The sequence below is a fragment of the Lutra lutra genome, chromosome 8, assembly GCF_902655055.1.
Source record: "Lutra lutra chromosome 8, mLutLut1.2, whole genome shotgun sequence".
Lineage (NCBI taxonomy): Eukaryota > Metazoa > Chordata > Mammalia > Carnivora > Mustelidae > Lutra > Lutra lutra.
This window is the reverse complement of record NC_062285.1, coordinates 82,574,761-82,863,118: the sequence shown is the minus strand read 5'-3', so window position 1 is coordinate 82,863,118 and position 288,358 is coordinate 82,574,761. Positions and strand designations below refer to the sequence as shown.

The 288,358-nt window shown below is 37.9% G+C and overlaps 1 protein-coding gene, 1 long non-coding RNA gene and 1 pseudogene across 16 annotated transcripts; 2 read left to right on the top strand and 1 right to left on the bottom strand.

The window, feature by feature from the left end:
• The first annotated feature begins 46,778 nt into the window (after positions 1 to 46,778).
• On the top strand, positions 46,779 to 274,772 carry PLEKHA5 (pleckstrin homology domain containing A5). Of its 15 annotated transcripts, XM_047740348.1 has the most exons (27): positions 46,781 to 47,070; positions 47,220 to 47,299; positions 49,578 to 49,635; positions 185,206 to 185,289; positions 186,036 to 186,156; positions 190,436 to 190,540; positions 193,011 to 193,083; positions 199,263 to 199,363; positions 203,373 to 203,488; positions 206,839 to 207,306; positions 213,529 to 213,994; positions 217,160 to 217,243; positions 219,812 to 219,931; positions 220,743 to 220,796; positions 237,268 to 237,348; positions 242,563 to 242,598; positions 243,109 to 243,171; positions 244,580 to 244,660; positions 244,795 to 244,944; positions 253,728 to 253,829; positions 257,368 to 257,479; positions 258,596 to 258,642; positions 259,436 to 259,624; positions 260,452 to 260,569; positions 268,481 to 268,599; positions 273,526 to 273,735; positions 274,637 to 274,772. In XM_047740348.1, the coding sequence occupies exons 1-26, from the start codon at positions 46,979 to 46,981 to the stop codon at positions 273,580 to 273,582; spliced, it is 3,177 nt and encodes a 1,058-aa protein (XP_047596304.1). In that variant the 5' UTR covers positions 46,781 to 46,978; the 3' UTR covers positions 273,583 to 273,735; positions 274,637 to 274,772. The 15 variants fall into 15 exon arrangements, with proteins under 15 accessions (XP_047596318.1, XP_047596315.1, XP_047596319.1 ...); XM_047740350.1 differs by lacking the exon at positions 242,563 to 242,598; XM_047740352.1 differs by lacking the exon at positions 259,436 to 259,624 and having other exon boundaries at positions 46,782 to 47,070.
• LOC125106387 (uncharacterized) lies at positions 211,945 to 213,533 on the bottom strand. Its single transcript, XR_007129315.1, has 3 exons — positions 213,434 to 213,533; positions 213,047 to 213,189; positions 211,945 to 212,132 (listed from the first exon to the last, which is right to left on the bottom strand). It is a non-coding gene; the product is annotated as an uncharacterized LOC125106387 (long non-coding RNA).
• LOC125106953 (pleckstrin homology domain-containing family A member 5-like) lies at positions 274,324 to 282,675 on the top strand (annotated as a pseudogene).
• Positions 282,676 to 288,358: the final 5,683 nt, after the last annotated feature.

Genomic DNA, 288,358 nt, shown 5'->3' with positions numbered 1-288,358 from the left:
AACCAACTGCCTTTGCAGTTGTGACCACCAGAGCTTTTGAAGATTTCTTCTCTATTTATGAACTTGGAAACAGGAGTCTGTCTCCTCACACCATTTATTCCTGATTTCCCTCATCCTTAGCAACTGACATGACAATCATTCTTGTTGAGAACATTAATAGCTACTTTACCACAGGTAATGGCAATAAAAGAGGTACAGATTATTGCAAAATAGGCAATCCTTCTCAAGAGAGCTCTCTTTGTTTTATTATTCTGTCCGTAAAACTTTCCAGCCCCTGGAATCTGATGTGGTCTTTCTTCTCCTTGGAGGCTACTGGCTCAGAGATACATGTGCTCTTCTCATCTTCCCAAATAAAGCTCTTCTTTATTTCTTCAGCTCTCCTAGTTCTCCCCTCTTCCGTCACTGCACATATGTGAACATATTTTTCCTCTGGGGTCCTGATTTACCAACAGTGGCTCCAGACACGTGGCAGTGGTCCCACAGGGCTAACAGTTTTCTGTTGGCCCCTCTGTGAGCTCACACGTTGTGACCTGTATACTCAGCTCCTCACGGTCCATGCAACAGAATTAGTGATTCTCCATCTACTCTTCTCATTTCCTCCTTCTGAATCTAGCTCCTTCTCTTTCCTGTAATAAGCCTCTTGCTCGAATACTACATATAATGACTGTGATTTCCTGACTGAACTTACTTGTTCTTATGGCATTTTCTCCCTCTGTCCTGTCCTGTTCCCCTGCCACAACCCCACTGCTCGCTCCCGCCAATCAAACTGGAAGGCCTTCCGGAGCTGGGGGTCTTCTGGGATTTCGTGTTTTGGCAGCCTGGGCCCATGGTTCCTTAAGCGCCACGATGAATTTACAGGACCGTTGTGGCAGATATCATTTTTGAGCTGTCAGGGTATAAGCTGCTACTGTAAGCTTCTTGTTTGAAACTAATTATTTAAAAAATGGAACAATTAGGTTTTTCGTGTTTTATCTGGTTTTTTGTTATTTGTTTATTTAGACCTAATGATGTCATGAAAAGAATTGACACACTGAGAACATTATGAACCTAGAAAGGCTAAGAACCTCTACAGACTAGTAAGGACTCGTGATGTAAGAACAGTTTAGAACGAACACAGAGTAAGAGCGAGGCTCCCCCCCACACCCCCATAAAGCCCCTGACTGTCACACAGAGAGATGGGCTAATCAGGACACAGAACTTTTTCCTAGAACCAAGCTCCTTTGAGACAGCCAAACTCCCTGATAAGTCTTTGGGATCTTAGAGCAAAGGAGACTGGAGCCCAATTCTATGAACACACCCCTAAGAATCGGCAAGAGGAGGTCCTAGCCTCACAGAGCTTTACAAATTCCAGCATCACACAGGAGCAGCAGTATGATTCTCAAGATTGCTAGAACCGAGAGGGAGCAAAGAGATCCTGACAGATCTAAAGACTTTATTCAGGCAGAAATGAAGGATGCATGCTTGATGAGCTATATGGACCGGATGGGGCAATGGTGGTCTTGAAAATTGAAAATGTAGGTACGATCATATGTCCAATTTAGCCCTGATGACTTAGACCCCAGTAAGCCCTGTAGGGCTTAAATGTAACCCAAGGAGAACAGAAGTACAGATAGAGGGAAACCAACCACATTAACCACAGTTAAGTTTCTACCATGCTGGAGGAATGGGTATGCAAACAGAAATTAAATTGAGTTCTTAAAAAGTAAAGGTCCATTTCTTACACACTTTGATGTATGGACTGAGATTTATAACACCTGTATAAGCATATAAAATGGAAATCATTTCACCACTTTTTAAGAAGGTGCTGCTTTTAAGAGACCCTGCTTTCTTTTTTGAGAAAAACCTCCTGTCCAAACACCCAGGAGAATTTTTTTTTTTTTTATGTCTCTGACGAAGAGAGATTGTGGTCCAAATGAAAACCCACTCAAAACACATCATGCCCACTGTGACATAGTTTATGAATATTAGAACTAAAAAGAGACACTAAGATTTATTGTCTAGTGGTTTTCAAACATTTTAAATTCAGAAACTATTTCCCAGATCGAATATTCTTAGTAGAATATTATTAGGTACCCCAAGAGATCAAAGTGGTATTATACTAGCAAAAGTTTATTGACTCAAATTTATAATACTTATTTTAAAAATAACATAAAAATAATAAGGCTATTTTGCAAATGCAAAGATATTAACAATTGGAGGTTACTTCTTTTAATTATGGTCTTATATCAAACACATGATCTTAAATCAGACATGATGCTCAATTTTTTTCTCTATTTTGTAGTCTCCATTTCCATTGTTTGATTCACAAGGTAAATGACTGAACTGGTAACAATTTTCTAATAGCTTATCTCGTTATCTCAGGTTATTACTCAATGTTCTAAGTATCTATTGCAATACAACAAACTATCTTAAAACTTAGTGACTTAAGAAAAATCACAATTCCTGGGGCACCAGGGCGGCTCAGTCATTTAAGTGTCTAACTCTTGATTTCGGCTCAGGTCATGATCTCAGGGTCGTGAGATCAAGCCCCATGTTGGGCTCCAAGCTGAGCATAGAACCTGCTTAAGATTCGTTCTCCCTCTCTCTCTGCCTCTCCCCCGACCAAAAAAAAATCAGAACAACCCCTTTAAGTCCAGAATTCAGACAGAGAGCATGGATGGTTGATTCTGCTCGATGTGGCATTAACTGGAGTCATTTTTCAGTGTCCCTCAGCTGATAGAGGACCTTGTGTGGAGGAACCAAAATTACTTCACTCACATGTTTGATTCTTGCTGGGAACAGCTGGTAGGTAGGCTTAGCTGATCCTTCCCCCTCTCCATGCAGACTCAGGGTCTCTCCGTGTGTTTACTCCAGCAGGGTAGTCAACTTTCTTGCAGAGTAGCTCAGGAATCTAAGAGTGAACATTCCAAGAAGCCTGGGAAGAACCTGCAAGTCTTCTTGTGACCTGGTTTCAGAATTTCAGAAATCCTTTCCAATATATTCTGGTGATCAAATAAGTCCCTATGACTTGCCCAAGTTCAAGGGTGAGGAGGAATGGACTCTACTTCTCACTGGGAAAATGGCATGTCCATCCAAAGAGCTGAAAGAATTGATGGTGGACCCTTTAGAAATAGCTACCACATTCAGGAAAACAAATCAAGATGTTGAAAGAAAAGTGGAGTTTCCATATTTAGTAAGTAATAATAGCTCCAAAAATTTCTTAATGGGTAAATGTTCAATGTGGAGAGAATCAGTGAACAGGTTTTTCAGGCTGTCATTGCCTGGTGGAAAAACAGTTTTCGAACATACATTGTTACATTAGGACACATTTCAATGGTGTCTTTTTTTTTAAAAACCTGGGCTTAAGGAATAATTTTGTCCAATATTTCTTAAAATTCACAAAATAATCAGATTTGTGTTATTTTGTATATTGAGTCTAAATTTTGTTTCCATTTCTTTGTGGACACTTTAATCTGTAGCTATACTTCCTCTGGAGCTTGAATTGCCAAACTAACATGGGCTAGTTCATGTTCTATAACTCACTGTCCATATCATTATAAATAATCCTGAAAAGCCAGCAATTGAAAATGTAAGCTTTAATAAGATTGAGATCGGTGTGTCACTATCTAACACTGTGTGCAAAGATGACAGAATCTTTTTAGAAGCTAGCGCTTGCCTTATACAAAATATGATAACTAAGTACATTTTGACAATTTTTCTGAGTCACCAGTCCTTTGGTGTTCTTTTGCCCCATCACAGCTCTTACACAGCCATTGAAGATACTCTAACATTAGTGGTATTTGAAAACTGATTTTAACTCTTAGCATTTCCTTCTGGTTCCTACGAATCATGCGTTTGACAGCATTGCATCTTCTTCCTATACACACGTCAGAACAAACCATAAATTAAGCAAAACTGAGATCCACAGTATTGGCAATATCATCTATGGAACTATAAAGAATTCATATCACTTCAGCTTCCTTGCTAATACATCAAGTTCAACTGATATATTCTTAGATCCTCTCTAGACTGTGTTATCAGAGAACGTTACCAATCAACACCAGATTTGTTATTGTGTTGTATGTTATGTGTTGCTGTATAACAAACCACTCCAAAGATTCATGGCTTAAAATGACAATTTTTTGACAATTTTTTTTATAATTATCTTTTTCACAGGCCTATGAATTAACTGGTCCAGTCTTCTGCCAGTGGTGCCTGGTTCACTCCTGTGGCTGAGTTGATCAGGTGACTTCCCCTGGGCCAGACAGTCTAAGATGGTCTTACTCATGTCTTGGGTTTTGGTGCTAACTGTTAATTAAGCTGTTCTTTCTGTGTTTTCCCACCATTCGGTAGCTAACTAGGTTTCTTTACATGGTGGCCAGAGCATTCCAAGAGGGAAAGACAAGAGATCCATGCCTTTGGAGGCCTCACCTCTGTACAGTGTAACTTCAAGCAACCTTGTATTAGTCTAACCAAGCCATACGGCAAAGTTCAGGTTCAAGGGATGGGAAAATAGACTGCATCTCTTGATGGGAGGAGCTATCCAGTCATGAAAGAATCTGGAATCCTTCTGTCTATATTCACATAATTTCATTTCCAAATGGTGTTGCAACTTGTCATAGGACAGAGAAATATCTTGCAAAACCTCATTACATATATCACATTGAAGATTTAAGCATTCTTATTACCACAAAGGTAAGTCCCAGTGATAAATAATGGTAAGGAAAAAAAATAGTGCTTCTAAGTTTTCATCTCTTTACTGATACCTTAACCTGTAACTATAATTTATTAGCACCCTGAGCTGCCAAACAAATACAGACTTGTATCATAGTGACTTTGAAGAGGATTTTCTGCATATTGCTTTCATTTTGCCAGTGCTGTCACTTTGGTTGATAAAATCTGAAAATACATTTAGTTCTTTACAGTATGATTCGTTTTATTCTGAGTCTAGTCAATACAGCAAGTCTATCCTAAAATGTGGGCCTGATCAATATTATCATTTCCATCTGCACATTTGCTTTTCAAATGTCCTGCTTTTAATCAACAACCCATTTTTAGTTGCAGGATGAATTATCCCACCTCACCTAAAATGTGTGTGTGTGTGTGTGTGTGTGTGTAAAAGTTAAACACAAAGCACCTCAAACATGGAACAGTTTTATAAAAAAAATCAAGTAACAAGCCTTCAAAGTGAAAAAGGAAGCATATAAACACACTGCCAAGTGCATTATTGAAAAGAGATGTAGAAGGGCACCTGGGTGACTCAGTCGGTTAAACATCTATCTTTGGCTCAGGTCATGATCTCAGTGTCCTGGGATCGAGCCCCATGTTGGGTTCCCTGCTCAGCAGGGGGTCTGCTTCTTCCTCTGCCCCTCCCCCTGCTTGTGTTCTCTCTCGCTCTCAAAGAAATAAAATCTTAAGGAAAGGAAAGGAAAGACTTGTAGAAAGTAGTCACTCTGGACACTGCCACTGGTGATTTCATGGTGACTGGAAACCAGCCAGGCACATGTGTATACCACTGGTTTGTCATTTCTTTGATGGCAGCCTCTGTATTTAGTCCTACCGTCTCCTGAGAGGAACCGGGGCCAAAATTTGCAGAATTTTCAAGAATTATATTCTTCTTAGTGCATGACACATTTATAAGGCAGTCAAACTTAAGAACAGGACGTTTTATTACGGGGTTAACACACAAAAAAGTTAATGTGATCATGTCTGGGTGGTCTCAAATATGTTAAAATTTGGGATTTAACAACCTGAGTTTGTACCAATTGAATTTTTAATAGTCCAAAAGTTCCTTTTGGAATTTGAATCAAATGTTATTAGAATGTCTGTAGCAGTATAAAAATCACTATTTTGGTCAAAACATATGTTATAAGTAGACAACATAACAAAAGAAGCTAAGAATGCTGCTCAAGGATTAAGTAGCTGGGGCAAAACTCCAGGTCATGGAACTCCCAGGTCATCATCTTACTAGACTTGACTATCCCCTAGCTCTGATTTCTATCTAACATTGGTTCTCCTGTCCTTTGACCTCAAATATCTAAAGAAGTTTGGAAAGAGAAGTTTTGTTAAGATCAAACATAACACTATAATTCACATCTCCCAGAACTAAAAATGACTTTAAAAAATTACTCTTCCTATCAAGTTGTGTAGATGTATATAACATAATATATCACAAGGAAGGTTCATTACCATTACTATTCCCCTCAGGCCACGACAAAGTAAATCCTCCTTTTAGTTTCCATTTGCTTTAAGTTCTTAAATTAAATGAATCAGGGTGAAGAGCTCTTGCTAACATAAATTTTCGAATTATATTCTGATTTTAGGGTTCCAATTCCCACCAAACTATTTATTGATTTAATTCCTCCAATACAATCCAGGTGGATGTAATAAAGGTTTACTCTGCCAAATTTTCAAAAAGGACAATCTTCTACTCCCTCAAAAATATAGAATTATTACCTTCCTGAGCACACCTCAAAAACCTTATGCCAAAAGCTGAAGAAAAAAAATATCTAGTGTTGAGGGGATTTTAGGAAACCAGGTACTGTAAATTTGTTTAATATTTCTAGAGTGCTAGTAAGCAATAAATATTTTAAAAAGACTTTAAAATTGTGCAGTTCCTTTGAGCTATTTTATTGCGAGAAATTTAACTTAATGAAATAATCTCCCTGTGTATATAAATTTCCTATAAATATGTTATTCACAATATGTTTTTTCATATCATCAAATTAGCAATTACCTAAATGTCCAAGAGTACAAAACTAGTTAAGTAAACTATATTATGTCCACAAACAAGCCAGTAGTCAATAGTGACTAGGATCTTAGTAGTCAAATTGATACAAATCTGGGTTCAAGTCACAGACTATCTGTGTGACAATGAGGAAGTTATTTAAAGTTTCTAAGCCTCAGCTTCCTCATGTTAAAATAAGCTTGCTGAGTTACTGTGAAGATTAAATGAGTATTTAAAGGATGTCTAGCTCTAGTACACAGCAAGCGCTCGGTAGATCTTAGCAACAAATACTGTTGATTTAGTTGGAGTGTTTGGGAACCATTAAACATCATTTTATAAAAGAATCTTTAGGCATACTGAGGCAAAGGGTTACAAAATAGTGTCTATATTAGGATGTCACATTTGTGCATGCGAAAAAAAAACGCAACAGGAAGATCATCATTAAAACGTTAAAAATTACTGCCCTCAGGTATTTAAATTCTGGGAGATTTTAATTTTATTCATTAATATACAATTCAACCTTCCTACATAAGTAATGTTTACTTTACATTTGGAAAAGGTCCCACTATTGTCAAACCCTTTCTAACAGCTTGCTACTCAAACAGAAGACAGGGTTTTCTCATTTCTATTTCTACGTGAGAGGAAAGCAGACCCTGGGCCAAGTAAGTCCCTTGTTGAATGGACCTGATTTTTACCATCCCAGAGAGATCTTCCAACCTTAGCAAAACAAGTTGCAATTCTTCTATATGTTTCATTACCTATAGACAGATTCTATACACAGACAAGAAGTTTTGATACTCAGAAACCTGAAATTGCAATTATTTAATGGAAGTGGAATAGTCAAATAATCTCCAGAGGCATGAGACAGGATTTGTTCTGCCCTCCCTAGCCTTTTTTCTATTTTACTAACAAACATATGTTGCTTGTCTACCACCACGGTTAGAAGATGGGATGTTGGAGCTAGAAAAGAAACAAGATATATACTCTTACCATCAAAGGCTCCTAATTTCAAAGAAATAATATTTGTATTGCAATTTACAACTTAGAAAGCACTTTGCATATATACCCCTGTTTAATTTCATAGCAACACTGCAGAAGGTGGAAGAGTATAAGGGTGATGATCGTCTATGGTTCAAGACACAAAGGCATAAGTATTTCATTCAATTACTGGTGAGCCAGGGACAGAGTCTAGATCTCCTTATTCCAAGTCTGCTATTCTTAACTCTAAACTACCACTGAATGTGTTAGTTAGGTATATATGTTATAGGCATATCGGTATCTGATCTGTTTAGCACCTGATCAAAGAACCCCTCTATTTGGTTCACATATCAGAACACATAAATTTACTACTCTAAGTTGTTGAAGACATTGTCTTTTGACTCATAGTCTACTATGTCTAATACATGTAAGTTCTTGCTTTTTTTTAGAATTTAGCACTAGACAAAGCTTTAATTTCCTAGAGGAAACATACATCTCCTTCTATTTAATAATAAGAATTATGGAATTAATCATACCTCCCTGTTGGCTGGGCTTCCCAAGAAGCTCAAAGCCAAATTTGGACTAGTGTATAGCTAGTAATAGTAAGTGTCCCCTAAATACTTGGCAGATAAAAGAAAGAATGAATCATGAAATGAATGAGTGAAACAACTGTGTTGGTCCTTGTGGTTTGCATATTGGTATTATTTTCTTTAGTTCTTCTATTTCTGTTTTTATGTTACCATTCTTTCATTATATGTATTCTTATTATAATTAACCCTAGATCATCTGTAGAATGAACCAGGAAATAAATCAATAAACAAATATCTACTGCACATTCTGTATATTAAGATCTTTATTCAAAACTTCTTTTTTTTATAAAGAGTTGTTTATTTATTTTACAGAGAGAGGGAGAAGGAACGTCAGCAAAGGTAGGGGCAGTGGGAGAGGGAGAGAGAATTTCAAGCAGATATCCCTGCTGAGAACAGACCCTGAGGCAGGGCTCTCTCTCTGACCCCAAGATCATGACTTGATGATCAAAACCAAGAGTCCGATGCTCAACCAACAGAGCCAGCCAGGCACTGCTTTATTCAAAACTTCTAATGCAGAATTCAGCTCTTCTTAAAAATAGGATAGTCCCTGACAGCACCTAGACTTCTACTCACAGTGCTCCCACAAGGAAATAAATCAAGATATAATCTGATGGGAAGAGAAAGGTGGCCTTGTCATGAGAAGCAAAAGACACTGAAAGCTTATATACATTTTAAAGGTCCATTTACTCCAGCTCTTAGTATCCCAAAGCAAAAATGTGGATTTGTCCTTCAACCCATCATAACCACATGCCTTAAGATGTCCTTGATGTCTTTCTCCCTTTTCTTTGTTTTCCTATATATAAACATTTTGACCTGATTTCACAGATTTTCACCAGTATAAAAATTGTAATTGGAAGTATACAAGTGAAAATAAAATATTATCCACCTAGGTCCCATATCTTCCCAGGCACCAACCACCCCCTTCACAATAACCTTCACTATGCAAGTATATATCAGATTCTGTGTGCCATGGCTTTGTGACATGGTCAATGTCTACAAGGAGTCTTGGTGTTTATAATACTGATGTGGAAAATACAAAGATAAATATTTCCATCTATTTAGGAAGCATAGAGACAAAGTATTTAGGGGAGGTGATAGAAAGACATCCTTGAGGGATAGACATCAGAGCTAATTTTGAAGAATGATAGAAGTTAGCCAGGTGGGGTTGAGGGACAGGGCAGAAGAAAAGGTGCAGACAGGAATAGGACACTGTGAAATGGGCACATACCAGTATAGCTGTACAGATTTCTACACTGTTGACATTGAGGGACAGCCTTGGTGGCTCAGTCAGTTCAGCATCTGCCTTCAGCTCAGGTCATGATCCCAGGGTCCTGGGATCAAGTCTCATGTCAGGCTCCCTGCTCAGCATGGAGCCTGCATGCTTCTCCCTCTGCCTGCTCCTCTCCTCGCTTTCTCTCTCTCTCTCTCTCTGACAAATAAATCAATAAAATATTTAAAAATAATAATAAATTATTGAAATTGCTAGTGGCCATTCCTTGAGCTCATGAGTCTACCCAGGATACTCCGGTTGTCCAAGGCTCAGTGATCCCCAGGTGGGGATCAAGTCACCACTGGGCAGGCACTAATAGGTGATGACATTATTAGACCTGTGTTTTATTCAGATAACTAGCTGCTCTGTGGAGGACTATTTGAGAAAATAAAACTAGATACAGGGAGAGGGATTGGAAGTCTTCAGACTTTCAGATCAGAGAGAATGAGGCCTAAACTAAGTCAGAGATGGAGATAGAGAGAGGTGCAAACAAATTAAAAAAAAATCTTAGAAATTAAACTCAGTAGAATTTGGTGAATGATTCCCCAGCCTTTGGCATGGGGTTACTGTAAGACTGTCAGTGTCACCACCCAAAGGGAAATCACACGAGGATATGAAGGTTAGTTTTACACACAGTTTGAGTCTGATGTGTCTCTAGGACCATCAGGTAGATGGCCATCAGGAATTACAGCTCTGAGGCTTGGAGGAGTCGTGAGCTGGGATGTCAGCAGAAATCTGTGTCCATATAACACAAAAGGGGAGATTCTCTCCCAGTGAGAGAGCGATGACTATGGGGTTTTGGGAAGCCAGCAACATTCAGTGGATGGGTAGAAAGACAGGAAGGAGTCCATGACAGAAGTGAGACTAGTAGAGAAATAGAAGGAAAGGTGAGAAACAAAAAGAGAGAAAAGGAAGAAAAGTTTAATCGTCAGGGTGAAATGCAACAGAAGATCTAGTAAGATAAGGACAGAAAAGCGACGAGGTTTTTGCAGTTAATAGGTAAGTGGTGACCAAGAAAAATAAGTTTCAGAAAGTAGAATGGTGGTTGCCAGGGCCTTGGGGGAGGGAGAAACCAGCAGCTGCTGTTCAGTGGATATAATTTCAGTCACAGAAGATGAAAAAGTTCTAGAAAGCTGCTGAACAACAGTTAACAGTACCGTACACTTTGAAATGTAAGAAGGTAGTTTTCACATTTCGTGGGGTTTTTTTCCATGTTATGTGTTTTTTACAATAAAAAGGAAAAAAATTAATAATATGGTTAACTAGTAAAACATAATGATAAATATTTTTTAAAAAATTGAAAAGAATAGGGGTGCCTAGGTGGTTTAGTTGGTTGAGCATTGGACTCTTGGTTTTGGCTCAGGTCATAATCTCCTGGGTTGTGGGATCAAATGCTACACTGGGCTCTGTGCTCATCAGGGAGTCTACTTGAGATTCTCTCCCTTTCCCCCTCCCCCTGCTCGTGTGTGTGTGTGTGTGTGTGTGTGTGTGTGTGTGTGTGTGTGTGTAAATCTTTTAAAAAAATTAAAAAGGAGAAAAATAGCTTCACTTGACTGTGATGATGGCAACCTGATTGAAATGGACTAAAGGAATGTGAAAGGGAATTGAAGAAGGAGGGCACCCGGGTGGCTCAGTCATTAAGCGTCTGCTTTGGTTCAGGTCATGATCCTAGGGTCCTGGGATTGAGCCCCACATTGGGTTCCCTGTTCAGCAGGGAGCCTGCTTCTCCCTCTCCCACTCCCCCTGCTTGTGTTCCCTCTCTCGCTGTCTCTCTCCCTCTCTGTCAAATAAATAATAAAATAAAATCTTTTTTAAAAAATTGAAGATGGAGACAACAAATAGAGAGGACTTTTTGGAGAAGAGTGCATGAGAAGTGATGATATGAGACTGGGTGGCAGATGGAGGGTGGGAGGCTCAGCCATTCCTGGACATAGTTATCAACATCTTTTTCTAGGGGAGATAACTTCACTTTTTTATTCAGTCCAAACCCAAGAGATGCTAGCAACAATCGTTTCCCACTTGTCACTAACGCTGATGTTGTGGAGCTTTGCAAATTGCTTTCAGCACATCCTTGAACTGCCCCACTCACTGTCCTGGTCCACTCTGCCAACTTGATTATCATCTACATTTCACGTGCCCTACCCAGAAAGTTGATGTCTGGCCATCATGGCCTAAATTATTAAGGAGTGGTACATTCCAAGGCCTTCTTTTAGAGATGAAGTTTTCTGATTTGTCATGTGGTGCTAATGGCATTTCTGGATCATTATGCTAATAATGGATATAGTATTCTTTTAGATACCAGTCTATATTTGAAAGAAGATTTGGAGGCCCTACAGTTTTGTTTGTTTTTTATTTTGAAAAAAGTTGTAGGTGGTATAGTGAGCTATGTTATTTGTGAATTGCATTCTTTGAAATTTATGGGTAGTTTTTTGGAATTAAAGGTGGTATGGGATATGTCAATTATATCTCAATTTTATATTTTTTAAAAATAATATAAGTATGAGAAGACTAATTCTAAAGTGTGACCCATTTAATTCAGCAGTGCAAACAGAAATAGAAAAATCTTCCCTGAAATTTTCAGAATAAAAATTACTAGAGGGTTTGCCTTACGAATCATTCATTTAATTAATTCAAATTCTTATTCAAAGCTTTTTTGAGTATCCCATGCTTGCCATAGGAATGTACAATGTTATATGGGAGTACAGAGGAATTAGCTACTTAACTTTGCCCAGGAATGTCACAGAAGGCACTGGAGATGGAAGTGTTTGATCTGAGATTTGAAGGGAAAATGAGAGTTTGGTGGAGGGCATCTTTAATGAGGGGACAGCTTTATGCAAGATGAATCAGAATGGATAAACCAAGAGTGGGGAAGCAGGTACCACTGTAAGGCTATTATAGTCCCTAGTTCAGGGGAAATAGGACTACTCTACTCTGTGATAGGTCCTATGCCAGGAGCTGGACAGGTTGAAACAGTGTAGTCTCTGACCTTAAGAAGCTTGTGTTCTGGAACTTTTTTTTTTTCTTTAAAGATTTTATTTATTTACTTGACAGAGAGAGACACAGCAGGAGAAGGAACACAAGCAGGGCGAGTGGGAGAGGAAGAAACAGGCTTCCAACTGAGCAGGAAGCCTGATGCGGGGCTCGATCCCAGGACACTAGGATCATGACCTGAACTCAAACAGACACTTAACGACTGAGCCACCCGGGTGCCCCTAGATCATTTTTTAAAAAGGTATCTAAATGCTTCAGTAAGAGGCCACATGAAAGAGAAAAAATGGGGACAAGTAGGTATTGTGGGAAAAACAAACTTCTACTTTGATGTGTGCTGTTATGAGTTGAATTATGCCCCCCCATTCATATGTTGAAGTCCCAGCTCTCAGAACGTCAGCATGTGACCTTATCTGGAAATAGGGCCATTGCAGACATTATTAGTCAAGTTAAAATTAGGTCATACTGGAGTAGGGTGGGCTTCTAATTCCATGCGATTGGTGTCCTTATAAAGAAAAGGGAAATTTGGAAGCAGACATACATACATGAGAACATCATGTGAAGACAAAAGCAGAGATTGGGGCGATGTTTCTACAAGCCAGGGAACATCAAGGATGGCCAGTAAACCACTAGAAGGAGAGAGGCATGAAACAGATCTTCTTCACGGACCTCAGAAGGAACAAATCCTGTAACACCTTGATTTCAAGTCCCTACCCTGCCCCCCAAAAGTAAGACAATACATTTTGTTGCTTAAGCTACCTTGTTTGCAGGACCTTGTTATGGCAGCCCTAGCAAACTGACACATGTGCTGTAGATGGCCTCATTATGTCAAGTCAGCTCAAGAACCCATAAAAGTTTCTACAAGTGCAACCAGAAGTCCATGAAAGGATAACGAGGTAGAATATTCTACCAAATACCCTAAAGTTTCAGAAAGAACCCATACCACGTCATCACCAAATATTTTCCATCTTTGAGAATTAACAGGTGACAAATCAATAGAAACTTGTTTTTCTAATACCTGTTTCAAAAAAAAAAAAGAGAGAGAGAAAACTATTCTTCCATTTCCTAGAGCCATCCACAAAATCTTTCATTTGAGTAACTCACTCAGCCTCTTTCTACTATTCTTCTACTAATTATAAGCCCTTTATTTTTCATCTGTACATTCAGCCCCACTCCAAGCTCCAAAATTAAAGATATCTCCAGTCGGACAATATTTTAAAATAAATTAATCATCTAATCATCTTGGACAATGGTCAAGCATTGTTCTAATAAGTATTCTCTCCTCCTTCTTATGACCAACCCTAGTTTGGGGCCTGCCTTTAAAGTCCAGCTCACATTGAACCTTCTTGGCAGCGCATAGGTCTCCCTGACTAAGACTCTGTTTCATAACTTTCCTGAGGCTCCTTCTGTAGCTACCACCTCCCCTGATAGCCCCTGCCCACTTGGTGGACCCAGCCCTTCTCTGGATCCTTGCTTTCTCTGCTCTGGCCTAACCACTGACTAAGCTCTGACCTAATTTACTTTCTACTAAAAAGTGAAGATTTTTTTTTTAAAGATTTTGTTTATTATTTGACAGAGACACAGCGAGATAGGAGATGGGAGGGAAGGAACACAAGGAGGAGGTAATGGGAGAGAAAGAAGCAGGCTTCCTGCTGAGCGGAGAGCCCAATCCGGGGCTCGATCCCAAGACCCTGGGCTCATGACCTGAGCAGAAGGCAGATGTTTAACGACTGAGCCACCCAGGCACCCCAAGATTTTTTTTTTCTAGGTTTAAAAATAGAATTTACTCTTCATCAGTTGGCGTAGTTGTCAGTATAAATTGTTATGTTATGATAACAACCGTGAATCTTGGCAATTTAAAACAAGATTTTTTTTTTGTCTTGCTTTTGCTATGTGTCCATTAAGAGTCAGCTGAGGGGTGTGCCTTTCAGGCTTCTGCTCCACTTTCTGCTTTCCTGATTCTGGGACCCATGCTGACAAGTAGCTACCCTTGGGTATAGCTAAGAGTTGTTTGTGGTCAAGGGAAAGAGCCATACGGAGTTGGCTTTGATATATAAATTCTCCCTAGAAGTGATTCACAACACTTCCACAAAACTGGTTTCCTAGGAAGTTCAGTATTCGATATGCCAGGAAGGAGAAGAGAACTGGAAATTGATAAGTGGCCCCAAGGACTACTAAACTTGAGATTGGTTATCTAGCTTGCATGTTATCTAGGTCCCTTTGTTCTTGTTCACAGACATCTAAATTAAAATAATAACAACTACATACTGTGTGCATGGTGCTAGCCTTGAGGGATATCCTAAGAATAAATATTCTGTAATCAAATAAGACCCATTGGGAAATATGTTTACTTCTTGGATATTCTTGGATATGTATTTTAGCATATTAAAATCTCTGCAATACTTTAAAGAGAAAGACCGGTTTAATTTTTACCCAATCTAGAGTTTCCCAATTCATTTAACTACAATTTTTCAAAACATGATCAGTCTTAGGGAAACACTGAGGTCAATGTTATATTATCTCTTTTCATTTTATTACAGCACTATGTGGGAGAAGTAAGGTGTTATAATTGAGGGGTTTTCTTCTAATCATTAGTTTTTTTTTAATATCAGGGAAGAAAACTAAAAATGTTAGTTTTGGTCATCTGTAAGGAATTTCACTAACATATCATTTATTTCCCACAGATAATTCAGACTTTGTAGTGACCATGTTTTTTGAGAAGTCAAAATGTTAAATTGTATAGTGAATGAATTCCCACACTCAGTCATTAATTTAAATTGCCTGTAATTTTCTCAAAGTAGTTCTTTGAAAAAGCATTATTAATGGAGATGAAAATTTTTGATGAGTTTCAACTTGGAAAATTTATTTCTTCCTTGCCTTTCCTTTATAGTCCTATTTTAATTCCAAAATCAACTTCAAAGGATAGCTTTTTAGAAGAACATATTCTAAATTAACTGCATGTATTTTAACCATATGTTTTTCTATTACTAGGTATAATTATTGATTGTGTATTACTATGACTTCTTTTTAGATATAGGCTTACATCTGGATAGAAAAGTCTCCATTCAAATCAAATAAATCAAAATAAATAATCATCCAAATAATAATGAGCTTTAAAACCACTACCATAATTTTTTTGCAAGCAAAAAAGAAAAAAAAAAGCATCTTTTTAAATTACGCAGTTATGCAAAATCCCTTAGGCCATTCACTGTGGGAAAAAAATCTAATCCAGTACTCATGTAAGATGAACACTGCTTTTATTGCCCTATTGTTTGCAGACTTTTTTCCTAAATATGATACCATACTTCTAAATCTCTGCTCTTTCTTAGCTTCTTTTCCATCTATTTAGACAAGATTAGGTCACATTTTCTTAGCAAATTACAAATTCTCAGTGTTACATATTTGTTTTTCCATATCCATTGTCCTATTTCAGAGTATTATTTTCCTCCTATATTTTATTCTTGTTTTCCCAGTAAACCTTCAGTCAGGGCATTTAATTTTACCTCCCAGGTTTGCTAGCCAAAGGCACATTTCTATGACAGTAGCCTTTTCTCATGATTTTTTTTTTTAGTATATTTCCCATAAAATTTTTCCCTCCTCGCTGTCCTACCTACTCATATACACACGCCACCAACAACCACCACCACTACAACAAAAACGTCAACAATAAAAATCAGCTCTTCCAGGCTGAACTGTCACTCGCCTGCTTCCAGAAGCCAAAGCAGGTATGGAGCAGAACATAGCCAGGTGTTTACAAAAAGGAGCTGAGCTGATTGGCTGCTGATTTAGAACAGACCTAACCAGTGTTTCTGGAAAAATGAAACAGTTTCTGTAATTAGCAGACGGCAGTTGTTACACTCCGAACTTCACAAGAAAGGCGAAGGACAGATCCCACTGATGTATTTCTTACTCTAGACAGGGCTCTGTGGAATTCCTGCTGAATTCCAGCTTAATGGACAAAATGAGATTTCTTTGAATGAGGAAATAGCGCAACATGATCGGGCTAATCTGATACGTCTGAGGAGAGCTAGAACCACTACCTTCTTCTCTTCATTTGCATTGAATGTAGCAAATTAAAACATTCCATGCGGGGCTCAGCATTGCTGTGACTTTCCTCCTGGGATTTAATATGACGAAGTCCATTTGGTTCTCGAATTAAGGCTTTATGGTAATAATGGGTGATATTTGGACATTTCACCTGTGGTATTCTTTTACTTCTTGATTTGTTCAGAATCCAGATGGGGAACGAAGGCTCTATTTGGTGGACTGTCACAAAGACCCCCAAATCTGATGAATTAGCTGCTAACATTGAGAAATAAAATGAAAGAAGTGAAACTAGAGGGGAGAATATATACATACACAGGAGTATCTTTTGATGGGTCTAGACAGGTGGTCTAAGGGCTTTAGACATTAGCATTTGGGCAGGGCATTTTGACCTCAGTGGTTTGTAGAGCTTATATTAGCCAAACTGATTTAAGAGATGGGCAGATGGTTTTGCTTGCTCTAGGCTGAACGTGAAGTTTTGAGGTTTTAGTCATATGGAACGGCGACTGAAATTTACGGCAGCTTTGCCCAGAATGAGCGACAGTTTCAATAAGTGTCAGGGGTTGGGGTGGGAGCTCTGCTTAAGTGCAGCTTCTAGCGAACACCTCTCGGACCACTTGCACCACAGAGCAAATGTGCAAGTACCAATGAGCCTTCCACAGGAGTACGGGCCCACGAGTGCTGGGCTTATGAACACATGTGCCCGCCAGGTAGGCTTTCCCAGGGCTGTAGGGACCATCATTGGATGCAGACTGCTGCAGTTTGCTACGTAGACACAGCTTTCCTAATTCAGGCTGGGAAAACCTCCCGCCAAGGAGGAAGAGCCCACAGGGCTTTGAGACATTAAGGGGTGTAACAATTAAGATTCTAGAGATAAGTTTTCAGACAGTTGGAATGTTTTCAGATGAAAGAGTGTCTTATTAACTACAGCAGGAATCAAGAGTCAGGAGTTCTGGCTTTCTTTCCTGTAATGATTGATTTGTCTTAATTCTTGGTTTATATTACCCATCTATAAAACTAAGGATAGGGCGCTTGGGCGGCTCAGTCAGTTAAGCATCTGCCTTGGGCTCAGGTCCTGATCCAGCCCTGCATTGGCTCCCTGCTCAGCAGGGAGTCTGCTTCTGCCTCTACCCCTTTCCCCTACTTGTGATTCTCTCTCAGACTCTCGCTCCCTCTCTCAAATAAATAAATAAATAAAATCTTTTTTTAAAATTTAAAGAAAAAAACCCTAGGGACAGTTAGTGTTTTCTTCAAGAAAATTTGAAAAATGGCAGGTTGAACCTGAGTATAGTACCTAAAACTCTAACATGAGATATTCCAAGTGTGAGAACTATACTTTTAGAAAAGTGGTTGCAACATTCTATTTACATGCCTTTTTTATATAGAGAGAGAGATTTTACTTATTTGAGAGAGAGAGAGAGAGCACAAGTGGGGGGAGGAGTAGAGGGAGATAGAGAAGCAGACTCCCTGCTGAGCAGAGATCCGGAGATCCAGATGTGGGTCCATCCCAGGGTCCTGGGATCATAACCTGAGCTGAAGGCAATGCTTATCTGACTGAGCCACCCCAGTACCGTACATGTGCCATTTCTGTAAGTAGCTCCTTCCTCTGTAGAATGGTTTGTTTGTTTGTTCCTGATTATAGTATTGTTCCTTTTTGTCCTAGCTTTTTCCTTTCCTGGACTTTAGGTCATTTTTCAGAGTCAGCTCAAAGAAATACTGTACATACAGAAAAAAACATTGTTAGACAAAGTAACTATAGTGCATAACGATTTTTACCACCACAGCATGTTTTCTTTTTAAAAGAAGGAAATTAAATGTAATGTAAATGCTATGACTTTTAATAAAACATCACTTTTTTAAAAAAAAAAAAAGGTAGTTTAGAATCTCAAGGGAATCCATTTAGTTTTGCAGAATATAGCCGTTGGGGGTGTTCTTACACCATTATTTATCTATAGAGCTTCTCAATTAACAAGACAACACAGTTTATGTATTACACTGGTCAGCAAAGAAATAGCTGTTGGCTCTCTTTAAACACAGCTTCCTTCATTCTGTGAGACTGCCAAGTCACCAGGTGGTAGGCTGCTCCAGAAAATCCATGGTGACTCCAGGAAGTCTTCTAATTGCCACCGATAGCCTGTAACTAACATATTTGCAGCTAATCATCGTGGAGATTCTCCCTGAGCCCAATGAGTCCTAAGTCTAGAGTGTCACAGACCTAACCTCCTTGCAGGGGAAGGAATCCACCTTGACATAATGCCATTGCTTTGAGCCAAGATTAATTTTTAGCTCCCAGATAAATCCAGAATAGGCAGAAACCAATCATCATCCAGTATCACCATGCAAGACCTCAACTGAGCCTAGGTGGAAATACTCAGTCAGACCAAGCCTGCAAATTATCACCCCTCTAGTGATTCATCCAAAGTGATTATTGTAATCAAAAAATAAGGTGACTTACTGAGAAAAAGAAGTGAACTGGTGAAGTAAGGTGCCTGAGTTAGAAGTCAGGTGGTGTAGCTCTTGAACCACACACCCCCCCCCACCCCCGGACTTCTGGAGCACACAGCCCCTCTCTCGGTTTCTACTCCACCCGCCACCCCCGCCCCCTGCTCTGTGGTCAGCAGCAGAGGGCCTGATAACCAGACATTTCTTCTGCAGAACTGCCACCGCTGTCTCTGCTTCCTGACCCCAAATCTGGTCTGAGGGTAGAGTCATCACCTTTTTTTTTTTTTTTTTCAAAGATTTTATTTACCTGACAGAGAGAGATCACAAGCGGGCAGAGAGGCAAGCAGAGAGAGAGAGAGGAGGAAGCAGGCTCTCTGGCAGGCTCCCTGCAGAGCAGAGAGCCCGATGCGGGACTCGATCCCAGGACCCCGAGATCATGACCTGAGCCGAAGGCAGAGGCCTAACCACTGAGCCACCCAGGTGCCCCGAGTCATCACCTTTTAAGACTTGGGCCATTGTTGTCCAGACAGGTGTGTCCTATCTGGGAAGAAAGTTATGGATTTCTGCACACACTTCTTCTGATCTCCCGTATGTGTCCTTCTGTTTATAACACAAGTGAGACTGTATAATGGTGAACTTCTCAAAGGCAGGGTTATGTTTTCTAACTTTTTTCTATTTCCCACCATGATGAGTGAACAATCAGCCTTTCATAATTTCTTATTGATTTGGATTTAACATTTTTCCCCTTGTGTGCTTATATATTTTTTGTATATGCCCTTATACAATAGTAAAGGTGTCATATTTAGTGGAGAAGTAATGAACTTTTTATTTAAAGCTTCCTATCTTTACCTTCCAAATTGTTCTGAAATCAGCTGATGCGATCTTAGTACTTTACTGACAGATGCTAGCACATCAGTGTGACATGGGATTTCATTGCTTATATTCTTATGACATGAATTATATAACACAATGTCTCTAGCCTTTCAATGTCACTCTTCTCTTTAATATCTAAATAAGAAGGATAAGAGCCTCCATCCGGGGGAATGCTGGGAGTCTGGTCCCTCCCCTGACTTCATGAAGATACACAGTGAGCGCTCACATGTTTCCCAAATCCAACCTGGGTGTTTTGTGTCAACACCTTCCAGGCTGCCATGTCAGAGCTCTCCACTGATCACTCCAGAGCTGGACCTCTCTGGGATCCTTTGCTTCCCGAAGTACAGACACAGATTTCCCACAAGGTATAGAAATGCATTTTCCACCTCTGCCACTTTGAGTTTGGCAAACACAGCCACTACATCTTAGGATACTTTACTAAGGCTTGACGAAGCTATAGAGGATTATAATTAAAAAAAAAAAAATGAACATTGATGTGAAATGTTCATCCTAGAAGCTAGAGTTTATTGACAAGTCTTTTCACAGGGGATTACCTAGTGAACCCTTTTTGGAGCCCCAGTCAGATTGTGTGTTTACAGAATCCACTAAATCTCTTCTTGCCAAAATTTCCCTTTTTCGTCTCTTTGCTTTCCCAAGTACCATGTCCCCAACCCCTTTCTCAGGCTCAGCTAGAGGAAGCAGAACCAGGTCACACATCAAAGTATCTTCAAAGAGGCACGTCCCCCTCCCCAAAGAATTCAGTGGCCTTAGTGGTCTACTTTTGGGTGACTTCCCCATGGATAATGGTAGAGACTTCTTTAACAAATAATCAACTAAAAGAAATGTTATTTGCTTAATCTGCAAATATCTAACTCATGAAATAGAAATCCTTCAGAAACAAAGGAAGATGATAGCCTAAAACAAATTCACCTCCCATTTGCGAAGGAGCTACAGGTAAGAATGCTTGCTGGTTTAGAACACTTTATTTCCTCTTCCAACCACCAGCAATTTATAACTATTAGGATCAACGGTCTGCGATAATTTCCCGGAATCAAGAACTCTCTTAAAAAAAAAAAAAAAAAAAAAAAAGAACTCTCTTTTTCTTCAGTGTAGCTGTTTCTATACATTGTTTTTCCTTTTGTATGCAGTTTTAAGTTGTGTATTTCCCCATTCTTACATGTAAGCACTATCCTACCAACATGAAACTTACTGGACAATTCCTGAGAGCCATCATCATTGTATTCTTGGAGCAGTAAACTGTTGGTAGCTTTGGGAGGTATTCAGCTAGTCAGGGACTGGTTAATGAACCACTTAAGAAGTAAACTTCAGCAAAGCACTTATTACAGAGGAGAAGGGACTGGAGTGTGTAGCATATTGTTGGCAAAAGAGCCACTTTGGGAAAAAACTTGTGAGCCTTACTCACAGATTGAACTTTGTCCTCTTCTGATGGGTGTGGTGGGTTTAGTCAGAAAGAAGGCTCCCAGAAGTTTCTCTACCCTTATTTTTAATTCTGATTATTTCTGCAATATAGAGGTAGTGTTCAATTACCTCATTTTCTTTCTCTGTGTACTGTAAGTACACGAATATTAGAAAACTGTTTCAGTAGAAGTCGAAAGACAAAAATGAAGGCAAAAAGTTTGGATACTGTCTCAGGTTTATCCTATTTTAAATTCTGCCAAACAGTTATGTACAACCCATAAATCAAGTGACAGTTGACATACTTACCTTTCTGATAAATCTTGAAAACTTAATATATTTGAAATTTCAGCAATAGTGGGGAAAAATTGAATTTTACTGACAAAGTTAGCCTCTTTTTTTTTAACTAAAAATTAACACTTGAAGCATAATCTTAAGAAATGCCATTTGTTTTGTACTAGTGTCTCTAACTCCAAAAGAAACCTGTTGCTCTATTTTTACCAAAAAGAAGTAATTATCCAAATGCTTTCTATGTACATTTCCAAGTACTTAAAATCTTAATTGTAATTATACCTGAACTTCTGATGAATATCCAGGGACAGCAAAGACATGTCTGAACAGGTACATCATACATAATTAAATGACATCTGTGTCCCATGTCTTGTAATTTTATAAAGCCCTATGACTACTTTCTATTGCACAATTTTTAGAGCAGTATTTTTTTTTTTTTAACGTTGCCCAAACATGATAAGAACATGAACTTTTTGGTGCACCTGGGTGGCTCAATGGGTTAAGTCTCTGCCTTCAGCTCAGGTCATGATCTCAGGGTCCTGGAATCAAGTCCTGCATGGGACTCTGTGCTCAGCAGGGAGCCTGCTTCTCCCCCACCTCCCCACCCTGCCTGCCTCTCTGTCTACTTGTGATCTCTGTCAAATAAATAAATAAATGATCTTTTAAAAAGAAAAAAAAAAAAAAGAACATGAACTTTTTCCCTTCTCTGGTCACTGAGCTTTCATGAGAATGTAAACCTCATTCCTTACGACATCTACCCCCACCCTTGAGTAGGATTTCCCAATAAAGACCAGATTTTCCAAATATTATGTTCTCACTGGGTTTGCAACAATCATAAAGTCAGTCATTAGGAATCCAGTGCTTATGGCAGGGTTTATCTTAATAGTATTTTGGACTGAATATAGGCAAGCAGATATAAAATTGTAATATCCAAAGAATTATACTTTAACAGTTTGGTTTTATTTTCGAGCTCCACAGTAACTTTAAGTAATTAAGTTTTATTGTCCCCCAAATCCTTTCGGGATAAGCAAGTCATTCTTTAACAAAACAGTTTGTGGAAAAAGAGGGAATCTTTAATTACCCTCTATGGGGACATTTTTTGCTACGTCAAATTGGACAGAAGTGGTTCTTAGATGTAATTTTACATAACCTCAGTGGCATATTGAAGTATGGGAGGCAAAAGACATTTATGCAATTACTAAGTCTATTGCATATGTGGGCAAACATGAAGATAGAGCTAATATGTTACTGTACCATTATTCTAATGTTTTGTCTGTATTTTTAATACCCAGAGTCTACTTTGGAGAATGTCAAAATGTTTCCTTCATTATAATCTAAGATTGGTTGCTAGTTCTTTTAAAGATTATATCTATTTCTAGAGGCGCCTGGGTGGCTCAGTCAGTTCAGTGTCTGCCTTCAGCTTAGATCACAATCCCAGGACCCTGGGATCGAGCCCCACATTGGGTTCCCTACTCAGAGGGAAGTCTGCTTGTCCCTCTGCCCCTCCCCCAATCATGTTTTCTCTCTCTCTCTCTCTCCCCCTCTCTGTTTCTCAAATAAAGTCTTTTTAAAAATTTGTTAAAGTTTTTTTTAACAAAAAGTTGAGAAGTATTTATTTCTCAGCTAGAAATATTGTTTTGGGGGCACCTGAGTGGCTCAGTGGGCTAAGCCTTTGCCTTCAGCTCAGGTTATGATCTCGGGGTCCTGGGTTCGAGCCCCACATCAGGCTCTCTGCTCAACAGGGAGTCTGCTTCCCCCTTTCTCTCTGCCTGCCTCTCTGCCTACTTGTGATCTCTCTCTGTCAAATAAATAAATAAAATCTTTAAAAAAAAAGGAAATATTGTTTTGATAAGTGAATTAATAATTATAGTCCAAAATTCACTTTAGTAAAATTTTACAGAAAAAGTTTTGGTGACATCAAAAAGCAAAGGTTTAACCAGTAAATAAATGTAATTACTTACAAAGAAGCAAAAAAAATATCTTATGTTCATTTTAACTAAGGCAAGACAACTGAGCCAAAGTATAGGACAACTGCATTCACCATTCAAGCACAGCAGATATTTTACTCCAGTCTATCTACTAGTCTCCTATTTTCAGGTTAATTTCCAGATTTTTTTTCCCAGAATGATTTCTCAGGGCTACATGTCCCCTGCTCTGAGACAGGATGCTGTGGCTCCCATAGTGTTGAGACTATTCTCTGGGGTGGCCAGACCTCAGCTGAGGGCAAATCATTCTCAGAATCGTTGCTCTGTTCCCATGACCTGGACCTGATTAAACAAATTACAGTGGCAAGCCCAGCAGTATTCCTCCAACCAGTTAGGCAGAAACTTGGGACCTGAGCAAGAGACAAGTCGCAAAAGAAAGCAACAAAGTGGAAACCATTTTTTCACGCGTAAGTGCAGAAAACTAACACTATAAAGAAGGGGCAGAATTCTATAAGCCTGGATGGTAATGGTGAACAACAGCGTGCAACAAATAAAACGTCATGTAATTACAAGCAATTACAGGCTCTGCAATGAGTATAGGAGCAAGCCTAATATACTAATATACTAATATACTAACTAGCTAAAATGTTTCAACTGAAATGTTTCAACTACAGAACCTGTGAAACTAACAAAAGAAATAGAATAATAACCAGGGCTTAAATTCCATATTAAAAACTGCTTCTCGATGCAACTCTATCCTGCCTGTTTTATTTTCATAACTCATTTTCTATCTCTAGGTCAAATTGGCCATAGTCCATCTTTTTTTAAACAGTCATCACCCCAGATCAATCTCACTGGTTAAAATAAGCAATCTTTCTACAACTTGTAAACATAAAACTTGCATGGAATAGCCTGCTTGTGTTTCCTTTGTTAATGTTGATCATTTTCAAGTTAACAGCGTAGACTTGAAATTCAATTCACTTTGGTTAGACATGAATTCAACTGACTTAAAAATTTTAAATGATAAAAAATAATAAAATCATTAATACAAAAGAGGGTATGTAAACAATGTTTTATCAATATTCAAAATGGATATTTACAAGTGTTCCCAAATAAGGCAAGTTACAAGTATTTGATTTAATGATATTTGGTTCCACAACTAGTTTATTTTGGGGGATTGCATTTATAGACAATTTCAAGGTCAAGGTATTTGTTTTTTTTTTTTAAGATTTTATTTATTAATTTGACAGTGAGATAGAGAGAAAGCACAAGTAGGCAGAGCAGCAGGCAGAGGGAGAAGGAGAAGAAGGCTCTCCAGTGAGCAAGAATCCTGAAGCAGGGCTCCATCAGAGGACCCCGGAATCATGACCTGAGCTGAAGGCAGCCGCTTAACTGACTGAGCCACCCAGGCACCCTCAAGGTCAAAGTACTTGTAATATCATTTTTATATAGTAAATGGATTAATTAATAAGAAGATATTTATCTCTCTTCTTGAGACTATAATAATTTAACCAAGCTACATTAGTCCACATATCCATTCATTTAGTCATTTATTGGACATCTATGCATACGGGACCCCAGTTAGGGGCTGAAAATCACCATAGGCAAGATAAATAGGTTCTGAACTCATTACAGAAAGAAATGAGACTTCTACAGCACAGAAAGCTTTGATTGCCCACAAAGTTCCCACCATTTTGTGACAAGATGCTATTTCTCATTTTCACCAAATGGTGGGGCTTAAGACCACAGAGGAAATGAAATGAGAAGAGAATAGATACTGATACTAAAGTCTCTATGTAGGGTTAGGTACGGTCTTTCTTCTCTGTGGGAATTCCAGCAGGATAAGGATAAGGGGTGAGGGATGCCGGGGTGGCTCAATCAGTTAAGCATCCGCCTTTTTGGCTCAGGTCATAATCCTGGCGTTCTGGAATGGAGTCCCACGTCCAGCTCCCTGCTCAGCCAGGAGTCTGCTTCTCCCTCTCCCTGGTTCCTGCTCTCTCTCTCAAATAAATATATAAAATCTTTATTTAAAAAAGAAGAAGAAGAAAGAGGAGGAAGAGGAGGAGGAGAAGAAGAAGAGGAAGAAGAAGAAGAAGAAGAGGAAGGAGGAGGAGGAGGAGGAGGTATGAGACAATGTGGGAATCCAAAAGGGAAGCTTCGAACAATGCCATTAACAACGTGGCAGCCATGAGGGCTTTTTTTACTCAGATACTCTTGGGTATGGCTCATATTTCCCCAAGCCAAGTGTGTTTTCTGCTCATTTTAAATTATATATTAAAATAATAATAAGCAATAAGAATAGTTTTGTCTTTTAAAATGGCATATAAAGTAATATTCCTTTCAGGAGGATTACTCTTCTTTGAAAAATTCTCTTTTTAGAGGTTATACCTCTAGCTCATAGTAAGCATCAATATAGCAATGACCTTTTTGCTTAGATATTAACATGATTTATAAACATCTTTTATCAGACAACAACAAGAAGAAGAATCTTACGTCTGTGAAGTATTTTATAGTTTACAAACACTTTCACATACATTATCTCATTTGATTAACAACCCTGGCAGGCAGCCAGGGCAAGCATATTTATTCCTGCCTTAAAAAAATTTTTTTGAGACAAAAAGAGGATATGAAACTGGCCCAAGGCATCACAGTAAATCATAAGGAGAACAAGGAATTAACCCTAAGCCAGGTGTCTTCAAGCCCAGGTCATGTGACCCAGGTTCAGTTTCCAACCCTCCAGGTCCTGCCTCCGATAACACTATGACCCCAAGTGGGTTGACGGTACCATGACTTTTATCCATCAGTGCTGTAGATGTTGATAATATAGATGACATATTCCATATGTGGTTAGCATCAAATAAGCTGTGATAGAGTAAAGGTCTCTAATTACCATTTGCATAAGCATTGTGGTAAATAGAGTAAATCATCATGGAAAGAGTATTATGTTGGACAAAAGAAATAAATGAGCATGTCCTTTGTAAGAGGGGTGTTATTTTATTGCTTATGAAGAGAAAAATCATTCAGTCTGAAATTTTAATAATTAATTCCTTCTTAGTGATTGACTAATATATGAACATTTTTGGAATAATTCATGTACTGGTCAAAGATATTTGGTAACTTTTCAGTGCTCTGGAGCTTTTAAGTGCCTCTCTTCTACAGAATGCGGTTGACATCATTCTCCATTAGATCCCCTGTTACACACATCATCACTTTAAAGCAACACATTAGTAACTTAAAACATAACTTCTGGGAAGTTGCTTTGTCCTTATCTATATTTATAGATATTCAAATTAATAGAGAAATAGAATAATTTTTTGAGATTTTTCCTGTTTAACATAGTTCACCAATATGTATGCAGTACCAGATGCCAGGCATCAGGAAATACAAAAACCAATAGAACTTGGTCTATGAATTTAAGAAATTTTCAAGAGCAACTTCTATGTGTATAGCAAGATTTACTTATAGCCTAAATTTATATCTAGTAGATAACATCTGGGGCTGACACATCAGCACTTACCTTTTTCCATGATAATGCTTCCCACCTCTAAAGATGGCCCACTGGCCTTACCCACCTTACCTTACCCACCACAGCTGCCACTGGCCCAAGCTGAACTAATTAGATTCTCCCTACTGAATTTTGAAGGAGGATGCAGAAACTCCCGTAAAGTGGCGCTGGTGATGGATCAGGTAGACCCAGGAACTGAGGGTGATGGATTGGCTAGGCATGATGGTAGAGTTGCCAGGTAAAGTATAGACATCATATAATGTCATTTGCTATTCTGGCAACCCTGTACAATATGCCAAGTATAAGTGAAGAATGCTGCTCTGGAAAAAGAGCGCAGAAACATAGAGATAAGGCAAATGAAAGACTATAATGCAGTGATTGAGGCGGCTGAGATTGAGGGAAAGGGAAAAATAAACCCAAGAGTTGCCTCGGTCACTAACAGCCTTCCAGTCCTCAGTTCCAGCCCTATGGGAGATCTGGCTGTATTTCCTGTCCTTGGGTTCTATGACATATTTTGCCTCTTTCTAAGAGATCCTTCTTTTCTTTAGATTGCTTAGAGGACATCTTTCTCTTATATCAAACATATCCTAAGGCATGTATAATATTGTGACACTTTGAGGGAAAGTTTTTGTTATTTCACAAACCTTAAAGAATTCAGAGTCCATGAGATAGGTGAATGGAAAACTTGCTTCTCATTATGAAGAGCAGAAAGGTTTGCCTCTCTGTAATAAACACTATGAATATAAATACTTATTTTAAAAAATTCTATATTTGGAAACCTTGGTTTCTTTCTACATAGCAGTTGAAGCATAAACTCATTTAATTCACTTCTTCCAGATACTACTCTAAAATGTCATCCCCAGAGTAAAATCTATGAAATGGCTAAATTAAGCCTTTAGGTATTATCAGTTTTGATGACGCTTATTTCCCTTCTTCCCTTTCTCTTTCCATATCCTCCCTCCTCCTTTCTCTAACCTCCCTGGAGAAGTGCCTCTTGAGGAAAAAAGGCCATAAAAAAATTACTTACACTTGAGTGTAAATTAGTCAAACATGCTATTTGCCCCTGGATTATTTGCATTTTTAAAAAAGACCTTAAGAGAGGGAAACCAACAGGACATTTCTGGGCTCTCTGTGAGCAACAACCCTATGTAATATGGAGTTTATATTAAATAATATTAGTCTCTGGATTGGGGACAGATCACCATGCTGAATGTTCAGGAAAAAATATCTTGGTCTGGCTCCATCTATCCAAGCTGGGACTGGGGATAGGGCTGGAGATGACTTTTTCTGGGGGTGGATCTGGGGCAAGGGGCAGTTGTCAGCTGAGCAACAGCCCAACTACCAAAAGAACAAAGAAACAGAGTTGACCATGGACCTAAAGGAAGGACAAGAAATCATCTAAAACACACACTTGGTGGCATATTTCTAGGGTCCGTTGCATGGAGAGGCCAAGCCAAAGTAAATTCTACTATAAGATTCTTAAACCTAAAGAAAACACGGGTGGATAGAAACCCCTTAATTTTACCCACAAGTTATCACATTGTTCCCGCTATCCGAAGACATCTGCCCCCCCAACCTGAAACTCCACAAACTGTATGTTATTTCTGTTAGTAAACAATCTCTTTTTAGAGTTTTAGGGTAGATATCAGTCTTTCCTACCTTCATGTGAACTGTGAAAAAATCAGTCACTTCCTAGACGTAGTTTAAAATGTGGAAATGTTCTTATGGCTAGAGAGAAGGAAGAATTACTTTTGGAATGGGGGTAATTTGAAGGGCAGACAGGACCAATTATGACAGGAAATCAGTGCTGATGACACTTCATATCTGAAGGACTGGAATTAGGAGACAAGAATCAAAAAACAGGCACAGAGTCTTGACAACCACGATTCTTAGTTCAAATTTTAATCTACGGTTGATCTGTCCCACAAAACTCCTTGAAACCAAATGGAAAGAACACTATACAATACCTTCAGTCATACTGTACCCTCTTCAGGTGCACAGCTCAGTGAGCAGACTGGGTGTAGATCCCAGTCCCTTCCCCCACTTTCTTAGCTGGGCATCTATGTGCTCAACTTACAGATACAACTGTATGTGCAACACTCCCTTCTCTGCCCTCTCTGCCCACCTCAACACATACACACATCTATCTGGTGCTGGATGAAATGTGACTTACCCATCAAGATTCAGCTCAAGTAATTCTTCCTTTGTGATATTTACAGCAAAGACCTCCCCTCTACCACTTTATACTAACACTAAAGAAGCATCATAGAACACTGACTAATATTACCAACTCTGAAGTCAAATAGCCTGTGCCCAAATCTCAGATCTGCCATTTATTAGCTGTGTAATGGTACACCTGTTCCTTTATCTCTAAAATGGGGGTAATAGAAGTAACTACCTCATAAGTTCGTTATTGGATATATATCAAGTTAATGCAGGTAAAGCACTTGGAACAATGTTAGATACATAATGAATATTCCGTAGATAATTGCAATTGCTATAATCAGCTGTTGTTAATGGTACATCACTTGTCCCATTGCGTTTCTGTTAGATTTGTATATATCTCATTTTTCTAGTCAAGGAACATTTCTTTTTTCTTTTGTTATCCATAGGACCTAGCAAAATACAGGTACTAGAGGACACTCAGTATATATTTTGGTGAATAAAACAATAGTCTTTGCACATGGTTCCAAAGAGAATCTTCTGCTGAGAAAACAAGATTGCAAAGGCAGAGGAGTCCCAAAGAATAGTGCCCTCCAAGTTTCTGGCATGGAAACCCCAGATCCACTTAAATGAAAAATAGAGATGTGACAGTAGAGATGGTCCTATGGTGTGAGCCTGTGGGGCTGAAAGAGAAAGCAAGTTCCCCATCATTTGAGAGCAAAGGAAAAAAGGTCCTTGGGACATAGGTGAAGATCTTCATTCCACATCCTAAACCTTGACCAATCCCAACTGAGAAGCTCCTCTTCTTCCATCTCTTTCATAGAGTTAAGTGAGATAGATCTACATGAAACTGGGCAAGTCTTTAACTGGATAGAGATCAGGGATAACAGAATGGTAAACAGAGGGTATTTCAGATCATTCATATCTAGACATAGGAAGTTCACCAAGGACACCAGATCAACGGCATTTAGCATACTGATTGGTACAATGTTTGTACCCAATAAATATGCTACATTGGTTCATAAATAAAAGAATAAAATAATGAAAGCATGACAAGGCAGTAAGTAAATCAATCAATTGTGGGGGCCAATCCAGAAATTATTCCTTACAAGTGACAGGTTGGCAGCATTCTGCAAACTGTGTCTCAAGGAACATTGGGTCAGGGAGAAGCTGAAAGGTGTGTAATCATTACATTTGAAAAAGGCAGCAAGGACTGCCTAATGACTCATTTTTTGCGTGCAGAGTGTCCCATAGTCTGACCCTGATTGCTGAGAAATTTGAAAAACAAAATAATCTCAAAGTTTGAAAAATAATTCAAGCTAAAATGGAATTATATGCTTTGAAATATTAAATATCATGCACATTCAAAAATGAGTCATTTCTAGTATAAATAAGGTTATGACATTTTTCAAAATTTCTGTGGTGGTAAATATGGTCAGTGTTTTTATTTTTACTCTTTACTATTTTTTTTTCTGGCAGAATATACAGAACATAAAATTTACTATTTTAACCCTTTTTAAGAGTGCATTTCAGTGGCATAAAGTACCTTTTCCAGGTTGTGCAGCCATCAGCCCTATTTGTTTCCAAATTTTTTCGTCATTTCAAACAGAAACACTGTACTTATTAAACAATAGCTCTGCATCCCCTCCTTCCTCCAGCCCCTAGTAACCTCTAATATACTTTCTGTCTCTGTGAATTTGCCCATCTTAGGTACCTTATATAAATGGAATCCTACAGTATTTGTTCTCTTGTGTCTGGCTTATTTCACTTGGCATTGTTGTCAAGGTTCACCTGTGTGTAGCATGAATCAGAATTTCATTCTTTTTTAGGCTGGACAGTATTCCATTGTACGTATACGGCACTTTTTTTTAAGTTCATCATTGGATGAATTTGGGTTATTTCCACCTTTTGGCGATTGTAAATAATGTTGCCAAGAACATTAGTATAAAAGTATCTGTTACAGTCCCTGCTTTCAATTCTTCTGGTTATATACCTTGAAGTGGAATTGCTAGATCGTATGGTAGTTCTATGTTTAACTTTTTGAGGAACCAGGGTTTTTATTTTTTATGTGACTGAATATTTTTCTTAATTGCTAAGTTAATAAAGTCTGAGTTTTGCTATTCTATGTTATAGTTCATACTAAGAGTATGTAAAATTTAGCAGGAAGTTTTAGTTAATCATCATCATTTTATAAGAAAAACTATTGCTCCACAATATTCAGGACTAAGGAACATTCTTGGGATGTGGTAGGAGGAGATTGCTATAACCACATAGAATTACGACCGAAGAATAACAAAGACTGTAAAAATGTCTTTGTCCCTCTTGCCCCGCCTCCTCCCAGCTTCAACCATGGATCAATGCAAAATCTCTCTCCAGTGTCATTTTCTCAAGGTGGCATGCTACCACGTGTCCTTGAAACCTCCTCCTCCTCCTTTTCCCTTTAGATGACTATTCCTTTATTCTTACCTACCCAAGGATAAGGCAAAATGAATCATTTCATTGAATATATATATCTTCAATGTTTCATTTTCTCATTTTTTAATTATTGTTATAGTCTTTACTTATTTTATTAGTTAACATTGTCACATAGGCCATTTGTTTGTTAAAAATCTTACCAACCTAAAAAAAAAAAAAAAAATCTTACCAACGTCACCCAATTCTACAAATCTATTAACAATGAGATATGAAATAAACACAAGGTTTGGGAGGCTTTTTGTATGATTGGATAGATTTCACGCCTCAATAGGAACTTCTTCTACTTACCATCTTCACCCCACTCAGTGAGCATTATTTGCCCTTGAAAAGTTTCTCCTTGGGTTAATTCTTTTGAGTTGAAAAGTAACATTATTTTTAATGGCTGTGCTATGATTGGCAACCTCTGCAAAATAAACAAACACCCAACTTTATAAAGCAAATTTCTTTTCTTCTCTATTCTCTAGACCCTCGTTGTTTCTTAAAAAAAAAAAAAAAAAAAGGATGTGACAGAGGCATCTGGGTGGCTCAGTCATTAAGCGTCTGTTTTTGGCTCAGGTCATGATCCCAGGGTCCTAGGCTCAGGTCATGATCCCAACATCCCAAGATCTTAGAATCAAACCCCACATGGGGGTCTCTGCTCAGGGGGAAGCCTGCTTCTCCCTCTCCCACTCCCCCTAATTATGTCCCCCCCCCCCACTCTCTCTCACTCTGTCAAATAAAATAAAATAAGAGGAATATGGCAAAAATCCCAAGTAGCTCTTAGGACTAGACAAGTGCCGAAGGGTGCTAGGAAAGATGTGGGTGGGAGAAAAAGTAGAACTACACGGAGACCAGAAAGGATCATAGAGTCTGAATGCTAGGAAGTGGATAGAGGAGAAGAAAGACACCATGATGCTGAGAAGGGACTTCTAGTAGTTGTTTGTTTTGTGTTTTAGCAGGTGCCCGGAAAACTGAGGAGAGAGGAAACTAATGTAGATATAATTCTTAACTCATAAATTCAATTTTACTGCATTGTAACAAAGCTGGTAAAGTTGATGGTTATAAGGAATGCTATAGAAATTGTTGTGGGTTTCAAAGAATTCACAGAAGACCAGCAGTGGACAAATGTTTTTGGAATAATTTCTAGAAAAAAAAATATGTTCCAAGCTATAAAACCTAGGTTTTTGTGGTTGTTTTGGTAGCTGCCATTTTTAAGGAAAAGTAATTTTACCACCATCTTTGTCATTACACAGTGTACTAAACCAACTTTATGTATTAAATGCTAAAGATATAGAACAGTAATTCCTAAACCAATTGTCTTGGAAATCTGGGGTGCAGGGTGAAGATGGCTACTAGGAATCAAAGTATAGATACGAATACATATATATACACATATACATATGTGTGTGTGTGTGTGTGTGTGTGTATTTATATCCCCGTCAAAGGAGATAGCAAAAGTTAACAACTGGTAACAATTGTCAGTGACTTTTTTTAAAATTACAAAAAACTGTTGAGACCCACTACCGCATTTAGGTGGTATTTACAGGCAAGATATAAAACCAAAAACAAAACAAAATGGGATTTTAGAGTTAAGGAATGCCCAGGCTCAATGCAATAGCTTCTTTCAGGCAACATGCTCATGATGTGTCCAATTCCTTTCTAACGGTGTGTTGCATTCAGTACTGCCCTAAAGGAATTGTTCTCTTAGAAATCATTTTGTTATTCTGAAATTTATCAGAAGCTTTTCCCCAGAGATAATTACTTCTAACATTTTCTTATAATCCTCTACACATTTTTCTCTACTTATTCTTTTTTCTTACAAAAATCAAGATTTAAAAATGGCACCAGACCATTATTTCTGGGTGTTCTGGTTTCTATAATTTCATATTAAGTCTTCAAAAGTTACCTTTTCACTTTACAAAATGTAATGATTATAAAAACAAAAATTTAACCCACAATAATACAAATATAAAAATAAGTTGTCAAGTGAGGTTCTGAATGAAGCATTTGTCCTAGGTATTTTTATGGCTAGAATCTGGCAGATCTGTCTCCATAAGAGTGCTCTGGGTGAAGAACTCCTAATTTTCGTATACATACATATAAAAACAGAGTCTCTGGTGAATGGTGATACCAAACACAAACTAGATAAAGAGTAAAGTGGCCAAAAGTCAAATATTCAATTTGGATGGATTTTTAGAGAGCATCTATTCAGGAACAAACCAGTTCCTTTTTTTTTTTTTTTTTTTTTTTTTTTTTTTAACCGCGCATGATTCTCCCTCTAGTTACAGAATATTGGTGTTCTGATTCCAAATTGGCTTCTCTTTGTTGTAACTTAGGTAATTTCAATATTGCATGAATAAAAACATTTTACCTCTAAATTCAGTAAGTTTGGATCACTTCTCAGGGATAACAAAGTCCATTTCTACTTTAGTTGGGAGATTAGATGATAGGGCCTGGAAGAATACTTTCAATTACAAGGGGAATGTCTCAATTCACCCAAGTTTAGGATGGACATTTAACTTAGTTTATAATGAACTTTTATATTTGAAATCTAATCATTAATTTTTTTCCAATGGTAAAATGTAGAATTGCTACCCTTCTTTTCTAGGTATTTAAGATAACAGAATTTCATAGTTTAGTACAAGTAGTACTTAAAATTCTGTTTCATTATGAAAATAAAACATGCTCAATAAAGAAATGGTGACCTGAAACCAATATACAATGTTGTGTGTCAATTATATCTCAATAAAGAAAGGAAATATTGGAAAACACAACTAAATAAGGAGAAAAACTAATTACAAAAGGTTAATTACTGCCAAGTTGCCCTCCAAAAAATTAAAGCCTATTTAACTCTCACTAGTAGTATCTGAGAGTTCCACCTTCCCCCCACGACCTCTGTAGAAATGGATTTTTTCCCCTGATGTTCTTTTTCTGCACCTATTATTAAGTAGTACTTAGGGAAATTAATTGTCTAATAATTGTTTCTTCAATGCTTAATATAGTGTGCATTGCACAGTCTGTGTTCAAGAAATACTTATTAAAGAACAAATGAATAAGTATATGCTATTCTAAGCTAAACATGAAGTGAATATGGAAAAATAATAAAACGTAGAGGAAAAAAAGAAAAACTAAAAGGAATCAGGAGATTAGTTCCACTCCTAATCAGTTTTATCACCTTCAGCAAATAATTTAACCTAGCCAACCACTTCTCAGGAGTGGTTTCATGGGCATACAATCTGTGTAGTCACACAGGTCTCTGCCCTCAGTGGTATCCTGTGGTTTGCTTATTTCTGCCATCTTGAAATGCTTAATGACTTTTGAACAAGAAGCCCAACATATTCATTTTTCATGAGCCCCATAAGTGATGTAGCTGGCTCTGCCTCTCTTTCCTCATCTATAAAACAAGATCAAGAAAATGAGGCATATTCAAGTCAGAGTAATCTTGGTTCGATGAGGTTTTCTTGAATACAGCACAGAATAAATCTACTATTTAGATACAGAAATAACCTGGAACAATTTTGAGATCTGTTCTTATTGCTTGATGAAGATCCTTCCTTCTGTGAATCACTCAGCCTTTTCCTCTAACCCATCTTCATGGTCTCCTTTGCCTCACCCTTCTGATTCTACATTGCACTGGATTCTATTTAGTCCTGCAGCACTGCAACCATTAACCAGTAAGTAGGAAGGGATAGGAAAAGAGAAAAGTTACTTCTTCTTCTTCTTTTTTTTTTTTTTCCAAGTAATCTCTACCCTCAACTTGGGGCTAGAATTTGTGATCCCAAGATCAAGAGTCACTTGCTCTAGTGATTGAGTCATCCAGGCACCCCAAGAAAGTTACTTCTGATGATCAATTCTTCTGGTCCAAAAGAAAGAATTATCCAATACAATTTTCTATAAAAGGGTATTGATCAGGGAAAGAAAGAAAGACTTTGAAAAATCAATTTGAGCTCCTAAGCATTAACTCATAGATAATGAGAACCTTGGATAGTGTTGTTCTTTTCTCTTTCTTTCTTCCTGTCTTCTTGTCTTCCTTCCTTCCCCCTTCCTTCCTTCATCTGTTTTTAAAAGCCCCTGATCTCCATTTGCAAATTAAGCATAATTTCATAGACAACTATTCTCCTATACAACTATTTCAGAAGGAAACAACTGCTGTTCCAGTTTTATTTTTGAATAATCATTTTGAAAATAAGTGATGAACTACAGAGGAAAAATCACAGCAAGCTGCCCAGAGATGGGAACAGCATGTAAATTACTACTAATTTAAATTACCTTTCTTTCTTCTCTAATCTAGGAAAATGCCATCTTTATTTTAAACATTTATATCTGAGCAGCTCAAGCTATTTCAAGATGTTATCTGTTTCAGCACACATAACGAAATGTGATGGGTAAATGTTCCACCATTTTACGGAGAGACAGAAAGTGAAAATAACCTGCATCAAAGTTGCACAAAGCTTAGATCTCTGAGTCAGTGCTCTTTGCTGCAGCTCAAAATGTTTAATAAAAATGCACTACCAAGTAATGGACCGGAACAATTTGAAAGTTCTTTTTTTTTAATGTTTTCTGAAATGTTTACTCTTTAGACTTCATTACATGTAAAACAACCTATATGCTATAAATCTTCTTGACAACTTTGTCTTGCCCCTAATAAGTAGAAGTTTTCTGCAGACTGTGTTTTTGGGAGAATTTTGGTAAAATTCTGGCATGGTTAGTTTTCTGAGCCTCTCCTTGAGAGCTGGGTAGACAGAACATAAATGCAACACAACATATGTCCATCAGGGGACAGTTGGTAAAGGTACTTATTTTGGTTCAAATTTTCTGTCTATTTTGCTTTTTGTTTGCAATATAACATACTGGTGATATGAAGTCTATAAAGAGAGTAAGTAATATGGGCATCTGGAAGGTTAACTAACTTTTGACAATTGGAGTTCAAAGTAAGATATCAAAGACACTAATAATCTAATTGCCAGAATAAGTTAAAGCAGCTTCTGTAAGAGTCTGCTTTACTCTCAGTAAATAATAAGGGAAGCATTGAGAGAATCTGGTTCATCTAAAAGAAAAATTAAGAGTTACTGAGGCATGAGGGAAATTTTATGTGTGAAATTTTGTCGTGTTTGGAGATGCATACATTCGTTCATTCATTTAAAAATTATTTTAAAAAATAATAAAATAAAAAATAAAAATAAAATAAAAATTATTGAACAACCAACAGGTACTAAGCACTGTTAAATAAGATGGACACCGGGCACCTGGGTGGTTCACTGTGTTAAGCGTCTGCCTTCAGCTTAGGTCGTGATCTCCAGGTCCTGGGATTGGAGACCCATGTCTGGCTCCCAGCTCAGTGGGGAGTCTGCTTCTCCCTCTCCCTCAGACTCTCTCCCTGCTTGTGCTCTCTCTATCTCTTTCTCTCTCTCTGTCTCTCAAATGAATAAATAAAATCATTTAAAAATAAATAAATAAGTAAATAAGACATGACATTTTAGATAAGATCAGGTTCATCTGAGAGTAACAGAAGACACACACACACAGACACACACCCTTACAAAATAGTATTAGCTTAATCAAGAAAGAAATTGATTTCTCCTTCACTTGTAAATTCAGAGCAGTTACATTGGCTCTGCTGCCTACAATCCTTAGGGACCCAGGCTACATCCAGGTGTCTGCTCTGGCATCCCTAGGTGTCCTTTGTCTTCTTCACCCAACAAAGAACTACAACCATCTCATCCAGATTCCAAGCAGCAAGTTGAGGAAGAGGGAAAAAGCAGGACTAAGTATTTGCAGACCATCTTTTAAGGAGATATCCCATAATCTGCCATACATTTCTCTGTTTATATCCCACTCATCAAAACCCAATCCAAGGGCTCGCACCTAGGTTAAAAGGGTGCCTGAGAACTACATCTTTATTTCAAGCATTTGAACATCCAGCAAAAAATCAGTGGCAGGCATGCGGGGGTGGGCACGGTGGTGGTGGTTGGAATCTAATAGAGAAGAAGAAATGTTGTGGTAAATAATGAATTTCTGCTACACATGGGCCTGGACCTCTTGTACCTAAGACCTTACCAGAGCTGGGGGAGGGAGGAAGAAAGGCAGAATCAGCTTATGGTGTAACTCACCAGTTTCAAGACATCCCTGTAGAGATAATGTTAATTAACAACAGTAACTCAGGTACCACCTTTTCCTGGAAGGCCTCCTTGTCCACCTTTCCTCGTGGTTGCAGGATAGATGCCCTTTTCACAAACTTCTATCTTTCATCTTGTGCAATATCTATTATACTGTTATAATATTTGTGTGTTTATCTTTTCCCTACTCCTTTATACGCCAACTTGATTGTAACACCTTGAAGGCCAAAATCTGAATTTATATTTCTTTGTGTCCTCACTATCCCTAGCCTAGTATATGATATATACTAGATTCATGAAGAGTCTAGTACTTGAACTGGATGAATAAATAAACTGCATACAAAGAATTCCCAATGAAATGTAATAAAGATTAGTTACCATAGCGTGCATAATAGTATAAAAAGACAAATTTCGGGGCGCCTGGGTGGCTCAGTGGGTTAAGCCTCTGCCTTCGGAGCAGGTCGCGATCTCAGGGTCCTGAGATCAAGCCCCGCATGAGGCTCTCTGCTCAGCAGGGAGCCTGCTTCACCCTCTCTCTCTGCCTGCCTCTCTGTCTCCTTGTGATCTCTGGCTGTCAAATAAATAAAATCTTTAAAAATAAAAAAAGAAAATCTTTAAAATAAAGAAATATAAACAAATCAATATGTAACTACAAATAGTGACAAAGGCTAAAACGAAGACAAGGTGCTGTGATAGAGAACACCAGAGAAAGAGGGACCTACTTTAGATGGGGTAAGGAGGGAAGACTTCCTGGAGGAGGTCGTGTTTAAACTGCGACCTAAAAGAGGCAAATAAATAAATAAAATCTTTTAAAAAATTGTTCAAAAAGAAAAATTTCTCCAGCTATCAAAACATTTAGCACCAATTTTTTTGCTTATGAGCATGAGCAATTCCTTCATTTTATCAAGAATTAGAATAGCATCTGAGCATTTTTAATATTGCCGACAAAGAGAAATAATTGCATTTTGCCAATGATGAATGTATGACAATTATAAAAATCTGAAAATTACCCTTTTATCAAAGTTGCCCCCAAAACCCTTAAAAATAGTCTAATAAAAATCATAAAAAGCTAATTCTATCTTCTCTATAGAAATGGTAAAGTTGGGCTCAGAATGATGCAGTGAGTAACACACGTTTCTAACCGGTGTTGTTCTCTAGTTTCAGATAGTCACACGGTTGTAGCAGGGTAGGTTGCCAGTGGACTACTAGGCTTTCCTTATAATGTGTTCCAGCTCAGTCTCTCTTCTTCCTTCGGTTACCCAGAAACAACCATGTGAAAAGAGAGAAATTTAAGCAGCTATGATTTATTTTTAAGCCCTTTTCATTGTACACCTATTAATTCCCTATTATAATTACTCATAATTTTTTTAATTTTCATAGGTCAAACATGCATGTTTTTCGGATCAGAAATCCCACTGATGAAACACCTCTGTATTTATAACCACTAGATTTTTAAAAAAATGTACCCAAAACAGAAAAGCTTTGGTAAAAAGCCTCCAGTATTTCCTCTACCACTGTACATGTTCTTTTAAGGTCCGTTTAATTACTAAGCAATTGCTGAATACTAACTATATACAAGGCAGTGCCTATGATAGTACAAAAATTTGCATTCACATTGCATTTTCCTTAATTTGAGCTATATGATACATTACAATTAATTATAGATAATCCAATTCAGATTACTGTTTATCTAACTACATATTTAACTGAAATAAATAATTGGAAACCGAGGAATTCGAAACTGAGGAAAAGTGGTTGAAAAAATAGACATATACACATGTGTGTGTGTACATGATTTTCTATAAAAAGACATAAATGATCAGGTGGGAAAAATTTTTTGCTTTAAGCAAATAGTGACTTAAAACTTTAAGAAAAATTGTTCAGGGAGTACCGGTGCACTGTGTAAAATACCAACAATGAGGGAGGAAAGGATTCCCCTTCATCCTTTCATTTATTCTTTGAACTTAAGGGCTTGAGATCTGATAACCTTTATCACTTACAGCCATACACATAATTGTGATTATTGTATAAGCTTATGTGTTTCTTTTCCAGTTCACCTAGCTATGATATTTGATTTCATAAGTACTGCATATTATTTTATCAATACTTTTCTGGGAAGAATTTTCACCCAAAAGATGGTTTCATAGATCCCCTTACCAAATTAAATACAATGTTGAATCCTTCCTGCCCTTCAATATCTTACTCAGTATAACTACAAATCTGAATATTCTTTAAGGCAGGTAGACAGCTCTATGGAAAGCAGCTATTTTCATATACTGCTATGCTGCTCTTGGGCCCATGCCATGTTTTTCCTCTTCTATAAGGGATGGTCTATAAAAAGTTGAAGAGAATGTTAAATCTGAGAAAGGCTGGAAACATGACTCACTGGCAAGTTGCTGCAATACAAACAGAAATAAATATCAAATATGGAGTGAAATATAGGGCACTATGTAAATGTCAGTACTATTATTCATTCGTGTAAATAAAATTTATTGAAAGCAAGGTGATGAAGATAAATAAATAAAATGTTTTTCTTTATGGCGCTTTGGGAGGAGAAGGAGATGCAGATTATAATAACAATTCAGTGAAGGAAATATGGGAGCGTGTATATAGAAGGAGTAGCTAGACTGCCCCAAAGGAATAAGGGATGGTTTCTTAATGAAAATAACTTTTGAGCTAAGAATTTAAACACAAGTAGTAGTTTGTTAGGTAAACAGAGCAGAAGACATTCTAGGGAGAGAGAGTAGCATGTACAGGAACTTGAAAGAGGCTGATTTGTTCAGAGAACAGTAGGCCATTCCACATGGCTAACATTCAGGTGAGCAGGGCTCAGATCAAGAAGGGCCTCCAGTGCGAGGCAACAGGCTTTGCATTTTATCATCCAAGTTTTTTGAGCCATGAGAGGATTTCATGCAAGAAAGGAATATAATCAGATTTGCATTTTTAAAAAGATCATTCTGGTGCGGTGGTGAATGCTTATATCTGGATACGGGAAATGAGGAAGAGAGATAACTTTGTGATATATTTAATGCACAATTAAAGAATTTACAACCAACTGGTTGTGGGAAGATGATTCAGAAGTTTCTGATGTGGCCATTTGTTTGGAGGCTGCTACCATTCACTTGGAGGGGACCACATTGGGATGGTGCATATTTGGAGGAAATGTGACTTGTTTTGGAATCTTGAGTTTGACATACTTGAGGAACATCCAGAAAGAATATTCCGGAAGGAACATGTCTACAAAGAAACTTGGTATATGGTCAAGAACTCAGGAGAGAGATCTAGGCTGGAAACTTAGTTTTAGGAATTATTATCATACTGGGCATCGTTCTCAGAAATTACCATATATATGAATCACCAAAGTGCTTGTTAAATGTAGATTCCTCAGAGGTTTTGGTTGACTGGGTCTGGAGAGAGGCCTAGGAATCAATAATTAAATGTAAGCTTCTCTGGTGACCGGATGGCTGACAGCAAGAACAGGAGAACCTCAAGGAAGTGCATCATGAAAGTCAAAAGCAGAAAGTCTCAAAGGAGTAGAAGTGGTGACATGTGAACACAGCAGGGAAGTCAAGAAAGCTCAGAACTGAAAGCATCCACCAGACTTGGCAGTCTGCAGGAGGACACTGGTGACCCAGAACAGCAGGTGAAGTGAGGTGATGAGAGCAGACATCACCTGCAATAGGTAGGAGAGTGACTGCGGTAAGGAAGAGGACGAAAGGAAGGAGGCTTGGTGAGAACGGGAATACTTTGTGGACGGAATTTCAACTCTAACATCCGAAAGAACAGGTACAAACCCTAAGTCTGCCATTTAATGGCTGTGTTACATAGTATCTTCATGGAACCCATTTTTTGTTTATAATGTGCTAATCATGTTGATGTTACAGAGCCCTTTGTAGAAGTTAAATATGATATTACACGTGAAAGAACTTTGTAAACTGCTCTTCCAAACTTCTCTATTAACAAACCATCTGAGTGGCAGAAAATCCCAAGCTGTTCTATATAGCAGGTGTCCTGCTCATGTTTGTGCACTATGACAAAACATCCCCACCTTCAGCTGTCGGAGTGCTCACCCCCATCAAAGCAGAACACTTTATTTTTTTAAATTTTCATTTTTTATTTAAATTCAAATACTTAACATAAAATGCATTGTTAGTTTCAGAGGTAGAGGTCAGTGATTTATCAGTCTTATATGATACCCAGTAAAGCAGAAGACTTTAGAGGGAGAAAGGATCTTAAGTAATGTCTTTTTTTTAAAAGATTTTATTTATTTATTTAACAGAGAGAGATCACAAGTAGGCAGAGAGGCAATCAGACGTGGGTGGAGGGGGGGCAGGCTCCCCACTGAGCACAGAGCCTGATGCAGGGCTTGATGCAGGGCTTGATGCAGGGCTCGATGCAGGGCTCGATCCCAGGACCCTGAGATCATGACCTGAGCTGAAGGCAGAGGCTTACCCACTGAGCCACCCAGGCGCCCCTTAAGTAATGTCTTAAATAGACTAATACTCTTACTTTACAGATGAGGGTTCAGAGGACTGAGAGGAGTGGAGTTTAAATGATGTGTTCAAAGTCACACAGCTAAGTAATGGCAAAGCCAAGCATATAATTCAGCCAGACTGCTGACTCACTCTGTGCTGCCCCCTGCCCCTGCATGATAACCTACTTCCTTTCTTAAATCTCTGCCATTTGAATTTTGGTCTTTCTCTTTTACAGCAAAGAGAGAAGGAGATGATTGAAGCTTTGCTGACTAGGGTAGAGGAAGAGGTGTTTAATCTGAACAAGTCCAGGGGTTCAGCTGTAAGCTCCTTGAAGACATTTTTGAACTCCCTTTCAAACTTCTTTCCAAGCCTCCAGGCAGATGCCGACTGAGTCTAGAACCATAGAGATCGGAGGGATCGGCCAGCAGCAGCAGGGTAAGGAGTGCTGCTACATATTTCCCCCAATTATCCCTGTTCATAACTGAAGAGCTCTCCAAAACATCAACATTAAAAAACTGTACTTTGAGATAGGTCTTGAGTGTTTCACAGGACACCCTTCAGAAAACAACTGGTACAGAAGGTTTATTTCTATGACACGGATAGAGATGCTGCTTCTCCAATGTACTTAAATATTTACTTCTCCTTCTCCCTTTCTAAGCTGCTCCAAGCAGGCCAAGTCTTTGAATTGCTATGGCCGAGCAGCATGGCAGGCACACCATATATAGTAGGGAGTCTCTATACTGTTGTTGAATGAATGGGCAAAATAATTTTATCCATAACTCTCTTATCAATTTAGGCCTTAACAGGGAAAAAAAACCCAAAAGCCAAAAAATCCTGGGGTGCCTGGGTGGCTAAGTCAGTTAAGTGTCCCACTCTTGATTTTGGCTCAGGTTATGATCTCAGGGTTGTGGGATCAAGCCCCAAGCCTGGCTCTGAGCTGGCCATGGAAGCTGCTTAGGATTTTTTGCTCCCTCTCCTTCTGCCCCTCCCCCAACATGCTCTCTTTTTCTCTCAAAAAAAAAAAAAAAATCCCTAATAAATCAAGTTCCAAATAATATTTTTCTTACCTGTCTTGGACCCTTAATTGCCATCCCTTTCTGCCTAGATTTCCACTAAGCTAATTGGATCCTCTGTTTTGCCCTTCCTTATAACTTTTCAGGATCTACAATACTGAATAGATGACTTGCTAAAGGAACTATTTACAATATTTTATTTTCGTGAACTAAAATGTAACAAAATATATAAGGTAATGCAAATATATTTGAAGAGACAACCTAATCAAATCACAAAACTTTGTTGGTAGATTTTAATAAATACTAATATGTATGAATAGATGTTTCTTGCTAATAAAAGAATTTTTCTCTCTCAAGAGTCTCTCTGTTTTCCAGAATTCATGCTTTTTTCATTCCCTTTTATTAAAAAAGGGGGAAATTGATTTGCTGTTTTCCTAGATGTCACCTTGTTCTTCCTTCCACATATTTTAAGAAATTTTATTTGAGTTGTCCTTATTACCATGTGTATTTCTCTGTTTGAATTGGAAACTCTTTAGGACAATGATTGTCCTCTAACTATCAATGGAGTGATGTTTATTTTTAGTGCTCAATACTTTGGAACCTCTTTTTTTTTTTTTTTTTCAGAGAAGCGTCAATAGTCATAGGATGATACTCCTCAGAAAGGTAGATCATGACATGAGAAATTAAGTAGTCTCAGTATAGAAATGTAGAAAAAAATGCAACAAAAAGCAGAGGTTAGATATGAGGTTATGTCTGAGTCAGTTACTGAAGAGGTACGGGGAGATAAAAAGGGGATATGTTATTGGGAAATAACTCATTTGGGAGGTGGAGGCAATGGGAAGAAAATGAAATTCAATAACCATTTGAGTACTGAGTCGAGGTTGGGATGGGGAAGACATGACTCCCAGACTCCTGCAGTGAGGGAGACACACAAGCACATATAATTAAAAGGCAAAACAGACCAGGATAAGGCAATAAAGTTTCAGACAAAGGGCATTCTAGGACAATTTTTAGAAAAATGCTATTTTATTCATTAAGGATGAACATTATCCAGAGAACACAACATTCTAATGTATGAAGCTGCTTTTCCTGGCTCCCTGAAGGCCTGAGGGCTGTGATTTCTCCAAATCAGAAGCATGCCTCATTTTGTACGTATATCTTTTAGTTTTTTATTTACTGCTTTTCTAAACTTGGGGACATACAGAATTGTACTTAAGATTTGAGGTTACAATTTAAACACTGTGAACATGATTTCTTAAGATACACATGGGAATATTTATTTATTTGGGGGGGGCAGGCAGAGGGAGAGGGAATCTCAAGCAGATTCCCCACTGTACACAGAGCCTGACGTGGGACTCCATCCCATCACCTGGAGATCATGACCTGAGCCAATATCAAGAGTCTGACACTAAACCCACAGAGGCACCCTAAGATACACATTTTTAAAATTTTTTTTATTTTTATTTTTTTAAAGATTTTATTTATTTATTTAAGAGAGAGAGAGAGAGGGAGAGAGAATGAGCAGCGGGGAGGGGCTGAGGGAGAGAGAGGGAGAAACAGACTCCCTGCTGAGCAGGAAGCCCCATGCAGGAACTGATCCCAGGACCCAGAGATCATGACCTGAGCCAAAGGCAGACACTTAACTGACTGAGCCACTCAGGCGCCCCTAAGACACACATTTTTATTAAGCAAATATCACTTTTTGAAATATGCCTTGCACTAATGAATCTTGTAAAATCAAAGATTCACAGCTAAAAGGAATCCCCATACAATGTATGGCCAACCTAAGGAATTCTTAATGGTACGCAGTCAAAAACTCAAGTACCATAGCTGGACTAACAGTAGATTTTTAAAGTTACTATGGTATTAGAAAGATTCACTTTAGATTTTTAAATTTCTAATGATAGTACAATATAAAGTGAATAGATCTTGATTTTCTTGCTATGTAATAACCAGTGACCAACTGATGGTAATGTAGAACATTTTCTGCTAGTTATTCATTGACTTCAAAAAAAAAAAAAAGCACTTTTTCCAGAGACTGGGCAGGAGATAAGATGTCAAGAAGTAATAAGTAGCAAAATGAAAGAGGAGAATGCAATGGAACCAAAAAGAGAAAACATTAAAGTGATGTGCTTTTTTTTTTTCCCTGTGTATGCAGATGGACAGGAAAATTATAGCAGTAATTGCAGACTTCTTTTCACCAAAGACAGGCTGGCCTTGGGGAATTAGATTATGAGAGAAAATGTCCAATGAAACTGCATTCTCATCCAGGCCCCACCTGACTTGCTGGATATGGGTTTGGCCAAGGTCATTTACCCTTTCTGTGCCTGAGTTACTTTAAATGTTAAAAGAGATGATTTGCTTCTTCCGGCTACTGGAAAGATGAATGAGATAAAGCTTCAGGAGGCACCCAAGACTGGTCAGAAAAGGTGTTACAGGAATTTCAAGTAGTACTATTATTATTGAACTGTGTATCCTGTTGTAATGAGTCATCTTGCTGCAAAGATGCATAAGCAATTTCAAGTGTGGCAGAGGACCAGAGACAAACAGAAGAGGCAAGTACTCGGAGGTGGTGTTCCCGGAGATCTCAGTTGCATTGCATTCTGCCCTTTGCTTGTTTAAAGAATAAAAAGGGGGTGGAGTACAGGGGAAACAAGACTTTTTAATTAAGTACAGCAATGTGGCTATACAAACAGACTTTTTAAATACTAGAGCTAGTTTGAATTCAGGCTTTGTCACTACTGTGACCTTGGGCAAGTTATTGTTTCTTTAAACTTCCATTTTTTGCATCTGTAAAATGGGGATTAATTATAGAATCCATAGGGTTGTTGTGGGGATTTTAAAATGTGCACCGTCGCAAAGACTCTATAAAGTTGGGCTATCATTGTAATTTATAGGAGATAGGGGACAGTAGAAATTCAGATTGATAATAAGCGAAACTTTAAAGAAAAAATAATAGAAAAAGTCAAGGTTTTATTTTATAAAACATCATATGATGTAAGGGGCCTAAGAAGAGGCAAACTTGTTTTGTCAAGTCTGAGTCTACTCCTATTTCATGGGCCCACGGTAACTCGTCAAACCTTTGATATCTGGCACACAAAACACAAACAGGAAAAGCCTTCCGTGTGCTTTCATAAAACAGTTTTCTATTTTAAAGCGATATATATATTTTTTGAAAAACCTCTGATACCCAATAGCTCTAAAAAAACAAAGCCCAGCGGCTGGGTTGCTGTTGTTCTAAAGAGAGAGCAATCTGGGGCGCAGGGATTACGCTCCCGGTGACTCCCGATCCAGGCTGGGAAGCCTTCGGGCAAAGCCCTGGGGGCAGGACGCGGTTTTTTTTTTTTTTTTTTTTTTTTTCCTCTATCGATCCCGGAACCTTTGTTGGGCGGGGTGGGGGCAGCGCGGGAGGGGCGCGAGGGAGGGGTCTGGCTCGCCCATCCCCCGAGCGCGCGGCGGGGCGGCTGGCGGGCGGCCGCGGAGGATGCGGAGGGGCGGCGACGCGGGCCCGACCCAGCCCGGGCGGCGGGGCTGGCGGGGCTGGCGGGGCGGGCGCCGCCCGAGGGGGTAGGGCGCGCGCGGGGGCGCGCCGGGCCGGGGAGGCGCGCTCCGGCCGCGCTCGCTCCGCGCTCCCCGCGCTCCCTCCGCTCGTCGCTCGCTCGCTCCCTCCTCCCTCGGCAGCCGCGGCGGCAGGCAGGAGAAGGCGGCGGCGGCGGCTGGGGATCAGACATGGCGGCGGATCTGAACCTGGAGTGGATCTGCTCCCTACCCCGCTCCTGGACTTACGGGATCACCAGGGGCGGCCGAGTCTTCTTCATCAAGTAAAGAGGGGCGCGGTGCGGGGGGCCCGGGAGGTGCGGGAGGCCGGCGGGAGGCGAGGAGGGCGCCGGGTGCGCGCTGCTCCAGCCCCTCCGGCTCCCCCGGAGCCCCATCTCACGCCCGGTGTCTGCCCCTTTTCTCATCCCTGCAGCGAGGAGGCGAAGAGCACCACCTGGCTGCACCCCGTCACCGGCGAGGCCGTGGTTACCGGGCACCGGCGGCAGAGCGCAGGTAACGCGGAGCGCGGCCGGGCCCGAGCGGAGTTGGGCGCCGCCGGGAGGAGGCGGCAGCGCCCCGGCAGCCCGCCGCCCCGCGACCTGCCCCCGGCCGCCGTCCCCGGGAGGCGGCGCGGTGGGGCGGAGGCCGGCGGGGGCGGCCGCAGGTACGGGGGCCGCGGGGGCCCCGCCGCCGGACTTCTCTGGAGTCTGAACGCTGCCCTCTCCTTCGCCTTTCATCGCCACTTGGAGAACGGAGCCTTCCTCCCGGGCCCTCTCCCCCTTCCCAAACCTGGACCCCCGACGCCCCCAAGGAGGCCGACCCCCCTCTCCCGGGAATTCGAGATCCCGAGTGCTTCCTCCCGCGGCTGCTCCTCAGTCCTTCCGCCCGCATCCCCGCGCCCGATCTCACCCCCTCTCAACCTTTAGGAAGTCCTTGCCCACTCCCCTCCGTGCAACCCGGGACCCTGGCCCTCGTCCGCCGGGGTCAGGGTGTCCACATCGCCTTCCTGTTCCCCGGACAGCTGCTTGCAGTCGTGCGGCTTCCTCCTCCCATTAGGTGGGACTTGTGGGGAGGTGACTGAGGAGGAGGAGGAGAGGAGTTCGGGGGTGCTGCGAGTCTCTCTGTGACAGTAGCGCTCTCCCTCCTGCCACCGGAGCCGCCGCCGGAGCCCGAGGACGTATTTGCAGCTGCAGCTGCCGGCCGGCGAGACTCTCGGTCCCCGGCAGCAGCCCGGAGGCGGTTGGGATGCGAGGGGGTGCCTCGCAGTTGGGCCCTCATCGGAGAGGGTCGGCGGGGAGGCACATCTCCTTGGAGCCTGGGCCAGCTCATTGCCATGTCGAGCAGGAGCTGAGCTGCAGAAAGGTGGACTGGAGCCTCCCGGCTGGTCTGGCTTTCTTTGGGCGCTCTTTGTTTACATTCGTGAAACTTGTTTGTCTTTGAAATGTAACATGTGTTCTCTCACTGGCCGGCCTCTGGGTCTCGTCCTGGGAGAGGCTCGAGAACTGTTCGGGTCGGAGGGGAGGCTGGCTTCAGCAGTCCTTCAGAGCTGCCCTCTGGGATACTTTCTCTCCAACTCTGAGATTCTGGGACTCTCTTAGAGGGGCCAGGATATGGAACAAGCCTGCCTTCTCTATTAAATTCTGGAGTTCATTGAAGTGACTAATTTCCAAATTTGCAAAAAGGTGGAGGAGGAAAGGGAAAGCAAGCATGGTGAGGTTTTTAAGACATTTCTGACTAATACACTGTCATATTTCTTAACTCCCCTCCGCAGTCTCTGACTTCAATATGCACCTTTCAGTGTTTTGCATATATATTTCAACTCTCGTGGACTTTTTGCCTTATAGATAATAAACTTATTTCGCAAAGGACAATATGGTATTTAAGTTATTTAGCCTAATCATCTTGTGGAATTATTTCATGCTTATTTTGGTTATGTGTGATATGAATTTGTATCCTGTTTACCCCCACAGAATTGAGAACATTCACACTACAGAGAAATTCTATTCTTTTTTTGATTTCACATTAATTTTTAAGATATGATTATCGTTTTTTTGTTTTGTTTTGTTTTCTCCTGGTTTGGTATGCTTTTGACTTTGTGGTTTTATACACACGTCACTGGTTTTCATTTCAGATATTATGTTTAAATCGAAGCCATTTGTCATTTGCAATGTATAGCATATACAATGATCATCATTCACCTGTAACTTCACACATTTTAGCCTAATCTGTAGAAACATACATGTATAGAGTATGTGATGTCAGAACTCTTTTCCCCTAATTGAATACTTAGGAAGTTCTTTCTTATCAGTGACACTTCCTGGATGGATTCATTTATGTAGCTGAAATGTATGGTCTTAAATAAACACACTTATATCTAAGAAGAAGCAGGTGTTGCCTTTAATGTGGGGTTTGGTGTTGTTTTTGTTTTGTTTTGTTTTGTTTTTTTGGCCAGCCATCATGAGTATTTTACCTAGGATTAGAAGGCTTCCCTTGCTTTTTTGGGATGCCAGAGAGTAGTAGTTCCTTTTCACTGATCATTAAAGTTTATAATCATGTAAGATAATCTCTAATATTGTTCATTCTTTTCTGGTGGCTTTTAATTTGAATCTCCATTTTTCCAAAAGTGATATTTTGTTCACTATGAGTTTTGTTACCAGTTCAACATTTTTTTTTTAGAAATTTACATAATAAATGGAAATAGCTGATGATGGAAATGAATAAGTAAAATGGATTGAAACTTATTTTGCTATCCCATTGAAGTAATACTAATTGTAAAATGTATGTTTTTTAGATTTGCCTACTGGCTGGGAAGAAGCATATACTTTTGAAGGTGCAAGATACTATATAAAGTGAGTTTTTTAATTTTGATTTTTTCCTTGCTAATTTGAATGTTGTAATTAATCTTCGGTTGAATAGTTGTATCTCTAGATATGCTCATAATTTTTTAAGGTCTATCAAATAATACTGACTTTATATAGTGTCCTAATTTTGAGAGGAAAGATAACACTCATAGTTTTCTTATGTTATTTGCCTGGACATACATGCATTTGGAAATTAGATCATTGATGGTCACAATTACATGTTTGGTCCTCGGTGATAGGGTATTACAGTATTTTGTCTTCAGCATGTTACCATATTTTTTTTCTTTTAAAGTGAATTCTGTTCATGTATATTTTAACCACAGCTGTTAATAAGCAAAAGTAATGTGAAGCTAGGTTACAGTTGGATAAACAATGACAGAGCTGAAAGTAAAAACCAACAAATAAATACTAATTATTTCACAAACATCTGTTGGAGCATTGTAATTTGCCTTAGTTTATTTAAATATGTCTAAGTCTTTAAAATACAGATGTTTTATGGTTGGTTGTGATTGAATAAAAGGCTTTCACTAGAGCTTACAAAGGAGAGATGACCAGTCAGTCCTGACTTTTAATTCTAAAGAATATTGAATTAATTTCTGTTCCGGGTTCACTTGGTGGTACCTGGAGACAAATACAATGCTTGAGGTCAACAGTATGCAGGAAAATTTTTTACTTCCCAAGGGGAAAATAAAAGTGGTTTTATCTTCATTTTAAATTAGAAACTATTAACTTAAGAGCTTGTTCTAAAATTTTTTATTTAATTTTAAGGAACTGAAGCTTGAAAAGAATGCTTAAATAGAAGATTTGGTTGAGATGTCCATAGTTTATTAATAATAACAGATACCTAGCTAAAGCCACCTTTATTTCATTGGGCCCAATAAAGTATTTTACTAAGTGATATTTTTAAGATCACACCACAATTCCATTAAATTATAATTACCTGTATGGTTTTAAGATTTTTCAGAATGATATTTATGTAAAATGTCAAGGGCTATTTATAGGTATTAGGAATGATTGCATTTGGATATAGAAAGAAGGCAGAAGTAAGATCCAGGCATGGAGGATTTCATGATGTAGTTCTTCTCTGGATAATTTTCAGTTACATCTTTAATTTGGAGATTGTGCTGTACATTATTAGATGGCCTAAAAAATAAAGGCATAAGTAAAGTGCAGCGTCATCAGGTATTTTCCTAGTGGCTATTTTCATTCTGTATTAAAGTGAAGTTGTATTGTCAGGAAAAGGGCATTTTTTTGAAGGTAGTCTTGATATTTCTGAAAAAATTTTTTTTTGATAGAGTTCATTTATTTTTATCCAGTAGTTTTACTATACATTAAGGCTAGTTAATCTTCTAAGAATAGGAGTAACACTGTAATTCTCAGCAATATTTTAATTCCTGTGAATGTGTGTACATTCTTAGATGAACATTTATTCAGTAGTACAAAATGTTATTCTGTGTGGGCTGAAAATTTTATTTCAGAACTGAGCCTTTTGAAAGCCTGAATTTTGTTCTACTAGCCATTTTGATTAGATTTTTCTTTTATGTTGACTTAAACAAATTAGAATCTTCTTTGAGTGTCATGCCCAAGTAAGTTTCTCAGGAAAATGAGGACAATATTACAAAAGCTATAATAATTTTACTTTAATTCTGATGACAGTTTTAAATTACTGGGTTTTAATCATGATATTAATAGTCAGCCAATAATTGTGTCTGAAAATAGTAATAATTTATATTATGAAAGTAAAATTTGTTGTAAAATTGAGTATGATAGAGAAATATATCACTCATTAAACTTCTTGCAGTAAAATGATTATTGACAAATATATGATTTGCTGAATGGAAGGTGCTACTTTTTTTTTCTTTTTGGGTGTATCAGACTAATTTCTTTTAAGATTAGTTAAATCACTAATGTGGGCCGTAATTTCCTAGAAATTTTTTGCTTACTTGTATATGAGCAATTAAGGATGCTTTTTCATTCTCATATGATAGGGGCACTACTTTTGTCTTAAACTTTGCAGTTTACCAAAAGCTTTTGCATATTGCCATGTCTGAATCTCATTTTAAACGTGAAAGTAGTGAGAAGAATTACTATTTCCATTGTCACACCACATAATAAAACAACAGAAACATGCCTTTAGAACTTATAGGCTGCAAAGATAGCAAGATGAGAAACCGCAGGAACAGGAACTATATTTACAGTGTTCAGAGAAGAAAGGATAGAAGTCTGAAGTAGGCAAGTGATTAATGTTGGTGGATGTATTTCTCATTGTTGGTTCTTTCTTAGATGAAGAAAGGAGGTTATTGATCAAATTATAAGAAAGGATGTGATACAAGGAATAGGGTAGGTTTTGTTCTCATGGGAGGAGAGAAGATAGATCAATAAAAGACATGTTGACCCTCCTGCTATTCCTAATCTGGTGTTCCTAGGAGGTTCCCTTAGCAAGAAGAAGGGCCTAAAGAACTTGAGTTTCTACTTTTGTGCCCAAAGGTACATATAACTCTCAGATTATTTCTCTTCTGAACAAATGGTGGTGGTGGTTCAAAATGGCACACTGCCAAAAACTATTTCTGTATAATACTTTTTTTTTTTTTAAGATTTTGTTTATTTATTTGACAGAGATTACAAGTAGGCAGAGAGGCAGGCAGAGAGAGAGGGGAGGAAGCAGGCTCCCTGCTGAGCAAGGAGCCTGTTGTGGGGCTCTATCCCAGGACTCCGGGATCATGACCTGAGCTGAAGGCAGCTGCTTAACCGACTGAGCCACCCAGGCACCCTTTTTTTCTGTATATCTTAAGCTAGCCAGCTTAGAAATTATAGTGTCTGTATAAAAACACATATATACAATACGTTAATTCATATTAACATATTCATAATAATTCATATTATTTATCTTTAGGAAGAATGCAGAAAATTATCAGTGGGTTTTATAATTTATGAAGTATAGCTTTCAATATCCAAATAGCTTATGAAATACAGAGATTAGTCTTAATATATTTGAAAGTTACAAAGCTTTCTGCTTACTCCTTGAAAATACTTTTTAATGACTCTGTAATGACAGGTCATGGTAGCTTAAAATGGATGTGTCATTGACTATCCCTTTGTGCTTCAAAGCTTTAAGATGGTTAACTTAAAGTAACAAGCAAATCTTAAAACAATGCTCTCTGAGCAATGAGAAACTTTGTTCTGATTATTTAAAGGTCATTGTCTTATGCGGCAGAATTGGGAATCAAAAAGTCTTCACAGGGTAATAAAAGTAGTGTAGATTTTGTGAGGTTATATTTTCATACTGCTTTTTTTCTTGACTTAAAATTTTAAGTTCTGAAAATTGAACTTTTTCTTAGATATGCAAATAGAGTAGTGTTTGATTTTTGACTAATGAAGTTTCTTTTCAGTATCTGCGATAGTCGGATCTAATGTGTGCTTGGAATTTCAAATCAACCTGCAGCGAGGGGAATTCTGGCTTGACATAGACATTTAAGTTTGCAAGTGAGGAAAAATATTTTGTTTCTTCATAGATAATCACATTTTGAACTATGAGCAGAGATAGGGAATGTGACATAACTGCCACCAAGAATCTTAGAATGTATTACTATATATTTGATATTTAAAATTGGTGGGTACATTAATACCATAATATTATAATTGGGGATAGCTGTATAATGCTTAGAACAATTCATGGATGTTATATTTCTTCTTTATATTCATGACAGAGTTTTAGACTATAATATATGATTCTTACGTGCGTGAAGCAGTTTATGCTAATTCATTAGGTACAATGTAACTATGAACTATGGTTTCAACCTTCAAGGAGTTTCAAGGAAAAAAAGCAACAAAAAAACTATGTTAAAAGAGGGAGGTGGTGTTCTGCCTGGGTGGCTAAGTTGGTTAAGCATCTGCCTTGGGCTCAGGTCATGATCCTGGAGTCCCAGGATCAAGTCCCATATCCCGCTCCCTGCTCAGCGGGGAGTCTGTGTCTTCCTCTGCCCCTCCTCCCTCTCATGCTCTCTCTCTCTCTCATTCTTTCTCTTTCTCAGATAAATAAATAAAATCTTTAAAAAAAAAAAAAAAAGGAGAGATGGTGGAGAAAACATGAACTTAGTCCTAGGTCCTAGGTCTTCAAAAAGGGTTTAGAGAACCCTTTTTGTATTTCTTAAATGTTTTTCCCCTTAATGTGATAGACCATTTTAGTTTTTTTAATTCTCAAAGCTCTGGTATGTATTTAGGAAGGGGCAAAATGAGCAGTAGAAAAATAAAGAAATTGGTTAGAAGAGTGAGAGTTGGAGGCCCTGGAGACTGGGCAGATGTAAACATCCCTGTAGAGCCACCTTTATCCAGGAGAAATAAAGGGTTTCTTAGCATTTGTTGATGAGTGTACCTCTCCCATGACCTTTTTACTTTTCTATAACAGCTAGGTGTAAGTTGGGATTAAATGTGTAAAGTTACATGTATATATGTGTATGTAAATTGGAGTTAATGGGGTAAAAAAAAAAAAGATCCTAGTTGTCTGTCAGATGGTGTCACAAGAAAGCCTGGGAGGAAGAGTCAAATGAAGCCAGGTGGTCCGGGAAAGGCTTAAAGGAAGATGTGGGAGTTGAGCTAGATTTAAGTGTATAGACGGAGTTCCGATGGGTTGATATAAATGGCTGGTAGGTTAAATTGGTAAGGCTGGGAAGGTGTATAATGTGTGTGATTACTAGTGAGAACTACGCATTGGTGAGTGATGTCAACACAGAAAACACTGGGATGCTGTTTGGAGCTGTATTGTGTCTGGCCTTGGAATGTCAGGCTGAGATTTTTATTTTCTAGCTTGCTGTTGCAGATTTTCTTTTGGTATAGCATTATCATGTAAAGTGCAGGATGGATTAGAAAGGGGCAAACCTGGAATCCAAGAGACCAGTGCTAGATCTGTTGCTATAATAATCCGAGAGTTGGTTGTACCAAGTTGGTAGTAGCAGGAATGGAAAGGAAGGCCATTGATCAATGATATTAAAGAGGAGTTGACAGGCTTTAGGAGTCTTGCTGAGCTAGGAGGTTGATAGAAAAAGAGGTCAAAAACCACTCAAAGCCTTTGTGTCTGAGAGGCTGTAAGATTGATTGGTTCCCTTGACCAGAATAAGGGAGTAGGTGGGGGGGAGAGGAGAACTCTGGGCGGAAGTGTTGATCATGAGCTAGTCTCTGAGCTGGTTGAGAGGACATAGCATTTTAGGTGGCTAAAATTGGCCTTTCCAAAGGACTCCCCCAACAATAGCTTCTGTTTCTCCTTCACAAACAAGAAACACAACCCACTCTCCCTAGAAAATCCTATTTCAGTTACCTAGTTGACTAGACTATACGTGTTGTATAGATGTACAGAAATGTTGTGTTGGTCCCATTATTCATTTAGCAAGTACTTAGAGGGTATTTTGTGTGTGCCAGGTGCTGTAGGCTTTGTGAAGGACAGACATGAACCTTGCTCTTAAGGAGCATACCGTTATTTTGTGGGAGAGACCATAATAAAATAATCACCAAGTACATAGTCGTAGACCGTAATAAACTGTGAAGTATGCAGGACGCTTTAACCGGATACAGTGAGCACACTTGGCGCAACATGAGGGTTACTAGAAGAGGACTTTCTCACAAACGTGAGGAATAAGTCTGCTTCTGAAAGTTCAGTGGCGGAATTCCCAGAGTGGATCATAACAAAGTAGTACAAAATCTCTGAAAAATGAAGAATAAGTAGCACCTGAGGCTTGCAACTGGACCATAACCTGAGTGAAAGTTCTGCTGTATCTGAAAACTTGGGGTGGGATTGGTGTGGTTTGGAAATTGAGTAAAAGGAGAAAAACTGAAGGAGGAAGTTACCCTCCACTAAATAATAGAGAATAAGGCTTCACCAGTTGGTTTTGATGATTATTTCAGTCCCAGTGGCAGGGTCTTCCCATCAGTTGTTCACAGATACATTCTTTCTTCTGATTCTCTCCACACGTTTTGAACCCCTAAGTGTGCCTTAGTGATTGAGATCTATCACTAAACAAAATAGACCAGAAAACTGTCCTGTGTAATGGGACGGGTGGGGGACAGAATATCAAAGTAAGCCTTAGTAAATAAGTACTTTTTATAGTATGTCTGAATATGCAAATGCTGTGAGAAAATAACGGAACAGGGTACAGTGTATCAGGAGAGGAATGATGAGGAATGAGTATGGGAAGAAAGTTGAAATCAGAGAAGTTAATGGGTTGTTGTTTGGGGATGTCTCTGGTTGGTGTAATCCGCAGTTACTTAGGGAAGTAGGATGCCCCTGCAGTTCTGAGCAGAGGAGGCCCGTGATCCAGCACCCTTTGAAAGGGTCATTCTGACTACTGTGCTATGAGGAAATTTTGGAGAGCTAATGGAGCCCTTACAGAGCAAATTCTGGTCCCTGTCAGATTCTCTCCTTATATTTTTCGTTCTTAGCATTTAACAAGATGATGATTAAATATTGAATTGTATAATTACCATGTTTCTTTTAAGCTGCCAGTGATTATCAGTTACCATTGATTTAGTAGCAGCTTTCCAGGGGGAAAAGAGAGCGCCACGACCATATTAAATAAACCTCTCCATCCTTATTTCAGAAACAGTCTATTTAAAAAGTACATGTTAGAATCGAGGCAGTGCTTGTTTAATACCTGTATGCTCATACTCTGTATGGTAAGTAAGCTTCATGAAAAGCAGTCTTGTTCACTGCTGTATTTTTAATCTTGTGGCCTAAGCCCTCTCATAGTAGCTCCTCAGTAAATATTTGTTGATTGAACTTTGATGATGACAGTCAAATTCTGTGCTGTTCGGAAACCTTAAAATTTGCCTCCTTGTGAAATTTCGGTATTCTCTCCATGTAACATTTATCCCAACATGAATTAGTAAGTCATCTGTGCATTTGGTTTTTGTGATTCTTGGTGAGACAGAAAGTATCTGCTTAGAGGCCTGATCCATGACAAAGCCAAGATAATGCAGGGACCTGAGATGCCTCTCACAAGGCAGCTGAAATCTAGATTTTGCCCCAGCCTTGGCATTCCCATTTAGAAACTTTGACAGTTCAGGCTGATGTGGCTTCTAGGGAGCAGGGGAGATCTTGAGGTCTATACTGTTCTCCTAGTATGGGTAAAGTGAATGTAGTTCAGATCTTTAGTACAGATCCTAGAAACCTGAGAGAACCTACAGAGTGGCCCTTAGGAGGTACAGATGATGGAAGTTTTAGAGCCAATTGGAGAACTCCTTGGTCACTTAGGAGTAGCCTCTCAGCTATTTGGGAATTGTTCTCCAGGTGGCCAGTAACTTCAACTCTTTGAAGTCATAATAATCTTTATGTTTTCCACATTCGGCACATAATAGACAATTAGATGTTTGAAATGAAGATCTATTACAAATTGTAATTAAAGAAAAAAAAGAGCAAGTCTTTATCCAAATTTGGACATCCCAGGGCATTTTTCCACTTTTTACTTGTCATCTAGACAGGATTCTTCTTGTTGCAAATGTCAGTGACCCAAAGCCAATAGTATAAGGAAAAGCAAACTATTTTCTACATTAACTCCAGGAGTGATACAAATGAATTCTTTAAAGCTCTTACCTTTTTTCACTTTAGAAAGCTTCTTTCCACTTAACCAGAAAAATTATGCTTCAGGCCCAAATTACACCCTTTCAGTTTTTTTTTTTTTTTTTTTTTAACCCAAAAGGTAAGATTACCAAATTAAAAAAAATCTTGGACAGGACTTTGACCACCTTAGATCACATGCCCATTTGCTGGAGCAAAGACTGGCCCTCTGGTCTTCAGTAATTTTCTGTCCTTGGCTGCAGCCAAAATTACTGTTGGCAAGCGTCTCAGAAACCATGTGATTAGAGAGAAAGGTCCAATTCACCATAGGAAACCAGGGTGTGAAAGACGACAAGATCAGAGGTCTGCTCCTTCTCCCTTATAAATAGTGCAACGTTCGCAGAGCCAGGAAGGCAGTGAGCCTGAGCATCTGCAGAATTCCAAGAAGTGAGAGTGATCATCAGGGAAGCTTTAGGCTGTACCTTGCAGAGGGAGTAATTGAAAAGGTAAGCAGGATGGGTCAGGCCTAGACCTGGGAGAATGGAGTGCAAGTGTTGAATTCTGAAGAAGAAACAGTAAAAAACCGAGCGTACTGGCTGTCGTGAGCAAAGGGGATTGAGGAAAAATCACCCAGTCCTGTTGTGTCTACAGAATTCCTAGATTTGGAATTATTGGGAAAGGATGTGACCTTTTTAAAAGGTTCAGTACCTTAACATTTTGCCAAGTTTCACTGTAGAAGATTTGTACACATTTATGTTCTCTCCTGCAGTATATGAGAGTGTATGGAAGTGCCCCCCATTTCTCCCTCACCTGCAGTTAACACACTTGATTGGACAGATGAAATTTAAAGGTAACTGACAGAGAATCTACATGGATTGTTGTTAGTGATACAGATGGTTTAGAACAGGGATTAGTTTTCCAGTTCTTTTGCTACATAACCAACTACCCCAAATCTTAGTAGCTTAAAACAGGAATGACTTTTAGTTTCTCTTTCCTTTGGGTTGACTGGGCTCAGCTATACCATTCTTCTCTTCTTGGCGGTATAACTGAGGTCACACGTGCAGACACATTCAGCTGGAATTAGGTTGTGGCTGGAATATCCAGTGTCTCTCTCCTCCTGGCCTCTCATCACTTACTGGTTTATCTAGAATTTCTTTATAACATGGGTATTATAACATGACTGGCTTATTTTATTTTATTTTATTTTATTATTACTATTTTTTTAAGATTTTATTTATTTGACAGAGACACAGAGAGAGGGAACACAAGCAGGGGAAGTGGGAAAGGGAGAAGCAGTTTTCCTGCTGAGCAGGGAGCCTGATGCAGGGCTCGATTCCAGGATCCTAGGATCATGACCGGAGCCAAAGCCAGACACTTAACAACTGAGCCACCTAGGCGCCCCTATTTTTATTTTATTTTATTTATTTTATTTTATTTTTTTGAGAGAGAGAGAATGAGAACATGTGAGTGTGTGCACGAGCTGCGGGGAGGGACAGGGAGAGAGCGAGCATGCTCAGCATGGAACCTGTTATGAGATCATGACCTGAGCCAGAATCAAGAGTTGGACCCTTAACCGCCTAACCACCCAGGTGCTTCATGGCAGCTGGCTTCTAAAGGGGAACTTTTCAAAAGGACAAGCCCTCGTGCACAAGCACTTACAAACCTTTGCGTACATCATGCTTGCTCATGTCCTGTTGGTCAAAGCAACTCACGAACCAAGAACAAAATCAAAAGTGTGAGAGGACTAGACAAGCCTGTGACTAAAGTAGGTGTGGTCATTGCAGATCATTGATGTAATAGATTACCAGAGATGGAAGTAAGTTACAACTAGGATTGCAGCTCTTAATTGATGAGCAATGGCACTGTGAAGCACTGTATTCGGAACTTGGAGACCAACTCCTGGATCAGTAGGAAACCTATTGCACTAAGCTAGTGATATTTGTAAGGGCTTAGCTGAGGAGGTGGGTATACTCGTTGTATTTACCATCTTTTAATGTCTGTGAATTTATATCATAAAGCTATAAACCTAAAAAATAAAAGCAATTCATGAGCTTGTATGTAAGGCCAAATCGTTTAAAGACATTTGAGTACTTGAGTAAATTGAGTCTTAAGCTTTTGTTCATCCTGGTTTCATATTGACAATTAATACAGTTGGTATAGTATAAGATAATGATAGGTGGGTAGACAGAAGCCTCACCTGTGTATGTGTTTGCATGTGGGTTTGTGTGGGGGGAGATTTTAAGTGCTTGTCTGAGTTGTCAACTTGACCTCTTCAGACTAATTATCAGGGGCAGTATTTCCAAGTAAGCACTATAGCACTCTGCATTCTAAGGGAGACTTAAAGGAAAATGTTATTCCTCTGATACGATGTGCAGAGTCTCCTTTTATACTTTTCCCTCCCACCCTGTAGTGTACTTCATTTTCTTTGCATTCACGTGTGCATATATAGGCAAAATTGAGATTGTACTTAAAAATGAGATTATACTATATGTACTTTCTATTTAATAAATATCTTAGGTCTTTTCATATTAGTAGGTATTAAGTCAGCACTGTTCTTTCAGTAGCTACAAAATATGCTTTGATTATTTGGCCATACCCCTATTGTTGGACACTTAGGTTTTTAAATTTTTTTTTCTCAATTTCTACAAGTGTGTGGTGAACATACTCACATATAAACTTTGTGGTTGTTTGCAGCTATTTTTAGAAAATGTTTGTTAAGTGGGGAATAGTTGGATTAGGCTATGTGTGTATTTTAGCTTTTGATAAATACTGTAAAATCCTACTGTACATCGTAAATAGGGTCTAAATATTGAAATTATTAAAATGCATGCTTCAAAATTAATGAAAAACCACTGTTCTTCACTAAGTCCATGGAGTCACACAAAAAATAGGAAAGTGATAAAATGTGGACACATTGTGCCAAACTGACTGCATAATGCATCAGAAAGCCCCAAGTACGAGTATGTCCCATTCCTGAATGCCTTTGGGAGTTGGGAGTTGGGCCATCTACTGGGGCCATCTGAAAGTCACATCCAAATGAATGGTTTTACTATTCGTGGTTTATAGTTAGTCCAACTCTCCAAAAAGTTTTTATCATTTTCTCCTCACACCAGGCAGTGTATGGGATTATTCTCTCTCTTATTCGTGCCAGGATTTGGTATTACCAGACTTAACGTTTCGGCTAATCTAATGGACAAAATTGTATCTTGCTTGAATTTGTATGTTCTTGGTTTTGGCTATGCTTGACATCTTTTCCTTGATTTGTTGACAGTTTGAATGTTTTTTGTAAATTGCCTCTTCTGTGTATTTTTTCTTTTTTTCTGTTCTGTCATATATTTATTTGTATTTTTGATATCTGAGCCAGTTAGCTTAGTAGAGATCTCCAAAATATTTTGGTCGTGTACTCTACAGGTAAAATGTTTTTGATTGTACACCCCATTGTATATTTATAAATTATACATGTATTGCTGTCAGTTCATGTCTTACTCATTAGTAAAGCTTATTTTTCTTATGACTTAAAAATTAGTGTACATAGGGGTGCTAAATATTGTTTCCCACAACCCAATGGAAGTCTCATGTGTATCCACCTAGAAAACCACAAGTTCAGAGCTGAGAGGCCCTTTCTCAACCAGTTAGATTTGCCAAGAGGAATGTGCTTCTTTCTGTAACCACCGTGGATATAACTTGTAGGTCTATGGGCACTGAATACTCTATAGAATTAGAAAGTAGCATGGACCAGACTTTGACTCTATTACGTCTCTTAGCCATATTTGAGAAAATTTCTTAATCCTGTTTTGTATCAGTTCCTTTTTACCTTACCTGTTACGTAGGCCTATGATGTTATGAGGTAATTTATGTAAACTTTGAAAAACTGTAAAACTTGGGATAGGTACGAAATACATGGATGTTTATTTCTTAAATTTTAATTCACATGGATATTTGTGTAAGTTCATAACATTGGGTAAATAAAGAATACGTTTCAGTGTTACTTATGCTGGGAAGCAACTTAAGATGCATGACCTACTAATAGTGGTTCAGAAACATCGTTTTAAGTGTTCATCCCAGGTAGATTTTAAACCACTTGAAGGTAGGAACTTCACCAACACTTCCTAATATGTGTAATAAAAAGTGTTAGGGATGGTATCATGTACATTTAAAATATACATGTTTGGTTTATTAAAATGTTGTGTTCTACTTAAGAAAGCCCTGTGATTTAGGAATTAGAAATCAGTTTATTTGTGAAGTGCCTGGTGGTACAAAGGAAGACTTTCTTTAAAGAGTAAAGTAGCTATTGTCCAGGGCTACAGATAAAAAAAGCAGGACCTAGCTTGAATATATTCTCCAGGGTAATGAAGAATTTAAGACACTGTAACATTAGGGACTCTCACATAGGCAAGCAGAAATGAATTAAGGGGAGAGAATGGTAAAGGCAGTATATAATATAGTATGCCCAGGAGTGACTGTGAAAAGGCAATTTTGAATATAGATGTTGCTGTTTTTTAAAAATATTTTTTATGAACTTTTTTGAAAAAATGATTTTAGCTGTAGAATAAATTATCTGTAGAAAAGCATGGATGAAGGATGTAGAAGTAAAAGAACTAAAATCCTTGTCATTAATAAAAAGGAATTAAAAAAATTGGGATCACATCTGTGTAAATGTTAGGTTTGAGATATTTAAAATGTATTAATACTCAGGCTCTGCAAAGGTGCTGGAAAACAGGCGCTCTCAGGCACGCACTGCTGGCTGGCACAGGCCAAGCCCATGGCCAGGAGTGGCTGGAGTAGGCTGGGACTTCTTAAGAACTGTGGGCGGGGAGCCAAGCAAGGTCACATTCTTTCTGAAGACTTTCCTCTCCCTCTTGCTTGATTCTCAGAACAACCCCACAGGGTAGAAAGCAGGACAGGCCTGGTCCAGTTCAAGTCACTAAACCTTTTATGCTTACCCAGATGAATTGGGGGGAGGGGAGCAGGTAGAATGTGTACTTATTATATCTATTTTCAAAAACTTAGTACTTAAAATTTTGGAGGAGGTAAGAGACAGTAGGCAGACAAAAAATGAAATCCTTACTGAACTTGGAAGAATAGGTAAGTTTCTCAGAAACTATTCACACTGAGAAGTTTCTGTATTTCAGAAAAGAATGATAAAAGGACAAGGAAATCAACTACTTACTTCTTTCTTTCACAGAGGACTCCCAGGTCATTTTGAACATTTACCTAACAATCCCGATTTTTACAGTATCAAGTCAGCCCTGCTCTTCTAATATGAATGATTATCAGTTCAGCTGCTATTCCTTTCTCGGTGGAGCTGCAAAAGAAACTCTAAATTGAAAATAAGGAGAAATATTGGTAGGAGAAGTAAAATCCTTTGATGGGGTTCTAAATCCTTTTTGTATATAACAGTTCCTGCCTGGGCTACTTTTAAAGCCTCATTGCAGAAAACCCTGAAAGTAAAATATTTCACAATTTTTGGCTTCAGTTCCTCAAAAACCTGAAAAGAGATGTAATAGATTATCTCAGTTGAATAGTTATGTTTAATTATTCTTACGTATCAGTTATTGCTATATAACAACCATCTAAATATTTAGTGGTTTAAAACAATAACTGTATATTATATTATTTTTACACATATCCCTCTGTTGGCTGAGCAATTCATCTTGCTGCTTTTGGGTTTACTCTTTAGCTGTGGGTCAGGTAGGAAATTTTGCTGATTTTGGCTGTCTAGGACAGTGGGAATGACTGGGCTGTCTTTTGTATGCTCTCACATCCTCCAGTAGGCTTGCCCAGGCTTGCCTTGGTGGTAAAGGCAAGTTCCAGGTGAGCGAGCAGAGTATGCCAGGTTTCCTGAGGCCTGTGCTCAGAATTGGGACAGTGTCACTTCCACTGCTTTCTTTTGGCCAAAGAAAGTCACAACTATTTAAAAATGTGAACTATTAATGATGTATGGGAATACTAAAGGACAGTGATTTAATTTATGTAGTACCGTTTATCAAGTACTAAAATCCAAAGATGAGGATTTTCAAATTAGTATTGTCTGTGGTTTTGGTCATAAAGTTTTTTGTATTGGTATTAGCAGAAGTAGATATTTTAAATGTAAATATTTAATCTCTTCTTTTTGCTGCTAGTCACTTAGAGAGTTCAAATTGTGTGGTGAACCAGAAGAAAATTTCATAATCTTTAAACCACAAAGTTATCTAATAGACAACAGAGTTGGAATGACAGTAGTGGAAGATTTTTACATATTCGGGTTTTTTTTTGTTTGTTTGTTATTTTTTGCCTTTTATATTTATTTTATTTTATTTTTTATTTTTTTTTAAATTTTATAAACATATATTTTTATCCCCAGGGGTACAGGTCTGCGAATCGCCAGGTTTACACACTTCACAGCACTCACCATAGCACATACCCTCCCCAATATCCATAACCCCACCCACCCTCTCCCAACCCCTCTCCCCCCTCGGTTTATTTTTTTATGACTATGTAGTATTTCAGTATATGATTGTATTGCAGTTTAACCATTTATGATTAGTGGACATTTGTTTCCTATTTTATGGCTGTTATATATTATTTTATGGTTCATGTACATTTGCAAGAGTTTCTCTAAAATATATATCACTGAGATTGTAAGGGACGTGCATTTCAACTTTATTGAATGTATTTTCTGAAGTGGTTGGACGATCAAGTTCCCTCCAGCCGTATGTGAGTTCTTGTTGCTTCATCTCTTTGTCAGCACTTGATACTGTCCGGCGTTGACTTGATACTGTCCGGCGTTGACATTTTTGACCATCTGGTGGTTGTCAAATTTTTTCTTTTCTTTTTTTTTTTTTTTTTTAAAGATTTATTTATTTATTTGACGGAGAGAGAGAGAGAGATCACAAGCAGGCAGAGAGGCAGGCAGAGAGAGAGGGGGAGAAGCAGGCTCCCTGCCAAGCAGACAGCCCGATGCGGGGCTCAATCCCAGGACCCTGAGATCATGACCTGAGCCGAAGGCAGAGGCTTAACCCACTGAGCCACCCAGGCGCCCCCTCAAATATTTTCTTATTGTGACTCTTACCTTGGAATTGCAGATTAGTAAAATTTAGCAACTTGTATTAGGTCCATTGTATATTTGTATTTCGTCCTCTGTGACATGCCTATTTATATATTGTCCACTTTTCTTGGCATCTTTTTTCACAGGACTTTTGGAATTGTTATGTTTGTCTATCAGTGATAGATGGTAATCTTTTACAGATCTGCTCTCCAAGGTTGTAACTTGCCTTCACTTTCTTTAAGGGCTCTTTTGATGAAGGTAATTCTTAAGTTTCATGTAATTATTTATCGGTCTCCTGCAGGTTATGATAGGGATTTTTTTCTCTTTCCAGCCCTTTTTGTCTTTTTCCGTCTTAGCCCTCATACTTCTTTTTGTTGCTGGCTGGTACTTCTAGTGCGGTGATAATAGAAGCAGCTGTAGTTCTGACTTAGAAACGGTGCTTCTAACCTCATCGTTAAGAATATTTAGGGGTGCCTGGGTGGCTCCGTCCACCAAGCGTCTGACTCATGATTTCAGCTCAGGTCATGATCTCAAGATTGTGAGATCAAATCTGCTCGAGATTTTCTCCCTCTAGCCCTCTCCCACTTGTGTGGGATCTCTCAAATAAGCCTTTTTAATTTCTTTTTTTTTTTTTTTTTTTAATTTTTATTTTTTTCAGCATAACAGTATTCATTATTTTTGCACCACACCCAGTGCTCCATGCAATCTGTGCCCTCTACAATACCCACCACCTGGTGCCCCCAACCTCCCACCCCCCACCCCTCAAATAAGCCTTTTTAAAAAACAGAATATTTAATGAAAGTTTTTGGAAGGTATCCCTTTCCGGTTAAGAAAATTCTCTGCTATTCCTTGTTTAATAAGAACGTTTATTATTGAGTGAGCGTTGAATTCTATTGAATATTTTTTCTGCATCCATTGAAATGATTTTTTAAATTTGCTAACTCAGTGAATTACTGTGAATTGTATTAATACATTTTTTTAAAAGATTTTATTTCTTTATTTGACAGGCAGAGATCACAAGTAGGCAGAGAGGCAGGCAGAGAGAGAGGCAGAAGCAGACTCCCTGCTGAGCAGAGAGCCTGATGCAGGGCTTGAGCACAGGACCTTGGGATCATGACCTGAACTGAAGGCAGAAGCTTTAACCCATTGAGCCACCTAGGCGCCTCTGTATTAATACACTTTTTAATGGTAAACCAGCCTTATATTCTTGAAATAAACCCAACTTGGTTACGATATTCTTTCTGGTTTATACATTGCTGGGTTGGATGTTTCGGTGTTTTGTTTAGGACATTGCCATTTGTGATAATAAGTGAAATTGCCTTATAATATCCTTCTCTTGTACTGTGATTGTCTGCCTTTGATATCAAGGTTATTCTAGCCCCAGAAAGTGAATTGGAGGGTACTCCACTTTTTTATGTTCTGATTGCATGAGATCAGAATCAACTATTGAGAAAGGTGTTGTTAAGATATTTTTGTGTGTTTTTATAATTTTTTTTCAAGATTTTATTTATTTATTTGACAGACAGAGATCACAAGTAGGCAGAGAGGCAGGCAGAAAGAGAGAGGGGGAAGCAGGCTCGCTGCCGAGCAGAGAGCCCATTGTGGGGCTCGATCCCAGGACCCTGGGATCATGACCTGAGCCGAAGGCAGTGGCTTTAACCCACTGAGCCACCCAGGCGCCCCGTGTTTTTATAATTTTTGACTGTTGGGATGACTTTTCATTTTCTCTATGAAGTTGTCATTTTTTTTTAATTTGTGAAATTATGTTAACAGATGTGGGCAAGTGTAGAATTTATATATTTTATTAAGTACAGAATGTGTCATCTGAATGCATTCAACATTTTATGATTAGAGGGGGACCTTGACCTCCATTTATACTCAGGGCCTTGCCTATTTTGTCTGATTTTAATACATCATGCCGGCCTTCTTTTATTTCGTACTTGCCTAATATAACTTTTTCTACTCTTTTACTATTAAAAAAAAAAAACCTTTGTGTATCCATCTATCTTCTACACATCTCTTTTAAATAAAGCATATAGTAGATTTTTATCTAGTTTGAAAAATTTTTTTCGTCTAGATATTTAGTCAACATCTATTTCTTGTGCCTTCCTCTTTTATATTTTCTTCTTGCTTTTTTTGTTTTTTTTTTTTTTAAGAAGATAAGTTATATAATTTTTTACATTGTATAGACCTCAGATACTAGGTAGGAGTAGATCCTAAATTTCACCTTAGTAGTTGACTTAGACATAATTTCAATATATAACACAATTTCAGTAAGAAGTTGTTGGCGGGAGAGTTATTAGAGGGAATGCCTGACAAAAGGTCTTCATAATTTTGGAAGAAGTAATTCTAAGGAAGATTACTGACTGCTCTTTTTGTGTAGTTGGCATAGTTAAATACACTGGTTAAATGCTTTTTGCTTTTTTTGTCGTTCATATTCATCGATGGAAGCATAATGTTAAAAACTAGAATCTCTTAATAATAGTTTGATAATTATATTGGCTTTCTGGTAACTTAAAATAAAATGTCATTTTTTAATCAAGACTTCAGCCAACACCAAGTACCATCTGTATTAAGGTCTATACCTTGTGAGTACAGAGAAATCACGGGCTTTGCCCTGAGGGTTCAGATGTCCCAGCATTATCTCCTGATATTAAGTTAATCCCAAATAAAAGTGAAAAACCTCTTTCTTGCTGTGTCAGTATTGAGCTAAACCTCTGGAGTCATAGAGGCATGGCTGAGGCATAGGGAGGAAAATGAAGCAAGGGGATGAGAGACAGTAAGGAAGAGTCAGAAAAGAAGGAAGGAATTCTACTAGGGTTGTGCAGGTCGAATAGTGTGGCACTGACTGTTTCCTTCTGTTGCCTGTCTTTAAGCAGATTATTTAAAGATGCATGTATGAACTCTTAGTCCTTATCCGAAAGCTCATTGTCACATACTAGGAAGACTTCACAAGCTCAGAGGTGTGTTTTTGTAATATCAGCTGTTTGACCTGGCAAGAAGGAAATTCAGACAATCCCAAACTTGTTTTAATCATGAGATTAAGTAAAAATGCTTTTGGGGCACCTGGGTGGCTCAGTCTGTTAAATATCTGACTCGAGATTTTGGCTCAGGTCATGATCTCAGGTTTGTGAGATGCTGCCCCTTGTGGGGCTCTGCACTGGGAGTGGAGCTGCTTAAGAGTCTCTCGCTCTCTCTGTCTCTCCCCCTCCCCACTCCCCTCCCCCCTGCTTCCCCACCCGACCCCTGCATCTCTGTCTAGTAAAAGAGCCCTTGCCGGCAATGGAAGAAAGCAAGTCTTTCCTATTAAGTCCCTAAACCTTGATTTTTCTTCATGTTCTGTGTATGTACTGCTCTGTTAGTCTTTAGCCAGATATCTTCCTGATCTGGAATAGTTTGGGTACCTGTAGATTTTTAAATAATCTTTAGAATCACCTGCATCAGGACTTTAAATGTGACTTACTTAGAATCAAATGGAGTAAAGAAGATAACCATTTAAAGATGGGAATCATAATCTTTGGCATATAATATTATTAATCTTTATGTAGAATTTGTTTTACTCTGCACTCAAGATTGCACGGCCTCCACTTGGGTGACAAGACTATGAGAGAGAGAATTATTTCCTCGTAATCTTTTCAGTGAATCAAACACATGGGAAGGAATAGTGACGATTTCTGGCCTCTGTGGAACTGATCATGGTAATACCTTACTGACCCGAATGTCCTAATAACCCCAAAACGACTTTCATGGCTCTCTGGAAGTAATTCATATCTGATTGAAGATCTTGTTTATCTTCAGAAACACTCCTGAAAAGTGTGCACTCAGTGACTGGTCCCGTTCTCTGTCAGTTTATACAGGTAGACCCAGGTGTATGGAGAAGGTGACTTTTATCATTGTACATGTTCTTTTCGTTTGCTTTCTGAGACAATTATTTGTCTTAGAAAGTAGTTTCCATTTTATAGTCTTGCTCTTTGAAGTTTCCGGTGTCAGTTCCTGTCTCACAAAGTGAGTATTGCAGGGGCCTCCCTTGGAGTGAGATATTTAATTGGCAGAGGAATCCAAAAAAGGCTAGATGGTTGTATTTCCTTGCCTTTTTTTCCCCCTTTAGGGAATAGAACCAAGCCAGTCATTACAACTTCCGTGAAACAGAAGAGGAGTAATTGGAAATTTTTGTAGAGCAGTGTAGACAGTTGGTTTTTACTTTGGAAAATTGGTTGTGTAGAGTTTCTCAGGTTTAGTGGTGAAACTATATATGACACTGAATTTTTATGTTTTAGTTTTAGGGAGAAAGCACACAAAAATTCAGTATTCTATTTAGAGTAAATACCTCTGGCATCCGGCATGATAACACTGCTTGCTGTTGGTCTCTTACTGTAATGACCAGCTTATTCTACTTGTTATTTCCAGGATTTGTCCTTTTCTTTTTTCTAGCTTTGTTGGCATATAATGGATGTATACCATGCCAAGACTTTTATTAAAGTACAGCTTCCCAGCACTGATTTTTTTCATTGCAAACCCCCTTGCACTTAGTTGAAAATTACAAACAAAAGTTTGAAAATTTAAAATAAATTTATTTTTTATTTTTTATTTATTTATTTATTTATTTATTTATTTTATTTATTTATTTGTTAGAGAGAGAGAGAGCATGAGCACAGGCAGACAGAGAGGTAGGCAGAGGCAGAGGGAGAGGGAGAAGCAGGCTCCCTGCTGAGCAAGGAGCCCGATGTGGGACTCGATCCCAGGACGCTGGGATCATGACCTGAGCCGAAGGCAGCCGCTTAACCAACTGAGCCACCCAGGTGTCCCTAAAATAAATTTATTTTTTAATTGAATGAGAAAAGATGAAATTAACTGAAGTTTTTATGGTACATAATCTGTCAGGCAGTGGGATGCAAAGATGAAATAGGCAAGGTCTACAAACTAGTTATTCTCAGAACTTCAGAATTGGTTTTGATAGTCATTAGTAATGTAATAATATTTAATACCTACTATTTGTTAGATATAATGCTAGACACTAGGGATAACAAAATCGGCTGCTCATAGTAGAGCTTTTTTATGAGCCTCCTTCCTCCCCTCTCTCTCTGCCTGCTTGTGATTTCTCTGTCTCTGTTAAATAAATAAATAATAATTTTTTTTTAAAAGGAAGAAACTACTTGCACCTGTACCTGTTATTTAATTAATTTATTTATTTTTAAAAAGATTTTATTTATTTATTTGACAGAGAGAGATCACAAGCAGGTAGAGCAGCAGGCAGAGAGAGAGAGAGGAGGAAGCAGGCTCCCCGCTGAGCAGAGAGCCTGACTCGGGGCTCCATCCCAGGACCCTGAGATCACGACCTGAGCCGAAGGCAGAGGCTTTAACCCACTGAGCCACCCACGCATCCCATTGTACCTGTTATTTTAAATAAGTTTTTGTCTGCTTATTTTGTGTGATAATCTGCTGTTTGTGGAACACAGAGCTATGATCTAGGTGCTCTGCTCAGTATTTTATATGTGTTAGGTCATTTACGGCATACACCGTATGGACCCTCTCACCACTTGTTGAGCATTTTAGGTACCTGTCATTATGTAAGCATTTCCCCTCTTTACAAGGAGGAACCTAAGCCTGAGAGAACTGGCAGAGCTGGAATTCAGACTTGAGGTAGGTTGTAGTTGTGGGTGTGTGTCCTACCGGAAAAGATCTTTTAGCAGTTGACTTTATGGTAGAATTTTCATCTACAGTTTAAGTAATAGAGGATCAGATTATTTAAAATTCACCAATTCAGAAAACAGGCAATAGAAGATTGGAGTTAATTAATCTTTTATAGAGCCAGTATTGTATCTGTTATGACCAGCTTTAAAAAAAAAAAAACAACAACAAAAAACTTCTGCCCATTTCAGCTAATATAGCTATTGCCGTAAACCTAGGATCAAGTTTATAATGAAATTTTTAAAAATTAATTCCATAAAATTAGGCTGGAAATTCATGTATTTTCTTACATCCAGTGTCTTGTGTAAAGGTAGTCCTCTTATGCTGATGGCTTTAAAAATTGATAGTTTGAAAATAATCTCTTTTTTTAGTAAATTTTCGCATGCTCTACCCCCTTTTTTTTTTTTAAAGATTTTATTTATTTGACAGATAGAAATCACAAGTAATTGTGAGAGGCAGAGAGGCAGGCAGAGAGAGAGAGGAGGAAGCAGGCTCCCCGCTGAGCCGAAGGCAGAGGCTTTAACCCACTGAGCCACCCAGGCACCCCCCTCTGCCCCCTTTTTTATAGGTCCTAGACTTTTATTGACTTTAGTTTTCTATTTAAAAGAGAAAAAAACCCCAACTAGAGTGTAAAGTAGCTATAATTGGACACTCCCCTGCCAGGGTATCGCCCCACCTCCGTCTGAGCATCGCCCTGCCTCCCTGGTTTCTGTGGGTGTAGTGGAAGTTTGGAATAGTGTTTGAAGGGTAAGGAACAGCACTATTTGCAGTTAGGACCCAGGAGCATAAACTGACCTCAGTCCATACCCGCTTGCTTTATTGTTGACCTGATTATCTTACCACAGCAAATCGAGTATGGTTTTTATCTTCTCCATTTTTCTTATAGTTTAAACCACTTGTAAGTGGGCAGGCTTCTCTGATTTTAAATGGCATTAAATTAGAATTAACAACTGAATAATTCAACTGCTGTTGTACAACTTAGAACACAGACCAGACAATAAATTACTGAATCTAACATTCTGAGTATTTTCTAGTGTGCCTTTAACTTTTGCTGAGCACAAATGGAAATTCTCAACTTCTGACAGTCATAAAAAGGGTTTGTTACTGTTTAGTAATACAAATTAATACACAGCTGGGAATGAAGTAGTTAGCCCAGTCTTACAGACATTAGCCTCCCTCTGTTTATTTCCGCCTGTGTGTATTCCTAGAAGCAAACAGCTGTGCATTCAATTTTATTCTTTATTCCTTTACTTAAAATCTGGATTTCAAAAGAAGCAAACTGGGCATTTAGGCTTAGAAAAATTGCTTTATCTTTTTCAGTTGAAACAATGATGCATCCATCGTATTAAAATATTTTTTGAAATAGATTTACCCGCAATTTCATATAGTTGTGGCTATAATTTACCTTACCTTAAATGGTTTGCCCAGGAGGTTTAGAAAAGTATAAAGGCAAAAAAAAAAAAAAAAAAAAAAAGTAGGGGCCCCTGGGTGGCTCAGTCAGTTAAGCATCTGCCTTCAGCTCAGGTCATGATCTCGGAGTCCTGAGATCGCAGGGAGTCCCCGGTTGAACTCCCTGCTCAGTAGCGAATCTGTTACTCCCTCTCCTCCTCTTCCTCACCCTCTGTGATCTCTCTCACTCTATCTCAAATAAATAAATAAAATCTTTAAAAAAAAAAAAAAAAGGTATAAAGGCTGTAAGAGGATTGGAAAGTTCCTGGACTCTCTTCCCTACCTCTTCACCCCTTCTTTTCTCCGGCCATTGGTGACAGTTTCTTACAAAGATTATGCAGTACTGTATAGTTATAATCACAATATAATCCATTAGTTTCTTATTTTCAGTGGTTGGTTTTTCTAATCCTTTGTATTAATTTAATTCTATAAAAAATCCTTGAACATAAATTCCTTAAAGCATTTTCTTTAGCTAAGTTCCTAGTTGTAGAATTTCTTGGTCAATGAGTATGAATTTTAAACTTGACACTTTATGGTAAGGTGTCTTAAACTTTAACTTGAGGGGGGACAGGGAACACAAAAGCTTTATAATCTTAATATTGCCCTAGAAAGTAATTTTTTTGCTACTCAAATACTAAATTAAATTGATAGTAAAAATAGTATTAATAATAGCTTACATTTATGAAAGAAAGCAGTAAGGCTTTTGTTTTTATTTAAATCAGAGGATCTTTGTAGAAACCCTGGTCTTATGAAATGTCTGGCACTCAGGTTCTTTGTTTTTGTTTTTGTTTTTAATTATTTAAGTTTTTAGAAGTTCAGGTCCCTTCTTAGCAGGAATATGTTAATATTTTATTTTAGAAATGTTCAGAACATTCCCTTTAAAAAGAGAGTAGGAAAACTTAAGTATTTTTATGGAATATTTTCTTTTACTTTTCAGCTTTACCTCTATATTTTTAAAGCAAGAGAAAAGCAAATTCACAACTCATTTTGACTCACTTACTGGTTTTTCTGGGTCTTTGTTTGTTTTTATTGGGAAAATGTCAGAAAATTTTCATCTGCATTGGATAAAAGATGTTTTTGTGTCTTTCTAAAGACTGAAGTGTTTCCTCATTTGTAAGAACATCCTTTCTGTACTAAGAGCTAATAGATTTAATAGTTAGCTACCTATTAAAGCAGAGTCAGTAAGTACCCCGTCTCACTTCATGATTCTCATGTGCACCCAAGATTTGAGAACTATTTTGAACTCTTAGATTTTGCAGGTAGGGTCTTGCTCAAAGTAATAGTTGAACCTTTTATAGATTTAAAATGGAGCCTTTACTTTCCAAAGGATGCTGACTGCTCTTGCTTCTCCAGGATTAGCAGTTATTGAGATACTGATATGTTGAGAATATGCCAGTAATACAACTTCTAGGAGCAAAACTTTCTGGCATTGAGAGAAGAGGATTTACTATAACATATGTGCTTTTGGAAATTAACCAAGATTAAGTATGTGGGTGCCAGCTTTAAAACGGAACTGAGAATGTTCTTTCCTTTGGGGCAAAAGAAAGAAATATAATCTCAATTATTCAAATTAGATATCCTTTTTCTAAACAGAATAAGTAGATTTTTCTGGAGCCATAAAGTAGTCTTCCTTTTGTTCCCATAATATAGATTTGCACATACTCATTTACGTGAATGGCCAAAAAAAAAAAAATTATTAGTCATCTAATGTGAGTCAGAAATCATTTAACTTCTGAAAAGCAATTGTGCTATGATGCAATCATTTTGAGGAAAATGCAGGAAGTTCACAGTTAGGTTTATTGCTTTAGCAATTGCTTTGTATTTATGTCGAAATACAAGTTTGTTTTAATATAAAATGGGATTATTATACATTTGCCTTAGTTTAACGTTTTTCCTTAGTACAGAACTTAAGTAATTTGAAAGGAACAAGTTGCTATTCCAACTTTCATCTTATTCCTACTAGAAAGTTCTGAACATTAAATTCCTTTACTCAACAAATTACTGAGTTCCTACTGTGTGTCAATCAAGCTCTGATGTTTTTCCCCTGTCAGCTTTTTGTTTGGTGATTTTAAAATGGTGACCCTAGTTTACTGCATTATTCTTTCATAGAAATGGGTTTATACTTGATTTTAACCCTTCTTTCACGTTAGAGTGTTACACTGAACATTTCTGGGGGAAATGTTTTCTTGTGAAGCAAGTAGACAAAGAAAATAGGTTATTTGTGGATAAAATTGATTTTTCTTTAAACATGAAATTGCTGGACATAATTCATCCCTTTAACTTACTGCCTTGAAGACAATTTTTTTCTGTAATGTTTTAATATTTAAAGTAACCAAAATTAATAGGAAGTCTCTCTCTGCAATTTCTAGTATGGCAATTCAGGTTTTTGTTTTTTGTGTGTTTTTTTTTTAAGATTTTACTTATTTTTTTGACAGAAAGAGATCACAAGTAGGCAGAGAGGCAGGCAGAGAGAGGGAGAGGGAAACAGGCTCCCCGCTGAGCAGATAGCCCGATGTGGGGCTCGATCCCAGGACCCCAGGATCATGACCTGAGCCGAAGGCAGCGGCTTAACCCACTGAGCCACCCAGGCACCCCCGGCCATTCAGTTTTAGGATAGTAATACATTCCTTGCCAGATCGCTTTGTGACTTTAGCTAAAAGATGAAGCACTGGAACATTTCATCTTATAAGAATGGGGCCTTATGCTCTCTGCTCTCTCGGGGAGCCTGCTTCCTCCTCTCTCTCTGCCTGCCTCTCTGCCTGCTTGTGATCTCTCTGTCAAATAAAAAAAAAAAAAAAAAAAAAGAATGGGGCCTTATGAACAAATTCAGATAGAAATTTCATTCCAAGTATTATATATTAGCAAGGTAGTAATAACTAATACTTGAAATTATAGGGGAAGGAAAAACTAGACTATATAATTAGACAAGTTACAATTTAGTAAGTAGAGAAGGGTCAACATTCATAATTACTTTGGAAAAATGCAACAGGGTTTTTCATTTTCTTCAACTGTTTATAATCTTGATGTGTCATTTCATCCCAGTTTTTTTTTTTAATATTTTATTTATTTATTTGACAGACAGAGATCACAAGTAGTCAGAGAGGCAGGTAGAGAGAGAGGAGGAGCAGGCTTCCTGCTGAGCAGAGAGCCCGATGTGGAGCTCGATTCCAGGACCCCGAGATCATGACCTGAGCCGAAGGCAGAGGCTTTATCCCACTGAGCCACCCAGGCGCCCCTAATCCCAGTATTTTCAAGGAACTGTAGGCTATTACTATACCGAGTTTTCAATATTCTTATTTGAACATTAATTGCTAGAATGACAAAATATTTTTTGTAAGCTGATTTTTACTAATAAATCAGAGATAAGAAAATTCTAGCTTTATTTTTCTCTGTTATAACTACAACGTTGCTTTATCTTTTAAAGGAATAGCATTTTATTATATCCTGTAAATACTATTCCTTATATTGATTTTCTGGTTAATTGAGAATGTGTTTTGTTCATGAAAAAAGAAAAGAAGGCATTTCATTGAAGAATGTCTTTATAGGGGAGTAGCATAGAAAAATAACCATTTGTGTGTATTTTAAGTTAATACACTGAATTCAAGCTTGACTTAGGCTACATGTATCCTGGTTTTTAATAATTTAAAATTTTAAATAATTTAATAATCAACTAAAATTTGTACAGAATATCAAAGTATCTCTCTCTCTTTTTTTAAAGATGTTTACTACTGTCTCAAATGTTTTCATCATTTCTTAAACTTCATTTTATGTTACATTTGTCATTTGTCTGATACTTTGGAGGATAATTAATAAAAGTAGTTCTCGGTCATGAGGTGTGCTCAGATTTATATAAATCATTTGTTTAGGGAGTGCCTGGGTGGCTTAAGTCAGTTAAGAATCTGCCATTGGCTCAGGTCATAATCTCAGGGTCTTGGGATCAAGCTCTCTGCTCGGCAAAGTGTCTGCTTCTCTCTCTCCCTCTGCTGCTTCCTGCTTGTGCTCTCTTGCTCTCTTTCTATCAAATAAATAAAATCTTAGGGGGAAAAGTCATTATTTATACCTTTTGGTACGTTTTCCCATAGAAACAGTGGAGGTAAATGTGTCTTCAAACTCGCCAACTCATGATGTGTAGTACTGATAGTATGGGAAAACTTTAATTCATTTGCAGTATTTTTTTGGACAGATGCATCCCTCCATTGTAATCCTGCAGAGATTCATTTTTGCTTTCCCCCTCACTTTTTAAGCAAATGTGTTGGAAACCTGTCTTCTTAGCTTCTGCAGACAGCTCTCGTGGCTGGCTCTGGCTTCTCTGGCGGAAGTTTGTTCTGGGCACATGGAAGCTGGGGAGAAGAGCAACATCAACGTGTACAGACCTGGGCTTCCTCTTTGGCACTTCCTGGTCTTGACTGAGGTGCTTGGCTGACTCTTCTACTAAGAACTAACCAGTGTGTCTTCTTTTTCTTCACTGTTCTCTCAACTCAACCAGCGTATCTTTTCTTCCTGGCCCACTTCCAGTAGGGACACAGTCTCACTTCTTCTGCTTTCCGCAAAAGCAATTTCACAGCCCATGTGGTGGTTTCTACGGGTGTGAATGTATGTGTACGTGTTTTCTGTATTCATTCCTTCTTTCCTTCCAGTTGCTAGAAGATGAAAAATGAAGACTCTTTCTACAGTCCACCTTCCTTCCACAGTCATCTCCACCCTATCCTGGCTGTTTTCTCTTTTTTTTGGTAGATCATGTCCCATCAGTTTTGTAACCATAAAGGTTATAGGTCTTTGGATATTAAAAGACTGTTTCTTAGGGGCACCCTGACGACCCCCACACATTTTATCACTGACGTTGAGTGGTAAGGTTTAGGGGAGCCAAGAGCAACAAGGCCATTTCAGAGTTTAGGAGAGAAAATCGATTTAGAGGCTATGGATATAAATAATAACCATCATGCCCATATTTGAGGAGAGAGAAGAAAAGAAATACAGAATTAGCCATACATTTTACTGTTATACTCTTTACAAACCTCTCTCTTTCTGAGTTCCTTGTATTTGAAGCCAGGCAGGATGGACAGAGGTGGGTAAAGACCATAGAACTGGGGAAGAGGAAACGAGGACATCTCTTGAAGTAGAGCACCAGGAGGAAAGTTCTGCAGGGTCTTAACTATCCTTTGAAGCAGGAGTTCTTAATCTTATTTACTTATGTTATGCATGCACACACATATTTATGGTTGCAAAGCAGGCCAATTAAATTGAAATAGGTGATATTTTAAAACAATTTTTGATATTGTAAAATCTGCTTCTTTATTAACACATAAAGCCTAGAAGTGAGACTAAGTTTTTTGAAGTGGTAACATGTAAATGATATTTCAGGATATCTTCAATGACTATAATATGATAGAAAATATCTGAATTCTGTTGGTGATAAAAATGAGAAGTGTTGGGGCACTCGGGTGGCTCAGTGGGTTAAGCCTCTGCCTTCGGCTCCGGTCATGATCTCAAGGTCCTGGGATTCAGCCCTGCATGAGGCTCTCTGTTCAGCAGGGAGCCTGCTTCCCCCTCTCTCTCTGCCTGCTGCTCTGCCTACTTGTGATCTCTCTCTGCCAAATAAAATCTTAAAAAAAAATGAGAGGTGTTGCTCATGTAAGTGTGGTTTGTTTGCATTTGTAATTGAAGGAAATGCTAAATTTCAGTGAGAGATCAGTGAAGATAGAGGGTAATTTCTCTCCCATCTAACTTAATGAATTTCTGAATCCCATTCCCAGGTCCCTGTATTCCCCCCTCCGATTCCCTAGGATACTATTTATATGGACGGAATAAAGCAAACCCATCTTCATCTAAAAATTATAGTCCCTCTGTGCCTGGGTGGCTCAGTCAGTTAGGCCACTGCCTTCGGCTCAGGTTATGATCCCCTGGGATCGGGTTCTGCTTCGGGCTCCTTGCTCGGCAGGGAGCCTGCTTCTCTCCCCGCCTTTGCCTGCCACTCTGCCTGCCTGTGCTCGCTCTGTCTCTGACAAATACATAAAATATTTTTAAAAAATAAAATAAAAATTATAGTCCCTCTAATGAAATAAATTATACCTGTCCATAGAGAATGCAGGGAAAGCCTTAGAAAGGTGAGCTGTAACAGGCACCAATCTAGGTACTTTTTTTACATACTATGTTTGATTTTAGATATTTCTCTTATTTATGGGTAGGGTTTAACTTGTGCCTTTTTAGAAAGACATGTGAAATGATAAAGCACAGTGCAAAATAAGATGTAAATGAAATCAGCAGTTGAGTTGGATTTATGAAAATAAAAGCAAAGGGAGCCTATTTTCTATACAGGGGCAGGTTGTCTTTGCTTTTAATGAAGTTCAGCAACTTTACAGAACGAAGATAACTAAATGAACATTAAATTGAGCTAGGGACAAGTCATTTAACCTCCCTGCCTCTCAGCTTTCCTCTGTACAAATCGATGCCAGTTAACTATCCTGTCTACCTCAGAGGGCTGTTGTCAGGAGTAATGAATGAGATAATTGAAAGCAAACACTTTTAAACTGCAAAGTGCCTTACAAATATGAGATGTTATCATTATTAGTTTTGGTGTTGGTAATGAAAAGTAAATCATGAAATTCAAAGGGTGTGAGATGTGGCCAACACAACTAAATCTAAGACATAATTGTACAGTAGACACTGGTGGCCTCTGTTGTTCACATCCTTCATGTGTCTTTTTGATACAGTCACTCTCCTTGAGTGATCTTGTTTTCTCACATTAATCCTTAGCCACTGGTGATACCTCCTCTAAGTTTTTATCTCCACCCATCCTTCTCTCTACCATCAAACCCATTTTTCTGTTTTTCCATGTGGGTGTCAGATAAATTGAAGTACTCCCAAGTAAACACATTCTCCTCTCACCCTACTGCATCCTCCCCCCAATTTTTCCCTCTGCTTTTCTCCTCAAAAACAACGACCAATCATCCCCCTTCACCCCACCCCCCCAAAAAAAACCCAACCCACAGCACCCTGCTCTGTCCTCCCTGAAGACTCCAGTCTTTGCGATACACCCACTCAGATTGTATAAAACACTTTAAAAGGTTACACTTTTGGAATTGGTGAAGATCTTTCTCTTGATGGGGTGAAGATGATATTCCCACAGATGGATGGATAGGTTGTGCATCTTCTAAGAAGTATCACGTAGCTTTAGTTTTCTTAATTAGGATTATGTAAGTTGCTTTGTAAGAAACTTAGTCTGTGTCTGACCTACATTTAGGTCAGGTTTACGTGCATGCATTTTGACCCATGTCTGATGCTCTACAAACATTGGTTGTTTTACGTATAACCTGGGGACATGAGTGCCCCATTTCTTCTTTGTGAAATCCGAGTTTCCTTTCAATTCCTAGAGTAAATCTTAGATCAGAAAAATCTTATTTCTGATTAAGAACCTTTTATTGTTAGCATCCTAGACATCATTTTTATAGATCTTTGGACAATATTTAGTTCACCCACATCCTTAATCAGTGTTAAATTGGTAGCGATAGAATCTTGGATATCCAGGGATGAGGTCTGAAGTATAAAGAAAAGAGTTCAAACCAGAAACCTGTAATACCTGTTTAGTCTTTGCTGTGACCAAGACTGGGCAGATTCTCTGCAGGATCCACTTTGGGGAAGTGCCTACACCTAGTGGCTACTGATGTCTTTTATCCTCTAAAATTTCTGTATGTTTTGGTCAAACTATTCAAACACACAAACCACTTTAAAGGGTGTGGTTATATCATATTTACACTGTGAGCCATGTTAAAGAGGGTTCACAAAAGGGAAAGTACTTAGTATTGTCCCAAGTACCATTATTTAACTGTGGTTTCAATTTGTAAAATATGTAGAAGTGTGAAAGATTTAATAACTTTTCAGTAGCAAAGAATTTACTGAAGGTCGACTTTGGAGGCACTGGGGAATCCTAGAAAAGTACAACATTGGTACATGTGTGTGCTAGACGAGTTTACAGACTTGGGAAATTAGATCTAACTAAGAAATGTGATTTCATCCTGAACAAGTGGTTAACCAGGGTGCTTCTCCAAACACGGCTGCCCCATTGTTCACCGAAGTACTAGAGTTTGTTCGCGCCTTGGATACCAGAGGCTTATTGTCTTTTGCATTGCTCCTCCTACCTCTTCCTTACTTCCTTTAAAAAGGAATGAAATATTGGCAGTTACATTTAATGTCCCCGTTATAATTATTTGCACATTTTACTTTCACAAATGGCCTGTTTGAACATAAACGTGATTCAGATATTATTCACTTTAACTCCCACCTTCTTGTTTTTTAATGACAACAGCTAAATTAGTATTTAGCCAGGGCAAAAAGCTCCTCCTCAGTTCTCTAAAGGAAGCCAGTTAGGAGCTCCTGCTTATCCTGCAAGACAGAGGCTTCATCATCTTAAAGCAAGGGGGTGTGGGCAGCCCTGGCTTTTCATAAGGAGGAGCAGGCCTCGAGGTTCCGCAGGCTTCGGGAGGTTAGAGCTTCATTGCACATAGACCCTGATGTCCACATCCTGAGTCTCAGCATCTCACTCCTTCCCCTATTTCTAAAATAAAATAGAAAAGTAAATAAAAGAATTCCTTTCCACCCTTTTCAGAAATAGTATTCTGAACTTACGGTACCCAGCATGTCCAACTTAGTGTTGTGATACTTCCTGGTGCAATGATATTTCAGTTGGAGAGTTTGATGTTAGAAGAGTCTTTTTTAAGTCTACTTATGTCTAAGCTAAGTATTGAAAGACCACTGGGGGGAAAAAGAAAAAGCGAAAAAGAAGGACCACTGAATTCGGTAGATAAGACAGACGTTGGGGGTGAGAAAGACTTGGATTTCACTTCCAGCTTTATCATAACTAGCTATGTCTTTGGACAAGTTATTGAACCTTTCTGAATCTTTACTCAATGTCAGATGGGGATATTCTCTAATTTATGGACTGTTGTGTAAGGGCTCGGTAACGAAGTATATATTATAACACAAAGTAAGTACTCAATAAGTGATAGTTGCCATTCCTTTTAAGTCAAATCAAAGTAGAAGATGGACAACTTTTAATAGATTTATTGTGAAGGTATGAGAGGTCTCTTAAAATACATACTTTTTCATGTGTTTTTATGACATGGGATTTTAGAAATCTGCTTAACCTAATTAAAATAGTTATTTGACAGATACTTAATATAAGGCATACTGTGTTTCAGGTCTTTTTTTACTTTTATAAATTACATTAATTCACTTAATCCTTGTAATTACAAAGTAAATACGATTATTTTTGATAGTTTATAGAAGAAAACTGAGGCATAAAGGGATCATTGAGTGCCTGAAGGTCCCACAGATGGTAAGTGGTAGAGATGGGGTCTGGCTCCAAATCTTTATTCTCAATGCAACACTATGCAGTCTCTCCTAATGTTCTTTTTTCTAAAATAAAGTATGTGTGGGCTCAGAAAAAAAAAAAAAGAAAAATAGTAACAGTTCTCTTTTAATGCTAAAACATAAAAGAAAAAAAAGTCCCAAATTAGAGCAGGGTTGAAGAAAGTTTAACCTAAATTTAACACTTAATTTTATTTAGCTTTTTCCTTGGGTTATTGACCTTGTTGAAACCTGTTGCAGTTACACAAACACACTGTGGTACTAAATGTCTTGTACCCAGATGGCAAAAGATAACATGGTGTTACGTCATTATCTCTGCTTTTGCCTCACTTTTTTGAGTGTCTTGCTGTCTTTTCCTGGGTAGGATCATTGTGTTTGTACTCTGTTTTCATACATTATTGATTATAACCCCTAAAATGGTGTGCCACCTTTCACATTTGTTTGTTCTTTCGTTCGTTCTTTCTTTCTCTCTCTTTTTTTTAAAAAGATTTCATTTATTTATTTGACAGAGAGAGAAAGAGATCACAAGTAGGCAGAGAGGCAGGCAGAGAGAGAGGGGGAAGCAGGCTCCCTACTGATTAGAGAGCCCGATGCAGGGTTCGATCCCAGGACCCCGAGATCATGACCGGGCCGAAGGCAGAGGCTTAACCCAGTGAGCCACCCAGGCGCCCCAGCATTTGTCCTTTCATACCTCTGCTGACTAATGGCTGCAATCCAGGAGCTTGACTCTCTTTGCTTATACAAGGGCTGTCAGCTGTCTAGGAGAAGTACCAGATCATGATTTCTGTAGCCTCTGCAATTTTAATAGTTAAGTATCAGGCTTCCATGTTGATAGCTGTTATGAATGTACATAATGATAAACTGAACTTTAAAAAAAAAAAAAATCTAAAACCTGTGTGTTTCCCTTTTTTCCCTTTGGTTCTTTTTGAAAGTAGTAATGACCATAGCAACATAAATTTAGTCTTTTCTAATTTTTGTGTACCATTTGACCTTTGATTTGTCACTGTGTGACTCTTTTTTTTTTTGTTTTATTTATTTATTTATTAGAGAAAGAGAGAGGGAATGAGAGAGAGAGAGCATGAGAGGAGAGAGGTCAGTGGGAGAAGCAGACTCCTTGCCGAGCAGGGAGCCCAATGTGGGACTCAATCCAGAACTCCAGGATCATGACTGAGCCAAAGGCAGTCACTTAACCAACTGAGCCACCCTGGCGCCCCCACTCTGTGTGACTCTTGTCTGTTAATGTGCGTTCCACCTTATACTGCACTTAAATGTAATTAACAGATTTATCAAATAAGCCATGACTTTAAAATTTCTCTTCTATGTATTACCTTTCCACTACCAAAAAATAAAAAGTAAAAGAAGTTGCTAGCATATATTCATACAGGCAGATAATACCTATTCTCTGTATTCATTAATAAGATGGTACTCTTCACACACCCAACCCCACCTTTCCCACCTCGTTGCTCACCCAGTTGTTAGATCTGTTTAGGATTGTTTCCCACTTTGCAATCCATACTTTGCATATAGATCAGTGATGAAAGCATTCTTCAGGGTAACCTTGGAACCATAATTTGATCTTAGATTCTTCTGGGAACCAAGGAGAGCTAAAAAGAATGTGTCTTTCAAAAGGGATGGACTGAATGTTAGCTTACTTAGAAAATGGATAAAAGTGGCAACAGATGCAATACCTTATTTGATTTAGGAAACTGCAGAAAGAAGTTTTGATTTTGGTGTCGGCCTCATGTTTATGTAAGATTCTACAAGTCTTAGGCATCTTTTTCTTTTGCTTTGGAAACATGGCTACTGGACAGATTCAGTCTTGATGTTGAGATAATTTTTTTGTGGTTCTTAGTTTACTGATACTTTGCAGGTTTTAAAATCCTATCTTTTCCCTATTGGTTTGATCTGTGTTACTCTACAATTTTTTATTCCATTTCTTCCATTCATTTTATTCATTCAGTCAACCAAAAACTATTTATTCAGTCTGTACTTTGCATTAGATGGTGTGTCCTTCACTGGGGTTACTGTGGTTGAGCAAACACAGATGTCCTGCTGGAGTCATTTTAATGAGGGAGATGGGCTAAATCAGTTGTCAAACAAGTCACTGTGAATTACAGGTGTGATAAGGTGAGTGAAGAGAGATGCTCAGTTTCATAAGACGAGTCTGTAGGTGAGTTGACTGAATTGAGATAGATCCACAGATTAAGTGGGAATTACCTAGGTAGAGAGGGAAAGGCAGGTCACTGCAGGCATAGAGAAGCGTTGTGAGAAAACCCCATGGAGAGAGGAAGCATGGTGGGTTTGCAGGACTCAGGGAAGGTCAGTGTATCTGGAGTGTGTAGACAGAGAAGTCTAAAGCAAAGTGAGGTGGGGGAAGTAGGTCACAGGTTCATTCCAAGCAGGACCGTGAAGGCCATGTTCAAGATCTTTGTTTTTATTCTTAGAGCAGCAGTGTTTTGAGATCACATTTCATTTTCGAAAACCTCATCCTTTGAGAAGAAATTAGAGAGTCCCGAATAGGTATAGGAAAATTCATTAGGCTGTTGTAAATGTCATTTTAATGAGTTTTCAGTTATACAGTGGTGCCCATATTTCACCATCTTTGTGCTTTGTATTTGGGATTTGCGTGGTGGAAGCTTGTCCCTCCATCTGCCTTGCAGAAGCACCCAAAGTCTACTAGCAGGTAAGTGAAAGCGAAGTTTACTTGAGACGTCTAGCTCTGTGGCCACTTGGTCTCAGGTGATCACCTGTTAGTCTCAGAGAGGAAGCTAGGGTGAATTGAGGTCTGAGTTGTGCCTTCTGATGAGGTCGTTGGTTTCTTTTTCTTTTTTTTTTTTTTTTAATTTATTTGACAGAGATCACAAGTAGATGGAGAGGCAGACAGAGAGAGAGAGAGAGAAGGAAGCAGGCTTCTTGCTGAGCAGAGAGCCCGATGTGGGACTCGATCCCAGGACCCTGAGATCATGACCTGAGCCAAAGGCAGCAGCTTAACCCACTGAGCCACCCAGGCACCCCAGGTCGTTGGTTTCTTATATTTTGTCTGTTAGATGTGAGACTTGGGGTGGTCAAGGCAGTGGTGACAGTAGCAGCAGTGGTGGCAATAGCAAATACATGCGTGTCAGAGACTGTTCTGAGTGTTCTGCATACATACCTCTATTTATTTCTCATCCAGTCTCTTGAGGTGTGGGAACTTCTGCGTTCTCTACTTAGAGATGAGGATGAGGCCCGGAGAGATTTATGAAATTGCAGAGCAGGGATGAACTCAGGTAGTTTACTTCCAGTATCCAAGCTCTTAAAACCATTCCTCCTTAAGTGGGCAGAGGTCAGAGGTGGCAGGTTAGAGAGGTTAGAGCCCAAGCTCGCACTGCATAATAAGTCACAGAAGCAGGACCTCAGCCCAAGCGCTCTGACTTCAGAGCCCCTGCAGTGCTTCCAAGGGAGTTACAGGTGTCAGGAGAATAGTTCTCTTTAAGTCGAGGAAGGTCACTTCCAGTGTCTGTAATTAATTCATTTTAGAGTGGCAACCCATTTTCTTTTAGTGTTTTCTAAACATCATATAAATGAGTAAGAATGCATTTTATATATAGTTTTGAAATCACATTGTTTCATCGAGGTATACTATAATTAAGCTTAATTTTAGATAATGAAGTGTTTTATGTTGAGAATAATTAAAAGTGTATATGGTACTACCACCATAAAGGAGACAATAAGAAAATACAAAAGTGTTGATGGGCAGCTAGAACTCTCCCATAGTGCTGGTGGGAGTGTAGGTTGCTGCCATCACGCGGTCATGCTGTTTGCTACGACCTTCTGAGGCTGAACACATGCATATCCTATGACTCAGTAATTCCTCTCTTAAGTAAATACCCAACGGGAATTTGAATGTATGTTCACCAAAAGACATATACAAGACATTTCGTGGAATAGGTGTATAATAATAGCAAAAAACTAGTTACTACCCAAGTGCCCGTCCTTAGTAGGTAAACAAGTAGTGGCATAATTCACTTAATGAAATAATATAATATTATATTGTATAGCAGTAAGAATAATGGACAGCCGCGTGCAACAGTAGGGTTAAGTATCATAAAGGTAAGTTTGGGTGCATGTCTTTCCAGGCCTTTAAAAATATGTTTGTGTGCATATAGATTTCATTCAAAGGGATACGGCTGCTTTTCTACTCTGTGGAGGCCACACTGCTGAACACAGGCCCACGGTGTAATGGCACAAGCACAGGAGAATTTATTTTTCACTCACACACAACAGTCCAGGGTCCATGTTCCCTGGACTCTGGACATGTTCCAGGTTGGGGTCTGGGTGGGGGCCTCGTATCACTCTTTCTGCCTTCTTTCAGGACCTCAGGCCAGGGTTGTGCCTGACATCTTCAGCATGTAGCTCCAAGGTTATACTTCTGCTTACATTCTGTTGCAGAGAACGTAATCAGTCACAAGGCACACCAAAGTGTGGGTGTGTTAGGAGCAAGGATGGGAGGTGGAACTGTAGACTTCTTCTGTGCCCAGGAAGAACATACTTTGATAGTCAGTATGCCTCATTGTACATATTATTTCTGCTCTTTTGTAATCTGTTGTTTTTTTTCTCCCACCGTCCTAGTACATGGTGACTATCTTTTCATGTCAGTGAATATCCATCTCTTTTTGTTCTTAATGGCAGTACATTACTTCTTCAAACAGATGGGATGAATTATAATTCAACATGCTGATGTTGGTGGTTTTGTTTCTTACAGGTTTTTGGCTATCATTAATAATGCTGAAGTGAATATACTTGAAAAGAAAATTCAGTTTTGTAGGGTAAAATTATTAAAAATAGAATTTGATGGGTCAAAATGTAAGCCCATTTTTAAGGTTTTGATACACAGTCCTATTTTGGCCTCCAATTAATTGCCTTTAGTGTCCATTTTTGTTTGGTATATTAATCGTTTTTTATTGTTTTTAAATAAGTTGTCCATATATATTTTGATAGTCTTTTTTTTTTTTAATTTCCGAAGACGTTTTTGTTTTGTTGTAGTGAAATCGATCAGCCTTTTCCTCTTTTGATTTCAACATTTGGTGTCATACTTGGAGTTGCCCTTAGATTATAAAAATAGCTATATTGCCTTCTCTAGGCTTATGTTTTTATTCTTGGTATTTACATTTCTAGTCCACCAAGCAGTGGTTTTACATATAGAACCTATCTTACTTTTTTGTCAGATTGTTGGCTAGTTGTCCCATTAGCATTATTTGTTGTTGTTGTGTTCAGTATATAGGATTGTGTGGATATATATAAAATTCTTTTTTTTTTTTTTAAAGATTTTTTATTTATTTATTTGACAGAGAGAGATCACAAGTAGATGGAGAGGCAGGCAGAGAGAGAGAGAGAGAGAGGGAAGCAGGCTCCCTGCTGAGCAGAGAGCCCGATGCGGGACTCGATCCCAGGACCCCAAGATCATGACCTGAGCCGAAGGCAGTGGCTTAACCCACTGAGCCACCCAGGCACCCTATATAAAATTCTTAATATATATTATTAATCTTTATATATATATATTATATAATCTTTTTATATATTCTTAATATATATAAAACAGCTGCATATTAATAATTAGTGATTAGGTTGGAGTACAGTAGGAAGTATAAGTTCTCTGGGCCATTTGAAGCAGAGAGGGCCACATTGCTTCAAACAAAAGGTGGCGTCACTAAGCATTAAACATTATATCATGGAGAAGGCAAAGTAAGTCCTTTTTATTGGCTCAGAAACTGTGATATACTTTCATATTTGAAAAATCCTCTCCATATTCCTAGCTGGTCCCCAGCCCCTGATTTACATGGAGCTCCATTTGATTCTTATGTCCTGTGTTTTCTGTGCCCTGTCTTAACTGCATCAGGGGGAGGTCAGCATACCTGCCCAGCTACGTGCTGGTTGAAGCTGATATCGATTCTTAATTAATTAATTCTTAATTAATTAATTCTAGTGAGAATTAAGATGATAAGTTTGGGTACTGTTTTTTTTAAATGAATACTTTATATCATTTTAATTCATTTAACATGTGTGACTATTAAAGTTGCTATTGAAAATAACCAAAGTCATTTGAACACTGATAGACATTTTATTAACATAATTTTCCCTCTCGGTTTACATAACATGCCTTGAGCAAGTCTGTATGTGCGCAGCAACTGTAAGTCTTCTGAAAAAAGTAAAAGGAAACCTTTCTTCCTTGCTTAATGTACTCTGCTTAGTCTGCAATCCATGCTCTGGTTTTGGAGCGTGTTAGGTATTGGGCAGGTAACTCAAGGGCCCAGTGGAACCACCCATCTAACCTCCCAGGCTCACCAGGTTTGCTAAGATTCCTTTGGTTGCAAAAACAGAAACTAAGTGAAACTTCATCAGAAGAAGTTACTTGGTTGTTGAAAGGATTCTTGGGGAGCTTTCAGTCCTGAAGGAATTATTGCACAGCTAAATTTTACACAGAGCAAGAATCTGGGGCCTTGAGCATTGGGAGCTTCTGAACCCTCTCTGGAGTACTTTCCTCAGGGTGACACAGCTGTGACCACATTGTCATACAATTATCAAATTCCCAAGAGAGAGAACCTGATTTGCTCGATGGATGGGAGGATAGAGCCATCTGTAGTAGACTGAATCATATTAATTTGCTAGTTGGACTGTTTTTGTCTCAGAAAAAATGCAGTTTCTCTTGCTTCAGCTTAATAACACATGTTCTGAGGGACTCAGCTCTAAGTGTCAGGACAATGTGAGATGGTGAGCCTTCCCAACTAATAAAAGTCTACTACATGTTCCTTTGGTGTTCTCAACTCCACAGATCTTGATTTCCTCATATTTTTTTCCATTTTGCTACAAACCCACAGAAAAATTACAACCCTGGATCAGCTTCCTTCTGCTAAATACTGTTGGGGAAAATGACACAACTCTTTGAGATGGCCCTTTTCTGTCATTGTATAACTGGAGATTATCCTAGCTAGGATCCATGGTAGCAAGGGTTCTTTGTGGTCATTAATAATTCCATATTTCACTGCAGGCCCTTCCAGTCTAAAAATATGGTACAGTTAATTAGTGGAGAGATTACTGCTTCATACTGGTTCTTTCTAGCTGAAAGTTTCTATTTGTTGTCCCCACCCCAACCACCCACTGAAGGAGTTCATGATTATTTTGAATCTTAGTGTGTCAGTCTGTTAAAACTGTGTGTTTTGAATTGAGATAACCTTCAGATCGGCTTTAGGATATAAGCTGTTTTAGATAAACAGAAGGAACCATCTCCTGGCTGCCATTTTGCTTCAGTATTATCCTTGGCTGATGAAATGTTTTTGAGACTTAGTTTTCATTGAAAGCATGTATTTGGATTCTGTTGATAGAAAAAAAAAATTCTCTTTTTATGTGTAAATGAGCTGTTATAACACAAAATAAACTTCAGAGTTTGTACAACCAAAGTGAATTATACCTTATTTATGCCACAGATGAAACAAATCAATTGTGGCAGATACATTTGTGGAAACCTCAAGACTCTAAATTGAAGGCAGTTTATTGCAGTGATTTTACAAAAGAAGTAGCTATCGAACAATTTCTTTTGGGTGGGAGTTATGAAAACTTGATACCAATATCTTTTCTGTTATTTGAATATTAAATTTACTTAAAATTCTTCATCTTCCCATGCATTACCCTTCCGTCAAACACACACTTGCAAGCCCACATATATACACACATTCTAGTTTTCATAATGCTGTATTACATATGACATCAGTAAAAAAATGCTCTTCAAATGAGGGAGAGAGAGTATATTAGCAGCGGATAAAATCAAATTTTGAAATTTCTGGTAAGAATGTGTTCTAAACAGAAACTCAGAGTAGATGAATGATGATAAAATAGTATTCTGGAGACAGCTTGAGAAAGAGGAAAGAGTTATTAGACTTTGGAATTAGCCAGACTTGACTTTGAATCCCAGACCTGATTCTAGCCATATAACTAACCTCTTTGAGTTTCTGTTTTCTTTTTCTGTAAAGTGAGATTAACAGCTGCCATACAGGATTAATGTAATATACTTTGATTGAGTTCCTGGCACATAGTAGATATGGGAATAATAAGATACAATCATTATTTTGAATTAATTGATCAAAGATAAAACAAATTGCTTGATTTATTTTATTCTGGTAGTTGCCCTAGAAAGCATGTGTTGTCTTTCTCTTGTTTTTACCCTTAAAGAAAAATTGAGTTATCGGTAATGGGTTTAGCAGCTTTTTAAATGTTATATAGCTACTTTAGACCCAGGAGACTGACTTAAGCCAATTTTCAGTTTTATCCTTAGACCTAAGTAAAGGTCTACTTAAAGATTATCAAGTATTAAAAAAGGGGGCGGGGGTTGTAAACTAAAGCCACCGCAGATGAATGAAGTTAGTGTCTCTTCCCAACTTGGTTTCTGCTACACTACATTCAAGGGAATTGGAGCCCTCCCTCTCTGCCCAGTCCTAGGAGGGCCCCTAGCGTCTTCTGGCCTTTACTCATCCAGTTAGCGGTGATCGTAGACTGTGCTAAGTTGGCTGCTTCTGTCTACCAGTTATAAAGACTTGAGTTTCACATTGTCTTCTGAGACACTTTGAGAGATCTGCCAGTGGTTTAAATGCAGACTTTTGTAGGGAAAAGCAGACTACTACATAAAATGCACACAATGAATCTAGGATGAACCCAATCTCATGAACATTGAAGTGTGAAGCAGAATGTATAAATACAGGAAAGATATAATTTGAAGAACTCATTAGTGAGTTTTTTGGTGACCTTATATGCGTTGATACAATTAAGGTCTTCCTAAATCTTGTCTTCTGCGTCCTACAGAGCCATCAGGGGTTCCTGAGAAAGGGCCTGGGTAAAAATCAGCTCGATTTAGTCGGGACACAGTCTCTTAGACAAAGCTTGGACTGAGCATCTTTCTGGGCCATTACTGATAACTTGTACTTCTTTATCTTCTGTTGTGTGACTCTTTCTCCACACTTTTTTTTTTTTTAAGACTTTGTTTTTTTTAGGGTAATTAGGTTCACGGCAAAATTGAAAGAGAAAGTTACAGAGATATTCCATATGCCTTTTGTCCCTACACATGCATAGCATCTCCCATTTTCAACATCCCCCACCAGAATCTGCTCTTCTTATAAACTTTTTGTTACAGGTTTCTTGTTGCTTATTCCGTGGTGTGAGGTAAGAAATGAATGTGCAGCATTATAGGTAAAGAAAAGGCAATATAGGGGCACCTGGGTGGCTCAGTGGGTTAAAGCCTCTGCTTTCAGCTCAGGTCATGATCTCAGGGTCCTGGGATCGAGCCCCGCATTGGGCTCTCTGCTCTGCAGGGAGCCTGCCTTCCCCCTCTCTCTCTGCCTGACTCTCTGCCTACTTGTGATTTCTGTCAAATAAATTTAAAAAAATTAAAAAAAAAAAGGCAATATGTAGAAGAAGTAATACTTTATCAGTATTTACTGTGTATTCATAATGATGTATGTTCTGTCTGTTGTAGCACTCCCTAGCAGCCTCTAGCTCTCAGTGCTAGAAAGTAGCCTATGTATCAACCCTGCATTAAAATACTATGAAATAGTATACAGAGCACTGGGTGTGGTGCATAAAAAATGAATTTTGGAACACTGAAAGCATAAAATTTAAAAAATAAATTTAAAATACTGTGAAATAAGATCGAGTCGAAACCCTGAGCCCAGTGTTGTGGACTCCCTCTATTGCCCCACTTCATTTATTGGCAGAATTCATGTGTATAATCTTTGCTGTGTGATCACAAAAATCTTCTTGTGGCTGACTAATTTGGAATGTTTCTTTTTTCCTCCTTAAATTAAAAAACAAACCCTGTACCATAACTGTACTTGGATATTGAAGTTTCTGCGGGTATTTTGTTTCTGAATAATAGGAGTTGAAAGCCTAGGAATGAGTGCGATAAAAACTTTTATTTATTTATTTTTAATTTTTTAAAATTTTATTTATTTATTTGACAGTCAGAGATCACAGGTAGGCAGAGAGGCAGGCAGAGAGAGAGGGGGAAGCAGGCTCCCCGCTGAGCAGAGAGCCCAGTGCAGTGCTCAATCCCAGGACCCTGGGATCATGACCTAAGCCAAAGGCAGAGGCTTAACCCACTGAGCCACCCAGGCACCCCAAGATAAAAACTTCTAATTGTATGAAGGAGACTTGGGAGGTAGCAGATCTACCTATAGATTCTTTTTTTTTTTTAAGATTTTATTTATTTATTTGACAGACATCACAAGTAGGCAGAGAGGCAGGCAGAGAGAGGGGGAAGCAGGCTCCCCGCCAAGCAGAGAGCCCGATGCGGGGCTCGATCCCAGGACCCTGGGATCATGACCCGAGCCAAAGGCAGAGGCTTAATCCACTGAGCCACCCAGGTGCCCTACCTAAGAATCCTAGTGACAGCATTTTTCTCTGTCATTGGCTTCAGCTTAATTAAATTGTAGGAAAATCGGGTCAGGAATGGAATAATCATTGTTAAGGTTTGTTCTTTTTTTTTTTTTTTAAGATTTTATTTATTTATTTGACAGAGAGAGATCACAAGTAGACAGAGAGGCAGGCAGAGAGAGAGAGAGAGAGGGAAGCAGGCTCCCTGCTGAGCAGAGAGCCCGATGTGGGACTCGATCCCAGGACCCTGAGATCATGACCTGAGCCGAAGGCAGCGGCTTAACCCACTGAGCCACCCAGGCGCCCTTAAGGTTTGTTCTTAACCTCTGAAGTGGAATATGGGAAGATGGCTGGCCTGTCTGACCTGTCCTGGGTTTCATGGTTTGTATTTATAAGGGGTTAATTTAAAGCCTGGCCTTAAAGGTACTGAATGAGTAATGTAATGGCTTTATTTTTGGTGTTTTAACTTTGGATTTTTCTGTTGCATGTGTTTACAGTCTTTTCCTCCAGTAAACAAATTGTAAAGGGGTGAGGGTGTAGGCCTTCATACCCAGTTAATGCAGATAAGTAACTTTCTGCACGAAATACAATGGAAATGTCCCTGTAATGATTTTGTGAGTAATTTGTCATCTGTTCTTTCCGTCCACATATTTTTTTTAAACTTGGTTGTCTTCCCTTACATAATTCAGTTTAAAATGAGCAGCCTAGTGGCTGGGAAAATAGTTGAATTACTTGGGCGGATGACCGTGCCACTGCCCATACACTTTACAAAACCACAGTTGTGAGACCCTCATTTATTGTCAAGAGTCTGTTACCCTTGCTGATTTCTGATGTCTTTGGCGTTTGGCTAACAGGACAGTTACAAGAAGGTGATAAAATCTTAAGTGAAAATTTTTTTGCAGTTTGACGTGTGAAATGAGAATAGTAACTAGAATAGAGATAGAGATATTTTTCATGGCCTTTCCCTTTACCCCACTCCAGGGAGAAACCCCAGACACCCTGGCTTGACTTAGAGGGAGATGTGCTAGAGAAAAACACCCTCATTGATAGCTGAGGGCTGTGATGTCCAGTTATCCCTGAAAGGACTGAGTTTGTCAAGAAGAAATAGACTTAGGGAATGAGCATTTAAGTTCTGTCATAAGACTTTGATAAAAGATTGGGGAAACATGAAGGTTATCAGCTCCTTTGCCTGCCTCTGGGAAGGTTTCAGTGTTTCTTTTAATATAAGGATGAAGAGATACTCAACTATGAGTTCCATAGTTGCTTGAAAGTATAAATTCACCCTGCTTTAAAAAAAGCTTGATTCACTCTCCTAAAATTTATATGACTTTATTATATTTATAAGTTTATTTCTATAGCCAGACTGTTTTTTTTTTTTTAAAGATTTTATTTATTTGACAGACAGAGATAACAAGTAGGCAGAGAGGCAGGCAGAGAGAGAGAGGGAAGCAGGCTCCCTGCTGAGCAGAGAGCCCGACACGGGACTCGATCCCAGGACCCTGAGACCACGACCCGAGCTGAAGGCAGCAGCTTAACCCACTGAGCCACCCAGGCACCCCCCAGACTGTTTTTTAAAAGAAGAACAAAGTGGGAAGACTCATACTGCCCAATTCCAAGATTCGCTCCAAAGCCACAGTAATCAAGACAGTGTGGCATCAGAGAAAGGATAGACTGAAAAAAAAAGCCCAAAATATAAGCAGTATGACAAAATAGAATCTAGAAATAGGCCCATAAATGGTCAGTTGTTTGTTTTTTAAAGATTTTATTTATTGGGGTGTCTGGATGGCTCAGTGGATTAAGCCTCCTCTGCCTTCGGCCCAGGTCATCATCTCAGGGTCCTGAGATCAAGCCCTGCATCCGGCTCTCTGCTCAGCAGGGAACCTGCCCCCCACCCTCCGTCTGCCTACTTGTGATCTCTCTCTCTCTGTGTCAAATAAATAAATAAAATCTTAAAAAAAAAAAAAGGTTTTATTTATTTATTTGTCAAAGAAAGAGCGTGAGTGCACAAGCAGGGAGAGTGGCAGGCAGAGGAAGAACTAGTTACCCTGCTGAGCAAGAAGACCTATGCGGGGCTCGATCCCAGGGGGATCGTGACCTGAGCCGAAGGTAGAGGCTTACCCAACTGAGCCACCCAGGCGCCCCTCTTTGTTTTTAATGGATAGATGAAAAGGTATTGAAATGGAGGGAAGTTCGTCTTTTTAACAAGCAGTTCTGGACAGTTGGACATTCCTACTCAAGAAAAGAGAACTTTGACCCATTTTATACTCTATATAAAATTTAAAAAAGAAAAATCTAATGGGGCAGCTGGCTGACTTAGTAGAACGCACAACTCTATCCTAGGATTATGAGTTCAAGCCCCACATTGGGTTGTAGAGCTTACTTTAAAAAACAAAACAAACAAAAAAAAACTCAAAATGGATCTAGAAGGAAAACATAGAAAGTAATCTTTGTGTTTCCACAAGAAGAAAAAAATTTTTCATAAGTTGAACTTTATCAAAATTAAAAACTTTTTGCTCTCTGGGGGCGCCTGGGTGGCTCAGTTGTTGAGCGTCTGCCTTCAGCTCAGATCATGATCCCAGGGTCCTGGGATTAAACCCTGCATTGGGCTCCTTGCTCACTGGGAAGCCTGCTTCTCCCTCTCCCACTCGCGCTGCTTGTACTCCCTCTCTTGCTGTTCCTCTCTCAGTCAAATAAATAAATAAAATTAAAAACAAACAGACATCTTTTTGCTCTGTGAAAAACTATGAATGGAAAGAAAAGCAACTGAATGGGAGAGAATATTTGCAAATCCTGTATCTAACAAATAAATTGTATTCAAATAACATAAAGATCTCTTGCAACTCAGCAGTATGAAGACAAACCATCCAACAGGCAAAAGACTTGAAAAGTCACTTCACCAAGAAAGAAGATATGCAGATTACAAATAGATACATGAAAAGATGCTTAGCATAAGTAGTCGTTTGGGAAATGCAAATTAAAACCATAATTAGGTACCACTGCATCCGTATTAGAATGACTCAAAATAGAACAATGAAGGTAACTCTTCCCTTTATTAGATATTTACCACATGCCACTGACAGTTCTCCATGCTTTGCATATATTAACTCATTTGATGTTTGTAACAAACTTTAAGATGCTGCCATCATTATCTTTATTTTCAATGACAGATCTGAGGCTTAGCTTAATTGTCCATAGTCACACAGCTAATAAAAGGCAGAACCAGGAAACCATTTTTACAGAATTACATGAACATTGTATTACTGTGCCATATTCAGTGAGTCGTGTGCTGTTGGGTTAAGTTAGTAGTGGTGATCATTCCCCTTGTGCCAGGGTATGTTTTGCAGCTAGACATTAAGATGGAGAAAAAGTATTTTACACTTGCTCCTGATTTCCCTTTCTTGCATAGGTACATTCATACTCACAAATTTTGCCATCTGTTTATGGAAGTTACTATTTTAATTTGTTTTTTGTTGTTACTTTTTAAACCTCTGCCCATGAGAATAGTAGGGAAATGATCCTCAGGAAAAGATACGTTGCATTCTTGGAGCCAGCCACAGTTAAGGGTAGGTAGGGATGGATGCCAGTGCTAGCTGGGACCAGTACTTTGTTTCCTCCAAACAAATCAATGGCATGTCGCTAGTGTTTTGTTTTTTGGTGTTTTGTGTTTTTTGTTTTGTTTTTTTTAGCAAGAAGACCTCAGAGATACACGAATCACTCAACCTTTCGAGGCTGTCACTCTCCCACTAACTCCTTTGGCTTCCTGGCACAGGAGGCAGAGGAGCGGAACAGCCTGTGGGGGTGGCCTAAAGTGTCACATCTGATTTATAGTAATTAACATTATTAAAGAAGTATTAAAGTATTTTTATCTCTTAAGGCTTTGAGTTTGGCCAAGTCTCATTGAGATCCAGTTCCTGATAGTAATGCTGAAAGGTCAGGAGCTATCCCCTTCCCCTCGGCCATCAAAAATCAAATAGTTAAGTTTCAAGTGTTGGAAATGTGAATTTTTCACTTTTCAGTTCTCATAAACTGAAGCTACTGTTGCTATAGCAATGATTTTTCGCCTACATAAAATTTGTGTTTGAGACAATTTTTTCCTGAACCCGGTTTTTAAAAGTATAAAATGAGTAAGCGTAGGCATCATGGCCCTGAAATAATTCTTCAAATGAGAGAAAGGTGATTGGTTTTTAATAAATTTCATCAATGTAAACACGAAGACTTGATCACAGATCTCAGTTGATCTCCTGGGTGGTAAACTCGAATACAAGTCTAACTTGATTTATAGACATATCTCATTTAAAGGAAGAGGTGAGGGGCGCCTGGGTGGCTCAGTGGGTTAAAGCCTCTGCCTTCAGCTCAGGTCATGATCCCAGGGTCCTGGGATCGAGCCCCGCATCGGGCTCTCTGCTCGGCAGGGAGCCTGCTTCCCTTCCTCTCTCTCTGTCTGCCTCTCTGCCTACTTGTGATCTCTATCTGTCAAATAAATAAATAAAATCTTTTAAAAAATAAATAAAAAAATAAAGGAAGAGGTGAACAACTAAAATAGCATAAATGCCAGTAAGTGGTGGTATTATCCCAGTTTTTTTAAATGCTTTTTTAAAAAGATTTTATTAAATTTTTTTGGACAGAGAGAGACACACAGAGAGAGGGAACAAAAGCAGACGGAGGGAAAGGGAGAAGCGGGCTCCTCTTGGAGCCAGGAGCCTGATGCGGGGCTCCATCCCAGGACCCCGGAATTGTGACCCAAGCCAAAGGCAGACGCTTAACCAGCTGAGCCACCCAGGTGCCCCAACAAGAAGCTTTTAATAGCAGTGGGCTCTTAAGTAGGTTTATATTTTATTCCTGCTGAACTTCTCATAAAATGGTTATCAGAAAATCAGAGTGAAGGTGATAAGTTAATATTCTGAGTACATGCATTGTATATGTGTGTTTTGCAAAGTTCCTAATATATTGAGGACTTAGAAAAATCAACGTCTTCAGAAACTTGGATATTACTATGTTGATAATCTTGTTATATTATAATTTAGTTTTATTTTTAAAAAATATACTTTTTTATTATTTTTTATATTATAATAATCAAGTTTCATTATATGGGATTTATACATAGAAACAGTCTTAGGAATCATTGTGTCCAACTTTTTCTTTCTTTCTTTCTTTTTTTTTTTAAGATTTTATTTATTTATTTGACAGACAGAGATCATAAGTAGGCAGAGAGGCAGGCAGAGAGAGGGGGAAGCAGGCTCCCCGCCGAGCAGAGAGCCCGATGTGGGGCTCGATCCCAGGACCCTGAGATCATGACCTGAGCTGAAGGCAGAGGCGCTAACCCACTGAGCCACCCAGGCACCCCCAACCTTTTCATTTCATTTGTTGAGGAGCTAATATTTTGAGGCTGAGGTGGCACCTATGGATTATTCAGCTTGTGGCAGAGTTGAGACCAGATTTCAATGGACACTGGCCTACTGACCTTTGACCTTCATGATGCTGTGTCCTTGCTGGCTCTTTCCACATCTATTGATCTTTACAATAGATTTATGCGTGTAAAAACAGATCTATATGCAGTCATCTCTGTTGGATAGAGGGAGCAAAAGAATTCTTAAACAATTCAAATAGCACAAACTACAGCCAGTTTTCAGATTTGTTTTTGCAGTAAGAGAAATTGTATTAAGTAATCTTGAATATGTAGCATCCAAAAACATCTGATTCCCTATAGTCAGTGGTATTGTAATGGTGTTATATGCTGACAGATGGTAGTTACACTTGTGAGTGCAGCATAACATATAGAGAAATTGGTATACTATGTTGTACACCTGAAACTAATGTCACATTGTGTCAACTATACCCAAATTTAAAATTTTAAGGAAAAACAAGCAAAGAATGTTGGAGGGGGGAGAATAATTGAAAAGATGTGCCAGGATTATAGACACAGAGTGTATTAAGGTTAGTGTCACAATTCCCAATTGCTTTTAAAGTTATGTAAGTTAAATCAAAAGAGAATGAAATTCAAAAGTTTTTAAATGAATTAATTAAAACATTTGTTTCCCAGTAAGAAAATGAGCAAGCTAGTAGAAAATGAATAAAAGTTGGGAATAAGGGAAGTCCACTCATACTAAAGGAAATGCAGAAAAACACTTTAAAAAAAAAAAAAAAGCCTGGGTGGCTCAGTCCTTAAGTGGCTGCCTTCGGCTCAGGTCATGATCCCTAGGTTCCTGAGATCAAGCCCTGCATTGGGCTCCTTCTCAGCAGGGAGCCTGCTTTTCCCTCATCCCTCCCCCTATTTGTGTTCCCTCTCTTGCTGTCTCTAACTGTCAAATAAATAAAACTCGTTAAGAAATAAAAATTTAAAAATTAAAATAAAAAATCCAGCTAGAATGAGGTATCTTACTTATTAGAATGGCAAAGTTTTAAGTGGTGATACCTCCCATTAGTGAAGGCAGAGGGAAATAGTCAATCTCTTTACTACTGGTAGGAATGTAAACTGGTGAAAATAAGGAAATGTAAAGTGCTCATACCCTTCGACTCATCAATTCTATAATTGCAGCTTTGTCCAACAAACACCATAGTATTAATTAATGAGGTTGAATTTTCATCTGTTTTATAATGATGTACAAGATGGTTGCTGAAATTCTGTTTTTATACACACAAAAAAACCCCAGTAAAAACTGGTAACTTCTCAAGTATTAATAATGAACTAGTTTTGGGACGCCTGGGTGGCTCAGTTGGTTAAGCAGCTGCCTTCGGCTCAGGTCATGATCCCAGCGTCCTGGGATCGAGTCCCACATTGGGCTCCTTGTTCTGTGGGGAGCCTGCTTCTCCCTCTGCCTCTGCCTGCCACTCTGTCTGCCTGTGCTCGCGCTCTCTCTCTCTCTCTGACAAATAAATAAAATAAAATCTTAAAAAAAAAAAATAATGAACTAGTTTTATAAATTACCAAACAGTAGAAAATAATAGAATATATTTAGCAATAGATATGTATGTCCTGAAAGCCAAGATTTAATAAGAGGGAAAAAAATCAAGTTTTAGAACAGTTTGTATACTAGTAAAGATACACATATTTATGCTTTTTCTTTTTTTCTTTTCTTTTTTTTTTTTTTTGCTTTTTCTCTTTAAAGATTCTAGTAGGATACAAATGAAAATATTAATGACTTCTAGGTTTTATTGGGTTTTGATAAGAAGTATTAAGGAGCAGCGATACTTTCCTTTTCACTTTAAATCCTGTATTTTGTGAGAAAAGATATATACACTATGCATATACGTTGTTTTGCTTAATAATTTTAAAACAGGGAGCACCCGGGTGCTCAGTCTGTTGAGCAGTTGAGTGTCAGCCTTCCACTGAAGTCATGATCCTAGGCTGCTGGGATCTAGCCCTGCATGGTCCTGCTCCCTGCTCAGTGGGGAGTCTGCTTCTCCCTCTGTTCCTCCCTACCCGCCCCCCTCCCCCCGCTTGTGTTCTCTCTCTCTCTCAAATAAGTACAGTCTTTTTAAAAAATATATAAACAGTAAAGTTTGTTCATTATTAAAATGATTTTGCTTTGTAACTGCAATTGAGGAACTCTTCCCTTATTTTGAAATAATTTTGAAAAGCCTGTTCTTGATTTCTTTATAATTTAATTTCTCTTTTAAAAAAGCATGTTTAGGGGCACCTGGGTGGCTCAGTCATTTAGCACCCAGCTCGTCATTTTTGCTCGGGTCATGATCTCATGGGTTGTGGGATCAAGCCCCATGCCAGGCTCAGCCCCAAGTCTGCTTGAAGATTCTGTCCCTCTACCCCTCCCCCTACTTACATGCATCTGTGTACTTCCTCTCTCAAATGAATTAGTAAGTTTTGGGTGTTTTTTTTGTTGTTGTTGTTGTTGTTGTTTAAGCATGTTTAGTTCTAGATTCAATTAAAGTGATTGAGATTCAGGTAGCAAAGTTCTGAAAATCAGTAGGATTCTATCCAACTCTAACCATACACCACAGTCTTCTTAGGAAGATAGCTATCTAAGAAATATGTTTACCAGAAGTCATGAAGGTAATCTTTTCCTTTGACTCCATAGTTCCATTTCTGTGTCTAGATGCTAAGGAGGTAAAGTTTTCATAATAGTAGAAAATAAATGTAATACAAATGTCTAGCAGTTGACTCCTGTTGAATAAACCATGAAATAACAAAGTAGAATATTATGTGGCCTTTGAGATATGGAACGTGGGAGCCTGGGTTGTGCAGTTGTTTTAGTGTCAGACTCTTCAGTTTTGGCTCAGGTCCTGAGATGGAGCCCCGCACTCCACATGGAGAGTGCTTGACATTCCCTCTCCCTCTGCCCCTCCTGCGCGTGGTCAGTCTCTCCTCTAAAATAAATAAATATTTAAAAAGTATATTGAACATAAGTACTGTGAAGGTATTTGTGAAAAGATGTGTAAGTTATAGTTAAGTAAACAGTGATGCACATAAAATAGTACCTAGTGGCTACAGTAATGCTTTCAGAGTCCCAGATATACTTACTTGGTAGAAACTAGGTTCCTTGTATTATCTCTAATCCTCCAAGAAACTGGATAAGGAAGATGATATTCCATAGAAAAAGAAACAAAGGGGGGGGGCTGTGGGTAACACAGTGGTCATGTAGATGAGCTTTATTTTGAAATCCCACGTCAAAGCCCTTCATCTCCCACTCCAGCCCACCTGCACACTCAGCAGCTCCATGCTGTTTCTCAGGAGGAAGTTCTGCCTCACCTTTTGGCAATAATGCTTATATAACCCACAGTAATGATTTTAAAGCACACCGAGCGTGGACCAAGAACCTGTTTGAACTCTGGAATGTCCGAATGGTGGTTCCTTCCATATCTTGTTTCCAGTTTATAATTTAGAATAATCAGACCTGTGCTAGATGATTCATAAGCATCTGTAATTGTAATTTATAGACACATTTGTAATTCTAAGAATAATTAATAATAAATAATTTCCCTACCCAAAAATGCTTGATTTCTCTTTCTGGGGGTAGGAATATTTTGCTGCCCTTGTTAATTTTCAGTGATTCAGCCAACGCTGGTGATCAGGTTGTGGGTGACTAATTACATAGCTTTATGAGTTAACTCTAGAAATACAGACTCTGGCTTTGAAAGTGAGCAAGTCATTCTTTATATTGGTTGAGTCCGTGTGCCTGTCATCATCTCCTCCCCACAGCTGGTATGTCACCATCAGCTTTCAGGAGCCATTGAGCACCTCCACACACACCCCTGCCCCCCTACCCCCCCCCCCCCCCCCCCCCCCCGCAACCTCCGGCACTCTCCAGTGCGCTGCCCAAGTATTACCATTTACTTTGTGTGCCTGGGACATGAAGAGAGAAGTACAGAAGCACAGATATTTATAAAAGCGTAACAGAACTTGGTTTGATTTTTACATTTTGTCCAGAAGTCATTATTCCCAATTCAGTGCAACAGAATTAGCTAAAATGTTAAAACAATACCACTGTTAGTTGAAGACATTAGCATATTTGGGTATTATTGAACGCTAGGCCAGCATACTTGATTTATGGAAAAACAAGGAAATCAAAACCCAGAGAGACAGATTGCCACAGTGATTTACATGAAGTGGGACATGCAGTAGAATGCTTGAGCACATTTTCCAAGTGGGAGTTAATTTTATTCTTAGTTTTCATGATTGAAGTTACAAAATCCGTGTAATGAAATGAATTGTGATGATGTTGTACAGAGGCAATATGGTGACAATTGGTAGCTTTTAGAAACTGCTCCCTTCTGTCTAAGGAGATAGGTACTGGGATTTTGGGGTTGGTGTAGATCCGGCCTGGGCAGAAGGTGGTAGAACTCTTGTCTTGCATCTGCCCTGTTGGGTATCATTTTCTTCATCTCTGTGGAGGAGGTACAGGCTAAAAATGTCCGTTAATTGCTGTTGCTTCTTCTTCTTCGTCTTCTTTTTTTTTTTTTTTTTTTTTTTTTTTAGGGAGAAGAAATGAAACTATTTATAGTGACTGGTGGTATATGTTAATCTATTTGAAATCTAGAAATCTGTGTCTTACATATCTTACCCAGTTTATTCTGATTGGGAATAGAAAGGTATTGTTTGGGATTTTTTAAATTTAATTTAATTTAATTTAATTTTTATTTTTATTTATTTATTTGACAGACCTAGTGCACAAGCAGGGGGAGCTGCAGGCAGAGGGAGAGGGAGAAGCAGGCTCCCCACTGAGCAGAGAGCCTGACTTGGGGCTCTCTATCCCAGGACCTAAGATCATGACCTAAAGCCAAAGGCAGACACTTAACCAAGTGAGCCACCCAGGCATCCCAGAAAGGGACAGTTTTTAATTACAGACACATATTGCCTTCTTCATTTCTGACTTATGACTCTGATGATTACATTACATTCTAAAGGAAGACGTTTAATTTGTTTGGGTCCATTTTTTGTTTTTTTTTAATGTGAAATGGACCATTTTGTATAACTATTCTTGAATGCTTTTCCTTTCCTTTTTTAAAAAAAATATCTCATGCATTATTGTTACAGGCCTCTGATTAACAATATCTATATTAAAATGGAAGAAACAATTATGATATACAACTATGATCACAGTTTTGTAAATTTATGCATATTGCTAAAGACCAGAGGAGAACCTGAAAAACAATTGGAACTGCAAACGAATGAAGTATCAATTAAATGTAGATTTTTAGGATATAGGTTTTTCCCTGGTATGTGGGGGAGGGATAGGCTTATTGAAGTAGTAATAGGCAAGTTAATTTCAAGGGAGTGGAAATTCAGCCTCGTATTTGTAACAGAATAGTATTTTTTTTTCTTTTTTGTGTGTGAAAAAAAAATAATTCAAATGAGGTAGAATGGATTTTGATAAATATGTATGAAAATATCTCATTTATTTAAGCAAAAGTCTTTCAGAGCCTCCCTCCTCCGCCCTAGAGTTAATGTTATACCTGGTTTTATGCTTTATATTAGAGAGCAGTTATGCCAATGATTTTTTTAGAGCTTAGAAGTGCCAGAGGTAGTAAGCAAATCTCAGACTGTCAGCTTTGAGATTTATTATGTGTGTCTGCTGTTTGAGTCCAAAAGGGCTTAACAGCTGAATATAGACTTTAAATCACCATTGGGATTTAAATTTTACTCTGAAAGACTAGGTCATTTGACAGTCATCAAGGACATTTTCATTCTCAAGACTCTTTTGCAGGCCCAGCAGAAAACTCCTCCATCAGCCCAAAAAGGGGGCAGTCATTCTCAAGGCTAAGGACTACAAACTCTGGGGTGCTCCACCTGCAAAAAAAAACAATGAAAAACGGGGGGATTTGTTCTGTGGACTATTCCAGAAAGTGAATTTTAGATTGGCGACAAGCGGATAGGGAATGATTTGGCCAGATACTGAAGATTAAAGGTATTTAGAATGTATGTTATATTATTACTTTTGATGTGCAAAAATATTTACCTGGAAGTTTATTTTAGAAAGTCAGCCAGTGTAAGGACTGATCATTTGGGGGGAAAAATTTGACAGTGATTACTGCAGTCATATTTTCAAAAACATATGCAGTATAATGATGATTTAAAATGTTATGTAAGTTATCAGACTACTGATTATAGAAGACACATACATATATATTTTTTTAAAGATTTTATTTATTTATTTGACAGAGATCACAAGTAGGCAAAAGAGGCAGGGAGAGAGAGAGGAGGAAGCAGGCTGCCTGCTGAGCAGAGAGCCCGATGCGGGGCTCGATCCCAGGACCCTGGGATCATGACCTGTGCCGAAGGCAGAAGCTTTAACCCACTGAGCCACCCAGGCACCCCTTTAAATATGTATCTACATATGTCTTCTATAGATCTTTGACATACAGTGTTTTCTTTTAAAGAAAGGAAAGTTGTCTCAGGCTGTGCTTCTTATCATCCGGCTCCTCTGAAGTCACCAGCATCCACATTTAAACTTGGGCTGACCAGACACCAACCAAATCAGACCCCTCTTGCATGGGGCCTGAGGGTCTATTTTTAAAGATCTCTACAGGTAGTTATAAGCAGGTAGTGTACAGTCAGGGTTCTGAACCTGGGTTCTGAAGTTTTCTATGTTTCACTTGGAAAGGCAATTGAAAGAAATCTTGTAGTTATCATGTAGTGTTGTAAAAAGAAACAAATCAGTTTTAGGTGTTTTTTTTTTTTTTTTTTTTAATTTTTAAAGATTTATTTATTTGAGAGAGAAAGTGTGCGCATGAGCAAGAGGGACAGAAGGAGACGGAGAGAGACTCTGAAGCTGACTGCCCTGAGCCACTGATCACAGAGCCAGACCCAGGGCCCCCGCGACCCTGAGATCAGGACCTGAGCCAAAACCAAGATTTGGAGGTTTAACTGACTGGGCCACCCAGGTGCCCCTAGTTTTACTTCTTTACTCTTGTGGAAAATGTCAGATTAAGATGAACACCTCCCTCTCTAAGAAGATGTTGTTAATGAGATGGCCTGAACTAAACATAATAAAATCGAAAAAGGTAATAGAATATTTGATAGCTACACACTAGGATTAGCATGAGTTAGACTTGACTTAGGGTATCAAGCAAGTTAAATTTATCACTAAGCTAAGGTTAAAGGAGAAGCATGTGAGTAAATGATACAGAATAATAGTACTCTTATTTTTTTTTAAAGATCTGTCTATTTATTTTAGTGAGAGAGAGTGCATAGGAGAGAGTCTGGGAAGGGGAGGGCTAAGACAGAAAGGTAGAGAGAAAATCCCAAGCCAACTCCCTACTGAGGGTGGAGCCCAAGGTTGGACTTGATCCCATGACCCCGGGGTCACAACCCAAGATCATGACCTGAGCTGAAATCATGAGTCTGTCACTCAACTGACTGAGCCACCCAGGAGCCCCCAGTACTCTGTTATTCTTTGAAGATATTTGAAGTCTCTTGTTGAACACAGCACAATAATTTCATAGTAGTGAAGTATAAACTAAAAGCTTAAGATACACTATCTTGGTATAATAAAAGGTGATACTGAAAACATTAATATGGCTATATTGATATTATTATGATATTTCAAAATGATTTCTAAAAGCTTTGTACAGAACAGATTTTATACTAGTACATTCATCTAAAATAATTAAGCTAAGGTAACATAAAGATATGTCACTGAAAACCTGAGGAAACTATAGTGGTCTCATTCATTTTAAAACTTAATGTAATTATAAGCAAGGATGAATTTGTCTGTGTTTGTATTTTAGTACCAGTGGTTGGGGAAGGGGTGATAAACAAAAAGCTATTTTTGCTGATTGGTACTCAGCTGTGAATCACATGTGACTCATTTCATCTGTCAGCTTAATCAAAAATAAAAATGTGTTTAGGTCTGGTAAATTCAAAGATGATTATCCCATAGTTCTTGCTTTCAAGAAACCTATAATTGTGTAGGTGAATAAGACATATGCCAATAACAACAATAACAGCACGTTGACCTTTTTCACTGATGCAATAATAGGAAAAGTGGTTTGCTGGGAAAGCCAGTGCTATAAGGACGAACTCCTCGACAGAGCTAATCTTGATAAGGGGCAGTTATTAAAGTCATGGTATCGGGGTACCTGGGTGGCTCAGTGGGTTAAAGCCTCTGCTTTCAGCTCAGGTCATGATCCCAGCATCCTGGGATCGAGCCCCACGTCGGGTTCTCTGCCTAGCGGGGAGCCTGCTTCCCCCTCTCTCTCTGCTTGCCTCTCTGCCTACTTGTGATCTCTGTCAAATAAATGAATAAAATCTTTAAAAAAAAAAAAGTCATGGTATCTAAGCCGATTAGTAAGTCTTTGCTTAAGAAAATATATTAAGTGTTCTGGGAGTGAGGGGATCGATTGGTCACAAGCGAAAAGGGGAAAGACGGTGAAAAGAGGTACTAATTCATGGTGATTTCCATATTGTAGTACCAGGGATTGAGAATTGGGATCCATCTGGTGGAAGTAGAGGCATAGCTTGATACTGTGGGATGGGTCATAAGATCCAGTTCTCTGGGAGAAGGAAAGGTACTAATTAGATACATCATTTGTGGGACACCTAGCTGGCTCAGTTGGGAGGGCATGTGACTCTTGATCTTGTAGTCATGAGTTAGATACATCATTTGTGTACCAGTGAAGTGGACTGAGATTGAAGGAGGAGGGTACTTTAGGGGAATTAGAGTAAAAAGCAAGAATCTATGTCAGCTACATGTAGTAATCTATTTAATTCTTGAAACAACCATATGAGGAGGGTACTCTTATTTTTCCCACTTTTCAGGGAAAGGAAACCTAGACCAGTGAAGTGAAATAATTGCTCTAGATCACAAAGCTAGAAAGTGGTAGAGCTTGGATTTGGACCCAGGATATCTAACCTAGAAGATGACAATGGTATACCACCTCCTTTAGCCTGACTGGGTCCTTAGTGTCTGAAGCCAAATGGGGCTGAGTGACAAGCAAAATTCTATAGGGGTTTGTGGCTGGTATGCTATTTTTAAGGGGTGGGTATGGTTTTTGATAAACGCACATTCTAGAAAAATACCATAGCACAACAAAGGATGTAGAAGTGAGACATTGCCAAAATATGGGCCTGTGAACTACATTTGGATGTATCTTGTGGTATGTGTGAAGCAATAATGTGAAGATGAAAAGATGAGATGGGATCCTTCGGAGATCCCTAAGGGTTCCTGAAGTTAGACTCCTCAAAGAAATTAGGTTTTACTTGATTACATACTGGAGGGCTATTGAAAGCTTTAGAATGGGACATTACGTGACTGGAACTGGTAGTAGGGAGGGAGTTAGAATAGTATTTTTATCCAAGTGATTTGTTCTACTTTAACGTGGCCCAGTGGATGTGGAAAGTAGAAAATACATAGAAGTTAATAACGATCCATAGGTTGGTTGAACAAGGAAAGAGATGAGGTAAATAGTTTCAAATAGCAGTGACTGGAAGATCTCATTGGGTGTGAGGGGAGGAGAAGTTAGTGGAGCACTTTCAACACCAAGCACGATGGTCATGTTTACAGGTTAAAGGCAGTGATACAGGAGGTGGGTCTCGTCCTTGCATGGCACTGATAGCAGATGGACATGTCCAAGTCCGAAGTTTATTTAGCTGTACGACCTCAGATTAATCAACCTAATCTCTCTGTGTGTGTGTCTCTTTTCTTAAATAGACCGGAGCTCAGCGCAGGGCCTGAACTCATAGCCCTGAGATCAGAACTGGAGCTGAGATCAAGAGTCAAGACACTCAACTGACTGAGCCACCCAGGAGCCCCTGTCTTTTTAAAGGATGAGCTTATTCTTTCTAAAGTAGTATTAATGAGGTGCCTGGGTGGTACGGCCAGTGAAGTGTGTTTGGCTCTTGGTTTTTGGCTCAGGTCATGAACTCAGAGTCATGGGATCCTGGGATCCATCGAGCTCCATGTTGGGCTCCACACTCAGCACAGAGTCTGCTGGAGACTGACTCTCCCTCTCCCCCTCCCTCCCTCCCTCCCTCAAATAAATAAAACAATAAAGCAGGATGAATAATAGTGTCTACCTCACTAGTATGAGGAGTAACTGAGTTTAGCTCAGTGTATTAGTTTTCTGTTGCTGCTGTTAAATTACCACAAACATTGTGGCTTAAAACAGCACAAACACAGACTCATTCATTGCCTTGCAGTTGTCTAGGTCAGGTGTCCGACCCGGGACGCACTGGGCTAACGTCAGGGTGTTGCAGGGCTGTGTCCCTTTCCAGAGGCTGTTAGGGTGAAATCCATTTGCTTGTTTTTGCAGCTTCTAGAGCTGCTCTTACCCTTGGTTCATCATCATCGTCATCTTCAGAGCGAGCAGTGTTGCATCTCCCATCCTTCTTCCATAGTCACACCTCCCTCTGACTCTCCTGCCTCCCCTTCTTCCACTTTTTAGGACCCCTGTGATTGCATTGGGCCACCCAGATAATGCAGAAAAGTCTCTCCATCTTTGCTCCCTCATTTTAACCACATTTGCAAAGCCCTTTCTGTCTGGAGGTAGTGAGGTAACCTCATCATAGGTTCTGGGGGTTATTAGACCATGGACTCCTTTGGGGCTGGGTAGGTAGCATTTTGCCTCCCTCCTACAAGACCTGGCAAGTAGCTAACATTTGAGTGATTTCTAATATTAGTATTGTCTCATCATCATTACTGTTAATGGTAGGATTACTCATCTGTAACATTTCAATTGTAACATTAGTGTCACAGTGCTGCTGAAAATGGTATTTCTGTTCCGGGCTCTACTGGGTCTGTTTGGCAGAGATGTCAGCTCAGAATATAAGTGGTTTACCAACATTTAACTTTAAATGGCATATTAGTTTTAACACGCTCAGGAAAAAAATTATGAACTCTAAAGTTTTACAAAGATATATTTTTCCAGATAATAGTATATGAAAGTCGTAACTCAGCTTTGTCATTAGGATATAAAGTTATTTATGCTGTTTTATAGTTAATGATTTGCAAAGAAGAGGACTGGTAACAAAATAAATTCTTCCTACTATATTTCTAATATATCCAGTTGGGGAGAGACAACTCTTTATATTTTATGGTTAAGTAGTTGTTTTTTAACAGCAAATAGTTACATTTGTAGAAGACAGCAAAAAAGTTTATACTGTTAGATTTGCTACTTATTTTTTTTAGACTTTCAGATTTATTTCTGTACCAATTAAAGCCCTGAAAATTATGCTTGAGCAAGTTGGTATGTGCACTGAGGATGTTAAGTTTTTTGTTTGGCCAGATGAGGGCACTTTCTCTTTACATTTCTGGAGTTTGAGCTGTGCGGCAGATTTGTTTTTTCCCCATCCAAGCTGTTACTTACTTTCTGTTGTTATTGCCAGTGAGAGAAATAGTTTTGACATTTTTAATGTTTTGATTGTGTTTATTCTTATAGATTGATCTTTCCCCAAAAGGAAAAGCTTCAGTTTTTTGTGAAGTTTTTATATATGGAAACTTAAATGACAAAATTTCTGTGGAAAAAGGTAGTTTTAAGAAAACAAATCTCCGTGTTTTATAGTTTTGCTTATAATTAATACTAGAAGCTGAAGTTTACTTTTTAAAATTTATTTTTTAATCTAATTTTAGTACTCCCCATTTGTTCATAGCAAGATGAAGTGACAAGGACTAGATCCCTCTCCTCATCCAATTTCTGTTGCCTGCTGGATATCGAATCAGTGTCCCTTTGCATCCCCACTAGAATCATTCAGAAGTATGAAAAGGAAATAAAATACCAGAAATGTTTTGTCTTCAAACAGACACACCAGCCCCGCCTCAGATGGATGGATGGATGGATGGATGGATGGATGGATGGATGGATATATGGACTGTAACCCAACACTTATAAATAAAATACCAGAAATAGGACACATTTACTTTTGTATTTGTAGTGATTGCCGGCAAGGACTAGGTTGAGTAGGACAGGGTTTCCAGGGTTATGTGTAATGGTGCTAAAAACAGTACAGACTGCAGCTACTTGAGGTTGATGTGATTAATCTAAGGAGAAAACCAAAGAGCGATGTGGAGGTTTATAAGTTAAGTTTGTGCATAGCAGTGAAACAGAGAACCAGTGGTTACTTATTAAAGTATACAAAAACACTAATGAAAATAATGTCTTCATGACTTGATTGACATGAAGGAAATTCCAGGGGGTGTGTGGGGAACCAGCAAGGGAGAGTTCAGAGTGTGTGTAAAGTTTTACACAGGTTTAGGAGTCATGAGAAGGCATGGATTATTTTCAGAATTGTGTGCACAAGATAAGTATGAATAATGCCTCTCTGGAGTAGCTTCCAGAATGCTGCTTCCGAGTGACTCTGAAGGACGTGTGTGTTAGTGAATCCACAGACCTTCCGCGTCCTGTATGAGTGCAGCTGGAACTCTGTCACCATTACTTCTCCTCTGACCACGAACACCACCTATGCCTCGGGTGCTTTTCCTGTTCCCCCACTTGCTTTTGTCAACAACCCTGTGGGTGGCTCATCTTATTCCCATTTTAAAGACGTGGAAATTTAGACTTTCAGATTAATTAGATCACTAATCTCTTAATTGAGACATTAAGTAAGTGTGGTCAGTGTCATAGAAACTAGTAAATAATGAATTCTCAGACTTCAGGTCATAATGATTAAAGGCTCTTCCACAGTTAGGAGGAATATCACCAAGAAGCAGAGGCTTTGAGTTAAAAGGATTGAGTCATTCCCAGTCAGCTCTGTCTCAGAAAGCCGTCTTTTTGGTGTGTCAAGGGGTTGGAGCTGGGATGCTTGATACCTGTAAGGAAAGATTTAAGGCCTCGACAGCAAGTACAGCTGGTGCTGTTGATGGAGTGTTGTTACCAGTCCCTCAGAGAGAAAGAAGAGTTCCGTAGTGTTCCATGTCTGCCACATTTTTTTTTTTTTTTAACCTGAGGGCTTACTAAGAAGAAGGAAAAAAGAAAGTCATGATTTTTCCCTTTAATTCTGGTGCCTGACTTTTATTTTACAGATTTTGGTAGCAGTCTTGTTGCCTTGACCTTACCAAGACACAGTCTGTTCAAATGGTAACTCAAACACATCTTTTTTTTTTTTTTCCCTGCCAGTCCTTTTCAGCAAATAGTAAATAGTTAAACTTGTGGATCTTTAATTAAAAATTAAGTTTCTTCAAAAAAAAATTATGTTTCCCCCCCCTTTTCCATTAAACATTCATTTGGAGCCTCCCATGTGCCAGTCCCTCTGCCTGGCACGTTGGATACAATGGAGGACTCGGCTGGGTCCTTCCCATCAAGCATGCAGGCGAACGTAAGAACTCAGGAAGTGAACCAGTCATGAAACTGAAACAGCAGAGGTACTGTCAGTGGGCATGGGACCTTCAGGGCGCTGTGAGGGCACATACTCCACCAGAGGGGGAGGACAGGGAGAGGACAGGCAAGGTTTCATGGAAGATGTCATGTCTGAGCTGAATCCTGAAGTGAGCACATTATTTCTCAGAGAGAGAACTGCGAGGGAGAAAGGACTGGTTTTGTGAAAGAGAAGATACTTGTTTTGAGTATTTGGGGTGTGACACCTAGGCTTTGAGGTAGTATATTTGGTTTTTAGAAATGTGGCAATGGAGGGGTTTTTTAAAGGATATTTTTTTGGTCTGGAGATGAATGCGTGAGCGTCATTTGAAGGAAAGTGATGAATAAGATAGAATAGTGATAGAATGAGAGAGAGAAGAAGAAAGGAGGAAAGTAGGGAATGAATGCCTGAAAAAGAGAATTCGTAGAACCCGACTCATGTACAGCCCAGGTCAGAAGACAGAACTTCAAGAAGAGGTAATTACCGAATCAGTGGAGGAAAATGCTGTGCCTTTAAATTGAGGAAGCCGCGTATGGCACTGGGTTTGATTAGGATATTGGTTATTTAACTATGAGCAATGTGGTGCAGCGTTAGGTTTAAGGTAACATGTTAGAAATGTACCTATTCTTCTTTAAACCTTTTTTATACTGGTTCTTAACTTTGGAGAAAGGCATTCAGGGATCTGAGACTGGATGTACATAGATGACTTAAATTTATTTTTATTCTTTCCTTTTCCTGAGAATCTAATCTGTGTTTTCCTTGTATAGTAACTCCTTTGTCACTGTCAGGCCTGGTCTGAGGGGTGAGTATTTGTTACAGACCTGAGCTCAGGGGTGTGTACAAGATGTTCCTGGGCCAGTGAGACTTGATCCTGGGACTTCCTCTGAAGAAAGAGAATCTCTTCTGTTGGGTTGAAGCTGTAAAAGTGCCTGAGAGCTGCCCTCGTGGGATGAGCATCTCTGAGAATAGGGGGTGGGGAGGGAGAGAGGGAACAGGGGAGGGAAGGAGCTGAGACAAATAACATACCTTTATCATATGAGTTGAGTCACTGGATCTACTTTTGGATTTTTCAATTATTTGAGTCAGTGAATTCCCTTCTTTTGCTTAAGCTATTTTGTATGTGATTTTCTGTCATTTGAAGGTGAAAGAGTTTCTTTCTCCTAGAGAATGCCTTATGTACTTTTGCAAAGGATCAGGGGTATACAGATCTATCTATAGAGGCCCCTTGACCTGCTTTATTCTGTTCAACATTATTGCTAACAACATTTTCCCCATAAATCCAGATTCAGTATTGTTATCATTAACTAATTAATGGTCATCCTTGGGACAATTTGATCTTTACTACAAACATATGTAGAATATCTTGGTATTTATTGTAGTTGAGGGGATGGGTTATTTTTATTAATGCCTTTTAGATTAATCAAGAGTTAACCCATTCATCTCCTTCAGCTTTTTTCAGCAAGGATATCCTTTGTGAAATGTTGGGATTCCACTTTATTCATTATTTGTCTCTATCCGCTTATAAAGATTCTTAGATCTAGGAATCAGACCATAAACCATAAAAGCAACAAAATTTGCCAAAGGCCTCATAAAATATGAATATGAAGTCATCCCTGACTCTCGCTAGCTTGAATAACTTGAAGAAAAGGGAAAATTATTTTGTTAATTTTGTTATTAGGAGGAAGCTTCTGATTCAATAGAATATGATGGATATTGAAAAATATATTCATTAAGAACTATTTGCTGCAAGGCAACATTAAAAATAATAGGGCAATTGGGAAATGCTCGCTGTGATAATAAGATCTCAGAGAGCATTGTGACATCTGTGGTCACTTGATAGGTATGAGTTAATGAGTCTGGCCACAGAGAGGGTGATTATTTCTTTCTGGACCCTGCACCTGCTTTGGACGTAGCTCCTATGAGGTACATAATGATGCCTATTTTGGTTCTGCAGAACAAGGAAGTTGATTTTATCACTTGTGGATGGTATGAGAATGGGCCTGAATTTAATATACTAAATTTACTGTTTCCTGTAGAAACTGACATTTCAGAAAAGAAAAATACCAACTAATTTCTAATTGGGTAGAACACATGGAGCAAGAGTAAAAAGTTGAGCTTGCATTTGAGTCCCAGTCCTCATTCCCTGTGCTCTAGTCACGTGTTCCTTGAAACTGCCCTGATGTTCTCAGCCTCTGTGTTTTTTTGCTCTATTCCCTTTCCAGAATACCCTTAATGAATTAGTACTGAATTATGAAATATATTAATTAGTACTGATGGATATTAGTATACGAAGTCCTATATTTTAACTCAGTTTACACTCCAGGAAGCTTCTTTGGACAGCATAGGAAGATATAATCTTTCCCCATTTATTAACACACATCATCCCTTCCTCTCTTCCTCCATTTGTGCAGAATTTTTATTTTATTCCTACTAAATACTTCCGGATTTAGGCATTGTTAGTAGGCCAAAGAACAGTGTGCCATTTCTGCCCTCTGGTGGTTGAAAGAAACATTGCAAACAAGTAATAAAGATGTGTGCAGGGACTCTTACCAGCCTTGGTATCATTTGTTTCTTTTATTCCTGCATCATTTATTGGTTTACAGATTTAACAAGCATGTAATGGGTATCTTCTTTATGACGGTCTTCATTAGTACCAGTCTGGTGCGATAGCATCATGGTCTTTGGTAGCAATAGTTAACATAGTTGAAGCCTTCCAAATGGAATTCGAAAAAGTGTACTTTCAATATGTCTAAATCTGACTTTTGGGGTCCTGTATTTAGGTTACAACGTGTTTTCCTATCTACACGTAACGTTTCTAGGCCTACTGAGCTTTGAATTGGTTATATATGTGATGGGTGAAAAATGACGTATGGTGTTTTCGTTTTCTTGCTGCCTAACAATTTACCTCAAAACTGAGCAGCTTAAAACAACAAATGTGTAATATCAGAGTTTCTGTGAGTCAGGAATTAGGGAAGTGATTTAGCTATCAAGATATTGGTCAGAGTTATAGTCCCTGGGGCTGGAGGATCTGGAGGATCTGGTTGGCTTTACCAGAGTGAGTGATTCAGGAGAGAGTGAGAGGGAAGCCACGGTGTTTTCAGTAACCTATCCTTAGAAGCAGGCTTTTGTCATTTTTGCAGGATCCTTTGCATAGGACAATCAGGTGTATTTCATGTGCAGAAGGTCTGCTTCAAGCCTTGAGTACCAGGACATGAGAAATCACTGGCTTTGTACTTTGTACTCTGTAGGCAATGACTTCGGGCCTGTGTGAAGATGTGAGTAAATCTTCAAATGGAAGTATTTTAGAATGAAATATGGGGTTGGAAAATCAGACCAGCTCATCATTACTTCAGTTTTCATTCTTCATTCTCCTGGGAGAAGGTTAAGTTCTCCATGTTCCCAAGCTGATACTTTTAAATGGAGTACTTAGGAAAATAGGAAAAGAAAGGTAAGAGAAATTAGTTTTATGAGGACATACTTATATGAATATGAGACTGGAACATTTTAATTTTTTAAAAATGTGATCTGTTTCAATTTACGTTTTTGTGCCACTCAGTGGTGAGAAATATTTCTGCAGAGAGAATGCTTAGTGATGGTAGACCAGTTTCATAGAAACTACTGCTTGTTTTTCAAAGATTTCTTTGTCAAGTTACTTGCATATTTTAATTTAGTTTGAGCAATGAGCGCTATTCTGGGTCTAAGGCTGTCAGAACTCTGCTAATCTCCTCAGTGTCATGATGAAAAATGGGAATAATACAGTTGGCTGGGTGATAAGGAGAATGTGCCCACGTCATGCGTATGCAGGTTTAAACATTGCTGGGTTATTAAGATCAGATATGAACAGAACTGAGAGTGAAATGTTTAAACCAGAATTTTACTTCAGTATTAAGAACATCAGGACTTTGAAGTAAAATCAGTAAGGAAAATTGAAGTTTCACTCTTCTCTGCTACTTTCCCCCCAAGTTATTTTCATCCTCTGTTTTGTCTTAATACGTTTTTTCATAAATAACATCTGTTTTCAGGTATGTTCATTTTGAAAATATAACATTGATACTTTCAGCATTGTGGATGTCTAAGAAAGAAAAATATAGGAGAATATAAACAACTTAAGGGGCACCTGGGTAGCTCAGTCGTTGAGCATCTGCCTTCAGCTCAGGTCCTCATCCCAGAGTCGTGCATCGAGATCCTTTCTCAGTGGGGAGCCTGGTTCTCCCTCTCCCTTTGCCTGCCACTCCCCCTGCTTGTGCGCTCGCTCTCTCTCTTTTTAAATAAAAGGAAGTAAAAATCAGTAAGGGAAATTGAAGTTTTTAAATAAAAACAACTTCGGGGTGGGGGTCCTGGGTGGCTCAGTCATTAAGCGTCTGCCTTCAGCTCAGGTCATGATCAAAGGGTTCTGGGATCGAGCCCCACATCGGGCTCCCTGCTCAGCAGGAAGTCTGCTTCTCCTTCTCCCACTCCCCCTGCTTGTGTTCCCTCCCTTGCTGTGTCTCTCTCTGTCAAAGAAATAAATAAAATCTTAAAAAAAAAACACAACAACTTAAAAATATTAAAATCGTATTGATCTGTTTTTCATCTAATCATTTCAGTACCATTTTAGGAACAAATCATATTAGAAATGCTGTTCCTGTCTCTGCAGTTTTATTGATGCTTCCAGTAATAGCCAACCTAGAGTGAATGTTTCCATGGAATAACTATATAATAGCCTGTAATTCTTGTTTATCATTAAGGTCTTATTTTGCAAATTTGACGTACAAAATTAATATATTCATAAATCTGTAATCCCAAAAGGCAAGTGAATGGATTTATAATACATTATACGTTGAGATTATTTGCTTTAGAACATATTTCATTGGCTGTATTCTTTTCTTATTAGTTTATTCATTTCTACTTTATCTTGTGATTATTTATATTTATAATTTATATATAAAGGCATGATGTAATCTTAGTGGTAAGCTGAAATTTAAAGGAAAGTCCTTTCACTGAACAACTATTTACTGGGCTTCTATTATATATACCAGAGACGCTGGTGGCTTCTGGGATCAGTGTTGAACAAAATAGGCACTGTCACTGAATTTTTGCAGCTGTCAGCACAAAAGAGAAATGGATGGACATTAGACTAGTAACCACAGAGATAAATATATAAGTATATTTTTAAGTACTTAAGCTGAGACCCGAAAGATAAGTAGGGGGAGTTAGTTTGCTGAGGAAGACCCTCGTAGGCTGTAAAGATCCACGGGTCTGAAAGCAGCTGGATCCCCTGGAGGAGTGAGGTGGGGGCCACACTGCAAGGCCTTATAGCCCAATTAAGGTCTTAGCACTCGATTTCAGATGCTGTAAGAAACTGAAGGTTTTCAGTGGGAGAGTTGTATTTTGTGTATTACTCTGGCTGCAAGATGGAGAATTAAATGATGTGAGAATGGTTAAGAAGCTACTGCATTTGTCCAAATGAGAAAAGGTGATGCATGAATTAAGGGAGTGTCAGCAGAGAAAGAGAAAAGTAGACTAACTGGAGAGAGATTTCAGACATCCTGCACACAGGATTTGTTGGATTACATGGGAAGAATAATTCTCAGCCTTGTGACTTTGGCAATGGGGTTGGAAGTTACGTATTTTGAAACAAGAAAAATGGTATATTCTTTTTTGGGGGGTGAGGCAAGATGGGGAGTGGGGAAGAGTTGTGGATTGAAGGATGGAGAGGTCAAGAGATCACTTCTTGGTAGGCAAAGTTTGAAATGGGTGTGGGAAAACCCAAGTAGAGAGATTTCAGGCAAGCAGTTGGGTATACTAGTGTGGAACTCGGAGTGGGCTAGAAAAATAAATTTGGCAAATACCAACGTGTTCTGCAGTTTAGGCCAATGAACAGACTGGAGGAGGAGTTCTTAAGTCTTGTTTAGCACAGTGATAGCTGTGCTAAAGTTTTATTGACATGAAAAAACAACTGCTTTTTGAATAATTAAAAATTAGAATGTTACTTAGAAAATGAATTTTGGAAAAACCCAGAACTTTTTTTTTCTTTAGAGTTTTTTGTGATTTAATGCGCACCCCTCCCCCCTTCTTTTCTTGATCTCATTCTAGAGGAATTTGATTACTTGCTTTTCTGTGCTTTTCCAAAGACATCAGTCCATTTCCTTATTAAATGTTGAGGTCTGGTTACAGCATGTTGATTCCCCATTTCCTCTTTGTAGCTTGTTTTTTAGAAGTTACTAATCAGCTGAGTGTTAGTATCATTTTTCCCATAGCTTCTCTTAAGCTTCATTGTGCCACTTTGGTAAAAAGAAAACCATCAGTGCACAATAAAATCATTACCCTGACCTTTTTTTGTTTATCCTGACTCATTTTGGAAAAATCTCGAAATCTTTCTATTAGTTCAAAGAAATGTTCAGCTCTATTTATTAGTATTTTTATTTTCAGTGGTAGAAATACTGGTTTAATGCTAGGAAAACTTCCTTATGGATAACAATGCCTTTCTCTGGAAGCATTATAAATAAGTAAATGAATTACCACTTGATTGGATAATTTTTTTTTTTAATTTCCCAAAATTTCTTTTGAAGAATATTTGTTCATGGGGTATCTTGGTGGCTCAGTTGGTTAAGCATCTGACTTTGGCTCAGGTCATGATCTTGGGTCCTGGCATTTATCCCCACATTGGCCTCCCTGCTCAGCAGGGAGTCTGCTTGCCCCTCCCCCTGCTCAAGTGCTCTCTTTTTCTCTCAAATAAATAAATAAAATCTTTAAAATGTGTATATATATATATATATATATATATATATATATATTTGTTCATTTATCAGTTTAATGCAAAGCCTGTGCCAGGCGCTACAGAAGAGAGAGCTGGGAGATAATTCTTGGACTCAGGATACTTGCTATGTCTGCAGCCTGTGTTGTAAAAGCGTAGAACTTTATGTACTGTAAGTCATAACAATCTGAAAGTCCACCTAGTGGATATAATTGTTTCTGGAGCATTATAGAGAACCAACCTTAAAAGCCCAGCGTATCTAATTATTTGTAACATGTTGGAGAAGTGAATATGATTCATTTAGTCAGAAATTTCAACGCTCAACGCTCTCAGGATTATTTCAAGTTCCCTATCTCCCTCTTATTACTTACCTCACTCTTTTGAGTCAGCCGCTAAGTGGTTTTTAATAGGGGTATACCCAAGGAGAAGGGACTTCCCTATTTTCAAGATGGGCAGGACTGAGATTAGGAAAAAACACCTGGGCCAGAGCCAATTTCCACAGGGATTTTAAAATCTCAACATGAAAATAAAATGAGCTTCACGGTGAAGCCCAGGAGTTCAGCAAGCAGGGAGAAGAGAAGTTGGAAAAGAACACGGTGGGTGAGAACTGAGAATGTGGGAACTCATCCTTAGTTCCTAAGGATGTTACCATTGGTATTTCATGTCACTGGTTTTAAACTTTTTGACCATAATCCACAGTCAGAAATACATATTATTGCATGATGTGTGTTGTCTACATACAAATACTTTTTTAATATATAAACTAAAATGAAAAAATACTTTCCCCGTATTACCTGTATCATCTCTTCCATTTTAAGTGCTGGTAGAAAGCATCCCATTAACTGTATTTCATGATCCTCTAATGAGTTAGACCAGGGTTTACAAATACTGACCTGTGTAACCAATAGGCACCAATGGAAGTGAAATAGGGATTGGTTTTTGCATGTAACTGTTATCATGGGTCATGTGCCCGTATGGAGAAGTGAAATTATGTTGATATCCTGACACAGAACTTTCCACATGGCAAGCATCGAGTTAACAGTGAATGCTGGTGAGCAAAGAGCAAACAGTCATCCCTGCTATGCAGCCCAGTTGGTTGTTGGTAATACTGGTTTTGTCTCCTGAACTCATCTCATTGCAAGACAGGAGATGTTAATCAACTGCAGCTGCCATGAACCAAAATACTCATTGGGTTTTACAGAATAAGCTAAATTGTAATCTAATCAGACGAGGAGGATATTCTGTGACCTCAAATCACCCCCAAACTTAGTACGATAATCATTTTCTTACTATTCATGGTTCCTGTGGCACAAGAATTCTGGAGCTGCTTGGTTGGGCAGTCCTGGCTCAGGTGTCTTACAGGTTTTAGTTCCATCTTGGCTGGAGCTTCAGTCTCTAAAAGTTTGAAAGGTTCAGCTGGAGGATCACATGGCCGGCAAGTTGGTTTCTTTCCATGTGGACCCCTCTGCAGGGATCCGTGCCCTCATGACTTGGCACCAGGCTTTGTCCAGAGTGAGCTGTCCAAGAGACCAAGGCAGAAGCTGGAGTGGAGGGGACTGCACAGGTGTGAATACCAGGAGGTGAGGATCCTCGCACATGTCTTAGAGACTAGCTGCTGCACCATAGACAGATAACTTTGTTGATGATTGCCTTGAATTTTTAACGAAGGAAAAAGTAAACCTATAAATGCTCGTTTTATTTTTGAATTTTGTAAAGCATTTACAGAGATGTATGGACATTTCTACTTCTCACAGGAATTTTGGAGAGAATTTAAAGGTATAAAAAATGATAAATTTCAGAAATTGGGATTCTTTATGAAATAATGATTAAGCAAGTTCTGTTTAGTTAGCTAAGCACAGAATTATGAAAAATTAAATACTGGGAAGACCCTAAATGAAATTAGTAAGAATAGAAAATAATTTACTCTTAGTAAAATTGGTAATACTAATCATTAACAAGTAAAATAACCTATTAAACCAATTGGCCAAAGATATGTGTTACTTAACCTCTAAAGAGTAGAGAAGATTGTCATAGCATTCTACTTAATTGATACTATAGGTTAGGGTTTGGCAACAGTGGCCTGTGGACCAAATCCAGCATGCTGCCTGTTTTTGTAAATAAAGTTTTATTAGAACACAGCCACATTCCTCTGTTTCCACATTGTGACTGCTTTCCTATTGCAGCAGCAGAGGCAATAGTTTTGTGACAAAGACTATGCACAAAGTCTAAAATATTTACTGTCCTTTGAAGAATAAGTTTATTTATTATTTTTTAAAGATTTTATTTATTTGACAGACAGAGATCACAAGTAGGCAGAGAGACAGGCAGAGAGAGGAGGAAGCAGGCTCCGTGCCGAGCAGAGAGCCCGATGTGGGGCTTGATCCCGGGACCCTGAGATCATGACCCGAGCCGAAGCAGAGGCTTTAACCACTGAGCCACCCAGGTGCCCCTTGAACAATAAGTTTATTGATGCCTACTCTAGATTTTAGACTTTTAAATACCAAGACTAGGTTTTGGAAAGTTGATGAGATGCATAAATCTAAGGATAGTAGCATGTAAGTGAACTTTTAAACATAAGAGAGAGTGCAATGTTAACTGTTTTTAATTTTTTTAGAAAAAAGTTATATTAATTAGAAGAGGGAGGGACAGAATATTGTAGGATTTGCAAGAATAATGCTTCATTAGGCAAGACTTCGCTTATTAAGAAAATTCATGAGCTTCGAATAGGGCCCATGTGGGAACACATGAAGCCAGCATTTGAAAAGCAAATGTGAACATTATATTGACTGAATTAGGTTGTGAAAAACCAATTTAAACATTTTAATTTATTTCTTACTCTGAATTAGAGATTAGGAATTTTGTTATTTACTTCGAAATCTATTCTGGTTTATGGCTAGAGTTTCGCCTTTGTTGTTGTTGTTGTTGTTTGTTGTTAACATGGAAGTACAGTTTTGAGAATATGCCCATGAGTAATAACCATTTTCTGCCCTTCTACTGCAGAATGACTTGAGATACAGGTACTTACCAGTCTTCATGATATGCAGCAGACAAATTGAGAAGTGGAATTTCCAGATGATTAGCACGAAGTTTAGGGCTCAGTGCTGTATGAGCAAGGTCAAGGAGCTAGGTGCTCCCATGAAGGTGTCTGAGGAAATCCCAGGGGAAATGTATTTCTGATAGTACCACCAGCATATGTCTTTCAACCAGAATGACTTTGTGGTCATTGTTAAAACCTGCTTTTCTAAACTAGGGAGAAGAATTTATACCAAACAGAATATACGTTAAGATTATGGTATCAAGAGGAAAAGATTTAGAGGTGAAGTTATTTTTGCATTTTAATTTTAGAAAAGAGTGATAGCTGCCACTGATTGGGCACTCACACCATTTCAGACTTTGTGCTAGGCGCATTTCAAAAATTGGCTCATCTAATGTTCTCAGTAACTCCATAGGGTAAAAAATAGCATTATCCTCACTCAGCACTTGAGTAAAGTGAACCTTGGCGAGTTTAATTTGCCCAAATTCAGTAGTCGGAGTAGGACTCCAACTGGGGACATCTCACTCCAGATGTCTCCACATCACACTGCCTGCCCATAAATCTGTCATCTTGTTCTCAGCTCCTGTTATTTCCCTTCCATTTTCTTTTCTTTTCCTCCCACCCCTTCTTCCCTTTCCCATTTCCTTTCTCTTTTTTAATTGTTAATTACATAACTAACACATGATATCAAAACAATTTAGCACAAACGGTTAGCACAAACGGTGTAAAGTAAAAAGTGAAAGTAGCCTTTATCCGTACTATTAATATTTGCTGTTCTCTTCCCTGCTTCCTTTACCCAAGATAATATATGTACCTCATAGATGTTTTCCATGACAGGACACACAGTTCTTTCTCACCTATTATTTTTAAAAGCTGCGCGACCTGTTCCACAGTCCAGAAGTTAATTTATGCAGCCCTTCCTATTGATTATTCTCTTGACTTTTGGCATCTTGTTTTCTCTCTGTTGTTGTTTGTATAACTTGGCCTAATGAGCATCTGGTGTTTGCCTTGCATACACTAAATGAGATGACTGAAGTTTATTTCTCAATCTAAATAGTTTTTTTAAAGCAATGGTTGTGTTCTTTCCATGACCTTAATGATATTTTGAGTCTAATTTCCTTTTTAAAAAAAAAAATTTTACTTATTTATTTATTTTTAAAGATTCTATTTAGTTATTTGACAGAGATCACAGGTAGGCAGAGAGGCAGGCAGAGAGAGAGGAGGAAGCAGGCTCCCCGCTGAGCAGAGAGCCCGATGTAGGGCTCGATCCCAGGACCCTAAGATCATGACCTGAGCCAAAGGCAGAGGCTTAACCCACTGAGCCACCCAGGCACCCATTGAGTCTAATTTCTTGAAAGGGATTTTGTTTCTGTGTCATGAGGTCTTGTTGACCCTTTCTTAAACTCCTTTTTTTCTATTCTCAGTTATCAGCACATTATAATTTATATGTTGTTGATAACCTTCAAAAATTTAGGAATGAGCTATCTCAATCAAAAGTTTTAAATTACCACCTACAAGTGACTTAAATTGACTCTTCATAGGTCATTAGAATGTAAATGTATATGGTTACATATATGTAGTGAAAAAAATTGAACCATGAATTATCAGAAAGCAATTTTTCCAAATGAATGTTAAGATACCAGGACTCCTGGGTGGCTCAGTCGGATAAGCATCTGCCTTGGGCTCAGGTCATGGTCTCAGGGTCCTGGGATCGAGTCCCTCATGGGTTCCCTGCACAGCAGGGAATCTGGTTCTCCCACTACCTTTTCCCCCCTCTCAAATTAATAAATAAAAATCTTTTAAAAAAAAAAGTGTTAAGGTACTTAACCTAATTCCTGGTGTCATTTTAGTGACTTATTTAAATAAAGTACAAAAATTCTGTGATCATTGTTGTTGATACATTGGTAAATTATGCTTTTTATACAACAGTGATGCTTATTTGGGAAGATACTATTTTTAGAAAACTGACTTGTCTAAAATGCATTAGTACAGAGCGTCTACTTCTGTGTAGTAGTAGTATTTATGAAATGAAGGAAGGGATAGTTGGATAGAAGAGAGGAAGGAAAAAAATCAAGGAAGTTGTCTATTTGCTAATACAACAATGTTTAATGATTATAATAGAACTGTGAAGAATAACCATTAACATATCTAGCTGGAAAAATGCCTAACAAAGCAAGGAAACCTGCCCCTGTGTGCCCTCTTTTTTTAGATGAGTGTGACTAGAAGGGAGACACTGTGGCAGAGCAGGAAAAAAACAAGCCGCCTCTCTTACCCCTTCCTTCAGTTTCTGGGCACTGCAGCCCTGAATGACATCTGTGTGTTTTCACCTTTCCTCATACTAATGTGAATAGAAAAACCCACCTGACAGTGTTCTCGTGCAAGAGAAGGATCAGTCGTATATGGCCATACCTGAAGAGGTTCTCAGAAAGTGGTTGTTGGGGCCATGTTGCTGCTAAAGCTGCAACCCTGGCTGAGGGGTTTTCAGCTTTTCTTCTATCGGTGATTTTCTTCATTTATTTTATGAAAATCACTTAGAATAGTGATTTCGGGGTGGTTTATAATTAATGGGGTGAGAAAACTAGCAGAATGGGCTTTTGGGGTGCCAGAATTGATTGATTGATGAAACTGACTGGAAATTTTTAAATCCTGATTTGTTGGCTGCAGTCAGTCAAGAATTTGGTCAAGTCCTGAGAGCCAGCTAGTCTTATTACCTCTAGAAATGAATAAACCCCTTGCCGAATGTACCCCCTTCCCTGCCCTTCAGCAGAGACAGCTGTCTTATCTACTGACTCCACTTTGCTCTTTGAATGTTGAGAACTCCTTGTTCTGGTCTTACTCACCTTCTTGACAACATTCAGCATAGTTCGTCCTCGACATGTTTTTTCCCTTGGCTTCTGTGACATCATGCACGTCGGGATTTCTTGCTGCTTTTCTGGGTACTCTTTTACTGGCAGTTTTTCCTTCGCTGTAGCCATTCCGCTCTCACTTGCATTCTTCAGGTATACCAGTGAAATTTACTTTGGAGGATCTTACTTATTCCCACCTCAGGGCCTTGGCACTGACCTTTTCACTCTGTCTGGCTTTTTGCTCCCATCCCACTTTTTGAATGAGGCTTACCCTGACCCACATTATCCTAGCCACATCCCTGACCTCTTCTTTTTTTCATAGCATTTGCCTCGTCTATCGTACTACATAGTTTATTTATTTATTATGTTTATCTTCTCTGATAGAGTATAAGCTCCGTGAGGACAAGGATATGGATTTTGTGTTTGTTTTGTATTGTTTTTCCCACAGATACACCAAGTATCTAGCACAGGGCCATAGTAGGCACTGTTGATGGATGAGAGCATAGTATTCTCTTTTAGGTCACCTCATTGACTTCCAAGGCTCTTTGCACACTGTATGCGTAAATACTTCTACAGCTCCCACCTAGACCTTTTCCCAAGTCTCTGCTCACTGACCTCTCCACATAGTTTCTATTAGACATAATAGAAAAACAAAAAACCTTGCAGGCATCCTTAATTTCCTTCTCACCTTCACTCACCCTTCTTCCTTCCTCTCCAGTCTATCAGTAGGCCCTCTTGATCCCTCCTTTTCAGAAAGTATCCCTGATCATCTGTGCCACTGTCTCTCTCACCCAAACAGTAACAGCAGCCTCTCAACTTCTCCCCTCCTTCTACCCTTGACCCACTACAATCCATTCTCCACACTGTAGCCAGAGACGACATCTTAAAATATAAAACTGCAAAACAGATCATACCACAGCCTTGCAGTGGCTTTCACAGCACTTAGAATAAAACCCAGAGTACCTTCTCCGGCTTATAAATCTAACACTAGTTGACCCACTGCCTCTCAGACTTCGTTCGTCTCTTCACCGTTGTTGCCTCAGCCCCACCACACTGTGGTCACTGGAGGCCTTCCTCCTCCTCTTCAGATGTGCTAACAGTGAAGCCTTGGGATTAACTGCCAGTGTTCAAGCTGCGTTAATGCTGCCTCTTCGGGTCTCTTGACCATCCATTCACTCTGTCACCAGCCCATCTTCTTTGTATAACCCTGTCCCCACCATTGTCTATATCATTGACTGAGTCTTTTCCCTCATGAGACTGTGAGCTCTGTGAGAGGTCTGTACTTTGTCCCACTGTATCCCTAACATGTACAGCAGTGTCTGATAAAGTTGATGCTCACTAAATACTTTTAGACTGACTGAATAAATGAACAAAAGGGAACAAATTGTTTTTTAAGAGTTACAAATTTCTGTGATACTTAAGATAATATTTTAACCAATTAAGAATATCCTTAGGTTGGATGGGGGGAAAATACTATTATTCTGATTTTGGGGAAGAGACATTAAGAAATACTGGTCTGGGGGCACCTGGGTGGCTCAGTGGATTAAGCCTCTGCCGTCGGCTCAGGTCATGATCTCAGGGTCCTGGGATCGAGTCCCCCCATCAGGCTCCTTGCTCAGCGGGGAGCCTGCTTCCCCCGCACCTCCTGCCTGCTTGTGATTTCTGTCTGTCAAATAAATAAATAAAATCTTTAAAAAAAAAAGAAAGAAAGAAATTCTGGTCTGTCCCTTTTAGAAAATAGGAAGTAATCCTGCCCCACCCTCCTTTTTTCTTTTCTTGTTTACAATACAGTATTTTTTAAATACTCTTCTCTTATATCTTTATACAGAAGTAAAATTGTTTTGTGTTTGCTTTTGTTTTTCTAGTAAAACACCAGAGATTTTCTTATAGTCTAGCATTGTCTATAGCAAAAGACCATTTGAATGTCAAAATAATGTATCGTTAGGTCTATTCATTATCTTGCCACATGCAAAGTAGATGCTAAGGGCTTATCACTGCAATAAAAGTCACTAGGATATTTAAGTTTATTGTACAAAATATGTTTTAAAATTTACAGGTTTTTTCGACAAGTTGTTATACAAAATGTATGCCTTTGCCCAAGATTCTTATTAATATATGCTCCTGGGACTCTTTTTTTACTTATTATTTCTTTGTCATTGTACAGTTCTTGGGGCTCACTTTCTTGGTATATACATTGAAAAGAATTTCTAATTTTATTATATTAAGAATGAATATTTTTAAAAAGCAAAGTGCTTCCACTTTTTAAAAATACAATCTCAACCAGTAGTTGAGAGACTGCTGTTAATTGTTTGGGTAAAATACCATCTAAGGATCTCTGAGTGAGACGGCAGTAAACAATAAATAGGAATCTTTTGCCAACGAGTTGTGTAGCATCAGTACTCCGTGATTATTTCTGGGTCCATCTCACCCCGTGCACTAGTGAGTGCCTAGAACATGGCTCTTCCCCAAAGAAACTCAAAATCCTGTGGAGAGTTCATAATGTCTGGCCCCACCCTGGTCACATTGAAAGCCTTTGGGACCCTGAATGTGTGTGCCTGAGTTCTTTCTCAGCCACACAAATGATTCTGTTGTGAGCTATGGTAAAAAACAAAATGACGACAGATCACAGTCTAATAAGGCTTGTGTCCTCACTTCCATTCTCCCTCCTCCCGTTTCCTCCCTGTGATTCAGTATTCAGAGAATGAATACTGAATACTGAATGAAGTATGTTTGGTCTGGGAGTGATCCATCTATCCTCCTGTGTCTGCGTGCAGTGCACCAGACTATGTAAGTCTTAACAGATTACTCACTTGTCATAGAAATAGATTGTATCTTTTGTTGAATTTTTACAAATCCATTCATTCTTATCAAAGTAGCATCTGGGAAACATTTTTTCAAATTTTGTAGGTAGAAAAAGGGTAAGCAAGCAAATTAAAGAGTGAGTGGTGAGAGATAAAGATGCGGGGGAAAGGACCTCTAATTAAGATCAAAGGTAAATGTAATTACAAGATGACCTCAATTTTAAATCAGAATGCCAAAGTTGAATGTTTAAGAGAGAGATAATTCGGGTTAAAGACCTATTAAGTGATATGGAAGAAGTAAAAATGTGAGTTAAAAAATGGACGTGCTATGACAATGTGCTGGAATTAATGCCTCTTTTTACCTAATCTCCTATCTGCCTGTCTTTCCAAAGTTATCTCCTCCATTCAGCTGTTGAGCACTTGACCCTAACTCCTCATTATCCAGGATGGAAAGCCCTTGCCGTCTGCTTCCAAATTCTATCTCCCTGAATATTAGCTTATGTTTTCTCTTTTCTCTCCTCCCAGTTTTGACAGCCTTCACTTCTTCCCACTGCTCACACCAGTGCCACAATTCTCAGTCCCCGCACCACTCCCCAGTCCTCTCCAGCCCTATTCGTCTGCCTCCAGCCTGGCTGTTTCCTCTTCCCTGCCTCTTCTTTCTGGTCCAGATCCTCAGTGTTCATCTACAGCATTTCAAAAAGGTCACCCCCTCCCGGAATCTTCTCTAAATTTTCCTCATCAAAATGCTCTCTCTCGTCCCTCTAAACTCCCCAGTGCAGCAGACCATCTATGTCTCCTTTGCTGTGATCATCTTCTATTAGTGTCATGTACTCTGTCCCGTGGTCCGTACCTTGTTTCTGTCTCCACTGTGCATTGCTTTGCACCATGCTCGTATAGAACACGTTCTCAGTAAATATTTATGGATCAGAAATAGATGTGGTTTCACTGAAGAACTTTCCTTTCTCCTTCCGAGAGCATAGCTTTCTAGAAATTGTTTTTATGGACTCCTCACCCTGACACACATTGTACACAAAAGTTATTAGACTTAGCAGTACACAAAACGCATACATGTTGACACTTTCTGTTTGATACATTGTATGACTCTTGGTATTTGCTTTTTATTCTGTGCTTCTTCTTGTACTGGGCACTTTTTTTGAGAGCGAGAATGCTTATATAGCATGCATTGCCTGCAGACCTTGCAGTTCAACTACCTAGCACTCATTGGCAATGGGAGTGATGAGTTGCTTTGGTAGCATGCTAACGAAAATGATGTGTTGGTAGCTTTCTTTGAACTGAACACCTTTTTTTGGGTGGGGGGGAAGGTGTTGGAATTAGGTAGGTGTGATTCCATAAACAGTTTTCGTGTTCCTTTTTAACGTCTTATTTTTTATGACTTCTCTGAACCTCTTAATGATCTTGTCTCACCATCTATGAGGGGCGCCTCATAGGCCACTGAGGTTGTCTGTTTCTTGTGCCTTCTTATTTTCCCAGGTCTTTCATATTAATTTGGGTTCAGGAGGGAAGGGGAAGCAAGGCTACTATTCATAAAATGAGACATTTGTGTGTGAGGTAGTTAAGTATTTAATGATGGGGAAGTGTAGAAGTAATCAAGGCTGGTTGTGAAAAAAGGAAAATCATAAGTTAGTGTATGGACCCAGATAAAGATGTATTAGCCCCCCTCTGCCTGTGGTTTGCTCTCCCAAGCTTGGAGTCTGTCAGCTGTATGACCACTTTCTATTTTTGTTTGTCTGCCCAAGGTGAAAATGGGAAGTGGATTTGTGAGAATTGTCTGCATGGTTTTGGTGGGGCCGTATCTGCCGTGCTGGGTTTTTTTTTTCCTTCGGAAAGATTTAAATGGTCACCATGAGCTTCTTGATAGTATTTCCATCATGCAAAATTATATGCCTTTGCAGCAATTTGCTCAGCATACCAGGCAAATTAGTTATTTGATTACATAAGCATACATATGCAGACTATTTTGTTGATTTGTCTGTGTGGTATTTTTGTAAAAATTGTTCTTAAAAATGCAAAAAAAATTATTAATCCTACTTATAGCTTTATCAAAATTTGGGTGAGGCCTGTTATTATATAAGTGTATATTCTATTATATAATGTATAATCTGTAGGTGAGAAAAGTCTGTACTGCTATATTTTGAAGTTAGTAGACATACTTAATAAAGATACTGAACATTTCAGTTTATTAATGTTTACTAATATTTCCAAAGGAAAAATAGAAATACTCTAGATAGTTTCAGATTGTTTTATTTGATGAATAGCCAGGAGTACAGAATAAGAGGTTAAAAAGGGAAATATAAATGGCTTACGGTTTGCCTAAATCATCAGTGGTCACATTTACTTTTGGGGGCCATATCCTGCATGCCTTGATATTTCCAGTGTTTTGAGAAATACTTACGTTGACATAGTAAATGAAATATTGAAACCCGGGGATTTGGGGGGGGGTTGTTTGTTTGTTAAATTACAGAAATAATTATTTCCAGGCACATCGAGTTAAATGAACCACAAAAATCACAAAGTCAAAAACAAATCAATTATCATTTGGCGGTTCCGTTTAGTTTATGGCAGTTCATGATCTTCGATTGAATTTGCAGCTCTCTGGGTCTGTTTGGAAGTAGGCCATCACATGCTGAGATGAAATACCAAGTCATTTAAATTAGATACCGAGCATGCTCATAGGAAGTACTTACTCTTGGAGACTGCAGTGAGGTTCAGTTTTCTTCTAGGGGGAAGAGCAGGAAAGAGCTCACCGTGTGCCCTTTTGTCATCATTCTGTCAGAGGGCATATAATTTGTCTTTGGAAACCAGAAGCCTGAGACAAAAAGAAGAATGCAGGTTTTTACAAAAGGCTATTTGGTGAGTTAATTAGCTGTTTTATTCTATTTTGTAATTCCTTGCAAGGCTGTGTCTTTTATCTGCTGCCTGTTTTGTACTAAGCTGAAGCTTTATGTAGCAAGTAGCTTCGCTGAGATTGGGAGAAAATTGTTTCTGCTGCCCAGATCTCACTCTTTTGAAATATTTTCAGTACATTTCTGAGATGACAAGTTCATAAATTGCTATGATGATACTCCTTCGTGTTCTGTACAAATTTCATTTGCTCACTGTGCTGAATAATGCTGGCAGAATTGTGTGCTCAGGGAGCTCAGGATTTGTCTGTTTGGACAGTTCAGCATTTTTGTTCTTGTATTTTGATGAAATTATAATTTTTACTTTCACATTTTACACTTTACCTTAAAAAGTAGCGGGTAAGAGTCATTTAGCATAAAACAAGAATTTTTGAAAGAAAATGAGAGGATATAATATACTGTATGTACATATTGTTATATAGATGATACAAAAATCAGTTGGCTTTATAATATAACTGGTCATTTACAGTACCCGAAAATAAAATGAGATTGACAACACTTTGTGAAATGTGTTCCAGTTATACAGTATTCATATTTAGAATCCGTTCTGTTTTTAGTTGTTGAAGTAGCTATGTAAGTGTTTGGAGTATAATAATAGTTTTGCCGTTTTGGGCTCTTCTTACTTCTCTTGAGCTCATATTATGGTGATTGCTAGGAAATGTTTTATGGTTTTTTTTGTTATCCAAGTGCTCATGTTTTACCATGAACTTAAAAGGGGGAAGTTCTTGTGCATTTTTTCCATATTACGTTCTAATAATATCAAATAATATTTAAAGTCTATAAATTATTATTTCATAATGAACATGATTTTGATTTCTATTTATCATAGATAAACTTGGCAGACAACTCTTCAGGGTATTCTGGAAATTAAAATTACATACTCTGCATGAGACAAATTATTACATGTTTTAAAGATTTGAAGAAAAGGCATAAAATTACCAAATTTATTTCCTTGAGAAAAATCACGTTTATTAGTAAAATGTCAGGTAGGGAATTTGAGGTATAGAAGGTGTTTTAAAGAGTTCTAGAAAAACAATGTGGTGGGGTGGGAGGACTAGGAAGAGAATACTAAAGACTTAGTGCCTTCAAATGCCAGGCAATTATGTGATGCTTTCCTGAAATATCTTTATTTTGTGAACTGCCCCCACTATGCCATTTTCCAGGATTGGCACATGTGAAGGAGGTGGGTGTATACTTAAGCTCGTATATTCATGAAAAGGGAGGGTTACCAGTTAAAGATGACGATTAAGTGACAATATTCAAGAAATCTATTCCACTTTTACATTCTGACTCACTTGTGTGACCTTGGGCAGCATGCACACTCTGTTTATTTCCACTTATTTTTAGTAGAGTACTTTGCTGTGGTAATAATAGGAGGCTCATTTAAGATTTCTAAAGTAAAAAGATTATTTCTTGAACTATTGCAAAGATTCACGAGGGCTGTAAGCTCTTCACAGATAGCTGCTGTGGGGAAAAACCGAGCAAGTGTTGCTTTTACAAAATCCTGTTAAATGTTTCCTTTTTTAATTAATATTTTGGGGTACCTGGCTGGCTAATTCAGTGGATCATGTGAATGGTAAAGTCTACTTAAAAATAGTATCTTTTAGGGGCACCTGGGCTCAGGTCATGATCCCAGAGTCCTGGGATCAAGCCCCGCACTGGGCTCTCTGCTTACTGGGAAGCCTGCTTCTCCTTCTCCCTCTCCTATTCCTCCTGCTTGTGTTCCCTCTCTTGCTGTCTCTCTCTCAGTCAAATAAGTAAGTAAAATATTTAAAAATAATAATAATATCTTTTAAAAATATTTTGAATGTGTAAAAATAAAAATGTGTAAGTCCTCTGTGGTCTTTGGAACTACTTTGCTAATACATATTTACCCTAGTCTGTAAATAATCATGAAATTTCCATGGCAGAATTATACTTTACACTATTTTCTCTTAAGTATTTGGTCCCATTTGCCTCTAATCATAGCCCTTCATAGGTCTTCAAGAAGAGAGAAATTGATAATCAATTGAAGTCTGTTAAAGAAAAATATAGAGAAATATTGTGAAAGGAGGGAAATATGATAAGAAGAACGACTGATGACGAGGATTTCTTTGCCAGGTTCTACAGGTGAAGCACATACCTGTATATCTTGTTCATTTCCAAATCATTAAGTTTGTCTACTCACTTACTTAACATCTACCAATTAAGGATAATTTAGTTCCCTAACATTTGTGAAGTTCAGTAGCGCTTAAAGATCCTAAGTGGTCTTACCTGAAAATGGGTTCGAGGGTCAAGTAAATTTGGGGAATAATGGGCCATAAAGGCTTGTTTAGAGCAGAACTTCTTGGCCTTTAACATCTTGTTAAATTTTATTCTAGAACTTAACTTTCTCTGAAATATGGTTTACTTTTGAAAAGAAAAGACAATATATGGTGTAAATACTTAGTAAACATTAAGTAATTATGACTATGAACACTTACATTGAAATGCATGGATAAGTGGAATAATTATGGGTTTGCTTCGATCTTCTAGGAAATTGCCTCAGTTCTTTTCTCATTTTACATTTAGAAGAACAGTTTTAGAAATACAATGTAAATGTACAGTTAGAGGTATGATTAGATTTGGAACAGTATGAGTGACATAAGCTGAAATGACATTTTTGAAAGACCCAAACACTAAAAGTATAAGCAATAAACAACACTGTGTGAGGGATTAGATGAGGGGCAATATGACCCAGTAAAGATCTTGATAATTCTCAAAAGTTTTCATCCATTTTCTTAAAGTTACTCCTAGATTACTCCTATAGAGAAATCAATTTTTAGATATGGTTTGTAATGGTGAATTAGTAGTATATGTAATCTGGTGGGCCTGGGTTCTAATCTAGCTTTGCCACTTATGACTTGAGGCAAGTATCTTCTTTTCTGCTTTCTGTGTTTTCAATAGTAAACAGAAACATCAATGTTTGTCTTTTAGATTATGAGTATTTAATTTTATATAGAGAACCCAGCATGTCACTCACAGAGCATTCAATAAATGCTTGTCTCCTTACTACCCCTTTCAAACAATTAATGTTTTTTTCTGTATTAAATTTTTTTCAAAATTTTACTTACTCTACTTTAAATACCTGACTCACAGAAGTATACTGATTTATAAATAATAATATACTTGGACTTTCTTTATGTGACTTTTTTTTTTTTCCTTGAGTAGGCTATATGCCCATCATGGATCCCAGTGTGGGGCTTGAACTCATGACCTGAGATAGAGACCTGAGTTGACATCAAGAGTCTGATGCTTAACCCACTGAGCCACCCAGGCGCCCCTATAACTTATTTTTAAAACCAGAACGTAGGGGCACTTGGGTGGCTCAGTGGGTTAAGTGTCCAAGTCTTGATTTGGACTCAGCTTGTGATCTCAGGGTCATGAGATAAATGCTGTGTGGGGCTCCACATGCCTAATATTCTCTCTCTCCCTCTGCTCCTCTCCCATACTCTAAATAAATAAATACAGAATATATACATGATAAAGTGTTGAAAGAGTCTCACCTGCTTAGTCAGCTTTTCTAATAATTGCTAAATACCTGTGTGTTTCAGCTGTGTTTGGCCTTGTAGACAAAATGATGAATATTTAGGCTAAAGAAATACCTCAAATTTGTTCATATTACTATACAAACAATGTTATTATAAATAAAATCACATTTAGTGAAAGATGAACTCTTAAATTAGTGGAAACCCAACAGTGCCTGGTATATAATTGGCACACACTAAATGTTTATTGAATTAAGTTTTTTTACTTTTTTATGTTTTTCAATCTATATCAATACCACCATTTGAAAAGTTATATTTTCTGTTTCTGTGTCCTCTACTTTTATGAAGATTGCTGTTCTTTAAAAACAAAACCCTTTTTATACCATTATAACTTAAGAAACATATTAAAATTATTAGACCCCATACCATAATCTTCATAAATGAGCAGATAATATGAGGTAACAGGGACTTTTTTCTTTTAAGCTGTAAATAATTCTTCATTGACCTTGATAGAATTTTATAATTACTTATACCCCAGAACTCTGGAACTGTATGGCTCATCCATTAAAAATATGGTGACGTCTGGCCTATTGTAGCAGGATTGTTCAGATGTTAGAGATTGAATGGGTGCATAGGTCGGCATTGGAAAGGTACCTCAAATACTGTGTCACTGGGGCCGTGACAGTCGTACATTACCTTCTCTCTAATACTGTTCTTCTATCAGTGGCTTTTTGACAAATTCAAGGTCAGCTAGCTGGTTTGATATAAGACTACTTTATTTTAATGAGCTCTCAGGGGTATCAGTGATTTAAGACAGGTACATCAAAAGTATATATACAGTGGCCATTACTAACCCTAACTTGACATAACTTAGCTCTTTAATTAGGCCATTAATAGATGGCCACTAAACAAATACTCAGCAAATTGTTGTGTGTTTAACCTCTGTCTGTCATTTCCTCATTTCCTCAGTGTTTTGTTGATGGTACCCAGATTCCCGCTCGATTTCACATCGTCTTGAACTTGCATCCGCAATCTCTTAGTTGTCGCTCCTGACTTACTGGTTCTTTTCTCATCTAGTTTCTTCTCAGCAACCTTTTCTCAAGTCCTCTCTTGCATTTATAGCTCATTTAGTCTAGGAATCAGGGTTTAGGGTTTCTGTTCTTTAGTTCTGCTATTTCTCCACATTATTCCTGGACTTTCACATCCAGATCTTCACCAGCACCTTTCCTTTTAATAAACCACATGTGCAGCTTCAGTCCTGCCTAACTCACTCTAAACACTTGCAGTTCCTGGGGCACTGAGTGGCTCAGTCCTTAAGCATCTGCCTTTGGCTCAGGTCATGGTCCCATGGTCCTGGGATCGGTCCCTGTGATGGACTCCCTGCTCAGCCGCAGGTCGGCTTCCCCATCTCATCTAAGCCCCTCCCTCTCAAATAAATACTGTCTGTTAAAAAATAATAAACATTTTCAGTTTCCTGTAACCTAGATTTCCTCAGGGGTCATCTGCCGGAGTAATAAAAACAAAGGACCACAGGTCAGAATAAAAGTTAAAATAATAACAGTGATAGGAACAACACTAGCCTTATATCATTTCCAAACAGAAATAGCTTCCTCCCACCCATGTTAAGCTTGATATTAGAATGCCTTTGTTTCCTCCCAGTGACTAACTGTTGGCAAGTTCTCCTTGCCAGATTGTCACAGATATTCCTTATAGGGGTTAAGCCTTAAAATGGTTTGAATTACAGTTTATGATAATAACTTCAGAGTGATTTCTCCTCCACAGCTCCTCAGCTCACTGGCCCTGAAATGGATTTGTTAACTTTTTCTCTTCCCTGCGGATGTGTTGTTTCTTCCCCATTACCTTGAATGCTGCCCGGAAGGTTAAAGAATGGCCATTATTCCCTTAGTCTACTTGAGTCTCAAGCCTTCTGCCTCTTCAGTGAAACACATCAGATTCATATAAAAGTAGAAGATCTGTTGGCTGCTCCCCTTTCCCACCCACTTACTTTAAGGACTTTCTGTCTTGATTTTATTTTGGGAAAAATGTATCATTTGGGGGCGCCTGGGTGGTTCAGTCGTTAAGCGGCTGCCTCGGCTCAGGTCATGATCTCAGGGTCTTAGGATCAAGCCCTGCATCGGGCTCCTTGCTCAGTGGGGAGCCTGCTTCTCCCTCTCCTATCCCTGCTGCCTGTGTTCCCTCTCTTACTGTGTCTCTCTCTGTCAAATAAATAAATAAAAATCTTTAAAAAAAAAAAGAAAGAAAGAAAGAAAGAAAGAAAGAAAAATGGATCATTTGATTAGTCATCAGCTTAGAGGCTCCTGTTTTGGCTCCTGACCAACTGTGGTTTTCCTTGCCGTAATCCAGTGAGTACACATGTTCTCACATCCTCATTTATTCTTAGAAGGGAGGATACACTGTTAACTGACGTGGGAGCAAGGACTCCTACCCTGGGCTACTTAGAAACCTCAGATGAGCTGGTTGCTTGACCCCCAGGATCCTCAGCAGATTCTGTGTTGATCTTGTGTTGTCTCTGGGAATGGAGACAGACCGAGTGTCTTAGGAAGCTCTAATGTACAGTCAGTGTTGGTTTCATAAGCCATATTTACTCCAGTGTGAAGGACTAGACAATAAATATGCAGCATAGACAATCTAATGAATAATACATGTGTTCGTAAAATCCTACAAATATTCTGTGATTTTTATTACTGACATTTTGAAGTGTAAGTCTAAAATCTACTTTGTAAAGATAGAAAACCACAAACCACAAGCCCAGAGCATAGGATCTATGCCTTATTTAATACAGATGGAACGTCCCCCTTAGCCATCATTTACCATGGGTAGTTTTCAGTGGAAGAGGTTTACAATTAGGAACCAGGACCTTCTCCTAATCTCCTTAATGTCTGGTACATGGCTTGTCTGCTGTCCAGCACACATCTTTGGGGTTTTTATTTCCCCAGTTGAGATGAACTATGATGGAATTTTTTTTCCCTCTCTCTGTCAGAAAGAAAGTATGTTTTGAATATAAGCATAAATTTTCCTTGGAGCTATACTTTTTCCTTAAGAATAAATCTCTGAAATTACAGCTTAAGTCAATGAGAAAGTATGATTTGCCTACTAAAAGCGATTTCGTATTTCAGAAACATATCTTTTCCTTTGAGGACAAGTTGCTTGTGGCAAGAAAAGGAGAATTGCAGCAGTTAACATCTAGCCAGCAAAATCCATCTGGGACATGGATAACTTAATCTTAGTAAATAGCAGAAAAATCTCTCTGTATAAACAAGTAGGAAATTACAGGGCAGAGCATGTGGAGACCGGCAACTTAATCAGCATATCTGCTTCCTGGTTAGAGACTTTCTCGTTTTCACTACCTATTCTCTACTTCCCTAAAGAGTTAATAAGGAAGCAAGGATTTCTTCATAACCAAAGAGTTGACCTGTTTGTAGATTTTAACAATGGCATTTGGTAGAATTTACTGCTGTAATTTTAGAGATAAACATGAAGTTTAGTCCGGGGAATGCTTCCTAGGGCTCATGGAGGAGGACGACATTGTACCCTTTTTCTTTTTTAATACTTAAAAATTTTAAAATAGCATTGTAAAAATATTACAGACATAAAAAGGATATGAATTAAGAATGCCCATATACTGTCTAGCATAAGAGGAGAATTGCCAGCACATTTCATAACTGGTACTGCATGTGAACCATTTATTACTGTATTGTACATTTCAGTTACTTTAAGGTAGCTGAGGAGTGATGTAATATTAAATATCTAATTCTTGTTTAATGTTAAGTTTATAGCATATGTTTGTAAATAATTTTAAGAAGAAACAGTTTGTTCAGTTTCACTTTTTTCCTCCTCCAACATTTTGTTTTAACAGATTTGCATCTAGATAGTGTTTTCTTCTTTATGAAAGTGTTCTTAGTAATTGAAGCCACATGATACTGATCAGGTAACTAAAATGGTAACTTTTATGGGACGCCTGGGTGGCTCAGTTGGTTAAGCAGCTGCCTTCGGCTCAGGTCATGATCCCAGCATCCTGGGATCGAGTCCCACATCGGGCTCCTTGCTTGGCGGGGAGCCTGCTTCTCCCTCTGCCTCTGCCTGCCATTCTGTCTGCCTGTGCTTGCTCTCTCTCCCTCTCTCTCTGACAAATAAATAAAAAATAAATAAATAAAATGGTAACTTTTAGCAATATTTGGGGATACTGTCAGGGCTAGGAGAGGACATAGCTGTGAAAGCAGTTTTTGTACGTGAGTCAAGTAGACTTCGAATATAAAGAAAAGAAGATAATGGAGAGTTGCATCTTGGCACTTTGTTCTTGAGTCTTGTAAGGACATCCCCCCAACACATACGTACCCCTCCAGTGTGTACTGACAATGTCTGAATCCCTGGAACCTGGAAGGTTACCTTATGTAGCAAAGACCGCAAAGGTTAAGCTAAGGACCTTGAGATGAGGACCTGGATCTTGGGGGCAGGGCTAGGTACAGTCACCAGTGTCCTTATGGGGGGTTAGGAGTGGCAGGGGGAGATTTCAACCACAAGAAGAAAAAGCACTGTGACTCTAGAGGCAGAGGTGGAATGATGGGACCACAAGCCAGGGAATGCCAGCAGCCACCAGATGCTGGAAGAGGCAAGGAACTGACTCTCCACCAGAGCTTCTTTAGGGATTGTGGCCTCCAACACCTTGATTTTGATTCAGTGAGACGGATTATAGGCTGAATTTCTGGCCTCCAGAACTGTGAGAGAATAAATTTCTGTTGTTTTAAGAACCAAGGTTGTGGTCGTTTATTACAGTTGTCATAGGAAACTAATAGAACGTCACAGAGCAGATTCATTGGGATCACACACCTTCCATGTTTGTCATGTCACTCCTCATGAGTGTGTCAGGCTACACAGCTCCTTCTGTCAAACCTGTCACACTATCAGAGAGTGTGTGAGTAATCTTCCAGCAGAGAAAGATCTGTACCAGATACCCAGAGTGCTGGGTAGCATTAATCCTACTTAGCCATGGGTCTTCGAGAAATTTCTGTGTGAACATACCTGCCTTATAAAAAGTGTTTAAAACAGTTGGCTTACAAATTTGAAAACAACACAGAGGGGGAACATTAATTTAAATAAAACAAGTAAGAAAGATGAAGTGTAGAAAAATTGTAATAGAAAAATAATAAAGTCAGGAGAGAGTTTGAATAAATCAACTTACCTCTACAGACCTTCGATTCTTGACATGTGAACCAGGCCTAGTATTAGGAGTCCATGTGAGGATTAAGTAGAAAATTATAAAGTGCTGCTCACATTTTAAGTTGTTTTATAATTGTCATTACCATGTTATACCCCCCTGACCACAGTGTTTGTTAATTGAATTCTTAGAAGAGTTGGAGTTCTTTTTTGTCTTTATAGATGCAGTACAAAACATTTTGCAAATCATATATCTGATAAGAGACTTGTGATTAGAATATATTTTTTGAACACTCCTACACCTCAACAATGAAAAGACAACCCAATTTAAAAATGGGCAAAAAATCGAAATAAACACTTTGCCAAAGAACATTTAAGTACTTGAAAGATGATAAACATCGTTAGCCATCAGAAAAATACAAATCAAATCCATAATGAACTATCCCTTCAAACCCACCGGGGTGGCTATAATCAAAAAGATGGGCAGTAGTACGTGTTGGCAATGATACGAAAAATTACAGCTCTCCTCTATTGCTGGTGGGAATGTAAAACAATGCAGCTGCTTTGGAAAACAGTTTGATAGTTCCTTAGAGTAACATAGAGTTACCAAATGACCAGGCAGTTCCACTCCTGGGTATTTACACAACAAATTTGCAAACATAGGTACATGCAAAACAAGTTTGTGAACATTCATAGCAGCATATTTTTCATTATAGCTGGAAAGTGGAAACAACTCAAATGACAACCAAGTAAAAAATGGACAAATAAAATACATTCTATCCATACAGTGCAGTATCTGTCCATACAAAGGAATATCAGTGACAGAGAAATTAAGTGCTGATCCATGCTACAATATGAATGAACCTTGAAAACCTTGTGCTAAGTCAAAGAAACCATTCACAAAGGACCATTATATTATACGGTTTCACTTACATGAAATATCCAGAACAGGCAAATCTACAGTGACTAGAAAATAGACTGGTGGTTGTTAGGGACTGGGCAAAGGAAATAATGAGGAGTGACTGATAATGGGTACAGGTTTTCTTTTTCGGTGATGAAAACATTTTAAAATTGATGATGAGGGGCACCCAGGTGGCTCAGTCGGTTAAGCATCTGCCTTCCGCTCAGGTCATGATCTCAGGGTCTAGGGATCGAGTCCCACGTCGGGTTCTCCCCTCAGTGTGGAGTCTGCTTCTCCCTGTCCCTCTCTCTCTCTCTTTCTTTCTCTCAAATAAACAAATAAAATCTTTTTAAAAAATTGATTGTGGGGATGGTACTTTCATGGGAAATGGTACACACAATCTTCTGAATATACCAAAAATAATTGACTTAGATACTTTAAATGGTTGAATTTTATGTTATGTGAATCACAAGTTATTTTTTTAAAGTATACTAGGTTATTATAAAGAAATTAGAAAATACAGAAAACAATACATAAGGCCGTAAAAACTGCTGGTAATTCCACCAGACAACCAGGCATTTTTTGCATATTGCCTTCTCATTTTTCTTCTCCCCTTATGTATATCCTGTGCGTATACATTTTCTTCTGTAATTGAGAACGTATAGAATACACGGTGTTAGAATTTTCCACTTTCACATGACAGTTTGAGCATTTTCAAAAAGGTTTTCTAAATTTTTTTTTTAAGATTTTATTTATTTATTTGACAGAGATCACAAGTAGGCAGAGAGGCAGGCAGAGAGAGAGAGAGAGGGAAGCAGGCTCCCTGCTGAGCAGAGAGCTGGATGCGGGGCTCGATCCCAGGACGCTGGGATCATGACCTGAGCTGAAGGCAGAGGCTTTAACCCACTGAGCCACCCAGGCGCCCCTAAAATATTTTTGTCATAAAAAGTGAAACATGTTATTGTAGCAAATGTTACAAAACATGAACAAGTAAAAGGGATGAAAAAATTATTTGTGACCCTTTTCTTTTAATACTGATGGTTTGGTGGCTCTTGATTTTTATATTCTCAACTTCAACCTGATGCTACTGAGTAATAGCCATCTTGACTGCAAATGACATTTTCGTATCAGGTTTATTATTTTTTTCTAATGTCTGTTAACTTAGTGTGTCTTTCAGTCACTTTCTTTTTAATTTTATTTTGAAGCACCCGAGTTACTCAGTAGTGAAGTAGAAGAAATAATTGAGACTCGGTCATGTTGAGTTTGAGGAAATGGATTAAATTAGTGATTTCATGTTTCTTCCTATTATAAGAATTATTAAAGATTTTAAGCATGGAACAGCCATCAACTAAAGTCAAAAGAGAAAATTCAAGTTTGGTTTTACTAAAAATGTAATAAGTATCTGTTATAATATTACCTTTAAGTAAATATATTGATAAGTAGGTTTTAAAAAACAAATCTGTGCTCACATATCTTGTTTTAATCTTAAATACTTAGGAAGTTTGAAATGCTACATGACCAATGTATTCATAAATTCACCAAACATTACATATGTCATGTTACGTAGTTATTGAGTGCCCATTTTCTGATACAGTGCTCACAACCATCTATGTGAAAGGTATTATCCCCATTTCAGAAATAAGAAAACATGTTGGGAATAGCTTTTTGTTGCAAGTTCATAGAATCTGTAAGTAGGAGAGCCAGGATTTAAACCCAGATTTGCATAATTCCAAATTTCTTTTATCTCCAACCTGAAGAACTCTGTGTTTTTGATAGTCCAGTTCCAGTGCTAGATTCTTGTGAGCCTCAGACAGCTCCTAACCCACCCAGCAGAGGGGGCTGGGGCCTAGAAAGAGATAATTTCTGTCAAATAAACACAAAAACATTTTACACATTTCCAGCCCAGGTGACCTGAGTCTCAAGAGACTGATGACTGATCCCTCGGGGGCAAGTGCTAAGGACAGTAGGAGACGTGTGCAAAGTCTGAGGTGGCACAGAGAAGGAAGTGATTATTCCTGTCCGATGATGTGAGAGTGTGGGTAGCTTCCCAGAGCAGGTGACGTCTTGGTGGATTTCGAAGAAGGATGATTAAGAATTTACTAAGCAGGAAAGTGGGGGCGAGGGGACACTCTGAAGAAAATGAGACCAAAGTCTCCTAGATCTCTTCAAGAACAGTTACCTACCTCAGTGCTGTTAGAGTATTGGTGGTGAGATGCTTGGGGGCAGGAAGCTCAGGCAGACAAGGAAGGTCGATCAGAGTCATGTTAGGAGACATGCCAAAGAGCACAGACAATCCCGGAGGCATTCGTGGGCCATTTTTAAGGGCTTAAGTAGGGGAGCAGAAAAAGGTAAATGTATATATTGGGGAGATAAACGTGCAACAGTGTGGAGGATAAATTTGAGGCAGAGGAGATTGACCATGGAATCCTTAATGTTTGAAGTGGTATGGTTGAAAATGGGACAAAGAATTTAAACTATGGCAGCACACAGGGAGAGAAGATAGATGCTACAGCAGTTAAGGAGGCAGAATCTTAGGGTTGGATAAGCTGGGATAGGGGGTTAGCAAATGAGAGTGGAAGGACCACACTCCAGCATTTGGATTATATTTGAGATGAAAAATTTAGGAGAGAAATACGATTTAGTTGGGAATAAAGAGGTTTGGACATTTTGAGTTTGAAATGTGGATAAGATATTCCTTTGTTCAGAGAGCAGAAATTAGATATAGGGTCCTACAGAGAAAACTTAAAGGGAACAGATGTAGATTAGAATGTACAAGTTTAATTAAAACACCAATATCATTACTGAATAGTAACAGGAGGCATTAAATAAAGAGTGGATTAAATTACTTAAGGATGGAAAGTGTAAATGAAGAAGGATTGAAGATAGAATCTTAAAGGAAGCCAACTATCCAGGTTATGGGCAGAGGAGACCTAGAAGAAATGGTTGTTAGCATGAGAGAACCAGGAGTGAGATTAGGAAAGACAGGAGGGATGTCGACTGTGTCAAGTGCTACACATTCATCCCATGAGCTGGGGACTAAGAAACATCCTTTGTCCAGTAGGAAGACATCAGCCACATTCACAGAGGGAGGAGGAGGGATATAAGTATGATTGCAAGCCGTGGAGGAGTGCACAGGGCAGGAGGGAGTGCTGACCACCAGTGTGAACTAGTCTTTTGTCCTGGAAAGAAATGAGATGTTCACTGAGAAGATACATCAGAGAATGGGAATGACTAAAGCACATTTTTCAGCTGGTAAATAGGAGCCAGTAGAGAAGAGATTGAAGATGCAGGAAAGAGAACCAGTTGTTGGAATAAGGTCCAGAATGGGCATAACTGCAGATTAGATTTGAGCTGTAAGGCAACCAAAGGGAAGCTTACTTGGGGGCCTGAGAGGGATTAGACAGGTGGCTGAAGGAGAGTGACAGGAATGTGAGAGTATCTGCTGAAGGGAGAATGAAAGTTAAAAGGTTGCTGCCAAGTGGTATTAAGAACTCCTCTAAAGCTGGAAACCAGGAGTTGTTCATCCCATAAGTCTGCGTGCGAAGATGCTGGCTTTCATTGGAAAGCAAGCATATTTCTTTCTTTTTTTTTCTCCCTCCAGAACTTATCTGCTTACTGAAAACTATTCCTTCTCTTGCAGTACTTGGAACCCCTGTCAGTTTAAGCTTGTTTAGGTTAGCCAAAAAAAAAAAAAAAAAAAAAAAAAGTTTTAATGTGAAATATAAAAATGTGTTATGAGCTATAAATAATACAGGAGCTATAACAGAATCCAGACATTGAATAAATGTTTATTGAGTGTTTAGTGCTCACTAGCATGCAGAGATGGCCAGGCTAATATGCACTCTGACATGTTAATGGCTGAGATTTTTGCCAGGGGAAGGGGGTTACAGATAAGTAGTTCACATAACCATATCCACAAGCACACCCCACTTCAAGTTACATTTTAAAAATATTTAAAGCATTTTTGTATTTGAAACATATACTCATATCTTTCTGAAAAATGTCATAATAAAAAAGGACCCAATCCCAGCTCCTGAAACCTTTAAAAATTCGTTTAACACGGGACACCTGGGTGGCTCAGTTGGTTAAGCAGCTGCCTTCGGCTCAGGTCATGATCCCAGCGTCCTGGGATCTAGTCCCACATCGGGCTCCTTGCTTGGCGGGGAGCCTGCTTCTCCCTCTGCCTGCCATTCTGTCTGCCTGTGCTTGCTCTCTCTCCCTCTCTCTCTGACAAATAAATAAAAAATCTTAAAAAAAAAAATTCGTTTAACACTTATAGGGGCACTTGGGTGGCTCAGTGGATTAAAGCCTCTGCCTTCGGCTCAGGTCAGGGTCCTGGGATCGAGTCCCGCATAGGGCTCTCTGCTCAGTGGGGAACCTGCTTCCTCCTCTCTCTATGCCTGCCTCTCTGACTACCTGTAATCTCTATCAAATAAATAAATAAAATCCTTTTTAAAAAATTCATTTAACACTTAAAAAGAAATCTTATTATTTAGCAAGTTTAGATAAATGTGTTCTAATCATGGGTGCTCAGGAGCTGAGTGCACTGTAACTCAATGAGGTGCTGAGTTTTGGTTTTTTAGTTGTTTTTTTTTCTTTTTTACTAAATTTGTATCTTCAAAGGTAAAATGTTAGTTTAATAATTAGTCAGCCCCCACTTACGAATAACCTATATTAGAAAAAGTTGTATAATACTGAGTTTGGTATGAACTAGATTTATTTATATTGTTTTTTTTCTAAGAAATGTCCAACAAAAGGTGGGACAGTAAAACAGAAAATAATAAAATGCAAATTTGTTCAACACGAGTCCATAGGATTGCTCCAATTGGACTTTGGTTTTACCTCTGTTTCTCAGTATAAGAGGAATATATGTTAGCTTGCTACCAGAAGGAGGATGCATACCAGTTCATCCAGAAGATGGTTTTCCCTTGAGAAGGATTTCTCCTGTGAGTTTTTATTTAGGAACCCTTAGTGGTGTAATAGACAATTTGCTGTACAAAACTTTTGCAGCTCAACACAGGCAAACTTCCTATAGCTTCTCATTGCAGCTGCCTTGGGAAAAGGCTAAGGGAGTAACATTGGACATATCTTAATAGAGGGGATTCTTAGAGGGCCCACACTGAAAGGGCAGAGCCTAGATCCCTAAGGGATTCACTGACTGGGTGGCTGTGGCCCCAGGTTCCCTACTAGAACAGGGAGAAGGTGAAAGTGGGACATAGCATATTTGCTTGCAGTTGGGATGCTTTTTTCTAGATCTTCTGCCAATTCTCTACTGCCTATTAAAATATTAATCATCAGTGGGGTGCCTGGTGGCTCAGTGGGTTAAGCCTTTCCTTCGGCTCAGGTCATGATCTCAGGGTCCGGGGATCAAGCCCCGAATCGGACTCTCTGCTCAGCAGGGAGCCGCCTTCCCTCTCTCTCTCTCTCTGCCTGCCTCTCTGCCTACTTGTGATTTCGCTCTCTGTCATATAAATAAATACAATCTTTAAAAAAAATTAAAAATATATTCATCATAACTCGGAGTCTTATCAGTGTTTCTAATCCCTCTTCCCTTTCTCTCCAGTCCAGAAATTGTCCTCCAAGACTTCTTTTCTCAATACTATTATTACATGTACCTACTGGGGGGAGGGGCGTATTTTGACTGTGTTTTATAGTCCTACCAGTGAAACCATCTTACAACAATATTGGTAAGTTAATAGCAGTTGACATTCTATGCCTGCTTTTGACCTACAAAAATGGCAATGCCATATGATTCAACGCTATGTTATAATTATGATTTTTAAACTTACTATGGTCAATACATATATATATAGATATATAAAGATTGTGAGCATTAAACATAGGTGTGGTTTCCCTCAGAGAATCCTGCATCTTCAGTGTTGATTGCTGGTTTAAAAACTGATCAAGAACCACAGGTTTACCTGGTCGTTCCTGAATATTGCTTCCTTCAGTTGCTTCAGTAGCTTTGAAGTGTAATAACCATTAAAGTGCACATAACTTAAGTATAACTTGATAAACATCACAATGTGAAATAATTGTGCACCCCTACTCAAGAAACAGAATACTGCTTGTATCCCAAAAGACCACTAGATGTCTCCACACGATCACTATCCCCCACTCCTTTGCCTTAAAAGTACCGCTGTTTTAATTTCTAACACCAAAGGTATAGTTGCTTCTGGTGTTGAACAAATACAAGGTATCAGGAGATGTGATACAGCACAGTCTGCCATCTGGCTTGTTTTACTCATTAGTGTCTTTGAGATTGAGCCGTGTTGCATGTAGCCGGAGTTTCTTCATTTTCACTGCTGCGTAGTGTTCTACTGTTGTAAATATGCTCCTATTCATTTTACCCATTCTCCTGTAGAAGGGACATTCGGGTTATTTCCAGTTTAAAACTATTACAGGCAGTGTTATAAAGCCATTGTTTCTGTTAACATCCTTGCATGTCTTTCAGTGCTCAAATTTATACCTTTCTTTGAATTTATTTTCAAGAAACAATTTTTTATTTTATTTTATTTTACTTTCAGGGAAAAAATTGCTGAATCACAAGATAGGTGTATGTTCAACTTTAGAAAATACTGTTAAACATCGTTTCACAGTGTTTCTACCAATTTAGGCCTCCAAAAGCCCGTGAGAAAGTTCCCATTGTTCCGCAGCCTCACCAGGGTGGTGTTGTCAGTCATCATTTTGAAGATTATTACTCTGCCTTGGTCCTGTACATCTCCCTATGAGCTTTTGAATCTTTTTGACTTTCCAGAAGAAGTCTTGCTGGAATTTTGATTGGGGTTGAAATAAATCTATAGATTGATTTGGAGATAATTGACATCCTCCCAATATTGAGTTTTCATTTCATGTGTTACTTTTTTTTTTCCATTTCTTAAGAAATTTTAGAACTTAACTTAGTATTTTGTAGTTTTCTATATAGAAGTCTTGCACATCAGGGGGCGCCTGGGTGGCTCAGTGGGTTAAGCCGCTGCCTTCGGCTCAGGTCATGATCTCAGGGTCCTGGGATCGAGCCTCGCGTCGGGCTCTCTGCTCGGCGGGGAGCCTGCTTCCTCCTCTCTCTCTACCTGCCTCTCTGCCTGCTTGTGATCTCTCTCTCTGTCAAATAAATAAATTTAAAAAATCTATAAAAAATAAAAAATATATATATATAAAAAAATAGAAGTCTTGCACAACTTTGGAAATGTTGGCACTTTATGATAGACATCAAATAGACTACTGGCCCTAAGCCAGTAGTCTTGTTTTTTATTGCAGCCCACCCTGTCTCAAAAAGAGATGGGATATATGTGAGTTTCCCAGTCATTTATGCAACACATATCCTACCACGTGCTCCGTAAACACCTACTGTAATACCAAGCACTGTTCTAAACACTGGGGAGATGATGGTAGATGAGAGAATAAGGCGTTTGAAATGCAGTTTAATCCTGGAAAGGGAAAGAAAGCTTGACTAATGTAGATTACCCAAACTGTAGAATATACTTAGGCACCACGGGTTATAATAGAAAGGTGAAACATGTGGGATGGTGTATAAGATATGTAAAGGGGTTGGCCTAGGGCCTGGCACGTTAGTGTTCTGTAAATTTTAACTGTGCTGCTTGTTGCTGTTGTTGCTGTCATACCTATTTTGAGGAAAGGTAGGGACTGAAGTCAGAATCTTAAAGAAATGCCTGTGTTTAAGGGGTATTCCCGAATAAAAATACAGCACATGAAGAAAGTCAGAAAATTAGTGCACAGAGCCTGGGTCAGAGCTGAGGAGAATTCAGTGTTGTGAAAACCAAGGATATAAAGATTTTTAATTGTCTCAAAAACTGCACACACATCAAACGGATGAGAAAGAAACAGACCATTGATGTAGCAATTATGAGAATATCGATTGACCTTTGAGAAAGCATTTTCAGTAGTCGCATGACTGGGGTTGGACTTTCTGGAAAAATTTTGCTGCGGGAGAAGGATGAAAGAACTGAAGGAAAAGTGCTTTCTACATTGGAGAAAAACTTAAATGATATTTGTAAAAAACCTTAAATAATATTTTCAAACAAGTAAGAAAATTAAGTGGATTACATTAACAATCTATGCTGTTTAACAAATCAGAGCAAGATATAGTGCTTAAAGCAGTAACAGACATTTTTGGGGATCAGGAATTTGCTATAGGTCAGCTGGATGGGGACCTTAATTTCACTGGACCCAACAAGACCAAGAGAGAACCTATTCTTTTATATTTAAAAATTCATAATCTTGGCAGCTGTATCTAAAAATGCCATAGAATAGAAACGTTTCAGTGTAAAATTATTTTCTCTGAAAAAAATATGCGTAAAGTTGTATGGCTGATTTTGATCTATGAAAGGGAAGAAGGGATTTCAATAATTTGTATATCTGAAACAGTTGATAATAGAGGTTGCTTGGTTTGGGTAGATAGGGTTTTAAATGCATTTCACTTTTCACATTCTACCTAAATGAGCTTCTGCACTATCCAATCTCCTTATTTCTGTTTGTCAGCAGGTTATCCTGGGCATTGGGGTCATTGGCCTCTTTTGTTCTGTTTTCTTCTGTATGTCTCTATATTTAAAAAAAAAAAAAAAGGCACTGATAAGTACTCATTTTAATAGAAACTACTATGTGTTTAATGAAATATAATATAAAACACTTTAAAATATAATTGCATTTTCAGGGCGCCTGGGTGGCTCAGTGGGTTAAAGCCTCTGCCTTCGGCTCAGGTCATGATCCCAGGGTCCTGTGATCGAGCCCCACATCGGGCTCTCTGCTCATCAGGGAGCCTACTTCCTCCTCTCACTCTGCCTGCCTCTCTGCCTACTTGTGATCTCTGTCTGCCAAATAAATAAATAAAATCTTTAAAAAAAAAAATATATATATATATAATATAATTGTATTTTCAGACTTAATCTGGTCACTCCTCTTGATAACAAATCTGTCAATTATACTTCTGTTTTTGATCCATTAGGACTGCATTTATTTTTCCTTTCTGTTTGCTGTTGATTGGGGGTGGGGGCGTGTGCTATGTGCTTTGTTTTATTTTTGGAAACAACTATAAAAGGTGTGTGAATCATTTGAATATGTGCTGCTCCCGATTACTTTTGTTTCTCTCTTTTTTTATTTCCTGCTGTGAATTGGCGATCATAATTTAGATGGGAAGGCCAATTTACTCTATAATGAATGCTTATAGTTACCTATTATTTAAAAAGTAGGTACTCATTTAAAAAGTAGGTACTGGGCGCCTGGGTGGCTCAGTGGGTTAAGCCGCTGCCTTCCGCTCAGGTCATGATCCCAGGTCCTGGGTTCGAGCCCCACATCGGGCTTTCTGCTCAGCAGGGAGCCTGCTTCCTCCTCTCTCTCTGCCTGCCTCTCTGCCTGCTTGTGATTTCTCTCTGTCAAATAAATAAATAAAAAAATCTTAAAAAAAAAATAAAAATAAAATAAAAAGTAGGTACTCATTACTAGTGTAACTTTTTACATGTCCCTTTATTTTAAAAATACAGTTAGATTGTATTTGGTCTTAGACTTTAATTGAACTTTTTCCCTATGGATTTTTCAGGACAGGTGTTTGATAAGTATGTACTTGGTTTTGGTGAATACTGAAGGGGGAGTCATTAAGAACATGGGAACAGTAGAAGCACTTGGTGCTTGTGTCAGACACACTGTATAATAACAGTTAACCCATACACTTGCCAAAGGCTGTGGGGGGTTTTCCTTAAAAACCAAATTCACACAAAGAAAGTCAAAGAAACTTCCAGTTGGTGGTGGTGGTAGTGGTTTTAACCTTTGGTTGAATGTTTCCATCACACTGACTCATTGAATGCAGTTACAATTTCTACAGAAAATAAGAAGTTAATTTCTTTTAAACTGTTCTTAGCCATATCTCAGATAAAATGCCCAATGCCACTTGAGGAAAGTTACCAGGTAACTGGCTTGCAGTCTGCATCATTATGCTTGACTAGAGTGTGAAAATGCAACATCGAGGTTTGCCGAAGCCCAGATAGTGGACACATCGTGTCGTCTCCATGGCTCGTATTTTAAACAGCACAACTCTGAATCTTTTATAAAGCCCAAGTGTGGTCAGAATTTATAATGAGTATGCTAGAAGCTTTTTAGTTTCACTCTTAACTGTGTCGTGAATGTGCCATAATTTCTTTAATCATTTCTCCATACGAGATTGTGACATGGAGAGTGATTCAGTTTTATGTGCTGCTTTTAAAAAGGAAAATCGGAGACTCAAGTAGTTTGCTATTGGTTCCACTTTTGCTGACCTAGATGAAATGATGAGATTGATTTCAACCTGTTCTCTAGTAAATTATGTATATCTGAACAAAAACATAATTCCTTTATTTAAAATGTCTTTACTCAACAAGAAAACAACCCAATTAAAGTATGAGCAAAAGATCTGAACAGACACCTTGCCAAAGAAAATATACAAATGGCCGATAAGCATATGAAAAGATGCTCAACACATTTGTCATTGGAGAATTGCAAATTAAATTAACAGTGAGATACTACCACATACTTATTAGAATAGCTAAAATCCAAATAACGGACAATACCATTTGCTGGCAGTGTTGTGGAGCAACAGGAACTTTCATTCATTGCCTGTGGAAATGAAAAATTGGAAGAGAGTTTGGCCATCTATTATAAAGCTAAACATAATCTTACCATATGATCCTGTAGTCATGCTCCTTGGTATTTACCCAAATACATTGAATACTTATGTCCACACAAAAACCTGCACATGAATGTTTATAACAGCTTTGTTCATAATTGCCAAAACTAGAAGCAGCTAAGATGATATCCTTTACTAGGTGAGTGTTAAACAAACTGTAGTGCATCCATATACTAGGAATATTACTCACCAGTAAAAAGAAATGATCAAGCCGTGGAAAGACATAGGGGAATCTTAAGTGCCTATTGCTAACTGAAAGAAGGCAATCTCAAAAGTCTACCTCGTGTAAGATTCCCATAGACACTCTGGAAAAAGTGATTGTCTCTAGAGAGACAATAGAGAGATCAGAGGCTTGGGGGAAGAGAAGAAGGGTCAAATATGTGAAGCATGGGGGATGTTCAAGGCGATGAAGCTAGTCTGTGTGATACTGTAATTGTGGTTGTGTGACACTGTGCGCTTGTCAAAACCCACTGAACTTTACAGCACAATGAATGACGCCAGACTCTATGCAAATTTAAGAAATCGTTTATGAGATCAAGGGACCACGGGATAGAATGCAGGCTGTGACAAAAGAATCTGTATGGATGACACAACCTTATTCGGAGGAGATGAGGCAAAAAGATGCTGACCTAAGTAACTTTGGGAATAAGTGGAATCTCGAGGACTAAAGACAAAAGACTATGCATAAATACTTTATTCTAGTAAAGTCATCAAAAACAGGGAAGCTCAGGAACTGTCAGAGAGGCAAGAGGAGCCTGAGGACAAGATGACTAAATGTAGTGTGGCACCCTGGTTGGGATCCTAAAACAGAAAAAGGACATTGGATAAAAACTGAAAGAATCTGAATAAACTGTGGACTTTAGTTAGTAAAATATATATATATATATTTTTTTAATCTGTCCAGCTTTGAGATTATAATGTACAAACATGCTTAAACAAAACTACATTTTTTTTATCCTCAGAGTTACAGATGAACTGGGTTGAGGCATGTTTATGTTCATTTCCTAATTAGTGCCTACAGTTTATCTCTTATATACACCAAATATTTTTTATACTTTATAAAAATCTTGATAGAATTGTCTTTTGAAAATGAAAGCCACGGGGCGCCTGGGATCAAGCCCTGTCGGGCTCTCTGCTCAACAGGAACCTGCTTCCCTTCCTCTCTCTCTGCCTGCCTCTCTGCCTACTTGTGATCTCTGTCTGTCAAATAAATAAATAAAATCTTAAAAAAGAAAGAAAGAAAGAAAGAAAATGAAAGCTGTGCAGGGCACCTGGGTGGCTCATTCAGTTAAGTGTCTGCCTTTGGCTCAAGTGATGATCCCAGGATCCTGGGATTGAGCCCCACATTGGGCTCCCTGCTCGGGGGAGTCTGCTTCTCCCTCTGCCTCTGCCCCTGATTTGTGCTCACTCTTGCGCACGCGCTCTCCCTCTCCCTCTCTCTCTCTCTCTCTCTCTCAAAAATAAATAAACTCTTTAAGAAAATAAAAGGCTAGAAAATAAAAGTGGTGCCTGAGTTAATGATTTTGTTCTCAACTGTAATTACATAGTGCACATGACACACCTTACACATACCACCCCCTTTGGCTTGCCATGCACCCTCAGTAATTCTTGATTACAATAGTGAATGAGTGAAGAACTGGGTTGGGTCCTAGAAACTTCCATTTACTCATAACCAGCCTCTTCCCCTGAAGGAGTTGAAATAGCTTGTAACAAAAAGATGTAAATTAGTAACATATAAGGGAGGTGGAAAATCCATTCCAGAGAAATATATGTTTGACTCAGACCAAGAACTATATGTAAATATTTTTTAAATATAAGCACATCACGTTTTCTTTTAGTTACTCTTTAATTCTGGGAATGACAAGCCCAGTGCCTGTGAGAGCCAGACAGATCCTATCTAATACAGAGTTGGGTGAAGGGTACTACAGTGGGAAGTGGTGGAGCCTCTGCTTCCCCTTCCAGTGCTGTTGCCTTTATCAAACCTCATGCATCAGGGAGGTAGTGCCTGCTTGCTTTGACCTAAATTTTTCTTCAGTGGATCACCTCATATCAAAAGATGTCACTAGATAAATATTTGTTTGGGAAAGCAATAGAAAGGAGTGAAGTTTTTTCTTTCAATTAGTGTTTCAAATCTGTGATGCTATCCAGATAGCTTTGCAGTTAGATAGTCCAAGCCTCATTTTGATGCCTGCATCCAAAATGTTGCTCAGCGCCTCTCCCCCATAACCACTGGACCCTGGGCTGAAGGTTTGCTGGTCTACAGCATTTTATTCCAAGATGTTGATACACACAAAAGCATAGGCTTCTGACATTGGAGCAGGTGGGTAAGGGGACTGTCACAACTATTGCCTAGCAGACGGTGATCACAAAAGGCCGTGAGGTATGAACAGTTTCCCAATTTCAGAATGGCTCAATTTCAGAAAGTGATTTTTTTAAGTGCTTCATGAATAGGAGTACTCTTAGCATGCTTATATAGTCGTTCTTATTGTGAGATGGTATGCTAATACTTTGAACACTGGCAGTTCATCTAGGAAAGCTGGAACTCTCAATCTACAGCCATAGTTGTTTTGTTAGATTTCATAATTGCTCATTTTTTCACATAAGATTTAATTTTCATTTCTCAAAGCCTCATACCCATGTCATTGGTAGCATAGAAAATAAATTTTTAGCATGTTTGGAGGTGAGGTAAACCAATTTAGGCATTCACCCTTGTTAATTCTTGGTAAGTACCTATAGCCCCTAACAGCTGCAGGTAGATGTGACCCGTATGTCTCCTTCCCTGCAGCCTTGCTCCCAGTTTGTTAGTGCATGAAAACAAGTCCTGGCCTGAATTCTGCCACACAATTAGCAGGTAGATACAGAAACAGTCACTTAATCTATTCCTGTAAGAATAGTAAAGTCCCTACTCTGTGCCCTATTCCTGTAAGAATAGTAAAGTCCCTACTCTGTGCCCTTTTTAAGCATTCCCCAAAAATTCCTTAACATGAAAGATTTACTCCAAAAACGACATTCTTACAGAAGGCTCAGCTAACTTAACAATTCAGCCAGCAGAACCCTTCACTAAGAGGAACAAAGAACCAAATGAAATTTTATAATGGGACCCTACTCCAAAAGTGTTTGGCTGCTGGGTTAGTCAAATTCTTGTTTTCTGTTTATGCAGGGACCTTCTGGCCATCCACATACTCTGAATATCACTCATTTTGCCATGAGTGAATAGTTCACCGTGAAAAAGATAGTTCCAACTTCCATTACGCCAATAAGGCATCTGATGTAGGTTTAGGTAGTGATACTTGAAGTATTTGTTATGGTCTTAGATGCCTTGAATGTGGATACCTGATAGGGTCTTCAAAATATTAACCAACTGTCTTCCTTTGTCCTTTATATTAAAGAATTTTAAAGTTAATTACAATGTAACAAGGTAATATGTGAATAAAATTTTTGCCTTTTAATATATGTTGAATGTCAGAAAATAAAGCTAGTGGATAAAATCTGAAATTTTGCAGATACTGCTTAGGATAAAGCTTCTTAAGTTGCTTTTTAGATACAAACTAAATGCTATTAATACATGTGAGCGGTGCCTGGTCGCTCATTTGGTTAAGGGTCTGCCTTCAGCTCAGGTTGTGATCTCAGGGTCCTGGGATCAAGTCCCGCATCGGGCTCCTTGCTCAGCAGAGAGTCTGCTTCCCTCTCCTCCCTGCTTGTTCTCTCTCCCTCTCTGTCAAGTAAGTAAATAAAATCTTTTTTAAAAAAATAGCACTTGTGATATTCTGATCGGCAGAAGTGGACAGAACTCTGGTTTAACGGCTTCTCTGGACCAGATTCTGCTCTTAACTCCTTTTCTCACATGCCCATACTGTCAGTGGGTGGTAGTAGAGCTCTTATTATTTGGTAGATAAGCTTGTTGTCTACATTTGGGCTCATTTTTTGGTAAGATACCATCCCAAGGAAAATACCTACCTATACCTACCTTTATAATGAAATAGTGTCCACAGGAAATTTTTTTTAAAAGAATTTGTTGGAAAAGTTTAAACTTAAATGCTCTTCTGGTTTAGAGTTTTATAAAATACTCCTAAGTAAATATGACTGACTTATGGAATTGTAGACCGTTTACCTCAGTGACTGTTTTCACTTAAAGCATTTTCATAATTATCAGTCCGTAGTCTAATGAACTAGAGTTAATAGAATAATCCTTGAAATGTAAACGGCTGTAGGGTGTTTGGCTGTCGGTTAAGTGTCAGCCTTCAGCCTGGGTCATGCTCTCCAGGTCCTGGGATTGAGCCCCACATCAGGCTCTCTGCTCAGCTTCTCATTCTCTCTCTCACCTTCCCCGTCACTCATTCTCTCTCAAATAAATGAACAAAATCTTGTTTTAAAAAGAAGTATATGGCTTTTAAAATATATATACATTCTGAGAGTAAAATGTATGTCATTAACTTGTGAAATATGTATGCTTTATATTTTGTAAATATATTAGGATCTGTCAAAACTGGGGTTTTCTCTCTTTCAGCCTCAGTGGGACGGCAATTTTAAGATAAGGAACACTGAGAAGAGATTTTGCAGGCTCTTTATTCCACATGATAGGAAATGTCAAGCTAGTACCTGGTCCTTCAGTGTACTGCCAGCTCCAGTGGGTGAGAATTGCAATGTCTAAACATTTCAGGGTCTCAGAACTACGTGTGTTTGCTCCATCTTTGTGGAGAGATGGTAGAGGGGTGCCACGTGCCTGCCCCAGAGTCCCAGCCAGTTCCCATGGGAATGTGTGACTCCTTTCATTATTTTCCTCAGGGCAGAAATTCTGGACCAGTGCAGAGCTTGGTTTTCACATCCAAAATATTGGCAAACAAATAAAATTTCTAGATAAAAGTGGAGTTTTAATAACCGAATTTGTGGAGTTTTAAAAATAGCAAGTGTTGCTTCTTCTTTTCCCTTGTGACATTAGGCTGTATGGTCGGCCTCCTGGGAAGGACTCTGATCCTTTAAAGCAACAGCAGTAGTGAACAGTCTGTTTACCCCATCCTTCTCCTGAGAAGCAAAAACAGCCTTAGAAGGTGATGTCAGAGGGTCCTCAACTATAAACTAGCAAGGAACTTCCCCAAGATCTCCGTGATAATAAACAGTTAGAGTCTCTTTCATTTATGATTTAGATCAGAATGCTCTTTGACTTACCCTTATCCTGAACAAGCTGTATGGGCAATTCCATTTGTAGTGTGGAAACTCATCTGAGCTTTGGTATGGAGACTCACATTCTAAATCTTAGAATGCTGGGTGGAACGATGAAGTTCCCAGACTATACCCAGTGAGAAGAATTATAGAATACTATACTGGATTACAACAAGTAGAAGTGGTATTGACCAGGATTGATTCAATTCCAATGCACATCTTCCTTCTCATCTGTATATATTTCATATTACACCTACATCAGTTATTTTTTGAATGCTATAAAGCTCATATAGCATAAAACTAGCCATTTTAAGGTGTACATTTCAGTGGCATTTAGTGTATGTTCACAGTAGTGGGCAACCATTTTTACCTAGTTTTCTCTAGTTCCAAAATAGTTCCTTCACCCCAGAAGTAAACCCTGTGCCCATGAAGCTCTCGTTCCCCCATTTCCGCCTTCCCCTTGGCCCCTGGCAACCACTAATCTGCTTTTCTGTCTGTGGATTTACCTGTTCCAAGTATTCTTATAAAGGGAATTTCCTATAAAAGGAATCATAGTATGTGACCTTTTGTGTCTGCCTTCTTCCACTTAGCGTAATGGTTTTGAAGTACATCCAAGTGGGTAGTTGTCTATCAGTGCTTTTTTTTTTTTTTTAATGGCTGAATTAATTTTACGTATGTGCTCTGTTTTGTTTACTTTGTCATCCATTGATGGACTTTTGGGTTGTTTCCACCTTTGGTTTTTGTGAGTAGTGCCACTAGGAATATTTGTCTACCAGTGCACGTTTGAATACCTGTTTTTAGTTCTTTGCATATATACCTAAGAGTTTAATTGCTAGGTCATGTGGTAATTCTGTGTTTAATTTTTAAGGAGTCTCTAAACTCTTTTCCGTAGCGACTGTGCTATTTTACATTACTGCCAACACTAAATATTTATGCTGGGATACTGGACTGACTCTGGGGCTTCCAGATTAAATTCTGAACAATCAGGATTTTTTACTTTTGGGTAACACTAGTATATATTGTTTCATGAAGATTTTTAAAGGAAGCTGTGAAAGTAGTCCATTTCTGAAGTTGGTGTTTGAATTTCCATTATTTGTTATGCCATTGATCCTCAGACATCTGAAAAGAAGTGGGTTTTTTTTTTTAAGATTTTATTTCTTTATTTGACAGAGAGAGATCACAAGTAGGCAGAGGCAGGCAGAGAGATGGGGGAAGCAGGCTCCCTGCTGAGCAGAGAGCCCAATGCGGGGCTCGGGGCTCAATCCCAGGACCCTGAGATCATGACCTGAGCCAAAGGTACCTGAGCCACCCAGGTACCCCTGAACAGAAGTTTTAAGAACAGTGTTTAAAAACTGAACTTGCTGTTATTGAAATTAAAATATCTATTCTCTTTCTTGTTTTGTCTTTTATATCTAATATGTAACACCTTTGAAATATTTAGCTGATTTAGAAATCAGAGAATAATAGATACACAAATTGTTGAGAGTTGAAGAACATTCTTGAGTAGTAATTTTCAAGATGTTTTTTATTTGACTGACAGTAATTTTATTGCATAAAGAAGCGGGTTCTGGTCCTTCCAGTTTCCAGTTGGGTACATCTTTTGTTTCTTTTTCTGCTATGCAGTATTTAAAGTTGTAGCAGCTTAATCTTCCTTCTGCTGCTCATTGTGAATGATTTCCAGTCACCTAATGAATGCACTGAACTGGCTTCTCTCTGCTAAATTACGTGTAGATTGTTTCAACTGTGGTGTCTTAGTTTGTCACAGAATGTGGTGGACCACTGCTGTAGCCTCAGAAACTGCCGTTGACCTCCACACTTACCTCCAACTTCCTTCCTGTTATAGAGTCCACATTTTGTTCTAATGGTTTTTCTTCCATGTGCTTTGGAATGGTTGGGCTCCCATGCCTTAGGTTATAAATAATAATCATTCTTTTTTAAAAGATTATTTGTTTATTTGAGAGAGCGAGTGAGCAATAAAGAGAGAGAACAAGAGCACGGGGAAGCAGACTCCCTGCTGAGCAGGGAGCCCTAAGTAATGCGGGACCAGATTCCTGGACCCTGGGATCACTACCGAGCCAAAGGCAGGCGCTTAACTGACTGAGCCACCCAGGCGTCCCAAATAATAATCATTCTTAGGGAGTTAATCCTCTTCTCTTTGCCAGCAGTTGGTTTAAGCTGAAGAACTTCTGTGAAAATTTTCATTTTCTTTAAAAAAAATAAAAAAGAGGCAGCTAAGATGATTTGTTTTCTTTTTTACTAGAAGAACATGATACTTGGAGTTGCAGTAGCAGCTGTGGAGCAGTGAGAGAAAAGAAATAAGAGAATCATAGAGGCATTACTGAGCCTCTGACTTTGACCGGAGACTGCCCTGTCTCCTCTTGTCACGTGAAATACTAAATTCTTCATTGTTTGACCCATTTTTTAATTGGGCATTCTATTACTGACAGCATCCTAACTCATACCAAAGAGGAGAAGTATTTTGTTAAAATGTGAAAAACCTTCTAATACACTTTATAATTCTTACATGTCAAACTCAAGAATTTTATAGGTAGAAAAACCTAAGACATTTTATTTAAACTCTTTACAGTTGAGGTAACTGTAGTCCATCATATAAATTATAAATGAAGATGGGGTTTACCTGACAAAAGAAACAAATCGAAATATTCACTAGTTTTGTTCACCTGTACCTATCAGCTACTCAAGCCTGTTCTTGCCTGAAAGTTGTTTTGTGGCTTAGAATGTAATGCCTAAACCAAACCTGCTGAATCAGAATCTCCTGAGGTTTGCTCAATAATGTGTGTTTTAAACCAGTTCTCTTGTGACTCTGAGGCGACCAGTTTTTTAGTCAGGGAACCACTGACCCTAGGGCAGATGTCTAAATTTCTCAGTGCTTTGGAACTCTAAATACTGCTGCCCTTTTTTGCTCATAGTAAGTATTTGAATTTCCCATTTCAGAAGCTCAGTTAATACTAAAACACTGCAAGGATATGCAACATATATGAAAGTACTGTTCTTGAATTTGTTCTTTTTTTTTTCTCTCTGCACTGTTTGTTTAGCAGCTTTGTGTAGATAGGGCAAATATTTTATAATTTGAGAAAAGGAATTTTGTTTTATTTTTTTTTCCCATTTTGTATACCTGGTAAGCCACTTTTCCCTCAATACATTGTTTTACTCAGGACTCTTGTTATAGAAATCAAACTCTTAACTTTTAGGCAAAAGGAGAAATTAAATGTCTTATATACCCAAATTCTTAGATGGCGTGGGCGCAGCGGGGCTGGGGGCAGGAGAGTGGCAGTAAGACTTAGAAGCAGTGACCCTTAACTCTGCGGGATGTTTGCTACTTCTCACTGCTGGTGGGCCTCATTTTCTCAGACCTGCTTCCTCCCCACAGCTAGAACAGTGGCTGCGAATAAGTCATAGACCCCGTCCCCACAGCTTCATCACCCTGGAGGACTCTCTTTCGAATGACTGCTTTGTAACAAACACTGTGCCAGGGACTAGGAATACAGCAGGGAACAGGGACATCTGAAAATTGTAATAGTCTAGTGAGTCTGGCTGAGCTACACACGTTCCTGAATTTAGGGACATTGTGGTGATACTAACTTAGTTGTCATTAGTTGTACCAACAACAGTTAGTGGCTAGCACTGTAAGTTGGGAAATCTGTTGGGCTCTTTCTGATGAGTGACCTGAGAGTGGTTTAAACACCGAGTAGTTCATCCTCTCAAGTAGAGCAGTCTTAGAGGTAGGCCTTGTAGGATTGGAGTCAGGGCCCTAGGTCTTGCCATCTTCCTGCTTTACCATCCTAACATGAGACTTCCTTTGTTAGATGACTTCATGGACCAAAGTGGCTGTCCTTATGTCCAAAAGGAATAAGATCAGAAGAGCAAAAGCATTTATTTCCCAGCTGAGCTAGCTTCCTCTAAGCATCCTTTCCAGGGTCCCACAAGGCACTCTTAATGTATATCTCATCAGGTACTGCTCATTAACGTTGCCTTACCTAGCTGTTAGAGAAGCCCAGAAACAGAGAACTTTAGTTGGATGCATTGCTGCCCTGAAGCTCAGCAAGAAGGGGAGAGTGGGCAGCATGTGGCGATGACCAGTGTCCAAACATTCGCAGCTATCAAAGGTTGGCCTTATTGAGAGTTCATCGGCAATATTTTTTTAAGATTTTATTTATTTATTTGACAGAGAGATCACAAGTAGGCAGAGAGGCAAGCAGAGAGAGAGGGAGAAGCAGGCTCCCTGCCGAGCAGAGAGTCCGATGCGGGGCTCGATCCCAGGACCCTGAGATCATGACCTGGGCCGAAGGCAGAGGCTTAACCCGCTGAGCCACCCAGGCGCCCCTCATCGGCAAGTTTTCACTTAAAATCTAAACAGTAATATGAATGGAGTCAATCTCTTTTTCAAGTTAGTATCAAATCTCACTTTCTTTCATATTTATTTGTTATTCATTCAGTTCCTCTCCAGACAGTGGAAGCCCACTCAGATTCCAGCTTAGTACTTTCCATTTGTAGGTAGAGATGAGGTTGTTAGTATAAGTCCTATTTTATAGTAAGCAAGGCCGCTATATAGGAAAATCGGGTTTCTCGAGGATATAAGTAAAAACTCACCAACCCTTTGTGTCACTTACAGAAGTCTCCGGGTTGGTCTCCTTTGATCATATCACCCTTCTCTCTTTAGTAGTCCTCCATGGCCCATCAGCTGGCACCCAGACACCTCTGATGTTCACAGCCTTCAGCCGCACGCTCAGCCTGCCTTTCTAAACCACTGCATTATAACCAAGTCAAACCAATCATCTTTCTTACACAGTATTTTTTCATCAGCACCTTCCTATTTTATACTCCACAGACCTCCCCATCCTTTATGGTTCATGCTGACGGGCCATTTGCACTTACCTCTGCTTTTTTGTTGTTGTTATCTGTTGAGGTTTTTTGTTTTTTTTTTCTTCAGAGCAATAATAGTTATTACTGTTAATGAGCTTTAATGTGTCAAATGCTATTGTAATGGCTTTAGTGTGTGCATTCAGTTAAAAAAAATTCTATGAGGAAGATACTATTGTTATACCCATTTTAGAGAGAAAACTGAGGCACAGAGAGGTACAATAGTTTTCCTAAGGATTGATCCAAGATTCTGACTTTAGGCTTTCTGGTTCCTAATCCATTTATGCTATCACATCTCATATTCTTACTTGTATTTTAATTTTGGACTTATTTACCCACAACTAGTTTGGACATTTTCTTTTTTTCTAATTTTCTCACAAGATCTAGCAAATGCTCCCTCTACAGAAGAAACAATATCTTCAATAAATATTTGTTGACTGAATTTAAAAATCTGTTAACAATAGTCAAGGAAATTAAATCTGTCTGGATTTGTTTAATTTTTCTTTTTAATACTGGACAGCAGGGAAGCCTGGGTGGCTCAGTTAGTTAAGCGGCTGCCTTCAGCTCAAGTCATGATCCCAGGGTCCTGGAATCAAGTCCTACATCCAGCTTCTTGCTCAGCGGGGAGCCTGCTTCTCTCTCTGCCTCTGCCTGCCACTCTGCCTGCTTATGCTCCCTCTCCAACAAATAAATCAATAAAATCTTAAAAAAAAAATACTGGACAGCAGTATGTGTAACATTTCAAATACACTTCCAAAATATAAGGTGTTTTCATTTAAAAGGAAAATCTTGTGGGCCAAGGGGTTTGTTGTACAAATGAGATATAAAAACAGACAAAGATGGGTGTCCTGGGTGGCTCAGTCAGTTGGGCATCCCAGTCTTGATTTCAGCTCAGATCATGATCTCAGGGTTGTGAGATTAAGCCTGTGTCCAGCCGGCCATGCCAGACATGAAGCCTGATTAGGACTCTCTCTCCCCCTCTCCTGATGCCCCTCTCCCAACCCCTCTTTCCTCTCAAAAAAGCAAAGAAAAAAAGAAATCATCTCTCCTCTGCCAGAAACATGACTGTAGAAGTTTGGCAAGTTAAAACCAGTTTTGTTTTGGGTTTCAAGGGGATGCTCCTCATACCTTAATAAAACTTCGCTTTGATAAACAAATGATCTTGGTTGGCGTTGTTGCCGTAAGACCACCTGATGTGTTTGTTATGGGGCTCGAGGGTACAAGAAAAGCACCTGGCTCAGGGGGCCCCAGATAGAACACGGTTGGCCATTTGCCACTGACAAAATCCAAAGGCAAAGAGACACGTGGTGGTGAAACAAGAAGGGAATTTATTTCAGGAAGGCTGATGGGGGAAGACAGCCGACTAATACAAAGACTGTCTCTGAAGGGCTGAAAATACTTACAGGTTTATATAAGGAAAGTATGAGACAAATGTTAGTGGGTACATAGAGCTGGGCAGTAAAAGTCAACTCATCATTGTCTTGGGGTCAGTCATGTGGGGTCTTGTTGGCTGTCAGGGCACTTGTAAATTGCTTGAGGGGTAGTTTCATTTCCTGTCACAGGATGCTTTGCATATTGAGTCTCTTGCCTGAGTTAAAAGACAGACAGGAAAGAAGAACTTAATTGGTTGTAAAGTACAGACTAAGGTCAAAATGGAGGTAGTCATTTTTCAATGAGATCCCAGATGAGAAAGGGACAACTTAGGAAGTCAGGTGCTTTCATCAAGTCAGTTGTAGTTATCGAAGTATTTATTAGGTCCCAAGGCTATGTCTCAATTCTGAGTCTCCATAATGTATTTTGTCCTGTCCCATGGTAGTAGAACTTTTTAAAAGCATGCTTGTTTTTGGAGTGCCGGGGTGACTCCATCAGTTAAGCATCTATATCTGGGTTTTGGCTCAGGTATGATCTCAGGGTCATGAGATCAAGCCCCACTAAGACTAGAGCTTGTGCTCTGTACAGAGTCTGCATGAGACTCTTCCCTGTCCTTCCCCCTCCACCAATTCGCAATTGCACCCCTTCCTCAAATAAGTAACATCTTTTTAAAAAATACATGTTTTCTTGCCTTCTTTTGAGAGAGTAAGCAGGAGTTTCTTATTAAGTAAATCAAACACAAAGCAGCTGTTGACTGTAAAAACAAAACAAAAGAGCCCAATATTTTACCACTGAAATGAGTTTATTTGGGAGTAGCAGAGTATGGCAATTCCAGACAAGCAGTCTTTGGCAAACCATAGGCAAGTATGGAGAACAGAGGAGAAGGAATTGCTTTCATGAAAAAAAGGAGACTGCTGGGAGGGGCTGTTTCACAGAGTTCAGGGTGGTCATAGCTTCTCACCTACTGACTGTGGCAGTTTCTCATTGGCTGAGCTGTTGCTGGGCAAGGAGAAATTCTTCCTCCTGCTGGAGTATGTAAAGTAGGCTCTCTCCTATTTGGGATGTGAGTGGTAGAGCGTGAGAGCTCTGCCTTCAGGGCTTGTTTTCTTACTCCTATAACTTGGTTGTTGATTTATTATATCAAATTTATCAACATATTCTTGAGTTTGAATTTTTTTTTTAAGAGTTTATTTACTTATTTGACCGAGAGAGATCACAAGTAGGCAGAGAGGCAGGCAGAGAGAGAGGGGGAAGCAGGCTCTCCACTGAGCAGAGAGCTCAATGTGGGGCTCGATCCCAGGATCCTGGGATCATCACCCAAGCCTAAGGCAGAGAGTCTTTAACCCACTGAGCCACCCAGGTGCCCCATGTTTGAATTTTTTTTATTGTGCTAGAATTTCAGATTTTCTTTTATAAATACAAATACTTCCAAATCCAGTTTCCTATTAGTCACCATTGCACATTTAAGTACGAAATTAGTAAATTTAAAGTTTGTATCATACATTTGTGGCACACATACACTTTGATTTGGAATTTTTCTAGAATTGTAATGGCTAAAGTAAAAATGTAGTTAAAGATTCCAGAGCCCATTAAAAAATTCAGCACTCAAAATCCAGTTTTTCCCTCTCAAGTGAAATAGTCTTCAAGCATCCAGAGATGAGTTCAAATATTCAGAGGAGCTATAAATATAACCAGATGTCTCACCTATATCTCAGAAGTTGGTATGTCGTATAATAATAGGAGAAGGGAAGAAAAATTATCAGTTTTAATGGCCACATCATTATTGCCTCTTGGATATATCTTTCTCTTTGGTTTGTATTTGCTTGTATGAATGAACTTATTAGAATTAGTCCACTCTCCGTGGGTATATACCTTCTGTTTATTGTGCAAATTAGTTTATATACATCCCTATTGGGATATTCTTTGAGATGTAAGTATGCATAACTGCATATTTTGTCAGTATGTTAATTGTTCCTGATACATAGTACTGGAACTGCCCGAGTGAGGGGGATTGAGGGAAGTCTCTCCGAAGACTTAACATCTGAGCTGGACCTAAATCCTGTAAATTGATGAGATACACAAGTTATGACAGTTCAGAAAGAGGAAGTTGTAGCTATCAATCTCAAACCAAAAATGGACAGAATTTAGAAAGAATTGGAAGAAATAAACTAAAGGGAGTATAAAATGGCCAAGTCATCGTATTAAACTGACCCTCAAGAGCCAAACTTATTCATCGATGACCTGAGAACTGGTTATTTTCAAATTAGAAAGCTCTGAGTCCTGTTAGCAAGCAAGTACATTTTAGTACTACCACTTTCTGGGGAAGAAGATTCTCTGGTATAAAGGAGTTTCATTATAATTGGTCTCTTCCTAAGCGGGTGTTTATGGGTTAATTTGATTCTTAAATCATTCAGCCCTTCCAATTTTTCCAGGAGTTTGCTGAATTGTGAAATTTCAGCTCTAATAGAAAACTGAGATGATAATATAGAACAACCCTTGAACATTTCTTGCATGGTAAATTGAGAATATCTAAACTGCTAATGTCAGTGTTGTTAACCTTAAAAATAAGAACTGCCAGTTATTTTACCAACAAAAAAAGAGTTTATCTGGGGATAAAAGAAAACTGCAATCCAAGACAAAGTAGCTACAGAAAAACCCAGCAACAAAGGAGAGGTATGCTTTGCTAGGAAGGGTGTTATAAACTAAAGGCCCATTGGAGCAACTTGGGAATTGGAAGTATGTGACTTTTCATTGGCTGAGCTGTTGGGATTAGTGCGGAGAGATAAAGAAAGCCTCTTTTCCTCCACTGGAATAGTAGAATAGTATATACATGCAAGGTCAGATCCATTTGTCTGAGGTCCAAGTTCCTGTTGGGTCTGCAGTGGGCCAGGACTGGTAGTGTCAGTGAGCCCTCATGCTTAAACTAGAGACCCTAACAAAACCACAAGTAGACAAGACCACTTAACTCACGCTCTAACTGCAACCCATTGTTCATTCTTTTTCTTTCTTTCTTTCTTTCTTTCTTTCTTTCTTTCTTTCTTTCTTTCTTTCTTTCTTTCTTTCTTTCTTTCTTATTCTTCTCGTCTTATTGTCACACTTTCTTGAGGCATTGGTGCAGGTGTTTTACAATAACCAGAACATTATAACCACCAGAGACCAGAAAAGCTGTGATAGCAGCAGAATGCCTAGAAGACCACACCCACAGTCTTCTTCCAGCCCAAGATCGTAGGCTGAACACACCCCCACCCCCACCCATGATCCCAGGCTGCCTACCTGCTTTCTGGCACATAGCCCCACCCCCAACCTCTCCTTTGAAAACTTTTAAGTGTCAGGGCACCTGTGTAGCTGGTTAAGTGGTCCACTCATGGTTTCAGCTCAAGTCATGGTCTCAGGGTCTTGAGATCAAGTCCCGCTTCACGCTCTGTGCAGCATGGAGTCTGCTTGTCCCTCTCCCTCCTCCTCTGCCCCTTTCTCTGCTCGCTCACTCTCTCTAAAATAAATAAAATCTTTAAAACTCTAGGTATCCATCTTGCTGGCAGAGGTTGGTTGTTAAGGCTTGAGCCTGCCACCTTCCCAGGCTGCCAGCACCTGAAATAAATTTCTCCCTTTTCTCTTTTCCAAACACTCGTCTTTTGAGTTGCTGGCTTCTCTCTCAATGGGTTGGTTTGTCCGAGTTTGTTCAGCAACAGTGTTGGCAAACCCAGCCAGGAGCTATGCTTTCAATTTGTCCAGCCTCCTCAGGATTCTATGGGACAGAGCAATTGGCCATACCGTGCACCAGGTCTCACCCATTCGATTCTAGAGTTAGTGGCTGTGATAGATCATTCAGTAACAGTAAGGCATGAGAACTCCTGGTGTCAAAACCTCCTGACTTCATTTTAGTGAGGATTCCCATTACTAATTTTTTTTTTTTTTAACATTCCATTCATTTATTTGACAGACAGATCACAAGTAGGCAGAGAGGCAGGCAGAGAGAGAGGAGGAAGCAGGCTCCCTGCTGAGCAGAGAGCCCCATTCGGGGCTCAATCCTAGGACCCTGGGATCATGACCTGAGCCGAAGGCAGAGGCTTTAACCCACTGAGCCACCCAGGCGCCCCTCCCATTACTAATTTTCACAGTATCCAATGATGATAACTAAGTTGATGTTCAGAACAAGTTGTTGGCCCAGCACTCACATTGACTGTCTCCTTGGTGATACAGAGTTTGGTTTGTTTTTTTTAAAGATTTTATTTATTTATGTGACAGAGAGAGCCACAGTGAGAGAAGAAACACAAGCAGGGGGAGTGGGAGAGGGAGAAGCAGGCTCCCTCTTCTGGAGCGGGGAGACTGGTGCAGGGAGACTAATGCGTGGGGCTCATGACCTGAGCTGAAGGCAGACGCTTAACAACTGAGCCACCCAGGTGCCCCCAGAGTTTGTTTTTTGTTTTTTTTTTTTTTAAGATATTATTTATTTATTTGACAGAGAGAGACCACAAGCAGACAGAGAGGCAGGCAGAGAGAGAGAGGGAAGCAGGCTCCCTGCCGAGCAGAGAGCCCGATGTGGGGCTCGATCCCATGACCCTGAGAACATGACCTGAGCCGAAGGCAGTGGCTTAACCCACTGAGCCACCCAGGCGCCCCCAGAGTTTGTTTTTATACTGAACTTCAAGTTCTGTAGTGCTTACCTGTGCAGTGAATTTGTGGGACATTTGGGATGCCTCTCAGACTATTGTTGGATATGAGTTTAATTTCTGTGAGTTGATTTCCTCTACCTGGTTACCACCTTTTAACAAAAGATAATGAGGCTATGTGAGAGAAATATACTGTATTTGTGAATTACTTTTAATGTACTTTTGTAATTAGTACTGCTTTGGTGTTTTCTCTTTTAAGTCATGAAGATACGGTATGATGCCAAGATAAATGCATTTGGAAATTGGGGTGAAAGGAAAAGGAGTCTGTTGGTATTCTTACTTTACTGTGGTGTAACTTTGCATTTGAATATTGTATTGTGATGTGTGTAAGAAATATATTTGGTCTTTGTTCCGGGTTCCTGGCACAAAGCTCCTCAAAACCCATGGAATTTCCTGAGTAATAAGAGTGCCTTTTGTCATTCATAAGGAGGACTTTTTGAGTTTATACTAATTAGGTATTTAGAGTGGGTACCCTAGATAGCCTCAGGATGGGGCTGGTCACCAGAAAGACCAAATGATTAGAGCTTGCAGCCCTACCCAATGATGTCAGGGAGAGGGAAGTTGGGGGATTCCCTACTGCAGATTCAGCTCCGTAGAAACTCTTAAGCAATAAGATTGGATGAACTCCCAGGTTAGTCAGCACATCTACTTGCCGGGGAGAGTGATGTACCCCAGTTCCATGGGAACAGAAGCTCCTGTGCTCAGGGACCTTCCAAACCCTGCTGTGTGCACCTCTTCATCTGACTATTCAACTGTATCCTTTATAATGTTTCCTGTAAGAAATTTTTAAACATAGAGTTCTGTGAACCGCCCCAGCAAATTTAAGCAAAGCTGAGAAGGGAATTGTGGGAACCTCCAGTTTATACCCAGTGGGTCAGAAGCACAGGTAACAACCTGGATTTAAGATTGTTATCTAAAGTGGAGGCAGTCTTATGGGTTGGAGCCCTTACTTAACCTGTGGGTTCTGACCCATCTCAAGGTACATAGTGTCAAAATTGAGTTCAGTGCTTAGTGGTGTTGAAAAAAACACACATCAGAAACATGCATTTGTGGTCTTTTCATTAGTATTTTTCTGATCTGAGAGATTTGCATTATTGACCTAGGAGATAAAATCAGTAATCAACTGATGGAACATTTGAGTGCTTTCTCTTCACTAGCACTATTAGCATATGGGAAGGAGATTGGTAGGTCTGTTTCTCACCCATTAAGAGGACTTCTCCTTTGGGTGTTAGTGATGAGTAAATTGGCATCAAATTATGGAGACGGTTTTATGCTGGATGAAGTCATTTGGACTTCAGCTTGTTTTGTAAAGGGAAGCCTGGGAACCGGGTTGCATAAGTTAAGATCAGGGGTGGCATTTTAAGAAGTGAGTAGTCAAGAGTTTTAAATGCCACTGAGACGTGAAGTTAAAAGAAATGAAAAATGATAGTCCTCACAACTGAATCTTTAGTCATTACCATAAATAAACATCCCCAAAGAATACACCGAAACACATTATTTGGTGGTGAATACTTTGGAGGCCCTCATTGGGACTTTCTTTCCGTGGCTTTTTAATGAAGCATGCCCTATAGCGTACAGATACATGAAGAGAGAATCAGGATTAATTTAGATTTAAGATTTCCGACTGACGTAAAGAAATTTACTAGCTCTGACATAGCAGTGGGGCATACATCCACAGTCTGCCTCTGCTTCCTTTTCTGAAACATGGTTTGGGCAGAATTAAGAAAGCTAAACTAGTGATCACTGACATTTAGGAGAAGCAGGGCAGAATCTTAAAAGGCATTTGGGAGAATTGCCCTTTTGGTGTGTATGTGTATATATATATGTATATTTTTCTTAAATGAATAGTTTTTCTCTTATTTGTGTATCTTTTGTAGGTGTAAAATTTAGATTTCATCTTAAATTTGTACTTTTACTGCTACTGCCACCTCTAACTGCAGTCTCTTGAAGTAGTTAGGCCAGCTGTCAGTTACTTTGGTAAGCCTTTCCCAGATACCCCACAGACATTTTAGCCACTTCCTTTTCAGTGCTCTGCAAATCAGGTTATGTTATAATGATCTGATCACAGCTCTTTTCCCTATTAAACTGTCAATTCCAAGCTGTTACAGCCTTGAGAGGAGGAACCTTCTCTTATTCCCTCTTTTTCCCTGTGGAAGTTCTTGTAAGCTGTGGGTGGGTGATGAGGGGGCCTGAGTCTCCCAGGTTCTAGAGGAATAGTGCGAGGTGCTGGTAACTTCATAAACCAAACACTTGGTTGACTTGTTAGTTATCAGTATTCCTGTTAATCTTCCAGAATCATGATAGATCTCTACTTTATTGTTCTCTCCTGGCAGCCATGTGCAGAACCACCCTGTCGCTGTGATTCTACAAACATAGTACAGAAATGTCTGCCTTCACATAAGATAATTTTATAGCATCTACAACAATGAATACACCTAAACCAGATCTGCTAGAATAATATAAAACTTCCTTCTTAGTATTTTTAGAGGTGTTTTGTTATAACTAGCCTGATAATGAGAACAGTTGAAGATGTTATTATGTAGTAGAAAGTTGGTTTGGTTTGGGAGTAGGGCTGTGATAAGCTTAATATATTTTAATCTCCATATATTCTGTTTATAGGTTGATACAATTTGTGTCATTTAAAGGGGGCTGTGGGAGGGACGCCTGGGTGGCTCAGTCAGTTAAGTGTCTGCCTTCAGCTCAGATCATGATCCTGGGGTCCTGGGATCAAGCCTTTCACGGTCAGCTCTCTGCTTAGCAGGAAGCCTGCTTCTCCCTCTCCCTCCTCCTGACTCTCCCCCTTCTTATGGGCTCCTTCTCTCTTTGTTAAGTAAATAAATAAAACCTTCAAAAAAATAAGTAAATAAAGAGGGCTATCTTCCAGAACTTTTAGAACTGTGGGAAAAATTGTTGATTTTGGTGTTTTCAAGAATGGGTTTTATTTTCTCTCTTTGTATAAGAAGTTTAAACGGAACATAATTGAGACTAGCAAAGTCTTCACTTTGAAAAAAAGGGAAATATCGTGAATCACTACTTGTCTAAAACATATGCAGACCCTCCTGGTTATAGCAAACTGTGTTGGCTTGCTTGTCTGTATTTCAGACTACATGATGAAACAATTTTGATTTCTCAACTTGAGATGCTATTTTCAATTTTTGCTCTAGCAGTTTCATCTGAAAGGAGTGTTGTAGCGTCAGTTATGTTACAGGCTAGCTTTAGTTGTAAGACAACTCAACTCCTACTGAGGTAACCAAACACTTTTATGACATTAACATTCCTACAAGATACTTACAATTTGTTTTGTAAAAGGTTTGTTCATGTACTCATTTAAGAATCACCATTTTGGGCAAAGGGCATGAAATGCAGAAAAACTATGGTCGGCCATTAAATACAAGATAACATTTAATTAAACACTTACCATGTGGTAGGCACTGTTCCAGTCGCTTCTATAGTTTTTCTCATATAATTCTCACAAAAACCCCATGAAGATTAAATTGTTATCTTTATTTTCTACATAAGGAAATGGAGGCGTGGTGAAGAAAAGTAACTTGCCTGTCCCCAGAGACCTATTTAGAAAAGGAGCTTGACTCCTGTCTCTGATTCCAGAGCCAGGTGCTTCTGACCACGAAGCTGGACAGCCTCCTATGCGCATGGGCGTATGAGGAAAGGCATAGCACGACTTGCACTCAAAACACAAACACACATGCGCAGTTAGAATTGTGTGATGGCATGTATTCTCTGTTAGATTTGTAAAGAAGAAAAGTAATTGTCAATACCCAGTTTGTGGGGAAAGGAGAAATCTAATGAGTTGAGATACACAAGTTTTTACCTCTTTATAGAGGACAAAGCATGTAAATGTTGAGCATATGCACATGATTTGACCTGCCTATCCCACTTCTAAGAATTATCCTACACAGCTAAACATAGGAAAGCACAAAGAATTCTTGACAGTGACATACATTAAGTATGTTTGTAATAATAAATGTCCAACAGGAGTCAGGTTTAGGTAATTGCAGTGGGTAACTATCGAAAAAGGAAAAGTTCAGAGTATATTTATTGACATGGAAACTGTCTGTGGTGTATTTGTTATATCTAGTTTGATTTCCTTATATTGGCATGTGCTTATATATACAAACTCTGGTCTACCAGAATGTAAACAACTGGTATTTACTGCTAGATAGTGTAATTTAGTTATCAAATATGTAGACAGTAGAGACACTCAGTCTGGGTTTGAATCCTGTCCAGTCACTTAATAGCATTGTTCCGTAACTATTCTATGTCTCAGTTTCTTCAGTAAAATGAAGAACTAACTTACATTACCGTGTTATGAGACTCGGATGAGTTTGTAGAGTGATTAACATAGTAAGTGATCAATAAATCTTAGCAGCTATTATCCATTTCTGGGGGGAGTGGGACACCAGGCAGTTTTAACTTTATGCCTTTTATTGGTTGAATTTTTGAAATAAGTAAGTATAAACTTTGGAAACAACAACCACAAAAAATGTTTTTAGAGGAGTCGTTTAAATTGGTATGCTTACAGTTTTTACAGGAAACGTCTATTTATTTTGAGGTAAGGTTATTTAAAATTACTCGTGAAATGTTTTCTTCAAGAGCTGTTTGCAACTGTATATGCTGATATTTTACCCTATGCTGTATGCCAACTTAAGAGGGAATTGAAATCATATTTCACTCTTACGGCTGGAAGGCATGCATACTCACAACAAAGTCTTCCTGGAGAAGCTGCCTGAATTTGCGGCTGCAGTGAGATGCTGGTGCGTGACGTCAGTCTGGTGTCAGACTTGGAGAGTGGCAGGCTGGCTTGACAGCCCCAGTGCATTTTCTTAGTGCTGAGTCCCCATAGTGCTCATCTGGGAGCAGCTCAGAGACAAAGGAGTTGATTCTGATTTTTATTCCAGTGTCCTTTTTGCCTGTGGTTAAATGTCTGTTCACAAATGTGATTTTGATGAAGGCTGGTGAGTAATTCTTGTTACTTTTATATATTTATGTATTAGTAACAAATAAATCATGGCTACAGGAGCATTAGGACTTTTTTCTCAGTTAATGATCCTGTGGTAAATAATCTTTTTGTAGCCCTACTGCCAGGCACAGTGCCTAGTGCAAAAAAGTTGACATATTCTATATGTTTCTATAACCGAAGTATTGTGTTTTTTTAAAAATATAAATACTGTACATCATTGGGTTTTCAAATGACTTGGCATTTTAATATGTAATCTTCCTCTTAGTCTCTCCTTAACTTTAAGCTACATAAATGCACAGTAGTTGCATGTTGCTTTCAAGCCTAAAGATTTTAATTACATTTTTATATTTATCTTCTTTATTTTTTAACTTACTCAGAAGAGAAGGTTGTATATTTTTTTCCTTAAAGAGAACTAAGTGAATAATTCTCAGAAGTGCCTGTAGAGATGAAAACGGTATTCGTTATGTAATGTTCTTATTAGAATGTATATTAATACTAGTTTAAACAATTTGTTGAAGCTGCTATTTATTTATTTAACTTAATTACTTGGGCTGTTTCAGTAATGTGATTCAAAAATAGGAATCCTCATTAACCTAAAATTTGAAAACAGTATAATGGTAGGAGATTATTATAGACAACATTTTGACATTTAAAGAAATAAAGTTACTACTGCCATTGGTTATAAAAGCTGGGCAACATGCCTTTAAAGATTTATTTCTTATTAACAATATTCATATTTCTTTGAGTTTCACTCTATATTGATTTAGCTGTTCTGAAGGCATTAATTGAAGGAGTAGATTAGATTGGGAAAGGCTTTTTTGGTATGTAGCTATTTTACTTCCAACTTTCTTCTCCACTTTGAAGAGACGGATGATATTATTTTAATTTCATACTACTTGTATGGTATAAACTGAAGCCTTTAAAGTCTTTTACATTTTGCCATTTCTGGTATAATTCATTTTATGCGGGTTTGTAGCAGTTTTCTGATTTCAGGGTTTTTTAGAATTTTCCAGCAAAGTTTGCTCTTAAAGAACAGGCACTTTCTACTTTTTGAATCTCGTTGAAGAAAGGGCAATATGGAAAATTCTTACCATTTTAAATATTTTCACATCAGTTTTCTGAAACAGTAAGATGTCTGTACATATTTTTTGGGTGAATTACATAATTGAGTATTGAAAGGAAATTAAGTCATCTTTTTATATGTGAATGTAAAAAAAAATCAAATTTGAGGAATTTACGATCACTGCTTCATATATGACTCCCAGTATACATTATACTTCTGCATTCAGAAGCATAGAAATATAGGAGTAGAGTCTCAAGTTCATTTTATTTGACTTGACGGCCTTAATTCAAGATTCAGTTTTTCCCTTGAGTTGCAAAATTTTAAGCTGGAAGCTGAAAATTCTGCCCAAAGCCAGAAAATTTAAGTATATGGAGAACTCATGAATATTTTTATTCCCTTTAAAAATTTATCTTGAACCCACTTAAAATATTTTAACATAGTTTTAAAATAGCCTGTTTTTTAAACTTAACAGGAAGTTACTATAGTAATGATGAATTGTAATATATTCCGTATACATTTTAAACAAAGATGTTTTTGAGGCATTATGACATCAGAGGTCATTGGCCTAAATGCTGCTAAAGTTCAACTGAAGGGAAGGTACTTAAACTTCTTTGTATGAACAGGAAATTAAATCTAGCCAAAAGCAAGGACAGGAGAGGGATGTGTAGAACGGGGGCGGGCCGCAGCACAACCTGAAATTGACATAAAAGTCATACCAAAGTCTAAAACAGTAGAGAATAAAGTACTTGTCTGTTTTCTTGTGACTAAGGTATGCTTTAAGGAACTCTTCCCACGAGTTCTAAGGCCTGATGGAAAAGTATCATTGCGCTATTCTTTTTTGAAATTTAGCTTAGTAAAACTGAGGTGAAATTGTATTCTTTAAGCTAATAGTCTTAGACGGTATATTTGTTTTCTAGCAGTGTGCAATACAAAACCTTGTGCATCATAGATGCTTAGTAAATACTTGACCATGAGTAAATAAATTGGTTAAGCAAGTTAAATGAATGAGGAGACTCCTTTGATCCTTGTATTGGAGAGATTTCATTTTCACTGTGACTATAAAAACCTGCTAGTTATCAAGCCAACTAATAGGGTATCATAGCCTCAAACTGTGTCAGAGATGTGTCTCTGGAGTACAGTCCTGCCGTCACCATGCCCAGCAGTGGCCACGGGATTCCATTGGTTGCTATACTTACTGTCTCTGCTGTAGGAAGTGGGCTTCTCCTGCCGTTACTGGTCAGATTTCTGTCCCATTCCCACCTCATCTGTAAGTGAGAAATTTCTCACTACTCAGGGATAATGATTTGTTCACTAAATGGAGCCTTAATTAAGTGCTCTGTGCGTCACAGAAGTGCATTGAACCTTGTCAGAGTTAAAAATACATACATTTTTTCTCCTAAGAGTGAAGCAGATAACATGACTTCAAAACTTACATAGTGAATGTTTTATATGTAGGTCTGTTGTTCTCAAAGCCTAGATTTTCTGCCCCATTTCTGTATCCCCTCCTTTCAGACTGTGCTAAATTCTAGCCACATCTCACCGCTGCTAGACTGGGGCTCAGTTCAAATGGCATCCGCTTCTGTGACATCTTCCCTGCTCTTCCCTTGCTAAGCAAGACCAGTCCCGACTTGGCCTCCCCTTTTTATTTTGATTGTGGTTCTGTTACTCTTCCCTGTTTACAAAATCTTTGTTTCATAGAGGTATCATTTGACTTGTTAGTAACTGCTTTTTTGTTCTTGGAGTGATTGTTCCGCTAAAGCTCATGCAGTATCAGAATGATTAAACACTGCAGTGAAGGAGAGTAAAGTTCAGTGATCACTGATTTTTATGTTTAAATTGAGCTATTATGTCAGTGCGACTGTTGGGAAGAATGTTTCATCGACAGTAAAACAACTGGATCTTGAAATTATGTGGTTCTTTATGTGTAAGTTAGAATTAGGTTAACTTTTTAAAGTGGTCTATGATCACACGCAGAAGAGCTGGTGTTTAAATCAAACTTTTTCTAATTTGTTGTTTGCTTCCTTACCAGTGATATAGTAAACTTCTATTTAATGCATGTTAGGGTAAAACATTAGTAATTGGCATTCATTAGGAGATAGTAGAGTTGCCTGAATTAATGCAATTCCAGGATATGTGTGTGTGTGTGTACACATACATGCATACATACATATACATATGTGTGTGTATATAAATATACATATATGTATTTGAATGCCACATTATTGCTTTTAGATGCTAAGAAGAATATTCGGACTACCACGTTTCTGAGTTGGAGTTCCACTTAGTTTTATCTTAAAACTCCTGTTAGACTTTTGCAAATAAAACTTGTTTATACAAGTGACTGTAATTTTTAAAATCAATCTTCTTTTAAACCACTGTCTATCCCGTTAGCACTTTGTTCCCTTATGTAGTTTTTACAAGTGCTTTTTTTGCATAGATTATTCAACAGTAAACTTTAACCTTAGATCCAATTATCAGGTTCTTCACTCATTATAGTCATATGCAAACCACTGTGCTTCACATTTAAGACAAAGCAGAGAGCCAGCAACTTTGTAAGCAAGGAAGTGATACCATTTTAGTTTTTAAGAACTCTTTTCTAGCACATTCAAGTTTAGCTAATATTTAGTGAGTACCATGTTAGGTCCAGGTAATGTAGTTTTGTGCTACCAAGTACTTCATTCTTTCAGAAGTCCTGTGGGGTAGGGTTTGTTTTGTTGTTGTTTGGGTTTTGGTTCCCATGTTAAAAACAAAACAAAACGAAACTTAAGGTTCACTGAAGAGGTTCTTCTAAACAGTAGAGCACCTCATTAAAATGAGGTGAATCTGAATGCTGTTAAAAGAGTCTTGGGGACATGACCAGCATCACTTAGGGCAGTGATGGAGATGTCTTCCGTTGTGTATTCTCATAGGGTGATTTCTGGGTGGCAACCAGAACTGTCACCTTCTTGAATGCTTGGCAGGAAATTACTTTGGTTGGTGAGTGTGTATATTCTAAGAATTATATTTCTGTTCTAACCATTAAGTGCCATCTAACCTTCCCACTTAAAAGCTTCTTAAGAGTCACTCGAATGGCTTACAACTAAAAGAATTACCTAAATCATTTTAGGTATTTTTACTTATAATATAATTTATCAAGTGATCTAAAATGTAACCGTGCCGTAACACTCAGAATATGTAGCAGTTATTAATGTGATAGGTACATTTTGTTTATAACTAGCATGGAGTTAATTGAATTATTCTTGCGTTACTTCTAAAATTACTTAAAATCTATTAAAAAGTGTTTATAGATTGCAAGTGAATATGTTGGTTTTTTTAAAGTTATTAATAAGTTTATTAATCCTTTTTTTTTTTTAGGTTTTACCCATTTATTTGACAGAGAGAGATCACAAGCAGGCAGAGAGGCAGTCAGAGAGAGAGGAGGAAGCAGGCCCCCTGCTGAGCAGAGAGCCCAATGCGGGGCTCCATCCCAGGACCCTGAGATCATGACCTGAGCCGAAGGCAGCGGCTCAACCCACTGAGCCACCCAGGCGCCCCCCCCCCCCACTTTTTTTTTTTAGATTTTATCCATTTATTTGACAGAGAGAGATCACAAGCAGACAGAGAGGCAGTCAGAGAGGAGGAAGGAATATGTTGGTTTTGAGGTTTTGTTTAAAAGGTGATTTAGAAATTATAAATAACCCAAAACTAGATCAGGTGAATTTTTATGTAAGCCTTGTAGTTTTTTCTTTATTGTTCCTAATGCTTTCCATCTTGGTACTTTGCATCATTACATCATGTTCATATTTTCCCCCTGAGGAAAAAAACAAGATTTTCAGTTCCTTTGGGATGCTTTTGTAAAACCCAGGCTTTATAGTTGCTGCTATTTGTACTTAAATTCTTTGGTACCTATAATTGGGAAACATGAGGCAGCATTTATGATTACGTTGTGATAATTTTGAGATCCAAGAATGGAAAATGATTGTGAAGCCTTAGAGAATAGGAAGATAGAAAAGAAGTGGGGAGTCTAAAGTTAAATTGGAATTCAGAAAGGTTTCATTACTGTGCTTCAGATAGACATGGTCTTGGGGTGATGCTAGGCAGTGAGGCGGAAGGAGGCAAGATGAAGAATGGTGAGGGGGGCTTGTGTCTCTGGTCTGTGGAAGAGGGGAAGGACCGCTAAGGAACGCACAGTGTTCTGTTTTAGTACTGTTGGGCAGAAACGGTGATGTAGGGCAGGACTGAAAAGCCTCTGTGGCTGGGATAAGAGCCCAGACAGGGGCAGCTGCTGACAGGACATGGCTCAGGCCTTGGAGCTGCCTCTTTCTCATCTTGTTGCTGTGACTTCTGACAACTTCGTAAATGCTGTGAGCCTCAGTTTATTCATTTATAAAGTGTAGATAGTAATACCTCCAAGGGTCTATGTGAGGATCAGTTGTCACGTTTTCAGTGCAGGTGTGACGACTGAATATGTGAGCCGCCCTCACTGTCCTGCACAAGTGGTAGCAACTGAAGGTGATGATTTTAGTACTTATTGCTGGAAGTGAGGTTGAGCAAGGAACTCACACCTGAAAAATCCTTTCTTTTTTAACCACCCCCGCCCAATAGGAGATGTTCCATTTTCTAAATGATGAGAGAAGGAAGGAGAGCAGAAGATAAAGAGTTAAGACCTTAGAAGATGGTGGGTAAATGAATCACTGAGGTTTGAGCAGGATGTCTGGAAGCAGTTAGTTCGAAGTTAAAGGCAAATGGCATTTAGAACGAAATGCGGGGAAAGGAAATATATACTTTTCATGTTTTGCAAAAAAAGAAAAAATTACAACCTTTAGATTACTAACTCAGTGGTTATTTCTTCACGTAACTAAGGTTCAAGAACGGAGTCTCTCTCAAGAAAGGCAGGGCACTTGTAGTGTTTTTCTTTTGTTCTTAAAACATTGCCTTTAACTGTAGGCACTGTTTTCCATGCCAGCATGTTTTCAGTTTAAAAATAAATTGCAGACATCGTCATTTTGATAGTCCGCTTTCAACATGACATTTTCTCCTTCTGATTAAAAGAAAAACAAATTAGTTATCTGTATAAAACATTAACAAACTTAACATTTAACAGTATTTTAGAAATTACTGTGAACTACCATAGAACCAGTTGATTTAATAACTAAGTCACTGCTACAGACATGTTTTTAAAACCTAATTTGAGACTGTTTGAGTCTCAAAGTGATAAGGCTGGATTTCCAGTGATAAACGCTCTTCAATCTTAAAACAAGCCGGGGAGTGTTACTGTCTGAAAGTGTACTGAAACCAAGGATAAATTGAGAATGTATAGTACTCCGTTTTGTTTCAGGTAGAAGGGTACTAAAAAAGAGTTATCAGTACACATTTGAGCTGTTGGCTCTATAGTTTTCAGCCTAACTTGAGACATAAACAGCCTCCGTAGTTCCCACATCTCTTCCGCCTCGCTCCCATCTAACAACACTGTGAGGATGTGGCACCTTCTATGGGTTGGGCCCTTGTGAGAGTCCCAGTCATGCTATCAGCTTCAGTGCCAGAGCTGCCGGAGGAATTGCCAAACCACTATGATACCCTATTTTTCTTAGACTTAATTAAATCCTTCTTTCTTCCCCATAAGGGAAACGCGTGATTCAGAACAAATCATACAAAGGGGTTTGCCTCTGAGTCTAGTAAGAGACAACCAAAATCTCTTCTGTGGAACAATTTTCTAAAACTATGTCTTTTTTATGCACAGTGGATAAATCTTCAATGTTATTGCCACAGTTGCACATATAAAACACTGCCTTGTCAGATGTATTCCTCAGAAGAATTATATTGGTTATTGACAATGTTAGTAGCAGTTTTGGTATTTCTTAAATTTAAAAACAGAATGGATTGTATTAAAGTAGTCATTGAAATTACCCATGAAACAAAGGTGTTAAAGCATATACACACACTCACATACAAACAAATATTTCCACAGGAGAAAATTGCAAATCTAAGAAGTATCCAGAACATGGCATTTAGTTGGCCAAAACATTAAAAAAAAAAAAAAAATTCTGACACCAAAAGCAACAAGAACAAAAACAGTGGGATTTGCAAATTATATATCTGATAAGAAGCTAATACCCAAAATATATAAAGAACTCCGACAACTCAATAGCAACACACACATACACATAATCCAATTTTAAAATTGGATTTTTCCCCCTTTTTAAACCCATAATTTTATTGAGCTTTATATATGAAATGTGCAATTTTGTGCATTTATTGTGTGGAGAGGGTATTTCATTAGTGATCTCAGTGGCATCCTCCCTTACAAGTCTCCCGCTGAGGGAAGACTAGTAATGTGGACTGAACAAAAAATGCCTGCTTCAGTGACCCTGGAAAGGAGCACAAATACCAGCCTCCACTGTCCTCAGTGTGCTGCCATACAGTTTAAGTTATTCCTCATATAAAAGCACCTGCTACTAAGAGTTGACTCAAATTGCTCTGGCTCTAAGAGCTGACCCAGCAAATTGCTGTTTCCATAACGAGGCTATAGGAGCCTCTGGTGTTTTTTTGTTTTGTTTTGTTTTTTTAAGATTTTATTTATTCATTTGACAAAGAGAGAATGCACAAGCGAGGAGAGGGGCAGAAGGAGAGGAAGAAAAGCAGATTCCCTGCTGAGCTGGGAGCCTGATAGGGGTTGGGGGGCCTCCATCCCAGGACCCTGGGATCATGACCTGAGCTGAAGACGCTTAACTGACTGAGCTACCCAGGCACCCCTCAGCTTTTCTTTTTTATGTAGGCTGCTAGAAAGCTTAGTGCTGCTTAAAGTGGCCCAGCTTCATCTAGATTTTCTAGTATAGTTACTTAGATAATGTATTATTTGGTTCACAAGTGAAGATTTGAAAAGGAATCAGGTAGAATATGGATATAGTCTAACTCCAGTAGGCGTGTCATTTTTAATTTATTTTTTATATAATTTGATAGAAACATACCATTTTATACATACACTTATTTATTCACCTTAAGATCTTTTAAAACTAAGTTATTATTGGATGAAGTCGTTCCAAAGAGGCTTTAAATAAGCAGGTCTTGCATTTGCTCTTCTAGGTTGGTAAATGGTTGCATGTCTGGTAATAAATAGCGAAGAGGGCATAATGCCAAAGAACAAGCAATTTGTGTTGCTATTTGTTGTTTCTTGATACCTTTCTAAAAACAGCATTGATTTGGCCCTTTTATCTGGACTCCTGCTAGAACATGATCATCAGACTGAGCTAGTGAATATGACCTATTTCCTTCAGCCCTGATCTCCTTGGAATAGCTGAGTCCATTCTTTTTTTCTTTTCTAAGTGTTGTTTGTCACTATTTAAGAACCTTCTCACATATTGCCTTTGCTGGCATAAAAACACAGCTAATCTTTCTTTGGAACTTTTATATTAGAATTACTTTTCCCTTCTGCCTTTTTGACGTATTAGGGGGAGAAGCCTTTACCAGAAATATGAAAACTTAAGAGATCACAACTTTATTCCTTTACAATAAATACTGAGTATAGTAGCCCCTTCTTATCTGCAGAGAAAATGTTCTAAGACCCCTAGAGATGCCTAAAAGCACAGATAGTACCAAATCCTACAGGTACTGTTTTTTCCTATACATACATACCTATGGTAGAGTTTAATTTTTTTTTTTTAAAGATTTTATTTATTTGACAGAGAGAAATCACAAGTAGGCAGAGAGGCAGGCAGAGAGAGAGGAGGAAGCAGGCTCCCTGCTGAGCAGAAAGCCCGACGCGGGGCTTGAACCCAGGACCGGGGATCATGACCTGAGCCGAAGGCAGCGGCTTAACCCACTGAGCCACCCAGGCGCCCCGGTAGAGTTTAATTTATAGAGTAGGGCACAGTAAGAGATTAACAATAATTAATAATAAAATAGAGCAGTTAGAGCCGTCTGCTGTAATATGGCCTCAAAATATTTTGTACTGTCCTCACCTGTGTTCTTGTGATGATGTGAGATGATTAAAATGCCTATGTAATGAGATGAAGGGAAGTGAATGACACAGGTATTGTGATAGAGCCTGAGGCTACCAGTGACCGCCTAGGGGATAGGGCGGAAGGATCATCACTGCTGTTAACCCCTGGGTAACTGAAACTCTGAAAGCAAAAAACCATGAATGAGCACAGCCTACTGGGTGGGTACTGATTTAAGCTGTTTTAATGTAAACAGTTGACCGAACAGTATTTTAATGACAATGATGTGCTGAAAGTCCTGGAGTTCCAATTAAAATAAGCAACAATTATCAAGGACTTACTCTGTCTCAGGCCAAGTTTATGTTGTTCACCCTTTTCATCCTCTTAAACATCTCCACTAGAAAGTAAGTTTCATGAGGGCAAAGATTTTTGTTTTGTTTACTGCTATCCCTGGTACCTAGAGCAGTTCTGGAAAAATAAACTTGAAACAACCTGTGACCCAGCTCCTGGTAGTAAGTTGAGGAAAATAAGACATGGAAAGGTAAATCAGATACCTAGCAGTGAGTCAGGGAGCTCAGATGCAAGCCTAAGTGGTCTGATAATGGAACCTGTGCTCTCAGCGGCCATTATTTCCTGCTACCTCTGTTGTCTCTAGAGAAAGACGGGAACCCAAAGAAATAATGAATGTGGCTTATTCAGCAGACTTCATTGTTAGAGGGCTATGATGGTCTAGTGTAGGCTTACTTAACCTCTCTCTGTGGACATTTTCCTTTGGAAAGCTTTCCTGGCATTTAGTGACATTCTGGCCTCTACCCATTAGACAGCGCTCCCAGTTGTGACATTCAGAAATATTACCAGACATTTCCAAATGTCCTCCAGGAGATAAAGTCACTCCCAGTTGAGATCTACTGGTCTAGACTTAGAACATTAAAACAGCACAGACAGGGGCGCTTGGCTGACTCAGTTGGTGGGGCATGCGACTTTTGATATCGGGGTTTTGGGTTAGCCCCCACGGGGTGTAGAGATTACTTAAGAATGAAATCTTGAAAAATATAACATCACAGAAATCTGGAAGTAAGAGTAGATGAATACCTGGTGTTGTATTTTTTTAAGTTAGGACATCTGCTGTGCCACAGAGTTGAAAGACAAAATCGGAATTAGTTTGTTCTGTGACTTTAAGAGTTTTTTTATGTCAAGACCTGAATTTTATCTCTTATTTATAAGGATTCCTCTAGAAACAAATTTTATGTAACATCATACCTTTCCAGTTTTACCTTCTCATTCATGGAAAGTATAAAATCTCTGACAAGGATTTTTTAAAATGGTATCTTTTCTATCAAAGCTTCAAATGTACTTTTAACAGCCTAGAAGTATGTTTGTAACTTAATGATGCAGTTTTGCTGTAACACAACACATATGCTCCTAAAAGTCACCTCACTGTGCAACATCAGGCAATGAAAAGCAGGGGGCTTTTGTAGAAAATGATTTATTAGAAGACTACTCAAAAACTTCATTAGTTACACAAAAAAATAAAGATAGGAAACTAAAAGCCATTGCAGTTTTACACTTAAATGGTTAAGAAACACAAAAATACTACAGATACCCTTTGCTTTCAAAAAGACCAGCAGTCTGTATGTGGAAGTGAACATTGGGAGGGTTTCAGCTTGTGAGTTTTGGGGCAGTTTTGGAAGTAGGCATATCTGAAACTCTAAAGATGTGTCACTACATGGGAGTGAGTGTGTTTCATAAAACAAGCGATGAGCTAAAGTAGCTGGCAGATAGTGGGGTTGTACAGTTGTATAAGTGGTGTACTTCCTCTGTACACAAACAAGGTCACAGAGAAAATCATGCATAAGCAAACATGGGATTTATGTGATACTCAAGTTATTCCCTAACAAATGAATCACATTGGAGAACTCACTTTTCCACAAGTGTTACAGCAGAGTTGATAGTACTCCTGATTTGAATTTTGAGCCCCTTCCAAAAAAGAAAAAAGAAACTTGTGGAGTACAAAAAAGATAGCAGGTGGAGGATGAAAACTTCAGTAGAATCGAAGAAAGGCTGAGAATCTTCCCTACCCTCTCTCCTGGTGCTGAGCAGTCTGTCCTCCTTTGTGCCAATGGCAGTGGCCCTGACTTGGTACTTAAGCAGTGGGCCAGCCCCCTCCCACGGTTTCTAGTTAAGATATGTGTGTAGCACTAAATATATACATATATATGTATATATATAAAATAAAGAATTAGTTTATCATGTGTTCAAAGAATTCTGTACATTAACAGAGATGGTTTTGTGGAGATTTTTTTTTCAAGACTCATTTGGATTTTATTTACAGTGCTTTCACTATTTAGCACTCAGTATTCATTTAACTTGTATTTTTAGTTTCTGTGTGTGATTTAGAAATTATTAGGGCACCTGGGTGGCTCATTCAGTTAAGCATCAAACTCTTGATCTCAGCTCGGGTCTTGATTTAAGGGTAATGACTTCAAGCCCTGCCTTAGGCTCCATTGCTGGGCATGGAGCCTACTTTTAAAAAAAGAGAAAGGAAGAAATTTTGTTTACCCTTACCATTACATACTTTAAAATGCAACATTATTATAAAAACGAAGTGTAAATGCCAACGGAAGAAGGAATGATTTTGAAATTTAAAAATATATCTCAAATACAGTTTTAAATATGTAAAACTGCATATAAAAATATATTTGTACAGGAGCAGTAAGGATTGCCAGTCCTATGAGGTGGTAGAAAATTACATTTAAACAGTTAAGACTGGAATTGATATTTTGGCTTGTCAACTTTTAATTTGTTTTTGATAAAAAAAAATTAGAAAACATTACTGTGAGTTTCCTGTTTGCTAAATATGTTGTTTAAATTGGTTCTCAGGAGGGCACCTGGGTGGCTCAGTCTGTTAAGCATCTGCCTATGCTCAGGTCATGATCCCGGGCCCCTGGGATTGAGTCCCACATCCGGCTCCCCACTCAGCCGGGAGCCTACTTCTCCCTGTTCTTCTTTCCCTCTGCCCTGCTTGTGTGTGCGCGTGCTCTCTCACTCTCTCTCTCTCTCTGTCAAATAAATAAAATCTTTAAAAAATAATAATAAATAAATTAGTTCCCAGGAGCCAGATTTAGTAGTATTTTATAAGACAGAACAAATGAATAAACATTTGGGAGAACTTACTTATTTTATGTTACAGTTATATATATAGAGAGAGAGAGAGAGGAAAAAGTTATATTTTTCATTAAAAAAATACTCTGGTCATAGTTTCGTTTTATTGTACTTCTCTGTATTGCGCTTCACAAATAGTGTGTTTTTTACAAATTGAAGATTTGGGGCAACCCTGCATTGAGTTAATCTTTTGGCAGTATTTCTCCAACAGCAGTTGCCCATGTCATGTCTATCACATTTTGGGAATTCTCATAATATTTCAAACTTTTTCATTATTTTTACATTTGTTATGGTGATCTGTGATCAGTGATTGTGACTCACCAAAAGCTCAGGTGACAGTATTTTTTCAGCAATAAAACGTTTTAAATTAAGATATGTACATTTTTTTAGACATAATGTTATCGCACACTGAATAGTGTAAACATAACTTTTATATGCACCAGGAAACCAAAAAGTTCATTTCTCATTTTATTGCAATATTTGCCTTCAGTCATCTGAAACCAAACCTGCCGTATCTCTAAAAGAGGCCTGTAAAAAACTTTGATGTTAGAGTGCCCTTGTAGATTTTATATGAATTTTATGTCAATATAATATCAATATTAGGTTAAAGAAAATAGATTGGATACTTTGAAGAAATAAAAGAACATAAATATATTTGTATTTCATATTGATTTTAGTCACTGGTGTTTTAAAATAGAACACTAGGATTTTTACTTAGTTTTAATTTAAAACATTGTGTTCTGAAAAGTGCTTGTACAATAAAAACATCAATTTAATTGAAAATAACATCCACTTGGAAAAAAGAATGTGCTCTTTTTTTAACCAGTCATTATTAAATATCTCCATTCCTGTATGTCTTGTTCTCATGGGTACCCATATCTATTTAATGGTCAGGATGTTAGAGAAGTCTCTTAGCCAGATAATCATTGCAGAGCCATATTGGTATAATTTAAAGCTTCTGGAATATTAGGATTACAGTCTACTGTATTCCTCCTAGGCCAGATTACAGAACATAGGTAAATAATGCAATATATATGGGTTTATTTGCTTTCTTTTTGCAATATTGGGGGGTTTTGTTTGTTTTTTAAGAGTTTGTGTATTTCTGTATTTCTACCACGCAGCCAACACTGGCTTTTTAATGCTTTTAAGGAGAGACTTTAAGGGAAAAAAGGTGCTATCCTCCATTTTTTATCATTAAGGTGTCCTAATCCTTATCCCAGGTTACTTTACCCGCCTTTACCCCCACAGGGTTTTACTCTGTTAAAATCAGAATTTACATACCTCAGTGCGTTCATAGCATTCATCACATCTGGGTACTTCAATATTTTCCACTTACCTCCAGAGGCTATACTTTCTTAGTTTTTCTGTTAATCAGTGTATTGCTTATTACATAAACTGGTATCCCACATGAGACCTTAGGTTTCTACCACTGTACTTCTGTAAATCAGCAAGTTAGAAAGTCACTCACATATCTTTTCTGTAGTGAAAACACCACTCCAAATAAATATTTAAAGCCACCAAATCTTAATACCTCTATTGTATAAAAACAAAACCATCACAAAAAGCTGGTAATTGATAGGAATGCAAGCTGGTGCAGCCACTCTGGAAAACAGCATAGAGGTTCCTCAAAAAGTTGAAAATAGAACTGATGACCCAGCAATTGCACTACTGGGTGTTTACCCCAAAGATACAAATGTAGTGATCCAAAGGGGCATGTGCACCGCAATGTTTATAGGAGCGATGTCCACAATAGCCAAGTGTGGACAGAGCCCAGATGTCCATGGACAGATGAATGGATAAGGATGTGGGGCGTATGTGTATACACACAAAATGGAATATTATGCAGCAATAAAAAATGAAATCCTGCCATTTGCAATAATGTGGATGGAACTAGAGGGTATTATGCTAAGCAAAATAAGTCAATCAGATAAAGACAACTATCATATGATCTCACTGAAACGAGGAATTTGAGAATCAAGGCAGAGGATCTTAGGGGAAGGGAGGGAAAAAATAAAACAAGATGAAACCAGAGAGGGAGACAAACCATAAGAGACTCTTAATCATAGGAAACAAACTGAGGGTTGGTAGAGGGGAGGGGAGTGAACTGGTGGGGTGGCTGAGTGATGGACATTGGGAAGTATAAGACTGATGAGTCACAGACCTGTATTCTTGAAACAAATAATGCATTATATGTTAATTGATTGAATTTAATTTTTTTTAAAAAGGGGGAAAACCTGATAATTTAGTGATCTTGTAAACTTGTTAGACCAATTATCTAAAGGAATAATAGAAACACATTATATTCCATCAATCGTTCTACTCTAACAGTAGTCAATATGTAATATTTTTTAAATTGTGTCTATACCTCTTTTGTGATTTCAGTTTTATTTCATGGATAAACTTTCAAGTACTGTGTTACCAATAAAAATAATATTAATGGAAGTTAGGCTATAGAAAAGGAATTTAAATATGTAAAGTTTGTGTCTTATGGTTATAGACTTCCTAAAATATAGAGCACATATAATCTCTTAAGATTAACAAAGCAGTATTCAGTTACAACATGTTGAAATTTTTGTCTGTAATGAAAGTAAATTTTCTAAGGTCGGGCACACCAATGATACATCTTCCTTACAGATTGCCTTATTGTATGTTACCCAGTGGGAAAAAAAATAAGTTACAAATGATGATGTTTGTTATTTAATCTATCAATGTATATTACATATTTTTTTGACATCTAGTAATTTTGGTTTAGATAATTACTTTGGGAAATTTCTTTTCCTTCTTATTTCAAGAAGACAGCAGGAGATTAGGTCTAATCTAAATTTAGGTCTACAATCTAAAAAGGATAGTATTTCTCTAAGAAATAGCCATCCTTAATTGAAAGCAAATTTTTTTCAGCAAAGATAATAAGTAGATTTCTCTTTCTTTCTGTTACTTGTACATTTAAGATTTTTGTTTTCTCCTTCAGATTTCGTTTTCTATAATGTACTTAAGTATCGTAAAACTCAATGCCATTACATTATTTATGTAAAGATTCTTTACTAAAACAGAACACCAAAAAATACTGCTCTTCCTGTGGTACTGTTTTTTTATTAGTACCCATATAGTAGTACTTTTAATTTTTTTTCTGTATATGAATTTGGCATTAGTTCTCTATAAGTGTGCCTAAATTAAGATACAAAATAATGGAGGTGAAGGTAGTTACTCATACTTATTTGTTGTGTCCCACCTATCAAATCTAAAATGTAATAAGCATGGAGCCAGATCAACTTACCTTTATTTATAAAATGTGAGAAGAAAGAATTGAGGTCAGGCGTGGGGGGTAGGCGGTGCATTTTAACAGTAGAGTAAAACTGTAGTAGCATTCACACACAGTGTATATACGTGGTAGGTAGTAGAAAGGGTGTATTCGGATACTGCATACCTGGGTGGTGTGAATTTCATCCCTTTTATTCACTAATGTTACAGTAAATCACTGTTTTGCTACCAGAATATTAGAAAAGCATTTCTGGTAATAGAAGTACATACACACATTTCTCTTTTCCTCTTTTCTTTTAGCCACAATGAAAGGAAAGTGACTTGTAAACATCCAGTCACAGGACAGCCGTCACAGGACAATTGTATTTTTGTAGTGAATGAACAGTAAGTAAAGAATTCCGTGGAATGCCTTCACTTTAAAGGTCATTAGTATAAGATTGCTCCTATCCATATCTTCAATACAGTATGGTTTAGCAGTTTTCTTTTCTAGGTATTTGCAGGCAAGTGTAGCAGAGAGCCCTCTGTTTACGGTGGGTGGTATAGAACATAGTTTAAAACTTTCTCTCATGAAGAACGTAATCTCAGAAGCTGTTTTTACAGTACAAGCACAGGTAGTAAGCCCAGGAGTTGGAAATTTAAGGTCAGAGAAACTATAAACTTGGTCGAATTATTAAACTAATTTGAGCTCAGTTTTTCCCATCCTTAAATCACAGAGAGTGGTGATTCTTTCTCAGGATTGTTCTAAGCATCAAATGAAATATGTGTGAAAATACTTTATATGCTGGCACTATTCACAAAAAAATAGTTCTTAGTATCATTATTGTTTTCAATATTAGAGTAGCTAATCTTATAACTGAAGTTTTAATTTTCCAGTTAGATGACCAAGTAGAATATCTGTAATAATGCTTATTAAAATCAACATGACTTTAACCTATGTTGTGCTTAGGAGAAATGTTAATTTTATTTAAAGTAGTTATAAATATTAAGCTCTGACTCTAGGGCTTCTTAAGCTGAAACTAGTATCCAAATAATTTGAAAAAGTGAGACACCAGCTTTGTTAACTCTCAGGAAGCTTCATTGTAAAACAGTTAACATATACAACGAGTTTTAGCATTCTGACATATTTCCAGGACCGTTGCAACCATGACACCTGAAGAGAAGAAGGAACGACCTATAAGCATGATAAACGAAGCTTCTAACTACAACATGACTTCAGATTATGCGGCGCATCCAATGAGTCCTATAGGCAGAGTAAGTTATTTTGCTTACTGTTGAGTTTTGATAGCTGGTGTAATGGTAGCATCTATTACTAGTACTCTTAATGCATTTAGGATTATAGAATAATAATTATATAATATAATAATAATAATTTCATTTTTACTCTTACATGAACCTAATTACATTTGAGGTAATGACTTAAGCAATGGTGTAAAATATAAACTAGTAAGATTAAGTTTTAATAGTTTAATGACTTTTTAAAAAATGTTATAGAGTTCAGATTTTGAATAATTTTGCAAATTTAATGGATGTATGTGTGAAAAAATGACAATTTATTGAATCAGCTGAAGTTTTAAAAGATGAATGGCATAGAAATCCCTTTTTCTGACTGTTATGTACGCCTAGATTGAGTAGACAACTTTTTTTAAGATTTGTTTATTTTAGGGAGGGGTGGGTAGGGGCAACAGGAGAGAGAATCTCAAGCAGACTCTGTGCAAAGCACAAAGCCAGACAACCATGAGATCATGACCTGACCTGCAACCAAGAGTCAACTGTACCACCCAGGTGCCCCTGAGCAGACAGACTTTTTTAAAAATAAATGTAGAATCCCTTACTGCCAAAGAGAAGCCTTGTGCCAGTGTGCTTGATAACTCTGATACACTTAGAATCCATTATATAAAAAGTGCCATAGTCAAATGGAAATAGAGGTGGATGGTTTTTCTCTATAATTAGAAAGAAAAATGGTAATTGTTTAATCTATAATCCTAGGATCCTAGATTTTATGTCTATAAAAAATTTATAGTTATGGCTTCTTGAACTTTAAACCACAATATTAATATTTTAAATTCAGAATTCTAGTAAGAAAATTCTAACAGACTCTTGGAAAATATGCTACTAAATCTGAATAAATAATTGCCTTGAAGTTGCTTTTCAGTTTTTAAATTAATGCAAAAGAATCAAGGGATAATAATTAAAATTAATATTTTATAATAACATAAATATTTTATAAAATTTGATATCTATAATTATAAAATTTTTATACTAATAATTATAAAATTAATAATCAAGGGATTATAATTTAAAAATAATATAGGGGCACTTGAGTGGCACAGTCGGTTAAGCATCTCTTGGTTTTGACTCAGGTCATGATCCCTGCATCGGGCTCCATGTTCAGTGTGGAGTCTGCTTGAGATTCTCTCTCTCTCTCACTCTCTCTCTGCCCCTCCCACTTGTGCTGTCTCTCTCTAAAAAAAAATAAAAATTAATAATAGAGTAAAATAATTATAATATTAAATTATGGTTATTGTAAAGAAATGGATAATAGGCAATTATCTATTTTAAATGCCCGTTTTAACATTTTTTGTTTTAATGTTCTTAAAATGAGATTTTGTAGAATATTATAAGTTAATGTAAATTTCCAAATAATGGAAGTAATTCTGGATTTTTTTTTTTAAAGATTTTATTTAAAGAGTTTTTTTGCTTGCTATCTGGTTTTATTTATTTAAAGATTTTTATTTGTTTATTTGACAGTGAGAGATCACAAGCAGACAGAGAGGCAGGCAGAGAGAGAGAGAGAGAGAGGGAAGCAGGCTCCCTGCTGAGCGGCGAGGTCCCGATCCCAGGACCCTGAGAGATCATAACCTGAGCCAAAGGCAGAGGCTTAACCCACTGAACCACCCAGGTGCCCTGCTATCTGCTTTTAATAGTGTTGTTTCAATTATAGAAAGTGAACAGTGTAAAGTCAAATGTCAAGAGAAATACTCAGATATAAAATATAAAACATATCACATCAAGTCAACACAAGACTGGAAGGATCTGCTTAAGGTCATGTAGCATTTTCTCCTTGGGCAACTCTGAACTTAAACAATACAAGAGAGATGGTGTTTACTGTATTCTTAAAAGTGTCCATAAGGGTACACAATCTTCTGAAATACTGCTTTGTTTAGCATGAAGATTTACTTTGGCAGGAATGATAGTGGTAACCAACAAAAACAAAGAAGCTGAATTTGAGTTCTCATAAAAGTAAATGATATCAGGAGCGCCTGGGTGGCTCAGTGGGTTAAAGCCTCTGCCTTCGGCTCAGGTCATGATCCCAGAGTCCTGGGATCGAGCCCCGCATCAGGCTCTCTGCTCTGCAGGGAGCCTGCTTCCTCCCCTCTCTCTCTCTGCCTGCCTCTCTGCCTACTTGTGATCTCTCTCTCTCTCTCTCTGTCAAATAAATAAAATCTTTAAAAAAAAAAAAAGTAAATGATATCAAATCATTTCTAATTTTTCAACTTATCTAGAATCTAGCATATTTCATTAGAATTTGGTTTTTTGAAACGTGTGTTAGTACTAAATAGTATATTAAGACCCCGTATCAACCACATTTTCCCCAAAGCGTGTTTGTTGATTAATTTTAGCTTACTCTCAGATAATGCTTAAACACAGTATAAAACTCAAATGGTATACTAGGACCCATCTACTTCTCACCTCTGGGCTCTGGCACCCAAACCACCTCATGAGGCAACCAATACCAACTGTGTGCATCTGTTCATTTAAAATAACTGTTTTAATAGGTATGGAATATCTTTCCTTTGTCAGATGACTATATATGTTCCACTATTTCTGTTCCACTATTTCTTGGAGCTTATTACATGAAGAAAATGACTGTTTATCCACAATGTTGTCAAAGTACTGTGCCAGAAAACTTTCTAACCTCTGAAAAGCAGATATGTGAAAAATGGTAGCCTTTTTTATTTTAATTAGCATTTTTCATATTATGAGTGAGTTTGAACATTGTTTTCACATATTTGAAAAATAAAATTTCATTTTCTGGAAAGTGATTTTACATAATTTGCCCACTTATTAGCACCACGCTCTAACCAACTGAGCTAACTGGCCAGCTACTAATTTGCCCATTTAAAAACTAAGTTATAAGCTTTCTTCTTATTGATTTCTAGAACATTAAAGGTATTATTGTTATATGAATTGCAGATATGCACGCATGATTATGTATGGTTTACTCTCTCATTTTTATTTTGATTTGTGGGTTTTATGTCATATTTAGAAAGCCCAACTGCAGTCTGAGTTTGTTTGATTTTTAAAAATCTTCCATTCTTTTTTGTAGTGTTTTTATAGTTTTGTTTTTAACATTTTTATATCTGATCTACCTAGAAAATTTATAGTGTAAAGTTTGAGGTTCAGATCCAACTTTCTTTCCAGATAAATGACTTGTTGGCTGGCCCTAAACCTACCTATCATTTCTCTAGATTTTGATAAAAATATATTAATGAAGCATTATAATGCTCAGTTAATCCTACTAGCATTTTATGTTATATAAAAATTCAGAGGGCGCCTGGGTGGCTCAGTGGGTTAAGCCTTTGCCTTCGGCTCAGGTCATGATCTCAGGGTCCCGGGATCGAGCCCTCTGCTTGGCAGGGAGCCTGCTTCCTCCTCTCTCTCTCTCTGCCTGCCTCTCTGCCTGATTGTGATCTCTCTCTGTCAAATAAACAAATAAAAATATTTAAATAAATAAAAGCAGATAGCAAGCAAAAAAAAAATCTACTTTTCATTAATTCTTAAAGATTTGTTCATTTTTACCCAAGGTTTATTCAATTTATATAGCATGACCTTAGCTGCAGATGATGTTCATTGCCCTAACTGAGAGGCTCTTGGTTTCAGCTCAGGTCATGATCTCAGGGTCAAGGGATCAAGCCACCGGATAGGCTCCACACTGGGCTTGGAGTATGCAGGGGATCCTTTCTCTCCTTCCTTTGCCTCTCCACCCCACTCCACCCCCCCCGACCCCAACTTGTGTGCGTGCATGGGCGCTCTACTCTCTCTCTTCCTTTGTTTAAAAAAAAAAATTGGGGGCACCTGGGTGGCTCAGTGGATTGAGCCGCTGCCTTCGGCTCAGGTCATGATCTCAGGGTCCTGGGATCGAGTCCCGCATTGGGCTCTCTGCTCAGCGGGGAGCCTGCTTCCCTCTCTCTCTCTCTCTGCCTGCCTCTCTGTCTGCTTGTGATCTCTCTCTGTCAAATAAATAAATAAAATCTTAAAAAAAAAAAACTGTTTAAAAAAAATTGCATGTTCCAATCTTAAAGGACAGATTGTAAAACTTGTGATTCTTTGTAATATCCTAGGTGAAAAATTCTTTGTGAATTCTTACACTTGAAACAAGGAAGTCCTCAAAGGCAGAATTGCTATAATTCACCTAAAAAGATTAAGTCCTGCAAGTTTCAGAGAAATCTGAAGAGATAAAACTATGAAGATGAAATACAAATACCTACACATTAATAACACATTATCTGTTTTGCATTTTTCTATTTAGACTTCACGAGCTTCAAAAAAAGTTCACAATTTTGGAAAGAGATCGAATTCAATTAAGAGGAACCCTAATGCACCTGTGGTCAGACGAGGTTGGCTTTATAAACAGGTATTTTTTGTTTATTTTCTATTTGATGTGAAAGAAAGGTGGAATCAAGAGAGACCTTTTCAGCTGAATATACCTAAGACAGTTACATAAAATGGAGAAAGAACTGAAGAGTAATGATCCACATTCTCTTTATTACTACTGAAGACTGTTAGGGGAACAGTAAAGAAGGAAAAGATAACGGTTACTTAGAATAGAGATAGTGTGTGTTTGTTACAGGTATTTCTAGATTTAAAATTAAACATGCTATATGAAAATGTTAGCAATAATATGCTAAAATTATTCAGGCAGAAACATTTTTTAAATGGGGGGAAAAACATACAGAGGTATTGTTCATTTTTCTATTCCTATAAAATCATTAAATGTGTACAATTATATTCTTCTTTGCTTTAATTTACAGAGAGATCTGATCATAATTGAGATTTTTCAGATTTTTCTAAATTTTTGTTTTTAGGCTCTCAAGACTACTCTCTTAGCATGGTTCACTCTCAGACACCCTAATAAGTTGGGGGTGTATATTGTTCTGCTGTTTGGAAAACCTGGTAACTAAGCTTTTTTGGAGCCTTGCCATTATTTTGAGAATTAGTAAGGATTTATGTACGTTGATTTTCCAACATCTATTTTTACTGTTCAGAGGCTGTTTTTCTTTTTTACTTTCTGGTTTGCAGCTGGGTTTCCAAGTTAAGTGACCACGAGATAATTGAGATAATGTACTGGCATTCAAGACCTTTGTCTTTGTTCTATCTCTGATTATACATGTATATAGATGATATAAAGAGTTAAATATTAGGTCATTGATGGTGCTAATTATTCAGTCAAATATTGCTAATAGCTTTCAGATTACCTAATAATTATAGTCACTGAAATTCATAATGAAATTGTTATGCAACATTCATTAGACATCATTCCATCTGAAAGTTGGGGTGACAACTAAACACGTATCGAGAGGGCCCTCTTAAAATCCTGAGAATTCCCAGTCATTCAAGCAAAACAGTTTTGCCAGTGTCCACTGAGTTGATAATATAACTTGAATACCAATTTTTAATTTTTATTTTAAAATCATCTGTATTTTAACTATATGACATTTAAATTTATCCAAACTGAAAAAAAAAAATTTTTTTTTTTAAGATTTTATTTCTTTTATTTGAGAGAGCATGCTGGAGAGAGAGCATGGGTGGGGAGGAGCTGCCCGGAGAGGGAGAAGCAGACTCCCCACTGAGTAGGAAGCCTGCCTGATACAGGGCTTAATTTCAGGACCCCAGGATCATGACCTGAGCCGAAGGCAGCAGCGTAACCAACTGAGCCACCAAGGTGTCCGTGAAAGATTTTTTTTTTTTAGCTAGTCTTTTTAATAAGTCCAAATTATGTTCAGATAGCTTAGCATAATATTAAGCCTAATAGAGGATATGGGACTTCTTTAAAATGATTTTTGTTCTCGTTTCTTGATCCCTTGATTAATTTATATTGGAAAAGTGTTACCAATGAGTTTCTCTCCCATGAGTGTTTCTTTTATAATAGATATGTGACTTACAGAGAGTTTTCAGAGTCACTCGAAAGTCTAAACTTTTTAATTATTTGTATTAATGTGATTAGGAACTAAAAATACCATATACCATTAAAAGGTTTTTTTTTTTTTTTTGGTCCTTTGATGTAACTGTCAATTTTAAGGACAAATCTTTTGTTTCGAGATTTTTACCTCTATAATTGAAGTTCTAAAGTCATATTTAGGTGGTTACAACTAGAAATAAATAAGAAATATTAACGCACATCCAAACTGGCCTCTCTCTTGCCTTGTGTGTGTGTGTTTCATTTTCTTTTGCAGTTTTGCTTTATTGCATGGGGGAAGGTAATTTTTATTAAAATTATAATTTTGTTTGAGCTTGGCATTTTTATTAACTGAATTACTTAAAAGAAGCTGCCAAAGAGGCACTCTTTCTTGCAGGATGAGCAAAACCCAAGCTGTCCATGTAGGAAGAAAAAAAATGTTTGTGAAATGTATTTGTATGCTAAGAGTCCTTTATTCCTAGTCTTTTTAAATCACATTACCTTTGGGATGATTTCAAATCACATATTTTTCTTGTTGTTGAAGATTAATGTATTTATTAAATCTGGTTTACCAGAATATATACAATGTTGCATAGTTACATTATCCCCATGTTAACAGATGTGTGTTCAGAAAAGTGAATTTCAAATCGCTTACAAATAGGAAGCCGAATCAGTTTGCTTCAAAAGTATTTTTCATGTGAGAGTATGACTTTTCAGAGATGTGTATACTTGGGAATACCTTCATGTTCGCGTGACCCAAGTCTCTAGAAAACTTCCTCCATATTTTGGCTTTTTAGTTAGGTTTCTGTCTAGCCTATATTATATACATCTTGTCCTAAAAGCTTATTTTAAATAAATGCCTCAGAAAGGAATTTGAATTTTCTGAAATGGGGGAAAAAAAAACCTTTAATATGCTGATTTAATTTAGGACAGTACTGGCATGAAGCTGTGGAAAAAACGCTGGTTCGTGCTTTCTGACCTCTGCCTCTTTTATTATAGAGGTAAGTTTCCCAAAAACTGTCTGTAGTGTATTATCTCATAATTGCAACAGAATATGTTAAATAGTGGATACTTTTTTAAAGAAAAAAACAATTCTTTGGTTGTTTTATTATCAACAAACAATATCAAGAAAACCTTTTCTTCATCCATATATAATACTGAGCAGTTGAGGTAGTTATGAAAATAGTATAGTGCTTTAAGAGGATTAGTCTTGAGTTGTGGTCCGATTTCTGTAATTTGATTGTGTGAATCTTATTTATGTTTTATGTAAATAGCATATCAGTCTTCACTTTGTAATGTTATCCTTGAATTGGGTGCCTAACGGATTAAAGTTATTAGTGTGATGAGATTCTTCTAATGTCTCAGCTTTGTTAGATCCAGCTGTTGATTCATTGAACACACCGCACTCCCCAGCAGATGTCTGGAGAGTATCAGAGATTACTCTGATGTATTGGCAATTTTTTTTTTAAACTACAAAGAAATGTACTTACCATGTATCCTCCTTTTCTTAAACTATGACAACCTCCCTGAGACATGAAGAAAATTGTGTAAGGTATATATACCAGGCTGTTAATGTTGGTAGTGGAAATAAAGGTATTATCTCAGGTATGGGGACATAGTCTTTATTTCTCCTATATGGACATCATAAAGTCCTTGTTTAAATATGTTTTCTTATTAGTAAGTTATTGATGGATGCAATTTTAGAGCCAAGTCCAGGGAAATCTCTGCTCTGTGCTATATGGATCTGTTAGATGTTACATGGTTCATACCTAACAAAGAAAAATCTACAAAGGCTGTGCTCTCCATAGAAATCTGCTTCGGCTGTAATATAAAATCAAGAATCTGGACAGTAACTCTTTCCTTCCTACTTTAAAGTTCAGTTGGAAACAGTCACTCAAGAATTAGAGTGTCAAAGCATGTTTAATAATTTATAACTTTTCTAGATAAGTATTTCACAAGATATAACAGGATTTTAGAACTGATTAACAACTTTAAAGTTTGTGATTATGCCCAAAAAGTGTGATGAAATTCTGTGGTCATCTATCAGAGCAATATAATGCATCTTAACCTTCCAATCTGAAATTACTAGAATGGTACTCATCTATTTTTCCCCCACTACAGACTGTGGTTGAGAAATACTGCTGAATCAGAATCAACCAAACCTATAAAATTTCATTTTGTCATAGAGATGTTGGTCAGACAGCAATTGTGGTATTATCTTTAGTTTAAGTGCCAACCATACTCTACAATTTTCCTTAAAAATTCCTTTAAAAATTTCCTACCATTTTTCTACTCTTTCAGAAAGTAGGAGTTATATATAACTCAAGCATTATTTCTAAGCTTATAGTTTGTACTTCTCTCTTTTATAGTGTATAGTCTACTTAGAGCTTTAAACAAGAACAAGAAAATATTTATTACTACCCTCATATAAAATTCCTTAATGTTAATTAACAACAAAAAGAACACTGAATTCCTTATAACTTGCTGTTGTTGCTCATGGAAGGGTACTGCTTAAGTAAAATAGAATAACTTTTAACCTAATTTTTAAAATGTAAATGTTGAGTTCAGAAGCCATACTGAATGTAAGATTCCATATTATTATTAACCAGGTGCATTTTATACTCAGTATATTTATTAATTTTAGTATGGTTTGCCAGACAGGAGCAGTGTAAAAAGGAAAACATCATTTAACTCACTTCTGCACTTCAGATGGTTGGCAATGAGTAGATTATACACTTTCACTATTTTATCAACAGGAATTGTCAATATTAATTGACAATTGAATTGACAATTGAAATAAAAACTACCAGATTTTAGTGAGATGATCATAATACCGTGCATTTTTTTGAGCATTTACCATATGCTGAGCATGTAACATAGATGATGTATTTTATCTGTTCTTTATAGCCATTTAACAAGGTAGGATATCTTATTTTGCCTGTTCACACAAGAGGACCCTAACGGGCAGTGAGGTCATATTGTTTGCCTTAGGTCTCACAGCTAGCAAGTTGTCAGAGCCAGAATTTAGACCTAGGCACTTCTCTGAACCACAGGATTTTTCCTTATACGGATTTCTTACCTTAACCTGCTGAATACAGCAGCGCCCCATTCATTTCTTCTGCATCTTCCAAGTGTCTAGTATACTGATGTACACAGTGCACTGTCAGCATTTTTTGACAAATCAGTCCACATTTCACAGATATGGAAAATAAGACAAAATAAGTGACTTGCTGTTTTTTACAGTAGGTTAGTGGCCAATACCAGATGGAAGCTCAAGTTTCCACTGTTCCTTGCAAAGTAGTGGGCATATTAGGACAGAACACAGATTGCTCTATTTTACAGTCTGTCTACTGACAATACTTATTATGGGATTTAATTCATTCAGCAAATATTTATTGAGCAGGACCTGCTTCATTCCAGTTGCTGTCAAAACAGTGAAAGAAAGTTCTCATGAAGCCTCACTCTAGAGGAATCGGGGAGACAGTAAATAAATTCAAATAAATAAACGATACGATGATAAGTGCTTTTAGGAAAATAAGATCATCGTATGAAGGACATGCATGGAGGAAAGATTTCTTTGGATCAGTTCTCTGAGCATGTGTTTTAGACAGCAAGGTCTGAATGACAAAGAAAAGCCAGATGAGTATAGTATTCAGGCAGGGGAGCAAGAGTGCAAAGGCTCTGAGGTTAGGAAAGTGGAACAATGAAGGAGCTGAAGGAAGCCGTTGCACCCAGCTAGAGGGCTGGCAGGTGGGAGGAATGAAGATTGCACCAATGTCAGGTTCTACTAGAATTTCAATTCTTCTATAGGTACCGTAAGGAAACAATTGGATGCTTTTCGGTATATGAGTGATATGCTTTGATTTACATTGTGGAACGCTCACTCAAGCTACTCTTGGAAAACGGATTATAAAGAGGAAGGAAGGAAGGAAGCAGAGACTAGTTAGGGATTATTAGGTAAAAATGTTAATGGCTCAGACAAAGGTGGTAGCTAGCAGTGAGCATTTTTGATGCACTGATACATTACTAGGTAGTAGGATACAGAAATGAACAATATAAACTCCTCTCTTCATGAAACTCACAGATTAGCTAAAGGAGTCTAAAAGGACTGTCATAGTGTTCAGTTGTGTTGAATGAATGTTGACCAGGTGTACACGAAAAGAATTAGGAAAGAAGGGTGATCTAGACAGTGGACTTAAGATATTCAAAGCATGAGGGAGCATGGCATATTTGTAAAATTACACATGGGACTTATGTAGCTGGAATGAAGGTTATGCCTGCAGACATAGCAGGAGTAAAGGCTAAAAAATAAACTGATGCACAGAAGGCATTTGTTTACAATCTTAATGAGTTTTGACTCTATCTTAAATGCAAGAATAAGGGGCACCTGGGTGGCGCAGTGGGTTAAAGCCTCTCTGCCTTTGGCTCAGGTCATGATCCCAGGGTCCTGGGATCGAGCCCCACATCGGGCTCTCTGCTCAGCAGAGAGCCTACTTCCTCCTCTCTTTCTCTGCCTGCCTCTCTGCCTACTTGTGATCTCTGTCAAATGAATAAATAAAATCTTAAAAAAAAATAAAAAATAAAAAATAAATGCAAGAATAATAATAGGATCAAATGCACATTTTAGAAAAATTACCCTAGCACTTGGAACTACAAGCCAGGAGACCAATTAATAAAGTATTGACGTATTCTAGGTAATGATAACTAGTAATAAATTCCAGTCTGTAAGTTATGTACCCAGATGTAATTATGTCTGTTTTGTCTTTGACCCAAATATCTTTAAAGCTGAGGTAGAAGTGGGGAGTCTAAAATGTTAACTTGAGGGGCGCCTGGGTGGCTCAGCGGGTTAAAGCTTCTGCCTTTGGCTCAGGTCATGATCCCAGGGTCCTGGGATCGAGCCCCACATCGGGCTCTCTGCTCAGCAGGGAGCCTGCTTCCTCTCTCTCTCTCTCTCTCTGCCTGCCTCTCTGCCTACTTGTAATCTCTGTCAAATAAATAAATAAAATCTTTTAAAAAAAAATAAAAAAATAAAATAAAATAAAATAAAATGTTAACTTGAATTCAATCGTTGAGATTCTTATGGTTCTTGTCCCAGATTATGGCCCCAGGATGTGAGCTCTGTGATAGAGATTAATGTGCAAGAGCCCCACCAGGGAGTGTTCATGGGAGTATTATTACCTGCAGGGAAGGAAATAGGTTAGGGTGGAGGGAGTTGGGCTGCCATCCAGTCTAACAAAAGGCCCGTCTCAGCCACTGGGGGACTTCGTTCCTTCTACAGATAATCAGTACCCACTCTTTGCTTGTCAGTGTATGCAGCCCTTAAGCTGAAAGACAGTTACTTAGGTCAGGCTTGACAGAACTAAACAGAAGAATGTCATGATTAGGAACATTTGAAGAATCTAGTGGAGAACTCTTAGGATAGTCATTTGACAAAAGATGAAGATTTTTATAAATGCAGTGCCCTTAGTTTTATATAATGAGGGCTTTATTTATTGAACACTTCAAATGGGCTGAGTGCATTATTGAGTTCTTCATGTCTCTTAGCTCATTGAACCCTCATGACAATCCTTTGCAATAAGTCCTGTTTTCCTCAGTTTTATAGTTGATAAAACAGAGATACCCAGCATCGATAACTTGCCAAGATCTCGTAGCTGCTTAGTGTCTGTCTGGGAAACCATTTCTGATGAGGCCATGAAGTCACCCTACACCATAGTGCTCTGCATATTCTGAAATAACTTTAGGAAAAGTCACCGTTTCCAATAATGCAACATAAGAGAATTATTATTTGATAAAAATGATTTTTAATAAAGATGACTTCATGAGCTATTTCTGATTATATGCTTTATATAAACAAAATGGATTTAAAAGTAGAATGTGACTCATTCTTCTAAGTTTTCATATTCTCTATAATTGATGGCTGCTCTCTACCTCTTTTTTTTAACCTTTTAGACTAAATCTGCACTTGTGTTCATTCTTTCATTTATTAGTGAACTCTACCTGAAGGAGCACAGTTCTAGTAAGAGAATTTTGTTGCCTTATGAGAAAATAACCTCTATTGAATGCAACTTTCTTTTGGAAGTTTCATCATATATATTAGAAATGAGAGGAAGATAAATAAAATTCCTTGTTAACTTTATGATAATTAAAAAACATGACAAGCAGAGTAAAAAGAATTATTTCTCATTTTTGGTTTTTCTCATTGCTGAGTTCATCAGCCTAACGCACAGCTTTATTAACTTGTCTTACGGGTTTCTAACAATGAACTGTATATTTCGAGTTCCGTAAACATCTCTGCCCCCAAGCAGCGTTAATAATGTGAATCTATACTGTGCCAAGATTAATGTTTTACCATTTTCCTGGGTGTGTTTTATGTGCTTGCCTTGTAGGCCTGTAATTTATTCCCATAACTTCATTGTGTATCAGAATGACCAGTAAAAGCTAACTACAGTTATATGTTTTAAAAATCATATAATTTTTATAGCATAGTTTTAAAAATGTATATTTATTCAGATGTATTTTAGCATCTACTGTCATTCTTAGAGTCGACATTGTAGTGGGGAGAGAGAGTTGGTAAATAAGTAATAAAGCATGTAGTATGTCTAAGGTATGGGGTTTGGGGCAGTAAAGTTCCAGAAAGAGAAGAGAGGGCTCTAGGATGGGTTAGAATGGGAAGCAGTGTGGTCAAGGAAGGCTTTATAAGGAGACATTTGAGCCAGACTGGAGGGCATGAGCAAGTGAGCTGTGCATTTGTCCTGGCTTGAAATGGGTGGGCATTTAAATCCTACCAGAAATAGTGAGGGGGTTGGGGGGGCATTTATTTTCTAAGGTTACTTATATGCTAATATATTTTCAGTGAATCACATGTTAAGGGGTTTGTAGACTGTGGTATATATGCCAAACAAATATATGGTTTTTTTATGTCTAATTGACATTTTTCTGATGTGTGAGCACCCTTTCTGATTTGCTTAGGATGGGGAAGCTTAGTGAAAATGAAGAAGTATATATACTTGGGCTTTTCAATATTTCCTTTAAAAACTTAAAAGAACTATCTAAACAACACATGAGTACAGTTCACTTATATATAGGAACCTTTTGATTGGATCAGAATAAATTTTGAGAAAATTTATTCTGCTTCCTGAGAACATTTAAAATTCTAATCAGATGCTCAATTATCTCTTAGATGAGAAAGAAGAGGGTATCCTGGGAAGCATACTCTTACCTAGTTTTCAAATAGCTATGCTTACCTCTGAGGACCACATTAATCGCAAATACGCTTTTAAGGTAAGGAAATAGTCATACTTTTTTAATTCTGTATTTGAATCTTGCACAGATTTTAAAAATGGATATAAAATATATTAACAGTCTTAAGTTTGAGTATGAGAATCCCTTTTAATTAGGAAGCATGTTCCCAAATATCTAAGGGCCAGGTGTCTTCATGTCTGTACTTCACAGTGGTTCTAGATAAAGCAAATTGCTAAATATAGCTGTAGGTGTCCTGGTGATCACTATACTATTCTTTAAAGGATACTGTATATTTGAATTCTTTCATAATAAATTTGGGGAAGAGGACTGTAGGAGACAACTGTGGTTTTTAACATATGTATGTTTATGATCTTAGAGAGTATTTGCAAGGATGTTCTTGGGTCTAAGTACATAATGAACATCAGGTAATTTTGAGATAGTATTGACATTGAGATTTTAAAACTTACTAAATCCAATCAGACCTAAGCCCCTCTCCTTGACTAGCAATGCCTATCCACTTCTCATATGCTGATTTGTGAAATACCTCAAGTTAAAGGCCACTTTAATGATATTTTGGTTATTTTTATTTTCAAAAGCCATACTGCATTCTTTGCTTTATGACTGTGGCTGAAATAAATTTTAGAGGTCACTTATTTTTTAAGTCAGTTTTAAGAACTCTGAAGAGTTTGATGTAAAAATTTCATTTGAAGGGGAAGGTAAGGGTAACATATGCTGTAATTTAACAGTGAAAATGTTTGCAGCCCTATAAAACTGATCCCATTTTTACTGCCCATCCACTTTTTTTTTTTTTAAGATTTTATTTATTTATTTGACAGAGAGATATCACAAGTAGACAGAGAGGCAGGTAGAGAGAGGGAGGGAAGCAGGCTCCCTGCTGAGCAGAGAGCCCGATGTGGGACTCGATCCCAGGACCCTGAGATCACGACCTGAGCTGAAGACAGCGGCTTAACCCACTGAGCCACCCAGGCGCCCTGCCCATCCACTTTTTTAAAGAATACCTAGGACTGCAGCTTATTTACAACTTGTGCTAATTAACATATTGCATTATTAGCTATAGAGAAAAAAGCAGGAAAGTTAGAGTGGTGGGTGGGGGGTGGGGGTCAGGGGTAGTGATGGATGGCCTCAAGGAGAAGGTGATGTCTGAGCAGACACTGTGGGTAAGAAGGGAATGGCATGGAATTTCAATAAATTTTATTAACATCGTAAACCAGAGAAGCAGAATTAAGTATTTATGATGCTATAACAAAATTTAATACTGGTAACTTAAAATAATAAATTGATAAAAGTTACTTTCACATGTAAGACTGTATGATACTGTTATTTGATCATGAGTTTAATTTTTGTGTTTGCTCATCAATTTGGCAAAAGTTCATTGAATGTACTCTTATAGGATATTTTGCTGGGTTCTTAAGACTTAAGTATTAGGATGTTGAAGTCTCAGTAACAGTGACAGTGCGTGTTAGGTGTACTTTCTCTGTAATTATTTGGTTTTGATATTAATTTTATTTTCTGTGTAACAAGGGTAGTAATTTCTCTCTCAAATTCTCTCTTTTGCAATGTTGTTTCCTTCAAATTTATGAGCCACTTTTGACACTGAAGCTACTGCTTATCACAATGGTGAGTAGAAACTTGATGGATGATTGTAGAACTTAAAGCTAGATAGCAGACTCTGTCATTATCTAGTAAATATTTCTACTTGACACCTGGCAGGCATGGTGTGGTTTGTTGGCATAGAAGTTGTGCCTGTACCTTGATCCTCTAGCACTAGCCCTGTTTCTTCCATTGATTACAGATGTGGACAGTGGTCTTTCTTTCATTTCTCCAAAACTCTATTCAGGCAGTCATGGCTTCAATCATTTTAACAACATGTAGCATTTGAGCTGATTCTTTTACACTGTTTCCATGGATAGTTTTATATCTCCAACAAAGTCTAGTGAGATATGTTGCTTATAGAGCTATTTGGATCACTGTGTTCATTGAATTTATTTGTCTTGATTCTTTCTGAAAAAAAATTTGTTGAAAAAGCTACTTTGACACTGTTAATGAAGCAGATAGTCAAGATTTCAGAGTAAAGTCTGTAGCTCCAGATTTATTCCTCTCCAGTTTTTATATTCAGCAGACTGTGTACTTCGTACTCTCCTTTACCTCATTGTATGCTGGGATAACTTTTATTTTTCCTTGTCTTTCATTGTGTGATAGGAAACTGTCACAGGCATTTTTACATGGAAATTAAGAATGTTTCCTCCACAGAATTCTCTACCTTGCCCTTTTTTTCTACTTTGATACAGCTACTACTGCTGTCCTTCTTTGCCTGTCAGCCCACGTGCTAAGCTGAGCTCTTAGTGCTCATGCATTGGACAGGAGTCCCTCATTGATGTCTTTATTTCATTTTTCTTCCATTTCTTAGGAACAGAGGCAGATTGAACTACTATAAAGATAAAAACCCACTTAACCACTTACATAAGCCTTCCTCAAACCCAAAATGTTTACATTTTTCTAACATCTTAATTCTATTTTTTTCAGTGTTCCAAGGTTCATTGTTTATGCACCACACCCAATGCTCCATGCAACAAAATATTTACATTTTAACTCTGAAACTTGAAATGAAAAACTAAAGGGAAATACCACTTTGGATCATTTCTTAATCTTTTATATTTGTGTATCTATGAGGATTAAACAAAATGCTTCAACAGCAGCACCTTTTGAAGACTGAAGAAATTGCTAACACAAAGGGGAAATGCTATATTTCTATTAATTTTGTTGCTAGTTGCTCTAGAACATTCTTTTTTTGTTGAAGTATAATTGGCATACAGTTAGTTTCAGGTGTACATCATAATGATTTGCTATCTTTGTATATTATGAAATGATCCCCACAATTAGTCTCCTTACCATTTGTCACTATACAATTATTATTAATATTATTGACTGTATTCTCTATGCTGTGTATTATATCCCTGTGACTTAGTTATGTTATAACTGGAAGTTTATACATCTTAATCCTCTTCACCTTTTTCGCCTACCCTCCAATCCCTCCTGCATCTGCTAACCAGAATTTTGTCTCTATATCTTTGACTCTGTTTCTGTTTTGTTTTGTTTGTTCATTTGTTCTGTTGTTTAGGTTCCACATATAAGTACAATCAAACAGTATTTGTCTTCCTCCATCAGACGTATAACAGCTGGCATAATAGACTTCCAGGTCTACCCAGGTCATTGAAAGATGCCATTTCTTTTTTATGCTTAAGTAGTACCCTGCTGTGTGTGTCTGCCACATCTGCTCTAGCCATTCGTCTGTCAGTGGACACTAAGCCTGCTTCCCTATCTTGGCTATTGTAAATAAGGCTGCCATGGGGGTGCATATCTCTCTTTGGTTTTTGTTTTGTCTTTAAAGGGTTTATTTATCTATTTGAGAGTGAGAGCATGTGCACAGCAGGGCTGGGGAGAGAGAGAGAATGAATCCCAAGCAGGCTCCACACACAGCACGGCTTGATGCCAGGTTCCATCCCAGACTCTATCCCATGACCCCGAGATCAGCACCCAAGCCGAGTCCGATGCTTAACCAGCTGAGCCACCCATGCATATTTCTCTTTTAATTGGTGTTTTTTTCTTTGAATAAGAAGAGGATTTGCTGGATTGTTTGATAGTTCTATTTTTAATGGAACATTCTTGAATAAAGAGGTGTAAATTGTAGTAAATGGAAATTGCTAGGGACACATACATGGAACAGGCATGGCAAGGAAGGCATAACAAGGAACCTCATTCTTACCTCTTTCCCTTCCCACGCACCTTTTTTCCTCATTTTGATTTTCAGAGGAAAAATGGCAATGTTGGGAGGACATTTTAATAGTTATATTTTTTTCAAGATTGAATAATATTTTAAGTCGCTCATTTCTGTAACTATATATAAGGCAAGTCTGGTTTCTTAGAAAGTTGATAGTGATGATCTATGTAGGGAACCACTTAACTGTCTTTCTTTTACCTTTACAGATCCCATGTATCTGTTTACAATGATCCTGTCATTTTCAATCAGGCAGCCCATCCAAACATGCGGACCTATTATTTCTGCACTGATACAGGAAAGGAAATGGAGTTGTGGATGAAAGCCATGTTAGACGCTGCCCTAGTACAGACAGAACCTGTGAAAAGGTAAAGGCTTATAGGGAAGATAATGGTGATTGCCACTTACATTTTATTCCATGCCTGGCAAGTGTATATCGTTATCATAGTACATACCATTTTATTAGTCATGATATGAAATAATTTCTTCCTCAGAGATCAAGGATTAATTCATGTTCTATATTAAATTAATATACCGTTAGTTAATTTGAGATACCACCTGCATTTTTATTCCACATTTCTTCTTTATTCATTTTCACCTATCAGTGTACTGAGGTGAATCCAGAATCCTAACATTCAAACTGAATATTCTTTCTTCTTACAGAATTACCTTTAATTTCCGGTAAGTACATTTTTAATTGTTATCTTAAACCTACATAAGACATAAGATCCTAAAAGAGAATTTATATTCATGAAGTTAATTTTATTGTGCTTTTATATTATGTTGTATTTTTTTGGAGTGTAATAAATAGAAATAAAAATTTTTGATGAGTTTCATTTATTCAGCATTTCCTGATTAATTCTGAAGATTTCATGATAAATGTCTCCAGAAAACAGCCCATTAAGCATTAAAATCATTTCTAAGTATGTCTGTTTCTTGATAAATTCTACCTTCTTTCTTTTGAAATTTTAGTACTTAGATTCCTTGATAATATCTAATATTAAAATTGATCCATGATTTCTTTTTCTCTGCTTTAACATCTGAATCATTTTAATAATCAATTATATTAAGAACTAGTGAGGAAATCTGTTTATACAACTACTTAAAAAGCAGCTGAATAATGTGCTTTAAAAAAATTGTATTCCCATGTTTTGAAGAAGGATCTGTGACACAATTAAGTTCTTTTCCAGTCAGCAGCAATTGAGTATATACCTTACACAGGGAAGATGCTTACTTGCAAGTTTGATCTTTTTTCTCTCTTCTCAGGGAATTAGGGGCTTGTTAAAATAGAAATCTTTAGTTTTGATAGGGAGGAGGGTTAGTGTACATACTAATAAAGTCTTTTGACTCACTAGTTAAAAGACTGAAGTTGATGCTATATAAATATATTTGTGGTTTTTTTTTAAATGTGTAGGTAAAAAGAATTAATTAAAAATCCTAAGATAATTTTAACCTTAAAGTAAAATTTTCAAGGAACTATTTAGAATAAAGAAATCTGTATTATAATTTAAATATATGATTTCTAGATAATCTCATATTGTATATTACCCTTATCTCAGAATTTCAGCTTCCTTTTTTTCTTATATTTCCCACACTAAAAACTAATTATTACTCATAATTTAGAATGATAAAAATAATAGTATTTTGGTTGGACTTCTGATAACCTATTAGTTGATTATGTGCCTGTAACAATTTTTAGCAGGTTGTGTTAATATAATTTACTCAGCCAGAAATTATTGAAGACCACCCATGTGCCCAGCCTGATGTCACCGTTATCCTGTAGGAATTGTGTCTTTTCTTGTACTTCTCGCTGTTGGCATTTTTATCCTGCCTTGTTGATCTCACTTAATATTTCAAACGGAAAGAACCTAATTATTGTAATATTTCATAAGTATAGGAAGAGTTTCTTTGCTTGGTTTTAAGGTAATGGGCTATCTTTCCTTTATGGCTAGAATACCTAACAAATATTTATCAGAGTATATCACCTAAGAGATAAAATACCTAGCTTTCCTGTAAACTCATTTGTTCCCATTTGAAAAGTCAGTATATATGTCTTTTTTTAGTATATGTGCTGCTGAAGTGAGCACTATATGTCTTTTTTTAATAACATTTCTTAAATGACAAGTCTTTGGAAAAATCAAGATAAAAAAAGGCAGTGCTGTTCTAATATAAATTAATAGCTATAAATTAACTAGAAGTAACTATGTTTAAGAATTTTTTCAGATTAAAAAAATTTTTTTCAGATATTTGATATTCACTCTTAAACCCACTCCTTCACCCCTATATTTCATAAGGATAAATATGCCTTTATAAAAGTGTAAATCTTCTATATCTTTTAAGAGAAAGAAGCTCTGTACCATATCTTTGTAAATTTTCCCAGTGTCTAATACTACTTCCAATCTAGAAGCTGTGAGTTATATCCAACCTAAATACATGGATCATACACAAAAATTTACGAAAAGTCGTCCCCATTCTTTTCCTTGTTTCCCTCACTACTCATATTGTAACCTCTGTCTATAGCTGTATGTGTGTGGGCTGTGTAGTTCCTGCCCATCACTAACACTGGCTGCAATACCATGTTGGCATCGGATAGGGGCTGTAGTCTGTACTGAAGTGTGGATGCTTGGCCAGTTCTGGAAAGGCCTCCCAGCACAGCATGAGCTTCACGATTTCGTGCAGGTTTAGACACTCAGCTTGGTCTTGTCAAGTGTCTGGAGGTGATTGGTATCAGAGAAGCTGATTCTCATCAAAAAGACCTAGCTAGAACCACTGGAATGGTGAGCAATAAAACGAGGCCCGGTCACGTACTGACAGGCAGCACATTCTTCCAGTGGGGAGGTGGACATGGAATGCCAGATTCTACTCCAAAATTGCTTGATAAGACGGAATGATAATAGTGATAAAGTCTGTGTCAGCCAGTGATGTGCTCCCCTAGTCCTCACACAATCCTGTAACCCTAGTGCTACAGTTACCCCCACTTACCGAAGAGAAGACGGAGGCACGGTAAATCACACCTTGTCCGGAGACACGGTCAGCAAGAAGCATTGCTGCAAGCTGAACACAGCTTGGTCTGGCTGTGAGAGCCCTTAACCAAAAGTCAGGTCCTCTTAAAAAAAAAAAAGAAAGAAAAAAAAGAAATGAAGCTCAAAAAGCAAATAAACTACTTGAAATGGGGAAAAAAAAAAAAAGTGAGGTCCTCTTGAATACTACAGACATGCTGATTAGTCTTATGGCTCCCATCTTCGACGGTATCAGACTCTGACTTCTTCGTGCAGCTGTTTCCACGAACCAGACTCACGTTTGTCTCAAGATGAGTTAATCCCTCCTCCCGGCTGGAAGCCACATTGTTTATTTCAAATGATCAGCTGTGGTAGTCCTTCAAGTGTGGATTTTGTGGTTTTACTGTCAAGGGGCAATCCTAATTTGCTTTATTTCCAGATTTCTAATGAGGTTACTCATCACTTTTTATCCTTCGGTGCTTTATATACACCATATATTTTATGTTTTCTTCCCCCACCTCCTTTCTGTTTATGCAGTATGATACTGTGCTTGAGTTTTCATATCACAATATTGGATTTATACAGGCTTAGCCTCTATGACCCTTCCAGTTTTTTTAATAAAGTCAAAGGTAATTTTACATTTTTCCTAGATTGAATCCAAGAAATAACATGTGCATTATTTCATCTTATTTACTTACCATTTTCTTCTCTGATTTCAGAGTGGACAAGATTACATCTGAAAATGCACCAACTAAAGAAATCAATAACTTCCCCAACCATAGAGTGCTAATTAAACCAGAGGTCCAAAATAACCAGAAAAACAAGGAAATAAGCAAAAGTGAAGAAAAAAAGGCATTAGAAGCTGAAAAATACGGATTTCAGAAGGATGGTCAAGATAGACCTTTAACAAAAATTAATAGCGTAAAGTTGAATTCGCTGCCATCTGAATATGAGAGCGGGTCAACATGCCCAGCTCAGACTGGACACTATAGGCCAGTCAATGTGAATAGTTCGGAGAACAAAATAGTCAATGTCAGCCTGGCAGATCTTAGAGGTGGAAATCACCCAAGTACAGGGCCTTTACACACAGAGGCTGATCGAGTCATCCAGAGAACAAACTCGATGCAACAGTTGGAACAATGGATTAAAATCCAGAAGGGGAGGGGTCATGAAGAAGAAACCAGGGGGTAAGTGTCTTGTCCTTCTGTGTTCAGAGCCCGGATTTCTTTCACACTATGCCCGTGGAGATTGGTTTCTGACACACCTATTGAAAAATACTAGTTTAAGTAGCGTTTTTAGGCATTATAGCTTCCTGTCTCTCTTCTTCATGGTAATCAGACAGGAGTCTTTTTTTCTGTATCTCCCATTGTTCTGTCCAGATTTCTCAAAGAGATCCCTACCCTGTAGAGGAAAAAGTTAAACAAACAAGTCCAGTATACTGTGATAAAATGAAGGAAGAGCATGATACAAGAACAGGGACAACCGACACAGCCTATGGGTCCAGGAAAACCCTTCTGCAGGAAGGGAAATACAGGCTGAAGTAAATGTAAAGGTGGCATGCTTGTCTTGGTTTAGATAGGCCAGACTGCAGAGTGGATAGGGAGCAGGAAAAGGAACCCAGATACATCCAGTATGGCTTAGGTGCTTCAGCTGTGATGGTGCAGGAGAAACGAGGCTGGAGACAAGCCAGAAGAGATGTGTTCACGTTGGCATTTCAGAAAGATCTCTCCAGCTGCAGGATCTGGAGAACAAATTAGAGAAAGTTCAAAAGCTATTGGAGTAAGTGAAATAAGGAGAAGAAAGGGATGTATTTAAGGTAGGATTGATGAGTGGAGTGCTTAGATATGCTTGATTGTAAGCTATCCCTTGCAATTTAGTTTGAGTAATAGGGGAAAAATCAAGAATGACACCCTGCTTTGAGGCCTCTGACCATCAAGGGTGGTATTTAGTGCCTTTAACTGCATAGAGAAGATCTGGAAAGAGAAAAAATAATAAATGACTGGAGAGGTTAAATTTGAGGTGCCTGAAGCCTATATAGCTCCCAAGAGAAATCTGGATTTGAATAAGGTTTGGGGCATCATCACTATATCAAAAGTACTTACAGAGAAGGATGAGAGAAGATAAATTTATTTAGCTGGAGTAAAATAAAGATTTAGCTGGGTAAAATAAAGATTCTAAAGGAAAACCTGAAAGAACACTTACATTTAAGGGGAAAAAAACAGATTGTGGGGGCCTGCAAAGGAGATGAAAAGTAAAGGCCAGAGGAAATGGAGGAAAAGCAGGCACCTACTGATGAGAAACAGTGTTCTGTCATTAGGCAGGAGTTTGGTGATACAAATTTTTAAAAATAATGTCGGAAGAATTACCTGAAGTTACTGTGACTCTTACCCCTCAGTAGTAGAAAACTATAAAACAATGACATGAATGTGTTTCGGTTAAATGAAGATTAACCTAACAGTGAGACTTCTTGAGGTATAGGAACATTCTTCCAGTTTGCTCAGTTGGCGTGCCTGGCTTCAGTGCCTGTCAGCCAGAGTCTCTCCTTTCAGGAACAGCTCAAAGGCCTGGGTGCACTTGGCCTCATCTTTTGTTACCTCAACCAGCACTGCAAAAACACTCCCACAATGTGTTCACTTTCATTTTCTTCTCCACCCTCAGCACTCACTTTTCTGATTTTCCCAGGGGAGAATTGTGAGATATATTTATTATTTCTGGCTGAAGAGAAGCCAGAGTTAGTTCGGGGCAGGGGGCGGAGGCTGAACAGATGTTTGATTGTACTTAAGGTAACCATTTTCAGGGAAACAATAATAAAAATCCCAGCCAGAAAATTTGCTGAATCTCTACCCAGCAAATTAAATCTCACTTCTTAGTGAAATCACTGTCCTCAGTGATTTCATACTTTCTTACAGTTGAAACTATAGTTAAAAAGGTTCAACAGACATCTGGAAGTTAGGTTTTCTTAATTGTTGGGCATAAATATTAGTTTCAAGAACTTCTGGGTTTCTTGATTGGTATAATTAACATACGTAAGGGCTTTCTGTGTGACTTTTTTCTTTTGAATGCAGACCTACGGCTTATGAAGGTTATTTTGAGCTAGGATTTCCTGTGTTTTTCACCCCTCCAACTTTGGATTCTCTGGCTAGAGTGTACTTTGGGTCACTGAGATAGATCATCTACATTATCATATGAACTTCATATTTTAAAAATAGTTGTAATGTTTTATAATGAAATAATTTTTACTGCTGGAAAGAAGCATATGGGTTATTCATATTGTGATTCATTTTGTAAAACTTTATGAAAGGCTTGCTTTTACAGTTCTGACAGAAAGAAAAGAGGTTTAATATTTAGTCAAATAGTAGATCCCTGCATCTGTGAGCAGAGCTTTTAAGTCTCTTTGTGCGTGGCAAGCACTGTTAAGACGCATGGTGCCTTAATCCATTGTTCTGTGTGGCAGAATCCCAGGGACAGGGTTTTCATGGTGTTTGACAGGCAGCTGCTGGTGAATGGAGCACCAAACCTGATGAAGGAGCTCACAGTGTTCATTTCTTAAGCTTTCACTTAAAAGTAAATCACACTTTGCTTAATTTGAATTTCTTTGGGCAAAACCACTGAAGGAAACTAGTTTTTTGAAAAACAGGTCTCAAAATGCTAGAAAGCGTATGGGCTAAAAATAAATTTACTAGATAATAACCTAACGTTCTATTAAATTTCTTCAAAGGTGGTTCCAAAGATGGCAGAAGAGCCTTTTAAATTTTGTAATCATTAATTAGCCTACTCTTAATGATCATATGGTATGTTAACAGTTCACGTTCCATGTACATCTCTACAAGAGGGTCCAACTCACAGATTGTGAATGCTTCAAGAGCACTGATGGAGGTGTTTGATGCAGTAGTTTCTGAAATGGAATTCAAACATTAGTTTATAGACTGTTTTTAATTGTATATTAGATTAACAATGTTTGTCCCATCCTTACATGTTTATAAATAATCTTTTCCCATATTTCCAAACTGGATATAAAGTTAGTATTTATATTATCATGTATTCTTATATGATATAGTTCAGTGCTTAGTACAGAGCTTTTGCGTATTTTCTCTATAATAGTTCTTAGATTTGTGAATGACCAAAGTTATTGAATTTGTAAATGACCAAATCAAGGTATGTTGGGGTAAATTGCTTTAGTTCTAGGACAGAATTTCTAAGATGTCATCTATTTCTGTGACTGACACACTTCTTAAGCAGATAGCTGTGGGGTTGCCAGTTCTGGACTTTTTCCAGTTTCTAGCTTTAGTGTGAACAGAGGTGGGGATACGAAGGAAGACCAAGCAGAGAAAAAAATAGGAAATACGTGTGGTGAAAAAACAGCAAAGAATTTAACCTTATGCTGGTTATATCAGAGTACTGGGTACCTTTCTCCTTCGCTCCAGCCCCAGACGCATCCGTGATTAGCCTTGCTTGCAGTAGCTCTTGTGGGGATGGTGGGGGAGGGAGAGGCAAAATGTCCAATTCTGAGCAAGCCTGTTACAAGTGAAGACTTTGAGAAGCCGAGGAACAACCAGCATGGTGAAGGAAATTTAGTTTAGGGGGAAACAGTTGAAGGAATTGGAAATATTTCAAATACGTAGTAAGACAAGGAGTTTAGAACTGTAAGATAGGGGGCGCCTGGGTGGCTCAGTGGGTTAAGCCGCTGCCTTCGGCTCAGGTCATGATCTCGGAGTCCTGGAATGGAGCCCCGCATCGGGCTCTCTGCTCAGCGGGGAGCCTGCTTCCCTTCCTCTCTCTCTCTGCCTGCCTCTCTGCCTGCTTGTGATCTCTCTCTGTCAAAAAAATAAATAAAATCTTTAAAAAAAAAAAAAAAGAACTGTAAGATAGTTTTGTGATCAGATCATCTTATAGATAAGAAAACCAAATCTCCAAAAGTTTCAGTTTGCCAGATTTGGGTAGCAATATGAAGGATTCTAGTAGCACTTTAAAATTATGCCCTTCCTAATTTGGGGGTTTATTTTTATTTTTAATTAAACCATTACAATTGAGAAGTTTTTTTAATAACTGTCATAGTTTGGGAGAAATTTCTTCAAATAGAAGGATTATTTCTCTTTTTTCATTAAATCCAAGTTTTGAGTATCATTGACATAATGAAAAGAATCCCGCTTAAGGAAATAAGAGACTTCATTCTAGTTCTGGCTGGCCTACGGACTATTCTTTAACCCAGGTATTAAAAGTAACATGAGGAAATTTTTTTAAAGAAAGGAATATGAAGGGTACCTGGTTCAGTCGGTAGAGCCTGGGACTCGTGACCTCAGAGTCATGAGTTTGAGCCCCACACTGGGCTTATGGATCACTTTAAATAATAAAATTAAAAGAAATATATACTCTTGGTCTTTCCTACCCTGTCCTCAAAACATGAACTACCCCATCTACCTACCTTGCAAAAAAAAAAAAACCTACCACACACTCTGACATTGTCTGAGTCCCAGATGAACTCCAAAGTCTGTACTCAGTAGAAGAGCAAGGATCCTGGCCCTCCTGACTTTGGGTCAACTGTTTTTCTCCTCTTTACTATTTTTCTACTGTATTGCTAGGTTTTTCATGGCTTTATCCCTTCTGTGGTGCTTTAAGCCACAAAAAAGGTATATTTGAGACTCCCTCTGGTGTTTGTGTAAAGATAACATCATTTTAGTGCCCTAGTGGGCACAAATTACAGAGGGATTTTTATTTCCCCATACCTCGTAGCTCAGATGCACCCAGTTCATTACACCGAATCACAGCAAAGTCTTCTTACTACAACACATCAGTAGGCATTGTTACTGACAGCGGTCTTTGGGTCACACAGCTCTGACATCCAGGTTACCAGCCAAGGATCCCCAGATGATTAAAGAGTGTGGTCATGTACCTTACACGTTGAGTCTTCTACCTTTTCTGGTCTATGTAATCACCAGCCTTTTGAGCATTTTAACATCCAGCAGGAGACAGCAAAATATTATGCAATTATGCATGCCCAATTCCAAAATATGCTCTGTGTTGAAAATACAGTACACAGAAGAAAAGCATCAACTTTCAACTAAGTTGAAAGAAGAGGTGAGGAAACCTGAGTTTGTGGGGTCCCAACTCTCCCACATTTGGTTTATTAAATTACATTTTATATTAGGATATAAATTTATCCCCAATATAGATGCTAGCATAAGATGAATACTTATGATTTAATATTGATCTTTTTAAATCTAGATTTTATTGTGGTTACTGTTATTAAAAAGGTTGTGTTTGCATTTAGAATTTGATTTGTAATTACATCTAATGACTACCTCTGAAGATAGTGGGGAAACACAAATGCTAACTTGATTTGAAAGTTTTAATTTAATTAATTTAATTGACTTCTTGAAAATCCTTTTTATTTAATGTATCTGCTGCCATGAGGTTAGCAAAAGGATAGTTTTGATAAATTCAGAGCAGTGCTTTTATTGTAGTGTCTTTTTTTAAAAAATTGTGAACTAAAATTCTACTTTATTCTTTCATTTTAGAAAACTGGAATAAATAATCTGTGCTTAGTAATAGACCTAATGTATCCATATCCAAAAACAACGGCATTTTAGGAGAACTTTATTTTAGCTGCTTAATGTCCATGAGGAACTTTTAGATTGCTTTAGAAAGCCTCCCACAAATGTTTATACCAAGGTGGAATATTCATTTCTATGCTAGAAACATGGAAAATTCCTGAGTTTTGTAGTTTTATATCTAAATATTGTCATGTTCAAGTATTTTGTCTTTAAATGGTTCAGTTTTGAGCTTTGGCTTCAAGTCATTTTTATTTTTCAAATTAAGAAAAGTTATCAAGGGGAATTTTCTCTTCCAACCACAAATGTACTGATGTACTTCTTTCAGAAATAGTCATGCTTTCTGAAGGAAGCATTGCAATAGAGGAATCACACAAACCTTGCAGGAGTTCATTTCCTGTCTTCTGGCTTCGTAGGCTCAACTCAAACACTTCAGGATTTCATTCCTACACAGAGATCCCACTTAAGTGTTCTGGTGAGATGTGAGAAAAGATTCTAGGCGTCTGTTGATCTAAAAACAAGCTATAGAGACAGACTTGAGATTAGACCTTAGACATTCTTACTAATAAGTATTTTCCTTTTTTTAACCAAACTGTATGTTGTGTGAATAGTCTTTTATGTAAATAACAAAGATTTTTCTTACTTAATGTAGTAAATTCATCAAACTGAATTTCATAAAAAAGTTAAAATCTATTCATGATTATATCCTGTGTACAATTGTGATCAACTTTTTAAAAGTAAGTCCCAGTATATATATTTTACTTACCAGAAGGGGGGAAAAATGTACTCTAATTCAGAATCTAGGAAACAACTCTCTTGTTCATGTTTACATTTCAATTCTTTTTTGTTTGTTTGTTTTAGAGTAATTTCTTATCAGACATTACCAAGAAATATGCCAAGCCACAGAGCCCAGGTTATGGCTCGCTATCCCGAGGGTTATAGAACACTCCCAAGGAACAGCAAGACCAGGCCGGAAAGTATCTGCAGTGTAACCCCTTCCACTCACGACCAAGCAGTAGGACCTGGAGCAGAAGAGAAACGGAGATCAATGAGAGATGACACGATGTGGCAGCTTTACGAATGGCAGCAGCGTCAGTTCTATAATAAGCAGAGCACCCTCCCTCGTCATGGTCCTTTGACCAGTCCCAAAACCATGGTTAATATTTCTGATCAGACCATGCACTCTATTCCCACATCACCTTCCCATGGGTCAATAGCTGCTTATCAGGGATACTCCCCTCAACGAACGTACAGATCAGAAGTCTCTTCCCCTATTCAGAGAGGAGATGTGACAATAGATCGCAGGCACAGGGCCCACCACCCTAAGGTAAGCTAGCTGCTCATCCTGCATTAACTACTGCTTTATGGATGCTCTGTCTTATTTCGGTCTATACAATGCCTTCTTTTAAATGTGAAAGACAAGTAGGGTGCCTGGGTGGCTCAGTGGATTGAGCCTCTGCCTTCGGCTCGGGTCATGGTCTCAGGGTCCTAGGATCAAGCCCCGCATCAGGCTCTCTGCTCAGTGGGGAGCCTGCTTCCCCCTCTCTCTCTGCCTGCCTCTACTTGTGATCTCTCTTTCTGTCAAATAAATAAATAAAATCTTTAAAATAATTAATTAATTAGAAAATATGAAAGACAAAAATATAGGGAGGAGGTAAGCAAGGCAGCTCTTCTGTTTTAAAAACTAAGCAAGAATAATCTACAGTGTCAGAATTTCACATATAAAAACCTAAGCTTGCAATGCATCATCTCTCAAGAGCACAGAACTAGCTATTTTGAGCAGATGCTTTATGCACTGTTCTGTGCGTAACTCATCAGCTGTCCATGTGGGTTAAGCCCGCTTGCGTTTTTATTGGCTCCTCACACATTTGAAAATTCGACCCCTGCCCCCTTCCAACATACCTGCCTTCATACATCAGGCTCATCCAACTCTTTGCTTAGGTAAGTGCTGACCTCATCTTCTAACCAGCTGCTTGTATGGCTTATCGAAATATCTCCTTAGATGGCCCAGTTTAATATCAGAAGAATAATGTACCAAGAAGCCCTGGTGTATATGCTTGTTTAAAATTAAGATTCACATAGCAATCATGTTTTAACTTGTACTTGCAGTTGGTTTAAGCATTGCTTAGTAGATTATGAGTGCACTCAGTGCTTTGTGTTAGTTAGCTTCTTATAATACTAAAGCCGTCATCTTGATATGCAGCCCGTTCTGTAATGTCTATCCTAAAACGAAAAGAAAATTTTCTGTTGTTTCCTTTTTAATTCTAAAGAATTTTTTGCTTTATACCATTTTAAAATGTACCTTTTAGTATCCTTTTGACAGACTGAATCTTTTAGTTATAACATTACATAAAGTGTATGTTTGACTTTTCCATAAATAACCGTTAGAAATGAATAAGTCAATCAGGATTTTCTTTCTTTTTTTTTTCTTTTTTCTTTCTTCTTTTTTTTTTTTTTTTCTTTTTTTTGAGGAAGCTTCAATTTGCCTCACCCAAAAAAGGGCTCACTTTGAACTCCACAGTAATAAAGTTTGATGTTTTATCACTTGGTGAATCCAAATGCTAAATCATGTTTGATTAAAAAAAAATCATAATAATAGGGCCTCAGTGGCTCAGTTGGTCAAGCATCCAACTCTTGATTTCAGCTCAGGTCATGATCTCAGGGTCAGGAGATGGAGCCCCATGTTGGGCTCCCCACTTAGCGTGGAGTCTGCTTGTCCTTCTCCCTGTGCCCCTCTCTGTGTGCGTGCATGTGCACTCTCACTCTTTCAAACAAGTAAAATAAATAAAAACGATATTCAAGACAGATAATACAATTGATTAGTGTGTGGTTGAAAAGTGTTCTCCTGGTATTAGTATTAGTTTATCATCTGTTTCAATAACAAATATAAGAGGACTGTGTGCTTGCTATCTAGTTCCCTGTCAACTGATGTCTACTGCTTCTCTCCCCAAAAACTTCTTAAATATTGCCAAAATTTTCTTTCAAGCTATCCTGTTGTTTTCCTTGATGTGCTGAGTGGTTCCCAAAATATGTCCATGGATCTCAAGGGTTCCCATGACCCTTACAGGGAGTCTATAAATAAGCTTGAAACTGTTTCTACAATGGCAATAAAGTGATATTTACTGTGTTACCATTTTCTAATAGCACAGAAGCAACGGTGGGTTTTGGTACCTTCACATAAATCCAAGGGAGTGGCTCCAAACTAGTGGTGGTCACTGTAAGTTCCCATGCCACACACTTGCAGTAGAAATAAAGTAGCAGTTTCACTTAAAAATCCCTTTGACAAAGCAGCAAAAGATAATTTTATTCACCTTGACCTTTCATTATATGTCATTTTAATATTCTGTGTGATGAAATGGGAAATATGTTGAAGACATTTTTCTTGCATACCAAAGTGCTAATATTAGGGTTGACTCACAGAAAAAGATTTGTGCGTTTCAGGTGCAAGCTGGACTAGCTCCTTTTTTCATGAAACACCACTTTTACTTGGAAGAACGAATGACAGGCAAACTATAGTTGTTCAGACTTGGTATTTGACAGACACATCTCAAAGTGAAATGTTATCCTGTCACTTCCAGGAAAACAACTCTGTATTTGTCACTGATGACAAATAGGAGCTTTCAAGCAAGAATTAGAATTTTGGAAATGTATCTGCCACTGTGTGAGCTTGACAGCTTTCTGGCGCTTCAGGATTGGTAGTGGTATTAACAGATGTGTGGTGCTGATACTATACACCGGTGGTGCCAACATCTGCATAACTCACTGATCCAGTATTTTCCTCACGAACAGCGTCTGATAGTACAGAATCAAAGATGGGTAAAGAATTCACTTAGAGCATAAACACAGGCCTGCTTTGTTCTGTTGCACTTTGCAGATACTGCTTTTTTTTTTTTTTTTTCCACAAATTGAAGGTTTGCACCAGTCCTTCTGACAAAAATGTCAGTGCCATTTTTCCACAGCATTTGCTCACTTTGTGTCTGTGTTACAGTTTGGTAATTCTCGCATTACTTCAAACCATTTTATTATTGTTTGTTAAGGTGATCTGTGATCAGTGATTTATAATTCACTAGAAGCTCAGACGATGGTTTGCATTTTTTGTAGTAAACTATCTTTTAATTAAGGTATATGCATTTTTTTAGACATAATGCTATTGCACACTTCATAGACAGCAGCATAGTTTAAACATAACCTTAACATGCACTGGGAAACCAAAAATTTCATTTGACTTGCTTTATTGCAGTATTCACTTAATCATGGCCGTCAGGAACCAAACCCACAATATCTCTCCTAGTTATGTCTGTAAGCCAGTAGGTATTAATCTAACAGTATGAAAAGTTCATTGATGCAGTTTTAGATACCATTTTGCAAATAACTTTCAATACCTACATTCATAAGCAGTAATAGCAAATTTTTAATGATATTTTATAATGTAAAAAGATTTCTCGTCACTGACATTGATCACAGAACTTATATTGTACCCTTATTTTCCTAGCATGTCTATGTGCCTGACAGGAGGTCAATGCCAGCTGGCCTGACTTTACAGTCTATTAGTCCCCAGAGCCTCCAAGGCAAAACGGTGAGTTCAGTGTTTTTATTTACCGTACCATGGTTTATATATGTGCTACACATGATAGCACATATCCAACAGAGCTTCTAAGTTTGAAAAAGGGGTTCCTCCCAAAGAAAAACTGTTGCAGCTTTTGTGAAAGAGAAGCTCATTAGAAGAATCTGAGATCATGTAACCATTTCATTGTCAGACTAGATATGTCTCCCTAAATGTCTGAATGCCTAAATATAAGATTATATTTTCAGATTTTATTGTATAAACTGAGTGGGTTTGTTTACTTCATTGAATGTTAATTCCCTTGTTCTTAAAACTGAAGTTGGAATAGTTGATTAGTGGAACAAATCCAGCAGGTGACCATGTGTAGTCACACTACAGGCCTCTTAAGAAGTTTCCCCTGTGAATTTTTATACAGATTAACTACTTTAGAAGGGAAAAAACTGATTTACATATTTATGCAGAGAGAGACTATAAAAATACACAAGGTGTTAGCAAGTACTTACCATTATCATTTCATCCTCAGTATTATGTTCAAATTGGGAAGGAGTTCTATCACCAGGACACTATTATTCTTCACATTAAAGAGAAAGGATGACTTTTCATTACATCGTTTAATTTTAATGGCATTCTTTTATCTGTGCTTTAATGTCAGTAGGTAGTCTCGGTTCCAGTGAAGATGTGATTTGAGGATCTAGTTAGTTCATCATTTGAAATTGTCCTCCTGAAGGAATCAAAACAAATTCATGTTCTATGTGTTTTGCAGACATTGTTTTATTTCCTTTTTCATCCTTTATGTGCTTAGATATAAGGAAGATATTCTGGCTTTAAGCTACTGGCAGCTTATTTATTAAAGGTTATAAATATTACAGATTAAAACTAAAAACTTTTAAATGTTGTAATTTTTACATATTAGATTGTTGATCTGACGAAGAAACAGACATACATCATAAGATAATGCTAATAAGTATCATATTATGAATTTTTATCTTCTGCTTGCTCCCTCTAGTGGATATTGAGGATAAAATTTACTTATTACCTCCTTTGGTGCAGGTCAAAAATGTGCCTGTTTTTATTTTGCCTCAAAGTTTAAGTATATAGGAAACTTACTGGAACCTTTTGTCCTTTTGAAAATCTCTTTATCTTTTTAACTCAGCAAATAATAAACCAGAGTCTCTAGATTCCTTCTTTTGGTCACTCTGGGTCTTAGAATATCTAAATCCCTTACACAACCCTACCTTCTCTGTGGCAGGACCTCAAGAGCTTGATATGGTGGTCATAAGACAGACCGCCCCATAGTCCTGAGGTCACCAGATGTGGTTGGCATCAGAGCAAAAGTAGCTCTTCTTTTCCTGTTATGAAATTTCTTCTTCAGGACATAACACACATATTCTTTGACTCCTTAATGTCTTATCCATGTCGATGGCTCTTTCTAAAGAATCCCATAGTAAATGCGCTTTAATTCTGAGACTTTTCTCACCTGAAGGCAATAATTTTTAATATAATTTCATATAACAATTAAAAATTACTTCTGTCCCTTAAACTTGTTGTATAGAAAAGAAAAAAAGAACAGCAACAAATGAACAGAATAGAAGAGAACTCATGTTAACCCTGTGGTATAGGCAAGACAGATCCATCTCAGGAACGCTTTTTGGCCTGGAAGTTTCAAGTGCACACCATAGCCCTCAGGTGATGAGTCTCCCTCTGGCCTTTCTGCAGTTTTTAATCATAGCAAAGTTCAGAGAAACACCAACTAATATTTTATGACCTGTAAGACTGCCAACGACCATACCTTATTGCATTTCTAAAAAAGAAAAATATGTCAGATTGGCCTATTAAGGAATTTTATCTGCCTTTGAAAATTTATCTCCCTTAGGGATCATAGTAACCAATCAGGAAGCAGAAGTTCTCTGCTTGCCCCAGAGTGTGGGAAGAGGGTTTATATACTCATGGAACCTTTCTCTTTGTATAAAATGCTGTCTTTTTTTTTTTTTTTTTCCTTAAAAAATAAAAACTGATCTTTTGGTCATTTAAAAAATCCTGTGAATTCCCTAACAGTGACATTTAATAATATAACTGGGAAGCAATTAATAGATCCCAGGTACTGAGTTTAATGTTATGAAGATATCATCCAAGTTTTAAATGAAGTTTAATTCTTTTTATTTACCTTCTGTTCCCTAAAATAGAATGTTGGACACGCAGGTATTCTGTTGCTGTAAAAGTGTTAGGCGTCATTTTAGAATTTCTTTGAATAATAATAATTTAATAGCTCTTACGTACAAAACTTTATAATGGTTTTCTGGCATTGTGCTTTTTTGTACTTAACACTTAATTCTCTCTTGAGTTCTGAGAAAATGCCTGAATGTACTGTTGTTTCGCTGTATCTTTTAAGTAACACTGTTCCTTCTATTTCTCTAGATATCTATGCATTTATGTAGGATCTATCATCATAGTGCCTAGGCACTATGTTTGATGTCAACCATAAGAGGAAACTTGCCAAGAAATCTTGGTTTAATATCTGTCACTTAAGGCAACAATTAATCTGTTTTCCACTGTTTGGATTCTTAAATTGTACTCCTTCAGCCAGAGGAGCTTACGCTGTTGCTAATAAAGCTGAGACGGCAGCAGGCCGAACTGAATAGTGTCCGGGAACACACGTTAGCACAGCTCATGCAGCTGAAACTTGAGGCCCACAGCCCGAAGGTCAGCTATGAAGAATTTTGTATGTGTCGTCTGCCATTACCACTGATTCTGAGCCACTCATTAATCAGTTTGATCGGTGTTGTTAGTGTCGAGCATGAGCCCATACAATCATTGCAGCGACATTATGATCTCCTATTGACCCTTTGAGAATTCACTTGTTTATATGTTATTAAAGGGACACACGGGTAGGATGAATTTCTTCTTAGCCTTCCAACCCGCTCACGCACCAACTTTTGGTCATGAGATAGGAAATGCAGACAGACTTCAAAACAGTGTTATCATTTGCTGTATACTGTAGCTTCCACATCTGATAAAGCATATTGAAAATGGTGTAGTTCCTGGAAAGTAGTAAGTTGAAAATTGATTACACTTGTAATAACACTGCCTTTTAAATATCAGAGATTAAGATATTTCTCTCATTCTTGATTAAAAGAATGAACACACGTAAACATTTCTCAAAGGGTTTAATAGACTCTGGTTATATGAGAAACATCCAAAGAAGTAGTACTATGGTGCAGAGAAGTATTAACATGTAAAACTTCTAATACTGAGTCTGCTAAAGCCATTTGAAGGATTTTTCTGCTTAATATATTAGCTTCTGTGCATGTCTACTTAATTTCTTACAAAACTAAGTGTAATTTTATAATACGTCATCTGTACAGTTTACAGGGGAGCATGTATGTGAAAAGTTGTATACTGTGACATAGTAGGTTGGGGTAAACTACCTGTTTTTCTTATTTCAAAATTGACCTTTTCATGAATTCTACACCCTCTTTCTCTATCCCTTTGTTTCTTGATTGATGCCTACTAGAATGAAATTCTTTCACATCATCTTCAAAGGAACACCATATATTTGGATCATCAGGTGGGATTTGTAGAATTTTTTTTTTTGCTTATTATACCTAACAGAACCTTTGAAATGTAGTACAGTTTTCCAGGCTACTCCGATATGTTGGTCATTTAAGAGCTAATAGCATGACTTTTACAAGTGACAGAATAAGATTCTTAACGGGGAATTCAGAAATACAAAACAAACAACAACAACAACAAAAACAAGTAGAAAGGATAGTTTTGAGTGTTAGGGGCAATGCAGATGCTGGGTCACAGGAAAACTGAGAGCCTGAATTCTCTAAACTTCCGTTTTCTCATCCCAAAACACTCACACTCATTAAGGCTTATCTCCGTTTGGAGTTGACCTAATTAAAGAAGTAGGTACCAAGCTGTGAATTCCTCCTTGGAAGACTCAGAGAGGGGTGGGTGTGGTGTTCTCTGTATTCCCAAAGGGAGATTTAACTATGGATGAGAAGTGTGGTGGTCATTTTTAATTGCATAACTTTGGTCCTTATCTGCCGTGTGCTCCTGGTGTTTGGTCTTCACTAAGCTGTATAGAGTCAGTTTTACAGTGGCCTGTAGTTCCTCAGATTACCTCAGTGGTAGCAGTGGGTGTGAATGGCAGTTCATGACTAGGGACTGACACTTCCATATTTTAGTTTTTATGAAACTATCAATATTTAATTTTAATTTGATGGGAATTTTTGATATGTTCTTAGACATAGGATTTCTTCCAGTGAATGCATTTTTTATCTATATAAATTAATTATAGATTAATTAAAGCTATAACGTGTTTTAGTTTGTTTCAAAATGTTCAGACTTAAATATTTTAGCAAATGGAAGAGGTTACTGTGGAAAATGTTGTAAGACAGATGTTTATATATTTATAGTTGCCTGCTTAAAACAAAGTAATAATGTACTGATTTAATTTAGTTATATTTAAAGAGGGATTTTGCATTAGGATAACCCTTTAAAAGATGTTCATTTTTTTAATTTTTAAAAGAAATATACTTAAGATATTTAAAGTATAAGAAAGTATATTTAAAAAATACACTTTTCTTATATTAATGAATTTTAATGGTTTATTTTCCCACAACATGTTTTCATCATGATTTTGTCTATGGGAATGCTTTAGAAATAACATTTCATGACTCCAGATTCCAGTCTCCACCCCAGAGACCGGTACTGTTGAAATTTAACCACAGTGTTAAATTGTACACTTTGAAAGCAGTCTGATGAAGACACGTTAGCCAGTGAAATGGTAGAAGTAAGTCTTCCCTCAAAATGTGACATTGTCAAAAAGCCTCTAAGATACATGGTAAATAACTTTCATAAAAGCTCCTTTGCCTATAAAGCTAGAGATAGTTCTGAATAATAGTGGGATACTACAAAAATTAGGTGTAAACTACAGTATAATTGTGAGTCTGAAGTTCTATAGTATCTCTGGAAATAAACCTAGTGGCTCGCTGTGATTTATTACTTACCTCCTTAAATGAAAACTGGAAGTACAGAGACCTAAGCCTTTAGAAAATCACAGCACTGACAGCTGGCCCAGTCAGTGCAGGCGACTCCTGATCTCCTGGTCGTGAGTTCAGACCCCAAGTTGGAGGTAGAGGTCACTTGAATAAATAAATAAATAAATAAAACCCTAGGAAAGTTCAGGTAAGTATATGGAAATACCATTTGCTAAGGTGATTCTCCTCAGCTGCCTTTCCCAGGTTGAGCCGTCTCTGCCCTTTGCCCGATGACCCAGATTCGACTGAGGTTTCTGTTCCCCTTGGTCCTCTCTCAGCACTCTGCCAAGCCTGTGCTGTTGGAAAGGCTAATGCTAATAGTCCTATTGGTGACTTCCAAAAATCTCAATTTTTCACTGATCCTCTCTATTCCCTCTACATGTCAGTAGAGATTTGCCAGTAATATGCCTTTTTCTTAATTGCCTTTATTTCTTAGATCATGAAATAAAGTTCTATTGGTCCAATTTTTAAATTTTGTGGTAACGAAAAGAATTATGTAATTATTTGAATGCTTATTTGCACAATCAGAGTAAGATGATTTCTGATGGGAAAAAAATGGGCCATTTTTAGATATAATTAGACAATTTATAGAAATAAGGTGGTGGCTTTGCCCAGAAATTCAGATATGCCTAAATAAATATCCTTAAGGTTTCCTAAAGAAAATCTCTCTTTAAATAAATGAAAAAAATTTTTTTGTTTTAAATAATTACATTTAATGTAAATGAAATATTTACTTTTGAACTGTTTTATATTTCATATCAGTAGTTAGGTTATTATGTTACAGAAAAAAATCTTAATAATTTTGAACTTTAATGAAATTTTTTTCATTCAGCTCGAATATTTCCAGCTTTTAAAAAAAACATTTCCAGCTTTTAATCTTGTTACTGCCAGTAACCTATTGTAGGTTACCAAATCTGTTGTTTTTGTTGGCATTATTGGTTGCCTGGTTTATAAACTGATTCACCAGTTTTTATAGAACTACAAATTGGAAAGTAGATTTTAAAATCTGAAAGAGGAAAAGGCTCTGGTCACATTTTATACTACGTATCATACCAAATATGTGCTAATTGATACTCACTTTCAACACCTACTCTCCTAGCTCAGATCATTAGAATAACCTAAGGCCAGCAACAAGATGCATTCTCTCTCCTGCCCCTTGTGAGATAGTCAAAAGAAAGTTTTTATTGATTGAAGTTCATGAAAAATAGAGCCAAGTATAGTCTCTGAGTTGCTTCAGAGGTAAATTCATTTCTGTTATCACTAGAATGCTTATATTATAACAGATGAGAAATAAAAATGCCTTATCTGAAATTCTGAGTATCTACATGTTACACACAGTCCGTCCAAAAGTCTTGACTTCTGGTCCCTGTAGCTTGAGCAATATAATTTGACTTCGAATTAACCACCATTTTGAAAATGAGTCCTGTACTGAAGTGTTTTTAACAATAACAAAAGCCATACTAATTATGTGGTAGGATTTTCTTCTGCTTTTTGTTTCATTTTGAAGTATACTATTATCATTTGCTCATGCTTCTACAGCCCAGTTAGTAGACTGTTCACAGTCTACATTTATTAAGACTAGCCTAGGTTTGTCATTATTGTGAATTTTAAGATAGCCTATGAACATATAGTAGTGTTAACTGGATATACTTTATGTACCTCATTTAGGTTTTATTTAGAAAATGAGTAAGTACATAACTTTTTTGGTCAGTCATGAAGGGAAGATCGATAGCAATGGGGAAATGAGAATGTGTCTATCCTTTTATCCATTTACCTCACCCCTATTTTAGCTCCTCCCTCCATTTGTTTCTTTCTTCCTCACATGCTTTTTCTAATTCTCCCTATTAGTAAAAAGGAGCTGTGAGAAAATTTAGATGGTGTTCCCTTTCTCTTCCTAAAACCTTCCTGCCAGCTTTCCATGTAGGCAGTGATAACAAAATGAGATGCTAGGAGCTGAAACAGACAATTAGGAGGTAGATAGGAATGGACAGAAGGCTCGGAGAACTTGGAGCTCTGCTTCACAAGCCTTTTTTCAGCACGCTGCCTCCTTGTGGGTAAACCAAACATGTGGCCCACCCTCTCCGCCATCAGTGCTCTGACTCTGTTACAGCATTCCAGTGGCCAACCTCCTCCTCTAAGAATACTCGCCACAGTAAATGGTGATTGACTTCTGCAGATCTGAGCTTTACTTGCACTGGGACTGCAGCAAGTATTTTTCTCATCTTTCAGATATAAAATTGTATTGTAACATTAAATTGCTTTTATGAATTGCCCTTAAAATTAGGGCATTCTGCCTTTACCCCTCTCCCTTTAAGAATCATTATGGTTACTTGTACCAGAAACATTTGCTTTGGAACGGAAAAGGAAGAGGCGTACGTACCTCCATCAGCCGCATTTGTGTTGGGGGTTGCCTCTTCCCCCTTGTACTCTAAAGCTCTTTGTGAAAAGAATATTCCTCTGTTCCAATAATTAGTGAAATTGATTTACTTCTACCCCGCTGGAGCTGTGTCCTTGCCGCTAGAACAAATTTAAGTCATTTCCGAATATAGCATCAAAGACTATATTCTTTACCATCAGATGGCTAAAGGATCTCATTATCTTCAAATTCTCATGGAAAAACTGGAAATTTCTCCTGACAAACCAGTTGGCCATAATAAAAGAATTTTCCACAATAAAAGAAAAATACAGCCCACGCATACCCATGGTGTTCTTTGTTGTATAAAAATGTTTAAGAATTCCAAGAATCAATAGCTAAATCTGTCTTATTTTATCAGTACATTTTTTTAAGTATCCTCAAATGCTTGTGGGGAAGATAAGAAACTCATTTTATTTTAATACTAACTTTTAAAACACCCTGAAGAGTAAGCTAAACTTTCTAATTTGCAAAAGTTTTGTAGTAGCATTGAGATAGCCTTTCAAGAAATGAAACTATGTAGACACAGCCTGACCACTTTTAAACATACTTATGCCAAGAGAAATGTAAAAAGGAACAATTAACAGAATGTATGTCATTGGTACTGAAACCATTCAAGGTAAAAACCCAAGAATACTTTTTTGCATTTTGTTCTTTGTGTGCATGAAAGACAGCCTTCCTATAAGGGAAGAAATGCTAACAAGATGATTGAAAAGATTCTTGATGGCTTTCATTGTTCCTGTCAATTCAGCAACTTCATTCTGTGGAGCTATTAGGCAGGATCCCATTTTCTCTAATATTTCAAGGGGTCTTGGAGCTTCTATTTTTAGGAATGATTGATAGAGAATGTTTCCAAGGGACATAGATTAGGCATTTGGCAAAAGCAAGCTAAAGATACTGGAAAAATGAAAATATGTTATTTAACATTTATTAACCCTGCTAGTTACATGGTACAGAATATCTGTATTTTCTTACGCTTTGCTATTAAGAGAAATCCTTTCTCCCTTACACCTCCTTCTTCCATTCTGATTCGGTCTCTCCCTTCCTCTGCATAATCTGATCACAGAAGTAGTAGGGAGAGAGGGATAATATCCAGGGAATTCTTAAGCAGTATATGACATCATAATGACAGAACTCTAAGAAGACTAAATAGACAGTGGGTAGACCAGAACTGGAAATTCTATATGTGTTGATTCTGATCTCTTGGCCTATAATACACTGCCTAAACATTATTATCATGGTTTTCCTATTTCTTACTAGTAACTAATCTATCCCTTTTTGCTGTTTTCACTCATCCCAGCCTTAACTGGGGAAGTTCTCTGGTTTTGTTTTTGTTTTTGTTTTTTAAGCAGACTCCACGCCCAACGCGGGGCTTGAAATCATGACCCTGAGATCAAGACCTGAGCTGAGATTGAGTCAGACACTTTACTGACTGAGCCACCCAGGCACCCCAGAAGTTTTCTGGTTTTCAGTGTTCCCTCCTCTGAGCATTCACCTACACATCATTTTACTAGTTGTCTCTTAGTTAGTTATTCTTCATCTCTAGCCCCTGGATTTCTCCCAGAAAACAGAGTCTGTGATGTGGGCGTCCTTGATTTGCGCTTGTTCTCAGGAAGTTTATTTTGGGAAGTGATACCAAGGTATAGAAGTAGAGAGAGTAAGCAGGGAAGGAGGGAATATATTATCAACTGCCATACACAACTTGGGCCTCATCTGACTGATACTTGTTGATGAAACACTGCGGAATTGCCCATCTGAACAGAAGGAGGAGCGCCCATCCTGTACTGGCCGCCATCCTCCTCTGGCAAGGGCTACCTCTCAAGACTAACTCTCCAGGGGCGCCTGGGTGGCTCAGTGGGTTAAGCCGCTGCCTTCGGCTCAGGTCATGATCTCGGAGTCCTGGGATCGAGCCCCACATCGGGCTTTCTGCTCAGCAGGGAGCCTGCTTCCTCCTCTCTCTCTGCCTGCCTCTCTGCTTACTTGTGATTTCTCTCTGTCAAATAAATAAATAAAATCTTTAAAAAAAAAAAAAAAAAAGACTAACTCTCCAACATACTGAGGTAATGCATACACGAGCACTCAGTGGGTTCCCATGCACAAAGTGGGTGTTGGCTCAGCAAGAGCGGAAATAAAAGATGGGCTAATAGGATGTAAAGAAGAGCACAAAAGGTATCCAAAACACATCACTGCCTTTACAGTTACGTGTTTGTAGTTGCTCGTAGCAATCTGCACTTGGACCGTCTGCCTTCAGTACAGTCCCAGCGTGTCCAAAATTTGGATTGTCATCCTTCAGTTCCCTGACAAAAAATGGTTCAAAATACTGTTCACCTTTAACATCATTTGTGTAATATTTATTGAGCTCATCATCCTTGGTGAAGAGTTCCCTGACTTTGAGAAGGGTCAGGACCTTTATTTTAGCTATTGCCTTAGATTTAGAACTCAAAGTGGTTTAAGCCCTCAAGGGAAAAGAAAAAAGGGAGACCCAGTCTTCTCCTCTAGTTATGGGTTGGAGAACCTGACACCAGTCTTGGATGGTCTGATTACCTAGACGATGAAAAGAAAAACCAATAGCAGCCTACCTAGAAGGATCTAAGATATGACAGTCCTGTTCTGCCACTCTAAGGGTAGAAATTCTACACATGCATAAGAATGGAAGAATTAAATCAGACAGCTTCCTGGAGTTACAGTATGTTCTCCTACTATTTTATCTCCCAACACCATCACAATTAAAGTTTAAAATACCATGAAACCTTGATGGAGTGCCTGGGTGTCTCAGTGGGTTAAGCCTCTGCCTTCAGCTCGGATCATGATCTCGGGTCCTGGGATCGAGCCCCGCATTCGGGCTCTCTGCTCAGCAGGGAGCCTGCTTCCCCTCTCTCTCTGCCTGCCTGCCTCTGTGCCTACTTGTGATCAGTCTGTCAAATAAATAAATAAAATATTTTTTAAAAATACCATGAAACTTGAATTTAAAGTCCTTTAAGAACATTTACTGAAAACAGGAAAATCATGACGTTCTGTAGAACTATCTGAACAGGTATTTTAGCTGAATACGTAATACCTGCATGGTGTTTATTCAGGATATTAGAGGCCATCATAACACCCTATATGTACTAATAAGCTCCTCATTACCATTTATAAAATTTTGGCCATATTAAAAGCCCCTGCCACTCTATGTCTTTCAGCTAACTCCAGAAATTTCACCAACCTTTTACTACAAAATAAGGTCTCTTTTCGATTTGTCATTCAAACTCTCACTCCTCTACCACCACCACCCCAACCTGTGAAACACTTCCTTCCCTAGAGCCCCTTTTCTCCAGCCAGCAGCTCACTGTTTCTCAATGCTCCTTTAAGAGCAATCCCGTTCTCTACATCATGCATCTGCTCGGTCAGTACCTGTTTGTCCAGAGCTTAAGTAACACTGCAGTTTCCAGAGCACCATCACGTACAGTATCCCACCCGGGTGGCTTATATACACATACTCTGTAGCATGTGGGCCAGTTGAATTTGTCCCCATAAGTCGGGATTAATGCTTTGCCCCAAATCACATAGCTAGGATGAGTACATTGTATTAAGGAATTTTCTTTCCTTTTTTTCTAAATCTGTTTGCCTTCCTTCAGAATTAACGGAGTTGTTCTTAACATTTTCTTACCTAACAAGATGGCAAAATGAAAACAATTTCCCCACCCCTCCTAAATGCAAAATATTATATAGTTCTATTTTGTATTTACCAAAGCAGATATTTTTGTAGGCCAAAGACTGTAGCTTTTCTTTCTATCTCATTTTTATTAATTTTTTCAGAATGTTCATTCAGGAAAGATTTATGGAGCTCAGTGTGTAAGGCAGGAAGTTAACTATAAATTCTATAGAGTTACTATAATTTTTTTTTTACTATAAATTCTATAAAGTAGAATTCTTTAATTATTTTCTTTTTTTTTTTTTTTTTAATTTATTTGACAGACAGATCATGAGTAGGCAGAGAGGCAGGCAGAGAGAGAGAGGAGGAGGAGGCAGGCTCCCTGCTGTGAGCAGAGAGCCCGATGTGGGGCTTGATCCCAGGACCCTGAGATCATGACCTGAGCTGAAGGCAGAGGCTTTAACCATTGAGCCACCCAGGTGCCCCTCTTTAATTATTTTCAAAACTCAGGAAGGGAATAAAGTTGAACATAAACATTTTTAAGATTGAACTAAGAGTATGATCATAAAGCTGATAAATCTTTAAATTAATGGTAGGAAATCTGCTATTCAGTGCCAGTTGTAACTCAGAATACAATTCCTATTAATAAAACCCAGGTCCTTGTGTCTAGAAGATATTTTAACTTTGAGTTAAAGCACGAATATATTTTAGAGCAGATTTACCCACAGCCAAAACAAATAACCTGTTTTACTAACAGAGATACCAGATTTTCACTCTTGGAATGTTTGTCCCTTTAAAATGATGGGACACCTGGGTGACTCGGTCCGTTAAGTGTCTGACTTCAGCGCAGATCATGATTCGCAGGGTCCTGGGATTGAGCCCCTGCACCCTGCATCACGCTCCCTGCTCAGCAGGGAGTCTGCTTCTCCTCCCTCTGTCCCTTCCCACCTACTCCTTTTCTCTTGCTCTTTCTCTCTCAAATAAATCTTTTTTAAAAATTAAAAATGGTATCGTTAAAATACATGCAAAGAAGAGAAAAATACAACTGTATTAAACATCATACACACAATAATAGATTTTTACAAAGTGGATTTTGAGTTTTTTTTTTTTTTTTTAAGATTTTTTATTTATTTATTTGACAGAGAGAGATCACAAGTAGATGGAGAGGCAGGCAGAGAGAGAGAGGGAAGCAGGCTTCTTGCTGAGCAGAGAGCCCGATGTGGGACTCGATCCCAGGACCCTGAGATCATGACCTGAGCCGAAGGCAGCGGCTTAACCCACTGAGCCACCCAGGCGCCCCTGGATTTTGAGTTCTTTAACTGTTTTTGGCTGCCTGTGAATCCCAGGAATAAAAATAGTAGTAGCATCGGATAATAATCTATTCCTTGAAGCTGAAGAAACAGTGGTTAAGAATGAGTCATTAGGGGCTCCTGGGTGGCTCGGTCGTTAGGCTCCTAGTTTCGGTTCAGGTCATGGTCCCAGGGTCCTGGAATCAAGCCCTGCATTGGGCTCCCTGCTTGACGGGAAGCCTGCTCCTCCCTCTCCTACTCCCCCTGCTTGTGTTCCCTCTCTGACTGTGTCTCTCTCTCTGTCAAATAAAATAAATAAATATTTAAAAAATAATAATAATAAAAAGAATGAGTCATAAAATCCTCTTAGTATAGTGAATATTTGGTATGTAACTTTGCTTTTTTATAGAGCATTAAAATGTCACCTTGTTTCATAAAATACGAAAAAAAAAAAAAAAAAGAATGGGTCATTAAATAAGGAAAATAGTTTAAGCCACCAAAGTAAAAATCAGATCTATAAAGTTTATCTTATAGCCAAAAGGATTTTAATTAAAAAAAAAAAAAACTTAAAAGACCCTTGGTAAAAAAGGGTGAAACTCACTGTGAATAAATTATATAACTAAATTATTTAGAAAAACATTACCTGAGACCTTCAAAGTTTTCTTCAAAATATACCAGAGGTATATATATCTCAAAGTGAGGGCTCTAAAAATCCAGCAGGAAGTGATGTTGTGAGTACAGAGATTACCCTCCTTTTTTCCTGGTGGGCTCAGGGTATTTTTATAATGTTTCTCCATAAGTGGGCCTTATAATCGGTGGTGGTCTAAACTGTATCATCCAGTTTAGAAATGCTTCTGCTTTTTCCCTTAAGGAAGTGTCAGGTATGTTTGACTCCTATGTTAGTGTCCCAATTTGTTGTTCCTTTTTTGTTTTTGTTTTTTTAATCCATCTTTCTCCCTTGGAAAAGAAAAAGAGAAAGTACTATATTGTCTAGCTGCATCTTTTAAAGTACCATTGATTCTTCTGAATATATAACAGTAGTAATACTTTCCCAAAGCTTTACTTTTAGAAAGCCTATATAGCATGGACAGTTTATTCAGATTGCTTTAAGATTTCACAGTAATAGACCTCCAGGCCTATCAGTTATAAAGAGACTTATTTACATTCCTCTATTTAAAAAGTCACTTCAGATTTCCCTGCTCCCTGTTAAACAATGAATAGTTTCAATAGGTAGTCATACCCTTCAATCTCAGGTTCTTGGACTTTCAGATGTTCCTGGAGTGAGAGTGGAAGGCATTTACATTGTCATTATCTAAATGACCTGTTTATAAAGACCCCTGCATTCCTCAAAGCTTCACCCTAGGCATGTCAAATTCTTTAGCGTTTTAGTCTTGCCACACTTCTTAAGAGTTTATTGATCTAGACGCAGGAGGACATTCTTGAGAAATGAATTCTTCAGTGATTAGGCCATCAGGGGTTTTTGCTATTGTTAAGACAGATTCTCAACTTAAAAATTCTTTTCCTAAGAAGTCATTAAGAACTCGGGAAAAGTCCATTTTCCATTTAAATGGAAAATGACAGCACAGAAATGAGTCTTCTCATTGGTTATCAGGACAAAAGCTCTGTGGGGTAGAAAGGAGTCATCCAGACTGCCTGCTCCAAAAAAGGAGGAAGCTGTTAGCACAGCATTCAGACTCAAACTCAATTACAAGACAGAGCTTGAACAAATGTTTTCCCCTTCTGGGAATAAGATCCAGAGCAGGGAAAAAATTACACTAAATTTACTTGTCTAGAATTTCTTTTTTTTTTTTTTTTTCTTTTTTTTTTTTTTTTTTTTTTTAAGATTTTACTTATTTACTCGACAGACAGAGATCACAAGTAGACAGAGAGGCAGGCAGAGAGAAGAAGGGAAGCAGGCTCCCCGTCGAGCAGAGAGCCCAATGCGGGGCTCGATCCCAGGACCCTGGGATCACGACCCAAGCCGAAGGCAGAGGCTTCAACCCACTGAGCCACCCAGGTGCCCCATACTTGTCTAGAATTTCTAAGCCTGCTGTCTAATATCATAGCCACTAGCCATGTGTGACTACTTAAATTTACATTTAAAATAGTTACATTTTTATAAAAGTAAAATTATTTTCCCCAGTCATACTAGCCACATTTAAAAGGGCTGAAGAGTCACAAGGCTACAATATTGGACTATACCAATATAGAACATTTTAATCATCAGAAAGTTCTATCGGACAACAAAACACAATTATAGACAATTTATTATTATATAAACTTCTAAAGACCAATTAAGCCATTACTTAACCACTTCTTATATTTAAAGGAGTAGTCAAGAATTAATCTCCTCCAAGGATAAATTATATGAACGACTGTCTTGACTCTGCTCACTGCTAATCTTTCTCTTTCCTGTCATTTACCCCAAAATTATTCAGGAGCATTTATCTCATGAGTTAGAATATCCTGTTCCTTCTGCATTAGTAGCTCGTCTAATTTCCAGGATAAAGACTTTGAAACTGGTGTTTAGGAGTTGCTAAACAAATATGACAACTGGCAGTAGGATTCTTGACACCACAGGTCCCCCATGACTCTGATGAGTCCACCAATATTATTAATAATGAGAGTCAGTTGATTTTTTTAAAGGGATTTAGTATCTTAATGTTTTAACTCATATAAAGATAGTTGTTTTAATGTAGATGTAATACTTGCATTTAGATAATTAGTTTGGAATTTTTCATCTTTTGGTATTTGTGCAGATAGCTTGATTAACATTTAGTACCGACTGATCAAGACCTTGAAAAAGTCTTTATTGGGGGACAGTTGAATTAGTCCTGAATTACTTGAGTTAGTGCCAAGATGGGACCATGGTTATGAAGCCTGATTTCCTGTCAGAGCTATCAGTGGACATCCTTCAGAAAGACAGAAAGCAAGTATAATTCTCAGGGCCCTCCTTTCCCTAATCCCCAGTCAGAATTGCCAGAGCCCAGCCCTTGATACTGTGTTAAATGTCCATAGGTGATTTTTTTGTTGCTGTTTTCCGTCAGGTTTGAGAACTATTGAGGTAAATATATTTATCACAAGAAACACCAAAGACATAAAGCATAGTTTTTCTGAAATAAGAACATTGTCTTAGTGCTTTCTAACCTTTCTCGTGTATGGCACGCATAGAAAGTGACGGTATTTATACAGCACCTTGGCGGGAGCTGGAGGAGGTGCTGTCAGGAGCATGTTAGGCCCACTGAGGACTGAGGTGGTCCCTATCTACACACACCTGTATTCCATTCCCTGCCCACAGGTGTCAATTGGGAAGTTCTGTTCAAGATCCTAGGAAGTATGACATAGTTACATATGATTGTATTGAGAAGGTTTTTTGGTGATGGGTTTTTAAGTCAAGATATTTCCGATAGTAACATCAAAGGATACTTTATGTTCATATTAGCCCAGCATCCCTCAAAACTGAGAGAGTCTGGAATTAAGTACCAGACTTTCTAGGTAGTTTTTCTAAACATTTGGACTTAAAAGCTTAAGTAAAAATACGTGGTTTTGTTGTAAACAAATACATTGACATTACCTAAGTGTATTTCCAAGACATTTCCACTTACGTTTTATTACTATAAAATGATGAGTCTTGTTAATAGTTTTATAACTTATCATAATTAGCTGAAACCTAAACTTATATTACCTATCACTTCAAACAAGGAATCGAAGTATTTGGAAGTGAAGCATTTAACTCATTTTCAAGTGAATCACTGAACATCTTCCATGTACCAATCAGTCTCTCTCTTGCTCTGATTCCCTAAAACAAAAGACATCAGCTGTTAACACCACTATCTTTATACCATCTAGGATCCTTGTATTCAAATCAGAAGAGAATTATTGGATTTTTTTTTAACTTGAGCATGAAATTCCAACTTGCTCATTGTATTATGCATTATGTATTTTTTTATGTCATTATTTACTACTTTAACTGAAAAGCTATCATAATGTTTACATAGCCAAAGTCAGGTGGAATATGCTGTTTCAGTGTAAGTTCTAGAAACAAGTTAGTTTCAGGGCACCTAGGTGGCTCAGTCAGTTAAGTATCTGCCCTCAGCTAAGGTCATGATCCCAGGTCCTGGGATCAGGCTATCTGCTCAGTGGGAAGCATGCTTCTCCCTCTCCTGCTCCCTGTGCTTGTGTATGTGTCTCTGTGTCAAATAAATCAGCAAATAAAATCTTTAATAAAAAAGAAGCTAGTTTCCAAGTATTAAATATAGAATATTTGAGGGGTGTTTTAGTGAAAGGAACTGCTAGCCTGTTTCTAGAATATATTTGGAGATAAAGCAGATCCAGTATTTCCAATTCAATAAATCTGTAAAACAGTGAAAATTCAGTCAGATCAGTGAAATTGTTTAATAGGGACCAAACTCATTGTATGGGCTCCTGATGATTGCGTTCAGTTTCCAGCTGTCGCACACCACATGGACAGAGAGAGCCACCACACACAGGACCACTCCCTTTCAAATCATGAATGGCCCACTGGTTAGTTGTCCTAACAGCTCTTGGTTAGGTAGGTGTAGTGCCCTCAGAAAATCCGAAATGATCTCACTGCTTCTGCCTTTCCATAGATAGTCTTATCCCATCTCTTGAGTAATTATGGAATCATTAGTAAAATGGAATCCCACGAAGTATATGAGCTGAAGAACAGGCACTGTTACCAAATTATGTTTTACTTTAACACTATGAGAACATCATAGTTCTGGCAAAGGAATTTTTAGACCATCCTGTCACTTTGGTAATTTAATGACATCAAAGATTCTCAAATTGTTCATTAGAATTATCTGGGAATCGGGGTATCTGTATTCTTTTCAAGTTCCTCAAGTGATGTGTATGTGGATTAAGAATCCCTGGTCTAAACTTGAATTTTGATTTCTCAAGTAATAATAAAAAGGGTAGAAACGGTATTACAGGTAGTTATGTATTTACAAATGTGTTGGGTAGCTTACTTTTTTAAATTAGTTAACATTTTTTCTAATAAATTTCTGATACGGATACAAATTCCTAAGACAGAATAAAGGTTTATAAGAATTCTTCTAGATAAGGACCTTACTACACCAGACAAATCCAGTAGGTTTCTTCCCACCTTAATTCCCAGCCTTGAACATGATATGAACACATGGTGCTAATAAGATTTTTCTTAGCTTTGCATCACCAAAGAGTATTTGCCAGAGGAAATGACTATTTCATTAATTTTGTTTATTTCATGTTTATATATTTTTATCCTTGACTCTTTAGTAATGTTCTTTTAATTAGAAAATCAATATCTACTCTGGGGAAAACTTGGGAAATGGAGAAAAGTATAGAGAAAGGGAAAAATAATTCACAGTCCCACAATTCAAAATAATTACTACTAACATTTTTATTCCTTTGTTGTACTAAATTGTCAGTTTCTAGGGATGACTTCTAATTTTAATACTCTAGGATTTGATATGTATGAAGTTTTTCATAATGAAAAATAGTCAATTTCTGAAATAATCTCTGAAACACTCTGCAATTTGTATAATTTAAACACTATTTTTGCTTTTAGTTTTTCTGTTCCTAAGTTAGGTTCTTCTTGCAAAAAACCCTTCTCAGTGTCTGAATATTTAATAAGCTTTGACATGTAAATCAAACAGACATTTTTAAATCACAAATATGGCATCCCTTGATACACATGCGTGTTTACCCTCTCAAAGTAGCCCACTAAATAAGTTGGGCTTGATTACCCTTCTGTAGAAACCATATTGTCCCTTCAAGGAAATTTGCCAGCCTTAGAATATGAACATTTGTCCTTAATCTGTACCATATTGAAGCTCCATTTGGAGGTGTGAGCCATATTGACCTAGCCATTTGGCACAAGGGCCGATCAGTAGTGCCAGGTTTCCAAGACTCGATGGACAGTTTCAGTTTGACCTTGAGTATCATTTACATTTGGATACTCTCTGATGATCTCTGTTACTTCTTACAACATTCATGCTCCTGACCTTTACCCAATGCAAAAAAATTTGAGTCCAGTATTATTTTGACTATTCCATGGTATGCTATTGGAAAAATAGTAATGATGAGATTGCTTTGAAAATTAAAATTTAAAGTGGATAGGGACTTAAGCTTACTGTGTTATATAAAGTGTGTATCAGTACAGTCAAACAAGTAAGACAAAACAAAAAGCAGTTGTACTTAATCCAAGATCTACATTTGACTAAGATAACTAACATTCCCTTAAAACATAGAAGGCACAAGAAAGCTTAAAGAGGTCTTAAATTCCCAGGATAAAAGTTTTTTTCTCCTAAAGTAAATTGACATCTGTAAAAAAATTGCCCTGAACTGCATATCAACACATCTGTTTCTGGTGTACATGAAATATCACCTATAAATGCCTTAGTCCCTTACGAGATAGCGTTGCAAAGGAGAAAAAGAAGTTTATATTTAAATGATATGCAGATGTTGAGATTTTAAAATAAATTATCTTTTTAATAAATTATTTAGGTTGAATAAAACTTAAAAAAAAAAATTAAACCAGTCACCAGTTTCTAATTTTGACAATCAAAACATTTTATTGACATGAAATATCAGTAACTAGGCTGAAAATAAAATTGTCTAGATGTATACTTTTCAAGATTTATCTTTTACTTACATTATGCATCTATTAGTCTGAAGATTAGTAAACTTTTATTGTAGATTTAATGAAATCAGTAAAGTAGCATTTGTTAACTGTTATTAGAAAATAAAATGCTTATTTTCTATAATTTGCAGGATGAAAATCACATAAAGTACATGTTGCACATTGCAATTATAAACAGACTTGTCTACATACAAATGGTACAACATCATTGGCCTTTTACTCTGTATATTATGATGATTCTCTTTTGAATGCTTTATCTCTCTCTTGAGTCCAGAACCTCCTAAAACAAATATTTTTCTAGAGGCAGTAATTAAGTACAACATTAGCTGGAAATGTGAAACATAGTTTCAGCCTTTTTAGGAACCAGGGAGATACATTGAGTCTTTGCTCAATAAATTTTAGTTTGCATGTCCTTGAAATAATTCTGCATGTTGTGTTATACTGTAAGAAGATCCAATGCAGAGTGTGTACAGATGTCTATCAAAATTAACCTTAGTGAAATATGTGATTATCTAAATGACAAGATATACTGAATATTATAAAATTTTAATACAAGAAAACTAATATTTCTCTGATCAGTTACACAAAGAACTGATTATCTTTTTAAGCTTTTTTACTAAATAAGTAATCAATTAAATGATACTGTTTTCTCCTTTTAAGTAGGTTTTCATCCTGTAGTTTATTCTTTGAATAAGGCATGATGCTTTATCATCTGTCCTAGTATATGTAAGAATATTCATCCACTATATTCATTATATTTATAAAGTAAAACCTAGTTGCAGCAATATTGCAATTAGTAAGCTTTTCTTTAACCTGGGAAGTACTTTACAGCATTTAATACTTGCTTGAAATGGTTTATATAAGTTAAAATCTGTACAACCTTGGGGTAAAATGTAAACAACTGCACTATTAGGAAGATATTAAAGTAGAGGCTATATTTACAGTGTCGTCTTTCAAATCTAGCTGTGCTGTAAACTGATGTTTGCTGTATGCTCCTCCTGATTTGAAATAGATGAAAGAAAATGAACCTATTATCACCATGGTTCACACAATGATTGAGAACTCGGCGCTAAGACCCCAACTGTACCAGCAAGTAAGGTCTCGGACAGTGAATGATACTGCTTTATCATCTGCAAAATCCCTCAGTGACAGTTTTGGTTTATCCCCAGAGTTACTCATAACATTAGTGTTTTCTTATTTCATTTTTTTGTTTCTGTCTATTTGGAAAAATGCAATTCATCCATGCTTTTTAAGATGCTGCAGTATTCTTAGCATGGCTTTGCTGAACATTTTGCTGTTGAATAGTAAGTGTGCCATTTTCCTGAAGTTTTTGTGCAGAGTATTTGATTGATATGTACTTGGAGGTCTGCAGTACATTTGCAAAATTTTTACTAGATTGCCATTAATTTCGGTTAACTCTAAAAGCATTAGAACTGATTTCTAGAGAAAAGTTTTAAAAAATCTTTTTTTTCCTCTTAGGGACAGCCCCGATCCCACCCTACCCCACCCCACTCTTAGGAATAGATAATATTTGTATGGGAGTTATTGAAATCTAGTTTCTATACTGTGGTATAGTAAGACCTAAAGAGAGCTACTTCTTGAAATACTGGGAATATCTTCTCCCTGTATTCTTAACCTGTCATTTTTGTGCTATCATATACATCATCTTACTTCATTCTTTTCCCTAACTCAAAATAGATGCCATGGAGCTGGCTGGCTTTAATTTAGGACCTTCGTAATCTGCAGATCTGCAAAAGAAGTCATTTTATACATTCCTATCCAGATGGTTTTTTTTGTTTTGTTTTGTTTTGGTGTTTTTGTTTTTTGTTTTTTTGTGGGTTTTTTTTGTATTTCATGGTCTAAATGTTCTTAGCTGTGTGTTTTGCAACATCAGCTTCTTCCACTTCAATACCTTCAAATTACTGTGGCCTATGACCTGTTACAATACTTTAAAACTCATACAGAAGAAGAAAAATTAACTAACATGAAAAATGAATGTGTTTTGATTAAAATACAAGAAAGCACCTAGTAAAACAAAGCACCTTGAACTCTCTGGCTTTCCAGGCCTCTGGTTTGCTTTAGTCCTCTTGAGATCAGCATCACTGATGGTGGCCGTACAGCGATTGGTAGGATTGCGAGGGGACTCTTATTTCTGAGCAAAGCTTTCTATCAATAAAGAAATGAAGTGTTAAATATTTAAAGTTAAACAGCTTTACTTTTCAAAGGAAAATGAAATCTTTGTATTTTTAAAGTAACCAGATTGGAGAACCTTGACACTTCATTCCAAAATGCCACTGCTGAGAACCTTTAGCCCTTGTTCTGGAATTGATACCTTTCTCAGTGGTGACTGAAGCTGTCACTTTATCATTTTATATAATGCTAAATGACAAGAGATCAAAGGCATGTTGCTATAATAGGTTATATTTTCAGTAAGAATAATAGCCTGGGTTTTCAGTTTGGTTTGGATTGGCTTTTCTTTTTTATATTGATCAGTAATCAGGATTGATGATGCAGAAGTCATTGCTGATTGAAATTACCTAGTTGCACTAAAAGTTCTAACTGGAGTTCTCCCAAAGTGTGGCAGTGTCTGAGAGCAGTCTAACATACTGGTGTCCCTGACCAGAACTATAGATTTATATAAATATATTTCCTCATTATTTTTCCTTATTAAGTATATGAACACTTGAAAGAAAAAAACTAAAATTGTACAAAGAGATCTGAATGGCTAACATCAGCACCCATTCGTGGGCATGAGATAGGCCACAGATCACCACATAATAATCCCCGTTGGCTCTCAGTCCTATATAGTTGAGGTGTCTTCAGGCAGTCCTTTTTTAAAAAATCAGCCATTAATAAAGTACTTAATTGTTATGGGACGCCACTGGTGGATAACAGTGACCTTCAGACACACTTCCTAAACCCTGTTTATTAATTCGCATCAATTGAAATTAGATCTTATTTTTTTTCTTCAGATTTCCATTACTATGTTCTTATCCAAAGGAAATCTTCATGGAGGTTTATATTGTACACTCTTACAGTGTGCTTCTCTGACGTTGCATCACAGTGCTGTGTTATAGGTTCCTGAAATACAACTGAAAATACAGTGGCGATATCATGTTTTATGATCTGTTACTCTGAATCATAGCCATTGGGGTTTCTCGCAGGAGAACCTTTATGTTTGCATTTTCTTAGAAAAAAGAGGACATCAGAAAAATTACCTGTGCGGGAATTTTTTTAGAATTGGTAATATAAAAAGGACCTAAAGCTGAATCAAAACAAATGCTAAATCAGTGCACATTGTGTTGAAAGATTCCTCTACATTTAATAATCATTCTACCATCTTTCACAATTACATTTTTGTACTAGAATTTTTATAAAATAATCATAAATACTTGTTTTTAAAGGTACAGCTAATTTTAGCAAATACCTATGGTCCTGTGAGCATTTTTTGAGTCCTCATAAAATGTCTAATTTTATCAGATACTTCCCCAAAGCCCTTTTTTGGGGTTTATATACATATTTATGAATTTTAAAATACATACATAATGTATATTTAAAAAGATACTGTAGAAAGTTAGATTTTTATTAACAAAAGTAATTTAATGCCAGCCCCATGTTTTTAAGTATTGTTAGATATTTTATTATGAAGAAGCTCTTTCTAAATATAGCACATATTCTCATGTATATATGTCAGTAATAAAGTTTGTATAATACACTTCTCAAATTGAAGCTTGAGCATGCCTCAGCCTTTCAAAATTCTACATAGCCCATTTTTATTTGCTTTTCTAGTGTCGTGAGGTACTTCAAAAAAAGGTATTCAAACCCAGAATTTGTTTTCCTTTTGCTAGAGATGAGTTTGAAAAATGATGAAAAGTGTTGCCATGAAACATGATTCTTACGCAGAACTTAATGAGAATATTCATGAAATTACCTTTTTCCTTATTAGTAGGATTTTCATAATGATGAGTAAGTAAGCAAACTTCTTCAATTCTAGATAGAATTTTTTTAAGTAATCTATACCCATCTTAAGAAGAGCCTCAGTAGGGGTACCTGGGGGGCTCAGTGGGTTAAGCCTCTGCCTTCAGCTCAGGTCATGGTCTCAGGGTCCTGGGATCGAGCCCCTCTGCTAGCAGGGAACCTGCTTCCCCCTCTCTCTGCCTGCCTTTCTGCCTACTTCTGATCTCTGTCTGTCAAATAAATAAAATAAAATCTTAAAAAAAAAAAAAAAAGAAGAGCCTCAGTAATTATTATCAGTAATGAAAAATAGGCCATGCTTAAAAGTTAATTATTTAAAGAATAATCTTGTTTCCTTATTCTTTTCTTCTGATAGCTGAAAGCAATATATCGTGCAAGGCTGATTATTTTAAGATTTTGTTAGTGTCTAATAATGAATATTTTTATTGAATAATTTGATAAAAAGTTTAAATTAATTTTTTAGTGGTCCTAAAAACAGAGAAACAATGAAATAAATCTAACTTATTGTGCAATATATTTATATGGCTATAAGGATCTATCACTCCTGGGCCCCTGGGTGGCTCACTGGGTTAGGCCACTGCCTTCGGCTCAAGTCGTGATCTCAGGGTCCTGGGATCGAGTCCCACATCGGGCTCTCTGCTCAGCAGGGAGCCTACTTCCCTTCCTCTCTCTCTGCCTGCCTCTCTGCCTACTTGTGATCTCTCTCTGTCAAATAAATAAATAAAATCTTTAAAAAAAAAAAAAAAGATCTATCACTCCTAAATGATAACACAATACACATTTTTTTATTAATTTGCCAACCGATGTGAAAATGAATATGCAGTAAGATTTCCTAAATAAAAACAGTATACTAAGGGATGCCTGGGTGGCTCAGTTGGTTAAACCGCTGCCTTCGACTCAGGTCATGATCCCAGTGTCCTGTGATAGAGTTCCGCATGGGATTCGTTGCTGGTCGGCAAGCCTGCTTCTCCCTCTGCCTGCCCTGCCTGCTGCTCCCCCTGCTTGTGCGCTCGCGCTCGCTCTCGCTCTCTCTCTGACAAGTAAATAAATAAAATCTCTAAAAAAAAATAGTATACTAATACCCTAAATTTATATTACACATTGCTAAATTTCCATTTTAAAATCCTAGTCATTTTTCTGTTGACTCTGGGATGTAGGATAGAATTCATATTTTAATCTAGGTATAACACTATTCACTAGTTACATCCAAATTTTACATTCCATGGTTTAGTAAAGCTGTTTTGCATTTAACTTTAAATATTAAGTGTATTTGGACATTTAGAAGCTAAAGGCTTTACATCTCTAATTTCTTATAAATGAGAAAATTTAATTTTGGCATTATCTTAATTTTTTATCATGACTCTAAGCATTTTAAAACTTTTCATCACTTTTTTTTTTTTCCAGAAAAGAGTACAAATTATTTTCTAGGTGCTTTAATTAAGAATGACTATTGACACTTTAGGACATATTCAATGATCTTTATTTTAAAATAGTGTGCAAGTATTCTGACTTTTGTCATTAAATTCATTTTTCATGTGATAATTCATTTCTATGAAAGTTTTGTTTAATCACTGCATACCCTTAAATAGTCAAAGATTCATTTGCATGAGGATGTGAAAGTAATGTCTTGAAATGAAACATAAGAAATCCAGGATTTCTTACTGTATGTTTGTAATGCTTACATTTTTAACCTCCTGATACCCACATTTCTAGATCATTTCAAAGTTACCTGCTGTTTAAATTATGCCTCCTTTTGAAGATGTAACTGGCAAGCAGTATTTTAGAGTGGACATATATAGTTATAACATGTTTTATCATTTTTATTCATTTATATGTGTTTATATGAAGTTTAATTTTCCAATCTAGAATATAGTGGGGATACATTACTCCCATCCCCACTTTGAGAAAAAGTGTGCCATTTAGTAAACACGCAATGAGCCCAAGTAAATTTTTCCTGCTATGTTTTTGTAACTGTCTTAGCAGTCAATATAAAGTCAAAAGACAAGAGAGCGTGAAATATTGCCTGCAGAGGCTCTGATGTTACCTGTGCTGTAACTGACGGGGATGGCTTTTGAAATCTTGATTAACACAAGCAGAAATGAAGATTTGTTTGACCAAAAGATATTGGGAAGAAGCCGAAGAAAGAATGTTTAAATGCATTAAACAGTAATTTCTTACAGTACCATAAGATAAATGGTGTCAATGAACACATATAAACTTTTTATGAAATTTGATTATCCATAGTTTACAACATAGGCTTTCAGTTTTATGAGGTTTTGAATGAGTTTCCTCTTTTCAATTAAATCCATCCTTTTTCCCCATTATCTTTTAGTTCTTAAGACAGAAGAGCAAGATAAGTTTATATTGTGTATGTGTGTTTCTATATTATGTATATGTATACAGTATGTTAAAGGTTTTGTTAATAAAGTTGTACTGAGATGTGTTGGCATTTGAGTGTACACATACACAGTTGTGTAATTATGTGTATACCGTGAAGGATGGTTTTGACTGCTGAAACATGCCTGGTTTGAATATTTGATTCAGTACAGTTGCTATGATTGTATTTTGTCAATTTTTCACTAAAATAATGTGTGTCTTACAAATGGAAAATGTAAGGTGCTGTATAATTTGTTTGACCAACTTATTATTTTGTTTGACAAGCTTTAAGTTAACACCATTTTATGTATCTTGCATATTGTATCACTGTTAAATATTTTTCTACTTTTGTAATGATCTGTGTTTGAATTAAACTTCTTAAAGTATAAGAATCATTAAAATTCCATTTTTGTTATTGTTATATAAATCTAAAAAGTTAACTATAGGCTAAATATTTTTTAATATTATTTTTAAACTTGCTCCCTGACCTTTTTTCCTATAGCTGTCACAAGATGAATGTAGAGGCACGTTATATAAATACAGACCTGAAGAAGTAGATATCGATGTAAGTGTCAGTATACTATGTATCTTGTCAGTACTCTGTTATATTCTCTGCCAAAACACTGGAAATAAGCATGACAAAAACTTCCTCTTCCTCCCTTGCCCTCTAAAATGACATCAAATAAAGTAGCATTTTCTTCTTTTACACTTGGGTTAAATTAAATCATCATTCCTCTGTTCTGTAACAACCCCTCCCCCCATAATTAGCAGTTGAGCAGACTAAGAATCACTTAAAGGAAAGTAAAAGACATTTCTAATCACAGAAAGTATGGAGGACTGGAGACAAAGTAAAATTGTCAGTCTTCTAGAGAAAGTATCAGCCTCTGAAAGTTCTGTCACTACTTCCTTTTTAAAATTTAGTCTTACTTTTATTGTATTTTAGATTGGTTGGCTTACAGCATTATATCTTCTCATTTCAGTATATTGTATTTGGTATAGCTTGAGTTTTGTCATCTAACAAAGATAGGTGGTTACTTTAAGAGATACACAGCAAAGAAAGTGAAGTCTCCAGTTTCTCGCCTACTTATTATGCAGTCAAGTTTGGGGCATATTTACATGGTTTACTGTAGTATTGAAATTTTCATGGAGTATCCATATATTTAGATTTATATATATATAAATCTAAAATGTTAACTGTAGGCTAAATATTTTTTAATATTCTTTTTAATAATATTCTGATTCCTTTATAATTTTTAATAATATTCTGATTCTTTTATAATTAAGAAATTGGGGTAATACCAAAAATTTCAAACAAACTATTGAAAATGATTTTTTTCTCCATTTAGCAAATTTATATTTGTATTATTGAAATTAGAAACAATCTTTTGCTTACATTTTCTAAACATAAGAGCATAATTTTTAAAATATAAAAACAGAATCCAGTTGATATTTTCATTAAGGAGGTAAAACCACCCTGAAATAATTTAAAGTTATATGAGACTGCTTGATTTCTAACAATATCTCAAATTACATAGATTAAACAGTATGGTTGAAATGCTTTTTCACTTTATATGCATGTTTATTAAGCACTGTATCTTTAAAAGCTAATTTGGGGGCTCCTGGGTGGGCTCAGTTGGCTTATCCACCTAATCAACTGGATGAAGCCCCATGTCAGGCTCCCTGCTTGGCGGGGCGGGGGGCTGCTGCTCTCTCACCTCCCCACTTGTGCTCTTTGTCACTATCCCTATCTTTCTCTCTCACAAATAAATAAATAAAATCTTTTTAGAAATTAGTAAATAAAATAAAAGCTACTTTTTATGTTACTGATTGAAATAAAAGATTGACCTCATTAGGTATTCTATGGCTATCTTCAATGTGTTTTCTTGTCACACCTTCCTTGAGTTACAGGACTACCTACCGCCAGTTACAGGAAAAATTTAAAAATTGCTAACAGATTTTCTCTTAAAACCTAGGCCAAGTTAAGCCGGTTGTGTGAACAAGATAAAGTGGTACATGCCCTGGAAGAGAAACTTCAGCAACTCCACAAGGAGAAAGTAGGACAACCCTATTTATTATATACAATTGATGTTACTTTTTATGCTTCTTATCAGGGCACTGATAAAATGAAAGTAAAAAGAATTAATTTGATGATTCAGAACATTAAGTGTAATTATTTTTATTATAATAGTACACGCTTGAGCAAGCTTTGCTATCAGCCAGCCAAGAGATAGAAATGAATGCAGATAACCCAGCAGCCATTCAGACTGTGGTGCTGCAGAGGGATGACCTACAAAACGGACTGCTCAGTACATGCAGAGAACTCTCCCGAGCCACTGCTGTAAGTAGCAGTTTTTCTAGAAGAGTCACTGAAATACTATACACTTTTTTTTCCTTTTTTCTATTTGTTTCTATGTAATTTCACTGTCTTTAGTTCTTTTCTATAATGAGAAATTAATTTGTTATTAACTAATAAAAATTAAGGGGCGATTTGTTTTCTGATGGAAAATAAATACAATTATTTCTCTTACGGTAAGCATTCTTTTCCTTGTGAGATAGTTGTTTTGTAAGGGAGATAAATAATCCGTTTATGTATTATTCAAATGAAAACTTAGTAAATATGTTAACATTTATTGCATTAAGAAAATAAGTATTTCAGGACACCAGCCAGGCTCAGTTGGTAGAGCATGTGACTCTTGATCTTGGGGTTGTGAGTTCAAGCCCCGTGTTGGGTGTAGAGATTACTTGAAAATAAAATCTTAAAGGGGCACCCGGGTGGTTCAGTTGGTTAAGGCATTGCCTTCGGCTCAGGTCATGATCCCAGAGTCTTGGGATCAAGCCCCACATCGAGCTCTCTGCTCAGCGGAGAGCCTGCTTCTCCCTCCCTCTCCCTGCTGCTCTGCCTACTTGTACTCTGTCTCTGTGTCAAATAAATTAAAACCTTTCAAAAATAAATAAATAAAATCTTTTTTTTTTTTAATGAACTATTTCATGGATTTTAGGGGAATTAGAATAAGTTTGAGAAGGTGGTAATTCGATTCATTTAACCATTTCACTAGGAAGCCATTGACATCATTTCATGGCTACAGTGTGATTTCAGGTTGGATATTTCCATCATTTCATTTGATTCTCTTAATTATACTGTGTTGTTCATATTTTAAGAATTTAATATCCTTTCAGTTGTGGTCTCCTTGAAATTAGAACCCTATCTCATTTATCTTTGTCACTCTAGCATCCAGTACTGTAGGATATGCATTAAAAATTTGATGATTGAGGGGCGCCTGGGTGGCTCAGTGGGTTGGGCCGCTGCCTTCAGCTCGGGTCATGATCTCAGGGTCCTGGGATGGAGCCCCGCATTGGGCTCTCTGCTCAGCAGGGAGCCTGCTTCCTCCTCTCTCTCTGCCTGCCTCTCTGCCTGCTTGTGATCTCTCTCTGTCAAATAAATAAATAAAATCTTTTAAAAAAAAAATTTTTGATGATTGAGGGGCACCAGGGTGGCTCAGTCAGTTATGTGTCCGACTCTTGATTTCAGCTCATGTCCTGATCTCAGAGTTGTGAGTTCAAGATTTGTGTTGGGCTCCATGCTCACTCACCCTTTCCAAAAAAAAAAAAAAAAAAAAAAGTGATGATTGAACCGAATGACTTACCCAGTGTTAAAAGCTAATAAATGCCGTGCCTAGAATCAAAACTCCTATCTTCTGAGCATAATCCTGAAGACTTAAATCTACATAGATTTCTCTAATAGAGTCACAAAGAAAATACGGGGACCTGAAATGTCTACAAGGACGTAGTCACTTAGTTCACCAATGGTCGGTAGGATTTGGATGGGAAGGGGCAGTAAAGGGTAGTCCACACAGGATAAAATGCCTCGAATCACAACAAAGAAATGAGAATATGAGAGACATGTTTGGAGAAACAAAAAATAAACGTAACTGACTGGAATAGAGGATTAGGAATATGACATTAGAAAGGGAAAATTGGGCTACACTGTCACTGCCAAGCTAATGAAAAGTTCAGTATCCCTATGGCAACCTGAGTCAAATCAAAATGTAGTTGGGTACTATTTCATGACTTGGTATCTGTTTTAGAAAATTCTCAGGATGTATAGTGTTCAACTGAACTGTTATCTTTTCCCTTACCAAATGGGTTTAGTAACTTAAATTTGGTCAGTAGGCTTAAAAATGTTCTAGTAGAAATTAATCATGTTTGAATATCCCATTTTCTTGTTGTTACCAATGTAATCACTTTCCAGGTTTCTTTTCTTTGCCTTCAGTGTTATTCATTGGTCATTACAAACTCTCAATGTGTTCTTCTAAGACATGTCTTACTACGTAGAATACAAACTGTACAAGTTTTGCCTTTGTAAACTTGTTCATATTTGTAGCTCAAGCCTTACAGCATATGGTTAACACTCAGCGGATGCTGGTTAGACTTAAAACTGAATTACATTTATGCTAGCAGAATCCCAGAGGATTCCTCTGATTCTTTCACAGTTGGTTGAGGTCATTTGTTCAAATCCAAGTCATGAGGTTTAGAAGATGCAAGAGGTATAACGCTAACACTTCCATAGAGCAGAGCTTTGATTCTAAGAACATCTTCTCCTCACCAGATTAGCCATTTAGGTTTATAAAATTAGGATTAACACAAGGCAGACATGTAAAACAGTGTCCCCATTATGTTTTATTTAATTGTTGATGCTATATCTCATCTCTGTGAGCCCCATCCAATAAGCATACCTGCTTTAAGCACATAGTGCCTCTGTGTTCTCACCTTGTTTCTACTTCTTTTTACCTAAGCCTGATTAGTGAGAAAGGTTGTAATAACAGTCGGTTACGCTTGAAATTTTTCAGCATGTCATTGTCTTAGTTTGGGGTCTTTTCTGAAAGCAGAACCTAAGATGAACTGGGCTAAGATTGTTTATTTAGGAGATGATTCCAGGATGCAGAAAGGAGGGTATGTGGAGAATGAGACAGGAAGGGAGAAAAACCAGTAAAAGTTTCCCTACAAAGCTGGTTCCCACTGTATGCAACTGGGGACTCTGAGGAAATGAGTAGATAGCCCCGAATTTTCTACTGAAGACTGGGAGGCTATCTCTCACTCATTGGTTGAAGTTGCCCCAGTGCCCTTAATTCACCCACACTTCCAAACTGCCTTAGCTGGCTTGGCATAAGACACTGGTACCACAGTCCCTTGAAATTAGGTGGGCAAAGGGGTTATAGAGTGAAGCGCTGTCACGTCTGCTACAGTTACCTCTCTTAGAATTTATATTAGGCCTCATGTCTGTATGTAAGAGAAATATTCTTAGGCTTTATCAGCTCAATAGGGGCTTCTCTTTTTTTTTTTTTTTTTTTTTAAGATTTTATTTATTTATTTGACAGAGAGAAATCACAAGCAGGCAGAGAGGCAGGCAGAGAGAGAGGAGGAAGCAGGCTCCCTGCTGAGCAGAAAGCCCGATTCGGGGCTTGAACCCAGGACCTGGGATCATGACCTGAGCCGAAGGCAGCGGCTTAACCCACTGAGCCACCCAGGCGCCAATAGGGGCTTCTCTTATTCTACCCAGCAATTCAAGGAAACAGATAATTTGTGACTCATCTAAGTGGCAGCAAAATATATATGTAATTCTGTGTTTTTCACATATGTTATCTGGTTTGATCTTTAAGAAAATCCTGTGTAAAATATAATTACTATCTCCATTTATTTTCATATTTATTATTTTCCCTGCACAGATGAAAAAACTGAGGTTCGTGGAGGCTAAATTACTTGTGTTGGTGATATAATTAGTAAGGAACAGAATCAACACCTAAATCAAGGACTTTTTCTTAGGTTTCTCTGCTTTCTACTCCATTTCAATATCTGTATGGTCACATAACATGTACTTTATGGAACTTGAAATCAAATTTAAATGATCTTACTCAAAAATCCAGAATTGGAATTTCAGAAATCATAAAACAGGTATAAAGGCCTCCCATTCACCCTGAGTCATGGTAGTAATTCGCTTATATATTTATCCACAGCAAAATAATACCAAAATACCAAGTAATAACAAAAATCAGGAATATTTCTTGGAGCAGTTACTGGGTGCCAGATTCTAAGTACTGTACATGTGCTTAGTCTCCATAACTCCTTAGCATGGGTACTATTATTACTATGTTATAAACAGAAAACTGAGTCAGAGAGATTACCCAGGGTTACAGTGAGTAGGTTGTATGTATAGACTTCCATTAAACTGATGTGTGGTCTAAGTTGGATTGTAGCTAGGAGGACCATAAGTAAAAGATTTTAGACTCCAGTGGATATACTAGAGCCTAGGGTTATAAACTTAAAAGGGACAGGGAATCAGGACAAACAAAATGCCTTGGGGAAAAGTTTGCCCATTAAATATCTTCATATACCCATTCATCCTCTATGTAATAGTTTCTAAGAATCATGGTTACAATAGTGTCATTTTTTTTTAGTCCTTCCATAAATATTCATGAATTGGCATGGAATCTGTTTTGAAAGATTTTAAGATAGTTTTGTGTTTTTTTTTTTTTTAAGATAGATTTATTAAAGAGTGAGCACATGCATGAGCGGAAGGAGAGGCGGTGGGAACGTTCAAGCACGCTCCCTGCTGAGCTCTGAGCCTGATGCAGGGCTGGATCTCATGATCCACAAGATCATGACTGGAACCAAAACCAGGAGTCAGACACTCAACCAACTGGACCACCCAGGTGCCCCAAGATAATTTTTGAATCACCTGGTTATTTTATAATTACAACACAACATCCCCCCAAAAGAGATAGTCCGCTGTCATACACCTCCTGATGTGCTGCCGTAGAAAGTACCCAGCAACAGTTGTGAGGTATTTTTTACCAGAAAATCAAATCTGCATCTCGACGAGCCTCAGTATATAACTACAAGTTTATAGAAAATAAAAGGAAACAGAGGAGCATGTAAGAATACTGCAGGAATTCAATTAGCAAAATGTAGAGTAGGAGAAGCTCTGCAGGTCGGGTAACTCAGTCTCATCCCCATATAAGTAACAAGGGCATGGAGAGGAGGATAGGGGTAATCATTTTTTACAACACTTAAGGAAGGGGCGCTTAGGTGTGTCTGTCGGTTAAGCGTCTGACTAGCATGATCTCGGGATTCTGGGATCAAGCCCCACTCTGGGCTCCCCACACAGTGGGGAGTCTGCTTGTTCCTCTCCCTCTACCCCTCCTGCTGCTCATGCACTCCCTCTCTCTCTCTCACACACACACTCTCTCTCTAAAATAAATAAAATCCTTTAAAAAGCTTTTTTAAGGAATAAATATTAATGATTTTTATTTTTTTTTAAAGATTTTATTTATTTATTTGGCAGAGAGAGATCACAAGCAGGCAGAGAGGCAGGTAGAGAGAGAGAAGGAAGCAGGCTCTCTGCCGAGCAGAGAGCCCGATGCGGGGCTCGATCCCAGGACCCTGAGATCATGACCTGAGCCGAAGGCAGCGGCTTAACCCACTGAGCCACCCAGGCGCCCCAGGAATAAATATTAATGATTTTTAAAGCAAGAATTCCCGTGTTGTTTTTCATTTTAAGTTTCTTTTCTTAAGAAATACATTCTGAGAGTTCCCTTGGGTGGCTCAGTTATTTAAGTATCTGCCTTGGGCTCAGGTGATCCTGGGATCCTAGAATCAAGCCCCCATTGGGCTCCCTGCTAGTGGGGAGTCTGCTTCTCCCTCTCTCTGCCACTCCCCCCTCAGACCCCACTGGTGCTCTCTCTCTGTCACTCCCTCTATCTCTCAAATAAATACAATCTTTAAAAAAAAAAAAGAAAGAAAGAAAGAAATACATACTGAAGTATTTATAGATGAAATTATATGATGCTTGGTATTTGCCTTAAAATAATTCCATAAAGATAGAATAGGAGTACTGTAGTACTCAAAGAATGGAAGTACTATAGATGAAACCAGAGTGGCCATGTTGTATTTAGAGTGGGTCCTACTTTTGTGTATATTTGTAAATTTCCATTGTGTATGTCTGAGAAAACAAACAAAAAAAATCCACAAAATTGCTAACAAAAGTGTACTACAATAATAGGTATTTTTTTTCTTTTTCTTTCCCTGTATTCTAGCTTTTCTACATTTATAAGTATATAAATTTATTACATATAAAATTTGTACAAAAAATAATAGCCACTTTCTTTGAGATGGAATATAGTTTTTATTTCAGAGATTAGAAGAGAAACTACAGAGACAAGTTAAAGATTAGAAATACAGATTACACATTTATGTGTGTGTAGCATATTGTGTAACTGTTCTCATGGCTATATTTTGTTCTGAATTGCCATTGATATTGGACAAGAAAAGGAGGGGTGCTTGGCTGACTCTGTCATTAGGGCATCCAACTCTTGATCCTTGGGGTTGTAAGTTTGAGCCCCACGTTGGGTGTAGAGAAATTACTTAAAATCAAAAAAAAAAAAAAGAAAGAAAAGAAAGGATAGGTCTTCCTACATTAAAAACTTAGAAATGAATTATTAGTCCTATTATTGTCTTAATAAAGATCATAATATGTATTCAGTATAGCTCTACTGCTATATATTGAAATCCTCATTTTACTTGTTCCACATCCTAAAGTTAGACTGAGTCAAATTTTTGAAAATCCTCTGCCACCCCTGTAACAATCGTACACGTGTACACACATTTTTTTTTACCTTTGTTAGAGTTAACATATTCTCAGAAAAGCACCCAATTTAAGTGCAAAAATATGACTGATGAGTGCACAAATATGAATGATATCCATATCAAGGCACTGAATTTTACTAGCATGCCAGAAATTCCCCTCCCAGTGACTACTTCTCTAGCAGACCACTACCTGACTTAAACTATGTAAAAAAAGTAAGCTTTTTGCTTACTTTTGAACTTTAGAAGTTACATATATATAAATCATATATAATTATACAGTATATGTTCTTTGGCTCCTTTTAACATTGTGAGAGTCATTGCTATGGTTGTAGATTGGAAGATTTCATTTATTCTCTTAACTGTATATAGCATGAAACTTTCCATGTTTTTATCAAAAGCACTATTTCCTAACTTAATGCCTGTGATTTCAAGATAATTGTATGTTTAGAAGTCATTACCCCTTTTAATTGCCTTATCGAACTGTATATTATCTTCTTGACAAAAAAAAAAAAAAACAGGTCATATCTAAAGATTTTCAGCATGGTACTTGGAGATTCATTAACGAAATGCTCAGGCAGGTATTAGGAGAAGCTGACGTTAAGCCAGTGCTGCCCCTTTGCTTGCTCTCCTCTTTTGGTTTTTGTTCTGCCCAGCCATAATCATGTTTAAGGAGCCCAGAGGTAAAGGAGAAGTAGGTAAGCCCAGCAGGAAGATGGGACTCAGGCCAAATGTTACAGTGCAATGGCAGGACTTTGGAGGCTAGAAAACTTGAGAGTATATTGTGTTTCTTCACCTTTAAAATAATTTCTGGCTCTACAGTGTATGTTTCCTATACTTTTAGGATAAGAAAGACACGGATTCTTACTTTCCTATAAAATGTTCTTACATTTAGATGCTTCTGTAGCCTTTGGACAGTGTCTTTTTGTTAGGTGTTAGGCTGGCAATGCCATCTTACTTAACTGTCGGGCTGCCATTGGGTCTGCAGATAAAAAAGTAAATAAGAAGATCAGTATCCTTATTCAGGTAAAAGTTTGCTGGAGCCAAGTGGGAAGACTAATAGTTACACAATATAGAGGAGATATAACTCTTTAGTCCTTTATCACTTTGCCTTTTAAAAGTTTTATTAATTGTGAAACCAGTTAAATAGATTCCCTAAATTACCTATACAATATAGAGATGATAAACCTCCAGTGGTTTATCTCTACTTTTTAAAAAATATAATTCATTATAAAACCTGCTTAAGGAGACATCTTAGATTCAAAAAGCAGTTATCCCAAATGGCCAAATTCTAACACTCATTTTAATTTTTGAAAGTATGTGGCTTGATGGGGCACCTGGGTGGCTCAGTGGGTTAAGCCTCTGCCTTCGGTTCAGGTCACAATCTCAGGGTCCTGGTATGGAGACCCACATCGGGCTCTCTGCTCAGCGGGGAGCCTGCTTCCCCCCCCCCACCCCATCCCCATCTGCCTCTCTGCCTACTTGTGATCTCTGTCAAATAAATAAATAAAATCTCAAAAAAAAAAAAATGTATGTGCCTTGAATAATTTTTCGTTGCCGAGTTTTTAAAAATAATTTTAAGCTAGTTGCACAATATACAAAGTAAAATAACCTTTTTTTTTTTTTTAAAGATTTTATTTATTTGACAGAGAGAGATCACAAGTAGAGAGAGGAGGAAGCAGGCTCCCTGCCCAACAGAGAGCCCAATGTGGGACTCGATCCCAGGACCCTGAGATCATGACCTGAGCTGAAGGCAGAGGCCTAACCCACTGAGCCACCCAGGCAGCCCCCTTTTTTTTTTTTTTTTTTTTTTTTTTAAGATTTACTTATTTGGAAAAAAAAAAAAAAAAGATTTACTTATTTGAGGGAGAAAGAAAGCACAAGCGGTGGGGAGAAGCAGACTTCCCACTAAACAGGGAGCCCAAGTTGGGGCTCCAGCCCAGGAACCTGAGATTGTGACCTGAGCCAAAGGCAGTTGCTTAACCAACTGATCCACCCAGGTGCCCCAAAAGTAAAATAACTCTTTAAAAGAGAACCGTTAGAAACAGACTGTTAAGGGGCGCCTGGGTGGCTCAGTGGGTTGAGCCACTGCCTTCGGCTCAGGTCATGATCTCGGAGTCCTGGGATCAAGCCCCACATCAGGCTATCTGCTCAGCGGGGAGCCTGTTTCCCTCTCCCTCTCTCTGCCTGCTTGTGATCTCTCTGTCAAATAAATAAATAAAATCTTTAAAAAAAAAAAAACAGACTGTTAAGATTATTAATCTTTCCTCCATACTCCATACCCTCTTTCCTTATCCCAAGACTATTGGTGTTGTTAAACTGACATTTCCCATGAATTACAAGAAAAGGAAAAATGAATTATAAAAGTTTTTATTTTGCCCATTACAAACTATGCAATTTTCTAAAACCTGGAAAGCTTATAATTGCAGTGATAACCATATAAAAGCACATTTTTCCCATTAATTAGTGCTGTTTAATTTTTAGGAACTGGAGCGAGCATGGAGAGAATATGACAAGTTAGAATACGATGTAACTGTTACCAGGAACCAGATGCAAGAACAACTAGATCGTCTTGGTGAAGTTCAGGTACAGAAGTGAATGGTTTTTTTGCATTGTCTCAACTGGTTTTGACTGGTACTGTACAATCCACCTTGTTCGATTCGTGCATGCCCTTAATATTTTTTACCTTATTGGCCCCCTGAGATCTGAGTTTAAATACTTCCAATGATAGGAATCTTACTATCCCACAAAGTAGCCCATTTCTCCTTGCTTAAAGGTCCTTTTTTCTTTTGGCACATGGTATAATCTGTGTCATGTTTTTGCTCCTGCCTGCCTATATTGAAATTAGCATTGAAGTATTGAATTAAATGGATTTACCAAATAAAGGGTAATTTTTCTTTTTATAAGATTGGTTCTAATCCAGGGCTCCTGGCCTCCTGAGTCAGTACAGTGTGCAACTCTTGATCTTGGGGTTGTGAATTTGATCCCCATGTTGGCTATAGAAATTACTTAAAAATAAAATAATAAGGGGCACCTGGGTGGCTCAGTGGGTTAAAGCCTCTGCCTTCCCCTCAGGTCATGATCCCGGGGTCCTGGGATCAAGCCCCACATCAGGCTCTCTGCTCGGCAGGGCTCCTGCTTCCTCCTCTCTCTCACTGCCTGCCTCTCTGCCTCCTTGTGATGTCTCTCTGTCAAATAAATAAGATCTTTTAAAAATAAATAAAATAAAATAATAAAAACTTATTCTAATGTATTCTATATTAAATGCCTCTTTTTTTATCAAACTATTTTAGCCTGTTGACTTTTGATATGGTGTGAAAGATGCAGCACTGCTTAGCATAAAGAATCCAGTTTTGTAAATAGTCACATCTGGAATCAAGTTCCAGGGGTTAATTTTCTTGTCTTAAAATATAAACAGTAATATAGCTGTCTTAAAGTGTTCCCCTGAGAAAGGGAGATAATAAATGTTCAATAAACGTAAATGATAAAAATAAAGTAAAAGTCACTTCATGCTTGTGACTATATAAATTTAGCCATCTGCATTGGAAACTTTCTGAACCAACAGACAAGTCAATACAAGGACTAAAGGTTAATAAATTTGACTCTTAGAAAACCAGCTGTCCTCCATCTGTGCTGTCCAGTATAGTAGCCACTGGCTACATGCTACTGTTGGGAACTTGAAATGTTGCCAGTGTGACAAGAAACTGAATTTTTTTTTTAAGTTTTTTTTTTTTTTTAAATTTATTTATTTGACAGAGAGATCACAAGTAGGCAGAGAGGCAGGCAGAGAGAGGGGGAAGCAGGCTCCCCACTGAGCAGAAAGCCTGATGTGGGGCTCGATCCCAGGACCCTGAGATCATGACCTGAGCCGAAGGCAGAGGCTTAACCCATTGAGCCACCCAGGTGCCCCAAGAAACTGAATTTTAAATTCTATTTCATTTTAGTTATCTAAATTTAAGGAACCACATATGGCTGTGACTTCTATATTGAGCAGTGGGGTTAATACTAACTACAGTAGGGAAAGAAAAAGGAGAAAAAAAAAACCCTGAAATATCTAAGAAATAACCCAGGGGTCAGCAAACTTTCTGTGAAAGAGCAGATATTAAAGTTGTAAAAATTCATTTTTAGCTCTTGGGCCACAGCAGTTTACCTGATTTAGCTTAACAAAAACATTCATCCTGAAAATGTAACATCTACATTATACGGCATAAGACTTGAATAAACAGAGAAATGGAATTGGTAACCCTTGTCCATGGATGGCCTGATTTAACATTCTCTCAATGAAAATTCTTTGTATAAACTCAAATTCTGTTCGACCAGATTTCCTCCAGAATTCTTTGAAAAAATTAGCAAAATGATACTAATGTTTTAAAGGTATATGAAGGCCACAGTAGTTATTATTTTGAAAAAATAAAGAACTAGGGGCACCTGGGTGGCTCAGTGGGTTAAGCCTCTGCCTTTGGCTCGGGTCATGGTCTCAGGGTCCTGGGATCAAGCCCCGCATCGGGCTCTCTGCTTGCCAGAGAGCCTGCTTCCCCTCTCCTGCCTGCCTCACTGCCTACTTGTGATATCTCTCTCTCTCTGTGTCAAATAAATAAAATCTTTAAAAAAAAAAAAAAAGAAAGAAAGAACTAGAAGGCCTGCTCTATGAGATATAGCACTGCACATAGACCAGTTACATAATGACTCTGCACTTTAGGATTCACAACTGTAAAATAAAAATAATAGTGCCTACGTCTATCAGTATTGTAATGACTAAATATGTTGATATTCTTGAATCAGTTAGAATAGTATCAGGCACATAAAATAAACTGTAAGTGTTTATTAAATAAATAACTAAATGGGGCATCTGGCTGGCTCAGTCGGTAGAGCAGGTGACTTAATCTAGAGGTTGTGAGTTCAAGCGCCACATTGAGCGTGGACCTTCCTTTAAAAACAATAATAATAAATTAAGTAAATAAGCAAACAATGAGGGCAACATAAACAAACTTAAAAGATGGCATGTTGGCAAGAAGTATTGTTGACCACTAGAATTCAACAAGACTATTCTGATCTGCAAGGAAATTTCTTTTTGACTTGGAGAAGCAATACGTTAGGAAAGTGGACAGAGAACATGACTAGTTAACCTATAGAAAGTAGAACAGATCGCTAACAAGTGTTTGAATATTGTTCAAAGTCACCAGGAATCAGAAAAATGCAAAATAATAAAAAATGAGATTTTCATTGTACACCTTCCAGATAGGTAAAACTTACATAAATGTTTTAATTATTGCAAAAATAATATGTATCCTATATACATGTGCATATATCTGATTTTTATCATTGAAATTCACTCCCTAGAAGTCTGTGTCAGTATTCACATCCCTGGCTTGTTCTTGTGTTTGGGTCTTGCGTGAATACTTCCTTCTTTTATTTTGATGCTTCCAGCCCTGTGGCTTGGAAAACTGGATAACTAAGGTTATGTAGTGCCTTTTTGAAGCAGCGTAGCATAATCTATATGTTTATAGACTTTAAAAGCGTGTTTTCACCCCTCAGAGGACTTTAGCTGTATTGACTGTATTCTAGTATCTTCAGTTGTCAAAAACTGATACTCAGTGAAAAAAATTTTTCTGGTCAATGTGACAGTTTTGTACTTCATTGCCCCCCCCCCCTTTTAAATAAATTTATATTCCAAAAATGATATTTCTTGTTACCCAAACTATCAGTAAGTCAGAGTTCTATTAGAATCTTGTCAAAAACCAATATGATCTCATTTTCTAGAACTTAGGAAATTAGAATACTTCCCATTTCTTTTTTCTTCTCCCTTAAAAATTTTTTTTAATTTGAGTTTTGTGAGTTTCTATTTTGTTCTGTTTTCTATTTTTCAGTCCCTTGTGACCAGCAGTAATGCAAGGCAAAGCTTATTGAAGAGATGTGAAATAGTGCACTTAAGTCTGAGAAATTGAATTTTTTCTCTCTCTGTTTCATCAAAGGCCACAGATGTTGCAAAATTTGGGAGAGTCAAATAGATCATACTAAATATTCTCAAAATTTGATCCACTGCAATTCTCACTTTTTAAAATATGTAATTAGTGGAATTTACAACTTTTTTTTCCCCCTATATATGGGTTCTTTTTCCTGAAAGACTGAATCAGCAGGAATTCAGCGTGCACAGATTCAGAAAGAACTTTGGAGAATTCAGGATGTCATGGAAGGACTGAGTAAACACAAACAGCAAAGAGGCACCACAGAAACAGGTGAATCAGCTTTTCGCAGTAATTGACCATAATCTGATGTCTGAGTGGAATGACACGAGGCACCTGGCTGACTCAGGCAGAACAGCATTGCAACTCTTGATCTTGGGGTTGTGAGTTCAAGCCCCGTGTTGGATGTAGAGATTATTCTACAATAAATAAGTAAACTTTTTAAATAAATAAGCAAACAAACAAGTGAGTAAATGGAATGACACATAGAATTGGATTTCTTTTTGTTATTTGAATGGATTTTTGGCATCAGAAAACAGGCACTCATGTAACATTGAATCAGTACACACATTTATAAAACAAAAAAGCAAAAGTTCACAACAAAAATTAGTTACTGTTTTTTGTGTATAATTATACACACACATAACGTTTTGCTTTTATGAATTTTTCCCCACAACAAAAAATGGAATCATTGTATACTTATTTTTCAGCAATTTGGTTTTGGCTCCTGAACAGTACAGTGCAATAGTAACTGTGTAAGAATCCAGTGTATAGATGGACTCTAATGTATCCATTTCTCTGTTGTTGGACATGTAGGTTGTTTCCAGGTTTGGGGTTTGTTTGTTTTTTTCTGTCATAAACCATGCTGTAATTGTATATATTAGTGTGTGTATGTGTGTTATTGTATATATAACTAAATGCACATGCTAGTTCTTATGTATCACAAGAAGCTGGAAATGAGCACACATCTTTCATTTTGATAGTCACAGCCACATTGCCCTCCTAAAAAATTATACTGAATTATGCTTATATCAGTAGTGCTTCAGAAAACCTATTTCCTGGTACTCTTATTTAAACATATTTTAATTTGTATTTCAATTTGTATTTTTAAATGTAATTGGTTTCAAATCCTGAAAACATTAATAAAAAAAGGGATTAGAAACTGAAGGCTTCATTTCAAATAAATGAAATGGGGGCGCCTGGCTAGCACAGTCAAAGGAACATGTGACTCTTGACCTCGGGGTTATGAGTTCAAGCCCCCCTTTGGGTGTAGAGATTACTTAAAAATGAAGTCTTTAAAAATAAAATAAGTGAGATGAAATGATTTCTTTTTTTGTAGAGTTAAATTGTTTCGTATAAGTAGTTAATATTTTATAATTTTTTTAACAGGTATGGCAGGGTCAAAGCCTTTCTCAACAGTTAAGTACAAAAATGAGGTAAGTTTGGATTGTCTATCTCTAAATTATTTTAAATGTATAACAGATGAATTAGAATTTGTCTTCTCTTCATAACAAAAATGTTTCCTAAATATATTTAAGGTATTGTTTTAATCTTGAAATTTCTCTAATTCAGTAATTTGATACTTCTAACAAATGTGGTTTTTCTTCCCTTAATGCAAAAAAAAATGGAATCACTACTTTTCATCTGTGTTAGAACTTTAACATTGTCATACTTTTTCTAATATAAGTGATTTGAATATTTATCATTGTTTCTTATTCTTCATAAAATTTGTAGGATGATTGATGGATAAGTTGGCTGTGTGTCATGCATACCATTAGAAAAATTACAACTACAAAGAGATACTGTCAACCTGATGGAAAGCATCCGTGGTCTTGAATTTTGTATTAAAACCAATCAAAAAGAAATGTTTCTTTATTTGGTCTACTAAAATTACCAAAAAAAGTAGTAAGATTTTTAAATTAATTATTTTCTTCTTTTTTTAAAGTGAAATAACAGTAGTTTCATACATCTGTTTTGATGCTAAGCTTCAGATGAAAGCTAACCTGTGTGTTACAGAAAAAAAAATGAGATAAGGCCAGATTTAAGATCCAGTTACTGGCTATCATACTTTGCATTTTTTATCTTACTGTTCAATATGAGACTTTTGGCTTGGCAGTATCCCTTTAATTACCTTAAAGTGAATTTAAGTTAACTTACCATTGCAAAGAATTTAGATATACTTAATTCAATGTGCTTATCTAAATAAGGTGACTATTCTACAATCTTTAGGAAGAGGAAGTAGTCCCACCTCGTCCTCCACTTCCTCGGTCCTATGACTTTACAGAGCAGCCTCCCATAATCCCCCCTCTGCCCAGTGATAGCAGCTCCTTGCTCTGTTATAGCAGGGGCCCAGTCCATCTGCCTGAAGAAAAGAAGATTCATCAAGTTCAAGGATATCCAAGAAATGGATCTCACTGTGTAAGTGGCTTCAGTAGCCACAGAATAATCAATCATATACCTGATTTTTAAAGTTAATTTATTTTACACTCAAACGTGTTTTTTTTTTTTTTTATCATAACCCCACTTTTAGCCAATGTTTTTTCTATCTGTTTGTTTATATATAGTTATCATTTGTGTTTTTCCTGTTTTGGTTCTACCATTCTCATTTTTTTAAATTTTTTTACAATTTTAATACTTCATAATTTCGTATTTTTAATAAATGTTTTTGTAAAGTGGTTAATAATAGCATTTCAGGATATTAGAGGCAAAATATCTTTGGATCAGAAAGAAGTGAGAATGAAAAAAGATTGCTGCTAGGAATGATAAAAGGGTTAGGATATGGGCACTTCCACCTAGGAGAACTATTAGAGGATGTGGACATTGCCAAGGAGAGATGTTACCCATGGAAGCTGGAAATAAGAGGTTTGGGGTTAAACAAATAAATGTAAAATGTGGTAAGCCAAAAGAGAATGAAGGGGATAAGGAATAGGGCTAATTGAATTAATATGATGTATTTATTTTCAGACTTCAGATGTGCTGTGATAAAAAATGCTCTAATGACTTTATCCCTAATAAGAATATTCTTAATTTGAAAACTGAAACTTTTGCTGGTTAAAAATATTTCAGATATTTTTTTGTTATGTTGTAATATATATTATATATATCGGTTGTGCCTGTACCCAAGATAGCTGACAGAGGCTTTTAATTTTCAGGGTTTGATTTAAGGCTTTAGAGGTAAACATTATAAAAGAAACTTGTACCAGTTTTTTGTTTTTTGTTTTGAAATTGCACATATTCCTTTCAAGGGTCCAGATTATAGACTCTACAAGAGTGAACCTGAGTTAACAACAGTGGCAGAAGTTGATGAATCTAATGGAGAAGAAAAATCAGAACCTGTTTCAGAAATAGAAACTTCCGTAAAAGGTCAGCGTTTGGAGATAAGTTTTATCTCCTGTGTTTTCTAGACATTTTAACAATAATAAAATCAGTTGGCCCAGTACATATATAATTCCACAATCCCTAATCTGAAACCTTTGGAATCCGATGAGCTTCTGAATTCAGAAGTTTCAGGTATTAGGAAGGTAACATGACCCATAAACCATACATTACACATCATCTCAGCTAGGCAGGAGGCCACATTCCCTTCTGAAATAAATTAATATTTCTGGAATATTCACCTAAAGAGGAATAAAGACTAAAAAGCGTCCTATCAGTCCACGATAGGTTTTAACTGAGAAATAAGTACATCCCAGACTTTTTTTTTTTTTTTTTAAGATTTTATTTATTTATTTGACAGAGATCACAAGTAGGCAGAGAGGCAGGCAGAGAGAGAGGAGGAAGCAGGCTCCCCGCAGAGCAGAGAGCCCGACTCGGGGTTCGATCCCACGACCCTGAGATCATGACCTGAGCTGAAGGCAGAGGCTTTAACCCACTGAGCCACTCAGGTGCCCCCGTACATTCCAGACTTTTAAAAAGCTTTCCATTTCCTGAGATTTGGGGGTAGGGACATTTTGGTTTTCTTCAAAACCAAACTTATTCAGAATTGTACAAAAAGATTAAGGGCCAAGGGGCACCCTACTGGCTCCTTTGGTAGAACATGTGACTCTTGATCTTAGGGTCATGAGTTGGAGCCCCACATTGGGTATAGAGTTTATTTAACCAAAAAAAAGTAAATAAACAAATTCCATAACATAGTACTCTTATTGGGTGTACTCTTACTTTTTTAAGCTTATTTATATAATTATTTTTAGTAATCTCTACACACAACATGGGAGTTCAACCCTGAGGTCAAAATTTGCACACTCTTCCAACTAACCCAGGCTGGCACCCCTGATTTTTTTTTTTTTTTTTTTTTTTTTAAATACTGATAATTCTTTAGGGTTGTAAAGAAAAAGGATAGAGGGGGCTGTAGTCAAGATTAAAAAGATAGAAAAGGCCAAATACAGTGCAATGATTCAGTCTTGTTTGGATTGTGGTTTGTTTACTTTAAAGTCAGTTAATTAACATATAATGTATTATTAGTTTCAGAGGTGGAGGTCAGTGATTCATCAGTCTCATGTAATACCTTGCTTATTACATCACATGCCCTCCTTAATGTCCATCACCAATTACCCCATCTCCCCATCCTCCTCCCCTCCAGCAATCCTAAGTTTGTTTCCTGTGGTTAAGAGTCTCTTATGGGGGCGCCTGGGTGGCTCAGTGGGTTAGGCCGCTGCCTTCGGCTCAGGTCATGATCCCAGGTCCTGGGTTCGAGCCCCGCGTCGGGCTTTCTGCTCAGCAGGGAGCCTGCTTCCTCCTCTCTCTCTGCCTGCCTCTCTGCTTACTTGTGATTTCTCTCTGTCAAATAAATAAATAAAATCTTTAAAAAAAAAAAAAAAAGAGTCTCTTATGGTTTGTCTCCCTCTCTGATTTCATCTTATTTTTTCCTCTCTTCCCCCTATGACCCTCTGTTTTCTTTCTTAATTTCCACATGAGTAAGATCATATGATAACTGTCTTTTTCTATTTTTCTTTCTTTTTTTTTTTTTTTAAGATTTTATTTATTTGTCAGAGAGAGAGAGCAAGAGTGAGCACAGGCAGATAGAATGGCAGGCAGAGGCAGAGGGAGAAGCAGGCTCCCTGCTGAGCAGGGAGCCCAATGTGGGACTCGATCCCAGGACGCTGGGATTATGACCTGAGCCGAAGGCAGCCACTTAACCAACTGAGCCACCCAGGCGTCCCGATAACTGTATTTTTCTGATTGACTTATTTTGCTCACCATAATACCCTCTAGTTCTACCCATGTTGTTGCAAATGGTAATATTTCTTTTTTTTTTTTTTTTCTTTTTTTTCTTATGGCTGAGTAATAGTCCATTGCAAGTACACACAAACACACACACACACACACAAAACATCTTCTTTATCCATTCATTTGTCCATGGCGATCTGGACTTTTTCCATAGTTTGGCTGTTGTGGACATTGCTGCTATAAACATTGGGGTGCAAGTACCCCTTCAGATCACTACATTTGTATCCTTTGGATAGTAGTGCAATTGCTAAGTCATAGGGTAGCTCTATTTTTAACTTTTTGAACAACCTCCATGCTGTTTTCCAGAATAGCTACACCAGCTTGCATTCCCACCAGCAGTGTAAGAGGGTTTCCCTTTCTCTACATCCTCCCCAACATTTGTTGTTTCCTGAGTTGTTAATTTTAGCCATTTTGACTGGTGTGAGATGGTATCTTACTGTGGTTTTGATTTGTATTTCCCTATGCCAGGTGATGTGGAATATTTTTTTATGTGTCTGTTGGCCGTTTTTATGTCTTCTTTGGAGAAATGTGTGTGCATGTCTTCTGCCCATTTCTTGATCGGATTATTTGTTTTTTGGGTGTTGAGTTTGTTTTTTGTTTTTTGTTTTTTATTTGACGGAGAGAGAGATCACAAGTAGGCAGAGAGAGAGGAAGGGAAGCAGGCTCCCCGCTGAGCAGACAGCCCAATGCGGGGCTCGATCCCAGGACTCCGGGACCATGACCTGAGCTGAAGGCAGAGGCCCTAACCCACTGAGCCACCCTGGCACCCCATGGGTGTTGAGTTTGATAAGTTCTTTATAAATCTCAGATCCCACCCCTTTATCTGATAAGACATTTGCAAATATCTTGTTCTATATGTTATTTTTTGGTTTAGTTGACTGTTTCCTTGCTGTGCAAGAGCTTTTTATCTCAAGTCCCAGTAGTTCATTTTTGCTTTTGTTTCCCTGCCCTTTGGAGATAATGTCTTGCAAGATGTTGCTGCAGCCCAGGTCACAGACATTGCTGCCTGTGTTCTCCTCTAGAATTTTGGTGGAGTTCTTTGAAAAAAGTGGATGGTATTTTCATAGGGATTGCATTGAATGTGTAGGTTGCTCTAGGTAGCATAGACATTTTAACAATATTTGTTCTTCCAATCCGTGAGCATGGAATGTTTTTCCATTTCTTTGTGTCTTCCTCAATTCCTTTTATAAGTGTTCTGCAGTTATTTAGAGTACAGATCCTTTACCTCTTTGGTTAGATTTATTCCTAGATATCTTATGGTTTGGGGTGCAATTGTAAATGGGATCAATTCCTTAAATTCTCATTTTTCTGTCTCATTGTTAGTGTATAGAGATGCAATGTGCATTGATTTTGTATCCTGCTATGTTGCTGAATTCCTGTACAAGTTCTAGCAATTTTGGGGTGGAATCTTTTGGGTTTCCCACACAGAGTTATCATGTTATTTGTGAAGAGTAAAAGTTTTACTTTTTTGCTTATTTAAATGCCTTTCATTTCTTTTTGTTGTCTGATTGCTGAGGCTAGTTCTAGTAGTATTTGACAATGATAGTGAATTTAGTATATTCTTTTACCTGTAAGGTCACTGTTTCTGTAGATTGTCTCTGTTCCTTTCTGGTCTGTTACTTTTGGGCTCTCTTTCTCCTTAAAGAATCCCCTTCAGTATTTCTTGCAGGGCTGGTTTAGTAATCACGAATTCTTTTAATTTCTGTTTGTCCTAGAAGCTTTCTCACTTATATCTCCTTCTATTTTGAATAACATCCTTGCTGGATATAGTATTCTTGGCTGCACATTTTTCTCATTTAGCACCCTAACAAAGATGGTCTTTATCTTGACTGAAATGATTATATAGATATATGCCTATGCACCTATGGACAGGAATGCATTTATCAAACCTCATCAGTTGTACACTTAAGATCTGTACATTTTAGTTATACATTTTGCCTCAGTAAAACTAGAAAGGAGCAGTAAAGACAAAAACTGGAAAGTTTGAGGCACCTGGCTGGCTCAGCCAGTCAAGCGTCTGTCTTGGGCTCAGGTCATGATTTCAGGGTCCTGGGGTTGAGTTCCACATCGGGCTCTCTGCTCAGCAGGGAGTCTGCTTCTCCCTCTGCCCCTTCCCCTGCTACCCTCTCTTGGTGCACGTGCATGTTCTCTCTCTCTTTCTCTCAAAAATAAATAAAATATATTTTTTTTAAAGCAAAATCTGGAGAGTTTGTCACTTACGTCATTTGAGAGTCCTGTAACATTTCATGTAGAAGGAAAGTGGTCAGATATAGAAAGTCTTAAGAAGCAAAGAACTAAAATATTTATAGCACTAGCATATAAAACAGGAGCAAACTTATTGGTATTAATATGTTCTAAAGTCCTTGTATTGCTCCAGAGGATGATAGTGGTCATGATTACCTTTGTACTTTAATAAGTTAAGTGTGCATGCTTAAGGATAAGATAAAGAAAAGAAATAGACTGTGTAATTCTAAACTAGTAGGGAAGCAAACTGAAGAAGAATCCAAGAGAAGAAAAAGAAAAAACAGAGGAAGTGGGGAAAATAGAAAACAAAAAATAGATGGCAGAAATAAATCTAAATACATGAATAATTATAACAAATATAATTAGACTAAATGCTTCACTTGAAAGAAAAATGTTGTCAAACTGGATTAAAAATAAAGTATAGCTATGTTGTGTTTATAAAAACATCTAAAACGTAAGGCAACTAAAAAATTGAATGTAATGTTGAGTGAAAATATCACATTGTAGAAAGATACATAACATACAGCTCCACATATGTGTACGTTAAAAATATGCAAAACTGTAATAGTATTTTTCTTTTGTAGGAATCAAATATTACAGAACTATAAAAAAGGGGGGGGAGATAAACGCATAATTCGGCAGTTAATTACCTCTGAGGAGAGACAGATAAGGAAAGGGGATTAGGGAGTGTTTTAAGGTCATAATATTTCTAAGCTATGTGATGACCAGATGGGTAGGTCATTCTTTACGTTTGCACATATTTATACTTATTCCTTTTAATCTTCTCTGTTTAGTAAAAACAGTTAAGAGGAAAGTCTCTTTCATTTATCCAATCAATAATTTTGTAGTAAGTGCTAAATAAAAATTTAGGTCGTGTATAAGTTAATGAAATATCAAGCACATAGCCATGATTTGAAGAAACTTTTAAAACAGAGATTCTCAAGCCACCTACAAGTACCAGATCTTTGTTCTTCTCCTTGTTGATGAATGCACAATACACGGCCAAGATTTAAAAACAAAACAAACAAAAAAAAAGAATCAGGGAGTATACCCCACTTGAGCAGCCACTTTACAAGACTAAGACCATATAATCGGGCGCCTGAGTGGCTCAGTTGGTTAAGCGACTGCCTTCGGCTCAGGTCATGATCCCGGAGTCCTAGGATTGAGTCCCGCATTGGGCTCCCTGCTCAGCAAGGAGTCTGATTCTCCCTCTGATCTTCTCCCCTCTCATGCTCTCTCTCTGTCTCTCTATCAAATAAATAAATAAAATCTTTTTTTAAAAAGACAGTGTATTCAGTGCTCGCTTCGGCAGCACATATACTTAAAAAAAAAAAAAAAAAGACAGTGTATTCATATAGGTAATTTTGCAATTCAAACAAAGAGAAAGCCTATATTATCCCAGTTAGTGATCCATTTTGAAAAGCCCCACTTTAAGTCACGCAGCAGAAATTATGCTATAATTTATCTGCATACTTTAAGACAATTTAGTTAGATGAGAGCTTATAAGTTAAAACTAGGGGTGCAAAAACTGGCTCGGTTGAGAAAGCATGCAACTCTCCATCTCAGGATCGTGAGTTCAAGCCCCATGTTGAGTACAGAGATTACTAAAAATAAAAGATAAAAAACCAAACACCTAAATTTTAAAAGGCAAATTTCTAAGATTTTATTTATTTACTTGACAGACAGAGATCACAAGTAGGCAGAGGGGGGGGGGAGCAGTCTTCCGGCTAAGCAGAGAGCCTGATGCAGGCCTCAATCCCAGGACCCTGGGATCATGACCTGAGATGAAGGCAAAGGCTTAACCCACTGAATTTTGAATTGCAAAATTACCTATATTATGTACCAGTTCAGCTCTTAATATTCTTAAATTATACAACCGTATAATATTTGTAGAGTTCATAAACAATATTAAAGCCTAAGCTGTAGATTGTTTGGTATATAAATTAAAGGAGTCCTGAGTGATAGACCTACCATTTGTCTTTGGGGGAGAACCTAGACTTCCTTTTTCCTTTTTCTGCTTAGTTGATGTATGTAACTGTAAATGAGGCCAAAGAGAGTGGTATTTTCTTTTTTTTTTTTTTTTTCCTAAGAAAACCATTGAGATTTTAACAATTTGTTCTCTTACAAATGCCCTCAGTGGTTATTAGTTCATATATTCTACTTAAACAAGATGACTACGATATGAATGCATTCATTTTTTTTAAGATTTTATTTATTTATTTGACAAAGACAAAGCAAGAGAGGGAACACAAGCAGGGGAGTAGGAGAAGAGGGAGACCAGGGCTTCCTGCTGAGCAGGGAGCCTGATGCAGGTCTTGATCCCAGGACCCCAGGATTATGACCTCAGCTGAAGGCAGATGCTTAACGACTGAGCCACCCAGGCACCCCAGATGCATACATTTTATATGTTAACTTATTTTTAGCTTTTATTTTTGTTGTGTTAATGATTTTGTGTTATGTGTTTTATTTTCTATGGTGTGTGTTCATTTTAGAAATTTTTAAAATTACAAAAGAGAAAGTAGCAGTGATACATAGTTGTAGTTACAGTGATATATATATATAGTGATATAGTTAGCTATAGGTAACTATTGATAAGGTTGTTAGTGGACTCTTTTTTTTTTTTTTTTTTTTAAGATTTATTTATTTATTTATTTGACAGACGGAGATCACAAGGAGGCTGAGAGGCAGGCAGAGAGATGGGAGGGGGAAGCAGGCTCCCTCCGGAGCAGAGAGCTCGCGATAGCTCGATCCCAGGACCCCTGGAACATGACCTGAGCCGAAGGCAGAGGCTTTAACCCACTGAGCCACCCAGGCGCCCCTAGTGGACTCTCTTTTGAGACAGTGCAGTGTGACTGGAAAAGAGACCACATGGAAATTAAGGACATTTAGGTCAATCACTTAACCTTTCTGGGCCTTGTCTTTCCTGATCTTTAATATGTGAGAGGATTAAGGTCTTTTCAGTCTCTGAAAATGTTGTGAATGGAAAGAAGGGTAACTGGGAAACTCCAGCCATGCTGCTGCTTGAGCTCTCTGGACTGAGGAAGGAAGTTAATGCAGATACTGCACTTCTGTCACCTTCTTTCCTTCAGAAGGTTGTTGTGAGGATATATGATTCCTTGTATGTTCCTAGTTTCATAATGACAATTTTTGATGTCATCTATTAATCTGTAGAACTTTAGACAGAGTACATTAATGGAAGGCTACTACAGTTTCTCTGGTTCTTCTCAAGCAATAAATTTGCTCTATAGAGCCCCTAGCCGGCTCAGTCAGTAGAGTATGTGGACTCTTGATCTCAGGGTTGTAAGTTCAAGCCCCACTGGGTATAGAGATTACTTAGAAATAAAATCTTTTAAAAAAATAAACAAATGAAAATAAATTTGCCCTCTTTTCTGAGAGAGCGAGAGAGCACATGCACACTTAACAGGGGGAGGAGTTGCAGAGGAAGAGGGAGAATCTTGGGCAGCACAGAGCTCATGATGCTGAGATCATGACCTGAGGAGAAATCAGGAGTTGGATGCTTAACTGAGTCACCCAGGCACTCCAATAAATTTGCCTTTTGATTTTAAAACCCTCAGAGGAATGGCTGGGTGGCTCAGTTGGTTAAGCATCCAGCTCTTGATCTCTGCTCAGGTCTTGATCTCAAGGTTGGGAGCTCAAGCCCTGCTCTGGGCTCCACGCTAGGCATGGGACCTACTTAAAAATAAAATAAATAAAATAAAAGCTTCAGAAATTGAGTATGTCAGAAGAAAGTGTTATGTTGTGTAAAAGATGTTTTGTAGAACTTACTACTATTTTAATTTTTAGGTTCCCACTTTCCTGTTGGAGTAGTTCCTCCCAGAACAAAATCACCAACACCTGAATCTTCGACAATAGCCTCCTATGTAACCTTAAGGAAAACTAAGAAGATGATGGATTCAAGAACGGTATTTAACTAGAAGTTAATTTCTAGAAGGATTCTTAAGCCTATATATTGCTTTCTCACACATAATTTCCTTTTTAGTGTTTCACCAAAATTTTTTTTACATACTCTAAGAAAACTTAGTCTTAATTTTTTTTTTTTTTAAGTACATTCAGGAAATTAGCACCTAGGGGACAGACCTACTCAATACCTAATCTAGGTTAGTTTTGATCAGCCTTGAGATGAGGTCCACGGTTTGTGGAATCTGTTCTCATATAGCTGCCTTTTATTACATCTCTTGACACCTCTAAGAATTTCTTTGATGAGACTGATAGACATGTCCTGCAGTCAGCCAGGGTAATGGATTTCCAAGCTACCCTGAGTTTAGAGGGCCTTTTAGCTGTGGTAGATTTGGAGTTGGCCAGTCCTCTGGTGCCAGCTGAGAAATGTGAATTGAGATTGGGGAATTGAATGGAGATTGGGAAATAAATTCCATATTTCACATATTCATCTGAGATCCACTGAATTCAATCTGCTGTAAACCAGTCTAATCTTGGTCATTTGGGGAAGATTATCAAGGTATTTAACTCCTTTTCACCAGGTAGTCTTAGGAATTTAGGATGCAAAAGAATTTTTTTAAGTGGTGTTTTGTTTTGTTTTTTAAGATTTTATTTATTTATTTATTTACTTATTATAAGATTTTATTAAGATTTTATTTATTTATTTGATGGAGACGGAGAGAGATCACAAGCAGAGGGAGAGGGAGAAGCAGGCTCCCTGCAGAGCAGGGGAAGCCCGATACGAGACTGGATCCCAGGATCACGACCAAGCCAAAGGCAGTGGCCCAACGCACTGAGCCACCCAGGCGCCCGTTGTTTTGTTTTTTTGTTTGTTTGTTTGTTTTGAGAGAGAGCGAGAGATAGCATAAAGCAGAAGTGGGGCTGGGCAGGGGGAGGGTGTCAGGCAGAGGGAGAGAGAGAAGCAGGCTCTCTGCTGAGCAGGGAGCCCAATGCAGGGCTCAGTCCTAGGATCCTGGGATCATTACTTGAGCCAAAGGCAGACAGACCCTTAACCAACTGAGCCACCCAGGCACCCTAGAAATTTTTTTTTTAAGATTTTATTTCTTCGGCGCCTGGGTGGCTCAGTGGGTTAAGCCTCTGCCTTCAGCTCAGGTCATGGTCTCAGGGTCCTGGGATCGAGCCCCGTGTCTGGCTCTCTGCTCGGTGGGGAGCCTGCTTCCCCCTCTCTCTCTCTGCCTACTTGGGATCTCTCTATCAAATAAGTAAATAAAATTTTTTTTTAAAGATTTTATTTATTTATTTTGACAGAGAGAGATCCCAAGTAGACAGAGAGGCAGGCAGAGAGAGAGGAAGGGAAGCAGGCTTCCTGCCGAGCAGCGAGCCCGATGCGGGACTCGATCCCAGAACCCTGGGATCATGACCCGAGCCAAAGGCAGCGGCTTAACCCACTGAGCCACCCAGGCGCCCAATAAAATTTTTTTTTAAAAAGATTTTATTTCTTTATCTTAGAGAGCACAAGCCTGGGTGGGGCAGAGGAAGAGAGGGACAGAGTCTCAAGCAGACTCTAGGCTGAGTGCAGAGTCCAACATGGGGCTTGATCTCTGAGATCATGATGAGCCGAAATCAAGAGCCAGATGCTCAACCAAGTGAGCCACCCAGGTGCCCCAAAACTTTTACTTTCATTTTTATAAATTCTCTACTTACTTGGTATAAGGTAATTTGGTACTTTGAAGCTGTAAGAATGGAAAGTACTACAAATGATAAGATTTATGGTTATTCATGAAAGATATTAAAGTACAGCTACAAAGTATATGCCCAAAACATCTGAGAAATTTATATACAAGAAATATAATATTTTAACTAACATAAAGACCTAGAAAGATAATTATTATAGAATAAAAATTAATGAATTTCTATACATCATTATTACCATTAGTGGTCATGGTTTTATAATAGTATTATTTGTTCATAGTTAGGCATTTTTTTACAGATTGAAAGGGTATTTTCTTTGGAAATTGTAATGCTAAAATAAATAAACAGAAAAGGATTTTTAAAATGCATGTCATGGGGCGCCTGTGGCTCAGTCATTAAGTGTCTTCCTTCAGCTCAGGTCATGATCCCATGGTCCTGGGATCAAGCCCCACATCAGGCTCCCTGCTTGGTGGGAAGCCTGGTTCTCTCTCTCCCACTTCCCCTGCTTGTGTTCCCTCTCTCCCTGTGTCTCTCTCTGTCGAACAAATAAATAAAATCTTTTTTTAAAAAAGTGCATGTCAGGGGCGCCTGGGTGGCTCAGTTGGTTAAGCGACTGCCTTCAGTTCAGGTCATGATCCTGGAGTCCTAGGATCGAGTCCCACATGGGGCTCCCAGCTCCACAGAGAGTCTGCTTCTCTCTCTGACCTCCTCGCTCATGCTCTCTCTGTCTCTCTCTCTCAAATAAATAAATAAAAATAAAATATTTTTTAAAAAATAATAAATAAAAAATAAAAAGTGCATGTCAAAAAGGGCACCCAGCTGGCTCAAGTCGGTAGAGAAAGCAACTCCTGATCTCAGGGCTGTGAGTTCAAGCCCCATGTTGGGTATAGAGATTACTTAAAAATAAAATCTTTAAAAATAGTAATAATAAAATTTAAAATAAAAATGCTTATTGAGGGATGCCTGGCTGGTTCGGTTAGTAGAAAATGCAATTCTTTTTTTTTTTTTTTTTTTTTTAAGATTTTATTTATTTATTTGACAGAGAGAGATCACAAGTAGGCAGAGAGGCAGGCAGAGAGAGAGAAAGGAGGAACAGGCTCCCCGCTGAACAGAGAGCCCGACTCGGGACTTGATCTCAGGACCCTGAGATCATGACCTGAGCCAAAGGTAGAGGCTTAACCCACTGAACCACCCAGGCACCCAAAAATGCAACTCTTGATCTTGAAGTCGTCAGTTCAAGCCCCATATCGGGTGTGGAGCTTATATTGAAAAAATTAAAATGTGTTAAGAAAGATATTAGTAGATTTATATGCTATAACTATCTTTTTTTTAGTACATAACTATCTTAAATAGTAGAAGAAAAACTTCTACATAAACAAATACAGGTGAGAAAAGTATGGAAGACTACAGTTATGTAATATTGGTATAGAAAGGACCTTTATGAACAAAATCAGTGCCAGATTAAAATACTTAAACAGACTATAACAGACAAGTTCCATAATGTATGAGAAATGAATATGTCAGTTTTTTTAAGATTTCTTTATGGAAAATGACAATATTTGGCATTTAGAAACAGTAAATTTTTTACAATATAACAACTTGAAAAAAAGGAAGTTGCAGTGTCACAACATTTTGCATAAATGTAAAAAAGCAGGAAGTCTGCTGTTTGTAGTTACTAAAATAAAAGGATAAAATAAGAAACTTAATGAAATCCAAAATGAAAGGAAAGGGATGCTGTAGTAGCTAATTCCCAGTCTGTATTTAAAATTTGCTTTTTTTTTAATGGTTTTTTTTGGTTGTTTGATGTTTTGTTTTCCAAAGCAAATGTGGCTTTTGCTAAAACACATTAAGGCTTTTCATTTTTCCTCTTCCTTTTAGTTTTTACTTGAGCTCTTTAGGATATTTATTCTAGGGGCACCTGGGTGGCTTAGTCATTAAGCGTCTGCCTTCGGCTCATCGGCTCCCTGCTCAGCAGAGAGACTGCTTCTCCCTCTCCTCTGCCCTTTCTTGTATTCCCCTTCTGTCTGCCTCTCTCTCTGTCAAATAAATTCATTAAATTAATTTTTAAAAAATTATAAAAGATATTTAGTTTTATGCAATTGAAAATGGCTCTAGTTGGGACGCCTCGGGTGGCTCAGTTGGCTAAGCATCTGTTCTGCTCAGGTCATGATCTCAGGGTCCTGGGATCAAGCTCTGTGTGGGGCTCCTTGCTCAGTGGGAAGTCAGCTTCTCCCTCTGCCCCCCCCCCCCCCCGCTTGTGCTCTCTCTCTCTCTCTCTCTCTCTCTCTCAAATAAATAAAATCTTCTAAAAAGAAAGAAAGAAAGAGAAGATGGTTCTAGTGCTAGAGCTCCTGCCCTGCAAGCATTTTTCAGATTGCAGGAGAGAGAAAAGATCTTAGAGGGTTTGCGGACAAACTGCTCACTTCCCTCTGGGTTTTTTTGAGAGCAAGCAACCTCACCAGTGTCTCATGGTCAATCCCCACCAACTCAGACCAGAGACATAAACCTATGGATTCTGTGCCATAGGTTCTAGCATATGTTTAATATTTAAATGTTCTATCATATAAAATAAGCTAAAATTTGCTTATGACTAACACTAAAGTTCTTATTTGGCATTTTATACCAATATTGTTTTACATCTTTAATAAGAAAGTAAGAAGGATTGCTTATTTAATGTGACAAATATTTTTAAAACCCTTCAGTAAACCACAAAATGAGTCATGTATATACATATATATATATATATATATATATAGTATTCAAATAAAACCATCTGATTTATGGAAATAATATTTTATAGTTCTGTTATTGATCGTAAACTAAGGATTTTTCTCTACAGCTCTTTTCACATTAAATGTGTGATTCAAAACATCACATTTTCATTAAAATAAATATCTGGGACGCCTGGCTGTCTAGTTGGTAGAGCATGTGACTCTTGATCTCGGGGGTTTAAAGTTCAGTCACCATGTTTGGGTGTAGAGATTACTTAAGATAAAATCTTGAGAAATTTTTAAAAATAAGTAAATCTCTCATATTTAGAAGCTGTACCCCTTCCTAGTTTGAGTTTTATACAGTTTCCTGTTACAATGACCCACATCACCAGTTACTCCTGAAGGATAAAACAGTTTTGCACTTTCAAACTTTGAGAAGAAATGCATTTTAGAACATTTTTTATTCCAACATACTTTTCAAAAGTTATTCTGCATTCCTGTTTTCCTATGTCTATTTTTAATTTAAAGGAACCGGCCGAGAAGTGCAGTGGAACAACTCTGTTTGGCAGAAAATACCCGACCTAGGATGACTGTGGAAGAGCAAATGGAAAGAATAAGGAGACATCAGCAAGCATGCTTGAGGGAAAAGAAAAAAGGATTAAATGTATTGGTGCTTTAGACCAGTCACCCTTACAGAGTCCTTCAGGTTTAAGGGATAATCCATTCAGGATTACCCAGGTAGATCTATTGCATTTAATCATTCTTCTGTGTAAATCTAATACCACTTGAATCAGGATAATGGATTTACATGATTGATGGGTTTTCAAAAATGTCTACAGTATGGTTATTTTATATTACTTAATTCCCATAAAAATAAGCTAAGACAGCTTAGTAAAATGGAAATAGCCCTAAGTTCAAAAAATCAGAGCTCTAGTACTTGTTGGATGTCCTCGTACCAGTTGTGGACTCCATCTTCCCTGCTGTAAATCAGATGATGATACAGCCCATCCCATCTACTTCACAGAGATACTAAGAAGATAAAGTGCTTTCCACAAGTGTGACATGCCAAGATAGTCCCCAGTTCCCCCTCCAATAAAATGTGTATTACTCTCTGTCCTAATTTAACATGACCTAAATTGTAAGCGGAAGAGAACTTCTAAATAAAAGTCCTAAGTCTACTATTCATCGCATTCAACGCCACATTGAAAAGTGACGCCATTCCATTTCTTACGATTTGTTTGTTACCACCCCGATTCATGAATACAGAGATAAAAGACATGGGAAACTTTTTCAGTAGCTTCAGTCTGATCTGTCCTTGTTAGCAACATGCATCAGCTAAAGTGTTTTTCTGTCCTCCTGGAAATCCCCTTTCCATCTGATCAAGAGCTGGTAGGCATTGCTACGAAGACCCAGCAGATTAACAGTTGAATAATTACACATTCTCCAAATTACAAAATGGATGCTTAAAAGAGAGAAAAAAATGTGTGGAATACTGATATGTATATTTTTTCCCTCCGTTGGTTTCATAAAAGAAACCTCCTTGTGAGTGAGGATAGCCTTGTTTCAAAATTAACAGGTGCTATCTAAAAACTGTACGTGGCTTCGTAGTATGAATCTCTGCTATATGTCTTTTGGACAGACTCGAAGAAGGATGATAACGTTAAGGAAATGGATACAGTCCATTAGAGAAAATGATGTGAACCCAAACCATGAAACTCCTGCAGCAGAAATTGTTCGACTAAAAGAAGCTGAACCTCAAGATACGGATTTCAACAAAGAGGTAGAGAGATTATTTTAGAACAGATATTGCACGGGGTAGATTTTTGAAGATTAGATCAAACAATAAGGTTGAAAATATTGTTTATTTCATCATAGAGACCATGAGTCTAAGTGAAATGATAGGTTTTGTTTAACCTGAGTGATGTATTCAGCACATCAAAAAAATGGGTTAATTGGACATTTAAAACATAATCAAGGCTAGAATAAATTACTGTTAACCCCAATTAAAGAATCTTATATCCCAGAGCTGCTGGCTATTAGCAATGTGTATCACCCCTCCAGGCAAATAACTTTTTGTATCCCGTACTAAGAATGTTAATATTTTCATATACTTGAATCTAAAGATGTATTTCAGTAACTATTTGACTGGCTATCATTTTTTAACAAACTTTTATTTTTAATCATTTTTCTTCTTACTCTGTAGTTTAAAAAAACTGAGGACATTTTTTCCAAAACCCTTTTCAAACCTGAACCAAATGGAGTAAGTTCAGAGGCAGTGATGGATAAAGAGGGAAACAAGGAGAAAATGTCTGAGGATGTTCCATACAGGTAATGATTAGGGAAAGTGATAAAGGAATCGCTCCCAAAATTATATAACACTTAAGGATGGTGTCAGAAAGTCTTGGATTCCCGTCCCGCTTAGCAACTTGAGCAACTTACATAACCTCCCTAAACTGCAGGTTCTTACCTATAAAACTGAGGTAATAATAGATCTGTATCACAAATGTGTTATGATGATTAAATAAGAAAACGCAGGTATAGCACTTAACCACTATGCTTATTAGCACCTAGGAATTTGGTAAGGACTTTTAAAAAACCTACCAAAACATGCATGTGCTGTATCAAAGTCAGGCCCTCAGCACTGGCTGCATAATGGATCGAATAGACACTGATCAGAAATCCAAGGTGTCTGGTGTGTTCCAAAAGCCACTGTGATTGGCTGTCTGTTTTTAGCTGTTCTTCTTAACTGACTTTCTTATGTGTATGTCCTCATGCTCACCCTTCATTAGAAAAATTACCAGAGCTGGAAAGAGAATTGCTGGGATTTAACGTTTTTCAGAATGCCTTTATTTCTTCAATGAATAGCAAGATTGAGTTTTGAAAAACTTTCAGCAATCGCTTGACAAGAGGAAAACCTGCTGTTTGGTTAATAGGTGTAGATTAAAACTCATCTAGTATGTTAAAATCTGCGAGTTTCATGACCCAACAACAACAAAAAATAGTTGGCCACTTTGGACAATGCTAAGGAATTGACTTCTTATTCCAAAACCTGGTACATAAAGGCAAAGAATCAAGTGTTTATCTTGCCTTTCCCAAATAAACTGCAACCAAAAAGTTTTTGAGGCGATATTTCTCATTATAGAAGAATTTCATTCAATAAGGAATGAAAGACTTAGAATATCATTGTTTTGCTAACCCTAAGGAAATAAAGGATTTGAATAATATTCCTCCATGGCCAGAAAAGCAGAAAATCTGGCAGGGCAGTTTATAATAAGTAAATTCAGAAACCTTGAACTCACTGATCTTTTTTTAACGTCACGGAAAGAAACAACCTATTCGGGCAGTAGTGCACAAACCCCACCTAATGAAATAATTACCTTTCCCCAAAATCCTTAATCTGATCAAGCACTCAGAGTCCTTTTCAGATTATTAAAAATAAAATGAATATAATCAGCAAAATACAGAATGTGGTAAACTCTGTAGGATGGAGAAACCAAGTTGTTTCACATAAGTAGCAAAGAATAAAAAGGATGTGTGGGGTGGGGTATTTTAGATTAAAGTTAACTTTAAGAGACTTGTCAGGCAAATACAATACACAGACTTCAGATCTGCTTGAAACCAATAACTCTAAAATGCTGTTATGAGGCAATCAAGAAAATTTGAGTACTGACTGGATATTTGATGACATTGAGCTATTATAAATACAAACTGAAATATTTACAGATCAGATGGTATGTCTGGAATCTGCTTATAATTTGGGGAGTGGGAGACTAGGAGTTAGGTGAAACAATATTGGTAAAATATGGATTACCTGAGTGCACGGGTTTCGTGTATCATTTGCTCTCATTTTTTATGTTTAAAGATTTCTTTTAGGGAGAAGAAAAGCGATTCATTACAAACAAAGTGTTAGCAGTTACTAGTTATAAATGGTGGCATCTTTTGTATATGGTTAAACATTTTCATAATGACAAATTGGGAGAAAAAATTTTATTGTAGTCTGTTAATACCAAGTTTTAAAATACCAGTCTATTTCTATTAGCCCTCAGGATGAGACGCAGATCACAAATCATAAACAGAAAGTCACCCTGAAGAAAATATAAAGGACAATATTCATGAGCAGGAGAAACTGTTGCTTCTTATGAACAAACTGCCCGAGCTTCTAGAGGAAATCAAACAGCAGGTAGCTACTACACATTCCGTACTTTTCTTCACTGCGGTGCCCTCTGAACCTCTGAATTTACTTTCGCCTCCACATGCCCCTTCAGGAAAGATGTGACTGGGAAGGATGGAAGGTGGACCTCAGCCTAGATCCACAGTCTGTCCTGGCTTGGGGATCACTTCCTTCTCTCTCACTCTCTCTTCATCTTAACCTTAACTCGTATACCATAAAATTTTTTCCACTAAGATGTTTCCAGAACTTGGAAAACGTACCTATTTCTCTGAGGCTGGATTCTCAGAATAGTCACAAACCTACCACTTTGGGAACTGCAGAAGATTGAATACCTAACTAGTGGAATGGGTTGTTTAGCTGATGCTATAATGCACATCTGGGTTTTTCTTTGAGAGAAGATCAGGATCCATAGCACGTCAGAAGGTAGGGCTCCTGGGTGGCTCAGTTAGTGAAGAACTGACCCTTGATCATGATCTCAGGGTTGTGAGATCAAGGGTTGTGAAACTGAGCCTCCTGTCAGGCTCCACGCTGGCACTGGAGCCAGCTTAAGATTCTCCTTCTCGGTGGGGCGCCTGGGTGGCTCAGTGGGTTGAGCCGCTGCCTTCGGCTCAGGTCATGGTCTCAGAGTCCTGGATCGAGCCCCGCATCGGCTCTCTGCTCAGCAGGGGACCCTGCTTCCTCCTCTCTCTCTGCCTGCCTCTCTGCCTGCTTGTGATCTCTCTGTCAAATAAATAAATAAAATCTTTAAAAAAAAAAAAAAAAAGATTCTCCTTCTCGGGGCGCCTGGGTGGCTCAGTGGGTTAAGCCGCTGCCTTCGGCTCAGGTCATGATCTCAGGGTCCTGGGATCGAGCCCCGCATCAGGCTCTCTGCTCGGCAGGGAGCCTGCTTCCTCCTCCCTCTCTCTGCCTGCCTCTCTGCCTGCTTGTGGTCTCTGTCTGTCAAATAAATAAATAAATAAAATCTTAAAAAAAAAAAAAAAAAGATTCTCCTTCTCTGTCTGCCCCTCCTCTCAGCCCCCCACCCTCTCTAAAAACAATAATCAATTAAAAAATAAAATAATAAAAATGTCTGTGCTACTTTCAGGGATTTTGTTTGTTTGTTTGTTTTTACAGATTTGATTTTTTTTTCCTTTATGATATTTGGCAAGGGATGCCAAATATGGGGAATCATACAGCCAGTGCATATTATCCACATTGCTTCTCATAATCCATAAGCCAAAACCATTCTTAATAATCCTCCGTCCTGGGGCCCTGGGTGGTTCAATCAGTTAGGCGTCTGCCTTCAGTTCAGGTCATGATCCCAGGGTCCTGGCATGGAGCCCCACACGGGATCCCCACTCAACAGGGAGCCTGCTTCTCCCCCTGCTCATGCATGCTCTCTCTCTTGCTGTCTCTTAAATAAATAAAATCTTTAAAAAAAAAATAGTAATCCTCCTTCCTTTCGCCCTCCTCCCCATCATTTTGCTGAAGGGCAAATACAGTGATATTCAGTTATTTGGGACTGTTCTTAGGAAGGACGTGGGATTCTGGCAGTATTCTCTATATCTTATATATATATAACATGCAGATCTATGTGATAAGTCATGTTTCCTTGTAACAGATAGAAAGCACTGTCCTGTCTTTTGCCGCTATCATTTATAAGGCATTATACACGAGAATTTTTTTAATTGTCACTGACCACTTTGTTTCTGTTTTGGCGTGTCTGCATAAAGTGTGTGGAGTATTAACATCACAACATTTATTTATTTATTTATTTTTAAAGATTTATTTATTTATTTATTTGACAGAGAGAGATCACAAGTAGACAGAGAGAGAGAGAGAGAGAGGGAAGCAGGCTCCCTGCTGAGCAGAGAGCCCGATGCGGGCCTCGATCCCAGGACCCTGAGATCATGACCTGAGCCGAAGGCAGCGGCTCAACCCACTGAGCCACCCAGGCGCCCAACATCACAACATTTAAACTGTTGATGGTATTTAGCTTCATGAACTATAAAGGCCTTTAAAAGTGAGACCCAAGAGCGCCTGGCTAGCTCAGTTGGTAGAACATGAGACTCTCGATCTAAGGGTTGTGAGTTCAGGCCCCATGTTAGGCAGAGCTTACTTTTTTTAAAAATAATTAATTAATTTTTTAAAAAGTGAGACCCACCAGGAGTGATTCATAGATGGACACCTAAAAATTAACCTCAAAGCCAGAAAAAGGGGGTAGATGACAACAAGAATTTTCTTTTCCAATTTTGTTGAGGTATAATTGACATATAACATTGTATGCAGTGTTTAAGGTATAGGAGGAAGAAGAATTATTAAATAGTCTTCAAGAGACATTTTGTGCTAAGTAATCAGTTGTCAATTTAGAAAATAGCAGAACCCAGATAGAACTTTAATTCCTTCCTGAAATCTGTTCTTATTTTATGGGATCACAACATCAGGATTTCCTTCTGCAGATGTGTCCTAAAGATGTTTATCTTCTCGCATTCTTTCCGTGTGTTTTAGCGAAAAGTCTGTCCCCATCTCCTGAGTCCTCGGCATCGCCCGTTCCAGCCACTCAGCCGCAGCTCACGGAAGGATCCCATTTCATGTGTGTGTAGTCTCAGAAAAAGTACGTCAGTTCCTTTTGCATTTGTGCTTGAACTTCAGAGTTTTTAACTTGAGTTTTATTCACTCGTTGGTTCGGTGAACAAAAACAGATTAATTCTGGACTGTGTGTTAGGGATCATTGGCAGAGCAAGGAGGCTGTGGATTTGAGCCTTGGGCAGTAAGTCAGATCTCCAGCCTCATCCCTTCTAGTGATTTGCTACGTGACAGCGTTTTCTGTGTCTCTGATTTCATCGTCTATAAAAAGAGCCAAACGAAGAGGGGATGGCCTGTGCCAAAAGAAACCTCACGGTGTTCTGCAGCTGTGCTCCCACATAGCATTCCTTTCCATAGCCGGATCTGAGAGTTCTGTGGAAGCGATTATGAGTTGATCAAGTAATGTTTTTTACGGTTCGTGCGGCATGTCTCCCGCAGTGGGAGTCTGTTAATTATTTTAAAGGACAAAGGAGTGTTTGTGGCTCGGCCAACTACATGGAATATCAAAATCATTAAGATCTATCAAATTTTTTTAAATAATTAATTTTTTTAAGTAAGTAAGGTCACTACTGAAAAAAGCTGTGTTGGGAGCAGGGAGAAAGAGGAAACCTTACTTGAACATTGTTCCTTAGACCATAGTTTAAGAACTGAGAGTAATTTCCTTAGATCTTATAACAATTTTATAGACAAATGCTAAATTTTACTTGCAGTTTTGTACTTGTAGGTATATACTCTTTTTTACTTTTCAAGAAAACTGAGATATGGAGCTGTTTAAGCTTTTTTTCTGCATTTTCTTATGCCATCCACCAGACCTAGTAATATTGTATGCTTTAGGGTTAACACCAGTTTCTTTTGAACAATTACAAGCAGCAGAAATACATAGAGATATTACAAACATTATTGCTAACATGTTCTTTGACTTTTAGATTCTCAAGATAAATTAGTACAAATACTAAATTGACTTAAGTTTACCCAGCAGTGCTTATTTTCTAGAGTCTTCTTCCATTCATACCTTTTTGTAGCAACTATAACCTGCGTCCTTTTGTTCATCCAGAAGGATTTATGTCTGTTCTGTCATATTTGTAACTTTTATTTGAGATCATGTCTACATACAGCCTAGAAGAGGCCTTTGTTGGTTGTCATTTGGTATTTATGCAGGACTGACATCCTTTGTAGAGTTACAAACAACCTGTTTGTTACTGTCTTACCTATGTCTCGCCTCTGTCACTCATGCCTTTAAACTTTAACTTACTATGTCTTGAAGTGACAGTTGCCGCTAGTGACAGAATCATACCAGAACAGGAGTAGTCAGCATATTTATTTGATTCCTCTTGTGCAAAGAGTTGATAGATGGCCTCTGTCCATCGTCGTGAAGAAGTGTACATTAAAATCCAGTCTCGTTATCTTTTGGTTCAATAAACAGGTTACCATTCTTTGTACACAGACCGATGATAATAAAGAATGCCATCTGGCAGTACAGAGTATATACAGTTAAAGCTCAGGTACATTTCCAGGTTCCTTGACTTTTGTTATTCTTGGATTTTGTTTCATTTTGCTTTCGCCCTTAAGAGCCAGTGGCTTTCCATACTGGAGTGGGGTCCCGTTACTGCCGGCTGTTTCCTAGGCTTCTGGCCCGCAGCCATGGTGAACAGCTAGTGGCCCTCAAACCGGCATTTCTTTATGTCTTCTCACTGTGTGTTTATCATCTTGCTGACTGCGTCGTTCTGGCAGGGCTTGGGAAACGTTTATAAACGACGCTGCTCTGTGGGCCACTTAACACATGACGACATATTTAGCAAAGTTATGCAAATCTTTGCTCATTCTGTTGATATTCAGCTGCAAATTTGGCTACTTTTTTTTATTCTGAATTGTGTTACTTAATTACATTCTTGCTCTGTGAATTAAACCTATGAAATGACAAGAAAATGTCCTTCCATTGTATTAGGTCTTCGGATTTTCGTGGCCATGCTCGTCAGTTCCATTGTTATAAAACATTGCCCTCAGTTACTTTAGGAAATGGTCACTCGTTAGCTTTGCAGGTGTCAAAGTAATTTTCCCTGTCTTTATTTTTCAGCTATACTGACTTCTGTTGAAACCATTCAAAGCTAAGGACATGGACCTTCAGCAATGTGAGAAGATATTGTACAGTATATTTTAAATCTATGAAATTCATAGTTCTGATGCTTTTGGCCACAGAGCATCATTTTATCACTTCTGGAAAATGTTTATTCCAAACAGCTTTAATGGCTCATATGTACACTCCATAATCTCAAGGTGGTTGTTCTGACACCAGCTTGCTGCTATGATTTCAGAGCACATAAGTAAAGGTGCTTTTTTAATGTGCGGTCTACAGCCAGAGCTTACTTAGTTGCTGATTTCCAGATTTTGATGTTTCTAAAGTTTAGGTGGATTTATATTTCTTTTTGCTTTTTCAGTACAAAAATTTAGTTATTATTTCCAATGAAGGTTGTTTTCCTTTTTTTTTTCCTTCCCACTTTGGCTACTGCAATGCTTTGTTTCACACTTGATTTGTAAAAATTTTATATATATATTTAAGATGTGCCATTTTATTATTGCTAAGTGAAGTACGTCCTGTTTTCTGCTATAATTATTTCTCAGTCAGATTGCAATGTCAGCAGTTACTGCCACACTCTTGTCAGCTTAAACACAAATGTTACCGCTTACTCTTTCTTAAAAATACAATTTAAAATGTAGACATTTTGAAGTACTGGGCTTATATTTCAATTGGGATAGATGTGTACAGCAACAAGCAGGTTTTCAAATCCAGTACTTGGTTTGTGTACAAATGTAACTATGTTCATTGTGTATATATTATACAATGAGCACATGTAAGTATCAAAGGCTACTTACTATTGTTTAAATGCAAATGTTCATATCTCATTTCTTTTTTATCATGTTAAATAAATGTTGATGTTCTTAAATTGCTTGTGTTAGAATTTTTGCTCTTCCCATCTAAAGTGGAAAGTCTGTGGGGCACCTGGCTGGCTCAGTCAGTAGAACGTGGGACTCTTGATCTCAGGGTTGTGGGTTCAAGCCCCACATTGAGTGTAGAGAAAAAAGAATCTTTAAAAAATTAATCGAATTAAATGGGAGGTCTGAGACTTAAGGGACTTCTCAGTGAAACGATGGTCTATTAATCTTACCATTGGAGACAACATCATAAAAAGACCTTTTCCGCCACCCAGTTCGTCTCCCATGTGAGAGCTCAAGGAACTTGAGGCGCAGGGAGATAAATTGACTGGGCCATAGTCATGTTATATTTAATGACGGAATTTGGACCAGAACATAGTTTTTTGTTTTTTGTTTTTTGGGTTTTTTTGTTTTTTTTTTTTTTTTCACATTTCCTCGGAGGCCATCAGCTGAACACCACTAGGCAGGTTTCATTTTGTGAAATTTTCTACACTTACTTCTGTTTGTTTCTGTGTTGTGGAAACTAGCTTCAAACATCTGCTTTCTCCACACTTGGTGGATTGGGCTTGAAGAGGGGTGTGTGGAGCAGAGGGTTAGTTCTCTGACAGGGGGAACTAGAAACTGTTTCATCATCAGAAGTAGGACCCTCAGAGATCATTTTCTCTTACAATACATTCTTCGCAGATGTTCACGCTCTTCAGAATCAATTACATTTCTTCCTCTATAACCTTTTGTTCATGCTATATATTGTTCCCAGAGTACAAGGAAATTTGATGCTTTTGGATTCCCATATGAAATGGCTGAAACTAAATTGGCAATGGCCAGTCTTTTTTTTTCCCATGCTATAGTAAAGAGGATTTAAGTTTAATTCAAAATGCAGATACATAAAAATTTATCAGCTCCAAACAGAAACAAAATGAAATGCAAATAGATACAGTCTGTGTTGTAGGAGGTGAATGAGAAGAGAGGTTAAGATGGAAGGAGAGTGTTCAGCTCTCTGTATCATAAACGCGTTTATACATACTGCCTTTCTCTGAAGACATCATGCCAAAGTCTTCCAAAGGAAGTAGGCTACAGATTATTATTTCCCTCTAGTCACCATAACAGTCATTGTTACCGATCTTCCATTCAGGGTGCTGGGGGAAAATGACTGTTGTTATTTGGTTTTTCCTTGGGTTTTTTTGGTGAGACTTTCCATATCTGTTGTGTAGGTGTGGTGTGTGTTGCTCTGGCTTTATTAAACACAACATTTTTTTGAACTGTTTCAAGATGGAAGAATGCCCCATACTGGAATGAATACCTGGAAGCCTAGGGAGTTTGGAAAAAACAGTGTAGAGTTGTTGTAACTCATGTCAGCCTTTCAGAAAGCCCGATGCAAACCATGTCCTTGTAAACAATACAGCAAAAGGGACTGTCCTCCAGAACTGTGAACTAGATCAGTACTCTCTATCTCACCTAACACTCAGCTTACTCAGCTCTTGCTGCCTTACTGGAGAGGTGCGCAGAAGTAAGGAGGGCAGCAGAGAAGCCGGAAAGGCTGTTACTCCAAATGCAGGATTGTTATGGGTGCCACCTTTCCAGCATGGAAGCAAGCTCCAAAGTTTAATGTGTGTCCCTGCTGGGTTGGTTACTCAGACATCATGCCCAAGTCCCCCACATTGCCCCTGCCCCCAGTTTATTGAAAGTTGACAGTCTGGGGTTCCTTGGTGGCTCAGTCGTTAACCGTCTCCTTTCAGTTCAGGTCATGATCCCCAGGGTCCTGGAATCCAGTCCCACGTCAGGCTCCTTGCTCAGCAGGAAGCCTGCTTCTCCCTCTGCCACTCCCCCTTCTTGTACTTTCTCTCTCTCTTCTCTCTCTCTCAACTAAATAAATAAAATCTTAAAAAAAAAAAAAGTCCTCCTCTGATGGTGGTCAAAAATTAAACATAATCATAAACAAGCAATCTGCAAACTTCTTTGTTTGCATATCCACAAAAGTTTGTTGTTGTTTTTTTTTAAGAGTTTATTTATTCATTTGACAGAGATCACAGGTAGGCAGAGAGGCAGGCAGAGAGAGGAGGAGGCAGGCTCCCCACTGAGCAGAGAGCCCGATGCAGGGCTCAATCCCAGGACTCTGGGACCATGACCTGAGCCAAAGGTAGAGGCTTTAACCCACTGAGCCACCCAGGCGCCCTCGCAAAAGTATTTTTAAAAATTATGTTTCCCGGGGCGCCTGGGTGGCTCAGTGGGTTAAGCCGCTGCCTTCGGCTCAGGTCATGATCTCAGGGTCCTGGATCGAGCCCCGCATCGGGCTCTCTGCTCAGCAGGGAGCCTGCTTCCCTTCCTCTCTCTCCGCCTGTCTTTCTGCCTACTTGTGATCTCTCTCTGTCAAATAAATAAATAAAATCTTTAAAAAAAAAAAATTATGTTTCCCTTTGCACATTACAAATTTGACATCTTTAGTTTTTCAGAAGTTGAGACAGTTGAAAAGAGGATGCAGTTTTTAACATACTATCAATTTAACTATGAAACTTTTTTTAAGATTTTTATTTATTTGAGAGAGAGCGACAGACAGAGAAGGAGCAGGGAGGGACCAGAAGGAGAAGCAGACTCCCTGCTGAGCAGAGAGCTCTATCCCAGGACCCTGGGGTCATGACCTGAGCTGAAGGCAGACGCTTAACTGACTGAGCCATCCAGGCACCTCTGAGGTGGATTTCTGAAGCAGGAGAGATGGAATAGGAGCTTGCTCTGTCTTCTCCATGCACCAACCTCCTGTACTGCAGTACCTCCAGACACTGTGCACCCCCTCCGGGGCCAAAACAAGCAAAGATCAAAAAGAATAAAAGATGCAAACAACCTTTTTTTTCTTTTTCTTTTTAAGTAATCTCTACACCCAATGTGCAGCTTGAACTCAAAACCCCAAGATTAAGAGTCCCATGCTCTACCCACTGAGCCAGCTGGGCACCCTACAAGCTTTTTTTTTTTTAAGGTTTTATTTATTAGAGACAGAGCACAAACGGGGAGAGACAGAGGGAGAAGCAGGCTCCCCAATGAGTGGGGAGCCCAACGCCAGGGCTCAATCCCAGTACTCCATGATCACAACCTGAGCCAAAGGAAGACGCTTAACCAACTGAGCCACCCAGGCATCTCACTAGATTTTTTTTTTTAAGATTTTATTTATTTATTTGACAGAGATCACAAGTAGGCAGAGAAGCAGGCAGAGAGATCGGGGAAGCAGGCTCCCTGCTGAGCAGAGAGCCCTATGTGGGGCCCGATCCCAGGACCCTGGGATCATGACCTGAGCCAAAGGCAAGAGGCTTTAACCCACTGAGCCACCCAGGCGCCCCTAGATTTTTTTTTTTATAGGAAATTTTACATCATCCTTTTTCTCCTTAAACTTATATTTCTATTTTACTTCATATTTGATCACAACAAATTATGGTACATAAAATTTAATGATTTTAATTATGTCTAATTCCATCCATTTCTGCAAAATCTTGTTTCTCAGCCATTATCGTCATTCATGTTTTCACCACCTGGAGGATTTTACATCCTGGGGTGTAAGAGTAAGATTCAGAGAAGTAGGTTTTTTGTATGTGAAAGAGAAAGGCGCTAGTATGAAAGGAGTGCCTTGATCTCAGGAGGTGGAGGAGTAATACGTTTTAGGCAGGAGTTTGTATGAAAAGGAAAGTTCTGGATACGAAGTGCACTGAAGTCATCCTTGCCTACATACCCTTGAAATGTTTCTGTGTACTGATTTGAAGGATGCTGTCCTAGACTATTTGGCCATTAAAATATTTGTAAGTGTATCGATTTATACATACCTGGTCACTTTAACTATTTTAAAGGTTGTGTGTAGATTTAACGCATGGCAGAGAGACTCACTGTTGATAGTAACAGTTGTGAACAAATATGTATGTATGAGAATAAATTGACTTAATGCAGAAACAAACTTTGTTATGCTAAAGTAATTTGGAAAGTTTTCCCAGAATTCTTCCAGAAAAATGGATCACATCCTTCTTGCATAGGTTGAAAATAAATATCTGAAGTGTTTGTATTGTAAAAGCAAGAACTTTAAATTTTTAAATTTAACTTCTTTAATAACATTTTTTTTATCTTAAAATAATTAACAATAAGAAGTCAACCTAAAACATAAGGTGAAAGACTGGGTCGGAGGCGTGGGGGGAATAGAACAGAATTGTTGGATGTAATTCAAGCTTGGGACAACACATTTAAGTGGAGGATAGAACCTCAGAGCTGTGTCTCTCTCACAAGCTCGGTGCCTCACAGACTTCCTAGAGAGTCAGTCCCTTACGTCCTCTGTTACTAGCTATGTTCAGAAAGCCTATCCAGTCAGCTTGAGGAAGGACTCCTAGCTCTTTCCTAGAAAGGGCTCCTCTCCGTTCCTCTGGTGCTGGCAAACTGTGTCAGCCACCATTCCAGGTTGGCAGAATGGCTGAAGGCACCTTCCACCAACTCTGTTGCTAAGAAACCTGAATTCCCCCAGGCCCCTGTTACTGATCTGGGGCCTCCCAGATCAGTGTGGCAGTCAGGAGCACAAACTGGCGTGAGATTGCCTGCCTGGATTGGAACCTAGCTCTGTCACTGACTAACGATGTGCCCTTTGCCAAAGTACTTACATACTCTCTAGGCCTAGTTTTTTCCATGAATCAAAAGTTGGTCTATCAGTTATTATTACCCTATAGTTGTTGTAAAGACTAAATGAGTTAACGTGTGTCCAGTGTTTAGAACATTTCCTGGAAATGTTCCATTTCCATGGAAATGCTTGCTACCATTAGCTTTTATTAACTAAGGGCTAACTTTATCTAACTGTAGTTTCTAAATGTACCAGGACACTCTTAATTACCCTATCTGAGCAGTGGTTTACCTTACTGATGTAGCATGCGTTAAAATCACCTGAAAGGCTTGTTAAAACACGAATTTCTGGGCCCCATCCCTATAAATTCTATTTTGGTCACTCTGGAGTGTGGTCCAAAAGTTTGAATTCTAACAAGTTGCCAGATAATACTAAGGCTGACGCTCCAGAGACCAGCCTTGGAAAATCACTGACATTTAAATAGATTCTGTGTTGTTTGTTGAATTTTTGTTTCATTTATATGTGGTGACAGAGCACGAACATTAAGAAGCTATTTAAAAGATGTGTGCAGGGACGCCTGGGTGGCTCAGTTGGTTAAGCAGCTGCCTTCGGCTCAGGTCATGATCCCAGCGTCCTGGGATCGAGTCCCACATCGGGCTCCTTGCTTGGCAGGGAGCCTGCTTCTCCCTCTGCCTCTGCCTGCCTCTCTGTCTGCCTGTGTTCGCTCTCTCTCTCTCTCTGACAAATAAATTTAAAAAAAAATCTTTAAAAAAAAAAATAAATAAAAGGTGTGTGCAGAGAACAGAAGGACGAAGATAACGCAGTAACTCAGATGTTTCACACAAAGGCCCAAAGAGGTGAGGGGAAAAGTAACTAGAATCCAAAGAGGAGAATCACTTCAGAGAAGCCCTTACTCTTTTTCCAAGAGACAAAGCCAGCCTCATTGTAGGCAACCCTGCCTGGCTAGAGCCGGCAGAGTAAATGTTGTGATGGTGCTGTCTTACCACTCCATTTTCTCTCTGGGGCTCGCAGGAGTTGTACTGGGTGTAGCTGGGAACGCCTGGGGGTTTTCAGGACCTTTCCAGGGGATCCTTGAAGTCAAAACTATTTTCATAGTA

What these genes read in the sequence shown, in the direction of transcription:
- PLEKHA5 (XM_047740348.1), top strand. Translation starts at nt 46,979, where the DNA reads ATGGCGGCGGATCTGAACCTGGAGTGGATCTGCTCCCTACCCCGCTCC. An exon ending in GAGGTTGGCTTTATAAACAG is followed by an intron (nt 190,541 to 193,010) that starts GTATTTTTTGTT and finishes GATTTAATTTAG; the next exon opens with GACAGTACTGGCATGAAGCT. An exon ending in GACCCCAACTGTACCAGCAA is followed by an intron (nt 237,349 to 242,562) that starts GTAAGGTCTCGG and finishes ATTATCTTTTAG; the next exon opens with TTCTTAAGACAGAAGAGCAA.